This window comes from Sorex araneus, chromosome 5, assembly GCF_027595985.1.
Source record: "Sorex araneus isolate mSorAra2 chromosome 5, mSorAra2.pri, whole genome shotgun sequence".
NCBI classification, from domain to species: domain Eukaryota; kingdom Metazoa; phylum Chordata; class Mammalia; order Eulipotyphla; family Soricidae; genus Sorex; species Sorex araneus.
The window spans coordinates 197525322-197813679 of NC_073306.1; the positions used below are offsets into that span (position 1 = coordinate 197525322).

Below are 288358 nucleotides of genomic sequence, written 5' to 3' on the forward strand. Positions count from 1 at the left end.
CACTATGAGTTAATTCATAAGAACTTTGTTCTAGATCACCCTCCTATGTACATTCATGGAAAAAGTATTAAAAACTCACAGAGACCTAGCCAGTATGTTGTGTGAAAAGAAGAATGAAGAAAATGCAATTAGTTCATAGGATGATTCAGAAAATAGGCTGTAAAGAGGTAGAGTGGTAAGCGATGAGAGTAGATTCCAGTTTTGGGGTTTTTTTTTTTTTTTTTTGCTTTTTTGGGTCACACCCGGCAATGCACAGGGGTTACTCCTGACTTTGCACTCAGGAATTACTCCAGGCGGTGCTCAGGGGACCATATGGGATGCCTGGAATTGAACCCGGATTGGCTACATGCAAGGCAGACGCCCTACCCGCTGTGCTGTCGCTCCAGCCCCCGAGTAGATTCCAGTTTTAACTCTTCTTTTTAATAGGGATTTGAAATGGAACTTCCTAATGAGTCTAAGCCTCGTTTTTCCCTAAGTAAAAGGGGATAAAATCTCTCTTTTTTTTGTTTTGAAGTTAGGAAACTATGTTGCAAGTGTAAAAGGAGGTAGTGAGGAGACACAATGATGACTCCCAAATTTCTGGGGAAGGAAAAACTCAGCATAAAGGAAGAAAGTAAAGGCAGCACATCTGTTTTCTGGTGCTTCTGGAATGATTGATCATAAAGGTATCAGTTCTTCAGCAGGCAGATAGGTAGGAAAGGGCCTGCCATGGCGATGAATTCCTGGGAAGTAATAATACCAATAGTCCTCAGGCTGCTAAAAACCCACCTTGTGGACACAAGAACTAAGGCCTGATAAGACATTTCCTGGAGCCAGAACAGACCCAGAGAATGCTGGACCTACCCCACACCCTCTTACTTCAAGAAGTTTCAGCAGGAAAGGAGACCATCAACTATTCCCAACTCTAGGCCCTTGCAACCACCCTAGCCACAGACTCTTCCCTACATAGAAAGCCCTACGTGGCAGAAACCATGCTTGGGAGAAACTATAAAAGCCAGCGTGAACAAAGGAGGTGCACATGTGTGCTACCTGAGGATATCTGTTGCTGCTGAGCGCATGCAGTGCCCAAGCACGTGTGGCCAGCATCTCAACCTCTTGACACATGCATTTTCATACCTTCATGCTTGAACTCTGGGATGTGTCCTGGGGCTCTCTCTCCATCTGTTTCCTCTTGAGTGCAATACTCTCTCCCCCCTCTCTCTCTTCCCTTCTTCTCTCCCCCCACCAACCCTCTCCCTCAAAACTTCCAAATAAAACCCACCTTAACTTCACTGCTTGTCTTCTCCTGACATTCCTTTTGTTTTTTTTTTATTTACTTTTTTATTTTTTAAGCAAATAGAATCCAGCAACTCATCAAAAAGATCATTCACTACGACCAAGTGAGACTCACCCCCAGGATGCAAGGATGGTTTAACATTCGCAAGTCAATCAACATAATCCAACATATCCTGACATTCTTTTCTGTGCGGCAAAGGCCAAGGCCAAAAAGGTCTTGTGAAGATCTAGGACTGACTTTCCCTTTGGCAAGGAATAAGGCCCCCAGCAGACTCTTATCTGTCTTAGATTTCCCCAGCTGTTTCCGGAAGGCAGAGGTGGAGAGAAAGGAAGCAGCAGATCCCTTCTGGAGGCTGTGGCCTCTCTTCTCCCCCCTTCACATCAGTCACCAGGAAACAGCTGAGAAAACCTATGACTGATTCTCTGTGGGCCTTGCTCCATGCGGGAAAGGAAAGTCCATCCCAGACCTTATCCCGGTCGAGTCTACACCTTTCCTCACAGAAAAAAAAATTCTCAGTTTAAAGATAAATTTCAGTTCTCATAATTCTGGAGCCCAGAAGGCTATAATCAATTTAGGTGTTTAGTTTTTGTCTTGTTTTTTTGATTAGGGGAGAGGGGGGCTGTTTTTTTGTAGTGGGGGGCTGTGCCCAGGGAGATCAGGACTGATAAAGTTTGCAGGAGCCCCTAAGGTCCTGCCAGCCCCACTAACGAGGTGCAGTAATCAAAACCCACCTAATCTTTCTGTTGTGGGGGCTAGCTCTTTACCACACAAGTTTTTCAGGAGTTGTGTGTGGGATTCAGGCTGAGGTGAGGTTATGATGTTCTCAGGAATAAGGAAAAATTCATTTCAATCTCCACCTGGGTTTATAAGCTCTTGTCTTTATGTCAGAGAATATAATTTCTGAAAATGAGAGAGAGAGTGACATAAAATAGTTTTAAGGAGGAAAGGGATTAATTCCAAGAAGAGTTTGTACAGAAAGAGAGAGATGAGGGTCCCCACAGTAAAGTCACACTCTGAAGAAGAGGCTCGGCAGGGCGGGAGCCTGGAGCCTCAGGACAACGGATTCCATATGGAGTTTTCTCAGGCCACCTCAGCTTCGGCTGAGAGTCATTGCCAGCGAGTTGTCAAAAAGAAGGAATTTGAGACAGAGGGTTTCATTAATTCCCTGTGTCATATCAGTGTCCCACTCCTGCCCACAGTGACCTCCAGGCACGGTCCTGACCTGGCAGCAGGTACCCTTTTACCAGACTGTGTTTTGTCCCTCCAAATGTTTCTGGGTTGTTTTATGGCTTTTTGTATCTTCCTGAAATTTTCTCCCAGGGTCCCTAGATCTGGTGTTCTTCAGCTGTGGGGTGTGACCTCACATAGGGTCACATAACCAAATCTGGGTCCAGGAAAAAAAAATAGCTTTAAAATAAATGCATGACTTACTATCAGGAAATGTCAAATTTGCATAGGCATACACTCACTCTGGGTCATATAATATATATCCATTGAAAATAGTCACAAGTGGAAAAAGCTTTGGTTTTTTTAAAAAGAGAAAATATATTCTGAAGTATTTAAACATTAAACAATGAATAAAATACTGTAAAACAGTTTTGCATCATTGCTTGAAACATTTGTTTTCTAAGGTTGATTTTTACCTTGGATTGTTGGGTGATTTAAGGGAGGTGCTAAAGGTTATACAAACTCACCTTATTTTTATAAGTAAGTGCTTAAGTTTAGATGCTGACTCTATAGTTATTCTAAAGTGTAATTTGGGGGTTTTGAGTGTTTGTGATCAAAATGCAGCTTGATTAGATAGTATCTACCCTAGATCACATGCAAATGTGATTCAGAAAAGGGCCAGCAATGATCCTAAATGATTTTTTTAATTGCTTTTTTTGTTTTGTTTTAATTGAATTACTGTGAGCTATAGTTACAAACCTTTCATGTTTGCGTTTCAGTCAACACTGATGGAACACCCATCCCTCCACCAATGTACATTTTCCACCAATGTCCCCAATGATTATTTTTTTTTTCCTTTTTGGGTCACACCCGGTGATGCTCAGGGGTTTACTCCTGGCTGTGCACTCAGGAATCACTCCTGGTGGTGCTCAGGGGACCATATGGGATGCTGGGAATCGAAACCAGGTCAGCTGCGTGCAAGGCAAACATCCTACCCGCTGTGCTATTGCTCCAGCCCTGCTTTGTTTATAATAATACAGATATAATATCCCCAGCAGCCGACCTCCACTACCCAACCACCGTCACGGTCTAGACCGCTTTCTGGAACGCAGCCACAAAGCGGCCACTCGACACATTATAAGACACTTCCTACCCATTTTCCATAGTTACCACACCATATTTGATGGATTTCAGACTATAGGCAACAAATCAGAGAGTAATATATATATGTGTGTATATATATATACACATATACACACATACACACATATATGTATACATATGTGTATATATATATATATACATACATACATACATATATCTATCTATCTTGGAGAGCCCGGCAAGCTACCAATAGTATCTCGCCTATACGGGCAGAGCCTGGCAAGCTACCCATGGTGTAGTTTGATATGCCAAAAAGAGTAACGATAGGTCTCCTAGGTCTTATTCCCCTGACCCCGAAAGAGCCGCCAATCTTTGGGAAAGACGAATAAGGAAAGGCTGCTAAAATCTCGGGGCTGGGAGGAATAGAGATGTTAGTGATGCCCGCTTGAGTAAGTCGACGAACAATGGGATGAGACAGTGATGACAGTGATTGGTTGTTGGGTTTGGGGCCACACCCAGTAGCAGTAATCAGAGCTCTCTTCTGACTGTGCTCAGAGGACTATATGGAGTGCCGAAAATGAAACCCTGGCAGACTGCAAGTGAAAATTTTCCAACCTACCTGCTTATTGCCAGCAAACCTCTCCCATATCTGTCACTATGTCTCTTGATGTCTCTTGATCTCCCTCAAGCCACAGTAGAACCAGACCTTCCAGCTACAGCATCAGGCCCACACAGCTGGGCCAGTCCCCATGAAAGTGCCTCTTCCTCCACCTACTGGCTACCACTGGAATTGCCAGGCATTTTATGGTTGCCAATTAAATTACTTACATACTGTATATAACAGACACCCGATATATGTATATATTATTTGTAAGATGTGCATTTTATTGCTTCTTTCATTTCCCTTATTACAAATGAGATTGAGTGTCTCTTTACACCCCCGTGGCCTATTTGTACTTGATTCTCTGTAGAGTTTGATTCCTTTTTGCCAATTTATTCTCTTTTGCCTATTGCTATTTCTTAGATGTTCTTTTAAGACATACTTTGATATCTGCAAGAGATAGTTGAGGGGCTAATGTGCCCATCTTGCATGTAATTCACTTTTGTTTCTTCCTGGACCTGCATGGTCCTGCAAGCATAGTGAACTACCCCCAGGACAGAGCAAGGAGTAGGCCCAGAGCACTGCTAGGTATGACTCCAAATTACCACCCCAGTTAAAAAAAGCCCGGCAACCTGGAGGGTATGCTTTGCATGCAGGAAGTCTAGGTTCATTCCTCAGCACAATCTCCTGAGCATCCCTGGGTTTGATCCTGCAGTATGGAGCCAGAAGCTGCCCCTGAGAACAGTCAAGTGTGTTGCCTAAACAGAACAAATTTAAAAACCAAAACCTAGATTCTGTAACATCATCATCATCATCATCATCATCATCATCATCATCATCATCATCATCATCATCAATCCCATTGATGGTCGATTTTCTCAATTTTCTCGTGTGGTCTCAGTAACGTCTTCATTGATCCTAGCCCTGAGATTTTAGCAGCCTCTCTTTACTCATCCTTCCCAACAGGGCCACATTGGAGACTCTCAAGGTCAGGGGAATGAGACCCACCCATCATTGTTACTGGTTTTGGCATATGTATATGCCACGCCACGGGGAGTTTGCCAGGCTCTCCCATGCAGGCAGGAAACTCTAAGTAGCTTGCCAGGTTCTCCGAGAGGGAGAACTAGGCTATAAACTTCAGGGAGCATGGTTTTATAGATCTCTGGATCTTGGCTGTTGATGGGATTATAGCACCAGGAGCAGTTTCTGAGTGTGACCGCCTAGCTACTGGAAAATGGAGGATCTGGGCGGAAGAGGCCCAGTCCTGATTCAAGCAGGCTTGGAGGTCTCAGCCCTGGGTCTCACACACCTGGGTTCCTCTGCCAGTTCCTTCTTCATGCGTGAGGCTCATCCAAATGTGTGGAGAGGGGCCTTGAGCATGGCTGTGGCTGGGTTCCAGAGGTCTTAGGCTGTGGAGGCTCTGCTCGGGGTGGGGAGGGAAACTCAACCCAACCCCTCTCAGGAGCCCCGGTGAAGACAGCCAGGCGCGGGATTAAGGGACTCTGTGTATCATTCATACAGATATATCTGTATATCATACAGATTCTGTATATCATACAGATTCTGTATATCATTCTTTAATCTTGGAATTTCCAATTTGTTCAGACTATGGTGAAATGATTTTATCTGAGGATTTTGCAGAGCCTAAGATGTATGAAGCACAGCTAAGAACTTTAGAATTAATTGACATGGGAAATTAATTCGCAACACTTTCATAATTTGGACAATGCATGCTTTCAAGACTAAGGCTATAAATCCTTTTATGCTGGTTAATACAAATAGCATTTGAAGATCAAGATATAAATATGTTAGTGACATAAAATTTGTTGTTTCCTTTTTTTGGGGGGAAGGGAGAACTTTAACAGCAACAGTGCTGTGAAAAAATTGTCAAGCTAACAAAACTCTAGACAGAAGTGGAATAATGAGGGCAGACTTTGAGGAAGGATTGAAAAGCAGGATGCTTTAGGTAGGTTCAGGGAAGGACAACAGAGAAGTGGATAGAAATAATATTGAACTGGGAATATCACAAATGAAATGTGTCCTGTTATGCCAGCTGCCCCACTGCGACATTGGTGCTTCTGCAGCTAATTCTGTTAGAGGAAAACTCGGTGTTACACCTCTATTGCCTCAGGATTAGAAGCTTCAAATTTGGGGGAAAAATTACCTAAAGAGAATGTAGTAAATTAAGCAATTACCTGGTGTGCAGCTGACCCAGGTTTGATCCACAGCACAGCTAATCCCCCTGAGCACCACCAGAAATGATCCCTGAGTGCCGAGCCAGGGGGATGTCCTGAGCACTATTGGATGAGACCCTACAAAACAAAAACAATCTTCATATTCAGGGACCCAAATACATTACATGCAGGGCAAGCAAAGTAATTCTACCCCTTGCATGTTAGAGTAGTAAAACACTAGACCACAGAAACTAAGAGATTTTAACTTGGGGTGCTGGGTAATGGGTCAATGTTCTCAGGGAAGAGGCAGAGGCAAACCAGTTGAACTGGTTTCTGGATAGGATATAACAGAATTAACAGAATTTACCCAGAGCTAAGTCCGAACTGATCTAGATCTGGATTTTGTTTCAATTTTTTTGTAAAAGAAATGGAGTTATAGTGGATTTTCTGAACTCATATTTTGTGTATTGAGTTTTAAGTACATTTACAATAGGGAAGTAGTCAAAATTTTGTTTTGTTTTCAAAATCCATTCAAAAATGTTTTTTAAATTGTTAAAGAACTAGAGTAAAGACAATGGCTAGTAGGTTATTGATGAATTAGGTTTTGTACCTACTTCAATGTCCCTGGTAACTCTTCTATGAATGGGCACACCCTGATTTTTATATTTAGATTCAAATAAATTTACTCTACAGTCTTCGAGAGACACAAAGAAATGGAACATAAAGAGAAATGCTGTTCCATACTAGCATTGCAAAATTTATCTTGTTTGTATGACATTGTGGGGAGATTAATGTGATAAATAGTTTAAACTTATCACAGATAGTGTCAACAAACTCAGTTGTGAGTCAGACCCTATTAGTTATGGCCTCTATCAATCAAATTATTTAACTCCTTGCAATTTACGTTTCCTCAGTTCATCTTATGAAACTCTACTTCTATTAAGTTGAAGTTCTATTACTTTTTTGACTCTCTGAAAATACCATTTAGTCTTTCATTTTGGCACAGAGTCTTGCAGATATTGTTCCCTATAACTGGGACATCTTTCCTTTCCTCTCCACTTCCTCCTTTTATCTGCTTAATTTTCACATATCCTGCAGATCTTATAAGTCACCACAAAGCTTTTCCTGATTCCTCTAAATATTAATTAGCTTGCTGACTACAGAAATAATAGCCTTTACATTTTCAAATGATTTGCTAGTGAAAAGAAATAAGGCAAAAGGCAATCATTTGCTTGCCCAAGGTTGTAAAGTCTGTTAGTGGCAGGGCGGAGGCCTGATGCCAGGATTGCTATCTCCACTTTCTTCTTTAATTCTACTTCAGTTGCCAGTGCCAGCTCCTCCCAGGGCACACTCAGCATTCATGGAATGTTCAAGCACAAAACTTCCAGAAAAAGACCCTCTGTATTTCTGGGTGAGGTGCATTTCTTTCTCGTGACGCAGTAATGTATCAGAGATCATTGAAGACATCCTGACTTCAGTTCCCTGCCAATCCTACCAGTCTCCTCTCCCTAAGGTGCTATGATCTTAACGTGGAGGATTTCTTTTGCATATTATCCTTGCTGCCGGTATCAGCATGTAAACCACTGACATAGTCTACTTAGCTCTCCTCAGAGTTCACATGGGGACTCGATTCTACCACCAATTTCCCATTTAGCTTTATAAGCAATTTATTCAGCAGCTTAAACCAGCAACTTGGATTTCACTATAAGTGATCATTTCTCTCTCTATATCCATCTGGATTCTAGGTCTTTTCATTTTTTAAAAAATTAAGACTCCATGATTTGCAACGTTATTTATGGTTGAGCTTCAGGCACACGATGTTTGAATACCAATTCCATCACTATGTCAACTTCCCTCTGCAGGATTCTAGTCTTGCCGTTTCCCTGTCACGACAACTGTCAGGTGGAATTCCTGTTGGGTCTGATGAGTGGATGCACAGGTTTGTTATGAAAGAATTCACTGAGAGAGTTAAGATATAATAAAAGTTTTATCAGGGAAACAGGAGGCTTGAGAAGTAGGGGCAAGTGGAGTTTTACTCCAGTTGAATACCCAGCGCTATCCTTTCTCCAGATTTATGTACCCTTTCTGAGCGGAGGGCTTTGAAGGTATATTTGGGGGTTACCAAGGACTTGGACCTTGAGAGACTCAAGATGTGGGACTGGTAAAATAATTTACCAAAGAGTGAGGCATGTAGGCAAGAGTAGAATATGTGTTTATTAGAGAATCTGCTGGCCCAAGAGACACAGTGGGGACAAGGAGAGAGGGAGTCTCCCTAGCCCAGAGATAAGAGCACAGTCACAGTCTATGAGTAAGGGCACTGCTGAGCAGGCCAGAACTTTCCATCTTTTATAGGTATTATTCGGCCATGAGGTCCAACCAGGCACGCTATAGTTTTCACTAACCCAAACCCCTGGAAACCAGTGGTGATCTAGGTGTGGAGAGACCGATTATAGTTAGGAACTTAGGACAGAGAATCTGAATAGAAGGGAGCATGTGCTGCAGAAAACACAAGGCAGATATCTGGCATGATAAACTGGAACAAACAGACGGGGAAGTGGAGGGTGTGTTTCTTTAGAGGAACTAAGTTGGACCACTTCCGTCTCTTTACCGGTGGAAGTCCACCATACAACTTATGACTGGGAATGAGCCTCAGGCGGGTGGATGAGGCTGGGAACCGTCTCTCCTAGCTACCTGCATTCAATGGCTAGTGTGCTGGGATGTTGTAGACTCCCACCTGAGTCTTGTCTCATTTGAACAGAAGCCTATTAAGACACCTTGAGGGGATATCATGGAGCTGGTCTCTCCATTGTGGTTACCTGATCGACTCCAAGGCTTGTATCTGCTATTGGGTACCTGCTGGCTTCCTGCATCCTGGTTTTGTGCCTGAAGACAAGAAATCTGTAGTATTTTATAAATATTTTATCCCTTACACTAAAAAAAATGGAGGGATTTTGCTGTCTCACACACATCAGCTTCTCCTCTTGTTTCCCTTTGTAGTTGCCTAAACTATGACTTTTATCAGCTTTCAACCAGACCATTGACTAAACCTCTCAACCACTTTCCCAGATCCAAGACTTTCCTCTTCCATCAATCTTATATTTTATTGATTGCCTATCACTGTAAACAATACCACTGGACGTATATAGTGTATTAGTTTGCCTGAATTGCTGTAACAGAGTACCATATATTCAGTGACTTCACTGTCACTGTCATCCTGTTGCTCATTGATTTGCTCGAGCTGGCACCAGTAACGTCTCCATTGTGAAACTTGTTCTTGTTGGTTTTGGCATAACGAATATGCCGTAGGTAGCTTAACAGAAACTAATTTTTTTGTAGAATTTTCTGGAATTTTCTGGAAGCTAGGATGTCAAGATCAAGGTTTTATTCTCAGACTTTTCTTCTCAGCTTGCACATTGCCATCTTCTAAATACATACATACATACATACATATATGTGTGTGTGTGTGTGTGTGTGTGTCTTCCCTCTGTAGACTGCATTCTAATTTTATTTTCTGAAAAGAGCAATTGCTAACATAGATTAGGATGCACCTTAGTCATCTCCTGTTAACTTAGCTACATTAAATAGCCAAGCTCCTGGGGCTGGAGAGATAATAGGGCAGATAGAGCGCTTACCTTGCACGAGCCTGACCAATGTTCCATCCCTGGAATAATATTTTTTCTCTGAGTCATACCAGGAGTAAGTGTTGAGCAGTGCTGAGTATGGCCCAAAACGAAAAAATAATTTAGTATGTCTATATATGAACTTTAGGAGGCATAAAATTAAGCCCATAGAAAGTGATTTACTTACTTGATTATATATTTTTAAGAATCAATTATTTGTTCTCCATGCATGCTTCAAAACATACGAAGAACTTAATTGTCTCCAGAACTGATCCATTCTTTATTGGGTGGGAGGGGAGGTGTGGCAGTGGTTACTCCTGTCTCTGCTCAGGGATCACTCCTGGAGGGGCAAAGGGCATCAAATGTGATGCCAGGAATAGACCCCAGGTCAGGTGCATGTAAGGCAAGATCCTTTACACACTGTACTATCTCTCCAGCCCCAATTGGTCCATTTCTCCTCGTTGAGTTTTTCAAATTTGTATGCTCTTTTAGAGATCACATTTATTACCACCTCTATAAATATTTTATATTTTCTTACCATATCGTCAGCCATTTCAGAAACCATTCTTAACCTAATGTCAGTCATTTAAGGAACTGGAAATCACAACATCAAGTAATCAAATTGAAGAAAATATTTGCTTGTCAAAAAATAAAATAGATGCACTACAAAGAGTCATAAAAATTTAAAGGACAAGGGAATTTACATTAAAAAAATCATCAGTGGATAATACCTTGCATGTGGTCAACTAGGATTCTATCCTCAGCACCACATATGGTCCTCAAGAGCACTGCTTGAGTACTGATCCAAGAGTAAGTTCTGGAAACTGCAGGGTGTGACCCCCAAACCGGACAAAAAAAAATAGAAAAAGGAGGCAAACACCTCCCCACACCTTCCAGATCTCTTGTTCTCAGTACTATTAGGCTTACTAATTTCCTGTGTGTGTAAGAGTTCCTGGAAAAATAGAAACAATGCAGATATGGTGATGCATATTTATTTTATCTTTTTTTTAATTGAATCACCGTGAGAACAGTTACAAAGCTTTCCAGTTTAAGTCTTGGTCATACAATGATCAAACACCCATCCCTTCACCGGAGCACATTTTCCACCACCAAGAACCCCAGTGTACCTCCCCATCCCACCCCTGCCTGTGTGGCAGATGATTTCCACTTTACTCTCTCTCCACTTTGATCACATTCAATATTTCTACAAAAGATCCACCATTATTATTTGGAATTTTCCCCAACAATCAGACCTGCCGAAAAGTCATCATTAGATGATTTGTTTTCTATTGCTGATTATGAAGAGCATATGATGATTTTGGATTTCTAATATTTTAGTAATAAGTCTGGAGGGATTTCTGCCAAAGACCTCTGGGTTCCGAGATTGGTTTGTGTGCCTCTGGGATCATGGCTGTTCAGGAGCCAGAGGAGCCTTTGTGGGCAGCAATTGGGGCCTCGTCGGGGCGGGGAGAGGGGCTGGTTCCACGCCCCCATCACATGAGGCCCTGCATGTCACCTCATTGCAGTCTCATACCTGGCTGTCCAAAAGGTGGCTGCCACTGTACCGCCGGGGGAGAAAAGGAAGAAGGGATATAAACACCTTTCCCCACCCAGGGTGGTACGGCGCCGTAATTTAATGCTCAATCCAGATGCATTTCTGCCAGAAGCCACTGGGTTCCAAGATTGGTCTGTGTGCCTCTGGGATCATGGCTGTTCAGGAGCCCGGAGCCATTTGTGGGCGGCAACTCAGGGTCTCGTGAGCTTGGAGAGGGGCTGGCTCCACACCCCGTCCTGTGAGGCCCCACGTGTCACTGCTCTTTCTCTAGTTTTGGGCAGGGGCAGACGCTAGATCATTTATCTTCCATTGGTGATGCATCTTTAAATGGAGGAGTGGGAGTCCTAATTTGAAAGGGTTTGATAAATGAAATTTTCGGAAATAAGAGTGTGTTGGTTGAAATGGTTACTATAACCAGACAGACTTGTGTGTCAACCCCAACTTTAGCACACACTAATTATAAATTTGAAAAGCTACCAAAATTCTCACAGCCTTAGAGCTACATCTATAAAATAATTTTAAAAAGTAATTTCTTTTATGCCATTATAAAGCTGTTCTAAGGATTACTTTTTCTTTTTTTTTTTGGTTTTTGGGTCACACCCAGCGATGCTCAGGGGCTACTCCTGGCTTTGCACTCAGAAATTACTCGTGGCGGTGCTTGGGGGAATCATATGGGATGCTGGGAATCGAACCCGGGTCGGCTGCATGCAAGGCAAATGCCCTACCCGCTGTGCTATCCCTCCAGCCCGCTCTAAGGATTAATTTTTAAAGTCATGCCAATCATGCAATAGTCACAGTAGAACTAAGTAATAGTTTTTCAATACATGTTAGTAATAAAATTATTAATATTAATTTTCTTCTCACTTTTAGTCCTACAGTTAAAATCTACAGTTGAAGCTCAATGATGCCACGTTGATTTTTGTTTTGGGGGTGGTTTGGGACTATACTCAACTTTGCTCAGGCTTACTCCTTTCTCTGTGCTCAGGAATCACTCCTGGTGGTGCTGGGGGAACCATACACAGTGCCAGGCATTGAGAAATGTTGGCTGTGTGCAACACAAACACTTTAACCTCTGTACTATCCCTCCAGCGGTGTGAAAAATTGCTTTTAATAAAATTACAAGTAATTCCACCAATAAAGCTCAAAACTCACTGTTACTGATTCATTTTATTGGACCTTCTGTTTAAATTTAAGAACATTATTTTATGTAGCAAAGACGACGCAGAATGTATGTACAGTTAATTTTTCCATAGAAGTGAATCAAAAGTCCAATATGTACACTTATTTTTTAATGTTCTTTTTTAGAGACTTTTTTCTTTTCACAGATTACATCTTTTTCTCTAACTTAAATTAGAGTTTTTAAAACAAGGGAAGAGGATTCTTCCATTTATTGCTTACTCTTTTCCAGTTATAATGAGTTTTCTTCATAAGAGAGGTAAAGTCATGAATAAAATATAGACAATTTAACATGACTACTAAAAAATTAATAGTTTCATTGGAAATTTTAGAATTTAGTGCTTGAAAAATACCTCAAATTAATATTATTTGAAGTTTATACACTATAGCTGTTTACTTTTCTTGAATAAATGCTCACTTTCATGGCAAATATATCAAATAGTAACTAGATTTTTAATACTGTAATATTATGGTGAAGCAAAAATACTGTGTATAGTAAAACCTCTCAGAACAATACATACAAATATTGATGGATTTTAATTTGAAGAAAAATTATGATGACAATAGTGATGTCTATTGATTATTCTTTTTCTCTTATTTCATTCATTTTTTCAAAATCTTTATAATTTCCTAAAATACACACAAAACTTTTGTAATCAAAATGTAGTTTTTACTTAAAAAACAATTCCAATTTTATATTTAAGTGATTGTGACACAATGAACAGAATAAAAATTTAACCAATAAATGAGAGAAGATATTTATAAATTATGAATAATAATTTATAAATTATGAATTATGAATAATGATTTACTATCCAGAATATATAATTTCAAATGACTACATAATAACAACAATAACAATTCACTTAAAAATAAATAAACTGAATAAACAGTCTTCCAAAGAAGATATATATTAATGTCTAACAAGTATATGAAGATATGCTTTACAATTACTAGGGGAATAATGCTGACCACAGTTATAGTAATTTAAACCCTATATCCCCATTAGGCTGACTACTATCAAAAACTCAAAGAACAACAAAGGCAGGTACTGGAAAGGATGCAAAGTACTTGGAGCCCTTTCAATTCCATTGGAGGTAATGTAAAATAATGCAGCTGCTATGGAAATTGGTAAGATTGTTTCTCAAGAAACAGTACTATCTTCTGGGGCTAATGTGAAAATGAGCTAAAGCAATCTATTTATTTTTTTATTTTTTATTTTTTTTGGTTTTTGGGTCACACCCGGCGATGCACAGGGGTTACTCCTGGCTCTTCACTCAGGAATTACCCCTGGTGGTGCTCAGGGGACCATATGGGATGCTGGGAATCAAACCCGGGTTGGCCGCGTGCAAGGCAAACGCCCTACCCGCTGTGCTATTGCTCCAGCCCCTAAAGCAATCTATTTAGAGGACATAGAAGAATATCTAACAGAGAGTAATACCTCAGAAAGCTATTATTATTGGTATTCTTATTATTTTTTAGTTTCATTAGATAATTTAATTCACATAAATGATCCTGTACTAGTAACCCCTGAATTATATTTAATTATCTCAATTACATAGCTTTATTATGTACACACCTTTTTCTATATTTTACATTATCTCTTTGGGCAGACTACAAGAAAAATCACTGTCACTGTAATCCCGTTGCTCATCGATTTGTTCGAGCGGGCACCAGTAACATCTCTCATTGAGAGACTTATTGTTACTGTTTTTGGCATATCCAATACACACGGGTAGTTTGCCAGGGTCTGCTTCGAGAACTCGATACACTCTGTAGCTTGCCGGGCTCTCCGAGAGGGGTGGAGGAATCGAACTCGGGTCGGCCACAATAGCACAGCGGGTAGGACGATTGCCATGCACGTGGCCAACCCGGGTTCGATTCCCAGCATCCCATATCGTTCCCTGAGCACCACCAGGGGTAATTCCTGAGTGCAGAGCCAGGAGTAACCCCTGAGTATCAGGTGTGACCCAAAAAGCAAAAACAAAACAAAACAAAACTGGCCCTCTATTCAGCATTCCCTGTTAGTGGGCATCCAAATCCACAGAAAAAAATTCAGGCACTGGAGTGCTGAGCCACATCCCTGACTGCTACAAGAAAAATATTAAATTAAAATTTGTGAAGATTTTCCTGTTACTCTCTTTACTCAGATTCTTAGTTTGTCATCAATGAATAACTTACAAAAATAACTAGTGCGTCATATTTTTGTCTTTATAATAACTTCAAAGATAAAAAGTGAGAGCTTAATTTTTTGTGACAAATCTATTTACTGGGGTGTGTGACTGGTTTCCTAAGTAAAATAACTTGGGCTGTCGCTTCTCCTCTGGTTTGAAGCTTTGGCTTCACTCTGGGTTTTCTCTCCTTCCTTGCCTATTCCTGCCTCTCGGTTTCCCCTTGTCATGGCAACTCCTTATTTAGCCCGTCTCAGGACACGCTGCTTGCTTGCTTCCCTCTGCCCGGAGTAAGCCAGAGCACCTGCTGGGCATCCGGCAGAGCCAACTGGACTTGCTACATGGGAACCTAATCCAATTCTGATGGCTTCTGATGCCAGTGTTGGCCACAATGCTGACAGGATGATCATCTTCCAAGAATGAATATGATCTAGTAAAAAAGGCGACCTATTAGTTAAACGGTGTACAGCTGATTAGCTAAGTACAATACTCCGAGGAATGTCACAGACACTAGTTGTATAGAAGAATATATACTTGATATACGCTTGTTATATAAAAATATGTGGCACTTAAGTCTTTATTTTTGCAATTTCCAAACAACTCAGATTGGAAACATGAAATAATCACGGGAGACTTCATAAAAATTATCCTACTCTAGTCGATTGCTTTCTCTGTGACCTTTCTCTCCTCCCTGTTCCAATTCAAATGCGTTCAAAAATACCTTCTGAAGTTCATTGTGCATTTATTTTTTATTTTTTTTAACTTTTTATTAAATCACCATGTGGAAAGTTACAAAGTTTTCAGGTTTATATGTCAGTTATGCAATATTCAAACACCCATCCCTTCACCAGTGCCCATATTCCACCACCAGAAACCCCAGTATACCCCCCGCCCCCACCCCCTACCCCCTACTGTATAACTAATGAATTTCACTTCATTTTTTCTTTACCTTGATTACATTCCATAATTCAACACAAAACTCACTATAGTTGTTGGAGTTTCCAACCAAGAGAGACAGACCTACTACATTTGATAATTAGTTTTTCATTGCTGGAAATGAAGAGATATGTAGCCCCACTGCTACAAGTACATAACTCTCTCTCTCTCTCTTTTTTTTTTTCCTTTTTTCCTTTTCCCTTTTTTTTTCTTTTTCCCCCTCATCCCCCTTCCTGCGCCTCATAGTATGGTGTACGCCACGCCGCGTCGGCCAGCGTGGGGCTTTTGCTTAGTTCACAGTCCAGAGAGGTGGCTGCTACATTAAAAACCTTCAATATTTCAACAAAAACTTACTGTTATTCTTTGGAGTTTCCCCCCCAAGTCAGACCTGTTCAAATGGAACCGTTTCACATTGCTGACAATTATAAATGTTAAGGTTTTGGATTTCTATACAAAGTCCAGGGAAAATTCTGCCAGAAATTACATAGCCCAGCTCACAGTCGCAGTGCATTGCTGTAAGAAGTCTCTGAATTCAAAGTCTTTAGGCGCAGAGGGTCCGATTCGCGCTCAGCGGCTCCGGAATTATCTGGGCCGAGGGCGTGCCGGTTACGCCCCCTTCCCATGAGTTCCTGGGAGCCCCAAAAGTAAAAACCGAATACCTGTGGGTTTGGAGTCACAGAAGATGGCGCCTGCCACGTGGGTGCCACCAGGCCGCTGCTTTCCGTGCAGGAAGACAGGGTGGGGAGGAAAAAAATCCACCCCCCGAAGCACAGAGTTGTAGCCCAGTTCGGTGTCCTAGTGCATCGCTATCGGATGCTGCGCTGGATGCCCGAATGTGTTACATCTCTGGAATCAAAGTCTTTAGGCGCAGAGGGTCCCTCATTGTGCATTTAAAAAATCAGTTTTCCCACAAGTTTCCAGTCTGACAGGAGACGTCAGCCAGTAAATTAATAAATACAAAAGAACAATAACTATAGCCAGGATAAAGTCCTCTGTAAAAGAGGAGCAAGAGAGATAGTGCAGTGGGTAGGGCACTTGCCTTGCTTGGGGTCCACCCACGTTCATTCCCATCCTACTCACACACCTGCCTTATGTCTCAGTGGCTAGAGTAATAGAAAGAACTGATTTAGAAAAGTGAAGTTGTTTCATTACTTACATTACATACATTAGGTCTAGTGCACTTAGAGAAATTAAGGCATTAAGAAACGAAGACATGGGGCAGGAGCAATAGCACAGCAGGTAGGGCATTTTTGCCTTGCATGAGGCAGACCCAGGTTCAATTCCTAGTATCCCATGTGGTCCCCCAGCACCGTCAGGAGTAACTCCTGAGTGCAGAGCCAGGAATAAACCCTGGGTGTGACCCAAAAAGCAAGGGGGGAAAAAAAAGCAGATATAGAAATCTGAAGACACAGACCCCGTTCAACTAGGCTCTTTTTCTTTACCCTGGGTTTTCCTCCAGCTCACGCTATTGCTAAGGTCACACCAAAGGAGTGAGAAACAACAAAGAAATCAGTGACTTCTTCCTGCTTTTAAATCAAATTCCACGGAGCTCGGGAAGCTCTGCAGAGGGAGCAAACGCGCAGGCTGGATGAACTGATTATTTCAGATGCCTTTTCTGCGGCCTCGCTCGGGCAAGGTCAGAGGGACCGGGTGGGTGAGGAACCAGGTCACAGACTTCTCTAGCCCGGTCCCTCCTGAATCCCGGCCCCACCCCACCGCGGTCCCGACCACGCCTCCTTTAAGCTCCTCCCCCGGCCCCCGGCCCCGCCTCCCGGCGTCCTCCGGAGCCCCGGAACCGGGCGGCTGGCGGGGCCGCGCTCTCCCGCCGGCCGCTAGGGGGCGCCGCGCGGGAGGCGGGCGCGTCTGTCCCGAAGCCGCGCGGTTCGGTGGGTGGCCATGACGGTGCCAACGCGTGGCCTGTCGCTGCTCCGCTGCCGAGTGGGCCGCGTGCGGGCGCCGGGGCCGCTGGGAGTCCGGGGCTTTCGGAGCAGCGGCGTGAGGTACGAGCGGCCCCGGGGCTCGCGGTCGTGCGGGGTGCGGGGTGCGGGGGGACCCGGGCCGGGCCGGGCCGCTGCAGCCGCGCGTCTCGGCGAGGCGGGGACGCGGCGGCGGCGCGCGAGGTGCTGTCCGGGTTCGCGGTGTCAGTCTTGGCGAGCGGAGAAGGGGGCGTCGTCGGGCCCGGTGCCGTCAGCCGTGCGCAGCCTGCAGGGTCGGCCGGGCGCGGCGGGCGGGCGCCGCTCTCTGACTCCCTGGGACCCGATGGCCGCGAGCCTTCCCGGGGCTCCCTTAGGACAGTGTTTTGGTCGGAAACGTGTGTTCCTCGTGAGTCGTGAGCACGGAAGCGCGTGGTTGGAACTCGGTTTCAGCCCTGCCCGGGGGCAGGTGGGTCGGTGGGTTTCATCGCCGGCGGCTTCCCGAGCCTGGTGGGAGCGGCGGTGGCGTGGATCCACCCGCGAGTCATCGCGTCTCCGCGCGCGGGCCGTGTTGCTGGCTGGCTGGAAACCTGCACTTGTGGGTTGCGAAGGCGAAACAACCTGGTTTGAACTCAGCGTGGTTGCCCGGGATCGCACGGCCCCGTCCCTCTTGCAAACACACCCGGGAGGCTAAGAATACAGCCCCTTGACCCGGAGCTGGTGAGACTGGAAGAGACAGTTTTGCAGGCGTTGCCTTCAGCGTTGGTCTCAGTGCTGTTCGGCGCGGCCGGAGAGATGTGTCTTGCTGGTGCATTGCCCCGCCCAGTTCGGGACCTGGAAGAAGGTCCTAGTGAAACGCAGCTCCTGCTTGATCACTTGCCCAGATCCCCATGGAGCATCTGGTTGAGTGTTGGCCGTCGGTGACAGTGAGGGATTCTTCCCGTAGAGTCGAAAGTTTCTAGTGAGCCCACAAGGGTGTGCGAGGAAGTAACTGGGGTTCATTGGTCTAAGTTCTCTTGGTGTCTGGTGGAATTTACCGGCTGGTTTGAAATGATCAATTCTACCTTCGAGGAAAAGGATATCTTCTGGGATTCTATGATAGCACGATTGGGGACATTACCCACTATAGTTCTTTTTACCACTATAGTCCCTCTATTAGGCCATTTAATTTTTTTTTTTTTTACTTTTGATTAGGGCTTTTTATTTTTTCCAGAATGAAGGTAGCCTTTTCCATATTGTGCAGTTTAACTTATTTCACACGGTCAGCTTGACATAACCAAACATCACATTCCTATTTTCTTCATGTCTTTGAAAATGGGAATTACTGTAGTTTGAGTTACAGCCATTTGCTATATGCGCACGCATTCATGGATAGTTCAGAACATTAAAAATTATATTTAATAATCTTAAAAAATTTAAAATAGTCGAGTAAGCTATTGTTTTCATCTCTGTTTGTTACAGATCACTGTGTAAAACTTACTAACAGGTTTGTTTTTGGGGAATCCAGTTGTGCCCAAGGATCACTGCTTGGAAAATATTTGGGGTGCCAGGGATTCAGACTGGTCCTGGCAGGATATAGGGCCAGCACCTTCCCGCTGACCAGTGTCTTGGGCCCCTCTTTTTATAGGTTTTTTTTTTTTTAAAAAAAGCAAAAACTGCAGGCAGTTCCTAGGGTTTGTGTTTGGCAAACCCAGTACAGAATACTGTATCTGTAGGTGAGGTCCCTTTGAAGGCTGAGCACCTGCGGACTGGCGGGTCTCGGGCGGGAGGAATTCAGACAGTGTGTTGATGCTTATTGGTGTCTCTTTTCTCTTCTAGGACCAGCAGAGAGAAGAGATTCCATCCTCCAGAGGTCGCCACTGTCTGCCTCCCCACTTGTCCCCAGCCTCAGTCATCTTTTTAAATCATAGAGTGACACCTTGGCTGTCACAGTGGATGTGGCTTCAAGCTGACATGATCACATTGACTTGAAATTTGAATCTTAGTGTTAAGAGTTACGGACACTTAGAATATTGTCTGTATACTGAAATTCTGTCTCTTGAGTTTGATCCACTCCTCAAAATCTGCAGTTTGAAATCTGCAGCTCTATTACAAGTTTCTGAGCTAAATAGAGCCAGATTTAAAAAATGTAAAAAGTATTTTTGATTATTTCAAAAAATCCTTTAGATATATATTATGATGAAACATACTTTCTTATAGCAATACTTTTTTTTTTCTTTAAATAAGTGGAATTTCGAGGAATAATGTTGGGCAGAATTTTAAAGTTATACGTATTTGAAAAATCATTTAACTTTTTTCTTTAAAATTTTCAGTTTCTCTTTACTCATGAGAAACCAGATCTTTTTGTTTGGAAGAAAATATGTTTAATGTAAAAGAAGCAAATAATTCCTTATAGTTATTACAACTTGTTTTTTTTTTTTTTTTTTTACAACTTGTTCTTGAAGGGAGCCAACTAACAAGTTAAAAAATATTTCTTAGGGGCTGGAGAGATAGCACAGCGGGTAGGGCGTTTGCCTTGCAGGCAGCTGACCCGGCTTCAAATCCCAGCATCCCATATGGTCCCCTGAGCACAGCCAGGGGTAATTCCTGAGTGCAGAGCCAGGAGTAACCCCTGTGCATCGCCAGGTGTGACCCAAAAAACAAAAAAAAAATTTCTTAGTGATTGTTCTTGCTTTTTATCTTGTTGTGGGATGAGTTTAGAAATCAAAATGTTCTTGGGTTATAAATATATGAGTAATAAATCTTTTGAATCTTTGTGTGTGTATATGTGTGTATGTGTGTAAAGTGAAATAGTTTTTATTGAATGAAACTTTTTTAGATTAGGAGTGTGGTGGAGAAGGAACGGAATATGTGTTCAAGAGAGAACAGGAGCTCAGAGGAGCAAGTGAGGAAGCAAGCCAGCAAAGAGGCATCGAGACAGTAGATGCGTGTTCCGGGGCTGGAAGAGCCTCGAATCTTGGCCTGTTACTTTCCACTGTATAGAGCCAGGAAGTCGGACCCTCCCTTTTCAGTACAGGAATGCCAAGCTCAAAGCATGTTGCAGTTATCCTCCAGTAGGGATTTTTTTTAAAACCCTGCTTTCAAGCATCCTGCCTGAAGTACTCATTTTCATGAGCTAAGTGGATATCCCACGCATTTGTGATGTGTTTAATGCGTTGCTTAATGGTTCCTAAAATGATTTGTTTGGCAGATTTTCTTCTTCCTTCCTGTTAATACATACCATTTGTCAAATTTTGTGTACTGGCCGATAGCTCTTTAGGGAAGCTTCACTTTAGGGTTCGGTGCCAATGGCATTTAAATTTTTGAAGTGCAGCTAAGGCCAGTGTTTTTTTTTAAAAACCCTTTTGGAGTTAGTAATTCACTTTAATAGTTAAAGACTTAAAAAATCCATTAGACTGGCCGTTTTCTTTTAGACTCTCCTCTGTAGTACTTACTCAGTAGTTCTGTGTTTGCAGGAGAGTGATATAAAAATATTTTTATCCTCATGTTAAAGGATCCAGACCATAGTTAAAGCTGTTTTTCTGCAGCCTGATTTCAACCAATGTAGAATTGCTTTCAATGACTAGGAAAGGCAGTTTTTCAAAGAGAATTTTTTTTTAATGTACATTTTTAATTAAAACTTTCTTTTAGAAATCAATGAGATACATAGTTGCAAAGTTGTTCCTGATTTTCAGTCCTACAAAGTTCCAGCACCCCTCCCTTTCCCTCCCTTTACCAGTGGACATTTCCTGCCACCAGTGTTCCCAGTTCTCACTCCCACCCACAGCCTGCCTCTATGGCAGACACTCTCTCTCTCTCTCTCTCTCTCTCTCTCTCTCTCTCTCTCTCTCTCATTTCCCTTTTAAGCACTGCGGTTTTTAATATTGTTACTGAAAGGGTATCAGACTTATCACTTTACCTCTTTCAGCACTCAGTTCTTGTCCCGTGTGAGCATTTTCAACAATTGTGGTCATTGTGGTCCCTTCTCCGTCCTAACTGCATTCCTCCTCCCCCTTTGTGACAAACTTCCTACCAGGGACAATGTATTTTAATGCAATCTCCCCAAAGTCAGTATTTCTGGATCAATAGTATGAAAAACTAGTCTCATTCTGTTAGTCATGGCCTTCATAATAATTTAGCATTTCTTTAATGAATTTTAATTTTTCCCCCCAATGCGTTGAACTTACCGTTTCGTGCTAATACCTGGTGGAATGATAAGAAGGAGGCACAGGGAACCTAAAACCTGCTCATCTCTCAAGGTCTTCTAGTCTTTTACAGAATTCTGTGGTGCTCAAGGAGATTTTAAAATAGATAATAAAGTTGTGGAGGGAGAGTTACAAAAATAGGAACTTGGCATAAGTTTAAAGAATGAGTGAGATAAATTACTGATTAGTAACAAGTAAGGTTTTCTATGAAGTATAATTTGGACTAGGAAAAACACAATTCAGAAGACATGGTCCAAATAGAACATAATTCAGACTGATGTTTGTGTTTCAAAACTCATGGCTGGTTATTTTATTTATTTATTTATTTATTTATTTATTTTTAACTTTTAGCTTCCTTTTTTTTTTCTTATTTTTTTTATTAGTTTATTTTTAATTAGAGAGTCATCGTGAGGGTACAGTTACAGATCCATACATCTTTGTGCTCATGTTTCCCCCATACAAAGTTCGATAACCCATCCCTTCACCAGTGCCCATTCTCCACCACCAGTAAACCCAACATCCCTCTCCCCCTCCCCAGTCCCGTCTCCCCCCACCCCACCCTGCCACTATGGCAGGGAATTCCCTTTTGTTCTCTCTCTGATTAGGTGTTGTGGTTTGCAATAAAGGTGTTGAGTGGCCATTGTGTTCAGTCTCTAGTCATGACTGGTTATTATGCAGGAATATTACTCCAACCCAAAGTGCATAATTTTTGTTCCTTTAATGTCTTCATGTCTTGGAGCCTCACTTGGGGTCCTACATGCAAAAGCATGTGTTCCAACCCCCCCCCCCCACCAGTATGTCCCAAAGTCTTTTGTCCCTTCATACTCAAAACTCTGCTGTCATCTTCCTACTAATATGATACGTACCCTCATTTGGATCCCTTCATCTTTTGTGCAAGAATAACAAGCCTTTCATTCCTGCTAAATTTATATTTCATGTAAAGTCTGAAATGAATCTATCTACAGTCCAAATTAAAATATCCCTATTGTTGAGGAAAATAACATGCCAAATTTGTGGTGCCTGAATAGGTTTCTTAGCTGTATCTTAACATCATACTGATAATTTTCTTAAAAATAGGTTAGGACTGTAGCACTGTGGTCCCGTTGTTCATCGATTTGCTCACTCGGGCTCCAGCAACATCTCCATTGTGAGACTTGTTACTGTTTTTGGCATACGAATACCCCACTGGGAGCTTGCCAGGCTCTGCCTTGCGGGTGGGATACTGTCGGCCACGTGCAATGCAAACACCCTACTCACTGTGCTATAGAATAATTATTTTAAAATTAAATTCTGAGCCAAATTCTTAAAAAGTCATGAAATAACAGACCTTTTTGACTTTTTAAATATGTTGCCATTTGTAGATAGGTGAAATAGGTCTCAGTCATGCTACATTACAAATTTGTTCAATAAAAATGACTTCATATCAAAAGCCCATCGGCAATAGAAAAGGTCTTCAACCGAAAGTTTGGCACTGGAGCTTGACACTGATAACTTTGGGAAGGGACACTAGGACAATGGGGGAGGGGAAAAGTGCCTGTACCAAGGCAGGCTTGGGGGGTGGGGCGTATTTTCTCATGGAGCTTCCACTAATGCCAGCTTGCTTTCATTGATGCATAGAATGTGCTGCTTGCACAGACAAGCTTACCTGGGCTCTGTGGTGAGGGAATCACTGGGGTGGGCCAGCTGTTAATCAAAAACTTGCCGAATCATAATTGGGTAGCAGTTTTATGGGAGATGATTAGCTAAGCCAAATCAGTCATGCCAGCTATGATTAGGAAACTGACTTAGCACGTTGGTGCTCTTTGACCCCAACATTCGAGAGCCTGTCAAGTCAGTCGGTCCATACATGTCCTTTGAAAGAACCATTGTCATCTTTGAGGTTTTCAGGGTCAGACAGGTTTGTAGTGGACTGAGGTCATAATTTTCCTGGGTTATATTTACTGATTACCAGTTTCACAGTAAGTGATAGATGAATCAGGATCGGCCCACGGGACATGCCGGTGGTGCATTGCTATGGACATGCTGTAAATGCAACATGAAGTTCTTAGTGGTTTTGTTTTTAGAACAAATGCAAAGAGCATTTGAACTCCGAGCACCAGCCAACTCCACAGGGCTGTGCAGTTCCGGGAGCGGCTCAGGCTGCTTGCTCTTACTGGGGGAGTCCTATAAAAAAATAGAAATAAACCTGATGAAGAAATACTTGACTTTAAAGTTGAATTCTAGTGTATTAACAGAAAAACCTGTTTCTATAGTAGAGTGTATTGTTGTAATGGTGTATTGTTATGCCAACTTAATTTATGGAAAGTATTTTTTGTTTGTTTTGGGGCCACACCTAGCAGTGCTTGGGCCTTACCTCTGGCTCTGTGCTCCGGGGAACCGTATGGGGTATTAGGGATTGAACCTGAGTTGGTAACATGTAAGGCCAGTCATCCCTGTACTATCTCTCCAGGCCTTGGAAAGTATTTTATGTCCTCTTGAAAGAGACTCATGCTTACTTGGGGAGGGAGATGGGTATGCTGGTGATGGGGTATGGTTGGAATTATGCGCATGAGTTAGGGCATTTGCTTGCAAGTGACCAGCCTAGGTTTGATACCCGTATCCCCTGACCAGTCCTCCGAGCACTGCCAGGAGTGATTCCTGAGTGCAGAGCTAATCCTGACCTGAGCATCTCTGATTGTGGCCCAGAAGAAAACCAAAAAGGCAGATTCATGCTTAGTATTTGGTAATATAGGAGGTTTTTGTACCTTTAGTATTAAAAGGGCACTTATATGACATATAGTAAAAAATAGGCACCGGAAATTCATAGTAGTATAATAAGTTTGTCATGCGAACGCAAACTTAATGGGAAATGTGTTTTAACTTAACTTGAATTTTCCTATAATTGTAACTTTCTTCCAATTGTTAGACTGCATATAGGTCAGCCTAAAAAACATACTATATAATTCTGTATAGCCTGAATGACAACCTATATTATAATTGCACATGTAGTTTTGTAGTTTGCCATGATGAGACTTCATGACCATGCTTCATTGATAAATTTTGCCAGAAATAACAGTTTTACATAGAATCTTGGAAATTTGAAGATGTTGAAACACCTAACTTTTCTTTTCTTTTTTTTAAATTTTTAAATTTATTTTGCTAGTTTTTAATTGAGTTACTGTGAGAACAGTTACAGGGCTTTTAGGATCGAGTCTCAGTCATACTATGCTCAAACACCCATCCCTTCACCAGTGCACATGTTCCACCACCAATAACCCCAGCATACCCCCCTCCCACTCCCCCTCTGCCTGTGTGGCAGATGATTTTCACTTTACTCTCTCCTTACTTTGATTACATTCAGTTTTCGACAGGAAACTCACTATCATTATTTGGAGGTTTTTTTTGTTTGTTTGTTTTGCTTTTTGGGTCACACCCAGCGATGCTCAGGGGTTACTCCTGGCTTTGCACTCAGTAATTACTCCTGGTGGTGCTTGGGAGACCACATGGGATGCTGGGAATCGAACCCGGGTCGGCCGCGTGCAAGGCAAACGCCCTACCTGCTGTGCTATTGCTCCAGTCCCTATTTGGAGTTTTCCCCCCAACAGTCAGACCTGTCAGAATGGCATTATTAGATTGTATGTTTTCTATCGTTGGTAACAAAGAGCATATGATGTTGCACGGTCTCGAAAGCGGCCGCCCAGATTTTGAATTTTGATATTAAGTCCAGAGGTATTTCTGCCAGCAGCCGCTGCAATTCCGAGATTTGTTTCTGTGGCGCTGGGATCATGGCTGTTCAGGAGCAAAGGAGCTGTCCATGGGCGACCACTCGGGGTCTCATTTGGGCAGGAGGCAGGGCCGGTTCTGCCTCCCCCATCACAAGATTCCCCATGCATCCCGTCCCATCACTGCAAACTCCTACCTCTCTGTCCAACTAATTCTGAACCGTGGTGGTTGCCATGCTGTCCAGGGGGAAAAGGCCAAGGAACAGAAACCCTTCCCTTCCTGGGGCTGCACGGGGCCGTAGCTTAGTTCAGAGTCCAGGAGTATGTCTGCCAGCAGCCGCTGCGTTCTGAGATTGGTTTCTGTGCCTCTGGGATAATGGACGCTCAGGGGTGGCGGAGCCATTCCTGAGCATGTATTTTGTATATCAGGAAAGGTTTGCAGATGTCCCAATCCCGCATACCGGAGCCGTGTTAGTAGCTCAGTGCCGGGGCGCCATCTGGAGAAGGCGTGCTGGCTGTACCTTCTCCGTCTGGCCCCCCGGTGTTGTTGGCCCGGTCGGGGGTCTGGAGCAATCTCCGTCTTGCAGTGCTGCTGGAGTAGCTCGGATTTTTCACTCGCTTTTCATATGTAGGTAATATCACCTTGATACCAAAACTATTTGAAACATTATATGAAAAGATTTTTAAAGCAATACCTCCAGTGTTGGGCTGGAGTGATAGCACAGCAGTAGGGTATTTGCCTTGCACATGGCTGACCTGTGTTCAATTCCTCTGCCCCTCTCGGAGAGCCCGGCAAGCTACCGAGAGTATCGCGCCCGCATGGCAGAGCCTGGAAAGCTACCCATGGCGTATTCGATATGCCAAAAACAGTAACAATAAGTCTCACAATGAGAGACATTACTGGTGCCCGCTCAAGCAAATCGTGAGCAACAGGATGACAGTGACAGTGACAGTGACCTCCAGTGTATAGAGATGCAAATTAAAAAATGTTTTTAAAAGAAATCTAAGTTTTGGAAATGATAGGTAGGTTACGACCATTGAAATTTATTTCAAATATACAAGATCAGTTTGACAATTGTAAATCAATGTAATTCAGCAGTTTAAGAAATGAAACCCCCCAAACCACATAGCAATCTCAATAGACATAGAACAAGAATTTGATAGTATTCTGGTGAAAAACAAACAAAAAAAACTCTTACCAAACTAGAAATATACCTAACATCTGTGAGAATGGTTATTACCCAGAAGGTAATTAATTAGTATTAAGGGTAGGAAACCTTTATAAATAGTTAGTGGGAATGTAACTTCATGTAGTTATTATGAAAAGCAGTGTGGAGATGACTCATGCAAATTAAAAGTGAAAATTCAAGACATATGTGTACACACATATTTAATGTTGCTTTATTTGCAGTAGTTAAGAGCGAGGATCTTTCTAAATGCCCACCAACTGAAACATGGACAAAGGAAATATAATATATATGTATATATACATACACACACAGTGGAATACTATCCAGCTATAAAAGATGAAATCCTGCCATCTTCAACAAGTTGGATCAACCTAATGGGAATCATGTTTCATGAAATTAGTTGGAGAAATATAAACATGATTTCACTCATGTGGCATCTAGGGAAAACAAATGAACTAAATAAAACAAAAAGTAAGCATTTTTATTATAACACAGATTAGTAGTTACCAGAAGGGAATGGAGAAAGGGAGTGAATAAATTGGAACAAGGTGAAGAATGGAATTAGACTTGAAGTGGTGAGCTTAATGTGGTAAATACACATATTGATTTTCAGGGATACACCCGCAACATAAAATGCAGTGTTATTTTAATAAAAGAATAAATAAAAAACTAAAAAAATAGAAGTAAATATGTAACCTGAGCCCATAAAACTTCTTGAAAGAAACAGGTGAAAATCTGTGTGACCTTCAGTTCAGCAAGGATGTCTTATACACAACAAAGTCAAGAGCTATAAAAGGAACAGTGACTAAGTACAAATGAAGGAAACGATCGCAAATAACATCTGATAAAGGCCTTTAGATTATATAAAAATAATATCAAAACTCAGCAATAGCTAAAAGGGACAAGGAGAGTGGTAGAGCGCCTTTGACACTCTGCTGTGATGGAGGGACAGCCATTGGAACACCAACAGCTGGAATGTCAACGCTGTTGTATCCATGTCACCTAAACTACTATAAAATAAAACAGACTCAATAATAAAGGAAATAACTCATCAAATGGAAAGGGTTAAATTATATAATTCATCAAAGGAGTTAGGCAGAAGGTAAACAGCCAAAAAATGTTTAGCATCATTCTTTAATGGAATTAAAAACAATGAGGTAGCCAGGTAGGTACTAGGATGTCTGAAATGCGAGACCAGAATGTCTAAAATGTTGAAAATTGAAAATATCAAGTTATGGCATGTCTAGAGCAAATGCTACTCTCTCATACAATGTGTAAATGAGTAAACTAGTATGACTGCTTTGGAAAGATAGTTTCTTACAAATTTAAAATGGCACACCATATGGGCTGGCCATTCCACCCAAAGGTATTTGTCAAAGAATAACGCATATGTTCATGCAAGGCATGCAAGTTTGTAGCCATTAAAAACTAGAAATAAGCTGATACCTTCTGACAGTTGAATGGATAAAGATATTTAGGTATATCTGTACAATAGAAAACTAGTCAATAGTGAGGAGAAAGAACTATGGATAATGTGGCAATATGAATAAATCTTTCTTAAACAAATTTTTAGGTTACTCTGGAAGTGCTCAGTTTCTTCCTCCTGGCTCTGCACTCAGGAATCACTCCTGCTGGGGCTCAGGGCACCATAGGGAGTGTAGGGATCAAACCCAGGTGTGCCTTGTGCAATGAATGAAAGCTTCCTCCCTGCCGTTTTTCTATTGCTTTAGCCCCTGAATAAACCTTAAATTAATTAAGCAGAACGGAATTAGCTAGATAAAAATTAGTACATATTACATTAGCCCATTTTATGAATGTTATAATAAGGTACCCGTGGTGTATTCGATATGCCCAAAACAGTAACAATAAGTCTCGCAATGGAGACGTTACTGGCACCCAATCGAGCAAATCGATGAACAACGGGATGACAGTGCTACAGTGCATGATGATAACTGATAGTGCAAGAAAGGATTCATGATCAAAGATAAAGGTGTGAGAAGGTCTAAGCAGGAACATGTAGAATTATGAGACTATACGAAAGCTTTTTTTGGGGGGGGTGTTGATGGATCTACTGATTTTCTTGATTATAGTGATGGTTTCCTAGGTATATACATATATTCACTTTCATTGTCATCCCATTCACATGTTGCTGATCCATTTGTTCAAGTGGGCACCAGTAACGTCTCCATTGTGAGATTTGTTGTTACTGTGTTTGACATATCAGATACGCCATGGGTAGCTTGCCAGGCTCTGCTGTGTGGGTGAGATACTCTTGCCGGGCCCTCCGAGAGGGGTGGAGGAATCGAACCCGGGTCAGCTGTGTGCAAGGCAAATGCCCTACGCTGTGCTATCGCTCCAGCCCATTATTAAAATACATATATTAAAATATTTAATTTTATATTTTTTACATATGGTTTATATCAACTATACTTTAAGATAGCTGTACAAAGTAGAACAATATAAGAAAATTGGATTCATTGAATCTGTCACCATTTCCATGTCCTGAAGACCATTAAAATTATTTTAGTGAAAAGTTAAAATCAGTGAAGACTCAAAAGCAGATTTTAACTGAAGAAATGATTTTTCCAACATAACCATGTGAACGAACCACCTGTGGAAATGTGTTAAACTATAGATCCCTAGGTTTTCTCCTCAGGGTTCAGAATCCCAAGGGTATCAGCATGGGTCTTGGATCCTCCAAGTTGAGCAAACTAGGAGGCATTTTGAGGTTTGCCTTCATAAACCATATTTCAGAATAATTTAATAGCAGAATACTGTTTATATCAAACTTGTACAAATCCAGATCAGTATATGGGCCAGTGATGTAAGACTAAAGTGGATATTTGGATCTGCGTATTAGAGAGCACAGCTGGCTTTAGGATGGCAAGACTTCCGCCACATCCTGTGCTGGTTGCAGCTTTCTGTGTTCATCTGCCTCTCCCCTATGTGGTTTTATAACTTACGTATGCCATGGAATATGAATATTACCAAAAATGTATCCCATGGATAGGTTATGATGTAGAATAAAAAGCAGAATTGGGATCCTTCACAAACTTGGAAATATATTTATGAACCTAGAAAATGGGTATCAGATATACTTGAACAAGACCAGATTTTGTTGATCACATGGAAAAATCACAGATGTTTCGTTCACTCATGTCTGAAACTTATGTTGTTCAGGTTTCCTTATTAACTGCAATGTTTGCTTTTCTGTTTTTCATAGGCATGATGCCTTTGTCATCTCAGGCACTGAAATGGCCAAACAAATCCAGAAAGAGATAGCGCGAGGTGTGGAATCCTGGGTTTCCCTGGGGAACAGAAGACCTCACCTCAGTATCATCTTAGTGGGAGATAATCCTGCTAGTCACACGTACGTCAGGAAGAAGATCACGGCTGCGTCTGCCGTAGGTGGGGATGTGTCCTACTCGCCTTTTTACCAAACTCTACTTTCTGATGGTTTTTCAAAGTGAGACCATTATGAAAGACAGTCATCAGATAAATGCTATTTGAATAACACATTAATATTATAGATTACTTACCACAGTTTGTTTTTTCTCTTACCTTCCCTTCATATTTATTTCTTAGAGATCCGATTCTGCATGATTTCAGATCCCATGGTAAGATGTGTGAGGAACATTTTACATTTAAAGGGCCACACCTGCTTTAATCATATAATAAACTTGGCTAATTCACTGTCAAAGTTGACCTAATAGTGGTGGTGGTATTAGTATTTTTCTCTTCAAGTGTACTAACAGCAGCTTATCACAGGTAATTGTAATTCATCACATGGGCTAGTAGGCCAAGAAATGCATGAGAATCATAAGACTACGTTTCTAGTGCCTGAGAAATTCCTCCTGATTGTGCACCTGACCTTGCTGTTAGAAGGGCTTTTACTTCCTGTGGGACAGGAAAAATTGCCTGGTGTGAGAGATAGTATTCATGAGAAATGGGATCTTTGTTGTTGAGTGATGTATTGCGTTTGTTTTTCTTCTAGGTATCTGCAGTGAGATTATTCTCAAACCCAAGGATGTTCTTCAGGAAGAACTTCTAGACATAACTGATCAATTGAACGCAGACCCAAGAGTCAGTGGTATATTAGTTCAGCTACCGCTGCCTGGTAGGTAATGCTCTAATATGTACTTTGCTTTGTTTGGTGAAAAGAGGCATTCAAGAGTATATCATGACACTGAAAGTGACTTTAAAATATACGGGACTCTGTAGCTCTAATTCTGCCATGTAATAGGAGAAAACATTTTTTTTTAATTTTTATTGAATCACCATGGGGAAAGTTACAAAGTTTTCAGGTTTATGTCTCATTTATACAATATTCAAACACCCATCCCTTCACCAGTGACCATATTCCACCACCAAAAACACCAGTATACCCCCCCATGCCTCCCCACCCCCAACTGTATAACTGATGAATTTCACTTCATTTTCTCTTTACCTTGATTACGTTCCATATTTCAACACAAAACTCACTATTGTTGTTGGAGTGTCCCCCCAAGAAAGACAGCCCTACTACCAAGGAGGCATTTGATAATTAGTTTTCCATTAAAAGATTGTATGTTTTCAGTTTTTAGAAAAGGTTGTGCGGCCCCTTTAGCGGCCGTGTGCTTCGGAGCTATCCCAGTCCCGCATCCCAGAGCCCTGTTTGTTGCTGCTCAGTGTCGCCGGGGCTCCATCTGGAGAAGGTGTACCAGTTGTACCTCCTCCGTCTGGATCCCCGGTGTTGCTGGCCCGGTCTTGGGTCTGGAGCATTCTCCAGCCGCGTTGCTCACTAGAACGCCTGGCTTCTTCTCTGTTGAATGTGGCAAGATGGCGCCAAGGGTGGGTCAAGGGTGTGACTTCCAGCGGCCGGGGCCACCTGGAGGCTGGGCTGGTGCCGCCCCACTCCAGTGCCCCCCCCGAAGTTTGGAGCTGTCCCAGTCCCGCATCCCGGAGCCATGTTAGTTGCTGCTCAGTGTCGCTGGGGCTCCATCTGGAGAAGGTGTACCGGCTGTACCAATAGGAGAAAACATTTTAAGGCCATGTTTATAATGGGAGTTATGGAGGAAAAATTTAGGCATTTGCAAGTCATGTGATTGTTGCATTGCCCAATAGAGTGGGATTATAAAAATGAACAAACCACCAGAAACTGGGCAGAAGATTTGGTTAATAGAAAGTAAAGCTGTATGGTACTTTGTATAATAACATCTTTATATGTATTATCACTTATTTTTCATTTAAATTATATCCAGGTTTATGTTTCTATTTTTTTTGTGGGGGGGTTTTGGAGTGCTCAGGATTTCCTCCTGCTCTCTGCTCAGGCATCACTCTCAGTGGTATTTGGGTTGCAGTGTGCCAAGCTGGGGATTGAACTGGGGTCAGTCTCATGCAAGGTAAATATGCTTTAGCCCCTGTGATAGCTCTCTGACTTCAAATTTTACATTTCTAAATAAGTTTTCCCCATATAACTGCATTAAAGAATTATAGTTAGAAAAGATCTTAGAATTTTCAAAGTTTCTCCCTAAGAAAAATATTTCTAGTTCAACACACCCTATATCTGTCATGTTAGAAGTGGTGTAGGAGCCAGGGATTTGGCTTAGTAGGAGAATGCATGCCTGTATGTTGAGCACTTGGGCTTGATCCCTGGCACTGCAGACATGGAAGCAAACACAACCCCCCACCCCCCAAACAAAGACAATAGTACAGTGATTTATCACTTACTTTTAAAACTAGAAAAGTAGTTAATAGTGCAATATCCTCTTTTTATATAATTGGAAATTAAGATCTGTAAAAGATTACAGGTTCTTAAACATCATGGAAGTGATCCCCAAAATTTGGCAATAGACTTAACCCCAATTTTTTGGCTCATGGAAAAAAAAAATCCAGGAAAATAGAAACTTTTCCCAGCCGTGATCGGGATACCTTCAGAAGTCAGAGACTGAGACCAGGATTCCTGCAAACAAAGAATGTAGTCCAGCCCTTTAAAAAAAAAGCCTTTTGGCGCATCTGCTGCCTGAGCCCATGTGCTGCTTGCGCCTATGTGGCCAAGCACATGTGTCACCCGCATCTCCCCTCTTGAGATGTGGACTTTCATGCTTTCGTGTCTAGTGCTAGGATGTGTGTAGGGGCTCTCTCCACCCTTGGAGAAGCCCGCATTCTCTCTTGAGCGCGTTACTCTTACTATTCTCTCTTCCACTTATCCCTTCCTCCTTCCCTCAAAAAGCCTCTAAATAAAATCTGTTTACTTCAAAAAAAAAAAAGCCTTTTTTGCTACTATAATTATCAGGCAAACTTTTTCTCTTGACAGTTTTTGAAAATTAAAATTTTCAGCTTAAAATTTTACTTATTCGAATATTTATATAATAAAGATAAAATATGTATAGCATATGTTCCAAATAACTATGTTAACTCTAGTTCTTTAAAAATTAAGTTCACCTTTGGAGAAAATTTACCCTGTTACAAACACCAATTCCGCATTTGGTGAATTAATTAGTATTAGCCACTAGATGGCAGTGGTGATCTATCGATACTTGAACCCTACTTATTTCTGAGAATGAGAAGCTTAACATCTAAGGAACCATAGGGATATTATATCAATGTTCTGAGAAAGCAATTTATTTTTAATAAAAAAATATATAGAAGCCAATAATATACAAAATTAGTATGACTAATGTGTATTATGAGAAGCGTTTATATCTTAGGCCCTTGATACTTATTAACTCATTGAATGTATGTAGTTATTATAATAAACAGTAAAGTTTGAGTTGTTTTGTACATTTTACTGATGAGAATTTTGAGGCAAAAGAAGTTAAATAATTTAACCCCAAGGTCTCAGAGTTGGAAAGAAATTACAGGTTTTATGTACATATGCATTGCTTTGGGGTTAATTGAGCTTCTTCGATCAATGTTTACAATTTTCTTCAGACTTGGCTGTTTTCACTTCTGAAATCTCAATCACTAGTCTCCTCCCCCGCTAATATTCTTCAATATAGTTATGTTTTATAATGTTAGAGTCCGGAGTCGACCACCCCTCAAGGACAGAGAACAGAGCCGATAATGCAAATCACACAGCGAGGTTTATTGTTCCAGCTAGCTGGGGTCCAAGTATCTGCCCAGCACAGCAGGTTTCAACAAGGACCCCAGCACTAGGTTCAGCAAGTTCTTATACTTGCATTTTGGCACGTCAGCATTAGTCAGCAATTTTCCATTACCTACAGAGTACACATATATTTTGTTGTTGTTTTGGCCCGAAACATCCAGCCCACCTCCCTGACAGTTTCATTCCAGAGACCTAATCTTATTCCTCCATCCCTCTCGGAGAGCTCAGAGAGACAGGCTACCCATGGCGTATTCAATATGCCAAAAACAGTAACAACAAGTCTCACAATGGAGATGTTACTGGTACCCACTGGAGCAAATCAGTGAGCAATGGGAGGACAGTGATACAGTGAATCTTACTCCGGAGATGTAATCTTTGACAAAAGCATCCGTTTTTTCTGTTTTTCTTGTTCCTGGAAGAGGCCTAAGTCACTCAGAGCCTGTCATGGCAGTTCTCTGGCTAAGTGCATCCTAACAGTAAGACAAATATGATAGGAATAAAAAATATGTGCAGCCAAATATATGGAAAGAAACCAAGGGCGTGATTAGTTCAGGATACAGAAGGAAGTTTGCATCACATTACAGCCAAAACATAGATAGGTGGTAGGTTAAATATGTTTATTTTTTCTTTGGTGGTGGATTTGCATACACCTATGTTATTATGAAAAATGGATGATTAGCAAATTGATTAGAAATGGTTACAAATTGGAATCTACCTAGACTAAAATTGAGACTTAGTCACAAGCTCTAAATGATTGTGAATTTTTTTGAATTCACTAATTTATGCTTTTGAGATTTATTTTATTTTACTTTTATTTGATATACCAAAAATGGTAACAAGTCTCACAATGGAGACGTTACTGATGCCTGCTCGAGCAAATCAATGAGCAACAGGAAGACAGTGATTTTTGTTTTGTTTGGGGACCATACCTACCTGTGCTCGATGCTTGCTCTGGTGCTGCACTAAAGCATGGCTCCTGACAGGTTAGATCATATGTGGTACAAAGGATCAGGTCACCTAATTGCCTAATCCTCTGAAGTATCTCTTTGACCCTGAATAGCCCTAGGTAGAGCTAATTAAAAAAAAAGAATTAGATTTCAAGCACACTGTTTCATCGCAAATCATTTTGATGTGATTTGAGTGTCCCTCTGGAGACAAAGTCATGACCACAATGCCATTTATCTACTTACATTCTATTCTCATAGGTAACTTTTTTTTTTTTTTTTTGCTTTTTGGGTCACACCCGGCAATGCACAGGGGTCATTCCTGGCTCATGCACTCAGGAATTACCCCTGGCGGTGCTCAGGGGACCATATGGGATGCTGGGATTCGAACCCGGGTTGACCGCATGCAAGGCAAATGCCCTACCCACTGTGCTATCACTCCAGCCCCTCATAGGTAACATTTTTAATACAAAATTTATGAGTGAGAAGAACAAAACAATTCTCTTGCCTGTGGAGTATGTTAACCACTGTATGGCACTGTGAAGCCGCCTGTAAATTTTTTCCTTAAAAAATAGTGGAAATTCGATATGAACAGTAGTACCACTTTAGACATATGGTAACACAATTTAGAAAGGATATTTGCATCCTTATTTGCAGCATTACAGACACAATGTGAGATCAACCTAAAAACCTACCAAAAGATGACGGGACCAAGAGCCTGTGGTGTATCCACTCTGCCATTTAAAAGGGTGCTGTTTTGTGTTTGGGGACCCAGGGAATTGATCTTGAGGTCATTATGCTAAGTGAAATAATTAAGGAAGCGAAAGACTTAATTGTATAACTTCACTCATGCAGAATATCAATTACTAAAACAAACAAATTGGCAGAAGCCAAGAAAACCGACTCCTAGGTTAGCTAGAAACAACAACAAAAAAAAGGCTGGGGAGTGGGGTGGAAGGAACTAGTAAAGGGATTTTGTTGGGAAGGTGGGTGGCACTGGAAGCCTTGATGGTGGGTTGGTATTATACAGTGAGGTGTGAAGCCAGCCCCTCGTATTCCAGAATATTGTAAACCATTGCTAATAATAACCATAATAATGTTAATGGTTACAGTGGAAGATTTTTATGCTTTATATATTAATGGTATTGGTCCGTCTTAGTGGCCACATTTCACTTCCCTACTAATTCTCAGGTTGCAGTGATGTCGGTGGGCCCCACGGGTGGCTTATGTGAAGCTGGGAGGAGAAAGACAGTCACTTTCTCCCCATCCGCCTCCGCCACCCGGGACTCAGGGTTCCTGGGTTCTAGTCTCACCTCACAGGAAAGAATTTCAGGAGTAGGTAAGCAGTGAAGTGAAACAGATTTTATTTGGATGTTTTGAAGGGAAGGAGGGAGAGAAAGTGAGTAACGTGCTCAAGAGAGAACCCGGGCTTCTCCAAGGGCAGAGAGAGCCCCACACACATCCCAGCATTAGGCAGGAAAGCGTGGAAATACACATCTCGAGAGGGAAGATGCGGGCGACACATGTGCTTGATTGACCACATGGGTGCAAGCAGCACAACAAGGCTCGGCTGCCCTTCCTGTGTCCAAAGTGGCCTTTATAGGGTTTCTCCAACCTGCCCCCCACGTGGGGCTTCTACCTAGGAAAAGTCTCTTGCTAGGAGGTTGGTGGGGGGGGGAGGTTGGGGCTTGGGAGTGGGGATGGTCTTCTTTGAAATTCCTTTCCTGGCCTTTTGTTTCTGCTGGAGCTTCTCTGGGTCTGTAGCTGTAGATAGGTGAGGGTCTTATCAGGCCTTAGTTCTTGTTTTTTCCTGTTTTCTGCAAGATCGGCTTTTGCCGTTGCCGTGGGAGGGGCCTTCCCTATCTGCCTGCCTGCCTACATCATTTCCAATTCTAAAAGTTTATTTTAAAGTCACCCAATTCCACAGAATTATGTTTTTCTTGAGCAACGATTCCACAAACATCTTATGTCATGTCAGCTGAGGGGATTTGGGGCTTTTTGTTGTTCTTTTTTGTTGTGGGGACACTCTTGGCCGGTGCTCATTCCTGGCACAGTGCTCAGGTGATGCCAGGGATAGGACCTGGTTGACCATATGCAAGGCAAGTGCCCTCTGCCTGCTGTACTTTTGTTCCAGTCCAGGATTTAGTTCTTAAAATATCTTCAAAAATCTGACTTAAATATATATATATACACATATATAACATACACACATATATGTATATACACATATACATACATATATGCATACATATATATGCATAAATATATATGCATACGTATATATACATACATACAGACACACACACATATATATACACACATATATATATTAGGACTGACTAATTTTTTTTCTGAATCTTTTGCTTTTTCCCATGCCATGCTATTTTCATCTAATCTTGAGTGCATTCACCTCTGGAAAAGAACTTACCAAAATCAAAATGCCCATTATTTAACTTTATTTATTTATTTATTTATTTATTTATTGCTTCTTGGGTCACACCCAGTGATGCAGAGGGGTTAATTCCTGGATCTGCACTCAGGAATTACTCCTGGTGGTGCTCGGGGGACCATGTGGTATGCTGGGAATTGAACCCGGGTCGGCCGTGTGCAAGGCAAACGCCCTACCCACTGTGCTATCACTCCAGCCTCCAAATGCCCATTATTTAGACTATGATGTTTGGATGAAACCTATAGTGTATTCAGGAATTTATTCTCACTCCCTTCATAGTATGTTACTGGAAAAAGTCCTAACTTTGACAATCACATTGGGAAGAATCATTGTTTTCCACTAGAAAATGAGAATGTTTTGAATTTTTGTGAACTTCTTTCAAGCTTACTGCTGTGAAAATTATATATTATAGAAAATATGTGAAACTATATATAGCTAAAAGGTAGCAAATAATGAGCAGGTTTTTCTCCACTGAACTCATAATCACAGAACAAGTGGCATTTTAACAACTTGTGTTGTTTTTGTTAATGAAGGATTTCTCTTAAATAACAAAACACATTTTCTGTAATAATTTTAACTTAATTGGAAGCATGAAAAATAATGTTTTTAACTTCAGCAGACTGAATGTTCTAGATTAGATGATTGAATTCTAGAATAGAATAGAAAAAGACATTTTAGTGGAAAACTGGTGAATTTTGTAAAAAAAAAATGAAGTTTAGTTAACAGTATTGCATCTCAGTACTCATTTCCTAATTTTTGACAGATGGACCCTGGTTAGGTAAGTGGTTACATTAGGAAACATAGGATAAAAGATGTACAGGAACCCTCTGTAAAACTATCTTTGCAATGTTTTTTTGTAAATTCCTAATTACAGCATGAAGAAATTACAGAAAACAGACCTGTGATGTCGGTGGGCCCCACAGGTGGCTTATGTGAGGCAGGGAGGAGAGGAGAGAGAGATCTCTCTCTCCCGATCTGCCTTTGCCGCCCCGAAACCCAGCCGGGAAGACAAGGACTGATTCTGTCTGTGATGACGCCTGCACGGCACGGGCCAGAGCCCAGACAGCACCGCAAGGTGGCCGTGAAGCCACTCGGTCTTCTCGGCATGGGAGTTGTTTCTCCCACCTGGTTTCTTGGGGAGCCATGGACTCCGGTTAGGATGAGGAATTGCTCTTTGCAGGAAAGGAAAGTCAGTCCTAGGCCTTTCCCAGAGTTACTGGGTCCTTGTCTTGCCTCACAGAAAAGAATTTCAGGAGTAGACAAGCAGAGAAGCAAAACAGGTTTTGTTTGGAGGTTTTTGAAGGTGAGGAGGGAAGGAAAGTGAGAGACAGCAACTCACTCAAGGCAGAACACGGGCTTCTCCAAGGGCAGAGAGAGCCCCTGCACATACCCCGGCATTAGACAGGAAAGTGCACGTCCCAAGAGGGCAGACACTTGTGCTTGGCCACGTGGGCATAAGCAGCAGAGGGGCAAGGGCAGCATGTACGTGCCCTTCCTTTGTTCAAGGTGGCTTTTATAGGGTTTTCCCAAGCCTATGAAAACCATGTGGGGCTTTCTAGTTAGATAAGAGTCCCTTGCTAGGGTTGTTGCTAAGTGGGTAGAGTTGGAAGTGGTCTTCTTTCTTTGAAACTCCTTTTCTTGACCTTTCGCCCTGCTGGATCTTCTCTGGGAGGGTGGGTCCAGTCTTCTCTGGTCTGGGCTAGTTGAGGGTTATCAGATTAAAGGAAGGAATTGAGGGTTCTCCAGTAATTCTCACAGGACCTTTCTGTCAGGAGGGGTCCAGTCTCCTCAGGGTCTGCTGCTGGAGAAGGTCTTATCAGGTCTTGCTTTCTGTATCCACCAGGTGGGTCAGATTTAGGACTGGTGGCTTTATCTCTTCCCAGAAATGTCATCGCCATGAAGGGGGGGTGGGCCTTCCTTAATCTGCCTGCCTACATTACCTTCACCTATGTACCCCTTAAATTTTTTTTTTTTTTTTGGTTTTTTTGGGTCACACCTGGTGATGCACAGGGGTTACTCCTGGCTCTTCACTCAGGAATTACCCCTGGCGGTGCTCAGGGGACCATATGGGATGCTGGGATTAGAACCCGGGTCGGCCGCGTGCAAGGCAAACGCCCTACCCGCTGTGCTATCACTCCAGCCCCTGTACCCCTTAAATTTTTTTGAAGGTGAAATCTTTAGGGCAGAAAGATTGTAGGCTGATAGATAGGGGAGCCCTAGTAAAGAGCTGTGAAGTAATAAAATTTGAGAAGAAATTGCCCAGCCCTGAATTAGCCCCAAAGCACAGAGACCACATCCCTTTGAGGAGCAAATCCTGAGCTCTTTGGGAGATGGACAGACCTAGGCAGCCCCTGGAGATGGGTGGATGGATCCCCAGAAAAGGGGAATCTAAGGGAGACTGTACAGCTTGTGATCAGAATATAAAAGCGCCCGCAAAGTGCACAATTTCCCCTAGGCAATGCTCAATTAACTTTAATGTATTCAGAGAATAGTAGGTCTAGGCAATGATTTGGGAAATCATGTATAACCTTCTTCCCAAAGCTGATCCCTACCTTTTTTCTGTTCTGGAGTTGCCCATAACTCTTGAACAATGATCTCCTTTGTCTTTCCTCATAATAATCTAAATTTCTTTAAATAAAAACCGTTTTTGCTTCACTGAAAAAATAAATAAGAAACTAAATTCAAAGTTTATTTATTTTTTTGTTTTAAACCCGGAAGACGATCTTTAAAATCCAAATAGTTCTTTGTGGAAAGTAATTATGTCTCTATATATGATTGCTATCTGGCGCTACTTACCCTTTTACCAGCCTCACAAATACCTAAAGTTCAGTCTGTATCTAACTCTGTATCAGACACTGGTGAGGGTAGACTTAATTAAAAAACAAATTGAAAAGTATTGTCCTTGAGGAGTTTGAAAGCAAGGTGGCATTAACACAGCATCTCTTCCACCCGCCCCCCCACCCCTCTTTGTGTGTAAAAGGAGCTCATTGGAATGCTCATGATCACTTATTTGAGTCTTTTACTCAGTGAAATATATATCTTCTTGAGTGCAGTATCCTATATTTGATAGAAATTATTGTGAACAGTGCTGAGGATATTGACTGATGAATAAACAAGGATGTTTCAGCTCCTTTTGAAGAGTAAGGCAGCTTTTAGGTCTCAAAGCACTTTCCAAATTCACTGTGTCACTGTCATCCTGTTCATCGATTTACTCGAGCGGGCGCCAGTAATGTCTCCTTTTGTCCCAGCCCTGAGATTTTAGCAGCCTGCCCCTTACTGGTTTTTTCCAATGATTGGAGGCTGTTTTTAGGGTCAGGGGAATTAGACTGTTATTGGTACTGTATTTGGCATATCGAATACACCACGGGGAGCTTACCAGGCTCTTCCCTCGGGCAGCATACTCTCGGTAGCTTGCCGGGCTCTCCGAGAGGCATATATATATATATATATATATATTTCCTTTTATGATGATGTGTCACACGGCCTTGAAGTGAAGCTGCAGAGGGGTCTAGGAATATGTTCATTTGTGCGTGAGGCTTGGCCTGAGAGTGTGGAAAGCGGCCTAGAGCGTGGCGGCAGTTGGGTAGTGGAGGTCGGCTGCTGGGACTGGGTCTTTGGGGTGGGGAAGGCTCTCACCCGCCCCTGTCTGGGTTGCCCCTTTTACGGCGGCATGGTTATGGGGGCCTCATTTTATGCTCTCTTCCGGGAGAAGCAGCCGTGAGTTCTTCCTGGAGTCGGGTTGCTTGGGAATTCAGCCCAAAGCGGGTGGTAAACTCCGTCTAAGGCTAAATACTTTCCAAATTACTGAGAAAGAAAAAAAATCCTGTAGGAAAAAGATAACAGCCTTTGGTACTATGTGTAAGATTCAACGCCATTGATCTTGTTTATTTTTGGTGGGTGTATTGGGGAGACGGGGTCAAGCTCAGTGATGATTAGATCAAGAGCTAATTCCTGGCTCTTTGCTGAAGAGTGATCAGGGTCAGCCTGAGGAAAGATGAACGGGGTCTCTTGTCTCTTTTACTATCTCTCCAGCACCACTGATTTTTTTTTTTCCAAGGCCTGGGAAGTAAGTTTCTTGAGGATGTGCTGGGCAATTTCTGCTCTGGGAGAAAGAGGCGAGGGAAGGATGGCCCAGCGTCTCCCAGCCCTACTCTTGTCATTTGAGGACTTTTTTGAAATTAAGTGCTTCTTTAGGTTCCCTTTTCATTCCTTTCTGATGATGCAACATGTCTTAAAAGATACTGGACAAGTGGTAATCACCTGAGATACTTTTTTTCCCCCCCATCTTAACTTGTTGATGAAGAACCCAGAGGGTGTAAGTATCACTAGGTATTTTTACTTACTAAATATTTTTATTGTCTTGAGAACTGTGAACATAACTTTCAAAAGTATCTCTCTTCTTAGCTTTCTGGAAAATAAACCCAGTAGGAGACCAGAGCTAAATAAATTGATTAGGCAGACATTTAATTTATTCCATTAAAATGTAAGCTCTAGAAAGGAAGAATTTTTGTCTCTATGGTTCTCTTCAATAGTATTGATTATGTGGTAAATATCTTTTTTAATGGTGAATAAATGAGTGAATTTCTTTTAAGTGGAAGGGATTGAACCCAGGATCTCTACTGCCAACCCCTAATGCGTGAATTTCAAGGATCTTATATTTTTGCTCAAAGAGTGTACATTACCTATTAGCATAAAAATTGCCTGAAATTTCTGATTTCCATGTGCTGACAGGAAGCAGCCAATGAAAATCAAATAGTTCTTTCACATTAAAATTGGTCCGGGAACATAGTATTGTTATATTAATATTTTTATTTGAAATTTTTAATACCAGCCATATGTTTTGGGGGCAAATGCATTGAAATGCATGTATGTTAAATGTGTCAATTCCATAAATTCTGAAAAATATAAATTCCCATGTAACTTAAACAATGCAAGAGGTGGAATATTTTTTATCAGCTGAGGAATTCCTCACACCCCTCCCAGTTCATACCTGTGCTTACCTTTCATTCTCACCTTCAAGTAACCACAGTTGCGTTTTTTTTCATGTGGATATTGCCCATTGGATTACTTTCCTTCTCACTGGATCTCTTAAAAGAGTTTTGCGCATTAAAATAACTAAGGAGCCGGGAGAGAGTACTGTGGTTAGGGCACATGCCTGGCTTGTTCCTGCCATGGCTTTGATTCCCGCCACCACATGATCTCTCAGACATCACCAGATGCAGCTTTGGAATCCCCCTCATTCCTCTTGGGATGACGTGGGGTCCTCCTCAGGCCGACCTGAATACATCCACCTTGGGCCATTGTAGAGAACTTTTAAAAAAGTTTTTTAATAGACTTAATCGTATGCCATCTTGTAGTTTCAGGAAACGCAGATGGAGACTTATCCTGCTCTAACATTGTAGAATGAATGCAGTTATTCAAAATGGAAAAAGTATTGATTGGAGAGACATTCTAAAGACCCAGTTTCTGTTTGAATATGGTTGAAATTACTAATTTTTTAAGGGGGCTGCGCCTGGTTATGCTCAGAGTTTAACTCCTGGTTAACCATATTCAGGAGACTGTATGGAGTGCTAGGGATTGAACACCAATTTGGCTGCATGCAAGGCAAGTGCCCTTACCCACTGTACTATCTCTCTGGCCCTCTGAAAGAACTGCTTGTATACATTTAATTACTTTGGTGATCTAATGATAATTGGATCTGTTTAAAGTAAGATGGTAGTAGTATCAGCTTTGGTATACAGAATATCCAAGACACAAGACAGTTTATTATTAACAGTTCGAATTTAAATTCTGGTAATATTTAAAAAAATTACATTTCAGTTTCTTCTGCAGTATAATGGGCATGGAAGCTTTTATGTAGCAAATATATCTGTAGTTCAATATGTAAGCACGTGGGTAAATTGTGTTTAGGGTGGTTTAATTTATTGTGTGTATGGAATAGTAAGAGTTTATTTTATAGTTAATCCTTTTCAAAATGAGTTGACTATATTTACTTTTTAATTGATTAATTTACTGCTCAAAATGTGGTATGTTGGGCTGGAGCGATAGCACAGTGGGTAGGGTGTTTGCCTTGCACGTGGCTGACCGAGGTTCGATTCCCAGCATCCACTATGGTCTCCTGATCACTGCCAAAAATAATTCCTGAGTGCAGAGCCAGGAGTAACCCCTGTGCATCACCAGGTGTGACCAAAAAAGCCAAAAAAGAAAAAATGTAGTATTTTCCTATCAAATCACTGTATCACTGTATCACTGTCATCCTGTTGCTCATCCATTTGCTCAAACAGGCACCAGTAATGTCTCCACTGTGAGACCTGTTGTTCTTGTTTGTAGCATATTGAATAGACCACGGGTAGTTTGCCAGGCTCTGCTGTGCGGGCAAGAGACTCTTGGTAGCTTGTCGGGCTCTCCGAGAGAGGCGGAGGAATCGAACCCAGGTCGGCTTCATGCAAGGCAAATGCCCTACCCGCTGTATTATCACTCCAGCCCATTCCTATCAGATAGGAAATATAATGATATTTTGCATTACAATTGTGATACATATATATGTATATATATTTACTATGACATCAGGAGGAACCTAGGCAAGAATGATGACATTTTAATAATGACTATGTTTTCCTCTATCTATAATGATAAAAATGAAATACAGAAGGCTATTAGTGAAAATGTTTTATATTGAAAAACTATTTGTTCAAATCTTCTTTTCATGCAAAGGTACAGAGGCAAAGACATTGGTGGTTTGCCAGATCTTATGATATTGTTTGATTTCACTAGTTTTCTTCTTCCTCAGCTCAGCTACATTGGCCCTGTAATTGCATATACTTTTAAAGCAGCTAATCATAACCATCAAGATATAGCATTTTATCCTATTTTGGTAGCAAGACAGGGAACAAAGCAATGATTTGGTACGTTTGCTGAAGCTGATTTATAAGTGATCTGTCTGTGAGGTCCTTGGATTTCATTTTGCAGACCTCTACTATAACAATTACAAAATCAGAGCAATTTTATTTACTTTTCAGATCATGTGGACGAGCGAACAGTATGCAATGCAATTGCCCCAGAAAAAGATGTCGATGGCTTTCATATTATCAATATTGGAAGGCTGTGCCTCGATCAGCCTTGCCTCGTACCTGCCACTGCCGGTGCTGTCTGGGAAATAATCAGAAGAACAGGTTGGTGATTGTGACATGGGTGCTAAGGGCCAAACAGGGCTTTGCCTTGATGGAACCCCTTCAGTTAGTCTGAGTAAGAGACAGAAAATGATAATCTATGGAAGTTTAATTATACAAATATGTATAATTTAAAAGTTTAATTTTCCAAATAATCCAAAATAAAATAAAATGAAGAACATGTGCCATATTATAGTTAATTGCAGATGTCTTGTCACAAGTGAATTTTCTAAACCGTATGTTCGTCTAATTACATTATACTAGAAACTTGATTATTTTGATATCATTTTGTAAAATGTGTTTTATTTTTCCTTATTTTAAAAAACAAAAATGGGCTGAAAATATTTGAGCTGACTCTGAGCCTAGGTTTTCAATTTAAACAGTTGCCTTTGAATTGCTATAATAATATCATCATCATCATCATCATCATCATCATCATCATCATCATCATCATCATCATCATCATCATCCCATTGATCGTCGAATTTCTTGAGTGGTCTCAGTAACGTCTCTGTTCGTTGTAGCCCTGAGATTTTAGAAGCCTCTCTTTACTCCTCCTTCCTAAGGATGCCACATTGGAGGCTCTTTCAGGGTCAGGGGAATGAGACCCAGCTTGTTACTGGTTTTGGCATATTAATACACCATGGGGACCTTGCGAGGCTCTCCCATGTGGGCAGGAAACTCCTGGTAGTTTACCAGGTTTTCCCAGAGGGAGAAGTAGGCTATAAGATATCTTGCGGCCGCAAAGCCCATCGAGATGTGTAAGATGCTTATTTCTGCATTCATTTCTTGACTCCTGGAGGTCTTTCCTTTGGATGGTGCTTTTGCCTCCTTCACTGTCTGGAAGCGTTTCCTTTCTATTTGGCTATTTCCTAATGGAGAGAAAAATTCCAAAGAGAATGAAGATCCCAGAATCATATTCTTCAAATATTAGTGCTTGAAAAAAAAACTTAATTCTAACAACTTTCATTTATGAGAAGAATATGCCCCAAAGAAGTAAACTGAGTTGTGTTTGCAAACTTTATTTCTCATACCTTCCAAATATTTATATAAATACTCCAATTAGTATATTACTCTTATCTCCTATGGAATAAAGTGTGTGAGTTATATGAAAAGTACCTTTAAAAGTGATTTCAGTAATTAATAAAAATAATGCATAAAAAATGATTTCAGGGCCAGAGTGATAGTACAGAGGTACGGAGTTTGGCTTGCATGTGACCAACTGGGATTCAATCCTTGGTATTCCAGATGGTTCCCCCAAGGATGGCCAGGACTGATTCCTGAGGGCAGAGCCAGGAGTAACCCCTGAGAAGTGTCAGGTGTGGCCCCTAAACAAAACAAAAAGCAAAACAAAATGATTTAATTTTTTCTCATATTTGCTTAAAGTTTGAGTACCAACATAATTTAATCTTGTTATAATCTTCCTTATAATCAGTGCATAATGTATTTTAAATCTCTGCACTACTAGCTTTATGTGAATCTCACTGTTTAAAAGTAATTTAATGGCAACTTGAAAATATCTGTTAGTGAGAATATAGTCACAGAGGACATGATAAACGCAAAAGCATAAGTAATGTGAGCACTTTGTAGACTCAATAATCCATATGTAACTAGAAGATTTTAAAGAAAGTTTTGACTAGTTAAAATGCGTACTTCGACTCTTTTTGCTTCTTCATTCATATTAAACTCTGTGTTTTAAGGAATTGAAACTTTTGGGAAAAATGTGGTGGTGGCTGGAAGATCCAAGAACGTAGGGATGCCCATTGCCATGCTTTTACACACGGATGGAGACCATGAACGGCCAGGAGGTAGGTAGACCTTGTGAAGTCTCTTGACACTCAGAATTTCATTCACTGTCACTGTCACTGTCATCCCATTGCTCATTGATTTGCTCAAACCGGCACCAGTAACATCTCCATTGTGAGACTTGTTGTTACTGTTTTTGGCATATCGAATACTACGTCATCGGTAGCATGCCAGGCTCTGCCATGTGGGCGGGATTCTCTAGGTAGCTCGCTGGGCTCTCCGAGAGGGGCAGAGGAATCTAACCTGGGTTGACCACGTGCAAGGCAAACACTTACCTGCTGTGCTATCACTCCAGTCCATATGTTGTCATAACGGTACTAATTATATTGGATATTGATTGTTAATGTGTTCCTTTTTCCTAGGCATACATAGTATGTCTAGTAAACGTGAACATGTCATAGACTTTTGTATATCTGGAATTTGTCACAGGGCCTAGCAATGATGCTAATCATACAATTCAGGAGTAAGTGAGTCAGTACAATTTATGGCTTTTACATACAATAAACCTCTTGTCCAATGACTGAACTAACTCATTTTAACTAAACATTGGAATATCATTTGATTGCTTAAAAATTTTTCTAGGGCTGGAGCTATAGTACAGTGGTTAGGGCATTTGCCTTGCACGCGGCTGATCCTGGTTCAATTCCCAGCATCCCATATGGTCCCCCGAGCACTGCCAGGAATAATTCCTGAGTGCAGAGCCAGGAGTAACCCTGAGCATTGCTGGGTGTGACCCAAAAAGCAAAAATAAATAAATAAATAAATAAATAAATAAATAAATAAAGTTTTCTAATAGTTTCACGATCACATCACCCATGACATGGCAATTTGTTACTGTTGAGAATCTGGTCCCTGACTTAGAGGGATGATCCAGTTTACCTAATCCTCATTAACAGGGAAATAATTCTACATGTGAGACTTTAAAAACAATGTTCTTATTGTTTTTCAAGTTATTTAAAAATAGGTACTCATACCCTAGCTGTAGTCTTGATTGGTGAAAGCTGAGTGTGAAGCGGCCGAGTTGACTGTTAGAGTCCGGGCGCTTGGGTCCGCTTGCTTGTGTCCGTTGTCCGTTTTGATATTTTCTCGTGCAGTAAGAAATGTAAAGCTCCTGGCTGTCCACACAGAGCTTCCTCACCTCCGGGTGCCACCTGCTAATGGGAGGCTCTCCATCCGGTGGCTGGCGAGCAGGGAGGTCAATGCTGGTGTAAGTGACATTTTTCCAGAGGCAGGAGTAACAGAAGCTTCCATCCTAGAGGACAGAGCTGTACAGCAGCTGGACGAACCGCTTTCTCACGCTCTGCCAGCTCTGCAGAGACCAAAACAAGCTCTCGAGGAATTCGAGGAATTCGCACAGTGGTGTGAGCTGTACTGACTGTCAGACGGACTGGAACCGAGATTTCAAAATGGAAAGAATGCCGTCCTGTGTTGAATATTAATGCTTTGTTCAGTGAAGTGAAACACTGTCGTGCCAAGTTGAACAGAAGCAAGAGATACTGACACCTCCTAGAAAGACTTCACGGTTAAAAAGCAGGAGCACTGAGGTTGCAGCAGAAGAGGCAAAAGGAAGTATTGGAGAGGGACACACAACGAGAAGGGATTCCGGGGGTCAGAGGTCGACCGAAACCCAGCTTAGAGGGCCAGAGAGGTTGAATATGTTTGTGTGGTGTGTGCTTCCTTCCCCCCCTGTCCATTTTCTGATTTAAAGCAACCTAAGTTACAATTCTTTTTTCCGCAGTGTTATCTCTTTCGGTCCTTCTTCATATGTAGATATGGATATTACTTGTATATGTGCATCCATATCTTTTCCCAACATTACATGGGATTGAACTAAGGTTTCATGCATGTAACACCTGTACTTTACCCCAATCCACATCTCCAGCCCTGTGTGTCTCCATGTATTTATTTATTTATTTATGGCTTTTTGGGTCACACTTGGCGATGCTCAGGGCTGACTCCTGGCTCTGCACTCAGGAATCACTCCTGGCAGTGCTCGGGGGACCATATGGGATGCTGGGAATTGAACCCGGGTTGGCCACGTGCAAGGCAAACACCCTACCCGCTGTGCTATCGCTCCAGCCCCTCATTTTTGATTTTAAAAAACCATTTTTCCCTTCTTTTTCCTCCCTTTCTCCCCCAAGAGACACTAGAAGACTCAGTGTCCCTTGGTTGTATTGTAAATGGACTGAAATGCAATTTGATTGTTTGAAAAATCTAGACTCTTTCATTCAAGACTATTTGGGACCGCACCCGCTTGGGAGCTCTTCCTGGCTCTGTGCTTGAGGGTGACTCCTAAGGGTGTCCAGGCCTGGAACTCAGTGCCAGGGATGGAACCCGGGCAGTCATGCAAGACGGTCACTTCAGCCTCCAATCCCCGTGGATCTTAAGTGATAAAAAACTGACAGAAACTTTTTAACTTCTTAAAAAGTGTGAATTTAAACTTTCAGCTTTTTATTTTAGGAAATGACTTGTCTTTCAAACAGTATATTCCTGAATTTTGGCAATTGCCTTTTGATCGCTTTCTTAAGAAGAAATATTGAGTGTTCAATTGTTTACATGTGCCCCTGAAAAAGAAATGGCATTCATTAAGTGTGAAAAACTATTATATAAATGTATGTACCCAAAGTATATTATACCTAGTCCAAAAATTTGATGGGAGTGAGACAGCTGTCCATACGAACATATGCTGAAATATGTGATCATTCGTGTGAAATAGCAGGCAGGACATAGATAAAAATTTTGGTTAGTTGCACTTTCGTGATTTGTATTAAAATCATGTTATTTGAATAAATATCAAGGTACACACAAACTTTTAGAACTGTATTATTGAGAGTCCTGAAAATATTTTTATGTTTTTAATTTTTTTTATGGTGGAGTCCCACACATGGCTGTGCTCAGGGCTTACTCTTAGTTTTGAGCTCAGGGATCACTCCTGGCAGGCCCTGGGGACCATATTATGTAACCTGGGCTGTTCCCTTGCAAGACAAGTACTCTGCCCATAGTACTCCCTCTCCGGCCCCTTGAAAATATTTTTAACGACAATAGCACATTTTAACGTCGGCTATTTTTTTTTTCTTTTGCTTTTTTGGGTCACACCCGGCAGTGCATGCACAGGGGTTACTCCTGGCTCTGCACTCAGGAATTACTCTTGGCGGTGCTCAGGGGACCATATGGGATGTTGGGAATCGAACCCGAGTCGGCCGCTTGCAAGGCAAGACGCCCTACCCGCTGTGCTATTGCTCTAGCCCCACATCAGTTATTTTTAAGTTAACTGTAAGTCACAAGTATAATGAATTGGGCAATTAATAGCTAAGGCTGGAGAGATAGTACAAAACATTGGTCACTGCTTGCGTGTATCCAGCTGGGGTTCAGTTCTCTGTCCTACATATGGTCCCTCAAGCACCACCAGGAGTGACTCCTGAGCACAGAGCAAATGGTAAGTTACCCAGTGTATTGCTGGGTGTGGCCCAAAACAAAAAAATCTAAAACTGTGACTGTATTTAAGAAACCTGAGAACATATGTTACTAACTGAAGTTACAATTGATATTTGTTTTTTACTAAAGATAATGAACTGTTATTTAGGAGGATTCTGGCTTTTGGTTGACAAAAATACCTTTTTTTTAAAAAAACTATAAAATTAGTGACAGGATTTAATTTTATATGTACTTGGCAGTTTGTATTGTGTAAATACACAGAGAGAATGTAATATGAATCGTATCTGCAGTGTGCTTTTGTGTAGGTACAGTAGAGATGTGAAACATAAGGTTTGTAGACTTATCTAGTCAGTCCTTGAGATCACATAGTCTGGCCCTGATGTATGATGAGACAGACATATATGTTTCCCTGTGGCCACCTGTAGCCCATTTGCCTAGTTATGTGTGTTTTCTACAAAAGATAATGAACTGTTATTTAGGAGGATTGCCTATATTTCATGACCCACAAATGATGTTACAAATATCTGTATGGCCTTGGCACAACAAAGGTTTCCCACCCCTGAAAGAGGTATAAATACCCAAATACATTTGTCAGAGTTTGAACTTTTACAATGAGGGATATTTTTTGCATATGTAACTCAAATTTTTCCAAATTCAAACAAAAATAATTGTGAGATTGTTGGGAGGCAGAAGTAAATGAGCTAGTTAGTTCATACACAGTAAGTACTCAATACACGTTACATATTATAATGTACCCATTTTAACTTATTTAAGGTGGGCCACAGCACTATGTAAAACAGTATGCAAATGAGGAATAGTTAATGGGAAAGGGAATCAGGCATGGAACCAAAAAGAAGCCAAGGATAATAAGGTCACTGCCGGAAAGAGGCATATCTTATTAAGGCTTCAGCCATATTCACACTGCCAAGCACACTGATTTTTTAAATATATGGGTGTGTTTTATTTACATGTTTGGTAAATTTCTGTGATTGGGTCTAAGTTATATTTTTTATGATTGGGTTACTTATTTCATCCTGAGAATTTCTTAGTTCTCAGAAAAGAGCAATTGTTTTCCCAATTAGTGTCTTTAAAAAATTAAATTCTATGCTTAGGATAAATAAAACATTTTCTGATTTTGAGACCAAAAAGTAATTTCTCCCAAGGGTTCCTATAAACAGAAAACAATGTAATGGGTTGAGTGAGATTTATAGTATTATTTTGAATCTAATTCCATAGCCACAATTTTTGGCTGTTCTATAATTACAGCACAGATTAAAGCTACCACAGGTTGTATTTCCCTTTGATCTCAGAAGGTATTTCTTCTTATTCTGTTTTTGGGGCATTCTCCTCTTTCCAGTCCTAAATTAGAGGTATGCAATTAACTCTCTCCAGAGCTTTAAAAGTATGTACTCTATGCGCCTCAAACACAGCCACTAAATCACGATCTTTATGAGATTAGACCTGAGCTTCATAATTTTTTGTTTGTTTTTCCTCCCCAAAAGATCGATAAATCTCTTTTAACCATTTCATTAGAGAGCTATCATGTATTTCGGGTTGAGGGAGACCAGGCAAAGCGTTGGAATGAGTCCAAAACTAGCTTTCTCTTTTCCATAGCCCTTCCTCAAGCTGTCCTTCCCAGCTCTATAACTTTAAGTGCCATCAATATAGACTTATATAAGTTCTAAAGGACAGTGCCACCAAAACAGCCCACGGGCACTTTAAACTTACCTTCATCTTTTTTTGTTGTTGTGGGGCCACTCCCGAAGGTGTTCAGAGTTACATGCTGTACAGCCACACCCTGCAGTACTTGGGGGCCTTATGGTGCCAGGGATTGAAACCAAAGCCTTGTAGGTGCAAGGTTGTGCTTCGTAACCAAATCCACAGGTCTTTACTCTCACTCTTTATTTTACTTTTCAGAACCTTTCACGTCTTATTATATGGCACTATCAACTCAGTTGACATATTTCTCATGCCTGACCCATTATTAGCAATCTGTAAAATAGACATCTAATTTCACCACCTCCACTATTAAGATCTTACTTGGGACATTAAAATTTACATATTGATCTCCCTGATTCTATCCTTCTCTCAACTATTATAGGTCTCTGATGTAGCCTACAGCAGGTTTCAGTCATCAGCTATACACAACTTCCCAGTACACTCAGAACATACTTGTCACTTGTCACTTGTCATCCCATTGATCTTTGATTTGCTCGAGTGGGCACTAGTAACATTTCCATTCGTCCCTGTCGAGTGCTAGTGTAGCCCAATGGTATCTGCTCGCTCTAGGTACAGGAAGAGGCTCAAACTATTCATTCAGGGTTTTGACGAAGAAGTCTGACCATCTCGTAGGTAGGCGGCCACGCGGTCTTTTGAAGTCCCATGGAATCCAGTCGGTAACAACTCTAGTCCAGCAGTCGTCTCTGAATCGCACTACGTGTCTAGCCCATCTGATATTTGACACATTGGCAAACGAGACAGCGTCCCTGATTTTTGATCATCGATGGAGGTTGGAACTATGGATTCCTTCTCTCACTTGAGTGAAATGAAAAGCATAGCTCCTTTGATTCCTCTTTGGGATACCCGAATAGTGTTCTCATCCTATTTGCATAGGGCCCAGGTCTCTGAGGTGTATTTTAGTGCAGCAAGAACGGTGGAGTCGAAAAGATGTGCCCAGAGCCAGAGGTTCTTTGTCCTCTTAACCACTTCTTCGATGCTCTTGAAGGCATTCCAGGCTGCTCTCTTCTTCCTGCGCAGTTCCTCCTGCGCAGTTCTGGCACCAAGTTGTTCCTTATGTTGAGTTCCTGACCCAGGTACACATAGCTGCTGCATTCCGAGATGTTCATTCCATTGAGAGCAAATGGAAGTCAGGGACTAGTTCGTTTTTCATGAACATTGTTTTGGTGAAATTCAGCTGCAGTCCGATCTTTCCACACTCTCAGTCAAAGTCAGCCAGCATTTGTGCAGCTTGGCTAATGTTTGGTGTTATGAGAACGATGTCATCAGCGAAGCAGAGGTGGTGTAGCTGCCAACTCAGAACATAACACTAGAATAAAATCCAAATTCCGTACTGTGATGTTTAAGACTTACATGATCTGAACTGGACTGCCTCTCAACAATTGTTCTTACTCTTTAAACCTTTGGGGTAGATGTTTAAAGGGTGTGAGCTAACAAGCAAAAAAACAACTAGCTGGGTCTCGACAAGATACAAGAGCATTAAAGTATGCTGGTTTAGAGCATGAAAAGAAGGCTTAAATCTGAGTGTTACGTAACTATTCTGTTATTTAAATATAAAGTTATTTAAATAACCTGTCCAGAGAAATAAGCTGCAATCCAAGTGGAAAACATTCAGTAAGTGAACTTCCAGAGTTGAGAGGGGGTAGTATTCCTTTAAAATCAGGAACATGGATCTTCTGATCATTTTGCAAGTTATAAGAAGATGAAGTTAAAGACATACTTTGTGTATTAGTATGTCTTTCTATGAACTTTCTCTCGTTAGATGCCCTGTTATCAGTACTATTGTTGTGTTCCAGGTGAGATGCAAAGGCAGAATTTATCCCTAGGGAAAAAAAGATACATCACCTAAGAGATCATTCATGCTTCCTAAAAGAGTCAGGAAGATAATCCCAGAATGCTGTTCTGTTGAAGAATTCAAGTCACTGAGTGCTCACTCTGGTTTTACTACTGTGAACATCAACAGTTCTTTTTCTGGCACTGCAACCAGACTAAGTGAGCCTGAATTTTGTCTTTTGTATAGATTATATAGGTTCATTTGTACAAAGTACTAAAGTATATATAATAAGTTCTCTCTCTTATTTTAAAATGTTACTTCATGAAATAAAAGAGGACATGAGGAAATGGAAACACATCCCCTGCTCATGGATTGGGAGAATTAACATTGTCAAAATTGCAATACTCCCCAAAGCATTATACAGTTGATTCAATGTGATCCCTATAAGGATATCCATAACATTCTTCAAGAAAGTGGATCAAACACTCCTGAAATTCATATGGAACAATAAACCCCCACGAATAGCTAAAGCAATTTTGGGGGAAAAGAAGATGGGAAGCATCACCTTCCTCAATCTCAAACTCTACTACAAAGTGGTAATAATTAAAACTGCTTGGTACTGGAACAAAGGCAGAGCTGTAGACCAATGGAACAGAGTTGAATATCCTTACACACACCCACACCCTCACTGGGCAGGTTGAGTTTCCCTCCCTGTCCCAAGCAGAACCCTGGGAGCTGAAAACCTCCAGAACCCAACCACTGCCATGCTCAAGGCCACCCTCCACATGCTTGAATGAGCCTCACCCAAGTGTGAACTAACAGAAAAACTCAGGTATGCAGGACCCGTGACTGAGATCCTCCAGGTCACTCAGATTGGGACCGGACTGCCTCCCCCGAGCTCCCCAGTTCGCACCCACAAACTGCCCCCAGTGCCATGTAATCTCATCAACGGCCAAGACCCAGAAACTATAAACTAAAGCTCCTGGAAGAGAGTGATGCAGAATTTCCTTCTTATACTCTAGCCCACTTACGCACCAAAACTAGCACGCATTTGTTTGGTTTTAACATACTTGCTTGTGCTCTCTTATATATGGGCTTAAATGGCTCCAGAATGAAATACAACCGTCACACACTTCCCTCTTATTGTGGTGGGAAGGTGCTTGGTGGGATTGGTGTTTGAATATTATCTGCAATGAACTATTGTGAACTATTTTATGAAAATAAAATATATAAAAATTGTAAAAAACATAAAAAAAATCAAAGACATAGGTGCCGCTGCATAGCATACAAGGACCCGCTCGCGCTTTCTCCATCTGGACATCTGAAAATGGGTGGATTGGCTCCCAGAGGGGGCGACTGAGGACAGAGCCAGTGGCAGCCAGAGCAGCCGGCCAGTGACCGCAGAGAAGGCAGCAGCTGTGCTCCGCAGCCAATGTGATGGTGGAGCGTGAGGGTCTGCCCCACCACACGTGCAGAAGGTGGAGGGCCCCATCCACAGCACGTGTCTCTGAGGAGACTGCACCTACTAGGTGAAGGGAGAGAAAGGAAATTAGGCAGTGATCCTAAAAAGTAAGAGTCTCCTGACATCTTGCCTGTTGGTCTGAGACAGACAGCCCTGGGTTTGCTTGGCCTCCTTGCCTCCTTTTCAGGAAAAAAAATCACTCACCATCTGTCCTGGAAATCTGCCATCTTTAAGCAAGCAGAAAATGCCTCCCAGTGGTGCTCTCTTGATCTACCCAGTTTGGGGAAACTCTGGTCTAGGAAGCTAGTGGACCCTTTGCCTCGGGGTCCGCCGTTGTAGAGGATGGCTTGGATGTACTTGTTGATTCAGAGGACGGCTTAGGTGTACCCGTGTTCAGGGACTTCCCTGGATTCTGAGCTGGCTGCCTGCTGGATTGTCTGAAGGGCGGATGGAGACAGTGAGACAAGGAGGCTGTTGGGGCGGGCTTGGGACTGAGCCTGTCCAGGAGGAGCAGCTGGGTGGGTCTCGGGTGGCCCTGCTGAGTGGCCGTGCTCCCCTCGGCTCCAGAACACCTGTTCTCACCCCAGCCACATGTTTGTGGTGTTTACAGAGTCTAGAAACTACAACTCACGGGATCCGGTACAGAAATGAACTCTGGACAAAGGCTGGTGGCTCAGCAGGAATCTCTCTGGCGGTGAGCGGGACGGATCCTTGTCAGCTCAGGAACTGCCCTGTAGAGCCTGGCTCGCCCTGGGGTGCGCACTCTGGGCTCGAGGCGGGAGCAGTGGCCAACTGGATAGTGCTGCTGAGAACTGAATCTGTTTTCTCTTAGCTAACTTGAGTTTAAAACAGATCTTAATATGAGTCTTTAGCATTTAGCTCCCTCTTACTTATAAGAGGCTGGAGCGATAGCACAGCATGTAGGGCGTTTGTCTTGCATGCAGCCGACCTGGATTCGATTCCTCCGTCCCCCTCAGAGAGCCCGGCAAGCTACCGAGAGTATCCTGCCCACACGGCAGAGCCTGGCAAGCTACCTGTGGCGTATTCATATGCCAAAAACAGTAACAAGTCTCACGATGGAGACATTACTGGTGCCCGCTCGAGCAAATCTATGAACAACAGGATGACAGTGGTACAGTGCTATCTTAGGATGGCGTTTTCTGTTAGGTCCTGGACTTCTTTCTGGTTTCTTTAGTCCCAGAGTCTCTGCTTCAGCCCTGCCCTGTCCAGGGAAGCTCCTCTCCTTAGCTCTGAGTGCCTGCAAAGTTGCAAATTCTGCCGAGTTGAGTCTCCCTAGTCTCCTTTCCTCCAGTGAATTTTCCTCGTGAGACTTGTGAGCAGATACTGTGTTCCATTCCATTGTTATGTGTGTATTAGACCTTCACTGTATTGATTCCACGGAGAACTCACAGGACACTTCCTGTCTGGTCAATTTGTCCTCACCCCTCCTCAAAATTGTTCTAGATCTTTAATCTTGGAGTAAGATCTGACTGGATATACTTTTTTTTTTTTACCTCTACTTTCTTAACATGTATCTTTTATGGTTTGGTTTTGGTTCTTATCAGTCAGTGCTCAGGGATCACCCCTGGAAGGCTTGGGGACCATTTAGGTGATGGGGACCAAAGCAGGTCCCATACTCGCTCTACTGTGTCTCCAGTCCCATGCCTTACATTTCAATTTTCCAACTTGACAGCCTCTCTTACTCATGCGTCACATCACTGAAGTATGTGTGAGTGCTTTCTCTGACTGCAAACCTGTATTTCCCAAATGTATATTTCATAGTCACCTCATGTTTTTCTGCATTTTTATTGGTCCATAATGCCCTTTTATTCCTTCTTAATTAGTATACTCCTACTCATATTTTAAGGCCTGACAAAGTACTTTCTTTAGGAACTCTTTCTTGATACCTTCCTAAGAGAGAGTTGACTGCTCACCTGTGCTCCCATTGTGCGTTTATCTTGCTGTTGTCAGTGTATCTGTACTTCTTTTATTATTAAGCCATTAAGTCAGTTTAAAAAAATTTTTATTAGTGAATCACCGTGAGGTACAGTTACAGACTTACAAACTTCTGTGCTTGCATTTCAGTCATACAATGCTCGAGTAGCCATCCCTCCACCAGTGCCCATTTTCCACCACCAACGGTCCCAGCATCACTCCCACCACCCCCACCCTGTCCCCCCGACCCCACTCCACCTCTGTGGCAGGGCATTCCCTTTTGCTCTTTCTCTCCTTTTGGGAGTTGTGGTTTGCAATAGAGGTATTGAGTGGCCATCATGTTTGGTCTGTAGTCTGCTTTCAGCGTGCGTCTTCCATCCCGAGCAGATGCTCCTAGCACCCTTTACTTGGTGGAAGGACCCTACTTATTTTCTTATATAATGGTCAGTACTTAACTGTCTTTGGATTTATTTGACTTTGTTTTATTTTGTTTTCTTCATTTGGGGTTTGGGGTTTGGGGCTTGGGGTTCACCAGCTGTGCACAGAGCTTACTTGTGGTTTTGTGCGGAGGGAACACACCTATCAGGGCTGAGGAACTATATGTAGTCCAGGGGGGGAACCTAGGTCAAGCTTTTACAAGGCAAGTGTCTTAGCAACTGATGGTCCTCGACCTTTCATTTGATTTTGCTTATGGTCAGTGGAAGCTAGATGACACAATGTTTGTGGTCATCTAGCTTTCTAGCTTCAGTTTTTTGCTCAAAAGTGATTTAATAGGGGCTGGAGGGATAGCACAGTTGGTAGGGCGTTTGCCTTGCACGCAGCCGACCCGGGTTCAAATCCCAGCATCCCATATGGTCCCCTGAGCACCGCCAGGGGTAATTCCTGAATGCAGAGCCAGGAGTAACCCCTGTGCATCGCCAGGTGTGACCCAAAAAAAGCAAAAATAAATAAATAAATAAATAAATAAATAAATAAAAATATAAAAAAAAAGTGATTTAATATTTTAAAACAGCCTTCTAATCCTTATAACTTTACAGAAATTGAATTGGGGTGCTTGAAAATTTCAGTAATCATTCATGACAGTTCTTTTACATTCCAGGTGATGCAACTGTGACAATAGCTCACAGATACACCCCCAGAGAACAATTAAAGATCCACACACAGTTGGCTGATGTTATCATAGTAGCTGCAGGTAAGTCTTTATGGATCTTATTTGGTAGAATGTTATAATCAGAGGAATTCCAGTTCTAATTACTGACATATCTATAAGAACAGCTAGTTTCTTAGAGGAGCTAGTTTATATAGTTTTCTCTTTTTTGTGGGGGGCCCCGGGATTTGGGAAGAACTACACCCGGTGATGCTCAGGGCTTAATCCTGGTTTTTTACTCAGGAATTACTCCTGGTGTTGGTCAGGAGACCATATGGAATTCTAGGGATTGAACCTGAGTTGGCTACATGCGAGGCAAACACTCTACCTACTGTACTGTCACTCCAGCCCTAATTTATATAATTTCTTAGAGGAGTTAAGTTTATGTAACTTCCATCAGCTGGGTTCTGTTTCTTGGAAATCATCACATTGGTCCACTAAATCTACATTAACAATAGGAGACTGACATGGTCTGATTATGGTTTGACACATAGTGTGTTAAGAAGAATGACTTTAGAACAGAAGTATAAATAGATAAAATAGCATTGCACTTCATGGATTGTTGTTTTTTAATTTGTTTCATATTCAAACATACAAAATGATGTCACCCTTTACTTTTACCTTTGCTCTTGCTATGTAAGTTTTCCTGTACTGCAATTAGTTGCTATATTTAAGGCATAACTCTTTTCATTTTGCTCATCAGTTCAGTGTATTAGTAATTTCTAAACTTTCTGCTTTAATTTATGACTACATAGAAACTATGAAGAAAGAGTAAAATTTTCAGCATATATATTACTTGATGAGGAAAAGAATAGTAGTTTAAATGAACTTTAAACCTATTTTAATTCAATGTTTTATTCTATTATAGGCCTTTTTCTGAAACCCAGAGTGCATGTTACCTGATATTTACCTTACTTATTTCTTAATACCTTCTTAAAGCAGAATTGATCTTTCACTTGTTCTCTTACTTCTTTATGGAGTAAAAGTGGAAATAGCTGCTTTACTGGAAATAATCAATTAGTTAAGACAAGTAATTACATTTCATAGTCTTTATGAGAAATTATATTCAAATGAGAATTTTTAATTTTTCATTAATTTTTTTTTTGCTTTTATGGGTCATACCTAGTGTTGCTCAGGGGTTACTCCTGGCTCTGCACTCAGGAATCACTCCTGGCAGAGTTTGAGGGACCCTATAGGATGCCTGGAGTTGAACCTGGGTCGACCACATGAAAGGCAAACACCCTACCCACTGTACTATCGCTCTAGCTCCTGAGAATTTTTTAAAAATTAAAATTTTATTTTAGACACCATGGTTTGCAATGCTATTAATGATGGAGTCTCATGCGTAACACAGTCCCTCACCACATCCTTCCTCGGAGTGTTCACTTCCCTTCACCCTTGCCCTAGTATTCCTCTCCCTCTAGTTCCCCCTCCCTCCCCTAGTAAGCGTCTACTGAAGACCAGTCCTTGGTTTCTATTGCCTCTGGGTATTTGTTATACCCCTATTACATCTCTTTATAATCCCACACGTGAGGGAGATCATTATGTGTCTGTCCCCGTCCTTCTGACTAACTTCACTCAGAAGACCCCAACCTCTGGGCAGCACATTGCATGATTTTCCTTATAGTTGGGAAGTATTCCATTATGTGTCTGAATTGTAGTTTCTTTATGCAGTCATCTGTTCTTGACACTGGGTTGTTCTAGATTTGACTGTTGTGAATGGTGCTGTGATGAATAGAGGAGTACAAATGTCTTTTCTCAATAGATTTTTTGAAGCTCTTTATGTAGATGCAAATGTGAACTTTTTTCAATAGGAATGACAAACTATTCTGATTTGAAAAAGTTAAACATTTTTTCAGATCACAGATCAAATTAAGTATATTGATGTACCAACTGATATATATATGTATTGATATATGACATGTAATTGTCATATATATGACATGTATAATCATTATATTATGATATATAATTGATATATGTGACAAATATTACGTTGACTTTGTTTCCCAAAAACATTTGGTTTTTGTTTTATTTTTTTGTTTGTTTTGGGGCCACACCAGGCTTACCCCTGGTTCTGTGCTCAGAAATCACTCCTGGAGTTTCGTGGGTGACTGTATATGGTGCTAGGGAATAAATTGGGGTTGGCCATGTGCAAATCAAGTACCTTATCCCCTAAGCTATCTTCTGGCCCTTAGAAACATTTGAATTCATGCATCAGACTTTGATGAGTAGAAAGGAATTTGAATGGTCATGTTAATGACTAGTAAGGAATAATTTACAGTTCATCTTAGCTCTCACTTATCAATAATAATATAGAATAAATACTTTCTTGTAGCAGAGGAAAAATCCCAAAGTATGCATTCATGCTCATGTTTTATTACTATTTTTTCTTGGGGGCTGTGCTGGTGGCTCCCTTGCAGTGTTCTGGGGTGCCCTCGCAGATATCCCTGGCTCAGTAATGCAGTCAGACTGTTTAGTGCCTGGGCCCAGCAATGAGGTGCTGCTTTAGCTTAGTGTTTGGGGGAGCTGTCAGGTGTCTTCTGGGGACCATGTGGGACTGCAGATCAAACTTCAGGCCTCAGGCATGCAAGGCATGAACTCCAGCCCTTTGAGCTATGTATTGGCCTATGCTTTGCTATCTTATAATGGGAAAGGCCAGTGACCGTCACAGATCTCCTACAGGGATCACGGAGTTCTCTTGGGACTAAATTAAGCTGTTGTATCAAGTCATTGTACCCACATTATCATCATCCTTTAGTTTCTCATATTGAACCACTGGATTGTTGGAAAGTAAGACAGGACCAGAGAGATAGTACAGGGGTGGAGGTACCTGTCTTGCACTAGAGTAATCCCAGGTGGATCCCTAGTGTCATGTGGATGCAGAGGATTGCTGGGATCAACCTCGAGCACAGAGCCAGGAGTAGTCCCCTGAGCACTGCCTGGTGTGGCCCTCCTCCACCACCTCTCCAATCAAAAGACATGAGGATATACCAGGAAAAGAGGGGAAAGGAAGGTCAAGATTGTTTTATATTGGGGCTGGAGCAATAGTATAGCAGGTCGGGCCTTTGCTTTGCATGCGGCCGACCAATGTACCATCCCAGGCATCATAGTGTGGTCCCCCGGGTCCCTCCAGGAGTGATCCTTCACTGAGTTCTAGGAGTGAGCTCCGAGAACTGCTGACACAAAACCAAAACCAAAAGAAGGGGGAAGAATTGTATAAAATTAACAAAATAGGAGGCAGCTGGTACTCCAAGCTTTGGTGTGCAGTGTTGAGGCCATTTTAAGGCTGGGTATTTTCCTACCACAAGAGGGCGCCAGTCAAGTGTGCTGCTGTTTCAACAGTCAGTGGTCACACACTTGGCTAATCCAGGCTGGTAGACGTTTGAGTGAGTCCAGTGCAAGTGGGTCTTTTCCCTTGCCTCATATTCTAGCTCTGATACCTCTTAACTATATACAAGTACGTGTTAAATGCTGAAGACATCCTTGTTAATAAATAGCCCTAAAGTCGTCCTGAGGGAATAAGTATGTAGCTAATACAAATTTGGGGGACAAATGAACTCTCAACAAGAAATGGTGAAAGGTTGTTATGTTTCCTTCTTTTTAAATGGTCACCTGGGAATGTAAGGATAAAATATGTCAATGAAATTATATAATAGAAAAGGTCTGAATTCATGTAAAAAAATGAAAAGAGATCCCATACAACCAGACAATAGGAATGAAAAATGACCACATCAGGCAACGTGTGGGAAATAAACAAATACAATTAACAGCGAGTATTAAAGAAGAGATAATGATCTAATAGCAGTGGTAGCTGAGCAGGGATGGCTGGCTCATTGTCATAACTGGAATGTCAGCATATATGGAAACAGTCGCATCTAGAAATCAGGATGAGCAGAAGGACGAGCAATGTGAGGTTTCCGAGTGATTGATAAAGTCAGAGAGATGACACTGAAGAATGTGGTGATGAAAACTTGGAAGGAGCTTGCAGAAGAAAAGTAAAAGAGGAAATAATTGTGTGACAATCCTGGGGCATGAATAAAATGAACTTATGTTGATATTAGTCTGATCTTCCCAGTTTCTCCAATTCATCTAGTCCTAACCTTATAGGTTTAACTCTCTATCACTTCATTTTAGACATCTCCCTGAAAAACAGAGTTAGACTAATTCAGACGATGCAGTCAGACCCTATGAGACAATGCATTTAGAAGGAGGCTTCATAGGCCGGAGAGATAGTACAGAGGGTCGGGCATTTGCCTTGCATGTGGCTGATACGCATTTAGACCCCGGCATCCCATAGGATGCTCTTAGCATCACTAGGAGTAATTCCTGAGTGTGGAGCGAGGAGTTACTCCTGAGCATTACTGGGTGTGACCCAAAACTCATCCCCCCCCCAAAAAAAGATGAAGCTTTAAATTCCTATATAAAGCTACCTCTCTGAACTCCAGAATTCATGTATCTTTTAAGTACAGTCCATAGTTATAAGCTCATAACTTCTGTTCATGGTTGTCATTATTGTTATTTATTTAATTTTATATAGCATGATAGCAAGTTCTTAGAACAATACCCGACGCAGTGGATATTCCGTATATGTGTACTGTAGTCTTATTGAGATTATAACTGGAACAAAGACTTCTTTAGACTGCTATAAGTATAGCTGACCAAGATGTAGGAAGGGGGCTAGAAAGATAGTATAGTGAGTAAGGAGCTTGCCTTGCATGTGGCTGACAAGGGGTTTGATTCCTGGCATCCCATATGGTCCCCTGAGCCTGCCAGGAGTGATCCCTGAGTGCATAGCCAGGAATAAGCCCCGAGCACAGCCAGGTGTGATCCAAAAGCAAAAGCAAAGCCTCAAAATGTTCAGAAGATGATTTTATGAAGATGGTATCATTAGTTTTGTTGGGTGACGTACATGTGGCAGCTTCATTTTTTATGAACTACTAGACGTTCTTTATTTGTCAATATAGTTGATAAAGTCAGGAAAGTGGAAGATTTGTTCATAAAACTGTAGAGTGTATTGTTAAATGGATGATAGACTGGCCTGAGTATAAATGTTAAGATTAAGAAATTAGGAGAGGCCGAAAACTTCCACACTCTGCAATCTGCCATGCTCCTCACTGGACTCCACTGCTCCCAACAAGCCTTATTCAGAAATTAATCTGTGAAAAAACTTGGGTTTGCAGGCTTTGTGACTGAAATCTCCAGGCTTTCATGGAGTTGGGGATGGACTTCCAGCATCTCCCTATACTTCTGGAAGCTATGACAGTCATACATACATCCCAAAGTGCCACCCAGTTGAAAATTTAACTCCAGCTGTATCATCTGGCTAAAAACTTTGGACTTCCTGGATTAAATGGGTGCATGACACCTCAAACTCTACAATATTGATAAACGAGGAGTAGCACACCAGATTGGATGGGATGTGATGTAGAAGATATTCAATCTTGAACAATATCAACACTGAAGGCTTAACCTGTAACAATACTTAGTAGTCTCTTGGGATATGCACAATTTTCACTTTCTTCTGATGAAACATTTTTGATCATTCTTTTAGCAAATTATAACAAGCAATATAAAATAAATCACTGAGGGCTTACTATGGGTGGGCCCTAGGGGTGGTTGGAAATATTGGAGATATGGTGGTTGGGAAGGTGCAATGGCAGTGGGGTCTGTAGTGGCATGCGGAATGTCTGTAACAAATCATCATGAGCAACTTTGTAAACCACAGTGTTTACATAAAGTGTAAGGGGAGAGTTCTATTAAAAATAAATTAAAAAAAAAGAAATTATGAGAAGGGTGAAGAAACTAACCAGCCTATTATAGAAAAACTAAGATGGGGTTGGATGGAAAGAACAGGGGCAAGCTTGTGGAACCCTAATGATAAAGAAGGGAAGGCTCTCTGGAATCTGACAGCAACTCCAAGATTGCCTTAAAGGTCCTTTTAACTCGATGATAGCATGTGCCTCTAGGAAACTAGAGGGAAATTCTAAGTTTGTCAAAGTTCCAAGAATCTCATTATCCAGGCAGGGCAGTCAGATCCCCTCATAAGACATTGTTCAAAGGACCCTCCACCCATCTGAGTGACTCTGTGGAACTAGTTTCAGTCAGAAGATGAGCTGCTGAGTCAATGCCACTCGCACGGTAACCTCTGGATGCGGAGTGTCCTACTTGGTGAAAGCTGGTATTTTTTCCCCACTGAGCCATCCCCTCCAGCGTGATGCACGAACCTTTATGGTTAGAACTCCAGCGTCGCTATTACAACATTTTTAATGATAGACACTATAATATAAAATGGCATAAATGGCATTATCCAGTCGAGTAATTTGGTATATTTATACTTAACCAGTCATAAAACACAAAGTGACCAACCAACTTCTTTTCACCACCTCTTGCGTCGTATCGTAAAGTTTTAAAATGTACTCCCATCAAACATCTCCCTGGATTCCCAATAGAGTTTTCCCTCTGATGAACTTCCTCCTCCCTGCAGCAGGGCCGGTAATTTTTCAGATGCCAGGACACTGAGCAGATTTCGGGGCGGGGCATGGAATGTAGTCTGCTCCACCATCCGCAGGCATCGACTTAGGAGTGAAACTTGCTCCCTCACAGCCCTGGGTGCCTCCTGAGTAGATGCACATTTCCTGGCTTGACTAACGCTATTGTTCTCCCGTCTCCCATTTCTCATTCCCTAGGTTGGCACCTTTAGGTCACCGCTGCTTCTCAATTTGCAGTTTCTTCCTGCTTTCCTAAATTTCACATTTATCTCAGCGTCACCAGTCTTGTACAGGGGTACAGCGTCGTGTAAATGCGCAGGCCCTGCTCGAATAAGAATCCCAACTCTGCTTCTCGCTGATTATGTAACTTTGGACAGGTCATCGCTAACCTTCAGCTTCATTAAAGAGTAATAAACTCTTGGGGCTGGAGCGATAGCACAGCGGGGAGGGCATCTGCCTTGCACGCAGCCGACCCGGGTTCGATTTCCAGCATCCCATATGGTCCCCTGAGCACCGCCAGGGGTAATTGCTGAGTGCAGAGCCAGGAGTAACCCCTGTGCATCGCTGGGTATGACCCAAAAAGAAAAAAAAAATAATAAACTCTTATATAGTATTGTTATTCCATCCAAGCCACATAAAGAGCATAGCACAGTGCCTCGCATATTACAAATACTCAACGAATGTTAGACTATTACGTTAGCCCATCATAAGCCATTGCATATGAACATTTAGAAATAATTTGGTTGCTTTTCATTTAAGTTTTGCAGTTATTTTTTATTTAGATAGCACAGGTATGCAAGAGTGTAAATCTCTTTTATGGGTGCAGTGTGACCCCGGCCACCAATGTGTCTGTGTCCCTCCACCTTGTTCATTGGTATCTTTCAGCCCACATCCTCCTGCCTTGGGTAGATTCAATTCCGTAGTCAGAATCTAAGGATCTTTAAAATGGGACATTGCTAATCCCTGGCTTTGTTTCGTTATAAGCCACATATCACTCCTTATTTCTCTACTCTCTTTATTTTTCTCCAAATTGCTTTATTATTGATCTGCAGTAGTATAATGTTTCAGGAGAATATATCTTTTCACCTCTGCCATCTCACACCAGAAAGATTCTATTTTCCTTCAACATCCTACTTTCCTTCTGATAACCACCACAGTTTTCTCTGAATCTAGGAACTGGTTTTGTTGTGTCATTTTATTTTATTTTTGTGACTTCATTTGTTTTAGCTACTTGTATTATCTTTCACTTTCTTTTTTTCTTTTTTAAATTTTATTGATCTTAACTCATTTCACTTACCACCTTTAGTTCCATTCATCTTATTAAAAAAAATTGTCTTTTTCCTTTTTAAAAAGTGAGTGGTAGTATGTGGAGTATAAATGCCACAGCCCTCTCATTCAGTTGTATGTTGATAGCGTTTGGGTTGATTCTGTGTTGCGCCTTTTGTGAGTAATACTGCTGTAAACCTGGTGTACAGATTTTTGACTTAATGTTTTCATATTCCACAAATGCCAAGGGTGGTATCTGCAGGTCATAGGGTATTTCCATTTTTATCGTTTAGTGTATTTTCTCTGCTGTGTGGAAATGGAAACTATACCAATTTGCACTAGTAGTGCACCAAGACATCATTTTCCCCAATCTCTCCAAATGTTAAAGAATTTGGAAAACATTTGTTGTTTCCAGTCTTTCCTGAAATAGGTGAAAGTGATCTCATTGTGATTTTGTTCTACATTGCTCTGATTATATAAATGATTGCGCTATACTTTCAACACTAAAGGAATACTTTTTGTTTACTTCTGATAGTAACAATATCATATTATGAAAATATGATAGATCTGAATATTATTTTATATGTCTTCAATACATGTGCATTTCTGCAACTTGTCTTGTGTTTAAAATGGTGATTTCCCTCCAAATTAAGACAACAATCAGATATCATCTTATGCCAGTGAGAATGGCACATATCAAAAATAACCATCTCTTTTGGCAGGGATGTGGTGAAAAGGAGCTCTTACCCCCTGCTGGTGGGGATGTTGTCTTATCCAATCCCTGTGGGCAGTAGGAAGGAGGGTTCTCAGTGAACTCAGAATTGAGCTCCCATATGACCAGCAATTCCACTTTTGTGTACCTATCCCCAGGACAGAAAAACATTCTGTCCAACGACAGATGTGTGGATCACGAAGATTTCCATATATACCACATGGCATATTTACACAGCTATAAGAAATGATTAAATCATATCATTCTCTGCAACATGAATGGAACTGGAAGACATCATTTGAATTGGAGTAAGCCAGGAAAATGTAAACACAAGATGATATCACATATATGTGATATATAGAATAAATGGATGAGGGAATCCAGTGGTTTAAAGGGGGGATATCCTGATAACCCTTGGTCCCAGAATGTAGGGAGAAGGAAAGAAATAGAGTGGTGGGAAGGGTCAGAAGTGACAGATGAGAAGCAATGGGGCAAGTTCAAGGGGATCCAAGCACATCAGTGGTGTTAAGGAAAGAGAGAGCCAAGTATCCCAACTGCAGAGCCAACAACACTGAAATCATGAGACCCAAACCTTAATAACCAAACCTAAAATGATGTCTGTCAAGAGGAGGTGTTGGGGAGGTGGTGTGGGGGGAACATTGGTGGAGAGAAGTTGACACTGGTGGAGGGATCAGTGCTGGAACATTGTATGTCTAAAACTCAACTACGGATGACATTGCAAATCATGATGCTTTAATACATTTTTTATGGAGATCTCTTATGCATACATATGCGGTATTAAAGATAGAATATCCAGTTAGTTGAATATTCATTTTATGTTGATATTATGATTTATTAAGTTACAAATATTTACAATATATTATTGTTATGAACAGAGCTATAAGATCACTGTATCATTGTCACTGTCATCCCCTTGCTCAGCAATTTGCTCAAGCGGGCACCAGTAACGTCTCCATTGTGAGACTTATTGTTACTGTTTTTGGCATATCGAAATGCCATGGGTAGCTTGCCAGGCTCTGCCATGCAGTCGAGATACTCTCGATAGCTTGCCGGGCTGTCCGAGAGGGGCGGAGGAATCGAACCCTGGTTGGCCGCATGCAAGGCAAACACCCTACCCACTGTGCTATCGTTCCAGCCCTATAAGATATGTCTCTTAATATTCTTTTGGGATCCATTCATTATTTGAATAGACACTTTTTTTTTACCATAACTCTACATTTGTCCTTTTACCAGATACAGGAAAACAAAGGTATGTAAAATCAGTTCCAGCACTTCAGAAGTTTAGAGTATAGCAGAGGAGAAAGATGTACAAACAAATGAGTATGCTAGTGCAATATTAAAGGTAGGATGTATGTTTGTGTGTGTGTAACTAATGTCCATCTATCTTTTGGGAAGGAAGAGAAAACAGAGACAGAGACACAGATGCAGATAGAAAAACAGAGTGACAGAGGCAAACAAAAGCACCTCAGAGATAGAGACAGCTGGTCACTATTTATGATCATGAGATGTTTGTGTTTGTGCTGTGTTCCAGCTTTCAGAATGAACAGAAATTCACTGAGCAGTAAAGGACAGAAAACAGCTTAGATCGATGAAACTCTGTGCATATATTGAAGCAAAATGTTAACTATTTCAAATTTATAGGCAACCAACTCTCTGTGAGTCATGAACAAAAGCAGCTGATCATTTAGGTAGGGGTCCAGCTGAAAAGTCAAGCTGAAGAAATTTGAATTTTATCAACTAGATCCTGGAAATCTTTAAGTAATTGTAGGCATTATTGGTCTCATTTGAATTTTATTTTATTTATTTATTTATTTTGCTTTTTGGGTCACACCTGGCGATGCACAGGAGTTACTCCTGGCTTTGCACTCAGGAATTACTCCTGGCGGTGCTCAGGGGACCATATGGGATGCTGGGAATCGAACCTGGGTCGGCCGAGTGGAAGGCAAATGCCCTACCCTCTGTGCTATCGCTCCAGCCCCTCGTTTGAATTTTAGAAGGATTATTTTGCAGCCACTGGGCAGAGATGAATCTGGAACTGACATGATGTTACTCTAAATGAATATAGGAGTAACTGAAAATGAGAAGGAGGAGGAGGAGAACAGAAGGACTTTCTGGCTTTGGTTCCAGGGTATATGGGATTTCCATATACAAGTGAGAGCATGTTGAAGGGAAGCAGAGTTTGGAAGAGTAAGGTAAGTAAGGGGGCAGAGCAATAGCAAAGGGGTAGGGTGTTTGCCTTGTACTCGACCGACCGACGAGTACTCGATTGTACTCGTTCAATCTCCGGCATCCCATATGATTCTCTGAGTACCACCAGGAGTAATTCCTGAAGTGCAGAGCCAGGAGTAACCCCTGAGCATTGCTGAGTGTGACCTAAAAATTAAAAAAATAATAATTTTTAAAGGATAGGTAAGAGGGGATAATAAATTCAACTTGAACTTGCTGAATTTTAAGCATTGTGCAAAATTCAGGTGAGAGGGTTTAGTAGAATATTTAGATAAGTGGTTTTGGAGTGTGGAAGCACTCTAACCTGATGATCTGAAAGTTACTGGCATATGTGGTAGTGGACACAGAGGCCTGAATCAGAGTGAGTTTGTGTAGATGAGCAGACTGATACTGGCATGTCTGAAGCGTATTGATTGATGTGATAAGTGCTACCGTATTTCTTTCTCACTTGTATCATCAGTGCCAACAAAAAATGGCCTGGTTTTGCTGCAGAAATTTGCTTGTATAAGACCAGTTGACATTTTTCTGAAGGTATATAGTCTGATAATTCTTTTTTTTTTTGTTTTTTGTTTTTTGGGTCACACCTGGCAATGCACAGGGGTTACTTCTGGCTCATGCACTCAGGAATTACTCCTGGCGGCGCTCAGGGCACCATATGGGATGCTGGGAATCGAACCCGGGTTGGCTGCGTGCAAGGCAAATGCCCGACCCGCTGTGCTATTACTCCAGCCCCCTCACTATTATTTTTTGACGTTACTTTGTGTGAAGCTGTATCAAGTCAGCTTATAGCTATGAAAAAACTGTTTTGCAATAGCATGGAAGGCACATAATATTCCATAGTTTATTATGTAAAGTTTAAATTCATCATATTGACATGACATGGGAAAATATGGAGCGTGTGAGATACTGAAAACCTTGGTGAGCTGTGATGGATAGAGAACAGTAAGACTTACACTGCGATGGCATGAGGTTGGCTACATGAAGGGGCAGCTTTAAAGTGATCCCCATACCTCTGTGTCACTTAGTAGCCACAGCCAACCTTATTTACCTTTGTATTTCTAGTTTCTAGTGAAAAACCAATGCTGCCGACTAGAAAAGTCAGTGCTGAGTTAAAAGTCAGGTGATTGTATTGGTTTAAGTTTCCCCCACCCCCTAGGAGTTGAAGAAGACTTTCACAGGGGTCAAGGATTCTCCAAACTTAGATTCCCCAACCCCCCTCCCCCCTCACTCATACACACACACACACACACACACACACACACACACACCCCTTGTTTGGGGCTGTTCCACTTCATGAATATTTAGTATGACATTTCATCAGCACCTTTGACTCAGAGTTTGCACCTGCAGAGTTCACAGGTAAGGTAGGGAGGAGACAGAGAAAACAGCTGAGAAATGATGACGGCCTTCAATAAAAGAATGAGAAAATGCCATTGCCTTGCTTTCCAGTGTGGGTAGGAATCCGAACCCTTCTTGAGTGAAGTCATCATACCTGTGGTATGTGCAAAGCGTGTGGGATTGCTGAATGTCTTCCAGACGTGTTGACGGGCAGAAAGTGAAATGATTCCACTAGGCCTAGAGTCAGTCACTATTTGGTGTGGCCATGCAATTGCCTCTTCACATCTAATTAAAATTCAGGAAAATGAAAAATGAAAAAATCAGGGATCAAAATGCGACACGTCAACACCTCTGTAATAATCTGCAGGGGGGTGGTGTTTGAACCGTGCTCTGGAAAATCTCACCGAGCTCTTGGCCACCTGCTTTAGGTGTGGCTTGGATGCGAAGGAGAGCCTTAAAAGGGAGAAGGCATTGTGCTACTTATCGTTCCTCTGCTACCTTTCTATGAGAGCCTTTCTTTCTACCCATTTATGTCAGAGACAAAGGTTTCCGTCTCTGCCCTTAATGTTTCACCCAAGTGATTTCTTCAAATTGATTTCCGATTTGTTTAATTAGTAATTACTTCGTTTAGAATGACCTGCCTTTATTACAAAACTCGAGGGTTGATGAGCGCCATGCACGACTGTGGTTGGAACAGATTCAGACCAGTCATAGTTGTGGTGTGAGTATGCAGATTCTGGTCAGTTCCCTCTGAGTGCCTCACTAATCTCTGCCCATTGAATCAAGATAGTGATGAATATTTAGGATCAGATATTACATTTCAAAAATGACAGGTGCCTTTCAGTAATGTTCCTTTCGCGTGGGTTGCATAATTCAGTCTTATTTTAAAGATAACTGAGAAATTTCCTTGTCTCTGGAGAGAAAAACATGTATACACACTCCAAATACACACAGACACAAGAAAGGGCACTTTGTAATAAACATCTTTCCCAAGATAATTGGCCAAGAAATTCCTAAAAAGAATGTGGTATACTGTGTGAAAATAAATCAGATTCCTTAAGTCAAAAAACTTTCTTTGGGTGGTATTCTTTTTGATGCTGGTATTCTTTTATGATGATATGGTATTCTTTTCTGATGCTGAGTTTTTAGTAAAAGTTTGGCCTAGCAGTACTGAATGGCTTGGAAGACTCAGAAAATAGTATACCATGGGCACAATATTAGAAAGAAACGAGTAAATATCTTCAATGCAAATCATATATGAGTGTTATAAACCTGTTTTGAATATATGTTTTGCGAATAAGCTTTATATCAGGTTCCAAAATATTACATCTAGGAATTTATCTAAAGAAATTTATAATGAGACATGCCGAGATAATCAAGGATATCAACCACAAATTTATTTATTAGCAAAAATTTGGAAACTACCTGAGCATCTAACAATATGGAGAAATTTAGTAGATGATGCCAGGCATATGATGGCCAAGAAATTAGTTGAAAAATCAGTGGGAGTAATTTTTTTTCTTTTTGTTTAATCATTGACACTTGTTTGATGTCTTTTTACAATCAACATGACTCATTTCCCTTAGGGATTTTTATCTGTAAACTCAAGAAGAAAACTAGTTAGTGCACCATTAATCTTTTTTTTTTTAAGTTTTTATTTTATTGAATCACTGTGAAAAAAATTCTTTCAGGTTTAAGTCTCAGTCATAAACTGATTAAACCCCCATCCCTTCATCAGTGCACATGTTCCACCACCAAGAACCCCAATATACCCCCCTCCCACCCATCCCCCACCTAACTAGCTAATGATCTTCCCTTTATTCTCTCTATACTTTGAATACATTCAATATTTCAATAGAGAACTCACTATTATTGTTTGGAATTGTCCCCAACAATCAGGCCTGCTGAAAAGGCATCATTTAATAATTTCTTTTCATTGCTGAGAGTGAAGACTGAGTTCGCGCGGCCGCACGGTTTTGGGTTTCTGATATTTTAGCCCAGTTCACAGTCAAGATGCATAGCTGCAAGAAGCCGCTCTGGGTGCCAAAATGGGTTAGAAGATCTCTCCATCAAAGTCTTTAGGAGCAGAGGGTCCATTTCTCAAGCCGCAGCTCCAGATCATATCTGGGCGGCGGGCATGCCGGTAACGCCCCCCCTCCCAGGACCACCTACAGGCTACGTCACTAAAAAAGTCCTACCTCTGGGTTGGGGATCTTAGAGGGTGGCTCTCGCCACGTGGATGCTGCCGCCGCCGCCATTTTCGCTCAGGGAAACAGGGCAGAGAGGCACAAGGTTGTAGCTCAGTTCACAGTCAAGATGCATAGCTTCAAGAAGCCGCTCTGGAGCACCATTAATCTTAAAATAATTATTTAAAAGAAAGCCTGTCCCCACCAAGATACAAAAAAATAACGGCCAATTGTGGTGTGGATTTCCTGGATTCAATTCGAGTTCATAGTTCTGCAGCAGCAATGGCTAAAATGGTAAATTTAAAAATATGTAAATAGAGGCAATTTTAACACATTGAATATGGTCCTTTAAGCCATATTTGTCTTTTTTTAACCCTAAGTAAATAATAATATATTTGCCAAATAAGTTGAATTGCTAAAATTGCCACATTGATATTTATGGAAATTAATTTTATATTTATTTATTTAATTTTGAAGCAAAATGTAAAAACTACAATTAGTGAATTACATGTTGCTTATAGTGATCTATTATCAGTAAAACTGTAAGCAACCTAATATTTAGATTATGCTTGAAAAGTTAATTAGAAAGCTAAGACTCTAAAGATCATTCATTGACTGCTTGAACATGGAAAGCACCATACTTTGTATTTGTATTTTCTTAACTTTGTAGCACCTAGGTAAGCAGTAAGAAGAGATGTATTTGATTTTAGAAATGTGGGATCGAATCAAACTATTTCTCTAAGATCCTTCAATTTAACCATCTAGGTGAAGATCTGTTTGCCTCCAAAGCTCAAGCTCTTTCCAGTGACTGAGATTGCATGCTTACACAGTTCTGGTGACAAACCCGATTTCCCCAACTAGGCATGACTAGTTCGTAATGTAAAAAATTAATAGTGACATCAGCTTTCCCATGTGAATTCTTACTCTGACGCTACTGTTGTCCTGCACGACCCCGTGGAACGGAGTGACTGGTGCAGGCCCCGATTTCTCTCTGGGATTGCAGATACGGGACTCTCGGAATTTCTGTTCACTTCCTGCTCCCCATGTGTGAGTTCCTGTTCTCCCCCTTGCTTTAATGCTGCCGAGGCAGTTACAACTGTCTCACGTTCCTGTTCCTCCCCTCCCGCCTGCAGGGTCAGGCAGGCCAATTAAACGTAAGGCATAAACGAGAGAAACTACTTAAACAATGTTCTCTTGCCATTTTGAAGCCTTACACCATGAAAAAAAAATATTTCATAAAGCAATCTTTGAGCTTTTGAGTCAGAAATTGGAAAATTTAGTGAGCTCAAAATTCTAGTGGGTGATTACAGAACTGCAAGAAGCTGCTTTTTCTCGAACTTTCTGTCACCCTTAAAAAAATACAGGATTCTCTCCATTGACTTTTCTTTTCCTCTGGGACATTTCCTGCTGTCTTTCTCCTAACTAATTCACCACTTCAAAGGGCTGGCATATTAAGCTGATCTATAGCTACACTCTTATTTGCTGAACCCACTTATTGATGAGCTCGTGGTACCAGGGACTGTTTACAGTAGAGGGTGTACACAGATACTTAATTTCTGCCCTCACGAAGCCTGTAGAGTCTACGAGCCCTGTAGTCTCATAGTCCTTGCCTCCAAAGCTTTCTTGTTGCCTCAGCCTCTTAAGGCCACTCGGGCTCATTAATATCATATTGTACGTTGTTTCGCCAAGGATGAATTTTATTGTGTTCATAGCATGCTTCATAATAAATAGGGAGTAATTAGTTTTTTAATTCCTGTAGATTTGTCATCCCATTGCTCATCGATTTGCTCAAGCGGGCACCAGTAACATCTCCACTGTGAGACTTGTTACTGATTTTGGCATATCAAATACGCCACGGGTATCTTGCCAGGCTCTGCCATGCGGGCGGGATACTCTCGGTAGCTTGCCGGGCTCTTCAAGAGGGATGGAGGAATCGAACCCAGATCGGCCATGTGCAAGGCAAACGCCCTACCCGCTATGCTGTCGCTCCAGTCCTAATGTAAACAATCCCTATGTAAATATTTTTAACCTTGAAAAGTCTATCTAATTTCAAATTATAATAGTGTATAGGATAAGATTTATTTTGGATATTAGTAAGATAAAGATATACAAATATAATGACAAACTTAGGAAATTATTAAAAGAAAAGGGGAGCTATATATATACATATGTATATATGTATGTATATATATATATATACATATATATATATATATATAAAGAAATTTGGTCTAGTATCAGGATTTGTGTGACAATAGAAAGTGTCCCAGAGGTAGTGGTGATTTGGCTGACATATACTGTTAAAGGATTTATTAACAGTGGCAAGAAGACTTTCATATTTTTTTTTCCTTTTCTAAAATCAGTTTTATCTATGTACCATACACACACCATGCATACACACACACACACACACACACACACACACACAGAGTATCTTTTTATTACAGTGCATTTCAGGTTTACCAGCCATCTTCTACCCATTGCATTTGAGTTTCTTAGGACAAGGGCTTTATCATCTATCTTTTCATGAAATGCCAGCATGCAGTCTCATCACACATGTGCTAGGCTACATGGGAAGGCGATGTTATGATATCAGAAGAACTGTGCAAAAGATTCTTGATGTCTTTGCAGGAGACTCTTGAGCTTTCTCAAGTCCACTGTTGTGAATTTTGTTCAGATGTTAAAACAAGTACTTTTCCATTTTTGATATTTGGTTTTATTGTTTTGTCTTTTTTTAAAAAAAGTTTTAGAATCAAAAATATTTCCTTAACTTTTGTGCTTTTATCTCAGCTATCTTAAGAGTTTCGTGCTTTGCATATTTTTAGCATTTTCTAATGAATATAAATATGTTGACCTTATTTTTTTTATGATTACCAAACAAACAGAAAACATCACAAAGCATGTTATAAGCAACTAGTAATTCTCCCAAAACAAAGCTTGTAGGCAAGGTAACAGAGCCACCCATTAAATCCCTGAGAGTCCGAGAGAGTTCCCCTTTTTGTCAAAGTGTCTATTCCTAACTTTGATTGGCTCCCTGTTCTCATCTATGACGATAGAGAACTTGATGAGATTTGATCCCAAACAGTGGTTTAAAATCTGTTTTTTTTTGCTTTAGGAAGGGCCAAAATTAGAAATTACACTATTCAGTTTGTTGGTAGGTGTGACAAAGCAACCCTCTTGTTACTATTTGTACCGACTGTTGTTGTGTGATTATTCTATGTTTAAGGTTGGGCCTGTGGGAGAAAATGTCACACCCTGTTTAGGGGGTGAGGTCTAGAATGAAGAGTGACATCATTTATTATATTCATCACTACAGTCTTTCCACTCTGCTGGGAAATATACTGTAAGACCAGAATGATGCATAAGGTGGGACAGCCTTTGCTTGGTGGGATAGATAGAATCTTCTGGTAGCCTTATAGGACTAGCTCACCATGCCCAGGGGATTGCTGTGACAGTGGGGAGACACCAAAATAAAATCTGGTAGGGGTTATAGAGGTGAGTTGGGGTGAGTCAGGTTGTATTTGTACTTACACTCTGTGCTTTGCTATAATATAATTTCAAAGCAAAAGCAGTCTTCTTCTGAAAAGCTGACAACATGATACCTAATGTTTGTCTAAAGAAATCAGTCTATATTTTAGTATTATATATGTATGACAGGATTTGGAAGATATGCATAATTTAATAAAATGGTATATTTTCTAAATAAAGATACAGGATATTGCCAAATCAATATGATGTGTCAGTTAGTGCAGTTTTGGATTTGAATATTACGTAGTATGGAAAGCTTATTGACATGGCTTCGAATTTCAAGTTGCAACTGACCTTTAGGAAAATATTGCTTACAAGTTTTGGTATAGATCAAAGAAAGATAGCCAGTTATCTTGGTATGCTGTGACAGCGCTCCACCCTTTTCCAGTTATCTGTGTGTGTAAGGTTGATCACAAAGACAGATTTGGGAGTCCAGTTGTCTTAAAGGTTTTCAGAATTGTAAAACAGAGCCTCTCTTCTCATTTTTTTTTTGGTGGGGGCATTGTGTATGTGTGTATGTATGTGTATAAGACATACCTGGCACTGCCCAGGGGTTCCTCCTGGCTCTGCATTCAGGAATCACTCCTAGTGGGAGTGATTATGGGATGCTGGGAATAAAACCTAGGTTGAGCATTGGAAGGCAAGCACCTTACCCACTATGCTAGCTCCCTTCTTTTTATTTGTTTGTTTATTTATTTATTTTTTGCTTGGGGGTATGCAGTTATTCTAATTTAAAATGTGTTATATACTTTAACATGTATCAGATATAATTTAAACAAATTTAAATGACATATTAACTTAAATTATCTACCTGATGAAATCAATAATATCAGCCACAAGAACAAAGTTGTTTGGGCCTTTCAAAAAATTGGGGACGTATAAAGTAGTCCAAATCCCCAAAACTTTGCTAACTGTGAAGTTACATAATAACTCTTTTTCATTCAGGTTTCTGTTTATTCAAATGACAGTATATAAAAGGGCATACCTGTCTCTGACATTTTTCACATTGCTGCATGTATCGAAAATTATTTATACGCTTATTAATTATCTTCTCTATGAAAATCTCGGCCCCATTAGAGAAGAGATTTTTGTCTGTGTTGTTTATTGCCTTATCCTCATCACCTTTTAAAAAAACTGGCACACAGAAGCTATTCAGTCAATATAGGTTGAAATAATGAAATTATTTCCCACCTAGATATTCTCCTTGTAGGACTGCAAATTTAGAGATTTTGTGTATAAGCCCTTCTTAATTATGGTTTACTCCTTTGGTGTTGCCTTTGCATTTCTAACAGTTATTTAAACCCCTGAACACATCCACTCAGTTTTCACATCTTCTTTTCTACTTCAACCAACTCGTCATCTTCTTACCACAAGACACATTCATATGAAGATGACATACCATCTCGATGACATGGATGGCTGCTGCTCTTACCACATAGATCTTTTTTCCCTCTCTTTTGAGCCACACCCCACGGTGCTCAGGGCTTACTCCTGACTCTGCACTCAGGGATCACTCCCGGCTGGCTTGGGACCATGTGGGGTGCCAGGAATCGAACTGGGTTGGCCACATGCAAGGCAAGCACTCTGTCCATTGTACTACTGCTCTAGTCCCTCCACATAGATCTTTAACTGAACTCTCCAGACATTAGATCAAAATCTTTCTAAAATTGATGTGTTGGGCCCAAAGGACAGTACATCAAATTCTTGCTTGTCCTGCATGCAGCTGATCTGAGTTTGATCCCTGGCACTACACTTGGTCCATGAGCCCACCGGGAGTGATCCCTGGGCACAGATTCAGAAGTTTTCCCTGAGCACTCCCGGGTGTGACTCGAAACTCCCCCGATCCCAATTTTTCAAATTAAAATAAATAGGTGTAGTTTTTTTTTCCTCTATAAGAGCAAGAAAGAGTCTCTGTAGACTAGCAAAAGGATATTTCTCTAAAAGAAAAAACAACCAGTAACAAGAAGGTTCAAAATAGTATGGGCCTGTGAAGTCAATCTGACACAGCAGAGAGTTGAGACTCAGGTTAATTCTTGGAGAAAAGATACAAACAAGTTATGTACATAGCTCAGGACCACATCCCTGTACCTTGGTTGTAATTGAGTGCTGGGAAAGTTGCCACTTTCTTCCTATTCACTATTGAGCTGAGAATAGCACCGTATGGCGTGGGGCTTTTGCAGCACATATCATACAATTATGGGAGTCTGGACTTGAGCCTTAGCAGGACCAAATCTGGAAATGGATCTGTGAAGAGGAATGCTGCTGAGCCCGCCTTGTTTTTCTTGAAGGCTTCAGGATGCCCTTGGAGGGGGTAGCCCATGGGAAATGACACTGTAGGCACTTAGCAAAGACAGTAAATGACAAACAGCAAACTAAGTGAACAGAAGGCTAACAGTGAGGACAGGTGGCATACAAGTATAATTAAATTGTCTTAAAAATAAGTATTTTTAACATATAAATATTTAACAGCATACATCTAATAAAGGCTAATACCCAGGTTACATCTAAAACATTCAACCTCAACAATAGTCAAGTTAATTCTCATACTTCTGGTATTCTGTTAAGTTTGGTGTTAGATTTGGAATATATGTATATATATTTAAAAGTACCAATATTATTATTATTACCAAATATTATTAGAGATATTCATTGTTGTTTTTATATGAAAAACTCAGAGTGGATATGACCACTTACATTGTATTCTAGCCTCTACCATTATCTCTCTAGTACAGTTTAACATTTCTTCGCAGTCAAGAGTTATATTAATTTATGGTTAAAGAAAGAAAACTTGTGGTTTAGAGGGTAGAGATAACCTACTTTTCTTTTGTTCCCTTTCCTTACACAAAATTACCTCCCTCAAAAAAGAATGCTGGTGATCAGCAAATACTTCACTGTCACAGTCACTGTCATCCCGTTGCTCATTGATTTGTTTGAGTGGGCACCAGTAACGTCTCTCATTGTGAGACTTATTGTTACTGTTTTTGGTATATCCAATATGCCACGGGTAGCTTGCCAGGCTCTGCCGTGCGGGCTCGATACTCTCGGTAGCTTGCTGGGCTCTCTGAGAGGGGCGGAGGAATCGAACACGGGTCGGCCGCGTGCAAGGTAAATGCCCTACCGCTGTGCTATCGCTCCAGCCCAAGCCAAGCTGCTGCTGGCTGGGCAGAAACTACTTAAAAAAAAAACAAAACTAATTACAGTAACAAGTTGATGTTTTCATTCAATTCATATTAGTGTCAAGGTTTTAGAATTTTGTTATAAAATGTGAATATCTGACACGATGAATTTTATATTAAATTTCTTTTAAAAGTTGATTATGTCATTGAAGATAATAATGATTTTTTAGTGATACGAACATAAATATCAGTGCAGAACAAGGTATTTATTAAACTCAGAAACCTATGGACAGTGTAGAGTTCTATGAACCCTCCCCAAGGAAAAATCCATAACTGGTAAAACTATCTTTATAATTATTTTAAAAATGTCTGAAAAGAGGGCTGGAACAGTAACACAGCTGGCGGGCATTTGCCTTGCATGTGGCCCATCCATGTTGATCCCTAGTATCCCTTATAGTCCCTTAACCCCATCAGGAGTGATCCCTGAGCACAGAGCCAGGAATAAGCCCTGAGCAACACTGGGTATAGCTCAAAAAACCAAAACCGAAATAGGTATATTAAGTAGAGAAATATTCATCCAAGGAAATGGAGACTTAATATCTCTAAGAAAAATTTCACGTCTGTGTTACTTGAATAATGGTCCTCTGCTTAACACGACAGAATCTCTTTCCTGGGATGCTTCATCTAAAAACCAAGGGCTCCCTCTCCACTTAGATCTCAGGTCTAATATCTTCCTTGCACGGGCAGTTGGCAGAATGTCTTACATCCTTCAGCTTCTTGTTGAGAAGCTGCATTACAAACAAGAGCAGATAAAATAAGTGTAGGCTCATCCCATACAACTCCCATGAATGAGGCAGAAGCCGGTTCTCAGGTATGCAAGTGAAGAACACTAGGACTCGCACTGTCATTGCTTCCACTGGTGTGGCAGAGGTTTCGTGCTCGAGGAGGCAAGTGGCAGACACTTGGACCCCCCGCGCTCCTGTTTCCCAGTACCAGCTTATAAGCAGGAGCATCATTCTCAGCAGTGGACCACTTTTCTATATCCAGGTCTGGGAAAGTTTTTGCTTGTGAGGTAGAGTACTCAAATATATTACCCCATCACTATTTCTAAGAAAAATAACTTTATTAGGGGGTAGTGAAGGGAATTTGAAGCCTAAACACATTGTTAGGAACAGTGACACTTGGGTGCTAGACAACTGAAAGGAGAATGCAAGTTCAGTGAAGACAACAAGCTAAAGCCATAAGGAAGCTATTAGGCTTTTTCTCTTCTCTTTTTCTGTTTTATTTTATTTTACTGATTCACCGTGAGATCTAGTTACAAGCTTTCCTGTTTGAGTTACAGTCACACAATGATCAAACACCCATCCCTCCACCAGTGCACATTCCCCACCACCAATATCCCCAGTATATCCGCCCTTTCCCACCCTCTCACTGCCTCTATGGCAGACAATATTCCCTATACTCTCTCTCTACTTTTGGGCATTATGGCTTGCAATGTAGGTACTGAGAGGTCATCATATTTGGTCCATTATCTACTTTCGGCACACATCTCCCATCCCAGCCGATTCCTCCAACCATCATTTTCTTATTGAATCCCTTTTCTATTCCAGTTGCCTTCTCCCTGCCCACTCGTGAGGCAGGCTTCCAACTATGGGGCAATCTTTCTGACCCTTATATCTACTGTCCTTGGGTGTTGGTCTTGTGTTATGTTTATATTCCATAAATGAGTGCAGTCCTTCTATATCCTCTCTTTCTGACTCATTTCACATAGCATGATATTCTCTATATCTATCCACTTATAAGCAAATTTCATTACTTCATCTCTCCTAACAGCTGCATAGTATTCCAATGTATAGATGTACCAAAGTTTCTTTAACCAGTTATCTGTTCTCAGGCACTTGGGTTGTTTCCAGATTTTGGCTATTGTGAACAATGAAGTTATTAGCCTTAACAGAGAGAAACAAGGGAAGCCATTTGGGTCTGAACAAGTACTGACTTCAAGGACTACTGTGAAGAAGATTTAATGTAATTGAGTCAGATTGTAGAACAATTTCTCCTCCAAGGTATTGTTGAAATGGTACAGCATTAATTGTAAATTCGTATATTTTAAACATTGAGTGTAATACCAAGAGAGGAAGATGATAGTTTGCAGGAGAGGTCAAGGAAAGATAAAGAGAGCTCTGTAAAGCTTTCACCATTGTCCTTGATTGCCCAAGGTTGTGCTCTCCAAGAAGTAACAGAGGTTGCACACTATAGGACAAATAGATTGCACTGAAGTAGTATGGACAAGTCAGTAAATAATAGGCAAACAACAAGAAGGTCAGTAGGATACATCAGAACCCAGAGTTGTTATCTTACCTAAAGTGTCCAATATTTAACCAAAAATAAAGGGAACAATATAAAAAGTCTTTTACAAGGCCCAGATATCAAATTTAGCAAAGACTTCAAATTCCCTACTATTACTACAGTTGAAAAACTAAAGAAAGCTATATTAAGAGAAATTAAGGAAGACATGATGATAAGTCTTGCCAAAAAAGAGAGTATCAGTGTAGAGATATAAATTACTCAGAGGTATCAAATGCAACGGATGACTAGACAAAGAATCTATGGTATATAATCACAATGGAATCTAATCATCTATATGAAAGAGCAAAAATATACAATTTGCTACTACATGGATGGAATGAGAAAGTGCCGAGTGAAGTCAGCTAGAGATGGACAAGTACAGAATGTTCTCACTCATATGTGGGATAAAAGGAAACAGTATGGCAATAGCAAATGACCAAAGACAGTAGAACCTGAGAACTGGTTTGCCCAAGTTGGCTTACCAAAAGTGGGGGCAGGGTGGTTGGGAGGGAACTCTGAGACACTGGTGAGGAGAAGCAAATTTTCTGGTGGAGGGTTTGGTGTTGTATGCATGAAACCCTATCATTAACAGTATTGTAAATCAAGATGCTTACTTTTTTTTTAATGAGTAAATAATTGATAAATAATTGAACAGAGATTCCCCAAAGACATTATATTAATGTTCAATAAAGACACATGAAAAGGGGCTGGAGCCATATACACCGGGGAAGGTGTTTGCTCTGCAAACAGCCAATCTGAGTTCTATCCCTGGCATTCCATATGGTCTTCCAAGCAATGCCAGGAGTAATTTCTGAGTGCAGAGCCAGGAGTAACCCCTGAGCATTGCTGTGTTGGCCCAAACAAACAAACAAACAAACAAACAAACAAAACAAACATTATAATAGTTGGAAATGATCGCTCTGTGCTGAAAGTAGGTATATATATACATATATATATATATAAAACTTTTCAGTATCTGTATTATAAACCACAATGCCCAAAAAGAGAGGGGAGAGAGACAGACAGACAGAGAGGAGGGAAAAAAGTGTCTGTCATAGAGGCGGACTGGGTGTGTGTGGGTGGGATGTAATGGGAGGGAAACTAGGGACATTAGTGATGGGAAATATACACTGGAAAGGGTAGGGTGTTTGCCTTGCACACGGCCAACCCGGTTTGATTCCCAGCATCCCATATGGTCCCCCGAGCACTGCCAGGAGTAATTCCTGAGTGAATGAGCTTTGTGCATTGCCGGATGTGACCCAAATAAAAATAAATAAATAAATAAACAAACAAATAAATAAAAATTACAGAGAATTAATACTCAGTCATTTTTAAAAATCATGGTTGAGAAATGCAAAAATCTAGTTAAAAAAGGTTAAGAAATGAACAGTAAACATTTGAATGTTTATTAATGCCACTAATTATTAGACAGTTTTTGACGCAAACAAAATGAGTAACTTTTGCTCTTCAGATTAGCAAAGAATAAAAAGTTTGATGGTATCAAGTGTTGGCAAAGTTATAGGGAAACATATATTGCTAATGAAAGTTGCTTCATTATAGTCACCCTATGAGATAATTTGAAAATATCATTAAACCTGAAAATGTGCATGTAACTTAAAGATCCACCTTTTTCCTTAGATATCTTAGTTCTTATCTATATATACAGAAATGTATTGCATTTTCGTTTTTAGTAGTGAACAATGAAAAATAAGTACCAGTTACACATGCGGGGTGGGGGGCTGGGGAGGTGGGGGGAAGGGGGGAGGTATATCGTGATTCTTGGTGGTGGAATATGTGCACTGGTGAAGGGATGGGTGTTTGAGCATTGTATAACTGAGACTTTAACCTGAAAGCTTTGTAACTTTCCATATGGTGAATCAATAAAAGAATTTAAAATAAAAAAAAATTAAAATTAAAAAAAAGAAAAATAAGTATTCACCAGTCAAGAATGACATAAATTAGCATGCATCTACATAATGGGCAGACATTTTAAGAAATAGTCTAGGTTTTAAAGTATCAGTATGAACTGTCATTGTATAAAAGTATTTATAATAATGGTATCATAAGATTTCTATGACAGAGATGTAGCAACAGATTAGATTTACCTTTCACCTGAAAAAACTGAAAATTTAATCCACTTTGATCTGACTTTTGTGCCTGGTATTAGACAGAAGTCAGAGTTCATTTTTTTTGCAGGTAGTGGAGAGAGAGTCTGGGGAATATTGTCTGCCATAGAGGAGGGGGAGGGTCGGAAATGGGGGTATACCAGGGATATTGGTGGTGGGGAATATGCACTGGTGGAGGGATGGGTGTTTGATCATTGTGTGATTATAACCCAAACATGAAAGCTTGTAACTATCTGATGGTGATTCAATTAAAAAAAATAACCTGAAAATTGCATTTTACTTCCACTAATTATTTAACAGCTTAGGAAAGTGATCTTTAAGACAGAAGAAACAATTAAGGTGATTTCTTTGATTACCCTCGATAATGACTTGAAAATCTACCATGGAGTGAGGTGATCCAGAAAAACCTTGGTGAACTCTGTTTTTTTCTTTGCTTGTTTGCTTTTTTTTTTTTTTCTTTTTGGGTCACACCCGACGATGCTCAGGGGTTATTCCTGACTCTGCATGGTTCGATGCTGGGGATTCAATGTGGGTCAAATGTGCAAGGCAAAAGCTCTACCGGCTTTACTATCTCTCCAGCTCTAAAGCTTGGTGACCTCTGAATTGAGAAGAATGAGTTGAGAGTCTATGTTTAATTGGCCTTCCCGAGTACTTTAAACATTTGTTTCTGAGTTTGGTATTTGTAGGTTAAACTTAATTCTAAAAATATGTTAGTAAGTTGCTGACTTACTACAGTTATCCAGTCCATTCTCTTCTTATGTATCTTATTAATATCCCCTTCTAACTTTATTAATTTCTTGTGTACTACCCTGTAAAAGTTAATTTTAAGTAGTAGAAAAGCACTTCCTCTATTTGGTCTCTCCTTTTGTTTTCCCTGAAATTACATGTAAGTACCCAGACATGTTAGGGCCACATGGTTTTCAAGGTCCTATGCTGGCATCCTGGATGATAGCTTTTATCCCATTGGTCCTTTGACAGAGATATTCACCTGCACTGTGGAGGTACCAGACATTTTTGCCTTTCCAGTGCACTTGTTTCCAGTGGCTTTATCTTAGGAATTTACTTAGATGCTCCTTGGAACCATTTAATTATTTGGGGCCATGCAGCTTTCTCAGCCTTTTTACAAGCTGTGAGACACCCTTTTGGATATCATAAACCAATACTGAGATTTTTGCCAATTGTCTCCAAATATATCCAAGGCTTGCTAATGGTATCCCTGCCTGGGAACCTGTAAGTCTACACTCTCAGCACTTCTTTCAAATCTTCTAATGTTTTAATGTAAGGCTCTCCATGTTTTAGTTTGAATCTGTATTTTTAAAGTGCTAGACTTTTGAGTCCAAAGCCAGGGAATACTTTATTCTCTGTTTCTCTTTCTTGTCTGTATCACTTTATTGAGTCAATACAGATGGTCTTAGTGGCTGTTTCAGTGCTTAAAGGAGTTAGACAAAGGAAGTTCTAATACTATGCATAAAGGAAATATCATGGTTTATTTTAAAAAGTTTGTGTTTTCTAAATATCATGCCTTATTTGTATATGGTATCTAGACAATATGGTATCTAGACTTCAGGAGCAAATTCTTTAAACTGAGAAATTAGACTCATTGGTTTTTAGACTGAATTCTGGGAGAACCTATGAGACTGACCATAGAATTGTTCCACCCCCACCATCTGTTTTCTTTCTTTCTTTTTTTAAAAGTTGAATCACCATGAGCTACAGTTAAAAAACTTTCATGTTTAAGTTTCACTCATACAATGATTGAACATCCGTCTCTCCACCAGTGTACATTTTCCACCACCTGGGGACATCTGTTTTCTTTTAGTACCTTTTTCCCATGTGTTGATAATTTTATACACTGAGATAGGAAAACATTGCCCCTTTCAAAAGAAAGGTTAAATTTAATTTATTTTATTTTATTTATTTTTGGGTCACACCTGGCGATGCACAGGGGTTACTCCTGGCTCTGCACTCAGGAATTACCCCTGGCCGTGCTCAGGGGACCATATGGGATGCTGTGATTTGAACCCGGGTTGGCCGCGTGCAAGGCAAATGCCCTACCCGCTGTGCTATCTCTCCAGCCCCAAGAAAGGTTAAATTTTGTTTAAAACTTACTTCATTTACTCTTAATATTCCATCTAATATGAAGCTGATACTGTGCTTGCTTGTCTAGTCCCATTGACTTTAAACCTCTTTCCATGCTACATATGTTCCAGTGTCTATTTGGAGGGAACAGTCTTAGGTTGATGGGAGGAAGAAAGGAAAAATATGCTTCCATCACAGATCTTCTCAGCTTTGCAGAGAGATGATTCAAGACAAAAGCTAAGGGACCTACTTTGAGGGACTCTCTGCTTTTTCGAGAACAATGGAATGTCAGACCCTACATGATCAGCTATGACAAAGACCAGGGTCTTGCTGACACTCGGAAACTGGACTCTTATATAGTTATTTAGGAACCAAATAGTTATCTAGGAACCAAAGAAACAGGAAAGAAAAAGAGTGAGCAAATATTATTTTCCCTGTGGTCATTGCCACTGACTTACTGGCTTATAAAAACTTCTTGAGGATTCCTAGGAATATTCGCAGGATCCCTGGAGTTAGACACTGAGGCACTCTCACTACTAAAGTAGGTTACATTGAGGTAGGATCCATTTAGCCATCATACGACTGTATCCAAAGCAAATAATGCTGAAGAAAGTTTCTCTGATCTAGAAAGAAACATACACATTCATATAAATTCCATTGCAATTACTCTTGTTTATGTAGTAGGACAACTTCCAGCTGAAGGAGTGACCCACCTGAATAAGCATTTCCATGGTGTTACTTTTATATCTGAACAAGGTTCTGGTTTTGTTCCCAGCCTCACTTCTGACTCATCATTGTGAAACTAAGAAATCGTTTAGCCTCTCAGCACCTCAAAATCTCTCTTCTGTGAATAGGATAATAGGTAAACCTTCTCTTGCTTCACTGAATTGTTGTGAAGTTTAATTAGATAATGTTAGCACAGTCCTTTGAACTCTACTAATTAAATTGATGTGTAAATGTAGTGCTTCCTTTTATCAGGCTGAATGAACCGAGCCATTTCATAAAGACTTAAAGATGACCATGATAGAGGGAAACACGGGGAAAGGATTACTTTTTTTAAAGTTTTATGTGAACTAAAAACCTGATATTGTTAAGAAGGCACATGGAAGTACCTAGCTGGGATTAATTTTTCTCTCTCTTTTTTCTTTTTTTTTCCTGATTTTTAGGTCACACCCATCTGTGCTCAGGGCCTGTTCCTGATTCTGTGATCAGGGATCACTCCTGGTCAGGGACAGAACCATTTGCAAGGCGAGCATCTTGCTCACTGTAATATCTCTTCATCCCAGATCCCCGACTGGGGTTCTAGTTAATCACAACAGAATACAGTTTTATATTTGCTCAATGGCTATGCCTTCATATCAAGGAAAAATTAGACCCTGGGCTATAGAATTGTGTCTTGGGTACGTTTTAGATATTGGCATGCTTTTAATATGTTACATTTATTCAGTATATTTTATAAGATAACTTTAGTTATTTCATATATGTTATATAAGGAATCATAATAGAGAAAATTTGTAATCACCTAATAATAAAGTCACTACCTTTGAAATAGTGATTTTATGAAGATTAGGCATTGATTGATCTACTTACCAGAGATTTTCTTTGACCAGAATATAGAAATCATAAATAAAGTATCTTACTAAGTCTTTTATGAGAGGAGTTTAAATAATTATACCAATTATTTTTGCAAACTTACATTAATAATAGGCCTTTTTCTTCTGCCAGAAATTAATTCATAGATGTATTAAGTTGCTTGGGGAGAAAAACATAAGCAGTTTACCTTCATAAACCAACTTTGAACTTTAGCATATATATTATAGTTATAAACTAGAATTTTAAAACTTTTTAATTTAAAGGACTGTGATGTACAGTTTTTGATAGATGAGTCTTAGGCATATAATATTCCAAAACCAGTCCCACCACCAGCATCAGCTTCTCTCTACCCGTGTTTCCATGCACCCTTCAGCCTCCACTGCCACCTTGACAGGCACATTTCAAAGTTTGGTGTTTGTAGTTTGGCATGCTTTAAGTGGTGTTGAATCTGTGCTTTGGTCATATAGCTATACACTCTCACACATCACCAGTATACCCAAGGCCAGATTTGAAATCTTCAGTTTGGGCTTGACTTGGACATACAGATTCCAATAAACCTAAATCAATGTTCAAATTAATTGTGGACTCACAAAGAATCGGTAAAGCTCAGGGATTTTATTTTATTATGATTTAGTGGGGGAAAGGTAGGAGAGGTTTGGGCCACATCTGATAGTGCTCAGGGCTGACTCCTCACTCTGTGCACAGGGAACTAAATGTGGTGCGAGGAGTTGAATCTGGGTTGGTTGCAGGCAAGGAAAGTACATTACCCTCTCTATACTATGTCTTCAGCCCCTTCACAGGGATTTTAAGAGACCATTAAGATACTATTTTTATTGAAAATTCATTTCAGTGGACATCTGTTGCTCAAGTTAGCAGGTCACAGAGGAAGAAAGACTGCACCTTTCTGTAACTCAGCACATGTACAGGGTCTGAGGATTATTCCAAGTCACGAATCACGAGTCACGAAATCCCATTGATCGTCGAATTTCTCGAGCAGTCTCAGTAACCTCTCTATTCATCCTATCCCTGAGATTTTAGAAGCCTCTCTCTACACGGCCTTCCCAACAATGCCCCATTGCAGGCTCTTTCAGGGTCAGGAGAACGAGATCCAGCTTGTTGCTGGCTTTGGCATATGGATACACCATGGGAAGCTTGCGAGACTCTCCCATGTGGGCAGTAAACTTTCAGTAGCTTGCTAGTTTCTCCCAGAGGGAGAAGTAGGTTATAAGATATTGTGTGGCCGCTTCGTGGCTGTGCGCTTCTGAGAATTTGCTTTTAAGTCTCTGAATGTTGGCCGTTGATGGGATTACACACACCTGGGTTCCTCTGCTGGTACCTTCATGCGTGAGGCTTGTCCGAACGTGTGGAGAGGGGCCTTGAGCATGGCTGTGGCTAGGTTCTGGTGGTCTTTGGCAGCTGGGAGCTCTGCTCGGGGTGGGGAGGGAAGCTGGAGCGCATCCCCTCCGAGGGGCCCCAGGGAAGATAGCCAGGCGTGCGGGCAAGAAATTCTCTGCCTTATTATTATTCCAAGTATTAAATAGAGCAGAGTTTGTGGCTAATCAATGACTGTGTTATTCTCATATAAGAAATTTTTTTGAATTTAGGAATGAAATAGAATTCCTTCTCCTTTTCTTCCTCAAGCAACAAATTACATGACTTGTTCTTTTAGTTTGTTAATTTTTTTCTATTTATAATATCTTCACATGTCCACCGAGATCTGCCTTATTGATGTTGAATTGTTGGGAATATCTATTTTATCTGTAAGAGATGCCTTTATTCAGAGTCTTTATTAGGCTCCTTCAAAATGTTTAGTAAGAATAGTTATAATTCTGCAATAGCATTGTCTCCGTTGTAACTTTTTTTTTTCTTTTTGGGTCACACCCAGCGATGCACAGGGGTTACTCCTGGCTCATGCACTCAGGAATTACTCCTGGCGGTGCTGGGGAAACCATATGGGAGGCCGGGGAACGAACCCGGGTCGGCCGCGTGCAAGGCAAATAGCCCTACCCGCTGTGCTATCGCTCCAGCCCCTCCGTTGTAACTTTTCTTGTTTAGTGAGTCTCCATCTACATCCATATTTATTTCCTCTGCTCTCTAACCCTACTAGAGTTTCATGTCTGAAGCTCCCACCAGATGGAGCCTTTATTTAAAGTCAAAGTTCACAGGAGTGAGTTTGAGGATCATTTCCAAAAGATCTATGTATATATTTACTAAGACCCTCTGATTTCTTAGCCAGTTTGAAGTTTTGCATCTACCATTTCATTTCATTCTTTTACATATGAATGAATATCTGTACTACTGGCTTTGCATTTGGAATCCATGAGTCATATCTTCCAAAAGCTATTTCTAACTTCTTTGAAAAATCTCTCCAGATGTTGAAAAGCATGTAACACTGGATTTCAGTTCAGAATCCAGTGAAACTAGATGGCCCAAGGGATAGTACAGTGGGTAGAGTATCTGCCCTGCACACAGAGCCAAGGGTAAGCACCGAGCATTGACGAGTAAAGCAAACAAACAACAACAACAGCAACACAAAAAAAAAACCAAAATGAGTTTAAATCTTAAAACAAAAATAGCTTTCTATGCTCTGAGAGAATGTAACTTTCTGGGGTTATTGTAACTTGGGAGTTTGGGGCCATGCAGGAGGGAAAAGAAGCAAGTCAGAAGAAAATGGTGAAAGATGGGGAGGGGATGAGAAATAACAAGGTAAAAGCAATTAGACTTGGGCAGTTATTTGAAAAAGTTCTCAAATAGATCATTTCCAGTTTTTCACTTTTTTTTTAAAAGAAAAAGCCTGACTAAAACAAGGGAACAATTTTGGTTTGAGGAAGTAATTTTTATATTAAAACTTTTTGAAACTTTCTCAAAAGTATTTTAAAAATGCAGTCAACTTGATGCTTTGCATTTTCTTCATGTTCTAAAGCACTTTTACTTATATCAAAAGTTCCTGAGAATAACTATTATAATCTTAAATTGACCTTGGTGAAATAATATAACTTAGATAAGTATGAAAAGTTTGGGTTATAGTGTAAACTGATGTAAGAAGAGCATCTGTGTCAGAGGGAGAGTGGCCTTGAGTTGAAACAAAGGCAAATCAAGTCTAGGATTGATCAGTGCAAAGTGTTACGTGTGTCTCCCGCCCTCCTTAGCTCACAGTGGCCTCTCCTCAGCTATATGCCTGACTGATTCGGACTTCCCTACAGACAGGATGGTTGGAAGAGATTTTTCTAGACAAAACATACTAAGTTTTCATAAAAATATCTGTTATCTAAGGCATTTTTTTTTCACAGAAGTGTTTAGGTTTTAGAAGATAAATAACTTTATGAATTTCTCAGTCCCTGGAGTTTGAGGCTCAAAGGATAACAAAGGTAGCAGGGTTAGTTTGAGGAATGAATTTATCTAGCTTAGTCTCTGCCCTCCTTATGAACTTTTTCTTTACAAATACACAAAAAAATAATGTAGGGGCAAAGGCAAGTTGTGTTGTGTGTGATAAGACCTCCACCAGCGTCAGCATCTGTCAGTTCTGTGTGGAAAATATAAAGGTTTTCTGAAAGGGTTTCTTATTCCTCGTGGGTGGAGAGGGGGGGCACTTAGAGATCCTAAATGGAAGGAAACCTGAATTTATACTCAGTACAAATTTACCTCATTACCCAGTGGGAGAGACATAACAGCTTCCCCGCAGGAGGCTCAAGCAACCACAAAGGTAATCAGAGTTTCTGAGTGTTTTTTGACATCATGACCTCTAGTTTTTAATCAGACTTGTATGGATCCTCAAGATTGCCGAATCTTAGCTTTCCAAATATACCATCCAGATTTGATAAGACAAATTTGAATTTATATTTACAGATGCTCAGGAGGGCTCTGCCATGATGTTCTCTTAGGAGCAGAGGTGAGAAGGAGCTAAATCCTTTCAGCTCATGGAGGTTAATTTTTACAGTTTCTCCAGGAAGGGTTGATTTTACTACAGAAAAAAAACCCAACAGATTCCACACAGCAAGTTGTTTTTTTTTTATTAGTTTATTTTTAATTAGAGAGTCATCATGAGGGTACAGTTACAGATCCATACATCTTTGTGCTCATGTTTCCCCCATACAAAGTTCGATAACCCATCCCTTCACCAGTGCCCATTCTCCACCACCAGTAAACCCAACATCCCTCCTCCCCTCCCCAGTCCAGTCTCCCCCCACCCCACCCTGCCACTATGGCAGGGAATTCCCTTTTGTTCTCTCTCTTTCTGATTAGGTGTTGTGGTTTGCAATAAAGGTGTTGAGTGGCCATTGTGTTCAGTCTCTAGTCTGTATTCGGCCTGCATCACCCTTCCCCCACATGACCTCCAACCACATTTTACTTGGTGGTCCCTTCCCTGAGTTACCCAGAATGAGAGACCAGCCTCCAAGCCATGGAGACAATCTCCTGGTACTTATTTCTACTATTCTTGGACGTTAGTCTTATAGTCTATTATTCTATATTCCACAGATGAGTGCAATCTTTCTATGTCTGTCTCTCTCTTTCTGACTCATTTCACTTAGCATGATACTTTCCATGTTGATCCACTTATATGCAAATGTCATGACCTCATTTTTTCTAACAGCTTCATAGTATTCCATTGTATAGATGTACCAGAGTTTTTTCAACCAGTCATCTGTTCTAGGGCACTCGGGTTTTTTCCAGATTCCGGCTATTGTAAACAGTGCTGCGGTGAACATATAAGTGCATATGTCACTTCGGCTATACTTTTTGGCTTTTCTGGGTTATATTCCCAGCAGTGGTATTGCTGGGTCAAATGGGAGCTCAACCTCAAGTTTTTTGAGAATCGTCCATACTGTTTTCCAAAAGGGCTGAACTAGCCGGCATTCCCACCAGCAGTGTAGAAGGGTCCCTTTCTCCCCACATCCTCTCCAACAGCGGTTGCTTTTGTTCTTTTGGATGTGTGCTAGTCTCTGTGGGCCACACAGCAAGTTTTTTCTTCTCCCGATACAACCAATTTAGCTAATAGCATTTGAAAGTATGGTGCAAAGTTGGATATGTAGAAAATATATAAAAGATTTTTAAATGTGATATTGTCTGTGTGCATTAAAAATGAATTCATTAGAAACAAGTCAGAAAAAAACAGTAGTAAATAGGCTTAAGTATTTCAGTCCGCATACAATAGTGTCATATCAATTTAAGATCTGTACAACCAATACAGTTGATTCTTTTGTTTTGTTTTGTTTTGCTTTTTTGGTCACACCCAGCAGTGCATAGGAGTTACTCCTGGCTCTGCGCTCAGAAATCACTCCTGGCAGTGCTGGGGAGACCATATGGGATGCTGGGAATTGAACCCGGTTTGGCCACATGCAAGGCAAATGCCTCACCCACTGTGCTATCCTTCCAGCCCCACAGTTAATTCTTAATTATATAGAAAATGGAGAAATTTGTTTGCTTTTATTTGTTAGACGTTAAATAGTACATATTTTAGTGAGCTCAAACAATAACAACAAAGATTGAATAAAGAGGGCCAGAGAGATAGTACAGGGGTTAAAGATCATATCTTGCTTGTGGGCAACCCTGGTTCTGCCCCCAAAATGACATGGTCCCTTGAGCATCAACTGGGTACAACCCAGGAACCCTTCCTCCTGCGCCCTCAACACCACTGGGGTGACCCAGATAATCCCCAGCATTGCAGGGCTCGAACAGCACCACATCTCTGCGTCCTCACACTGTACACACACTGTACCTGGGAATTTACAGTACCTGAGAATTTTGTGGGGGCCATGGGTCTCCCTAGATCACACTGTACCTGAGAATTTGGGGGGCCCTGGATCTCCCCATATTTGTTGGGGAGATCATAATATATTATGATTGGTCCTAATATAACACAACCTAATAATAAGTTAGGTTGGTTAACACAACAAAGATTTTTTTTGTTTTGTTTTGGGGGGAATCATTTGGGGCAAGGGGAGTTGAGCCATATCTAGCAGTGCTCCGGGATTCTTCTTGGCTTTGCACTCAGAGAGGGGCTGGATGATCATGTTGATGCATAGGATTGAAGCCAGATAAAGCCAAGTGCAAGAAAGCAGCCTGATGGCTATACTATCCCTCTGACCCAGATGAAGATTTTTGAGGCATATGTTTCTAAGTCTTGGAAAATAAGCAGTCATTTGATATGTCTGCTGATAACAATGGTAATGATAAACAATGGTTTGTTTATAAGCAAATTTTATGACTTCATCTCTTGGATAGACATGGAGAATATCATGCTAAGTGAAATGAGTCAGAAAGAGAGGGACAGACATAGAAGGACTGCACTCATTTGTGGAGTATAGAATAACATCACATGAGGCTGACACCCAAGGACAGTAGATACAAGGACCAGGGGAATTGCCACATAGCTGGAAGCCTGCTTCATGAACGGAGGGAAGAAGACAAATAGAATAGAGAAGGGATCACTAAGAAAATGATGGCTGGAGGAATCAGTCGGGATAGGAGATGAGTGCCAAAAGTAGATAATGGACCAAACATGATGACCTGTCAGTGTCTGTATTGCAAGCCATAATGCCCTAAAGTAGAGAGAGAATATGGGGAATATTGTCCGCCATGGAGGCAGGGGAAGGGGTAGGAAAGGGGGCATATACCAGGGATATTGGTGGTGGGGAATGTGCACTGGTGGAAGGATGGGTGCTTGATCATTGTGTGATTGTAACCCAAACATGAAAGCTTGTAACTGTCTCACAGTGATTCAGTAAAATTAAAAAATAAATAAATAAAAAAGAAAAAACACTTACTGTGGTAATAGATGTTAACTAGATATGTGTTATTTCTCAGTACACAGAAGTAGCCAATGTTCATGTTGTACACATAATTTATAAATTGTATCTCAATAATAAATTAAAATTTTAAAAAGTCAAATGGTTTGATACTAATTAAAATGAATTTCAGAACATTCCTAAGATAGTAAAATTACTTGCAATGTTTATTTTTTCTCAGCAAGTTTCCTGGAATTATAAAGCCAGGTTGATGAAAGGAATCGTAGTTACAGTAAATTATGAGGATTAGTTTCAATTTTCACATATAATGCTTGGATATTCAAGTTATGTAGTAATTAAGAGTAGGTGTTTGTGGAATTATCACAGAAAAAAATAGCTTTTGGGAAATGTACACTTGAAATCACTTTTCATTTTCAACTTTAATAAGTAGCTTTTAATGTGATTTGCTGTTATTAAGTGATAAGAATTTAAGCATATTGCAGCTTTAAACTACTAGTAATTTTCTCTATAAGACAAGCGGATCGGGGCTGGAGCAATAGCACAGCGGGTAGGGCGTTTGCCTTGCACGCAGCCGACCCGGGTTCGATTCCCAGCATCCCATATGGTCCCCTGAGCACTGCCAGGAGTAACTCCTGAGTGCAAAGCCAGGAGGTAACCCCTGTGCATTGCCGGTGTGACCCCCCCACAAAAAAAAAAGACAAGTGGATAAACTGGAAAATTTAACATACCTGAAATAGAAATTTTGTATGTCTCTTTATATAAATTAATGTGTTAGATACAATATGTAATATTATTTTCTCTAATTCGATAATTTTAAAATAAATTGGTTGTAAAAATAAATAAAAAATAATAATTTGGGAAAAAAAAAACAAGTATTTCACTCACAGAATGGAAAACACTAACTTTTTCAGTTAAATTCCACCCTTACCATACTGGGAATATTTGCAATAAAGAGTGAAGACAGAATAAAGTTTTTCTTTTTGACATACTTTATCATATTTAAAATCACTGTTTCACTGTATCACTGTCATCCCGAGGCCGTGTTCTTCCAGGAGCTGGATGTTGGCCATTGATGGGATTACATATTTAACATATCCTTATGTTAAGCCAAAATTAATTTTATTCCCTTATTTTCTTCAGATTTCCTTCTGAAAACATAGACTAAATTGACTCCCTATTCATTTCAACATAATGAGAGTACCACTGTATTATGGACTTATATGTTGATTTTATGCTTCATTTTCCAGAGATAAATGTCAGAGTTTTTTTTAACCATCCCTGTATTTCAGTGGAATTCTGTATGTGAACTGGTGCCTGTCCAGTATGTCTACAGAATAAGGAGCCTATGCCAGAATGCAAAAAATACCTGCTCCGTCATTGAGAAGATTTTGTCATAGGAAAAAACTAAGTTAGTTGAATTAATGGTGTATGTAGTTGCTCTACATTGCAGCAAAAAGTTTTCTTTCGATCCTGTCTCAGACCAATAGTAAGTATTTAAACCGACCAAGTATATGTCACCTGTTCTGTGTGACATGATTTCTAGATCTGCTGTATTATTCTTCTCTGGATTATTCTTTGGACCAGTTGAAATGCTACTGGTTTTTCCAGAGGGTTCAATCAACATATAGTGGAAACATTACTTTTTTATTGGATTATTATATTTGGACACTATCATATATAAAATTAAATTTATATGTATATAGTATGAATATATGTAAATATAGTAAAAAATGTAGATAGATAGATAGATAGATAGATAGATAGATAGATAGATAGATAGATAGATAGAGACAGAAATAGAAGGAGAGTGAGAGAGATATTTTGAAGACATACCTGGCTGTGCTCAGGACTTTCTTCTGGCTCTATGAATTCAGAAGCCCACAGGAGGTTGCCTAGGATAATTCTTGGGTGAGCCACGTGCAAGGCAGGAACCTTAAGCCCTGTTTTATCTTCCCAGTTCCCAGTTGTTACTGTTTTAATGACTTTTTTTTAATAAGAATTTTATTTTATTGAATCACCATGTGGAAAATTACAATGTTTTCAGGCTTAAGTCTCAGTTATACAATGCTGAAACAACCATCCCTTCACCAGTGCCCATATCCCACCACCAAAAAAAAAAAACCAAACCCCACACGTACACCTCCCATCCCGCTCTCCCCACGCCCCTCTGCCTTGTAACTGATAAGTTTCACTTTACTTTCTGTTTACTTTGGTTACATTCAATATTTCAACACAAACCTCACTATTATTGTTAGGAGTACCCCACTAGAGTCAGACCTGTTGTGAAGAGAAATGAGGTAGCGCGGTTTTGTATTTCTGTACTTTAACAACTAAGTCCAGGGAGATTTCTTCCAGATATTGGATCATTGCAAGCTTGTAAACCCCATCTGTGGTCGTCATAATATGGCGGTCACCACGCCCTTCATCTCCAGAAAGGAAGAAGCAAGAGAGAGAAATACCTTTCCCCTCCTGGGCGGGCATGGGGCCGAGGCTTAGTTCTCAGGCTGGAGACATTCTGCGAGGAGCTGCCCATGCTGAAAGTAGTTTTGCTGGGTCTGGATTCACTCTCGGCAGCAGGCGGGGCCGATGCCACCCCTGTTTTAATGACTTTTAAATAAAGCTAGTATCTGAACAAAATTTTACGTTTGTTCCCTTTCAGAATTTTCTTGCTGCTTAGAGTCTGTCATTCTAAATGGCAGCTCACTATTTTATTTAGTTTTATGTCATTTGCAAATATCATCATCTTCATCATCATCCCATCAATAGTTGATTTTCTCGAGCAGTCTCAGTAACATCTCCATTCGTCCTAGCCCTGAGATTTTAGAAGCCTCTCTTTACTCATCTTTCAAAATGCTGCCACATTGGAGGCTCTTTCAGGGTCAGGGGACTGAGACTTATCATTGTTACTGGTTTTGGCATATGAATATGCCATGGGGAGTTTGCCAGGCTCTCCCATACAGACAGGAAACTCTCAGTAGCTTGCCAGGTTCTCTGAGAGGGAGAACTAGGCTATAAGATGTCACACTGCAAAGTGGCTTCGTGCTTCCAGGAGCTTGGTTTTTGTCTCTGGATGTTGGCCATTGATGGGATTACACAGTGCCGGGGGCAGTCCCTGGGTGTAACCACCTAGCTACTGGAAAATAGGGGATCTGGGCGGAAGAGGTCCAGTTCTGATCTGAGCAGGCTTGGAGATCTCAGTTCCGGGTCCCACACATCTGGGTTCCTCTGCAGGTTCCTTCATGAGTGAGGCTCATCCGAACGTGTGGAGAGGGGCCTTGAGCATGGCTGTGGCTGGGTTCCGGAGTTCTTCAGCTGCAAGGGCTCTGCTCAGGGTGGGGAGGAAAACTCAACCCAGCTTCTCCGAGGGGCCCGGTGAAGAAAGCCAGGTGTGGGGGCAAGAGACTCTTCGTCGCTCTTTTCCGGGAGCTTGGTTTTATTGTCTCTGGATATTGGCCATTGATGGGATTACACAGTGCTGGGGGCAGTTTCTGGGTGTGGCCACCTAGCTACTGAAAAATGGGGGAATCTGGGTGGAAGAGTCCCAGTCCGATCAAATATAGATCAAATATAGTGTCTATATTTACAAATATAGAGTTTGTATTGTGGTATAAAAATGCAGTCTATTTCAATAATAATACATTTTTAATTAATTTTTAATTGCTCACTTATGGTGACCTTTACTGATCTTTACTGAGTTTGCTCATCTTACATCAGCTAGTGATTACTTAGATGCTGAATTTTTGTCTTAAGCTTTGGCTGAAATGATTGAGCTCTCCACCTCAAGATTTGATCCTTCACTATCCTAGCTTGAGGTTTTTCTTACCACTGTGTCAGAGGTAGAAAGCGCCAAAGACCGCTGTGAGATTTCTGCTTCTTGCATGGACTAACACTTAGGAAGTCGGCCTGCAGAAAGACAGAGATAACATAAGAATCACAATGCCAAAGATTTTTTTTTTTTTTTGAGTCACACTCGGCTGTACTCAGGGAACACTCCTGGCAGGAAAGCATGTAGGAGGACTGAAATTGAACCTGGGTTGGCATGTGTAAGGAAAAGCACCCTACCTGCTGTACTATCTCTCCAATCCCACCAATGCATTCTCAGAAGTTATTTATAAATACTTTGAAAATGTGCTGACAGATTTGTTTTTCTTATTTAGGGTTTTCTTTGTTTTTTACTGTGACATGATATACATAGCATAAAATTTGACATTCTACAACAGTCTTTCTACTTTGTGACTACCAGTTTCTGTCCTTTACAAGATATTCATACCTCACATGAAAGCATTTGCGATATTTGTGCTTTAGTGACTTACTTAGCATAAAATCTTCAAGGCTCATTCTTATTGTTGCATATTTTAGAATTTCCTTCCTTCACACATACTCTATGTATATATCACATGCTGTTTATCACCCATCAGTGGACACTTGAGTCCGTTTTCACTTTCTATTATGAATAATTCTGCTATAGATATACAAATATCTTTACTCATAGTGTCTGTGCTTTGAATTATTTTGGGTATATACAAGAAGTAGCTACAGTTTCTGAATCACTTGGTATGTCTACTTTAAAGTTTTTGAGGGTCCATCGTACTATTTTCCACCATTTTATAGTTCCACCATTAATGCACCAGTTTCATTTTTCTCTGCATCCTTGCCAACACTTGTTATTTTCATGTGTTTTACTGAAGGAGAAAGAATATTTTTCTCTTTCCTTTCTTTTTTTCTCATTTATTGTTATTGTGATAGTCGGAACAACATATACTTGGTTGTATTGCTTGCAGACTTAATTGTGGTGTTTATGCACAGTTGCAATGCTCACACACTTAGTTGCAGTGTTTGCTGAGTGCTGGGGATTACAGGCTTTGTTCAGGTTCTGAGAATCCCAACAGAAGTGATTAGTATGTGCAGTAGTTCTTGGAATGAACTCAAGCCTCATGCTTGCAAGACATGTGCTCCAGTACTGAGCTCTCCCCTGGCCTTTTGATTTTTATTTTAAATTGTTTATCGTAATGGGTGTGAAAAGGATGAAATGGCATCTCATGGTGGTTTGCTTAGTTTTGGTTTTTGGGGCCACATTCAGTGGTGCTCAGGTTTACTCCTAGCTCTGTGCTCAGGGATCACTCTTGGCAGTACTGTGGGCCATTTGCAGCCAGGGCATCAGCCACATGCAAGGCGAGCACCTATTCACCATACTGTCTCCCTGTCACAGAGCCTTTACACTGTTACTAACACTGAACACCATCTTTTAAGATGATACTTAAGCCATATAAAGTGCTTTAATGAATAGCTCAGATACTGAAGGAAATCTTCTAACAGGAAACTCTTTCTTATAAAGGATACAAGCTATCAGTGAGAAAATTACTTTTGAGGCATAATATTCATCCGAGGTAATATGCTGCAAAGATGGCCACAGACTCTTAGATTCTCCTGTTGAGAGAAGTAGAATCTCTGTCTCTCCTCGTCAAACTGATGTGGAAGAGGTCTGCCATGTTTGACCCCAGAATACTGCAGAAAAGGCATGTGCCAGTCTCCACATTCCAATCCTAAAAGTCTGGCAACTTTGCTTCCTAGCCCTTGAAGCACTAACTCTCGGAAGCAAGCAACACAGCTTGCAAGCCACACAGAGGGGACGTGTCTGTGTGCTCCAGTTAACAGACGTAGGTGACTCCTTCACCATTAGCATCATTCGCAGCCTGTGGTCCAGCCACTTTGTACATTCTGCCTGGCCACAGCTCTAGATGATCTCGGTCTCCTCTGTCTGACTCCAGGGGGACCCCACACAGGGGCAGTTCAGCCGAGCTCAGTCAATCCACAGAATCATGAATCATCATCGTAACTGCTTGTTTTAAATCACTGAGATTGAGGGTGGTTTGTTAACCATTAACAAGAAGAAAGAGGGACATTAGTTGCCTGGTACTGTTACACTTGAAATAAAACTTGAAAATAGGAGCTGGAGCAATAGCACAGCTGGTAGGGCATTTGCCTTTCACACGGCCAACCCAGGTTCGATTCCCAGCATCCCATATGGTCCCCTGAGCACCGCCAGGGGTAATTCCTGAGTGCATGAGCCAGGAGTAACCCCTGTGCATTGCCAGGTGTGACCCCCCAAAAAAAAACTTGAAAATAGTAATAGGAAATGACAACTTAATTGGAGATAGGTATAGAGCTCTTTAATTTGGAATGAAGAAACAGCGAGTAGAATTTTCTATTTCTGAGTTATATATTGATATAACGAATCAGAAAAATAAGAAAAACAACAGAAAGCTATAAGATAAAGTATATGGAAAGTGACATAAGTGGCATAAGCTGTATAGTATTTGTCACTTTATTACAACTCTGATGAATATTAATGATTACTCTCTTAATTTTCCCCATTTTTTTCCTTGCACCCCTTATCTTTAGCAGGAGATAGTATTATGTCCCAAATCTCCTCATTCTATTGTAGTATCACTGTATCACTGTCGTCCTGTTGCTCATCGATTTGCTCGAGCGGGCACCAGTAACGTCTCCATTCATCCCTGTCGTGTTCAGGGTCAGGGAATGAGGCCCATTATTGTTACTGTTTTTGGCATATCAAATACGCCACAGGTAGCTTGCCAGGCTCTGCCATGCGAGATTCTGCATTGCTCTCTTCTGGGAGCTTTGTTTTATAGTCTGTTTCTTGGACGTTGATGAGATTACATGGCATGGGGGCAGTTTGTGGGTGTGACTGCCAAGCTACTGGAAAACGGGGGATCTGGGTGGATGAGGCCCAGTCCTGATCCAAGCAGACTTAAAGATCTCAGCCACTGGTCCCACTTAGCTGGGTTCCTCTGTCGGTTCCTTCATGGCTGAGGCTCATCCGAGCATGTGGAGAGGGCCCTTGAGCATGGCTGAGGCTGGGTTCTGGAGGTTTTCAGTTGCTGGGGCTCTGCTTGGGGCGGGGAGGGAAACTCAACCTGCCCCCCTCCAAGGGGGCCCCGGTGAAGACAGCCTGGCACAGGGGCATTCTATTGTAGTATATGAAATAATTAAAGTGGTTCTTCAAGCACATCTCCATTGAAAGAAGTCTGGGAAAGGATAACTCCTATCAGAATTCTATCCACAGAAATCTCTTGCATTACTTTTGTTCTGCTTACTCAGAAAAAAATATCCAAGTACAGTTGACCTTCCTTTCTTAGAAACAGTGTTTTGTGTATTTATTTAAAAACCATGATAATAAAACATTTTATGCATGAATCCGTGCAGTTGGACAAAGTATTCTCCAGTGTTATACAACTCTCTCTTGCTTTCAGGTGTTCCAAAGCTGATTACATCTGATATGGTTAAAGATGGTGCTGCTGTAATTGACGTGGGTATCAATTATATCCCTGACCCTGTGACGGGAAAGACAAAATTAGTCGGAGATGTGGACTTTGAAGGTAATAAACTCTATTTTTTTAATAAGTAAGGGAAGAGGGGCTGGAGAGATTGTACAAAGGGTAGGTGTTTGTCCTATATGCACACTAGGTGGTCTCCCAAGCTTTGCCAGGAGTGGTAGCTGAGCACCAGGAATAAGCCCTGAGCACTGCCAGGTTTTGCTCCCGAACAAACAAGCAGATCAGTAAAGAAAAAAATAATTCTACTTTGCAAGTACAAAAAAACTTCAGAGATGTTACTAAGCTACTAATCAGCAAGTTCTGAAGGAAAAGAGGTCAGCTGAGTGTAGTGACTTTGTACATCAATACTATGAACTTTAACACTATTGTAATCATGTAATCAATGTGTAATAATAATGTTAATAAACCAAGTATAACCAAATTCATTTTCTAATTTATTGTTGACAAAACTGAGCCTATTAAGACAAATATGATTCCAGATTCCTGACCCCCAATCTATTTTAGCTAGTATCTCTGTCAGATACTTACCTGTATTAAGGTTTCACTATAGTCTAGGAATCTTAGGTGCTAATAAGACATGACTATAGTAAAGTAAGTGAAAGCACTTTATACTAGAAATAAATATGAATTTTCTGTGGGAGGAGCCATAGTATAGCAGGTAGGGTGTGTTAGGGCGCTTCCCTTACATGCTGTGACCAACCCAGGTTTGATCCAAGGCATCCCATATGGTCCCAGCAAGCACCACTGGAAATAATTCCTGAGTGAAGAATAAGAAATAATCCCTGAGCATCACAGGCTGTGCCCCCACAAGTAAAAGTTATAAATAAATATGTATTTTTTTTGCTTTTTTTGGGGTCACACCCGGCAGTGTATAGGGGTTACTCCTGGCTCTGCACTTAGGAGTTACCCCTGGTGGTGCTCAGGGGACCATATGGGATGCTGGGAATTGAACCCGGGTCAGCCGCGTGCAAGGCAAACGCCCTACCCGCTGTGCTATCGCTCCAGCCCCAAATATGTATTTTCTGATAGAAAAAATATCAGGGTCATGTTTTGTTGGAGCTGTGTCTTGACAAACTGAAAGGAATACATGATGCCATTTTTTTTTAAATTTTATTTATTTTTTATTAGAGAATCACCGTGAGGGTACAGTTACAGATTTATACACTTTTGTGCTTATACTTCCCTCATACAAAGTTCGGGAACCCATCCCTTCACCAGTGCCCATTCTCCACCACCCGTAAACCCAGTGTCCCTCCCACCCTCCCCAATCCCATCCCCCCCACCCCACCCTGCCACTGTGGCAAGGCATTCCCTTCTGTTCTCTCTCTCTAATTAGCTGTTGTGGTTTGCAATAAAGGTGTTGAGTGGCCGCTGTGCTCAGTCTCTAGCCCTCATTCAGCCCGCAACTCCCTTCCCCCACATGGCCTTCGACTACAATGTAGTTGGTGATCGCTTCTCTGAGTTGACCTTTCCCCGGAACGTGAGGCCAGCCTCGAAGCCATGGAGTCAACCTCCTGGTACTTATTTCTACAGTTCTTGGGTGATAGTCTCCCACTCTGTTATTCTATATACCATAGATGAGTGCAATCTTTCTATGTCTGTCTCTCTCTTCCTGACTCATTTCACTCAGCATGAAACTTTTCATGCCCATCCACTTAACTACAAAATTCTTGACCTCCTTTTTTCTAACAGCTGAATGATGCCATTTTTTAAATAATTCACAATTTGCATTTTTGCTTTGAATATATTTATCAGCTAGCTTATGGCTTACCCAACTTATCACATAGTGTTAAGTAAAATTGAAAGTACAGATATGTGGAAATCTCCTAAGTATTTGTACCTGCATATATGAGATTACAGGGTACATGAGACAAGATCCAGATCTGCAAACTGAGCCTGTACTGAAAAAAAAAAGATAAAAGGAAAAAGAAAAACTGGATACACATACACTATATATATGCATATATATGTACAGTGTGTGTCTGTGTATACACAGTGTGTGTATGTGTATATATATGTACATATATACATACACAGTATGTCACTGTCACTCACTGTAACATCATTGTCATCCTGTTGCTCATCGATTTGCTCGAGCGGGCACCAGTAACATCTCCATTGTGTAATCAATATGTAATAATAATGTTACTGTTTTTGGCATATCGAATACGCCACGGGGAGCTTGCCAGGCTCTGCCGTGTGGGCGGGATAATCTCATACACAGTATGTATATGTGTTAATATATGAGTTTGTGTGTATATATGTATTTGTACACATACACACACTATGGGCACAAAGAGTCTTCAAAAGCAAAATACAGATGTGCCTTATCCAAGAGCACATTGCTGTCCTCACAGGATGTCATTCAAAGGATTCTTGTCAACTTTGGGGCCTTCAGTCTATGGACATGTGTGTCCAAGTGATCTGTGATTTTGAGTCTATGGGTAAATATTAGCTACACATGGAGCTGATATACAGTTTTATAACTGATCTGGTTTCTCTATTTTAGTTTTTATGTTCAATCATTAGTGTCAGATATCAATAGTTTATTTGTACTTTTGAAAGAATAGAATGTATTTCATTTTAAACCTGACCTAAATCTTTTTTCCTCCTGTCATTTTGCCTCTTGAAAACTTTATAGTATGGTGTATTGGCTGCAGAGTTTCTCCATATTGAACAAGCTCCTAGAAGGCACAGGCAGCCTCTGATAGTTGGCTTGAGGCCAAAAATAAAAACCCAGGAGGTTTGCACGTCATAACCTTGACTACTCATAGGGCAAGGGAGCCACATGTTGTGATTCTCCTCCAGGATATTTTTATGGTCTTAAGTCATTTGTTTCCATACACTTTTATCTTTAGCAAGATTTTTTTTCCTTCCCCAGATTAATTCTGAAAATATTTTAAGTGAGCTTTTTTGGGTGGGTGCATATGCTGGGTCCCACAGACGTATAGATTTCAGGTTCACTGGGTAGTTTAAGTCAGTGTTTCTCAATTTTTTTCTCAACTTCTGTGGTCCCCTTCTTTGTTTTCTTCCTATGACACCCTCCCTCCCCCCACCCCGCATCCTACCAATAGACTCCCCTTGTTTTTTTGCCATGGACCCGCATTTAAATGATTTTCATCTGTGGCTTCCTTGGAATATACTTGGGCCCCACATGGAGCTATATGGCCCTCAGTTGAGAAACACTGGTTTAAATCATAGTATGTGTATCAAAATATATAAGGAAATAACTAAGAGAAAATATATAATAAACAGAAAAGAATAACAGCCTGGGAGACTGAAAAGGTTTTTTTGTTTTGTTTTGGGGCCACACCTGGCAATGCTCAGGAGTTATTCCTGGCTTTGCATTCAGGAATTCGTCTTAGTGGTGCTCAGGGGACCATATGAGATACCAGGAATTGAACCCAGATTGGCCGCATGCAAGGCAAGCACCCTACCCACTGTGCTCTCTCTCCAGCCCTTTGAAATTTCTTTGAGAGGTTCTTTTTTATTGGAACCTGACAACTTTATATCTTCACTGACCGTCTTGGTTGTTATCAGGTTCAGTGAAATCGTCGGCTGCTTTAGCTCTGATGTTTGGTGCATCTTGAATTCAACTGAGTAGGACTACATGAGCATGTAGAAAGACAGAAACTTTGGGACTATCAGGTCTTTCTGATATTATCATAAATGTACCCATATGATTGATACATCATTCTTGCCAGCCTGCTAGTTCATGGGGCCTGAACCCTGGACATGGTATAAAGTATAGTCTTGCCAGCCAGGCTATGACTCAGCCATCCTGAGTTGCAGGCTAGTGATAGGTTTTGACATGTTGCTTTTCAGGTTGTTCATCAGAACTTAACCTGAGGTGAGGGATGATCCCACAGCTGAGAGGGAGGGACTTGAACTTGGGCTATGCCACTCACCTTATAGGTAGCATTTGGCTGCAAATTGCCATGGGGAAATTGTGGCTGTGCTTAGCAAGTATCGGTGAAAGTTTCACTATAGCTATAGCCAAGATAAACAAAATATATGTAGGGAAAAACAAGTATTGAAACCAATTACCTCATAGAAGTTCTGACTCAAAAAAATTAAGAGAGAGAAATAAACAGAATGACCCAGTTTAAGATTATACTGGTGAGATTTATTTTTAAGAAGTAATTGAATCAGTTACTACATTAGGGGGATGTTGGAAATATGTCAGTAGTTGAAAATTTGATAGTCTGTAAAAGCAAAAATCATTTCATTTCTTTTATATGTTAGAAAATATAGGTGCCTGTTTTTAATCATTTCCATTATTAATTATTTGACTGCTGTTTTTCATTCAGCTCCTTTTAAGAATGACATTTTGTATCAGATATGGCCTGAGGTCATATAGTTGTTAAGAAAAGGAGACAGAAACATTGTAAATATTTATGTTTGATTTTAATATCAAGTTCTTGTTGAAATATTGTCTTAATAGTGTATAGGTTTTCAGATATATAGTGCTATAAGCACAGCAGAGCCTGGCGAGCTCCTATCAAGTGATGTACTCGATATGCCAAAAACAGTAACAACAACGGTCCTCGTTCCCCTGTCCCTGAAAGAGCCCCCAATACAACATCGCACTACACTAGCATGTGACAGGGATGAATGGAGACATTAGTGGTGCCCGCTTGAGCAAATCGATGAACAACAGGATGACAGCGATACAGTGATAGTGCTATAAATCAATATTTGTATCTACTGCATTAGGATCACTACCAAGAGTCTAATCTCTCTCTGTCCACCGTCCTACAGTTGATATCTTCATCCATTTTTCTACCTTCTTTTGGTCACTATCAGTCTCTTTTCCAAACCAAGAAGTATTTTTTGTTGTTGTTACTGTTGCTGTTTGCTTTTATGTCTTTATTTTTAAACATATTTGCCATCCCAAGTGGTGCTTGTAACATCTTGTGGGCATTGAGTTAAGCACCTCACACATGCTACACATATTCTCTAACATGTGAGTTACCTCTTTTGCCCAAGTATTTTATCTTTCGTCACATATAAGTGAAATTAAATATTTTTCTTTCTCCATCTGACTAATTTCACTAAGCATTATACCTTCAAGTTGCTGTCAAAGTGTCAAAATTAATCTTTGTAAAACTTTGTAGAATGGTTTCCCATTATGTATACATGCCGCATCCTCTTACTCATTTATCCACCATTAGACATTTAGTTTCCATGTTTGCACTTGTGTCTGCATGTTTCTTTGTGTTTAGATATCATTTTCCCCTAGCACACCTTTCTTTATCTATTGGATTTTCTCTTCTCCCCTAACTCTCTGTTCCATTTTCTTCTTCATTTTTTCTTCTTTCTTCTCTCCCTGAGATTGAAATAGTGGAATTCCTCCTGAGCTGAAGAAATTGTCTGGAGATCAGTGTTACAGATGTCATCCAGAGGGGCAAATGTTGCCCTTCCCTACACTACAATTCCATGCCACCTCACCTCAGTCATGAAGTAGCCAGTGTTCTTAGAAGTGGGAGGTAAATGTAGTAGAAAATTGAACTAAGGTAGAGATGTGAGCATCTTTCTTTACAGGGAATACTCTTCTCTGGAATTATTTGGAATTGCTCTTCATTTAGTAAATAATAATGGCTCATAACTGCAAAGTGTTTACGGTGTGCTAGAATCTATACTCAAACTTCTACATAAATTGTTCACTTAATTCTTAACAATAACCATAGAATGTATGCACTCTTAGTGTTCCCCATCTTTCAAGGACACTGAGACTGGGCATCTTGCCCAAGATAACACAGTAATGAGCCCAGAAAGGATTCATAGCCAGGGAATTAGAACTTCTGCGCTTACGGTCTCCACTGTCCTGTACTGCTCTTAGTTAATGCTTTTCTTTGGGGGCATGAAATTGCTGCTTTTTTTTTTTTAGCTTTTTGGATCCCACCTGGCGATGCACAGGGGTTATTCCTGGCTCTGCACTCAGGAATTACTCCTGGCGGTGCTCAGGGGACCATATGGGATGCTGGGATTTGAACCCAGGTTGGCCGCGTGCAAGGCAAACGCCCTACCTGCTGTGCTATCACTCCAGCCCCATTGCTGCTTTTATTTTATCCCTAAAGAAAGTATAATAGCAAATTTCAAAGCTACATGGTTAACAGCATTTTGTTTTGTATTAATCTTTGATTATATCACCATCACTATCTGACAGATCTTACACTAGCTCTTCAACTACTACAGTATATCCAAGTTCCAGCTTACGATATAGGATGGAGAGGGAGTATTTAAAAGTATCTGTAATAAAATTATTGTGTATATCACAGCGGGTAGGGCGTTTGCCTTGCACGTGGCCAACCTGGGTTTGATTCCTTCATCCCTCTCAGAGAGCCCGGCAAGCTACCCAGACGAGAGTTTCTCATCCGCACAGCAGAGCCTGGCAAGCTACCCGTGGCGTATTCAATATGCCAATAACATTAGCAACAAGTCTCACAGTGGAGACGTTACTGGTGTCCACTCGAGCAAATTGATAAACAACGGGACGACAGTGCTACAGTGCTACTGTTACTCATATAATAAAACTATTTGAGAAATTAGACTTGTTACATAGATTTTTAGAAAAATCTGCATACATATCTATTTTTCCTGACATTTCTTTTAATAAGTTTTTGTGCAACACCCAGTAGTGCCTCATACAATTAGTGGCAATGTCAGTTGTGCACCAGAGATGGTACTCCTGGTTGACATAAAGAGTACCACAGGAATCATGATTAGTCTTCTGCTGGCAGAACCTGGGATGAAACCTGAGAAGTTCCTGGAAGCCAGAGCAGCACTGAGGGCTATAGAGAAGAGGGGTTGGAGGTATATTCATGTCAGAGAAGAGGGGTTGGAGGTATATTCATGTCAGGAATTGTCATAAATATATTTATGTTGACATGGTAACCTCAATTGATAAACATTCACAAGAAACTTAACATTCTGATTGAAGAAAATAGCTAATAAAATTATGCATATTCACACAATATATTGGAGTAATGTTTGGTATTCCAAAATAGGTTAAGACAAGGCACTCTAAAGAACTGTGCATGGAGATTCCATAGAAAGGGTGTCCAGAGAAGCCTCACTGCCAATATGAGCTAAGTGCAGCAAAGGGCCTGTGGCTATGTGGGGCAGAACCATCCAGACATGTTGTGCAATGATTGCAAAGAGCTCCAAGCTTCAAGAAGGCTACTGTAACCAGAAAAGAATAAATAAGGGGAGAATAACTAGAAGAAACACTCAAGACATAGCAGGAGAGTGCCCCTTCATGTAGGATTTTGGAAAGTAATTTAGATTCTGCCTTAAGTGCAATGTAAAGGCATAGGATTGGGGGCAAAGAAGTGATATTTGACTTCCATTTTGAGAAGATACTATGGCCACTAAATAGTTAATAAACCTTAGAATGGTAAGTGTATAAATAGGATACCTATTAGGAGGCTATTGTAATTATCCAAATAAGAAATTACCTAAGATGGGGTGTAGACCAGGGCGGTAATGGGTGAAGGTAATAAGAGGTACCAAGATGGTAGATATAATTTAAAAGGGTAGTTGGAATGATTGAGTACATGATTAAGTATGAAAAAATCAATTATGACTTTCAGAGGTTTTAAATAGTAACAGTGCAGGTATCAGGTATCTCAAAATCCTTTTGCGATCAGTCTTGAAGGACCAACACATTTCTAAGTCTGTGTAGAGAGTGAGCAGATGGAGAAAGGAGGTGAACAGCAGATCCTAAACAAAGAGGAGAAACTATGAAGAACCTTAGCTTCTCAGTAGTAAGTCCTAAATTGTTGGAAGAGGAATGTTCGATATTAAAAACATTTGTGAATTATAACTTAAATAGTAGAGCCTTAACTGTACTCTTAAAAAAATTAAAAATCCTCTTGTTTAGGAAACTTGTCATACATTATAAAAGCACCCTATCATTTGGGACTCCATCGTCAGAATTATTCTTCAAACTTCCAGCCCAGTAGTCAAAGTAAACCTTTGATACACTCTTTTGACAGAAGAGGATCTGGAATCACATAGAGCCAGAATGACACTGGATGTCATTCCCGTGAAAAACTCTGAAAGAGAAATGACTAGAGAAACTACTAGAGAGACTAAAGCTTCTGGTGGCTGATTAAGGCAGATTTTTATCTGTCTTTTCTCTCCCTTTTTCTGACCATGGCATCTGTATGTCACGCATGAGCCTGGCGCTCTGCATTTGTAATCTGTTCGATATTAAAAACAGGTTTCCTTTTCTACCCTAGTCGGTTCGATCTTTCATAAAAGGATGTAATTTGGAGTCAGGGACTGCACGTTCACTCTGTTGCTTAAAACAATTAGGAGCTGAGGCAAATAACTTTACCTCTCTGAGACTCGATTTTATCAACCGAAAACCTGAGATAATAATACGTGTCTTAAAAAGTTGTTATGAAGATTAACTAAAGTAATCACCTCACACGAGTTAATGTATGTGACTTGCTGAGCAGAAAGCCTGGCAGAAAATAGTGTCTGTCTGTCTGTGTGCATGTACATAACTCATCTGTGCTCTCCATTCCCAATACAGTACTCACCCATAAACAGAGAAATACATACTTCCATTTCCATCCTGTTCCTCATTGCTTTTCTGACCTTAACTCTCTTCTGATGAGGTCTGTTTGGGGGAAGGGATTTGGGGTGGGAGGAACACGGGTGCTCCTAAGCAGTGCTCAGGGGACGCAGGGCACTTTCTGGGTGATCTCCACAATTGAGCCGGTGGTTTATAGTTGGGGCCTGGGGATATGGTGCTGCTCAGGTCCAATAGTGCTGGGGGTCTCCAGAATAATTTAGCAGTACTTGGGGCCACAAGGACCATATCCAGTGGTGCTAAAGGTTGGCCTCTGTTGCAGAGGATGAACTCAGGACCTGGTGCATGCCCGGCATGTATATGGCCCTTTGAGCTATCTTCCTGGCTCTCTGATGAGGTCTGCTCTTTACACAACATCTGTATGAAACATCTGGGAGGCATTCATGCCTACACCCATCTTCTCCAAGCTCCTGGGACAGGCTTCATCTGCCTTAGTCATTTGCCTCCTAAGCCTCTACTACCTTGCACTTCTATTTAGTCCTTCCTTACTAATTGTATGCCTCTGTAAGTTCCTCGTCCTGTGTTTCTTTTGTATCTTCATCCCATGTCTATCTCAGCCGCCTTAGTCATACCATTGGTCACTTGTGTGATTATCCTCTGTACTTACAAATCTTTAGGGCTGCTCTTACATTACAGAAGCAATTCCTTAAAGGTGTCTCCATTAGAACAAAAGGTCCCATCAAGTTAGCATCAAGCACATTTTTCTACAACTCAAATCCAGTGATACATTTGTTGCAGTATTCATTCATTACTTCAGATCTGTTTCTCACTTAGCATGCCTTCAAGGTACTAGGGATATAGCCATGCCTTTGGAACTGGTTTTAGCATAAATCACTCCCAAGTATGTGTTGTAGAAGATGGAAAAGTCAGTATATTAACAATTTCTAAGGAAATTTAACTATTTTTGAACTATGGCACTTTTTGCAGAACTATTAATATGTGATATTATAAACAACCAAATTAAAATGATTTCTCACCTGCTCAGTTGTCAGTGTTAATCATTTAATTGGATGATATGTATCTTACTTAGTTTGGGCCACTCTAACAAATTACCACAGACTGAGTAGTGTAAACAACTATCATTTATATCTTATAGTTCTGAATACTGGAAGTGCTAGATCAGGCTGCAATTATAGTTGGATTCTGGGGAAGACCCAGTTGCTCACCATGCTAACTTTTTGTTGTATATTCACATGACTTAAAGAGCAAAAGAAAATTCTAGGAAATTTATTATTTTTAAAATAAGGGCATTAATCCCATTCGTGAGGTTTTTACCCTGATCCTAATAGCCACCTAAACATTCTGCCTCTGAATATCTTCACATTGAATGTTGTTAGGATTTCAACATTTGAATCTTGGGGAGGTAGAACACACACACACACATTCAATCCACAGCAATATTATCAATCAGTACAACTCAACATATCTGATTTTTATTATAGATTGTTATAAAGTAGTCCCCAAACCAACTTTAGTAGGGGGCAATACCTCATACTTAAGCTCAGAGATTCTATCTTCTAATAATGTTGAAGATTTTGATGGCAATTACAAAGCATCTCATGGAATGACCCTTATGATACTGTAATCACAGCATCACCATATGGGTTATTTCATCAAACAAGTAGAATCAATGAGGCTCACTAGGAGAGCTCTAGTATCAGTGAATCAACTGCCTCTGCTGTGTCCTATGATATGGACAAGATGTTCATGTGAATTCTAGTCTTTGAAATCAGCTCAACCTTTACAAACCTTCTACACTTACTACATTGTATTTGCATGTGATTGATGTATCTCTATTGAGGGTAGTTAAAGTTGAAGCTCGGAATGGACAGTCACAGGAATAAGAAAAGGACCTGATGTCTTTGAGTCTTTCTTCTCTTATACTGAGGATGAGGCATTGTATATTTGTTATTTTGTAGATGTTTATCAGGGGTTATTATTAAATTACAAGTGTTTTTAGGAGAAATTTAATTTATAATGAATTTTGAATTCTGATTGTTGTGTACCTACCAAAAGATTTGGGAGATGTTATAGTCTACTTAGTTTAAAGATTTGCTGCTCTATGATAGAGATGTTCATTAGTTTGCAAAAATAAGAAAAAAAAGATTTGTAGAAGAGGAAAACTAATTGAATGGTGACAGGAATAAATGATGATTTTGTTCATTTAAAGAGGTCATAAAAAGACATCTTTTTCAAAGACATTTTTATAGAGCTACTAGAATTATGGAAATGGTTCATATTATACCTAAGTGGAACCATGATAGCTAACATCATCTAAGGCCAGAAATTTCCATTGTTTGGACATAGATATCCACAGAGAACAAGTTCATACTTTCACAAGGTGACTGATTTGCTTTTTAGCCCCACTGAATGCCTTCTAAGTGATATGGATGACATTTTTGATTATTTGCATCTATGAGGCTAGTAACTGAATATACAAATTTGATATAAAAGTGACTAAAACATAAATAATAATAATAATAATGGCAAACTAGTTTCTATATATTTAACCTCCATAGACGAACAGATTGCATAACAGGTGCAGAACATTTTTTTCAGACCCACTCACCGATCTCTTGAAGCCAGCATCATTTATATGAAAATATTTATCATGATCAGAGCCTCGAAACTTTTATACTTAATTAGGGCATTAATTCCATTGGTCTATCCCATTGCTTCCTACACTCATGCTAATGAGTGTTTTGATACATGTAGAAAACTTGAAGAAACTCCGGAAACCAAGTAACTAGATGCAGAGAAATCATAGGAAGCTGCCTCTGGGGCCACTGGTTTCTTGTTGATTTATGAGTTTAATGGTGAGCCATTCACTGAAGAGAAAGCACTCTTTCTCCCCCCCTCCCCAGCTCATCATGCTTTTAAGTTTCATTTTTATACTAACCGTTTGAGAAAGTAGAATGTTTTCCATGTTGTCTCCTGAGTCATATTATTTCTAGTCTATGCTAGTCAGGTTTTTCTGGTTGTTATTCATGTACTTCATTTTCCTGAAGCTTGTCTCCCCTTCATTATGGTGGATATGTTTGAGAGGTCATGCCTAAATGGCCTGCATTTAGAAGAATGGGAAATTTTCCAAGCATTTAATTTAGACAATTACACATGTGTGCTAGGAGACTGAAAACAAGTCTTTTCTTTTGCTGCCTGGCCGCAGATAAGGTACCATCCCCTTTACTCGGGGAAGAAAGTAAGTCTTAAAAACTAGTAGTAGCATTTTAGAAATCTGACCTGGGTTATATGGAATAATATCTTAGGAATAACAGAATTTGACAAATACAGAGACATAAAACAAAGGTATAGGAACTTGAGACATGATTTCCTCTTTCTTTGCCCTAACTAGATTTGTTTTTTTAATGATTTTCATATTTTATTTTATTTTATTAATTTTTTTAATAAAAATTTTATTTTATTAAATCACCATGTGGAAGATTACAATGCTTTCAGGCTTAAGTCTCAGTTATACAATGCTGAAACAACCATCCCTTCACCAGTGCCCATATACCACCACCACCACAAAAAAAAAAAACCTACACAAGTACATCTCCTATCCTGCCCCCCCACCCCTCGACTTGTAACTGATAAGTTTCACTTTACTTAAGTCCAGGGAGATCTCTTCCAGATATTGGATCATTGCAAGTTTGAAAACCCCATCTGTGGTCGTCTTAATATGGCGGACACCACGCCCTTCATCCCTGGAGAGAAAGAGGCGAGAGAGAGAGAGAGAGAGAGAGAGAGAGAGAGAGAGAGAGAGAGAGAGAGAGAAATACCTTTCCCCTCCTGGGCGGGCACGGGGCCACGGCTTAGTTCTCAGGCTGGAGACATTCTGCGAGGAGTTGCCCATGCCGAAAGAGATTTTGCTGGGTCTGGATTCACGCTCGTGCAGCTGCAGAGAGGCCGCACACGCGTTTGGCCCCTGGGATCACATCTCAGCAGCCTGCCCTAACTAGATTTGTAAAGTATAAAAATACCATTTATACTTTGCCACAATATTTAATTTCCAAACATTACTAGCAAAATTAATTCTGTTTAGGTCCGTGTAGAAATTCCATCATTTGAGAATTTTAGTGTATACTCTACTTAAGGAGGTTTATTATTTGTTAAAGAATTAGCAGGAGTTTAGCATTTTCAACTCAGGCTTAGGAACTTGGGAATGTGGAATTTCCAGAGGAAGTAATAACCCAGACCACATAAGCCACAGACACCTAGCATGAAGCATGGGTTGCCAGTGCCAGAGGCCAATTATCACATATAAAACCTAAGTTGTAAGGGAACTTCAGCATCTCTTATGCTGTCATTGGTATCCTTCATAAGCAATCTTTCCACAGTTTGTGAACACAGGTCACCCTGTGAACACACCTCCCTCCCTCCCTTCCTCCGTTCCTCCCTCCCTCCCTCCCTCCCTCCCTCCCTCCCTCCCTCCCTCCCTCCCTCCCTCCCTCCCTCCCTCGCTTCCTTCCTTCCTTCCTTCCTTCCTTCCTTCCTTCCTTCCTTCCTTCCTTCCTTCCTTCCTTCCTTCCTTCCTTCCTTCCTTCCTTCCTTCCTTCCTTCCTTCCTTCCTTCCTCACTCCCTACCTCCTTCCCTCCCTCCCACAAAGTAGACTGATCACCTATTTGGCTACATCATTCCTGCAATCACCATAAATGCTAAATATCAAACGAGCTCTTCTCCATACTTATTATTGTTTTCCTGACATTAAAAAATCACTGCCTTCAAGTAAAAAAATGATAAAATTATTAGACTAAACCAGGCTTAGTTCTTCATTTCATAAACCTAAAGTACAAAATATGAGAGAAATCTTGCTTCAAATAGTGAAGAAAAGGGGACACCACAGAGTAATCAAGTGTGCCAGGGACCAGGGGATAGAGTGCCTTGGCATGCCTGCCTCACAAACATAAGGTCACAGCGTTGATCACCAGTTCTGCTGCGTACACCGAGCCTAGTCTTGGCGGCCCAGCTGCCTGTGGTTGCCAGCACCACAAGCAATTTCTGGCCACTTCACAGCCAGATGTACGTGAGCCCCAGAACTAATGGCCTGCAACTCCCAGCAAGCACTGAAGGTGAAAGATGTGAGAGCACCAAGGTCAATAAGTGTGACCCTGGTGTCACATATCCAACCAGAATGGGCGTGATCGCCATAACTAGAGTAGCGTCCCCAACAAGCATGTGTGCAGGTGTTTGCAGGTGCCACGACGCAAGCAGTGTGATCCTCAGCAAGTATCTTGTGGGAGACCCCTCAGCACAGCAGTGAGGGGCAAGGAGAGGAGAACCAGCCGTAGAAGCCGGGCTTTGGAGAAGTTTCTCAGACAACAGGAACTTGCCAGAACCTGAAGCATTAAGGAATCACAGGATGAATAGCTCCCTTACTTTGACAGTCTTCTGCGAAAAATATTTAGTAATATACATTTTTCTCTTCAGTTTCTCTTTTTGCAGAACTGTCCATCTCAGAAATATAAATAAGACCGTTCATTCGCAAAGACTTTCTTTCCTGAACTCTTCTTCGGCATAAGCACAGTAACGCCTGGCATTGCTGCCATTACACAACTATCTCCGGGGCTTTTGCTTCAGGCTCAGATGGTCTCACCACCACTTCCCCAGCCTCATGTTTTCAGACTCTGCTTTCACCGTGTGGTTCAGTCCGGTGAACTTTTTAGCTCTCCCCATTCATTCCATCAGCTCCACTGTCACGGCCAAACCTTGGCTGTCTCTGTTCATTATGCCTGTGTTGCATCCCACTTTCTTTCTTACTCCTTTGTACACCTGTAAAACCGTGGAGCTTTTATGTCACTTTAGACATATTTTTTAAGGCCCTGTGTCTGATTTCCGTTTTGATATTTTGTTGTGTTGTTTGTTTGGCCACGCCCAGTGCTGCTCAGGACTTCTTACTGGCTCTGCACTCAGGAATTACCCCTGGCTATGCTTGGGGGACGATATGGGATGATGGGGATTGAATCTGGGATGTCCGTGTGCACCTTACCTGCTATATTATCACTCCAGCTCACTTTCTGTTGTCTCTTTGGGACACTTCTACAAGAAGCAGAATTCTCATCTTAGTGCATCTTGCTGGATCTTATTATTATTATTTTGGGTTTTGGGCCACATCCAGCAATGAATGGTTGGGGGTTACCCCTGGCTTTACACTCAGAAATTACTGCTGGTAGTATTCAGGGATCATATGGGATGCCAGGGAATGGACCCAGGTCTGTCACATGCAAGGCAAGTACCCTACTCACTGTCCTTTCACTCCGGCCTCCTCGGTGTTATTTTTGTATAATCTCATCGCTCTAGTGCATGCGGTACATTCAGTTCATTTGAAAAATGAGCAATCACAGGCATCTTCCTCATTTACATATGATGACAGATTTGCATATTGAGGTTACCAAGGATTTGAGTGGAAACCCTAAGACCATACTGTGAAGTAGATTTGCTGAAACAGTGAACTTCAGCCACTTAAAGACATCCATTTTGTCGTCATGTATACCACTGGCCTCCCTGCCCCACTCACACCCCATTAGAGACATCTCTCCTTTCTGGAGCCAGAGAGGTCGTACAGGAGGTAAAACGATTGTCTTGCATGTGGCTGATCCCAGCTTGATCCCTGGCACCACATGTGGTTCCTTGATTCCTGGTAGGAGTGTTCCCTGAGCAGAGAGCAAGGCATAGAAAGACTCCCATTTTTCAGGAGATTCAGCATATTCTAAGACTTCATTTCAAAATCACTTTACTAAGATATATGAATAAGAGAATGAAATTTAATTCACCCTGGGGATTTAATTGAGACCCCAAAATCAGTCACATTTATGCTAGATCTAAAAGGCAATAATAAATGTGAATCAGAAGAAACATGGGAAAAGGATATTTAAAATTACAGCAGGTGTAAAGGCAAATTTGGTGTGTAAATGACTGATTGTTAGGAGGCAGGCTTGAAATTGATATGGACACATGCCCAGTGGTGCTGTGGGCAGTCGGGGACAGGCCTCTCCCTGTAGTGCCACCAGGGCCACATGTAGGGGTGTGGGGGTAGGGGGAACAACGTGGTGTGTGAGGGAGGGAACCCAGGGCCTCACAAATGCAAACCATGGGCACTGCCACTTGAACCACATTCCTAGCACCCGAAATGGCAGATTTTATTTTATTTATTTTTTTTTATTTTAGTCTTTTATTGAATCACCATGTGGAAAGTTACAAAGCTTTCAGGTTTAAGTCTCAGTTATACAATGCTCAAACACCCATCCCTTCACCAGTGCACATATTCCACCACCAAGAATCACGGTATACCTCCCCCTTCCCCCCACCTCCCCAGCCCCCCACCCCGCATGTGTAACTGGTAAATTTCACTTTACTTTGATTACATTCAATATTTCAACAAAAAATTCACTATTATTGATTTGGAGTTTCTCCCCCCTAAAGTTGACCTGCTGAAAAGAAAGCATTTGATAATTTGTTTTCCATTGCTGAGAATGAAGAGATATGTGGTCAGGAGGCTGCACTAGCAGCGAAATGGCAGATTTTAAATAAGAATCTTTCTTTCTCCACAGCTCACCGTGGACAAGTATGCTAAGCCATGCCAATAGAACCATCTCACTTTCAAAGAAATACCGGAAATTTTTTTTTGCAGGGTTCAGGCTTACAGAGAAATCCTTCAAATAAATTGTCATGAAAATTTTTGGTTTTTCTCAAAGTATTCTCTTTTTAGGAACATGCTTTAAGTATGACCGGGTCATTCTCACCTAAAATTCCTATGCCAGAGCCATTCCATGTGAATAAACAGTAAGATTTCCTTGTTTGATATGCCTACGTGGTCAGTTTCATTCATTGTTAAATAATGTGGACTTTATGAAATTGAAGCTGATCCTGATTCCTGTCCCCAGCACCCTTCCTCCTCCCCGCCATGGCTGGGTAAGCTCTGGGGTCCCCAGAGTATGGCTAAGTAAGGCCCTAGCGACTCTGACCACTGCCCGTCTGACCTTGGTGGTCCCACCCAACTAGCTCCCCATCCTTATGTCATCCTTTATCATATGTTTACATTGACCCATCAGGGCTGGTTGACTTAAGTGACCCCCAGCACCCTAAAGCATTGTTTGGGAGGTTAAACGCACCCCACTTCTACCATTCCCCAACCCCCCACATCCTTCTCCTCACACCTAAGCACACAGTAGATAATCTGTGAGAGAAATTATTGCTTAATAATTTAAGCAATAATTCTGCAGTTCTTTCCAGTGAAGCATATAGGTCCACACACACACACATGCAATAGGACTCATCTTTGAAAAAATCATATATAAGCCAACCCTGTTTTCCCTCAGGGGAAAGGCCAGCCAATGAGAAGTTCATCAGATGACATCACGTTTGTTAACTTAACTCTCTTGTAGATATCATTGGCAAAGATGCTTTTCAAAGCATCAAACATGAGCTCTCTATCATATGTTTAATTTTAGCCCCATAAGCCATTTCCAGTTTTCATAAACACCTCACTTAGGACAGGCTTTATACTTATACTTTGAACTAGAGGGTTTCTTTATTGGCATCATTTGCCAGTGTTGATTTCCCATCTTTCTTGAAAAATTACTCACTTTTATCTCCTGCTTCTTATGTTCATAAACAAATAATATATTAACATTATTCAGTAAGCAGTTTTCTCTGACACATACAGATTCTCATAAAATCCAATGAAAAGTAATAGAGATTGTTTGTTTTTTTAGTCAGACTCTTCATTCTGCCTCTTATGAATGTTTCCAAAACTTCATTTTTTCTTCCGTTCACTTTATAGGTGATAAAACTATCTGAACTGAGAATTTGAATAATCACTTGTGTTCACAGTAATATGAACTTTTGTGTAGTGAGTAATTTAAGCTTTGATGCAACTGATGCTTATGAATGCTTATGAATAAGTTCAGAGAAGCCTGAGCACAGATCAGATTAAGACCTACTATTATCATATAGTATAGGCAAGAAAGAATAATTTGTTTGTTAGTACCAGTAAAGCATGTAGAAATTCAGGCATGAGCTATAAATTTCAGGCAAGCATTTTATTCAATGGCTTATCCCCATTCCTCTTTCTCCACCCCAAACTCCGCTTTTGAATAAAAGAATATAATAGTAATCATGTTAAGAAAAACATAATTTAAAAGAGGAGGGTCATGATAACTGAGCAGAGTAGTGGTTTATCTGATTGGACGCTAAGGAAGAAAGCAACTCAGTTAAATCAGCTGTGTAATTTGAAGTACTTGGTGCATGTAATTCAAAGATGATGAGCTATGAGCACTCATTGTAAAAATGTAGGAAAATTACAACAGTCAAGCTTTTTCCTCAGTTTTCCCTCCCTTCCTCTCTCCCTCCTTCCCTCCCTCCCTCCCTCCTCCCCTCCCTCCCTCCCTTCCTCCCTCCGTCCCTCCCCTCCTTCCCTCCTTCCTTCCTTCCTTCCTTCCGTCCTTCCTTCCTTCCTTCCTTCCTTCCTTTCTTCCCTCCCTCCCTCCCTCCCTCCCTCCCTTCCTTCCTTCCTTCCTTCCTTCCTTCCTTCCTTCCTTCCTTCCTTCCTTCCTTCCTTCCTCCTTCGCTCCCTCCCTCCCTCCCTCCCTCCCTCCCTTCCTTCCTTCCTTCCTTCCTTCCTTCCTTCCTTCCTTCCTTCCTTCCTTCCTTCCTTCCTTCCTTCCTTCCTTCCTTCCTTCCTTCCTTCCTTCCTTCCTTCTTTTTCTCCAGAATATCCTAACCCTTTGAGGAACAGTAAATTTTTGTCACATAATCTTTTCTTGGGACTTTTCTGCTTATTCAGGTCTTAGTGATACAATTGCACTGGGAAGTTGTAGAATTCGTGGAATCATAGACTATTTCAACCCGGGGTGTGAATTTTGCCTTTGCCATATGGTTGAGTGTTAAGCAGTTTAGTTTCATTGAACCACAATTTTCCCCATCAACTGAAAAGAAATGACAATTAAATATTACTCTCTAAAAGTTCTGTGTATCATAGCTCTAACATTTATGGAAACAGTGGGTAGGTATGCAATTGATAGTAAGTATGGTTATTACCCTTTACCTCTGTGCACATTAATTGCAAACTGCTTCACCTTTCAAAGTTGAAAAGCAAATTATAAAAATGATTCACAATAAATTCCTTGATGTAACCAGTTTTATCTAGTACTTTATTGTGAAATAAACCTATTTGTTTTCTGTTAAAGATTTAGCTTGTACGTTACTCATTTTCACATTTTTCTGTATCTGCTTATCTTTTATTACTATTACAAAGTTTCTTATAAATATCTTATCATATATTATCAGTATAAATAGTGGTTGTGTGTAGTATATTTCTTTTAGCAACCTGATTAATTTTTTTTAGTTAAATCACCGTGAGATATATAGTTACAAAGTCGTTTATGGTCAGATTTCAATCATGCAATGTTCCATCACCCATCCCTCCACTAGTACACATTTCCCACCACCAATGTCCCCAGTTTTCCTCCTCTCTGCCCCCCCTCAGCCTGTCTCTATGGCAGGCACTTTCCTTCTGTCTCTCTCTGTCTCTCTCTCCCTCTCCCTTTCTCTCTCTCTCCCCACCTCCCCCCTCTCTCTTTAACAACCTGATTAATTTTGAAGGCCTTCCTTTTCCAATTCTAAAGAAAATCTTCTGCCACTGAACCAGCTTGTTGAAGAGTTACAAATGCAGTTTTTCACTTTTCATCAAGATGCATATTCTGAGGTTTAAAGTGAATTAGCTTTAGCAAAGTTGTTTTTGATGGTGTCTGTATCCAGCCAAAAGTACTGACAGATTCTAGCAGTATAAGTTTAGATTTTCAATATCCTGGCTGGCTGTTTCATTCACTTTATCAAAATTTTCCAAATGCCTGATCTGTGGGCAGAAACATTTTAAGAATAAAAATGACAGCAGCAACCATCACAAAGTCGTGGTTCCTGCCTTCTCCGTGCTGGTAGCCAGTGTCAGTGTCCCAGGAAACAGCTTACTGAAAATAAAGATATGGAAACTTGAATTCATTGTTGGAGGAATGAGTTTTTCAGGAAGTTTATAGATAGGTGACATTTCACTGACTTATAAAGAATAATGAGTTTCTTCTTAGGATAATATGGAAGAATATTCCAGGTCTAAGGAATAATGTTGCAAAGGAAGAAAGAACTAAGAGCTGTTTACAGAAAAGCTATTGGGTCAACCTAGTGTTTTTACAGCACTGATCCTGTTGGTCGGAAGTATAAAAGAAAAGGTCCACTTCATGTGTAGAAGGGCTTTTTGGAAAACCAAAGATTATTTGGTTTTTATTTTGGATACTTTATGAAACATAGTATCCATATATATGTAGATAGATATACATATCTATCTATGTATTGGATATATGCTATGAGAATATTTATATTACACATTAACTGGATTGTGTGTGTGCGTGCATATATATATATATATATCTCAAAGCTTATTTGGACTTTTCTTAAATGAAGAAAATATTATTTCTGTGCTACAGTATCACTGTATCACTGTCATCCCATTGCTCATCGATTTGCTCGAGCAGGCACCAGTAACATCTCCATTTGTCCTAGCCCTGAGATTTTAGCAGCCTCTCCTTACTCATCCTTCCCAACAGTGCCACATTGGAGGCTCTTTCAGGGTCAGGGGAATGAGACCCATCACTGTTACTGTTTTTGGCATATTGAATATGCCACAGGGAGCTTTCCAGGCTCTGCCATTCAGGCAGGATACTCTTGGTAGCTTGCCGAGTTCTCCAAGAGGGAGAACTAGACAAAAAGAGGTTTTGTGGCCGCATTCCCTTCTGGGAGCTTTGTTTTATAGTCTCTGGATCTTGGCCATTAATGAGATTACATGGGGGGGGGAAGGGCAGCTGGTGGGTGTGATTGCAAAGCTACTGGAAAATGGGGGATGGGATGGAGGAGGCTTGGAGATCTCAGCCCTGAGTCCTGCACACCCAGGTTCTTCTGCCAGTTCCTTCATGCGTGAGGCTCCTCTGAGTGTGTGGAGAAGGGCCTTGAGCACAGCTGTGGCTGGGTTCTGGAGGTCTTCAGCTGCCAGGGCTCTGCTCAGGGCAGGGAGGGAAACTCAACCCGCCCCCCTTCGAGGGGCCCCAGTGAAGACAGCCAGACGCGGGGACAGAAGACTCTAATTATATATATATATATATAATGTATGTAGTATATATTATATAATAACATGTATTAGCCCTAATATCACTTGTATCACTTGTCATCCCATTGTTCATTGATTATTTTGAGCGGGTACTAACAATGTTTCCATTTGTCCCTGTTGTGTGCTAGTGTAGCCCCATGGCATCTGCTCTCATATTTCCTAAATAAAACTATTTTACTTAAGTCAAATAATTAAGGGCTGGAAAGATGGTGCAGCAGGTAGAACACTTGCCTTGCATGTGGTCGAGTCGGGTTCAATTCCTGGCACCCCATATGCCTCCCCGCTTCCCCAGCCCAGACCTGCCAGGAGTGACCCCTAAATGCAGAGCCATGAATAATTGGTGAACACTGCCTGGTGTGGCCCTCAAGCCAACAAATCAAACAATGAAATAAAGAGTAATCATGTTCCCAGATCAGATAATTTACCAAATCTCTCCTCTCCCCCATGCACTCCCCAAAACACGTACACTCTACTTTGGGCCTGCAGGGGAAACCAATATACAATCTGCAAGGGTGGGGTGGGCCCTGGGCGTGGCCACTCAGTAGTGCTCAGCTCCATCATCTAGCAGCTCCATAATCTGGCAGTTCCATCATCTAGCAGCCCCATCATCCAGCAGCTCCATCATCCACTAGCTCCATCATTCAGCAGCTCCATCATCTGGCAGCTCCATCATCTAGCAGCTCCATGACCCAGCAGCTCCATCGTCTGGCATTTCCATCATCCAGGAGCTCTATCATTCATCCATCATCCAGCAGCTCCATCATCCGGCAGCTCCATCATCTGGCAGTTCCATCATCCGGAAGCTCTAACATCCAGTAGCTCCATCATCCAGCAGCTCCATGACCCAGAAGCTCCATCATCCAGCTGCTCTATCATCCAGTAGATCCATGACCCAGCAGCTCCATCATCCAGCAGCTCTATCATCCAACAGCTCTATCATCCAGCAGCTCTATCATTGAGTAGTTCCATCATCCAGTAGCTCCATGACCCAGCAGCTCCATCATCCGGCACTTCCATCTTCCACTACCTTCTCCTCCCCATCTCCATCTCTACCATCCCCTCACAATTCCCACCATTCAACTCCGTGGCTAGTCATCCTCCTTCCCCACTGCCCATCCTCCAGCTCCATCATCTTTTCCACTGCTCCACTATTCATCCCCACCTCAGGCTGACCATCTGATTGTGGTCATCCCCTAATTCCCTTGAGGTGCCACTGGCCTCTGACTTCTTTGCTTATAAAAAATATTACAATGCACTGCTACATTTAAATAAGGTAACAATATGAAAAGATAAAATAATGTTAAAATATAAGGATGTGCAAAAATAATACTAAAGATGTAAAGGCATATGTTGATTTTTATTTATATAGAAGTGTATATGAATGATAAGCCGCCTCCTGCCAGTGCCAGATAATCTCCTAATCGGCCATCCTCCAGATATCATGCCTGCTCCTCCCAGAAAGGAGCATAAAATGAGGCCCCCATAACCATGCCACCGGACTCTGCACCAGGGGTGCCCCAAGGGGGGCAGGTGAGAGCCCTCCCAGCTTCAAGGGACCCAGCCCCGGCAGCTGACCTCCACTACCCCACCATTGCCACGCTCTAGGCTGCTTTCCACACGCTCGGCCAGAGCCTTATGCATGAGTGAACATGTTCCTGGACACATCATCATAAAGGGAAATACACACACACACACACACACACACACATACACATATATGCCTCTCAGAGAGCCTGGCAAGCTACCAAGAGTATCCTGCCCACACGGCAGAGCCTGGCAAGCTCCCCGTGGCATTTTTGATATGCCAGATACAGTAACAATAACAGGTGTCATTCCCCTGACCCTGAAAAGAGCCTCCAATTGTTGAGAAAAACGAGTAAGGAGAGGCTGCTAAAATCTCAGGGCTGGGACGAATGGAGACGTTACTGGCTTCCGCTCAAGTAAATCGATGAACAATGGGGTGACAGTGATGACAGTGATATATGAACGAATAAGGGCTAGAGTGACAGTACAGTGAGTAGAGCACTTGCCTTGCACACAGCCAACCCCAGTTTAGTCTCCCTCATCCTATATTGTCCCCTGACCACCACCAGAAGTAATTCCTGAGCACAGAGCCAAGAGTAGCCCTGAACAGAGCTGAATGTGGCCCCAAACAAGCAAATAAACAAAAAGAAGTGCACATGAACAGACTTTTAAAAGGCAATGTGTTTAAATAATGCGGTTAATGACATAATATTATGATTTAAGGTATATTGTCTATGTAACTTTGAGTTATCTGGAAAGAGCTGTTATTCTTATTCTCATGATGAAGCAATAAACATGTAGGTCAATGCAAGGAACCACTTACCTGTAATATTATGGGTGTGAAAATATTTTTAAATAAAATGTGCTGAAATTCTTGCCTGCCTGTTTGCTTGCTTGCTTGCTTTGCTACTTTCCTTCCATTTTGGTGCCACACTTGACTGTGCTCAGGGTTTACTATAGACTCTGCTCAAGGGTCACTACTGGTGGTTTCAGTCACTGTATGCATGGTGCCAGGGATCAAACTGGGGTTGGCTGCAAGCAAGGCAAGCACCTTAACTTCTGTACTCTGCTCTCTCTCTCTCTCTCTCTCTCTCTCTCTCTCTCTCTGAAATTATCTTCCAGTTTTCTTGTGTATTCACTGAATAAGAAGTCTTTTATCTTAGAACAGATGTACTTATGTGTTCAGTAATTCAGCTGATTTTAATGGTTTTATTAGACACAGTAGAATATACTACCTATACCTGCATGATGCTATTATTATAAGATTTTTCTACTTTAGTGAATGGTGGACATTAAATTATCCATATTCTCTCCCATCCCGAGTGACCCTCTAACCATCATTGGAGATGTGTGCTGAAAGTAAAAAAAGGACCAAACATAATGACCTCCAGGTATCCATATTTCAAACCATAATGCCCCAAAGAAGAGAGAGAGTAAAAAGGAAAGTGCCAGCCATAGAGGCAGGTGGTGGGGTGTCGGCAGTGGGAGGGACACTGGGGACATTGGTGGTAGGAAATGTGCACTGGTGGAGGAATGGGTGTTCGATCATTGTATGACTGAAACTCAATCATGAAAACTTTATAACTGTATCTCACGGTGATTCAATTAAAAATAATAATAAAAATTAAACAACTACAAATAAAAAAATTATCCATATCCTATAGTCACTTTGTGACCTATAGCATGTAGTTTAGAAATAGTTAAATGGAATTACATGTAATTGAACATATTAGTAATAGATTTTCATCGAATAATTGAGTTGTGTGAATGTTTAACCTGTACTTTTGACTTAATGTGTTTTTCAGTAATCATTAGCTGTTCACAGAAGTGTTTGTCCAAGTGTGTATTATGTGTGTCATATAGCCTACTTTGTCTAAGGATGATTTTGATGTTGAAAAACACACTGTATTTGGTTGGCAGAAACATGGAGACCATTAAGCTGATTCATCTCTAGTAGAAGGGAATCAAAATCTAGTTTTCATAATGTTTACAAAATCAAAAAGCAAACCAGTTCCAAACAGACAGCTGGGATTTAAGCTACAGCCCATCAGTAACTTACTTAGCTTCTGCCTTTTCTGTATAAAACTTGCCGTCTGGGGCTGGAGCAATAGTACAGCAGGTAGGGCATTTGTTTGCCTTGCATGAGGCTGACCCAGGTTTGATTCCCAGCATCCCATAAGGTCTGCTGAGCACTGCCAGGAGTAATTCCTGAGTGCAGAGCCAGGAGTAACCCCTGTGCATCGCTGGGTGTGGCCCGAAAGAAAAAAAAAAAGAAACAAACAAACAAAACACTTGCCATGTGGCTCCGGTGCAGTGGCGCATTCCTAACCACTTCCTTCCTGTTTGGCACTTTTCAGTTCAAAATGGATATAAGTAAACTCAGACAGACTCTTCCAATTTTTGGTTAGTTTCCACTTATCTTTCAACGGTTGTTTACGTTTGAAAATAACGATCTCAGAAAATCAAAGTCAACTAAGTATGTTCTGTTTCTTCCATCAGCGGTTAAGAAGAAGGCCAGCTTTATCACCCCGGTTCCGGGAGGCGTGGGGCCCGTGACAGTGGCGATGCTTCTGAAGAACACCCTGCTGGCAGCCAGAAAAGTCATTTATTAGATCCCACGAGAGAGTGAAGCGCATTGAAATCACGCCATTTATTTCACGAATAGCAATACCTTTATATTTTACTACAGAACTATTTATTCGTACATCATATTTATTTTTTCATTTGTGGGAATCATTGCAGATCAGCGGACTCACCCAATTTTATGCATTTCCGGCAAATGGATTTTGAGTTTTAGAAAAAATACAAAGCAGCATCGATGAACAGTGTTGATATTTGTTTATTCTGTGAATACTATCTGTCCATAACAATAAAACAACAAAGGGCTCATAGGAAATGAATGTATTTTTGACACAATTAATTATCACAGTGAGTTTTCAGCAATTTTTTTTAAGAAGCCGATGGGCATTCATATAAGATACAATTTTTTTCGTTAGCCTGCCCAATATGTACATATCTTATATTTTACAACATACATTAAAAAAAGACCTTACGTGCTAAAAGAAATATGAAGTAGTAAAATAAATTCATGATCTCATAGATGTCCTAAGTTTATCCTATAGGGTTATACTAAAGAGAAACAGTGTTCTACTTTAGGAATGAAAAATACATAAGGAAGGCAAAAACTGCAGTGCTGCTTGGAAAGCAAATGATGATTTCAGTTGTGAATAACTATCATAGTAAAAATGTAATCAGAATGCGTTAGGTTTATATGTAATTTTCTTTGTTTTTCCAGAAAAATATTTGGGCAATGCCTTTGTTTAGAAAAAAATATCCAAAATATATATAAATACAAACTAAGATTGGCACTTTTTACTCAAATATTCAGAAAGTTTGATGTAGGGACAGAGAGGTAGTACAGAGGTTAAAACAGTTCCCTTGCACATGGCTGTCCCCTGTCCATCTTTGGCATCACATATAGTCCCCCAAGGACTGCCAGGAGTATCATCCCTTAACACACCAAGAGATATGATCCTGTGCCCTCCTCCCCCCCCCCCACCATACACACACTCTAGAAGAAAGATACAAGGTAGCATGATTGAGGACTTCATTAAAAGTTGTTTCTGTTTGTTTTTCAAATCATAAATTTAATGGATAAACTTGACTCTTCGATTATGACAAAGCTAAGCCTTAGGAGATGACTAAAATTCTACTGCTCTGTTGTCCAAAATCCTTTCTTCTTCTTTCTTATTGTAGCTTTTGCTTCTCAAAGTATGTGCTCTACTTATAATAACAATTTAAATTAGAAGTACTTGTGCATTTCAGCTGAAGAGTCTTTTGAGACGACTCTATTCATGTTCTTTCATGCCCCTGACCCAGTTTGTTTCTGAACTAAAAATGATTCTTACCAAGGCATGTCTTCACCAGTGTGTACTTTTGATCATGCGTGTGAAATAGACTAGATGTTTATAACGAATAATATTTCAACTGAATAATAAAAGCATTTTGAAGGAGGATTGTCTTCTTCTTCTTTCTTAAGTATCCTTAGGTTTTAGGTGTTAACAGCACAGCCCACCGTGTGCCAACACGACTTGTTTTCTGGCACTGCCTGGTCCTCTGAGCATCACCAGATGCAGCCTGGAAGACCCCGGCACGGCCAGGGTGACTGAGTCTCGGAGGGCAAAGCAGCATCACATGTTCCAGCCCTTTCATGGACTCACTGGCCTTCTTGGCCAAGAATCACAGTTACCCCCAGCCCAGCACCACTTGGAAGCACACCCCTCTACAGTGTCTGTGTCTTAGAAATAAAGACATTGATATGTGGGGCCACCACCCCTGCCAACAGAAGCCACTATTAGCTATGAGAGTTTGATTCTTTGTAAGCAGTTTCTGCATGAAATAATCATCAATCGTGCAAAAGGGGATTAATCTAGGAATATATACACAAATTGTTTTCATAAATAGTTTTTTGAATCTCACAGAAGTAGAAATAGAATATGTAGTTTTGACCGGAGCCGCGGCACGAGAAGCAGACCCTCCGCGCCTATTGACTGTGATCCTGAGGTCTCCTAACCCATTTTGGCACCAGAGCGGATTCTTGCAGCCATGCATTTTGATTGTGAACTGAGCTACAACCTCGTGCAGCCCGGGGAGGGATTTTTTTCCCTCTCCACCCCATTTTTCTGAGCGAAAATGGCGGCAGCGGTAGCAGCCACGTGGTAAGAGCCACCCTCTAAGACCCCTCCACCAGGAGGTAGGACTTTCTTTAGAGACATAGCCTGTAGGTGGTCCTGGGAGGGGGAGTGTTCCCGGCGCGCCTTCCGCCCAGAGATGAACCTGAGCCGCGGCACGAGAAGCAGACCCTCCACGCCTATTGACTGTGATCCTGAGGTCTCCTAACCCATTTTGGCACCAAAGCGGATTCTTGCAGCCATCCATTTTGACGGTGAACTGAGCTAAAATATTAGAAACCCAAAACCGCGCGGCCACTATTGCGGCCGCACGGACTCAAAGTCTTCACTCTTAGCAATGAAGAGAAATTATTAGATGATGCCTATTCAGCAGGCCTGATTGTTGGGGAAAATTTCCAATCAATAATAGTGAGTTCTGTATGGAAATATGGAATGTACTCAATATATATAGAGAATAATGGGAATATCATTAGCTACTTAGATGGGGTGGGGTGGGAGGGGGGTGTATTGGGGTTCTTGGTGGTGGAACGGGTGCACTGGTGAAGGGATGGTGGTTTAATCAGTATTTGACTGTGACTTAAACCTGAAAGCTTTGTATTTTTTCTTCTTTTTTTCACGGTGGTTCAATAAAATATTTCTTTTAAAAAAAATAGAATATGTAGTTTCATTTAAAGTCAAGGACTATATATATATATATGTATATATATATATTTAACTTTAAAAAGGTGACTCCTGAAATAAGTGATTCCCTATGCCATAGGAATCATAAGTTCAACAAGTATATTATTTTCCCAAAGACCAAAATTCAAGTTTTAATAAAAGAAAGGCTCCTTTCTGATAAATTTTCTGGGTCAGTGTGGTGTAAATGAAAATCTCTGTGGGCTTATTTAAATAGATTCCGAAGATACAAAAAATATGAGCAAATTGAAATTCCATGTTAAATGGCATATCAGCAAAACATGTTAATAAATTGCAGTAATTTGTGAGAAGGGAAAAATATATGGTCAGCCCTTATAGTCACAAAATGTCACAGTAATAATTACAGGTTTTGATCTCTTTTAAATGGCACTTTGATAACCATAAGATTAACAGAGAAAAATGGGAATATTGTCTCAAATTGAAAACTTTCTATTCACAGAAATTCATAGTAGGGGCTGGAGCAATAGTACAGCAGGTAGGGCGTTTGCCTTGAATGCGGCCGACCCGGGTTCGATTCCCAGCATCCCATATGGTCCCCTGAGCACCGCCAGGGGTAATTCCTGAGTGCAGAGCCAGGAGTAACCCCTGTGAATAGCCGGGTGTGACCCAAAAAAAGCAATTTAAAAAAAAAAAGAAATTCATAGTCATACCAAATATTTTCTCTTAATGCAGATTTTAGTATTGTTAATGTTGTTAAAATCATCCTTATATTGGTACTTTACTGGTTCTCTTCAAACTTTGGGGCACAAACTGATCTTAGATCATGGTAGTATATTTGATTGGCCCAGAAATATGTTAAACATGCAATATTTAAATATTTAAATATTAATATTTAAAATATGAAAATGTGTTCAGTAACTATACGAGAAATGTAAATGTAAATGTAAATGAGAACCATAGTCAAATTCGATTTTATCTGTTAAAAGTGCAATTCTCAGAAAGATCAAAGATTAAAAAGTGTTGCTGGTGATGTAGAGATAAAGAAACATGGTAGTGAGAGTGATACAGCATTTATAGAAGAGAGTATGGCATTTCCTTAAGTTAAAAACTGCACTATGATCCCCTGCCAAAAAAGAAATATATTAAATGGTATAATGACACTAAAGTAAATGTTACGCTATTTAAAAGAACTACTTGTATTGAATTTGTAGTAGCAAAACTAGCAAACATGAAAATGGAATATTAAACCTTCATTTTGGTATTAATCTATCAACTGATAAATTACAAAATCTATTAACCTACCATGGCACCTCATCTATAACAGAAGTAACAAAAAGACTGTAGTCTCGGGGATATTTCATTAACAGATTTAGCCATGACCTACTTGGCAAAGGACAAAATTCCAATTTTTTTCGGAACCCTGAACAAATTGCTAGCATCTTTGGAATTGGTCCAATTCTGTTCACCCTGATGGGGCTTTTCCTGGATTCAGATGCTTTTTTGTTGTTATAAGTCCTTTTACATACATGATTATGCCCACAGGTAACAGGAAACCAGTGTTTCAAAAGAAAGCTTGATCACATTGCCAGATAACACAGGTATCCTAAACAAGTGCGTGAGTGCCTGGAGGCTTTATGCCACTGCCAGAAGTGCATATTTTTTTGATTGGTAAGAAGTTCCAGATGACGCTTCATGAAATATAAATGCAAGAAAGCCTCAGTCAGCGCAATAGAAACCTGCTACCCGGCAGTCTGGGAGGATAAGAGAAAGGTACGATTGACAACTACAGGCAATGGCTTTTGGAGTTCCGATATCAGTCTACATTTTATTCAATGGTAAGTAAATTTCTTTTCACTTTGTTAATTTGGCATGAGTATGACGAATGAATGGAGCTTATCTTCTCTGAATTAGTGAGCATTTGACTTTTAGCAGGTGCTTGTGACAGAGTTCTGACTCAGGAAATCTGTGAATTAATTTAGTTTCTTGGGTAATAACTAGGTTCCTCTTCAGATATGTTTTGGCTCCCTTTTTTGGGAGAACCTAAAACATGCTTTATTTAATCAAAGAATAGTTGATCCAGATTGAAAACACAGTAACATATTTGTATTGAATTGGTGTATAAATGCATTCACACACTCTGAAAAAATTAACCTGCTTCTGTTTTATATGATGTTGCCAAGGGAATTGGCATGGAGGTGAAACTGTCAGGTAATTGGAGAGGCTTTGGATTTCAAATGTGAATGAGTTAGAAATAGACCAGCAGTGAGGTTACCCTGTGGCTTGTACACAGAAGACACACCGGTTCAGAGCGTTCTCTTTCCTTCATACAGCAATGACAACATTGACCGGGCAGGCAGCGGTGACAGTGTTCCCCCAAATCACAGCCCAGCAAAGTAACTGGACAGCTAACAAAACAGAAGGTATTGTCTTAGCGCTTTCGTATTTCTTGTGACTCTTTTCTTTCTATCTCTTGGGAGAAATTTTGACAGTGCTCGAAACAACGGTGGAAATGTGTAAATCTCTGTAAAGTTTAGTCACCTCCCTGGGCAAGATGCTATTCAGTGGAAGCTACAGGTCACCAAGTTTGTGTTTTTAGAAAAAGGCAAAGGATTTTTATGCTCTTCAGCGAAACCAGAGCATGAATTTGTCTTTTGAAAAAGAGGATGTAAAGCAACTGAGGGAAAGAGACTTGAGTTGAATGTAAAACAGACCACGTTTTCCTACTCGATTCCTCACAGGCTCCCACTATGCCAGGCGTGTCTGCAGGTAGTCTGTCCCTCTTCTGGCATTCTTAACGAGTGACATCATATTTTGATTTGTGATTATACGCTTTGCTGCCAAATGAATTTAGTTACGAGATGAAGAAGCTTTAATCCACTTTCTCTTATCTTTGGAAAGATCTTTCTCTTGTTTGTTTTTTCAGGGGAAGGGGGTCGGTCGGGGTGGGGGGGTTGTTATTAATAAGAGCTTTCTGTCCTCACCACTTGTGACAGACAAATAGTGTTTTCTTTCCTACATTATTATTATTAGAATAGATCTGGCTGTTAGGATAGATCTGGGCATCAGCGTTTTTTCAAACCTGCTTGAACTCTTAGAGGTGAACTTGGAAAGCACACCTAGCTCACCCAGCTGGCCAAGTTCATGTCTAAGAGATGAACCTATGTTTGGGGTTGGCAGGGATTCTCGTGGAAATCACATGCAGACTCCTGATAGGAGAGTGGGTAATGTGGTAATGTGACAGCACAGAGCAAAGGGCACATCATGCGCTGAGTGCTAGGCAGGTACAAGGGCAAGGCAAACATGTCACTGATGATATGAAAGAGTACTACTTATGTATTTCTATTTTACCAATGATTTTGAATGTTCACATATTTACTAGAAATATGTTGTCCAATTTAATCTTGTGAAAATCTAGCAATTTGAAAAGTAAAATTAGTGTGGGATTTTAAAGTGACTCCTAGTCAGCTTTATGTCTTCTGAACCCTTGAACAAAGATGAAGGAAGTAGCTTCATTAGAAGGTGGTGACTGTTGAACGTTTTGGAGGTACAGCCAGTATCTCTCTGGTGAGAGACTTCACACAGTTCGTTCAGGTCACCTCACACAGTTCTCTTAGGTCACCTTTTTCTTCCCTTCATTATACTGCAACACTTTTCTCCAAGTTACAGGTCATGAGGACAGGAAAAGGGAGTTAAATATTTCATAGCTATAGTCTGTCCCCTTTTTATTCGTGATAACTTGAGTTTTCCCTTACTTTTTATTTGACTTAAGAATGTGCATCTTAGGACCCTATGTATAAATGAGCCTCTAATAGTCTTTTCCTTGGAGAAAAGTTAACCCTCTTTAATACACCATTCCTTTGGCAGTATCTTCTTTCAGGTCTTATGTATTCTAGCAAATCTTCTTCTTCCAGAAATCTTTATTGAGCTTACTTAGTCCTAAAGTAAGAAGAATCTAGCCTAGTTTATACTGGGAAATGCACACTGTCTCAGAGAGGTACTATTAAAATGAGCATTAGATTTACCATTCTATAAAATAAATGTGACTTTTAAGCTAATCTATGTTTTCTCAACAAAATGAACATTGTATCTTGTTGGTGTGTTAGTGCCAAAAGATTTAGTATTTTCAATGTTAAAAAGTATACATTTGGGGACTAGACAGATATTACAGTGGTTAGGGCACTTGCTTTGCATGCGACTGACCCAGGTTTGATCCCCAGCATCCCATATGGTCCTCTGAGCACCAGTAGAAGTTCCTTCTTATAGGAAGGATCTTAGTATAAGACTAAGTTCTGCCCCCGCCCAAATAATTTTAAAAATAAAAAGTGTACATTTTTAGATTTGTTTTCTTTCCTAAAAACAAATAAGTAGGGTTATCTTAGTCTAAGGCAAATGTAGTGATACGTGGTAACTAGAGATGAGGAAATATGTTTATTAATAGCAATAACAAAATGCCACTAATTTCTCTTGAGAAAAATTATGAATTAGTAATTAAAGTAAACCCCTCAAATTGTGTGGCTTTACCTGAGTCACCCCTACTATACAACTCTCCTCAAATGGTATAGGTATGTTTTTAGTCTAACGGGGAGTCTAGAACAAGCACCTTGAAATATATACATTTTACTGCACCACAGCCTCTCACAATGAAACATTTAATATGGAAGATTCTCGACACTATGCTACAAAAGTTTTGCTCCATATATGAATTCAGTGCATAGTGATTTTTTTAAAAACCCAATAACCAGGTTTTTTAATTCCTAAACCATGACTTTCCCCACTGTTATAATAATTCCTCTTAGCTGAGTAGATTTGAGAGAGGGGGACACACCAGGTGGTGCTCAGGGGTCACTCCTGCCTCCGTGCTCAGAGATCATTCTCAGTGGTGTTCAGGGGACCAAATCTGGGTCAGCCACATTCAAGGCAAGTGCCTTAACCCCTGTACTCTCTTCCTAGTCCCATGAGTACATTTTTTAATTAATATTTTAAGATCTTGTCTTAACTTTGTTAAGCATGAGTCATACATTATTTCTGGATTCCTCTGTCGGTTACAACAATGCTTCTTTAAATCAGCTACACATGGCAGTGATATGGAAAAAGAGGAGTCTCACCTTACTCCTCTCTGGGAAGGAAGAGAAATCAAGTTGATGATCTGATAAGTGTCCATCCAAATATTTCTAATTAAAAATTTCAAATATTTTCTCAGGTGTAAATAGGGGAATGAAAAAAGTTGTGCATAATCTATGCTTATTATCATTCTGACACACACACTTGGGAAACAGTGTTCAAAGTAACCTGCTAATACTACAATAAATGCTGCCACCTTTCGGCAAACATATCTATATCTCATTATGTGGCTTCTAGAGAATGGAAAAATTATCTGTCCAACTCCACCTTCTAATTGATGAATGATTTATCTAAATGATATCAACCCAACCCTTGTGAATGTAACCTGCCAACAGACTCAATCAGTAGTTCCAAGGATAGAGCACCCAAGTAATATTCTTAAAAATAAAAATCTCGTTTGTGTTTTATTTGTTGTTGCCTTCATTTCTCTACCTACCACATGAGTAATGCTATTTGGTGTTTGTCTTTCTCCATCTGACTTATTTCACTTAGCATAATGACCACATTTCTTCCAGGATGTTGCAAATGCAAAATTTCATACTTTCTTAGCTGAGAAGCACTTCATATTTGCGTATGTGCATGTGTGTATGTGTATGTGTGTGTGTATGTGTGTGTGTGTGTTTTCACATCGTCAACATCTTCATTATCTACTCATCTGTCAATATTAGGTACGTAGCTGTTTCCTTATCTAGCATTATAAATAGTTCGGCGATGAACGCAGTGGTCATATATATTTTCAAATTAGAATTTTTATATTCTTTGGAAATTCAGAAATAGGATGGCTGGACTGATATTTCCATTTTTTAAAATTCTTTTATTAATTCACCATGTGGAAAGTTACAAAGCGTTCAGGTTAAAGTCTCAGTTATACAATGCTCAAACACCCATCCCTTCATCAGTGCACATATTCCACCACCAAGAATCACGATACTGATATTTCCATTTTAAAGTTTTGAGACATCTCTATACTCTTTTCCATGGAGATTATACCAACTTCCATTCCCATTAACAGTGAACAAGAGTTTCCTTTTCTCTACTTCCTCACAAACACCTGTTTCTTTTCCATCTTACCCATTTTGAGGGTGCCACACCAACTGTGCTCAGGGTTTATTCCTGACTCTTTGCTGAGGGATCACTCCTGTTGGTGTCGGAGGGCCATATGTGGTGCTAGGGACCGAATCTAGTTTGGCTGTGTGCAAGGCAAGTGCCCTACTCGCTGCTGTATCTCGCTGGCCCAATCGCTGCTCTATCTCTAGCCCAATTATAACCATTCTAACTGACGTGTGGTAATACCTCACAGATACCTCACACCCATTAGTGATTTTTATTTTTTTCCCACAATGATAAATAACGCTGAATGTCTTTTCTATTGGAGACAAATCTACAAAGACAGCTCTAAGGTTTACTGCTTTTATCTGGTTTTTTTTTTTTGAAGAGTTTACTGCTTTTACCAGCTTTAGGGGTATGGTTTTTATATTTAAGCCTTTCATATATTTTGAATTAATTTTTGTGTATGATGAAAGCTACTCTAGTTTAATTTTTGCATGAAATAACCTAGTTTTCCCAACACCATTGATTGAACAACACCACTTATCCATTTTATATTTTTAGTCCTTGTCTTAAATTGGTTGTCCATATTTGTGTGGGTCTATTTCTGGGCTTTCAATTCTGTTACATTGATATCTGTGTCTTTAGTCAAACATTATGCATGGAGTTTTTGTGTGATTGTAGCTTTGTAATAGTAGTTTAACATCAGTAAGGAAATGTAATACTTCAATTTTTGTGCTTCACTGTAAGGATTATTATAGCAATTAAAAATAAAACAAGCCTGTAGAGTCTATTTTTTAAAATGGTAATTACTGGAGGATTAGAGTAATGGTGAGTGGGCAATACAGGTAAAAGGAGTCAATTGTATGGTTCTAGATGGAAGCTAGACTTTCACTGGTGATTATGTAGTATATACAGGTATCAAAATATAAAGCTGTAGACCTGAAATTGAAGAGAAAGAAAAAAAACAAATGAGTAGCAAAATAAAACACAGATGAACACTTGCATTATGAAGACAAAATGATGGGTACTAGAGAGGATCAGGGAATAACTCGAGTAAACAAGGTTTATTGTATAGTGGTGAATGGAAACTAGACTTTAAGTGGGAATCAAAATGTAGCGTATACTAGTACTTATTATAATGTTATATACCTGACACCTACACAATGTTATAAGCCAGTATTACTTCTTTTTGTTTGGGGTCTACACCAGGCAGTGCTTAGGAGCTACTTCTGACTCAGTGCTTGGAGGTCGCTCAGTAAGTGCGCTGTGTCTCAGGAGGGATCGGGCCCCAGGCTCTCTCATACCCTTAGAACTTTCTCTGTGGCTCAAATCAGTGTTACTTGGGAAAAAAATTAAAAGGCCTCTTTATTTGTTTTACAAATTCACTATGAAAGAAAGTATGTCCCATTTGATCAGTTAATCTTGTATCTCCTTTTCCTAGCTGACTACTCAGAGGGACCCATAGCCCTGAAGTTTTCACATCCTTGCCTGGAAGACCATAATAGTTACTGCATCAATGGTGTTTGTGCATTCCACCATGAGCTGGAAAAAGCCATCTGCAGGTATTTTAAAGAACTTTCCAAGTCCATAGATGAGTAGGTAGATTTATGCTTCTAGTTCCCCCTATGGTAAATTTCCACATCTTATCTAGTATAAAAGGTACATGATCTTAAACTGACTCACCAGCTTTATAGATGAACAGCTAAGAGAGTCTTTTTTCTAAACTACTTGATCCTCATTACCCCAAAATATGGCTATTTGACTTTAGCATAACCTGGGGGCTTGTTAGAAATGCAGAATCTATGTCCTACCTCAGAGCCACTGAGTCAGAATCTGCATTTTAACAACGTGCAAAGGTGATTCCAGGTTTGTTTGTTAGTTGTTTCATTGGTTTTGGGGTCACACCTAAAGGTGCTCAGGACTTACTTCTCACTCTGTGCTCAGGGTCACTTGTGGGACTTGGGGAACTTCAGGTATTGAACCCCACTTGGCTGACATGCAAGGCCAGCACATTACCTGGCGTACTATCACTCTGGCTCCAATTCCAGGTATTTTTTTTTTTAAAAAAGACTGCTTATAGGAGAAAATGAAATACATTATGACAAAAAATACCTCAGAAAATTCATTTCTAAGGCCACTAGTGAACATGTTAATGATTATTGATGATTATTGATCAGTGTAGTGGCGTCCTATGAATAAGTTAACAGTTTTCTAGATTAACTCATATTACTTTATCTTCTACCAATGAAGGAAGGTGCATTAATATGGCAGCTTAAGTTACTCTTGTAAATTATATAGCTTCTCAATACCTTCAAAAGTTTGGAGTTTATTTGATGTTTACCTCTTTACTTTCTAATAAATTGTTTTCATTCTTTGAAATTGGTCTTTATATTTCTGTCATGAGTTTTTAAAATGTACGTATTCTCTTTCCTTAAAGGTGTTTTACTGGCTATACTGGAGAAAGATGTGAGCATTTGACTTTAACTTCATATGCTGTGGATTCTTCTGAAAAATATATTGCAATTGGGATTGGCGTTGGATTATTATTAAGTGGTTTTCTTGCTATTTTTTACTGCTACATAAAAAAGAGGTATGAAAAGAGACAAAACATAAAGTCACTGAAACTCATTTAGTTCACAAATTCTTGCTAAGCACCCATGATGTGCCAGAATTGACGTGTATAGTTCTTTAGTGAAAATGTGGCTGTCGATCTAGCAAATCTCTACCAAGATGCTTGTTTTGATGCCTTTTCTTATAAATACAAGAAAGTGGTAAAAATTTACTTGAAGATCCAAGAGGATACCTCCAGCTTACAATTTCCTTCACCCTTATCTCATCCAAGTTGTAAGTGAGAAGAACAGGAAGCCTCTATAGGAGTGCACTCTGAAGGTTCAGTTATTCACTCTTAAAGATTTAATGCTCAAAACAGTATCTGTCCTTCCCTAGAAGTTTTCATAATAAATGATATTCACAGTAAATAATTGTTGCATGAACAACTCAATAAATGAATCACATTTTTCCTGCAGATACCAACTGAGAATATATTTAGGAAATACTATCTTCTCTTGAACATTTCAGAAGGGATGGAGAGACAGTACAGGGTATAAGACTCCTTTATTACATGTAGTTAGACCCAGTTTGTCTAAGCCACTGATCTATTTCCCCCACCACCTTAATCTGCAGCACTACATAGGATCCCTTGAGTACCATCAGGAGTGATCCTTGAGCACAGAGTCAGGAGTCAGTAGGGACCCAAAACCAAAAGAAAAAAATTTTTTGAGAAATTAATCTTGTTCCATGAATTAAAAATTATGTATGTATTATTTTTTATTTCTGTCTTACCCACACTAATAATTTTTCCTTAGCTTCATATGATTAGTGAAAAGTCAAGAAATAATACAAGATAAACAGTAAAAATTATAAATATATTTCTCTTGCTACTTATATTTTATTGGCTAAATCACTAAATCATTTTACTGATCACCAAAATTGATTACCAAAGAAGAAAAATTTGTTTAATAATTGCAACTTAGAAAAGGCAAAATGTTAGGCTATTGTAAATTATATCTATAAATTCTATCATATAAATTTATGTCATATATTGATTGCCAAGAAAGAAATACCACATATCAATAAAAATATATAATATATGGCATGTGATATATCAATATCATGTATCATATAGCAATATCAAATATCATGACCAAGAAAGAAAGCAAAAGAAATCTTTTAAAGTTATATGACAGGTGTTCTAAGGTCAGATTGCTAGAAGTAGAACCTAAAATGGAAACTCTCTGCAAATGATTGGTCAAGAGATTTCTCTAAGATTAAACCTATAATGAAATAAAGGGAGCTAGAAAACCAGGGTAGCATTGTAGCACTGTAACCCCATTGTTCATCAGTTTGCTTGAGCAGGCACCAGTAACGTCTCCATTGTGAGACTTGTTGTTATTATTTTTAGCATATCGAATATGCCATAGGTAGCTTGCCAGGCTCTGCTGTGTGGGCGGGATACTCTCTCTCTCGGTAGCTTGCTGGGCTCTCCTGCAAGGCAAAGCCTAGCCGCTGTGCTATCACTCCACTCCAGGAAAACAGGGTAGAAACAAATACGAGGCTTTCCCTGAATTCTAGCTTCAGCGCGATTCCACAGAAAGGTCTAGAACATGAATGGCATGACAGATCTAGGAAGGCGAGAGATCCACTTTAGTTCCTGCATCAGTCAAGCATGATATGGCAAAATGTTCCTAGTAGCACAGGGCCTGGGTTTTCTCAGGAATCTTGAAATCGCTCTAGAATCTTCACAGTTCCCTGTCAGTCAAGCAATCCTCTCATGAGGATGTGCCGTATTACTCTTGATGCTGTATTACTATTAACCCGCAGAGCTGCTGGATGATGGGTCTACTAGTGTATGAGGGCCAGAGAGCAACTACTACTACTGGGCATTTGTATCATCACCAATAAGTCCTGCAAACTGTAGTCAATTTCATGTGGAAACCAATGCTCTGTTTCAGGTGTCTAAAATTGAAATCGCCTTACAACATTTGTTCTGGAGGAAGATCGCTATGAGACCTTTGTGAAAAGTCTTATCGAGGCATTTATAAAAATCAGTGGGGTCAAAAGTGAGAACTTCTTCCCTTGCTGATTGGACTTTAAAATAATGGAAGTTGGGCTCATAGTAAATGAGAGATTCCACCTTCATCTCTAGATTGCCGTCATTGGGTGCTATGGATGCCAAGTGGACAACTATGACGAAAGTCAAGTTCATCATGCTACTCTGGGTTTCTGGCTATTATAGTATGGTTATTGTTCTCACTGCAGAAAGACTGAGTTTTGTGTTTCTGAGCTTTGTGCTTTTGAGCTTCTGAGTTTTGAACACACTGGATGTGAGTTTTCAAGACAGTAATCAACATAACAGCAACTTAAAGCAGTGCCAAGCTTGAGTTCTTCATGTGTTTGCTTCCAATGTTCTCTACCTATGCCCAAAGATGCTGCCTTTGTGGTGTCTAAAATAATGTGACATCAACAGGTAAGATAACAGTGTTATGAACCTCCAGTGAAACAAGCATGAAGCTGAAGTCTAAGAAAAATGAAAATGCAACATTCAAGCCAAGCATAATTCATGCTTAGCTTGTGAAAATACTGCAACTTTTATCTGTGAAATATGAAATAAGCTCAAGAGTTTCTGATAGTTGAACGCTATCTGGATAATTGAGTCTGGAGAAGGCAAAACATTTCTGTTTGTCTGCGGATTATAAAACTCTATGTTGCACTCATTGGTCTTCAAATACTTATGTTCATCATTTCTTCCTAGTGTTAGTGGAATTACCATGTGACTAGCCATTTGGATCAATATCCTAGCCTTCTGCTAATAAATAAAATTCTGCAATTGACTGTGAAACAGAAACTGAAGAATTGAACATAGGAGTTTTTCACCAGTCAATAGCATGTGAAAACTTTCTTTACCATTTCTGGGTATTTGATACCGTATTTGCACACGAAGAATACTGAACAATGGTATAAATATTGGGGAATTAGGGTCCTTTAAAAACCATTTCTTTCATGTAATTCAAGTAGTCTTATGCAGGTCCTTTAATTTCTTTGGACTTCGGTATTTTTTTCCTATAAAGCTCTGCAGCTCTAGAATTTGTAAGTTTCTTATCTGTGCTGTAAGAAGGTTCTATCCTCATCCCAACCTCCATCCCCAACCCCTTCTGTAAGCCCCAAACATACCACCAGGTATTATTGGAGGTGCATATTTTAGTATTTTGTTTTGTAAAATAATAATTTAAGTTTAAAGAAATATTTGTGTTTAAAGAAAGTAAAACTGAAATTGAAGAATTATAATAAACTGACATCTTTCCTTTAGCGTCAACCTATAACTATGGAGTCAACCCTCCCCTAACCCCTCCTCCAAACACTGTGATATAGATAAGAAGAATAATTTTAATTATGAGACTGGTTAAAGGAAGTTCAAATCTAGATATTGATACGATGGCAGTCTCTTTAAAAGCCTTTTGTTTGTATGAAGTCATGAGTTTTCATTTAGTTCCCAACAAAAACTTAACATTCTGCTCTTCTTTAAGTGGAAAGTACTTCCCTTGCTTTGTTTTTCCTTCAGAAGGCATTTAGCGTGGAGGAAGTGCGCATCAGCACTTTCTGCATGCCCTCATGCAGTATGCAAAGGTTACATCATTCCCTGGAGTGGGGAGGTGAAGGTTCCTCCCAGTGATTCCAGGGACCGCACCTAGAAAGCTATGCTCTTCCTAAAGCATTTCCAAAAGGTGTTAAAAATCTGGGGAGAGTCCAGGAAAAAAACATAAAGCTTAATTAAGAATTGCCTCCTGGTAAAAGTGAACCCTTGCATCAAAACTACATTTTCACCTGACAAGTTATGGATCTATTAGATGAAGTAGGTCTTTTAGGAAAGAAATGATCACACGTTTTCAATATCTTTGATATAAAGCAAACTGGCCAAGGGGTTCATCAATTTTGTTTCTTACTGTCTCTTTCCTATGTCTGTCCTTCAATTCTTTGATAATACATTTTTAGGTCTTTCGTTTCCAAAAGCACTTCATTAGTTAGTTTGGAAACATGGTAGACGTGGAAACAAACTTTATAATTTAATTTTACTACTTGAAACACTAAAGCTATAAAAGAAATTGCATTATCTTTCTCCCGCTTAATTTTTTTAATGAAATTTTTATAACACTTGAACTGGATGAAACTGTCACGCAGTTTCTCCTTTAATGTTTTGTGGCATGGTACAAATAAAATTCTTTAATTTATATATGTCTACTTAATTGATGTGGAGGGGATTTTCATACATTATTTGTAAATAGAAAAACATTTCAGGAAAATATCAAGGCAAACACTAGCAAATTAAGCTTTTGGTGTTAACTATAAGGACAGCGCTTCTCTGCAGAATACCATGAGTAAACCATCTTACTTCTCTCAGTTGCAAAACGTAGCACATTCTCTGTGGTGTGGTGTAAATATTGATATCCGGCAACCCACACTCCTGGGAAGGATTACCAGAATCCTTCTTGCAAAATACCACTCTTTCTAGTTTACATCATGGCTCCATGACATCAGGATACTAACATCTGCCCCGGTGAACTGGGCATGTTGAAATTTAATTTGTCAGACTCTAGCTCTGCTAATCTAGTTGATCCCACATATCTGCCCAAACTTTTGGCATTAACCGAGTCATAACACATTCAGAAACATGTCTTCCATATGCAGCCTCATGTTTCTGCTTTTTCAATCATTCATTATACAGTTCAGAGTACAAAAGCTTAAGCAGTTAATATGGAACAAGGTAAATGTTCCATATTGTGGATAACACCCACAGCTTCCAAAATGCATCTAGAAAGATTGCGACTATGGTTATATAGTAACACAAACAATCGAAATATTTAGACACAGCCTAACTATATAAATCATGGACTTTGTAATTTTTATATTTCAGATGTTATTGGTAGTATATTCAATATGTTACCCAGATTGAAATTCAGGTTATGACACGGTTGGGCAAAACTTAACACTTTTTTTTTTTTCTCTTTAAGTAGTTGTTAGTTTAGCTTCACTTCCTTCTGGAAAGAATGGAATCTAGATCTATAAAATTGCACAAAATTTTGATTCTGTAGTCTTTTTACAAATCAAGTTGAGGCAACAGCGTAATATAGTTTCTACCTATGGGTACTAATAAAGTTAGAAAATCATTCTAATTATTTGAATCCACACTTTTGGTAACTGAGTCTTAAAGAAGGCAATCCATTTTATTTTCAAAGATCATGTTGTAGCTATTTAGGTCTGAGTAGATACAGTTGTTCTGAAAGTTCCGTACGATGATGCTTCCCAGAATTCTGTGGAAAAATATTAGTATTAGAGATTGTTTGCTCATTTGGGAAATTTTTTTCTAATATTTTATTGTGAAAAATTTTAAAAATGTATACTTGTATACCTATCACTCAGAAGCAACAGTTCTTTACATTTTTCCTATCACTTTTTCCTACATATAGTTGTGACAAATCATTTGAAAATGTACTACAGACATCATGATTTTTAATCCTATATGCCTTCTAGGTGAAGAATAAGGGTAGTCTGTATAATTACATATTGTAGCCACGTATAGTATTAGACCTCCAAAAATCAGCAACAATCCTTTAAAATGATCAAATAAAAATTGCTTTCTTGGTGAGCTTAGAGATCTAAGTGATTTGTATGCAAATAAAAAGTTCTTTTCCTTAAAAGATGTAAAATGGTGACCTTTGTCACAGATCAACCACAAAAACTCCCTGCTGTCACCTACAGAAATTGAGATATGCATGCCATCCATAGGTGGGGCAAGAGCAGATTTCAAGCCTGGGGAGAGACTGGATTGTAAAGCAACCTTGCTAAATCCTCAGGACTCAGGAGATGAGGTGATCACCAAGAAACACTTTATCCCTCTGTGGACAGTGATCATTTGACTCTGATGTCACCCGACTGGGCCACACTTAGTTTTGTGACTAGATGAGAAGTGATTTTTACCTCTGTGATAAATTCTCACGAATCTCCTTCAAATCACAATCATCCTTAATTCTACCTGTAGCCTTACATACACCTTAGATTAGTGTTTCTCCACTAGGACCCATGTGGCCTTAACAGGTCCCCAGAATATTCCATGGGAGTCACAGATGAAAAAATCACATAAGTGAGGAGACAATGGCATGAGATCAGGAGGCGGACAGGTATGGCGAGGCGGGTGGGGGCGCAAAAAAGTCAGAAGGGGTTTGGGAAACACTTCCTTAGACCGAAACAATAAATGGAAATGAACTTAAACCACCTGTGATGTAATGCCATCAGGCCGTGTGTTCATTTCATCCGGGCCCTTGGGAATGCTATTCTTTCTGTTAAGTGAAGTTAAACTCTCAAAGCCACCTCTTCATCCCCTCCTGCTAAGATGCTGGGTATAGAGAAGGCCAGGCCTCTTGGACACATCCAGCTCGCACACATTTTCATTGGCTTTTGTGGTGTTTGCTTTCAAAATATAAACCTGTATTTAGAAACCTTGATATTTAACACCACACACACACACACACACACACACACACACACACACACATACACAGCATTTTGAACTTAAAAACAGCATCCAGAAGGTATAAAGCCATGTTTACACAGCTTCGCTAGGATTGTACCTAGCCACCCTTAGCGACCCCTGCCTGCTTCTGTCACTGTGCGCCTGGCCAGGCCGCCTTGGGATCTTCCCTTCTATAGACTTACTGTACTCAGCTGAATTCCTCTGAGTCTAGTCATGCACATGCCTGTAGAGGGCCTTGTTGTACCGCAAACCACACCAGCCCTGCGCCTAATCTCAGCCAGACAGGTTGCCCAGGAATGTGCTCTTTAGGAGAACCCACACTCACCTGTAAGCTGGCAAGGGTGGCATCCCATGACTCAGACGGTGCCCTGCCCACGCCTTCAGTCACTCTCTGCTAGTCCTTGCCAGATTTGTTTTCTTAGTGCCCAGCCCTGCTTAGGTTACCTCCCTGGTCACTGACACCTTGCCGCATCCCATGTTTCCTGAAGATTCTTCTCTGGCAAGACCTTCCCACCGGAAATCAGGTGCTCCCAGACTTTCCACCCTTCTGTTGCAGACATCAGCTGCCCTTTGCTCCCCGAGTGGACCCTTCACATGCTAAGGCCTGTAGAATTTGAAGGCCGTAGGTGTTCCCACCACATATATTACCTCTTCATATCTGTCTTCCAAGATAGTGCTCACTTTGGCAGCACATATTTAAAAATTGGAATGATACGGAGAAGATTAGCATGGCCCCTGTGCAAGGATGACGCCCAAGGTATTAAACACTCCCCTCTCCTATCCCCCATGCAGGTTTCTCCTTGAGGAGCACTTATTTACAATATTATTTATTTTCAAATATTTATTTACAGTATTATTTACAAATATTATCTTTCTTTCCTTTTAATTCCCTGCGTATCCTTTTGATTTTATCAAGTCTCTTAAATGGTGCCTATATATTCCCACTTGATTTAGAATAATTTATGTCCTTTACTAAGGACCGTACATGGGACACAGTGCAAAGTGATTTATATACAGTGTCTCATTCTTTGCAGGCAGCCTGGAGCAAGTTATTGATTGATGGATTTTTGGAGGTTATCAGCCAGAGGCTAAATCCAAGCGCTATCCTTATCTAGGTGTGCTATTATCAAGTTTCTCAATTTTTCTTTAAAATTTTTTTAATTGGTTGATAATCTGCAGTTTACAAGTTTTTTAACCTTTCTGAATCCCAGTTTTGATATTTGGAAAAAAGGAATAATTGTTGTCTTCTAGTATGTTTGAGGGGCAAGTGTTCAATGATTGTTAGCTTTTTCTTATGGTCATTTCCCCACTTACCAGATTAAGAAACTGAAATGTAGAAATTTTGCATAACTAGTGGTCTGCAGCTAGTAAAGTGTTGGAACAAGGATTTGATCCCAAAGCTGTCCAGATCCAAGTCCTACTTCATTCAGCATAATACTTAGCCACAGATACTGTTCGGTCAGTGTTGGCTAAAGTATGCTCTGTAATCCGAGAGAGCTGGATTTGAACCCCAAATGCTTATTGTCTCTGTAATGGAAAAAAATTATTTAACCCCTCTAAAGCTGAGGATTCTCTATTATAAGATGGGGATAATAATTACACTTAACCCATAGGATCATTTTAGGATTAAAGTAAATTAGATAATGTATGTAAAATATTTAGAACACAATACTCATTCAATAAATATTACTTCTAATTATTGAATATTTGAAACTATTATTAGAGGTCCCATTGGTATTCAATACTCAGTCTTATTGCAACATGATTTATGCCTTTTTCAAAATCATCACATGTGGATCTGGGAACTGTCACATGTCATATTGCATGTGAGAGTTCCCGGGTTTATTCCCTGTGACTGCTGGTTCCCAGGAAATGCAGGAGTAACTTCTGAGCAGTGATCTGGGAGGAGCCCCTGAGCACCATCAGGTCTGGGCCCAAAACAAAATGAAATAAATAATCACAAAATTGTGTGATAAAACTTTCAAAGGGCATATGAGGAAACTTGAATTAGGGATATAACATTTATTATTTTTTTTATTTTTATTTTTTTGCTTTTTGGGTCACACCTGGCGATGCACAGGGGTTACTCCTGGCTCTGCACTCAGGAATTACCCCTGGCCGTGCTCAGGGGACCATATGGGATGCTGGGATTTGAACCCGGGTCGGCCGCGTGCAAGGCAAACGCCCTACCCGCTGTGCTATCTCTCCAGCCCCCAGGGATATAACATTTAGAGGTTTTTGCTGGTGTTCATTAAAAAAACAAATCTAAGAATATTTGCATAGTTTCATTTATTTACATGATTCAGGATTGCATTAATAGTTCAGTATATATGACTTTTCACTTGAAAAACACTTAAGATTGCCATGGAAGTCAGAGGGTTATAGATTTGGTTTTCTTGTCATATGACGGAGGAAGAATTAAAGGAATTGGGCAGAAAGCTGTAACAGGAGATGTGGAGAAGTTTCTCCCAACACAAATGTAAATCAAGGTAACTGGGATATATTTGGTATTGGGGCATGTATGTGTAGGTGTGTAGCTAAACTATATAGCTCTGTGCATAATTTAGTGGTCCTCTGAGAAAAAATTGGATACAAACATTGAATTCCTATTACACTCAAATTGTTCCTTTATATTTTAATAAATTCATGTTTTCAAAACAAGCAGTATAATAGAACTATAATTTGGATTTACATCCTTGTCTGTCATTCTAAACCTTGATTAAAATTATTAAACATTTAAAATATTCTAATTATAGTTGGCTCTGGAAATCTTGGAGATTTGGGGTTTTTATAGCCCTCCCTTCTCCCTTAAAATTTTACAGGAGCATCAGGGACATAATTCTAAGGCTTCATGTTCCTGAGGAATCAAATTCTAACCTATTATAATGCTAGTACTTTTTCCTTTGTGAAGCTAGAAATGGATAGAAAACATCTTGTTTGTACTTCCTTCTTAAGTTAATTATCACCCTAAGGTGATTTTCTCCCATTTACCACTTGCAGTGCTAATATGAAGTGTTCCAATTTTTTTTCCCTTCCCCATAATCTATTTTCTTCCTTATTTTTTAAACAGTCCAAGGACACTGTTGAATTCAAAAGTATTCCAATGGTGCCCCCAAAAATGCTGGGGATTTTTTTTTCTGTAGTCTATGATAAGTATTGTTATACTGCAGACCTGCAGTGGACAAAGAATTTGCTTAATAATTAGCAAAATATCTAAGAGAAAGAAGAGAAACAAAAAAAGGAAATCTATAATAAGAGAGTCAAACCCAGTATGTATTAAAGCTCCAGTTTTGAGCCCAGCACATGTTTTTTTTTAAATTTTATTTTATTGAATCACCATGTGGAAAATTACAATGCTTTCAGGCTTAAGTCTTAGTCATACAATGCTGAAAAAACCATTCCTTCACCAGTGCCCATATCCCACCACCGAAGACAAAAAAAAAAAAAAACCACAGTACACCTCCCATCCCGCCCACCCCCGCACCCCCCCCACCTTGTAACTGATAAATTTCACTTTACTTTCTATTTACTTTGGTTACATTCAATATTTCAACACAAACCTCACTATTATTATTAGGAGCACCCCACTAGAGTCAGACTTGTTTTGAAGAGAAATGAGGTCTTTGGTTTTGGATTTCTGTACTTTAACAACTAAGTCCAGGGAGATTTCTTCCGGATATTCAATCATTGCAAGCTTGTAAACCCCATCTGTGGTCGTCATAATAAGGCGGTCCCCACGCTCTTCATCCCCGGGAAGGGACAGGCGAGAGAGAGAAATACCTTTCCCCTCCCGGCGGAGCCCAGCACATGTTATAATGGAGTTCAGGACTCGTGAGGTGAATTGGATAAGTAGATGTTTGCTAACTCGTATTCTGGGTCTAGCGTAGCCCATTTACTTGAGGGGCTAGAGAGCTTCCCATGAGTGCGCATGTCTTCATATGCTTCTCAACTCTGCTAAAAGTTGATCTGTCCTTTGGACTGTAGAGATATTACAGCAAGGGAAGTACTTTTCTTGCACACAGCCAACACCATATAGGTTCCATTCCCCAGAACCCTATATGGACCGAGTCCAGAGCCAGAAGTAAGCCCTGAACAAACAAAATGTACCAGAATCCAAATCCAGAAGTAAGCCTTGAGCAGAGACAGGAGTGGTCCCAAAGCCAAAACAAATCAAAGCATTGCAAAATTAGTTTATCCTTCTGTAATTTATGTTGGTGTGACTAAGAAAATGGATGGCATACAGTAAAAATTGTTTGCCTTGCCATCACTCATGCCCTTTCTGAAAACAGCATCTTTTGCTTTGCAGCACCATCATCCTTTGTTTTCAGGGCACCTGGTTTACTGGAAAATGTACCTTTTTTTCTGATCCCAGGGACCATCACAGTATTCCATGAAATTAGTATCACCTGTCAACTGTCAACTACAGCGAGGAGAAGTAGTGAGAAATAACAAAGTGATTTTGACAGCACGGACATATTTTTTGAAGTCTTAATGCAAATTATATTGAAGAATAACTCTTCCAGTAGGGGTCATATGTAGAACAGGTCAGGTGACTTGGGGCTTGTCATGCTGTGCCTTGCAATACAATCCTGACAGTTTGGTACTTTGGCCGGTGGTGCCATGCTTGGGGTCAGTGGTGCTCAAGGAAGGCCACCAGGGTGACAGCTAAAGTTGCTGGGGTGTTGCGTGTTATAGGGCCAGGTGGTGGCTGGGATTGAACTCAGGGCCTTGTATATGCTAACAAGAATGATACTCCTTCAGCTGTCTCCCAATAACTCCCTGTATCTTTAAAGATGAATCAAATAAAATTTTTCATAGTTAGTTTAAATGCTGACCATCTTCCTGAGTTAAGAAATTTACTCGAACACTACAAAATAAAACTCAAGTTTTTTGCTTGTTTTGTAAAACCATTCCCTTTCCACATAGATGCACTCGTTTTTTCAAGTGAGAGCACAAAACGGAGGACGTGTGCACGTGCTTAGCATGTGAATGACAGGAAAACATGCCCTTCCTCCCCTTTAACTTGGAGGATTTGGAGACTGCAATTGGTGAGCCCCATGACCGTACTGGAAAATGTGGTGTTCAGTTGTATCCAAGCAGATAAATCAGTGTCCTGGCCAGATAGATTTTCTAAACTATTGGTTTATAACCTCATAAATTTGTAGCTTCTTTACACTGTCAATTGCATAAATAAAGCCCCCATAAAACCGTTCCATTAACTTGCATCCTTTTCCTATTCAGAATGTTTTCCTTACTGAATATACATAACTCCTCTTCTGCAGTCAGTTCCCAGATAACACAAATGAACAGAAAAGTCTATTTTTTTTAAGACAAAGTTCTTCATTTGCTGTAGGCAAGAAATTAATACATATGCTTATGGAGAGTTTATGATGGAAAAAATTTCAAAATAACATGAAGTCATGTGGCTTGAGGAGGGAAAAGTGATTGTCTATTAGACACTCTGTATGGATCTCGAAAGTAAAGCCGCTGAGAATAAGCTCTCAGTCACAGGGACCCAGGTACAAGCAACAGTGCAGCGACAGACCATCGAGTTGGAAGGACTTAGATGTCACAGAAATTTCTGATGGAAGGGCTGGAGTAAAAGTACAGCAGGTAGGACATTTGCCTTGCATGCTGCCAACCCACGTTCAATCCCCAACAGTCCATATGGTCATCGAGCACCATGAAAGTGACCTCTGAGCCCAGAAGAAGGTGTAAGCTTTGTGGGGTCAAAACCCCAACATGAACAAAAATTTCTGATGGAAGCATCCAACTCCAGTGTACACTACAGCTTAACTCTCTTTATGTAGCATTCACTGGTACGTATGCTTGGTGTGTCTGTGAATTGGTATAAATGCTTGAATTATGTTTTGTTTATCATAAATCAATAACAAAATAAGATGCAGTTAAGTAATAAAATAAGAATATTCTAAAGCTTGGTTTTCTTAGACACTGGCCTAAAGGAGTATGTGTATTAGTTAATTTACATGTCAAAAATCGAAGTTGTTTTATATGAATTATAATAATTAAAAATAATATCACAATAAATAATTGTTTTAAAAAGCTATAAAATGGGGATGAATTCATGGACCTTAATAACATAAAGGCTTAAAGTCATTTTAAATGTTTTTGTAAATAGTTAACTAGATTTGTGTAGTTTAAGCCATTTACTTCATGGGTTACTGCTATCAATGGTCGCTTATTATAAGATTACTTGAATTACAGGTTCTGGTTATTTGTGTATTAATTATTTAATATGCCAGAAAACAGCAATTTCTATCATATATATTAAAACTGCTTAATTATAAAAATTCCTATCTATCCTAAAATAATTCTTTTTTTTTAATTTTTTTTATTGAGTCACCATGTGGAAAGTTACAAACTTTTCAGGTTTAAGTCTCAGTTATACAATGCTCGACCTAAAATAATTCTTCATATTCACATTTCAATGACATCACTTATATCATCGAAAAGCTGATCATTTTCCTACTTTCAATAATTCAGTTTTAAAGTATGCATTTCAAAATGCAGAGTGATAAAGTTGGAATTCTACTTGCCTTTGGTGTATGTAGATTAGATATTGTAAACTGACTATTGAATCTAATTATAAGCAAAGACTAACTTCCACAGAAATCTGGATACTCTGAACGTATTGGTGTTCCTATGAATTTTTTATTTTGTTTTGTTTTAGGTAGGGCTATACCTAGGGATGCTAAGGGACTACTCCCGGCTCTGTATTCAGGAATTGTAAGGAGCTTACACCTTCTGAGCTGAGGTCCCTTTCATGGTGCTCGATGACCATATGGGCTGTCAGGAGCTCAGGAGACTGTGTGGGGTGTGGGTGATTGAACCCAGGAACTCTGTGTGTAAGGCAAGAGCTCCACGTGCTGTATTTACGTCCAGTCTCTGACTTTTAAAAACTTAGGTGTTGTATACTTTGATGTAAAATTCAGCCACGCGATCATTTTTGGCTTCAAAATTATGTGAAAATACTGTTCTAGGCTTGATAGGTAGCAGCATGAATAAAACAGGAAATACAAATTATATTGCAGCTAAAATTATGTGTCATGGATTTTCCTATGTGTCATCCATGTAAAACTTTTCCTGCTAATTCTTGTTCATGTGACGCTGTCATAAAAAAAGAAGAGTTTTAGGAGTCATCCCCAGAGTAAATGAGGCGGGAAGTTCCCTTTTAGTGTGTGTCTAAAGATGTTCTAACCTGCCAGAAATCCTGCTGCGTTCATTGGCAGTGATAATACCGCTGTGGCCTCTGTCATACTGTATTTTTTTCTTTTTTGAAGAGGACAGACAGCTGTTCAGAAATCAGTTCTACTTAGCTTTTTTAGAAACGTTGAAATATAGCATGAACTCAAACAGTTTTAACTTTAGTGAGAATATCCATTTACTTCTCACATATTTATAAACAAAAAACTATAAATGACCCATCTGTTGTTTTTCTCACTTAACACACTCTAACAATCTGATGTTATCACTGGAGCTTGAAACATGCCATTGTAGAGTTCCTTAGCTATGGATGCTCGCTACATCATTTTATATCATTTTATGCTTGTATTTTATCCTGGAATGTCATTTTAATGTTAAAATGTTCCGATGTATTATTCAACACAGAAGAAATAAGTGGGTCTCAGTAAGTCTCAAAATGAAAGTGATGTTGAAGCCACAGAGCAGAGGTTGGGACAATAGTTGGAGAAAGACATAGAAGATTGGAGACTGTACATATACACGATTTAGGGTCTAATGTACTATGATCTCATGTACCAGTGCAAAGGTTCCCTATCTTATTTGGTTTACAGCCCTTTTTCGGGAAGAAATAAAAAGTATACTCAGTGCCCAGGCCCTTGAAACTATACCTTCTTTTGTATAACAAACAGAAAGTGCAACCCCATTGCACCCAAGGCTGAGATTCCCTCCCACCAAGCATCATTTCACCCCCACCCCCACCCTAGGTAGTATCACCCATTTGGGGATATGCTGGAGCTTTGAGCTTTGAGCTCTGATCTATTTATGTGCAGAGACTGAAAAATCCCAACAGAGAGCCACAAAGTCAGAAGATGGGACAATACCCATTTCAAGCTTTGACTATAGATTAAGTATGTTTCTAAAGAATGTGGTAAAAGGAATTGGTCCTTTGGTGATGACTGGGTATAGAAACATTGTATTCCTAAGGCTAACTGATGTGTGCTTGAGTTCATATATGCATCATAAAATTTCTATTTGTGTGTTACTAAATGTATTTTAAATCAAAAATTGATTCCATATGTAAACTTTATGCTCATATTTTATTAAAAAATTATCAACATCAGAAATTAAATAATGTCTTTGTTCTATCAATATTTTTCTTAAACTAGTAATTTTCCTCATGGTGATTCCTTTTTGCATAGATAGCCTGAATTACACATATTGCAGCATTATACTTATAATGAACTGTTGTATTTTGTTTTCAGTACTACTGTGTCAACATTCATTATTTAAAATTGTTCCAAATTTTAGGTTTCAATGTTATGAGCTATCATAAATATAGTGTGATCAGAAGCACGGATCCTGGCCAGACTAGCCAGGTTCAAATCCCATCTTTTCTCGAAACAACTGTATGACCTTGAACAAATTATTGAGTCTGCTATACCCTGACTGAACTGAACATAAGACATAGTCTATTTCTGGTTCTTTTCTGACCTTTCAAGCTATTACGATGTCTCTTTTTAAGTCACAAATGAAAGACTGGGCATACCGACAATAACAAAGACCCTTCTTTTTGCTAGGATCTAAACCCTAACCCCGGCCTCTCCACTCCACTGCTCACTCCCATCCCTGTTAGCCTGTGGATGCTCTGTTCAGCTTTTCTATCCCTCATCCACTACTTTCCCCATTCGGAACCAGCCTGCACAGACACCCCAAAGTGCAGAACTCCCTGCCTGACTCCTAAGTATGATTGCTTTATCCTTTACTGCCTTGCCAGTTATCTGATGTCTTCAGATCAGTGCTTTACTCATTTTATTTTGTTCCAGTGAAAGCTGAATTTCCATCTGTTCAGCTGAAATACTAGTCTCAGATACCATAATCTTCCTACTTTTTGGTCCATGTAAAATTTAAACAAACAAGGATTTTCTATAGTAATTTTTTTTATCTTGTTAATACACATTCGGTAGGAAGTGTCTTATAACATGTCCAGAAAGTGGCCTGGATCGTAGCAGCGGTTGGGTAGTGGAGGTCGGCTGCTGGGGCTGGGTCCCTTGGGGCGGGGTGAGTTCTCACCCGCCCTGCTCTGGGGCGCCCTGAGTGAAAACAGCCTGGTGCAATACACTTCCTACACATTTTCCATAATTACCACACCATATTTGATGGAGTTCAGAGAGTAGGCAACAAATAATAGAGAGTAATATATATATATAACATACATGTTATATATATATATACATATATATATATATATATACACACACACACACACACACACATACCTCTCAGAGAACCCGGCAAGCTACTGAGTATCCTGCCTGCATGGGCAGAGTCTGGAGCTACCCATGGTGTATTCAATATGCCAAAAACAGTAACAGTAGGTCTCATTCTCCTGACCCTGAAAGAGCCTCTAATCATTGGGAAAGACGAGTAAGGAGAGGCTGCTAAAATCTCAGGGCTGGGAGGAATAGAGACGTTACTGGTGCCTACTTGAGTAAATCAACAAACAATGGGATGACAGTGACACAGTGATATAGTGAATACACATTATTACCTTACTTTCCATTCTCAGTTATGCCCTGCTTTATATTCCCTACTGTATTTTGAACAACATTAATTATTTTTCTAAATTAAATGGTGCTCATTTATGAGAAATTTCCCTTTTATTCTGTGAGCTGTGACTAAGATGTGTTTCTGCTAATTCTTCACAAGGGCCTGAGGTCTTCTAATACAATGTCCTATGTAAAAATTTTGATTATTACTTAAGTTATGTAAGTTTATGGAAATATGCAAGTATCAATATGGCTTATGTTCAGTGAAAATATCCCTGTGGATAAATCAGTGATTTAAAAAATTTTATTCTCTTTGGTACATATATACAATGGAATACTATGCAGCTGTTAGAAAAATGGAGGTCATGAATTTTGTATTTAAGTGGATTGGCATGAAAAGTTTCATGCTGAGTGAAATGAGTCAGAAAGAGAGAGACAGACATAGAAAGATTGCACTCATCTATGGTATTTAGAATAACAGAGTGGGAGACTAACACCCAAGAATTGTAGAAATAAGTACCAGGAGGTTGACTCCATGGCTTGGAGGCTGGCCTCACATTCTGGGGAAAGGGCAACTCAGAGAAGGGATCACCAACTCTAATGTAGTCGAAGGCCATGTGGGGGAAGGGAGTTGCGGGCTGAATGAGGGCTAGAGACTGAGCACAGTGGCCACTCAACACCTTTATTGCAAACCACAACAGCTAATTAGAGAGAGAGAACAGAAGGGAATGCCCTGCCACAGTGGCAGGGTGGGGTGGGGGGAGATGGGATTGGGGAGGGTGGGAGGGATGCTGGGTTTACTGGTGATGGAGAATGGGCACTGGTGAAGGGATGGGTTCCCGAACTTTGTATGAGGGAAGCATAAGCACAAAAGTGTATAAATCTGTAACTGTACTCTCACGGTGATTCACTAATTAAAAATAAATAAATTTAAAAAATAAATTAAAAAAAATAAAATACAAACCAAAAAAAAGTGAAAAAAAATTTATTCTCATTTTCTATTAAAATTTATTAGTATGTCTTTAAAGATAATATATTAATTAGGCAATATTGCAATTATACCATGAGTGTAGTTTAAATAGTATTGCATTTAATATGCAGTAAGAGGTGTATACAAATTTTCTATCAAAGGCAGGATCTAATTCTTTAGTATTGGGCTTAAATTCTGGTTCACTGTACGTTAGAGCTTTTTCTATAAAATAATATTTTATTGAAATATTACTTGCAATTTACAATTCCACGGGATGTCAAAAGAAAGCCTGGCTGCCCACCTATGAGATGGTCAGACTTCTTCGTCAACAGTTTGACGAAGAACAGTTTGAGCTCTTCGTGTTCCTAGAGCGAGCAGACACCCTTGGCCTACACTAGCATGCTATAGGGACGAATGGAGACGTTACTGGTGCCCACTCAAGTAAATCAATGAGCAGTGGGATGACAAGTGATACAAGTGATTATTTGCAATATCAAAACTACAGAAGTAACTCAAGTTTTTTTTTTTTTTTTTTTTTTTTTTTTGGCTTTTTGGGTCACACCTGGCGATGCACAGGGGTTACTCCTGGCTCTGCACTCAGGAATCACCCCTGGCCATGCTCAGGGGACCATATGGGATGCTGGGATTTGAACCCGGGTCGGCCGCGTGCAAGGCAAACGCCCTACCCGCTGTGCTATCTCTCCAGCCCCAGTAACTCAAGTTTTTATCTACAGATTATTGGAAAAAAACATTTATATTGGATAAATAAAGCATGTTATATAAAAAATGGAATATAATTTAGTTGGGAAAAAAGAAATTCAGTCATTCACAGCTAAATGGAAAGAGCTTGAAAAAATTGTGTCAAGAGAAATCAATATAAAAATTTCAAGTGTTGTCTGATTTTACCTCATGTTTAGTATAAGGATATAAAATAAATGAATATATAAAATAAGAGAGAAATCAGTAGATATTGATAATAGAATATCTATTATCAATATATTAGCTTTAAGTTAGTTTTTACTTAAAGCTATCTGTTTAGGTAATCTATTAGGTAATCTTAAAGCTAATCTATTATTTTAAGATTATCTAAAGATGAGTAGTAGGGGCTGGGAGAGACAAGGTAGAAATGTTGCAATGTTAGTGCATTTTGTATCATTTTTTATGTGTATAAAGTTGCTGAATATCATTAGAATACTTTATGATAAACAACAAGTCTTCAAATTTTACAGTGATTAGAATCTTTTGTAAAAAATAGTGTTATATTTTTACATGTAAACATTGGGTGGATAAATAATTAAAATGTAGGAGAATATTTACCATCAGGTATAATATGTGAACTACTTTTATTTCGATTCTATATTTACCATTTTTATGTATCCAAGCATAAAGAACATTTTTGTAGCTTAACAGCACAACTAAGTTATTTAGCAAGATTATAAAAAATTAAGAGTAGTGGGCCCTGTGCCGGCCGACATTTAAGCAGAGAGCCACGTGGGGACGCTCCTTTGCGGCCCCGCACGAGATCGACCCCGGAGGCAACTGAACCACTTTGGACACGAGCGGCGCCCCCAAAATGCCTCCAAACTGTGTGCTCGGAGCTTCTGGCCCAGGCGCTGCCGGCAGGGTATGCTCTTTTCTCTCTCAACTCTTTCTGTTTGAACGCAGCGAGGCTATAGCCGGTTTTTAGACTCTACAGGAAGCCCGGGATAGCCGATGGGCGGGACTCCCGGATCCGCCCTGTGCCGGCCGACATTTAAGCAGAGAGCCATGTGGGGACGCTCTCTGCTTAAATATCTTCCAAAAGATATTAGGAAGACCTAATATCTTTTGATTGTTTGATTGTCAGCAACGTGTAAATGTTCCTTTTTGGCAGGGCTTAACGTGGGGGGAAACTCCAAACAATAGTACTCAGTTTTTTGTTAAAGGGTAAAAGATTGTAGCGATAGAATTTTAGGCAGAATTTTCCCTGGACTTTAACGGGTCGGACTTTGGTGGGAAATCCTAACAAGAATAGTAAGTCTTTTGCTGAAATATTGAAGGCCACCAAAGTGGTAGCCATCTCTATAGACTGAACTAAGCCATATCCCCACGCCGGCTGAGAAGAAATATCCTTCTTTCTCGGGAAGAAACGCGGCGTGGCGTTAACCATAGTATGATGTCCATTAAGCTGACACGGACCTGGTGGCGTGGGAATGGGATACAAGGGAATAAATTATTATGTACTTGGAACAGCAGGACGCTGGTAGAATCTTGAGCCGGGGCCGATACCAGCGTATTACTTTTGGTTCCAGAAACTGCTTGCAGACATTCTACCAGACTATCAACTAAGCTAGAGCCCCACGCCGGCTGATGACGAGAAATAACCATCTCTTTTGGTTTGTTTCCCTTTGTCAGGCAGCGTGGTGATTACTAAACAGGCGTGATCTCGGTGGCGCGGGACGAGGGGGGAAAAAAATAGAAAAGTTATGTAACAAACAGCGGGACTTAATATCTCTACATTCTCAGCAATGGAGAGCCATCAAATGCTTCCTTGACAGTGGGACTGTCTTCTCTTTTTTGGGGGGAAACCCTAGCAACAATAGTGAATTATGTGTTGAAACATGGACTGTAACCAAGATAAAGCGTAAACGAAGTGAAACTTATCACTTACAAGGGCGGGGACTGGGGGGGTGGGAGGGGGCGGGAGGTATAAGTGGTTGGTGATGGAATATGGGCACGGGTGAAGGGAAGGGTGTTTGAGTACTGTATAACTGACATAATCATGAGAACTTTGTAACCCTCCACATGGTGATTCAATAAAATTTAAATTAAAAAAAAATTAAGAGTAGTGGACTCTTAAAAGTACACACCTTATTCATCTAAAATTATAATTAACATAAGTTATAATAACACTAGTCAATCAAAATATTCAGTAATTTAGGTATTCTGTTATCTCTAAAACTACAAGTTAACAAATATTAGCTACAAAAATTCAAAAATTATTCACTTAAATATTTTGCTGGTATTAGAGCATTTTAAAAATTATAGGTAATTATTTTAATTTACAGAGCCACTTTTTTCATTCTTTTGTATTTCCTAATGGTTAAATTAATTGTGTTGGTTTTGTGTTAAATTTTGTCCTAAAAATCGAAAGGTCTTTTAGACATTTTTGGTACACAGAGTTTACCTATAATCTTCATCATGGATAAGGATGGTTTCCTGGTCAGAGTGTGAATGTGCATGTTTAGAGAAACTCCATCCATGATTCAAGTTTGTTAAAACTAACTTAAAGCTAATAGGTATGTGAGGTGTGATTCAAGAATGAAGTTTTAAAATACTGAAAATTTAGGGGGGAGAAACTCCAAACAATAATAGTGAGTTTTTTTGTTGAAATATTGAATGTAATCAAAGTAAAGTGAAAGAAAAGTGCAATTTACCAGTTACACAGGCGGGGTGGGTGGCTGGGGAGGTTGGGAGGAGGTAGGGGAGATATACTGTGATTCTTGGTGGTGGAATATGTGCACTGGTGAAGGGATGGGTGTTCGAGCATTGTATAACTGAGACTTAAACCTGAACACTTTGTAACTTTCCACATGGTGATTCAATAAAAGAATAAATTAATATAAAATTTTTTTTAAATACTGAAAAATAATTCACAGAGTTGGTGCCCCATGAAACACCTAGTCCATTTTTTTGTGTGTGTCTTTAGACCAAATTATACTTAAAACATAGTAGTCTATCTCAGCTCTCCCACAGTTTTCTAGGACAAGCCTTTCTCTCTCTCTCCTGTGTGGTTCAGCCCAGTGCCCCTCCTTTCACCCCACTCCCCACAATCTCTCGAAGTCAACCCAGTGAAGTTCCTGTGTTGCTGGTGGTGAGAGAGGGGTAACCTGTAGCTGGGACATGTGGTGTCAGGGATACAATTTAACACATTTAGTGCTTGACATATGTTCTACCATATAATGTATCTTATTGACTCCAGTCTCCATTCTTTTTTTAAAAAATTGAATTACAAAGATGCTCATGATCTAGTGTCAGTCATACAGTCTTCCAACACCTGTCCCTACCCAGGGCACATTTCCCACCACCAATGTCCCTAGTTTCCCTCCAGCCCTCCTCCCATCCCACCCCCACAGCCTGCCTCTATGCCTCTATGGCAGACACTTCTCTCCCTCTCCCTCTCTCTCCCTCTCTCCATCTCTCTCTCCCTCCCTACTTCTCTCTCTCTCTCTCTCTCTTTCTCTCTCTCTCTCTCTCTCTCTCTGGCTCTCGCTGGCTCTCATTTTCTTTTTCAGCATTGTGGTTTGCAATACTGCTACTGAAAGGGTACTAGGCATATCACTTTGCCTCCTTTCAGCTCTCGGTTTGTGTCTTTATTTTGGATAAGAAGGACTTCAGGTTGAACTAGATCTCTTATTGAGGTTATTTTAAATACATACATGATTTTGAACAATCGACATAGAAATTAATTAGAATAATGGGGGTTTGCTCTTCTAGCTTGTGGGAGCCCTTGGACATATATCCCTTGAACACTTGTTTGTCTCCAAGGTATCTTTCCTTGCTTGTTTTTCCACTTTGGAAAAGCCTGTGTTCTCTCTTGAACACCTTTCACCTTTGTCTCTCCTTTCACATTTTTCTAAGCAAGCTTCATTCCATAAAAACAATCTTTTCCAAAAAAAAAAGGAATAATGTGGTGAGTTTAAATATTTTCAAATTTTCCCAAGGTGATAAAAGAAATTTCGCAGTTTTACCTTATACATTTATCAATATATAATTGTATAAGGTATGCAATTATGCAAATGCAAATATGCAAATTATGCAAATACATTGCATTTATTTTTTTCTTTAAATTTTTTATCAGTGAATCACTGTGAGGTACAGTTACAGACTTACAAACTTTAGTGCTTGTGTTTCAGTCATACAATGGTCGAGTACCCATCCCTCCACCAGTGTCCATTTTCCACCACCAATGATCCCATCATCCCTCTCACCACCCCCACCCCATCCCCTCCACCCCACCCCGCCTCTGTGGCAGGGCATTCCCTTTTGCTCTCTCTCTCCTTTTGGGTTTTGTGGTTTGCGGTAGAGGTATTAAGTGGACATCATGTTTGGTCTAAAGTCTACTTTCAGCCCGCATCTCCCATCCCGAGTGGACCCTCCTAGCACCCTTTACTTGGTAGTCCCTTTTCTATCTGAGCTGCCTGTAACCCCAGCATGTGAGACCTCCTTCTAAGCTGTGGAGTAATCCTCCTGGTACTTATATCTACTGTTCTTGGGTGATAGTCTCCCATTCTATTACTTTATATAGTACATTGCATTTCTTTAACAGTATTTATGATGCATTTTTATTCATTCTAGATACCTAAGTGATAATAATAGCAGCAGATATTATATGGGTTCTCTGACCATCTGCTGTTGTGTTTATTTTTGGTAGCAAACAGAAGATTTATAGACACTTTGTTGATGGATAAAGTCTTTGTCAGGTCTCTGAGGTTACTGTACAATTCTAATCAACCAATTAAATGCATGGGCTATATGGGATCATCTCCAAAGGGGGGGGGAAAGTTCAGAGAGCAAATAAACATAGTCTTCTGACTTTCATAGCAAAGTTGTTGTATCTCATGATGATTTATTTATTTACTTTTAAAACTTGTAACATTAAAAAAATTAATTGAATATCTATAATACAGACTGTTCATTATTTTTAGTCATATAATGATCCAACACTACCCCTCCACCAGTGTACATTTCCCACCACCAATGTCCTCCATTTCCTCCCCATCACTCTTCAACACCTCCCCGCCCACCAACCTGCCTCTATAACAGGCACTTTTCTTCTCTCTCTCTCTCTCTCTCTCTCTCTCTCTCTCTCTCTCTCTCTCTCTCTCTCTCTCTCTCTCCCACACACACACCTTTGTGCATTATGGTTTGCATTAAAGGTACTAAGAGGTCATTGTGTTTGTTCAAAACATTCAGTATTTTTATCCAGAAGGTTAGGCTGGAATAGTTTTTTAAACTGGGTGGCAGCTTTGAGGTATGGACATGACTTCTGAGGCTTTTAGAAGTACAAGGAGCTGGGAGGAGCTAGCCCGCCTCAACCCAGAGAAAGCCTGAAGATTTCAGTCACAAAGGCCACCTTCCTGAATTTTCAGCAGATTATATCTCGTTGAGGTCCATCTTGAAATGGTGGATTTTGACCAGTGGTATGGTGGCAATTTTGAACTGTTGAAGCAAGCCACTACTGAGGCTCTGCTTAGCTGGGCACCAGGCTAACCACTCCCTCCCCGCACCCCGCCATTCTGATTTACCTTTTCTGTTCAGCTTCCTGCAGGTCCATGATTAACTGTGGCTTTTGATCTCTTTGGAGATTTATTTATGGGACTCTTATGCAATGTCTAAAAGTGAGCTTGCATAGCTGAGCTGGATGTGTTTTGTGTGAGTGGCTCCCGCATACCTAACATTAATTTCTCAGGAATTCTGGTCCCGAGTTATATTGGGGTCGGACCAGAGGCACAGCAGCTATTTGTGGGTATCAAAAACCTGAAGGCACTATCAGGCTGCTGATGCACTTACCCTGTGGGTACAGGTTGACCTGCTGGTAGCACCACACCCTCTCATGATGATTTATCATGAACGTTTTAAAAATTAGAAAATACATGTGAAGATTATTAAAGGAAAACTTTAAAGAATGACATTAATCTATTCCAAGAAAGAATGTAATTTGTGACTAACACCTTCCCTAGTTAAACATGATTTGATGGTTATCAAATCTAGTTCTGACACGTAAAGAGCTTAGAAATTATCACTCCCAGTGATTAGATAAGAAAAAGCTGAACACACTGAAAACTAAAATATCCTTGGAGAGTTGAATCCAAATCCTTGAATCTCTCAGAGAAGTCTGATCACAGCATAAACTGCCACTCCATAATCTAGGCACAGATGAATTCAGGGTGTCATTGCTTAAAATTACTGATCTGAAACAGAAGCCAGAGGCATCATAAACAAGAAGAAAGATCAAGGGTAATTTTGATAAATTGCTAGAGGTTGAGTGTGAAACGCTCAGAGTGTGAAAGCCCTAAGCTTAGCATCTTTGGGACTGTGCATTTTAATGGGTTTTATCTCCAGGAACTCATCGTAGAATACCAAGTGGGCAAGTGAAAAAAATCTCTAGCTAGGCAAATTATTTTTAAATTTTAGGAAACCAATGTTAGAAAGGGGAGAACTTGAAAAAAAATCAATAGCAGCATATTCCTATATAGAAATGAAATAAGAATTATAGTGAATTTTATATCTGAAACCAAGAATACCATAGTATAACACAGTGGCATAATTAGATTAAAGTAAAAACAAACACCTTGAATCCTATACCCAGTGATATTATCCTTCAACAGACAAAGATAAATAGACTTTCTCAGAAATATGATATTTGAGAGAGGTATTGCTAGTAGACTTACCATAAGAAATGCTGTGTAGCGGGTAGGGCGTTCGCCTTGCACGCGGCCGACCCGGGTTCGATGCCCGGCATCCCATATGGTCCCCCAAGCACTGCCAGGAGTAATTCCTGAGTGCAAAGCCAGGAGTAACCCCTGAGCATCGCTGGGTGTGACCCAAAAAGCAAAAAAAAAAAATAAATAAATGCTGTGTAGTTATTCAGGAAGAAAGAAAATAGTATGCCAAAGCATGAATATATGTACATATAAATTATATCTATGTATAGGCACAAACAGGATGAATGAATGCAATGTAAGATATTTTATTTTTCTTGCAAATTAAAATAGAACTGCCAAAGTAATCAAAATAATACCTAAATATTGGTAATTATTGATGTGGATAAGTGAAATTAATGTCAATAATGTGATATGGGAAATTCTGTACTACATTATACTTTCCCCTTATGAAAGTGAATCAATAGTATGTTATTTGCAAGTGAACTTAAATTGGTTAAAAAATGTGTACTTCAAATTCTAGAGTAGCTACAAAAACTTTGCCTTTTATTTAACTAAATTTTTGTTTGTTTTGAGTCCACACTCAAAGGTGCTCAGAGACTACTTCTGGTTTGGCGCATTTGGGTCTTTCCTGGCAGTGCTCATTGCTCTTGGGAATTAATGCCAGAGCTCCTGTGTATAAAGCATAAGCCGCAGCCCTTTCAACTATCGTCCCCAGCTCCCCTACTAAAAATATTTTAAAACATTATTATTTATAGAGCAAAAGAAGAGGTAAAATGACATGATAAAGAAATGCTCAGTTAAAACCAGAAGAGGCAGAAAGATAGCAATGAGTGGAAAAAGTTACAAACATGCTAGATGCTAATACAAGTATATTTTAAAAAATCACTTTAAGAAACATTTAAAGGAAAAAAATGTTTAAAGGGGGAAATTAAAGGACAGATTGTTATAATAAATAGATAATAAGATCTCTAGTGAGAGATATAGCACAGAGGTGAGGGAGCTTGTCTTGCATGCTACGGGCACTGTATATGGTCTCCCAAGCATGACCAGGGCTCATTCCTGAGCACAGAGCCAGGAATAGCCCCTGAGGACCACTGGGTTGGGCTACATTCAACATCTCCCTTTCGTTCCCCTGGCAAAAATAAGACAGAAAGTAAGATCCAAATTTACACCATTATGTAAATGTTGTACATAAGAAATATTTTTTTAATAGAGACTCGGAGAAATTAGAAGTAAAAGAATGGAGGGGGAAATTAACAGCAAGCTAACAATAATGGAAAAAATGTTGGGCATTTTTGATTTCAAAAGGTATTTTTATAAGTTTAGAAATATTTAAAATAATTAATTTAAAAATATTTAAAATTTAAATTAAAATATTTTAAATATTTTAAAATTAAGTATTTTACTTTGCATTCATTTATGATTTCTGAAGAAACTTGATTTCAGAAAAACATAGTTTGGAAGAAGGAAATCTACTTGGGATAAAGAGTTTCATGGTATAGTAATTTAGGGGTCAGTTTTCCAAGAAGGTATAGCAGTACCTTTTTTAAAAAAGTGAGGCCAACAGCATTGAATGAATAAATAGGCAAATCCATTACCACATAGTTGTCAATTTTAATACATTTCCTCAGATGTCAATTAATTGAAGCAGGCAATCAGCAAAGATTTAGTGACTTTAAAGCACTATCAATCAACATTTCCTTATTAACATTATAGAATTCCCCATCCAACTGGATCAGGAAAAAATTTACATTAAAATTTAAATGGAATGTTCATCAAGATAAACCACATTCTGGGCTATAAACATGTCTTAACAAATTAAAATAATAGGAATCACACGACCAAACATTTCAAAGGACTATGAAATTAAATTTGAAAATCCTAAAAGGAAAAATAGCTAGAAAATCACCAAATGTTTAGTACTCAACAATACACCTCTAAATACCATTGCACCAAAGAAATCTCAAGTGAAATCAAAGAATAGAGAACTGAAAGAAAATAAAATTCAATTTATCAAAATTTATAGGATGCAGATGAAGCACTACTTAGAGAGATCTGAGAAACTCCTTATTTTAGATGAGTTTTTCTATGTGTCAGAAATTTAGCTGAAGATAGGCTAACTTTGGCTGGTTTTTGCTAGTGGCTTAGTGAATCTCCCCATTTTCTTGTTCTTATTGGTGAGTGGTTACTGAAGGTATTGTTTTTTAAGGTGATGGAGAAGCGCAGGAAAGCAAGTCTATCCATGTACTTGCTTCTTAAGCTTCTGTATGTGTTCTATCTGTTTATAACTTATTGACTTAGACAAATCATATAGTTGAAGCCAGAATCAGGAGATAGGTACATATCTTCCACACTTGGAAATGGGAGTGTGAGAAACATTTGTAATAAAATAATAGAGTAGAATAATAGTGCTAACTTCAGATGGTTGTTGAGTGAAATATTAATACAAGTTATGTAAGTTTTAGCAAAGTAACTGTAGCACTGTAGCACTGTCTAGCACATAAAAATGTACCATAATGTTTAGCCATTTTTATTACTCTGGAAATCATCATCATCATCATCATCATCATCATCATCCCTTGATCATCAAATTTCTCGAGTGGTCTCAGCAACATCTCCATTCGTCATAGTCCTGAGATTTTAGAAGCCTCTCTTTACTCGTCCTTCCCAATGATGCCACATTGGAGGCTCTCAGTGTCAGGGGAATGAGACCCAGCATTGTTACTGGTTTTGGCATATGAATTCGCCATAGGGAGTTTGCGAGGCTCTCCCATGTGGGCAGGAAACTCTCGGTAGCCTGCTGGTTCTCCCAGAGGGAGAAGTAGGCTATAAGATCTCGAGTGACCACGAAGTGGCTGGGTGGTTCCGGGAGCTTGCTTTTAAGTCTTTGGATGTTGGCCATTGATGGGATTACAGGGCACCGGGGGGCAGTCCCTGGGTGTGACCACTTAGCTACTGGAAAATGGGAAATCTGGGCAGAAGAGGCCCAGTCCCAATCCGAGCAGGCTTGGAGGTCTCAGCCCCGGGTCCCACACACCTGGGTTCCTCTGCCGGTACCTTCATGCGTAAGGCTCATCTGAACATATGGAGAGTGGCCTTGAGCATGGCTGTCGCTAAGGCTTTGGAGATCTTCGGCCGCAGAAGCTCTGCTCAGGGCGGGGAGGGATGCTGGAGCCCACCCTCTTCCCGGGGCCCCTCGGAGGGGATGGGCTCCAGCGTCCCCCCTCACCTGAGCAGAGGGGCCCCGGGGAAGACAGCCAGCGCACGGGCCAGAGACTCTCTGCCTGCTCTGGAAATAAGACAGGCATATCTTCATAGTACTTATATATAATAAAATATAAATAAAATATGTAACTACATGAAGTATCAGGTGCATTGTAGGAAATATTTTGAGGCAAATTCTCTAGAGAAAATATTAATGTTGCATACAAATCCAACATTATAGATAATTTAAGTTAATGATAGGTAAAGTTAAAAATTTCTCCAAGTAGCAATCTTTAGAACTGAAAATAAAATTATTTTAAACATTAAGCCCATGAATGACTTGGGTTTAATACATTGTCTCCAGTCTTGTTCATTAACTAATACAAATAAAAATCTTACTGAGTTTATGGTTTCCAAGTTGTCAGTTCCAAGTACTCTTTATTGAACTCTTTCCATGGGAAAGACACAGTTTTAATACTTTGCATATTTAAGACTTATAACATCCTTAAGAGAAAGTAATACTAATTCCCACTTAACAAGTACGAATAAACTGAGGCACAGAAAGATTAAATGACTTTCCCAAAGTTATAATTAACAAATGACATATTCAGGTGGCCAGAGAGATAATACAGTGGTAGGGTACTTCCCTCACATGCTACAACCTGGGTTCAGCCCCTAGCATCTCGGTCCTCTGAAACTCAAGCTGAGCTCAGAGCCAGAAGAAGCCTTGAGCATCACTGGGGGTGGCCCTTAAACCAAACAAACAATCAAAACCTAAAACACAAATGGCATAGTAGGATTTGAACTGAAGCAGTCTAGTTTTCAAAACCCGTGCTTTTCACCTTTCCCCTGCTAATGTATTCACCCAAAATCATCCTGTTTAATGCCTAACCCAGTCATTCACCTAAAGACTATTAAAGCAACACTGATATGTTCCAGTTACACATACACATATCGGAGGAAATGTTAAAGATGTTTGTTATATGGAGCCTCAAAGCTAAGAGAATCCCTTTTACATTGAGAACATTCCACCCTGTGATATCACATAACAGACCCTTTAGTTTTCTATAAAACCAGATGCTCCAAATTCATGGTTGCTTTGCTCATCATTCCTGACTGAAAACATCCTGAATCTTCTGCCCTCATGTACCCAGTAGTGTTTCAACTTACACACTGTCTTTCTACTTCAAGCTAATGCCACCCAACCAACTCTTCTCTGAGTAATCCTTGTCCTATTCATTAAAGTTTGAGTTAGAAAAAAGAGGTGATTCTTGGCACTGTATTCCTTAGACTTATATTTGGGAACCAGTATAGTTTACAGTCTGCTCCCTTTGGCCTTTCAGTTCTCCAACTCCTCTAACTCTCATGTCCATAGGTCCTGTGTCCTCACCAAAGCCTGGGTCACCGTGCAGTGAAGTGTTTGCCTGAGTGTTAACCTTCAACATTTGGGGTTCAGCATAGCTGAGGGGATGTGACCTTCTTGTTGAAGGAATGGATCAGATTGGCGTTTCTGACACTTTATTTTATTTTATCTTTAAGAAATTATTTCTATTGTTTAGATAAAATGACTACAATAGCGTTGACTTGCACAATTTTACTAAACAATTTGGTTACTGCACCTTTGCTACCATCAGAAAGCCAAGATCCTTCACTATTTCTGTGTCATTCCAGTTTACTGTTTCTCCCTCAGTCCTCCCTTCAGTGCATGGCGGTTTCAGTTTTGCACACAAAAGCCAAGACTTTGTTCACATTGTTCATCTTATTATTATATTTCTCTGCATATCATATATGAGTGAGATCAGTTGCCTTTTGTTCTTCCTCTGACTTATTTCACTTAACCAGAGGCTGTCCAGTTCTACTCACACTGCAACAAACTGCATGATTTCGGCTCATGTAAGTTACTCAATGGATTTAACTATCTTTAGTGATGACTTTTAATATCATATTTTCAATGCATACTTTAAAATTCTTGCTCTTTAAATCCCAAGAAATTTCTATTCTTTTTGACCTCTCACATTTTAAGAAAATCCTACGGACCATGATAAATATTTTTGATTGTTTATTTTTTTCAGTGTAGGAGCAAATACTTTAATTTTATTGCAAACTTGTGCCTAGAGTATTGGTAGGACAAAGTTTCAGTATCTCATAGAACAGCATACAAAAATCTTTCATTTTATATAGTGCTTTCAAAAGACATACTGTCATAACAGAACTAAACCTACTGGATAAAGAAATTTACAATACAGAGATATACTGACACACTTTTATTTATTTATTTATTTTTAATGTAGGAAGACTGCTATTTATACAGCCACTGATTAAGCTGACTGAACCAGGCATGAACTCCACATTACTTTTTTTTAAAAAAAAAAACTTTTTTTGAATACAAAGCTATTTGTGATTGGGTTTCAGTCATACAATGATCCAACACCCATCCCTCATGAATGTACATTTCCCACCACCAATGTCCCCTATTTCCCTCCCACTATCCCCCAACACACCACCCCCAACTCCAGCCTCCCTATGTTTTTGTGCATTATGGTTTGCAATCCAGGTACTAAGAAGTCATCGTGTTTGTTCAGGGCATTCAGTATTTTTATCAGGAGTGTAAGGTTGGAGTAGCTTTTGTACTGGGTGGCAGCTTTGGGGGTGTGGATGTGACTGCCAAGGCTTCTAGAAGTATAGGGAGATAGGGGAAGGTAGTCCCCCTTGATCCTGAGAAAACCTGGAGATTTCAGTCACAAAACCCGCATACCCGAATTTTCAGCAGATTATATCTCAGTGAGGTCTGTCCGGAGACAGTGGAGTCTGGCCAGGGACATGGCGGTGTTTTCGGATTGTGGAAGCAAGCAGCAACCCGGGACTCTTCTTGTGTGGGCACCAGGCTAAACTGCCTCCCTCTGATTTACCCTGGTTTATTCAGTGTTGCATGGGTCCGAGATTAACTGCACTTTTTATAGCGTTTGAATTTATTTATAAGTTTCTGAAGCAAGGCCGATAGTAGAGCTTACATGGTGGTGCTGGAGTTGGTTCGTGAGGGTGAAATGCCAGTGCTTCCAGGAGTATTAGGAAGTGGGGGCGGGAGAAGGTAGCCCATCCCAACTCCAAGAAAGCCTGGAGATTTTAGTCACAAAGTCAGCATGCCCAAATTTTAAGCAGATATCTTGACCTGTCCTGAGACAGTGGAGTCAGGCCAGGGGCATGGCGGCGATTTTGGATTGTGGAAACAAGTGACTGCCTGGGACTCTGCTTGGTTGGGCACCAGGATGACCTGCCTTCCTCCAATGTATCCTGGTTTGTTCACTCATGCACAGGTTCGAGATTAACTGCAGTTTTTCATTTCTTTAGAGATTTATTTATGGGTCTCTGAAGAAAGGCTGAAAAAATGAGCTTGTATAGCTGAGCCAGATGTGGCTTGTGGCTGTGACTCCCACAGACCTAATTTATGGCCATTTGATTTCTTGGGAAACCTGGTTCCAAGTTGTTGGGATCTGGCCAGAGGCACAGCAGCAATTTTCTGGTATCAGGTAGCCTGAAAGCACCATCAGGATGTTGATGCACTTGCCCTGCAGGTTCAGGTTGACTTGCTGGTGGTATTTTACCCCTGATTGTTTTAAAATTATGATATTCTTCTTTAAATACAATTTTATACAAAAGATCTATGCCCACAACAAAATTTAGCAAAAGTAAGAGAATCTGAAGTCATCCACGCTAGAAATACATATTTTCTATTTTTTCCATGGTTTAAAGACTCACTTTAGAGATTTCCAAATTCCAACATGCACACAGTTTATGGTGCTTTTATGGTGCTTTAGGACAACCCCCCCAACACACACACCTGCCACCCCAAATTATAGCATTGCTCCAGGGCACCACTGAACTATTAAGTAGGATAGATCTTCTTGCTTATTTTTTCTAAATTGTATATAATAAACTATTAGTGTTAAATATATTTTTAAAGTCTCAGCTATTATTTGTCATTCACATGAAGAAAAATATAAGGGAAAACAATGCATCAATACTAAAAAAAGTGACTTTTATTTATATATTTTTGTTTGTTTTTGGGCCATACCCATTGGAATGGGTTGGCCAAATGCAAGGAAAATGCCTTAACGTGTGTATTATCTCTCCAGACCCCCAAATACTGGTTTTAACACACTTATTTCAGATATAATCTTCTGAATATGCTACATTGTACAAGACACAATTTAGATTTTAAGAAATATAACTCACTACATCATGAGGAAGAGAAAAACTCATAAAAATTGCATCATTGTTGGTAAAATAATTCTGAAACCAACAGTTTCAACATTATTATTTTTATTCAGAATTTTGTCATTTATTTTTAAAACTTCAAAAAGAATGTTCATCTTACTATACTGTTAGTCATGGTTTCTCATGAACATAATTCCAACTTCAATAGAATATAATGAAAATTTTCAGAAGAAAAGTTAAACATATATATTGGTCAATCATATATTGACCTATATATGGCCCTTATAACCATGCCACCGGACTCCGCGCCAGGCTGTTTTCACTCAGGGCACCCCAGAGGGGGCCGGGTGAGAGCCCTTCCCACCCCAAGGGACCCAGCCCCAGCAGCCATCCTCCAATACCCAACTGCCATTACGCTCGAGGCCGCTTTCCACACTCTCCGGCTGAGCTTCACGTATGAGTGAACATATTCCTAAGCCAGCCACATGACACATCATAAGACACTCCCTACTCATTTTCCATAATTAACACACCATATTTGATTGGAGGCAAGATGGCGCTGATGCCACCCAAACCCCTCATGCTCTCCTGAACCTGGCTCACCATCTCGCCTTAGACAACGCACGGCTCAGCACGCCAGGCGTGGAACTCTACACATGATCCCTGCTGGAACTCTACATGTGATTCCTGATAGACATCACTGACTGTTTTGCAAGATTTGGACTGAATGGCATCGATGGGGCACAGAAAAACAGTGGCAGCGGCCACAGTGTCGCCACCTGCCCTGGCCAGGCCAAGTTGCAATGCCGTCGGACATAGAGCTGTGGTGGCAGTGCGTGCAGTGGCTCATCCACTGTGGGGTGCTGTCAGCCAACCACTAGGTGACCTGGGACTTGGTGCAGGTGTTCAACCTGGCACAGACCCTTTGCGATAGGGTCCTGCTCTGCCCGCTGTTCAACAAACTCCGTGTGCAATTCATCAACCTCAAGGAGATCAACCTGAGGCCGCAGACGTCCCAGGCGCTGCCCAGAGATGCAGGCAGGTGCATGTTTGTCAGTGTGCAGATCATTACAACATGCCAGTCGACTAAAAGCTTACATTCCATAGACTGGGAACACCTGTAAAGGCGATTAGAAGCCACCCCAAAAGCCTCTGTCCCTCTCGGAGAGCCTGGCAGCTACCTGTGGCATACTCGATATGCCAAAAACAGTAACAACGGTCCTCATTCCTCTAATCCTGAAATAGACCCCAATACGCCATCAGACTACACTAGCATGCAACAGGGACAAATGGCGCCCACTCAAGCAAATCAATGAACAATGGGATGACAGTAATACAGTGATAGGTCAATCAATGAAAACTATATACATAGGCAAATAAATGAAAAAAAGCTAGAATCTTCTTATAAACTAGAAGAGAGTGGATAATTTTTGCTGTATTTATCTTAAAGATTTATCAGTTGCTAATATGCTATTTTTCCTGTAAAAAGAAGGCTTTGGTTTAAAAGTACTTAAAATAGGGGCTAGAGAGATGGTACTGGGGTAATGGAGCATGCTTTGCATGTGCTGACCCTCGTTCAATTCCCAGCACCACTTGGTACCCTCCAAGCAAGGCCAAGCACAGTCCTGGATGTCCCAAACACTGCAGGGTGAGAGGAGCACCACATCACTGGGACGTCATATTGAATTGCCAGATAGGTTGGCTGAGAATTTCCAGGAGTGGGGCCTGGATGTTCTGAGCACTGCTTGGGAATCTCACACCCCTAAAATATAATTCAAATACCTCAAACCTAAAAAGGGGAGAAGTGCAATAACTTAGTTAATTCACGGAGTTGAGTGATACCTTCTCCCTCCCTTTCCCTCTCCCTCTCCCTCTCCCTCTCTCCCTCTCCCTCTCTCCCTCTCCCTCTCTCCCTCTCTCTCTCTCTCTCTTTTTCTTTCTTTCTTTCTTTCTTTCTTTCTTTCTTTCTTTCTTTCTTTCTTTCTTTCTTTCTTTCTTTCTTTCTTTCTTTCTTTCTTTCTTTCTTCCTTTCTTTCTCGCTCTCACTCTTCTTTAAGTTTTTGAGCCACACCCTGCAGTTCTCAGGGGTTACTCTTGGCTCTGTGGGATGCTGGGTATGGAGCCTGAGTTAGCCATGCATGTACAGACAAATGCCCCGACCGCTGTGCTATTACTCCATCTCCCACCCCCAGTCCCTCTCTTATTGACACTTTACATGAGTCTATCTTCTGGTTCTCACTAATATTCCTGTTTTAATTTTCATAGTCATGAATATCCTGATATGACCATATCTTTTCCCATGTGGAGCACATGGGTATTGATCAGGCTCCGAATTTCTGGGTTAGCAAACAAAGAGTCTTTGGCTCCTATACTCTGCAGTGGTTTTTTTGTGTTTTTTTTTTTTCAGAATTATTCATTCCAGTCCTAACCAGTTCTCTGCATGATTCAAGATATTCTTGAATAAAACAAGAGTCTTCAACAACCAGCATATTTGGAAGATTGCTAAAGCCTCTGCCCAGCAGCAGCCCTTTTGATTGTCTACACCAAACTCATATAACATCATGACTGCAAGCGGTACTGATCAACACAGAGATATGTTGTTAAGTGCTTAATGGGCAAGTCTGTCTTACCATTGGTTGTAAATTTGAATTTGTAGGTGTCTAACAAAACTGGCCTACGAGCTAATTGAGATAATATGGGGCCATCATTAATGTAATTAAGAATTATAGTCGCAATATTTGTTAACATTGTAGCATATGATCACTACCAGATATAGGACAACTGAGTGCCAATGTAACTCCTTCTCTTTGCATGATTTATAACATGGAATTCAGCTTTGGCAATCAACAGATATATCCAACAACTATGTATCTAGTGCTTGCTATAGTTGGGAGAGATAGTACAGGTGTTAAGGAGAATGCCTGGCTTGTGACTGACCCCAGTTTGGCCACATGGTTTCCAGATCACTGCTAGGTGTGGCACTCTAAGCCCTCAAACACAGCTGGTGTGGCTTGGGGAATTCCCTGGTACTGCAAGGTCCCAGCATCATCGCATTGAACCAATGGTCAAGTTCACTGAGAATTTTGGGAGGGGCCCCCTTGACCTCCTGAGCATCACTTCTTTGGGAGGTCAAAAAGATTAGAGATATTTAGAGACTCAATGATCAGTAATGCATCATTTTGGCTTCAATTATATTAAAATCTGGCTCTAGAAATATGATGTTAAAAATCATCACTAGCAGTAAAATCTGTTAACATTTATTGAGTAACTTTATGTTCCAGGAAATATCCTAATTTTAAAAATCTTTATCTCATAGAATTATTTGGCAACTAATTATTCAATAAACATAATGATTAATTCTTCACTCCTAAATTCATCTTAATTACAGAAGCAAAGAAGCAAATGTGTCAAAACCTGTTAAGTTTTATAATATTATATGTAATTTTAAGATCATAGAGCATGAATGAGAAGATGTGCATAGTTTACTTGCTAGTATTATATTCTATTACATATTCACTATATATTCCATTTATTTCACTTACACTCCATCATATGTATATATTGAACTGTCTCTATAACATATACAAAAGACAAGAAGAAAAATAACAATAAATCAAGCACCCTAATATCTCCATAAGAAATTATTTTGAGAGGCAAGCTCCTGGACACAGAATGGTAACTCATATAGGAAGTCTCTGAGTGGATAACATGATCTAGGAAGATCAGGTGAATCTTCATAGAGGAAGTGATATTACATTTGAGACTCAGTAGGTGTTCAACTGAACAAGTAAGTAGAAGTATCAATTGATGGAAAACTAAATGTTACAAATTATTTTGAATTCAGAAGTCACAAAGATAGAAATGTTAATGATATTAACATTAACACCAAGACTTTTGTCCTCAAATTTACCCCCTAATCCTTTATCCTGTTGAGGCTAATTTAATATTCCCTTTGATTGTGTATCCTTTATCAACTTGTGATTTGGGAGAGTAAAAAATTTCTCAGAGCAGCCAGATTACTAGGAGTTTCCTTAGTAAAGAGCAGAAATTTTCATCTTGGATCCATCTTAGGAGATTTGTAGCACAGGCTAGGTGTATGAGAAAGGGCAGAATAAATCCATTATTTTTTAAACCCAGGCATATACAAGGGCAAAATGCTTTCTAAATTCAAAGACATGATCTGTCATCTAGGTAGGGTATAGAGTCCACTAGTGGATTGGCTGCATATTTATGGAAAGCTCTGGTTCTCTTTGGGTGAAATATGTCTTTGCTCATTTTTCACATACAGTTAGACTGGAGGAAGAACAGGTCTGAAGAACTGTCTTTCTGGTACAAAGGTAGAAAGAAATTTGTAATGAAATAAAGGATTTCACAAATAGGTAAAGATTAGGAGATTGTTTTTAGGAATAAATTTAAAAAATGATTTTTAAAGGTATGTTGTGGGATTGATTTGTGAGATGAAATTTTAAGGGAAACTGAGTCTATTTGGGGGTGGTGCATATCTGGAGGTGCTCAGGACCTACTTCTAGCTCTGCACTCAGGAATCACTCCTGGCAAGGTTTGGGTGAACCATATGAGATTTGTTGGTTGAATCTGGGGTGACTGCATGCAAGGAAAGTGTCCAACATACTGTGCAATCTCTCTGACCCCTGGAACCTGAGTCTGGATTTATAGTCTAAGAGACACAGTAATTTGAGAGTCATATTTATGAACCATTTGAGTAATATTCATTCCATGCCATATTTTTTTCCTGATGTTCTGTTATCCTAAAAACCAACTGGATTTAATTTAATTTAATTTAATTTGTTAAGGGGGGATTTAGGGTCATACCAGTAGTGCTCAGTGGCTACTACTGACTCTCTTATCAGGGTCACTCTTGGTTGTACTTGGAGAACTACATATAGTTTTTGGAATTGAACTGATATGCAGGAAGCTGTCCTATCTCTCTGTCTTTCAGTTTAATTTCTATAGCATCGCAGAGAAAATGAGGCTATCATCCCATATCTGTTTCCCTTGAGTCAGCTTTTTTACCCCACTGGAGACATATATATATATATATATATATACACACACACACATATATATACACACACAAACACACACATATATACACACATATATACATATATTGCAAATGTGTATAATATATACATATATGTATATATGTGTGTATATACACACATACTATCTGTTATACATACTCACATGAACTTAGAGTGAAATAGGAATAAGGGTAGTTACCAATACATTTAAATAAGTATAGAATCACAATATTTCAGATAGCTACTTTGTTTTAATTCTATTATAATGTATAAAGATACCTTATTGGAGTTACATAACATTGAAGAAAATGATGATATTTCTCTCCAAATTTAATAGGAAAGAAGAAAATTTGTGTTATATAAATCTCTCCTTCTCCACCCACTAAGAAGCTTCTCTATCTCATTCATTTGATTAGTGTGGGTTAATCAAAGGCCAAATGGAAGAGTGACTCATCCTTATTATGTGAGCTTACACTTAATGTTTTGACTATTTGCAGTCTTGTCTATAAACATTTCCATTCTGGGGTATACAAACAACGCATCATCTCTGATAGCAATATTTGATATTCGAAGAACTACATATTTTTGCCTACAATTTGAGTTTTGTCCTCACTAGACTACTGAACTTTCTCCTGCAAGGTTATCTGTGACCTCATTATTGCCAAATCTCTTCCTCCACTCCAATTGTCTTGACCTAATTATTTTACCTGCTATTGATTTTATCTGCTATTCTTATTTGGAATTTTCTTTTGCTTTGGAATACTATCATGGTTGTCCTTTTAAAATTAATTTTTTGACTCTTATATGCTAGAAAAAAACTCTGATAGTACTGTCAACAATTATATAATAGAGTTGTATCTCATAATTAAAAATATTATTTCATTTGAGTCTTATGAAAATAATGAATTAAACAAAAAGAACATATATCTTCAAACTTTACAGATAAGGCTAGACTAGTACAATATAAATAATATCCTAAGACCAAAATATTCTAGAAAGACAGGTACCAGCATTTTTAGCGCATTTAACATATATACTTTGTTCTGTCAACAATAAAACCTGTCACTGTCATCCCACTGCTCATCAATTTGTTTGAGCGGGCACCAGTAACGTCTCTCATTGAGAGACTTATTATTACTGTTTTTGGCATATCCAATATGCACGGGGAGCTTGCCAGGCTCTCCCAGAGGGGCGGAGGAATAGAACTCGGGTCTGCCAAGTGAAAGGCGAAAGCCCAACCGCTATGCTATCGCTCCAGCTAGAACCTCCAAACAATAAAACCTAGTGCCTCTAACTACTGCTAGTCTTTTTAACTTGATTATTTCCTTTTGGACTTTCAGCACATTCGACATTGTACATACCATTTGTTTTCTAACAGAGAAACTTAAATATTCCTCATAAATGTAGTTTGAGTCCTATACTAATACAGTCTTCCTTATTTGTGACAGAATCTGTGTTTTCTAGTTATAATTTTCTACATTTTTTTTGTGGAGTTCCTGATTCATAAGCTACAAGAAAAAAGAAAAAAGGGGAAAGAGGGGGTAAGACCGACCCAAGAGGGGCTGGAGCAATAGCACAGTGGGTAGGGAGTTTGCCTTGCGCTCGGCCAACCCAGGTTCGATTCCCAGCATCCCATATGGTCCCCTGAAGCACCACTAGGGATAATTCCTGAGTGCATGAGCCAGGAGTAACCCCTGTGCATCGCCAGGTGTGACCCCAAAATAAAAAAAATTGACAAACCCAAGAAAATATTCTAGGGGAAATGAAGGCAATATTTTAGAAAACTGGAAAAACCTATTTATGAGATTCTTTTCCATATTTTGAGGTCATTATTTATATTATTACATTGGGATATTGTAGCTAATTCCTTTACTTACTTTTTTTTTACAGCTGAAGTTAATTTAGTTTTTTTTTTTTAACTGGACAGTGACTTTGGGGTCTGGAGTCATCATGCCACATACGGTTCTTTTGCTCTCTTCCAAGAGATTTATTTGTGAATCTCTGGATCTTGGCTATTAATGAGCATATATGGTGCTAGAGGCTGTTCCTGGGCATGACCACCAGACTACCTGAAACACAGAGAGATGGGATGGAGGTCACCTATTCTCGACTCTGTGCGAGACTGGAGATTTCAGTCACAAGTCCCGCATACCTGGATTTTTCAGCAGATTCACTCATGGATGAGGTACATCTGAGCCTGTGGAGATGGATCATGTGCATGACAACGATCGAGTTCTGGAGGCTTTAGGCTGCCAGGGCTCTTTGGGGGCAGGGAGAGGAACTCACCAGATCCCCTCCAGGTTGTCCTGGATGAGAGAGCCTGATGCGGGGCCCGGGGGCATCATTCTGTGTTGCTCTCTTCTGAGAGATTTATTTGTGAGTCTCCTTTACTTACTTATGAAAAATTGCTCATTACTTCTTTGGAGGACAGGAGTAGGTTGAGGCCACTGATGTTCCCCAAGTCTTCGAATGACCACCTCAGTCACCAAATGTTTTTTAATTAAAGGCACATAATATATGATCAAAAGATAACAAACAGTGTATACAAGATCATGAAGCAATTTTGTTTTCAGTCTGGATTAGAATCTGGACCTAAACAATGTGGCTTGTTTGGGCCAGAGAGATTGTACAGCACTTGCCTTGAACAGCCCCACCTGAGTATAATCCTGGAACCACACATGGTCTCTTGAGTCCCATCTAAAATGATCCTCAATCACAGAGCTAAGAGTGAGCCCTGAATATTGCTGGGTGTGCCCTTCCCCCCCCCAAAAAAAACCCTCAGAAAATAACTGAAGCCAAATAAAACAATGTCCCTCAAAAAACTCCAACAAAATAATAAACTGTGTTTTTTAAAAAAATTGTTTTTGATCAAAATCATCACGCTGAATATAAAAATACATTTAAGGGAAGGAGAGAGTATAGGGGTTAAGTTGCTTGTAACCCAGGTTAGTCCTCAGCACTTTATATGGTTCCCCAAGCACTGTCAGGAGTTATCCCTTAGGCCAGAACCAGGAGTAGGCTCAGGAGCACTGCTGGGTGTGGTGGAAACCTTTCCTCTACCCCAAACATTAATTTGAGGTCCTTCCTAAAGCAAATTGATTCTGGGAAGTTTAAGTCTAAGGCATCAGTATTTTTGAAGCTGACCAAGTGATTTTATGAATTTGGTCAGGGGTTAATACACTGAAATACTAACAAGTTGCAAAATAATTTCTTATAGAGTAAAATGCATTACAAGGTAGTTTCATTTATGTGTAATTTTATTGAGAAATGTTTTCTATGTCAAAAATAAGTTACTAATAATATTCAATGCACTACAAATAAGAGACTATATATTCTGCTTTTTCTGTTTTGGGGGCACACTGGGCAATGCTCAGGGATTTTTTTTCCTGGCTGTATACTCAGGGTCACTCCTGGTGGTGTTCAGGGAAAAACCAGGGTTGGCCATCTGAAAAGTAAGTGCCTTAAGCTCTATACTGTATCTATGGTCCCATAGATATTCTTTTATTGACTTCTGTGGAATTTTTTCTTTCTTCTGTTACTAGCAACGCTGAACAGAGAAAAAAAATATCAATCAAGAAATATTTCCTTGGCTTTTTGTTATATTTTCCCATGCCTTCTAGGTATTTTTACCACTACACAATGCTAAGTAATGCTTGAAACTTATATTCAGAAAGTAAGTTATGTATCCTTATTAAACTAATAAACAAATGTGTTTTAAGCCTAGATATTTATATGTATGTTTTGTCCTTTTTTGTATGCGTGAAAAAACATTTTTACTAAATATTTTTCAAATTACATTAATTCAAAGATAAACATGCAAATGTTTTAGCAATAAAATGCAAAATTCTTAGGGGGCTGATTTGTGGGTACAGAAGACACAAAAATTTTTTTGAAGGACAAAACAATTGTTGATTTCAAAAAATGTAACTTTTTGAAAGTTACATTTTAGCTATCATTATGCTTTTTCAAGAGTAGCAGTATCGATGTAGGTGATGGAGAGTTATATGCAATTAGGCATAAATAGGAAATAGCAGTTCTTTAAAGGAGGGATAGCTTCATTCCTAGTTCATCATCACTATGTGTGTGATTAATGTTCTATGGGTGTGCTTTAAGTCACGGAAGGGAGGCTCTACTACAAGTCGGACAACACATGGCAAGGAGAAAAAAAAGTTCCAGTATCAGTCAACTTCCTAATAGCAAGAGGGCGAGGGAGGCTCTTTTTCACATTTTGTGATTACTGAAAATGCTTTCAGGGGGGGTTGTTAATGAAATTCATGAATAATAGTAAATAAAGATTATAAGTGCATTGGCTATGGAATCTAGAAGATAGCACAAGATTTTCTCCTTTAAAAAACATGGGGATGAAACAATAATAGCACGACTGGTAGGGCATTTGCCTTGCAAGCAGCCGACCCGGGTTTGATTCCCAGCATCCCATATGGTCCCCTGAGCACTGCCAAAAGCAATTCCTGAGTGCAGAGCCAGGAGTAACCCCTGTGCATTGCCGGGTGTGACCCAAAAAGCAAAAAAAAAAGACAATATCATAGAACACTCCTTTTTTTTTTTCATGCCAAACGGGGCTGTGCTCAGGGCTTACTCTTGACTCTGTGCTCTGAAACCTATGTGGGGCTGAGGATGAACCAGAGTTGGCCACATCAAGGCCAGCGCCTGGCCCTCTGTACAATGTCTTGAGCTCCTAGAACATTCTTCTAAAGGAAAGATTATAAAAACATCTGCCAGGAGCCCGAGAGATAGCACAGCAGGTAGGGTGATTGCCTTACATGTGATCCACTGACATTTGAGCTAGCACTGCTTATGGTCCTCTGAGCACTTTCAGGAATGATTCTTGAGCACAGAGCTGGGAGAAGCTCTAAGCACCACTGGGCATAAACCAAAAATCAATCTTTCCCTCTCATTCCCCCCCTACACACACACATAAAAACCCAACCTAAAAATCTCTCTTCCAAAGAATGTGAGTGCTCTTTGCAAAGAATGAGATGAAAACTCCAGACACATGGGCTTTAATGAAATAACAAAAGGGTATTTTTAAAATAGCACCAATAATAGACCTTTGGTGCTCTAAATTTTGATATGGGTAAAATTGTTATGGACCGGAGGTAAGACCATGGTGTTGACTGAAATCAGTCTGCCTGAAGTTCTCTGCCATTTATGAGATGTAAGGTCCTTAAAAATCTTTTAATCTCTTTTTTTAAGCTTAGTTTCTCCTGCAAAATGGATGCAAAAGGTCTCTACCTCATAGTCTTCTTTTGAGAAACAAGTCATGAATCAAATTTTAAGCTACATAGAATAACATTTAGTATGAATATTGTTGTTCTTATTATTTGACACAGATTTAAGAACTAATAGTCTATGTTCTTTTTTACACATAATTCTGAACCTAAATGATAACATAAACAGAAGAGACTTTTAGTAAACCGGATCATGTGGTCAAATCAGTTAATCTATCCCACTTACTCAACATTCAAATGATATGTGAGTTTTCAAATGTGTAGGCATCACCTTTAAGAAAAATCATATGTAGGGCCAGAGCAATTAGACAGCGGTAAGGGATGTAATACTACCTCGTATCTGGCTGATGAGGGTTCAGTCTCGGGCACCCCATTAATTCCTCCAGACCTCCCAGGAGTGAGCCCTAGAAACACAGCCACGAGTAAGCCCTGACTGTGCACAGCAGAGGTGACCCAAAGCCAAAGAAAGAAAAAAACCTTTAAAATATCACGTCAACCAATGAGAATTAATAATTTACTGACAATTCTTGCCTTTTTTATGTATGAATAGTTCCATTCTTTCGTGAACATAATTTAAATTTTTTTTAGGGACTATACCCGTGTAACTAGGAGAACTGTACAGTGCTGGCAATGGAACTCGGGGTTACTAAATGCTAAGCATGAGCTCCAGTTCATAGAACCATCTCCCCCACCCATTTAATAGACATTTAAGATTTCTAAATTTTAATTTTATTTACTAAAAGGTTTTATATGATTAACTTCTGTGGAAATTTATAATACAATCATTTTCAAAGTTATATCAATAGATATGCCTAGAAATCATATTTTCAATGTAAATTTAGCAGAATAATTTTGTATATTTTCCCAGAGGTGTTTTGTTTGTTAACTTGTTTCCTGCTTGTTTGTTTTTTTGGGTAACATCCAAAGGTTCTCAGGGCTTATTCCTGGCTTTACACTCAGAGATCACTTCCGGCAGGGCTCATGGGACTATATGGGGTGCCAGGGGATCGAATCCAAGTTGGCCAGCTTCAAATCAAGTGCCGTATTTGCTATATTATCTCTCTGGCCCTTTTCCCCAGAATTCTTAAGGCTTTCACGATTAAGAGTATTCAAAACCATTCCACTACAGCCATTCTTGCTTAAGATGAACTACTAAGAGATTTCAAACATTGTGTGTTATATACAATTGATTTACCCAAATAGGTATGCTCAGCTATCAGTTTGAAAATAACTCCTTCCATAATGAGTGCCCATTGCAGTCAGAAGGAGCATAAGCAAGAGATGGGAGAAGAATTTGAGATTTGATACTTCTTGTCTGAGTCTAGATACCGGCCCGTCAGGTTGGGCCCAGGGCTGAGTGTGGCTTGTCTGTAATATGTTTAGTGCTGACTAAAGCCAGTTTGTGGATGTCACTTGCCAGCCCAGGATTTCCTAACTTCTACTTTTAATGTAAAAAAATGATTCTTTTACAGCATTCCCCCATGAGAGTAGTTTTGTTTGTTGTGAATCAATTAAAATACTTCTGTCACAAAGTTACCATTAAAAATTTAGTATCAATGAAAACAAATTTATTGATAATTATGATATATTAAATAAATCAATATATCTTAAATATGTGGATTATATGTTTAGAGAGATGTATATACATTTATTGACCAACCCCTTGGGAGAAAATCCTAATATGTTTTGGATTAAAACTTGCTGATCTGATGGATGTTTTTAAAGTAATCTCCTACTTGGAAAATTTTTACATAATTCCCTCCCCCAACTGTTGTATCTTCAAATACATTTTGTGCCTTTAAGAGGAATTATGATTGCACTTCATACTATGCACTTCATATACATTTAAATGAGCGATTAGTGAAAATTGTTCCCAATTATTTTTTTAAAAAGTGTTTTGCAGAGGCAAAGGCAAATCTCCGGTGTGTCATGATGTAGTCATTCTCGAAAACTAATAGCTAGAAAATTGAGTAAACACAGAACCAATAAAGAAAAGATTTCTTCACACTGTATGAAATCAGCTCATAGAAGGGTGCATTGCTGTGGAAAATTTTGGGATAAGCGCAAGGAGTTTATTCAGATGATAATATCTCAGGCTCAGAGGCATCAGTTACAAAGAGAATAAATTCCTCCCCACCTACCAATACCACACAGTTGACTATTACAGTCTGACCCCATTTTCCCCAGTGCCTTCCCATCCTCTCCTTTTCAAGCACAAAGTACGACACTGTATTTGATGAAATAAGGTATTAATGAGGACTAGTGAATTCTTCCTGTTCCGCCTTGCAATATCTGACAGCATCACTGTGCGGAATGAAGAACCAACAGGACATTGTCAGTTGACACTCCATCCCTTCGAATGATTTATGCTGCCTGTTTAGACACTCCATATTCAATTTGTAACTTAGAATTTCTCCAATTCTAGCTTACAAAATTCATGATCCCTACCAGTGCTTTAGAAAAACTGACACCCAATGCCAGGATCACCTTCCTTGATTACATTTGTTCGTTTACAAAAGAGTAGCTTAGTGAGAAATCATTTACTGCTTCTTTTCTTGACATATTTAGAATGTAGATTTAGGAATCCATAATCCTACATCTACCTTACATGGCATTTATTCATTTGTTCAACTTACATTCATTTATTCAATATATATTCAACAATATTCAACTGAGGAATATTGAGTTAAGTATACATCTACCACGTACTGCCAACTTAAGAATCAGTGTTTACACATAGTAACTTTTTTTAAGGAGTGTTAATTCTGGGGTAAGCACTTTTTCTTCCTACAAGTTAGATATTTATCATCCTTATTTTATAGATGCGGAACTTTGTGACTTTGGACTCTGGACTCAATGGGATCGAAAGCAGAGCCCAGCAAGCTACTGAGAGTATCCCGCCCTCACCGGGCAGAGCCTGGCAAGCTACCATGGAATATTTGATATGCCAAAAACAGTAAAGATAGGTCTCATTCCCCTGACCCTGAAAGAGCCTCTAGTCGTTGGGAAAGACGAGTAAGGAGAGGCTGCTAAAATCTCAGGACTTGGAGGAATAGAGATGTTACTGGTGCCCGCTCGAGTAAATCGACGAACAATGGGATGACAGTGATACAGTGATTTTACATATGGGCTGGAGCACAACAGGTAGGGCCTTTGCCTTGTACGAGGCCGAACAGGATTTGATTCGTTTGTCCCACCTGCAAGGTAAAGCCTGGCAAGCTACCCGTGGAGTATTCAATATGCCAAAAACAGTAAGAACAAATCTCACAATGAAGACGTTACTGGTGCCCACTCAAGCAAATTGATGAACAACGGAACAACAGTGCTATTTTACACATAAGGAAAGTAAGCAAGATTGAGTTAACTTGTTCAAGGATTCATATACAGGGGATGTAAACCCAGGGCCCCTGATCTTAACCACTTACAGAAAACTGAAGTATTTGTTTCTAGAGTGTGAATTCAGGACACCACTTGGGATAAGAGGTCAAAAGAAGAGAAAGGGAATAATAAAAAGAAAACAATAAAAAAAAGTAGGAGGGTAAGTAGTTTTCAGCATGCTTCAGATTCCATTTTCTATTCAAATACGCTTCGCTTCGGCACCACTAAAACTGACTCACTGTTCTTCCCTACAAGGGAAAAGAATAAAAATGCCTTTGATGTATTTGCATAGATCTGACTATAAAACTTACAAGGAAGACAAGTTGAACAACACAAGATCCTTTCATCAGTGTGAAATAAGAGATCTAGAAGGGGAAGATGAAATAATAAAAAGTGTGAAAGATGAGAAGAGGAAGACATCCCAGAGAGCTCAAGAACTCCAGGTCTTGGAGGAGAATCACTAAAACGAGTAGGATTTGGCTAGTTCTGGGAAACAATGTTCATGCCTCCAAACAGAGTGCCCCAGCAGCACAAACAGAGAAGTGGAAAATAAGCGAAGGATACCGCGTGAGGTAGAGATAAAGGGAAGGCTCTGCAAGGTTCCCTAAGCAGGCTTTGAGAGGATAATGCAAAGTTTATATGGAAGTCAGATTCAAAGCAGCAGACTGAGATGGAGGGCTAGTGTGTGTGTGTGTGTGTGTGTGTGTGTGTGTGTGTGTGTGTGTGTGTGTGTGTGTGTGTCAGTGTGTATGTGTGTGTCAGTGTGTATGTGTGTGTGTGTGTGTGTGTGTGTGTGTGTCCGCGCTTGCATATAAACACCTGTATCACATTCAAAGCCAAGTGGGCTGCAAAAGAAAAGTTCAGGGCCAGCCTTGAGCGCTGACAAACCTCAAGGCCACACACCCCCTCAAAAGCATGTACTGGGAACGCTGGCCTGGGCCAGAGGGAGGACTCATTCAATCCACTCATGCCTGTCACCCTGAGTAAGGAAAACCACCCACCATCCCGCAGGTAACCCCAGAGAAACCGATCCACCCGGTCCCAGGTCCGCGGGAGCCGAGAGGGAGATGGAAAAGTTTGGGGAGTAGTCCCTGGCAAGCCAGAAGCACATTTTTTCATTCCTCATCCAGTCTCAGGTGTTCAGAGAGGGAGGATGACATCCGGACAATCCTCCGGCCACTCCTCCCCGGGGCCGATTATGAAACTCTGGGCACTTTGTACCTCACCCGCTAGTGAGTCCTCGGCCTCAGGCCCCTCCCCAGACGTCTCTCTTTTTAAATTTATAAAGGTCGCACCGAGGGGCAGGAGCGCTCACTTGCCAAGCCAGTCGGGTTTCGGAGAGACTCGGTCCCGCCGGGCAGGTGCGCTCCGTCCCGCCGCCGCCGCCCGCCGCTCGCGCCGCCCGCACACGCTCCCGGACCCGGAGGATGGAGCCGCGCCGCGCCCGCCGGGTCCCCGCGCTGCTGCTGTGCCTGGGTGAGTCCCCGCCGCTGCCCCTCGCTGCCGTGGGCATCCGGCGGCCCAGAGCCAGCTCGCGGCCAGGCGGGAGTGCGCGCCGCGGAGTCGCCGTCCGAGCATCGGGCTTTCCTTCCAGCCGGGAGCCGAGAGGGGAGGGAGCGAAGGGGATGCACAGAGGGTAAAGGGGGCGTCCGCCTTTCATTGATAGATTAAGAAACTGTTGGCAGAAACATTATGCACATTTGTAGTCTAGTTTCGCATTAGGTCAAAGAAAGGGAAGGAAGGGAGGGAGGAAGAAGGAAGGAAGGAAGGAAGGAAGGAAGGAAGGAAGGAAGGAAGGAAGGAAGGAAGGAAGGAAGGAAGGAAGGAAGGAAGGAAGGGAGGGAGGGAGGAAAGAAGGGAGAAAGGGAGGAAGGGATGGAGAAAGAGAAAGAAAGAAAGAAAGAAAGAAAGAAAGAAAGAAAGAAAGAAAGAAAGAAAGAAAGAAAGAAAGAAAGAAAGAAAGGGAAGAGGAAAGAAAAAGAGAAAGAGAAAGACAGGAAAGGAAGAAGAAAGAAAGAAAGAAAGAAAGAAAGAAAGAAAGAAAGAAAGAAAGAAAGAAAGAAAGAAAGAAAGAAAGAAAGAAAGAAAGAAAGAAAGAAGGAGAGAGAGAGAGAGAGAAAGAAAGATAGGAAGAAAGGAAGGAAGGAGGAAAAGAAAGAAAGGGCAGGCCTTTTCTTCTTCATTTGAGCCAGCTCCAGAAATCCAAACACCAGGGAAGCACTGTGGGCATTTCAGATTTCTTTCCCTAGCGGGGTAGGGAAAGTGGGCGAGGGGCGGGGAGCAACACTAGCGAATCACAGACCGTCGGGAAAGGCGTGCTTTTTCCCCTCTCTTGCTCTCGGGGTTTGAGATCAGACTCTATCAAGCTTTACGCGGAGGCAGCTTCGCCCCTCCAGCGTCGCTTTGCAACTCTACAGTGTGTTTTGACGGCGACTGACTTCCTCTAGAAGACTCGGAGTACGTTCTTGTAGATTTGGGGGCGAGGGAAGGTGGGGGAGGAGACACATTCTGTAACTTTACTCGTTTGAACTCAAATGTTACATTCTGTTACATTCTGTAACTTACCCTAACTCAAATGCGAGAACTCTTTGGCCCCGTAGACGACAATTTCAATAAGGAAATAAAAGCTGTCAGTTTCACCTCCTTACCTTCTTCCTTTACCTGCAGTGAGGTTGATTCCAATAGCCAAACGACTTTACCTGCACAGGACGAGACAGTTAAATTATTTCGACACACTTTTTATCTAGGAGTTGGAGGACGTAATGAAATGCATACTCTGCATAGTTGGAACTTTGTTATTTGAGTTGCAAACGAGGTGCAAATGAGGTACCTGGAGGTGCAAACACAAGGATCCTTTGTGCGTCTGCCCTGGGGTCAAGGGTCTCACACAATCTGTGGTCCCTATCCAAATTAGGTTTATACTGAATTGTTAGAAGATGGGCAATAAAGATAGATTTTGCGACCTTTTTTTTTTGAAGTCTCTGTGAAAAGAATTAAGTTGGAATTGTGACCGGATGTCCGCTGAGAGTTAGAAATGAACCTTGAAGTCAGAATGGCTCAAGGCTTCCTCCACCCCCACCCCCACCCCTCAGGTTGTTGCTGAACAATGCAGCGTCTGTTCTGGCCACTCACTGAATATTCTAATTCGAGAGCGCAGGGCCTATGAATAACCTGGTTTCTACCCACCTGCTATGTGTGTTGTGTGTTTTTGTTGTCATGAAAGTGCTTAACTCCTTTATTGCATTACTTAATTATAGTTCACCTATTTCATCAGCCGCCAAGCCCATTTCCAAATGAGCTAGGTCAGTTTCTGTTTTCCCAGTTTGTTTAGATATTTCTTTGCCACTAGGAAAGTTCCTGTTTGAATTCCTATATCGCAGGTCTACCCTCTCGCCAGGTATTCAAGTCCAGTACTAAAGCACGTGGGAAAGAAGACAAGGTTATCTGCCATCTCTGAAACTGACTCCCCACCCCAAGCAAAAGCTTACCTAGAAAAGCCTTTCCCAAACATCTTTCAAAAGGAGTCCCTTATTTTAGATTTTAGGCAAAATGTTATTGATTTATTTTGAGGATTCTAAAGCATTTGTAACTGTGAAAAATAATAGATGCCTTCAGTTTCATTAACTATCTCCAACATGTGCAGATTTCAATGGCGACAGATGTACTTGTTTGGTTCCTTTTAAAATTAATAAGTATGGATGCTCTTGCTTTTCTATGGGACTATTTGCTCCTTAAAACAATGCCTGTATTATACAGGTCTGATTAACCAGACAAATGAATATACATACATTCAGACTCTGTGAAGTCAAACACCTAGCAAGGACTTAGTGGCAGGGTCTTTCTAGAATAAAGAGTAAGGAATCTGAGTCTCCGTGAGCATGATCAGAACACAGGATTCATGTGAGAAGTTACAGAACTCTCTCAGGACTGCCTCAAGTCTTAGAATCTATAGGGGCATAGAGAATTGTGTCTTTATGTTGCCACTCAAAATCATGCATAAAAAACATCTGTTTTCCAAAGGTGTCCTGAAGGTCTGTACATGTTCTACTTTTAAGTCAATAGTTTTCTAGTTTTAAGTCAATAGAATTCCCCAGAAATGGGCTTTGTTATAGCCATTGAAGATGATGCCTTGATTGAGGCCCTTATGGCTATATTTATTTCTAAATGTTTTTTTTTAAAGAAATCAAGAAGGATACCCGCATCTATAAGGGATCACACTGGAATCTCTAACATGTTTTTATTAACAGTGAGTCCATAGACATCCTTCCTGGCTTAAAAAGGGGGCTAGTTACATTGGGTTTGGATGTCCTCTGTCCCTGTTTCATTCAGGATTCGTCCATTTCCTGGTTAGTGTCACTGAAAAGATGTCAAGTCTGGAATCCTCTTCATCCTCTTCAAAGAGATTGTAAATGAAGGGTGGTTTCCTCAGACTGTCAGTTTAAAGTCTGAATATAGGCCTATGCAAATGGTCTGATTAATAGGGCTCTAAGTGCTGTGTGGAACATTCCATCTGAAAGACTAAGGGTAGGTCCTCAAGGCTCTAATGGAAGAGATCCTGGGAAGGAGGAGGAGGAGCACCCAGAAAGCCATGGCCTTGGTATGACAATTTGGGAACCTTTGTAAAAATGAGGTAATGTCATAGACCCAGTGTCCTCTGGTAATGCAGTTTGTGCAAGACTAGGTGTCTAGTTACAGGGCAAATAAAGATTCAGTGACATTCTAGGGTAAGGTAATGATTTAATTAACTGAGATACTATTTATAATACTCAAGATGATTTGGTAATTGTGGTGGGGCATGATAACCCTTAGTTTCCTAAGTCAATATCTTGCATTTTAAGTCAGAGTTTTGCAAATGAGTTACATAAAAATCCTCTTGACAATCCTCCATTAAAGAAAAACTTCTTTCTCTGACTCTCTCCTCCCTCACCCCCTTCTCTTTCTCTCACACACATTTATTTATGTTAAAAGTCATAGTTTTAAATTAAGAGACAAATACAATGTGCAGAACACAGGTTTCACAGAGTAGAATAAATGAAGCAAAATAAAAAGAAAACAGTGGTGTTGACCACAAAACTGATGGTATGTTTTCTGAAAAAAAAAAAAAAAAACAACAGAAAGAAAGAAAAAAAATTAAATACTTGTCTCAGAATATCAAGTAGAAATCTGAAATATTTCTCATTAATATTTAAGTGGAGGATTTGATCCATGAATAATTTAAAAAGGAGAGTGTTGATTTATTGATTTAATGTAGGCCTAGGAGAAAAGAGATGCAAATGAGTACTACCATTAATCCATCTCATTAGAAAAATATTATACAGATGTGAACTACTCGAATTTTAACAGAGAGAAAAGAGAGAAATCTATGTTTGAATCTGACCTCCATATTTTGCCTATTTAGCCTTGACAAAGTTCATTAAGTTTTTCTGTCAAACAGAAGTGGTAAGGCATTGTTCCACAGTCCTTCCAAATTTGTAGAAATCGGGGCTGGAGCGATAGCACAGCCGGTAGGGCGTTTGCCTTGCATGCGGCTGACCCGGGTTCGATTCCTAGCATCCCATATGGTCCCCTGAGCACTGTCAGGAGTAATTCCTGAGTGCAGAGCCAGGAGTAACCCCTGTGCTATCACCAGGTGGGATCCAAAAAGCAAAAAAAAAAAAAAAAACCTAAACAAACCAAAGTTGTAGAAATCAAATTTATTAATGTGTGTAAATATGCCCTGTAAATACAAAGATGTACTAAGAAAAAAAAAAAACAACTTAAATGACCAGAGAGCCAGAACTGGAGACAAGTCTGGAGGGCTTTCATGGATCTGGATCGAATAGATTTTTAAGAAAATAACAGGGTCACATTGGAATTTTTAATTTAATACTTTCAGAAAAATTTATTTTTCTTTGAGTGTCTTTTCTCATCTGAAAAATGGAAATCATAATGACAGTTTTATTGGGTTACTAGTATACGAGTTTAGTATGATATTAGAAAACAATAAACGGAACTTTTAACATTTGGATTGCTAGCCATCTCAACATGAAATCAAGTAATCAATATTTATAGTAACTCTTTATAGTAACTCTCTATTTGCCCGGAAAGGCATTACTTTCCCATCTTTATGCGTAAGAACTCAAACTTAAAAAGAAATGAGTTATTCAATATATTCTTCATGTGGGATATGTCATACCTTCCTCTGTTGATGCTCACTACTCATTCTTTTCCTTTGGTTCACTCTTCTACTCATCCTTTTAAGAAAGACAGGCTTGTTTGATAACCTTCTCCACTTCTCACACTCCCTGAAACAAATATTCAACTTGTCCCTCCTACCCTTTGGTCATCCTTCAATCCTGTGCTTTTTACATCACAGTTAGTGCGTATCTAGCCCTTTCTCTTCATACTGGTGCCGTACTTGTTCATCATTTGCAGTGTGACAGACTAATATGAAACACTTCATGTGAGTTAGGTGAATGATTCGAATGGTCCTTTAGAGTTATCACCATTTTGCCTTGATTCTACAAGCTATTCTTTGAAACTGTACTACAGAGACAAAGGATTTTGAGATGAAGCAATAGTTATTGGAAATTCAAAAATTATTTCGATAAAGCCCAGAAATTTTGCCATCCTGTGATCTGGTCTAGATTCACTGATGATACGCCTAACAAAACTTATCTGCACTACTGCACTGTGTTTGAGTGAGTGAGAGCGACAGAAACACAGAGTGAGACAGAGCAGTGATATGAACGGGGAATAGATAAAAGAGAAAAAAAGATGGGTTTAGACATGAAAAGAATCATGTCTCATTTCCACTTTCCATTCCTACTGCTCTCCATTCCTGGCTCTCTATTTCTAGGTTTTCAGGGGTAAGGAAGGACACTAGACTGCAGGGGAATAGAATTAGTGTCAGAACTTGAACTGGACTCCAGTTGTAGAGTTTATGGATCCCAGTTTGTGGATCTAATACATACTTTTCAGCTTTGGGTCTATTACATTATAGACAAGATAATATTTTGCTTTAGGCTGCCTTACAGATTGCAGATCAGTAAGCAGCAAGCCTGATCTCTACCCATTATATGTCAGTAGCATCCTTTCCCTGCACTCCTGAGATGTAAGAAATATGTCTCCAGACATTACCAAATACCCCTCTCGGCCAAATTTCTTTGGACAGAGAAACACTAGCCTAGCATATTTCCATTGCTCTAATGCACTGGCAGTTATAATTCACAATTTAAATAATCACTGCTTATTAAATTAAAATTAATATTAATGGTAAGCTAGATACAAATATGAAAAGCAACACCAGCAATTTTTAGCATTTTAGCGCCTTTTGCCCTAAGTAATGATGAATCATATTTGTGATGGAGTCACCGATACTTTCAATCTCTGAATTGCGCCGACTTTTGGCCTCCTTTTGGAGCTGTTCTCTTGGCTCCACAACACTAAATTTCCTTTTATCCCTTCAGTTTCTTTGGTCATTTTGATCTTCTCTTAGAACCTAGTTCTCACAGTTCTATTATTTTCCATTCTCTCCCCCTTGGAACATGTTCGTGGTTCCCACGCCTTTAAAGATCTTATTTCCTCGTATGTCTTTCAAGGAACCTCCATGAACTCCAGTCTTATTCTTTTCCTCCAGACTGTGTTCCCAAGGGCCTCAGATATAGATGATACATTACCAGCTCAAATTCCTCTGCTCAATAGGTCCTCCCTTCAGAGAGGCAAATGCCACCACAAACCTGCTGTCCTGCCTGTTTTTTACTCATTGTCACCACCCTCGTGCTATTTTCTGACCTGAAACTTGGCATCACCTCTGAATTCTCTCTTTTTCTTCTCCACCCGCAGCTGTTGAGCCCCAGTTAACTCTGAGGACTGAAACTATGTCTCTTGCCTTAATTTTCATTTTCAGCATTTTGTCTGATGTCATGGTATATGGAAATCTCATGAGGTATTGATCGACCTTGTAGAAAGTGTGGTACATAGTTAGAGAGAGTAAGTGTGAACTATCTGCTCTCCTACTTCTATCCCATTTATGAATAAAAACTAAATTTTGCAGCACAGGCATGTATTTTCCCCTCGACGTTGAAGCTTGCAATGTTAACTCAGACTGGTCTTCATAAAGCAAAAAGTCTGCCGAGCAGCTTTCAATATGCTGGTTCATTGTAATGAAAAATGATTGGCTTTGAGGTTTAAGAGAATTACTTTTAAAATAATTTGTTATTGTTTTATTATTGTTTTAATTTATTCAGCTTGGTTTTGATTGTGGGGGCTTCCCAGCAGTGAGGATTCTAGATTTCCAAGATGGAACCTAGGGCCCTGCCTAACCAAGGCACGTATGTGCTCTAATCTTTGAGCTGTTTCTTCAGTCCAACTTTGAGGCTTTTATAAGTACTAGTTAAACACTCATTTTCTTCTTTTTTTTATTCCAGTGCTCACTAAAATTCTATTCTTTGGCAATTAAAAAAAAAAGCCCTTTGCAGCCTCTTACTGTAGCAACCTCTCATTTTGATCACATTTTATCCCAAATAGTTGCAGTTGGTTTTCTGTTTACATTTACATTTAGTGAAGCTTAGCCATAAGGTTAGCATTGAAAACACATAAGAAGAGAATGATTACTGAAGTCAAGGCTTGCTTTCTCCCTCCATTTTATTCCCTCCGAAGTGTTGCTAAAATGTATAGAAAGTTGTTCTTTTCATATCGATGCAATCAAGACTTTGCAGTTATTTTAACCAAGGAGAGGGTAGACTTTACCTGAGGGTGGTGATATTTGGGGGACAAAAAGGCATATTGGTATTGGCAAAGGCATATTCAGTCCTTCATGATATACAAGACTTAACAAGCCTACTGTGTTACACGCAAATCCTACAATTACAGAGTGCCCTGGAAGCAGGTAGAAAACTAACAGTCCATGAATAGAAAGGCATGTGACCACAGCAAAAGTGTGAACAAAGTGGATTTTGCTACCTGTTTGGGCTGGGCGAATGTTATGATTCATTATGAGTTTCTTGCTCTGATCTACAATACTTTGTTCTAAATTGCAATTCTTAATTCAAATTCTAAAGCACTTTAGCAATTCTAAAGTATTTATGAACACTCAAGTGCTTTGCTTTTACCCTGTACCCTAACCACATGAGCAGCTTGGTTGCTTCTCAGAGTCACTTTATCCCTGAGCATATAATTGATTCTGTGGAATTTGCTTTTGTGAATTGGGCTGACAGAAAACAAATAAATCCCAGCCTCTGTCTTTTGAGCCCCTCCATAGAACCACGAAGAAACCAGGCCAACAGAACCGGGTGGTGCAGACGAAAGGCCATAGTCTACATCTGACATGGCTGCTGGCTGCGCGGATGTACCTTGGCACGCACATCTTAATGCTCCAGGGCCCACGGTTTTCGCGCGGTCCCCCTCTCCCCCTCTGAAAGACAGGACGCAACCTCTCCCACGAGGTACCCAGGATTGTCAGGGTGTAGGCTCAGCCTGACTCACGGAGTGGAGGTGATTTGTATCCTGTGAGTCACTAGCACCACTTCCTGCTGGCACCCTTGCGATTTCGCTGAAACGCAATCTCTGAGGTAAAAGTAGAGAGATGAATAGGTTAGCTTCAGACTCCTAAATGCAGCAGGAATTTGACAGAAATAATCATCTCTGAAAGGAGCTATGTTTTGAGATATTATTAAAATAGTGGCTCCAGGGTCAGTTTTGGGTTTACATATCATCTCACTCATAAGCAACGTGGACAGAATTTCTTTGTGTCTTAGTTATGTTGGATTCATTTTCCAGTAAACTGACACCAGTAAATATCTTTAATATCATGGTGAATTATTTTCCCTTGGTGCTTAGGGGCTAGTGCTCAGTGAGCCCTATGCAGTTGCAGGGATTAAAACAGATGTCAGTTCCAGAGAGACAATACACTCCTGCCTGAGTTATTTTCTTTCTTCTAGGGAGTGTGGGGGGATACCCAGTGATACTCAGGGCTTACTTTTGTCTCTGTGCTCAGAGATCACTCCAAGGTATGCCCTAAAATCTATATGTGATGTTAAGGATCAGACTGAAGTTGGCTGCATGCAAGGCAAGTGCCTGTACAATTTTATTTTCCTAACATCATTAATAGCTTAGATTATTTGTAATCGAATCAGAGAGATTGGTATGTCCAGATACTAAAGCCATGAAAAACTGAAAGATTAAGGAAAAATATGGATAAAATTTCCCCCATATGACTTTAAGGAATGGTGATTCATAAGACTGATAAGGGAATAGGTGTCCAGTTCTTCAGGGGTGGGCCTTTAAAAAACTTTTTAGATTGCTTCTGTCTATTCCTCAACTACCATTCTTGAGGACCTGGCTCAAAAGTGAATTTGAGAAAGCTCTATATAAAAGCAGAGTTGTGTAGATGGACATGTACAAAATAAAAACCTATTTTTATATTTTGCTAACTACATCCATCCCTAATGAAACTGCAATTTAAACACTTTGATTTGAGTAAAGCTTTGAAAATCACTTACTCTTTCATGGGTAAAATACCCGGATGTTGGATTAACATAGCAAGTCTCACAGAAACCGTCCTGAGCGATGGACTATGTCCAAGGGAGCGTCACAGGTTAGGAGAGCCGGGTTTTTGTGGAGGCACACCCTGCACTGAACATTCTTTAATTCACAAAGACAAATATTTCAACTATGGCCTGACCAACTGGAATTGAATTTCCAACAGTGGTAAAACTAACAACTGCTAAAAACTTAAAAAAAAATACGAAGAAGCTACATCCCCAAATAATTAGTTTCTATAAGAGTTGTAGATTGCAATTATAAGCAATTCCAGAAGGAAACGCTAGTGTCTGATTTCCACAAAGGATAGAAAGGAGCTTCGAATATGCATTTGCGTGCTGAACCTGGCTAGCCAACTTCCTGAGAGAATTGCTTGTGACACCAAAGTTTTTCCAGTTGAAGAAACACGGAGGAAGGGAGAGTCAAGGATGTAGAAACACATCTATTTGTGTTGTTCAATTTGTGTTGAGTAGACAATATTAGTTAAAATGTTTGATTCTTCAGTAGTGAAAATATATAGCAAGAGTATATTAAGAAGTAGAACAAACTCATCTGGGATGAGAATCCTTCTTCATAAAAAAGTATTTTGTTTTTCTTTTGTGGATGGGGGGCACACCCACCAATGCTCAGGGCTTACTCCTGGTTCTGCATGCAGGAATTACTTTTGGCAGTGCTCACTCACCATATGGGCTGTTGGGGATTGAACCTGGGTTGATTGCATGCAAGGCAAATATACCCACTGTACTATTGATAAAAAGCTCTCAGGACAGATACCTTTCCCCATCTCTGTTCAACTGATAGTGAAATACAAGCTATAGCTATTTTTGTCATTTATGGAACTTTTAAAAATAAGAGTATTTTAAACAACATTTATACTTGTAAAAGAAGTGTGGAGTGGGGGAGAAATAGTTCTAAACTTTTCGAGAAGTATTTTTATTGAAAAATTATGAAATTTTATGACAAAAGATAGATTCCTACACCTTATCTCCTATAGTTACCAGAAATTGATGTTAGATAATATAATCACATTGAGATTTTTGGAGGCTAGTAACTGCTTGATAGTTTATTATATGTGTTACATTTGAAACTAGATAAAATTATAAACTATGTTATGTGAAATTAAGTTTTTGCAACTAGAGAAATACAATTTAATAAGTTCACACCTTCTCTGACTTAGTTCAAGTAAGCTAAAAAGCCTTTTAAACATACATGATTAAATCATCCTTTAAATTACAGATACATTACTTGTTACAGACGATAGAGGGCACTGCTCACACATGCTGTCAAACTAGATGTCTGATGTTGAATATCTAGAATGTTTCACAGGAGTCACATGAAGTTATGGACCTTGACTGAAATTCAATATTACAATAAAATATCAATTCATTGAATTCACCCTGAAATTCTGTAAGATAGAGAAAGTTGAGATCTATAGGGCAAGTGGTTTGTCCAAGAGCACTCAGCACAATTTTCCCCCCAGAATTGCCTTTTCAGCATTAATTTTTGCCTCTGCTATGGGATTAAATGCTGAGCTTCAGTGACATTTAGTTCATCTAGACTGATGCCCATTGCACTCTACTATTACTGTCTCTTTTCAAATTCTTTTGATGAGTCGTTGACGACATTGCTATGTGCACTTGGGAAATTTATCTCAAGTCTTTTATGTCTCATTTTCTCCCCGCGTAAATCTAAAAGGATCATAGTAGTGTCTTTCTCAAAAAGCCACTGAGAGAATTTGCTCAAGCCTCGATTTGCTCAAGCAGGCACCAGTAACGTCTCCATTTTGAGATTTGTTGTTACTGTTTTTGGCATATCGAATACGCCATGGGGAGCTTGCCGGGTTCTGCCATGAGAATTAAATGAAATAATACACATGGAGAGGAGACAATGACTGCTTAGAGTATGTGTTCTGGGACTGTTACCTGCTGCCAGCCACTACCATCACCACAACCACCAACATCACTACTACCTCCACCTCCATTAGTGTTTATTATATGTTACTCATCTAGACAGGAAAGAGTGGTTGTAGTACAAATATCTGGTTTCTAAACAAAAGAGGCTAAGCTCTCATCAGTAAATATATGTGCCATTAAAAGGATTCTTCTATGTGGTATATATAATATATACGCACACACAATGGAAAACTATGCAGCTTCAAGCAATGATGAAATCATGCAATTTGCTGCAATATGGGTAGTACGAAAAGATATCATGTTGAGTGAAGTAAGTGAAAAGAAGAAAGACAAACACAGGCTGATCTCATTTATCTGTGGGATATAGAATTCTGGATAAGAAAATATATTGCAGTAAAAAGGGAATGCCTAGATCATCTCTGACCCCAGTGTCCAGAGAGAAAGACAAAAAGAGAAGGATAAAAAAAATCAAAGGGGAAGAAGAGAATAAGAAGTTACAGATGATACCTCGGGACTTCAGTATACTGATGATATGAATGAGGGGTATAGCCATATGCCCAAAACATAGAGTCAACAATACTGAAAACATGAGATCTAAGTGACAACCACTGAAACTTTCTAATGTGGAGGGAGGACTGGGATGGGGAGGGAATCTGGGAATACTTGGTGAAGGGAAGTTTGACGCTAGTAGAGGAAGTGGTGTTGAACTATTGTATGCCTAAATTTTTACTATCAGTAATTTTGTAAATTGTAAATGGCCTTTTAACAAATAAAAGGATTCTTCTTATGGTTTCTATGCAATTCAGAAACTACTTGAGTTTGTTGGTGCCTGTTTTCCAACATTTGTCTTTTCAAATGCTTGCTGGGCTGACAAAATGAATCCAAAGGCTCAGCACGTATGTTATTTCCCATATTATATAAGATTTATTCTGACTTTGCTTAGATAACCTCTATCAATTATATGTTCATGTGCGATACAATTAATGAGTAACTTAGGCACTTAAATTATTAAATTGGCAATGACTAAAACTTATATTGAGAGTCTTATTTAATGTTCCATAAATGAAATCTAATTTTTATTGGAAGCCTGCTTCTGTGGTATATTCCGCATTGGAGCATTGCTCTCCATGCACAGTGGAGTAAAATAGTGGGGATGCTGTAATTTTCCAGTTGTTAAGTGTTGTACAAATAGGATTTCAAAATTATTTCTTGAAATTCTACTACTCTGGAACATTTAGAGTAAGTCAATCTGCAACCATGAATGCATGCCAATGTTTTTACCCTCAGACAGAAGAGTTGGGTTTCATTACTTTTTCTTATTGCATGCCTATTTTCATGAATTGTTTACTTTTATGATTTAGATGGATCAAATTCTTGAAATAATTGCAACTCTTTAAATACTGAAATTATGTAAGAATATGATCAATAGTCCACGTCTTGACACACTACTTATATACTTTTCTCTCCTCCACAAATAGGTTTCTACCTTGTGCAAGCAGTCCTTGGTACAACTGTGATTCCTTCATGTATGCCAGGAGAATCTGAAGATAACTGCACAGCTCTAGGTAAGCTCAAACTTGTCAACAAGGAACTGTACACTACTGACATAAATGTAAACTCAAAAACTAGAAATATGTTTCAAGAAAAAAAGAGAGGAGAGGGTGAAAGATGGTGTTCTTTTAGCAAAAAAAATACTTAACCTTTTTATAGTGATATGGAGGTATCACCTGTACTATTGCTCCAGCCCCAGAGTTTAATCAGAAATTATTATGAGGTGCTTGGTACATGTCAAAGGTCATGTAGAGTGGTCCACTGAGTAGGCATTGGTATACAGAGATTAATGATGCATATTTTTACCTCCAAATAACCCCAGAGAATCTGCTTTTTATTGAGTTTAAGCTATTGAGTCAAAAATTTTCCTGATGAACGAGAATATTTCTCACAAAGCTTCCCTTTCTCTTCTATCTTCACTAATGAGTTCTCTGGACCTTTGATCAGCCTCCCCTTTCTACCCCCTATTTTTATTATTTGAACAAGAGTATCCACACAATTCTTTGCAAAATGCAGCAAACAGGAGTAACATAATGCTGCTATTTGTTTCAGAAATACCCTTCACATTTTAGTAACTAAAGTATTTGACAGTAAATTTTGCATATTGATTACAGTACTTTGTTTAACGAGGTCCCTGCTTTCATAGTTTTTGCGTAATCAAGTCCTTCTTAACTCGGACTTACTCTGGTTCACACTTGGGTCTCACTTTTACATTATTGTACAAAGTTAATGCACAAAAAGTTTTCAGTAATCTGAAAAATTAGGGTACACTCACCAAACTTGCCTGAGTGGCTTAAAAATCACTATAGAGCTCTCTATAATTAATGATTTCAATTTGAAATTACTTTGAGAGTAATGATTATCAGATTTATTTTGAGACATAAAAAATTTACATAAATTTTGTTAGACTAAGTAAATAATTGTAGAGAATAATTATTTTTGCATGTGTCTCATGCCTGTTCTTTTCTGGCCTTAAAGTTTGTCTTTTGAGAGTTAAAGTCCCAACTCTTATTTTATTTTGTGTGGTCCACTGGATATTTCCCTTTGGGTCATGTATTTATTGATCTAGAATGTTTGGTTTTTAGATGGTTAAAAAGACATATTCATACTAGAATGATTTCCAGTCTCCGAAATTATCCTCCACTGATTGACACCTGACTTGTTCTGTGACAGTAAGTTATTAGTTACTTGTGTGAAAGGATGTTATGCTTCTAAGAAGGCGGTAGAAAGTATTCAACTTGCTCTTTCCTTCACAGTTCAGACAGAAGATAATCCACGTGTGGCTCAAGTGTCAATAACGAAGTGCAGCCCTGACAGAGATGGTTATTGTTTACATGGACATTGCATCTACCTGGTGGACATGAGTGAAAATCATTGCAGGTAAGATCCCAAATAAATCAAGCTGGGTTTTCTCTCAACTTTTTTTTTAAAAAAAATTTTATTTATTGACTCACCATGAGAACAGTTAAAAAGCTTTCGGGTTTAAGTCTCGGTGATACAAAGATCATACACCCATCCCTTCACCAGTGCACGTTTTCCACTACCAAGAACCCCAGTATCCCCCCATCCCACCCTTCCCTCTGCCTGTGTGGCAGATGATTTCCACTTTACTCTCTCTCCTCTTTGATCACATTCAATTTTCTACAAAAGACCCACCATAATTATTTGAAATTTACCCCCAACAATCAGACCTGCTGAAATAGATAATTTGATTAGATAATTTGATTTCTATTGCTGATTATGAAGAGCATATGATGTCACGGCCATGCGATTTTGGAATTCTGATATTTTAATAATTAGGTCTGGAGGGATTTCTAGCAAAAGCCTCTGGGTTCCAAGATTCCTTTGTGTGCCTCAGGGATCATGGCCATTAAGAAGTTTAATAAGTAGCTGGAGGAGCTGTTCATGGGCAGCTACTAGGGGTCTCATTGGGGTGGGAGAGAGGGATGGTTCTACCGCCCTCTCTCAACTTGTGATCATATGCAGTTACTTCATATTTCCATGGACTGCTGCTTATATGTTCCATTGTCATGTAATAGTATGTACTATTAGAAACATTAATATGAGATAATTTTTGGTACTGGGGACCACTAGGGCAACAATTGGTGGTCTTGAGATTTTGAGGATTGAATTTGGAAACTAGTTCATGAGTGTACGTGCTCCAGCTCTTGGAGCTATCTCCTTAATCCATCAGAGAGTTTCCCCCTTCTTTTTTTTTTTTTTGTGGGCCCATATATGGTGCCAGGGATTAAACTAGGGTCAATTGCATGAAAAGTAGGTGTCTTTACTTTGTACCATCTTTTCAGCTCCAAGACAGTCATTTTTAACCCATTTTTTGATTTAGAGCTTTGTGGCATTACTTGATTAATGCTAGACTAATAATAAAGCTTTAAAATCATTTTTACAAATTTTGTGAATTCATGCATCACAGTATGAGATTTTTATAAAACTAACTTGTAACCAATATTTCTTTTTAAAATCACTGACTTTGTGTTTCCTTTAGGTGTGAAGTAGGTTTCACTGGTGTCCGATGTGAACACTTCATTTTAAGTGTCAAGCAACCCTTGAGCAAAGAATATGTGGCATTGACTGTGATTCTTGTTATCTTGTTTCTTGTTGTAATTGCTGGCTCCATATACTACTTCTGCAGATGGTAAGTCAGTATTTTCCTATATTCTGATTTTTTTACAATTACTAAATTACTATTATACAATACAAACTTATAACTGGGTAATAATAGGATAAGGTACTCTCCATAGGAAAAGAATAGATTCAGCACACATGATATTTACAAAGAATGTTTAGCTGCAAAAATCTGGATTTGACTCTATTTATGTATTTTACTTATTATGTAAGTGATCTTATGACAGCCAAATTTGGAAAATTAATTTCTTCTTCTATAAAAGACAGATAGAAATCCTATTCTTCACTAATAATAAAATTAAAAAATTTCTGAATATGATAATATTATGACTAAACAACAGCCATATGCAGATGTCATACTTAATACTTATATTTGACTTATTGCATCACATTTTTATATTAAAAATATCTTTTGTAAAATAGTAACCAGAGATTGAGGCTATTAAAATTTAAGGCAGGGGCTGGAGCAATAGCACAGCGGGTAGGGCATTTGTCTTGCACGCGGCCGACCCGGGTTCGATTCCCACCATCCCTTATGGTCCCCCGAGCACTGCCAGGAGTAATTCCTGAGTGCATGAGCCAGGAGTAACCCCTGTGCATTGCCGGGTGTGACCCAAAAAGCAAAAAAGAAAATTAATTAAAAAAAATAAAATTTAAGGCAGATGAGTAAGCAATGAATTTTGAAGTAATTACTCTTGCTTATTTTATGAAAATGGTTCATCCAGTGCCAAACAGTTGTCCTCTGCCCTCACCTACAATAAGATGCTGATATATACTGATAGTGCCAGACAGATAGAGGGAGCATGAAATGCTTTAGTAATTGTTTTATATAGGGGGCAGATTTTTAAGTTTACAAGCAGGGTGAAGGGAAATTATGAGTTAGCTAACTAACAGTATTCTTTTAAGAAGCTCCACAAAATTCTTCTTATTTATAACTGCTACAAGTTATTTAGTAGAACTGAGTAAATTTTATTATGTTTTTGGATAAAAGTGTACCTTTAATTTTTAAGGGTCAAATTGTGCTACTTTTGCAAGGTTAAATTTATTTTCTCTTTGTTTGATTGTAAACACTTATCAAATAATAATGCCTTTATAACTAGTGATTACAAACTGGATATTATTAAAACTGGAACACATCTGAAATTTCCTTGGCTGCATATTTTTCTTTATATGAATGGAGTCCTGTAGGAGGAAATTGGCATCTCTAGCATATAGATGATCTGAGACAGAACTTAATCCAAGCATAAGATTTCTAATCAAATCTGTCCATGAAGTTTAAGTGTTCTAAAGCATGAGCATTCTGAAATTTCCTCAAAGCTACATGCCTTATCTCCAAAATAGGTAGAAACTGAGCTCAAAATAGCATGAATGAATTAGTATTTTAAATCATGATAGGTATTTCAGGCTGCATAACCCATTTGTACTATTTCAGGCTGCATAACCAATTTGTACATTGCTTCATCTATAAAATGAAGATGATCATGGTAAATCTGTGGATAAAATAACTTAGAACATTGTCGGCCTCCTAATTAGTATCAGCAAGATATTAGTAATTTAAATTTTTATTAATGTAGTGGGCTGGAGTAATAGCACAGCGGTTGGGCATTCGCCTTTCATGCGGCCGACCTGTGGTCGATTCCTCCGCCCCTCTCGAAGAGCCTGGCAAGCTACTGAGAGTATGGAGCCCGCACGGCAGAGCCTGGCAAGCTACCTGTGGAGTATTGGATATGCCAAATACAGTAACAATAAGTCTCTCAATGAGAGACATTACTGGTGCCCGCTCGAACAAATCGATGAGCAACGGGATGACAGTGACCGTGATTAATGTAATAATGTGATGGGTATAATATAATAACATGGTGTGATATTCAAAAGACTAGTTTCTAAAGGAGAGAGAGAAAGAGAGAGAGAGAGAGAAAGAGAGAGAGAAAGAGTGTAGAATAGAGAAAAGGGAAAGGGGAAAGGGAAAAGAAGATAAAAATAGACTTAAAGGAGTTCACATGCCTCTTGGCATTTTACAATATTCATATATTTGTTTCTTTTATCTTAATTTTTAAATTTTAGTGTAGGTAACACGGTTACCATATTGTTCAGGTGTATGGTGTTGTTAGTCAATGTTATTGTACCCAAAACCATCACCAGAGTGCTCAAGCACTCCAACATGTATTTCTTTCTTTTTTCTTTCTTTTTTTTATAATGTTATTTCTTCTCTTGACATTAAAAAGATTCATCTTTAGAACTAAAGTGGTCTCAAAAAATTCCCTTATTCTTAAAAAAATTTATATAAAATTCTCAACTAAGTCTTATTTATTTTTCATCCTTGGCCACAATGACCTTCAGATATATTTTGTGCTGGTTTAGTCAGAGATATTTATAAGTAAATAAATTGAAGGTGGAGCTTGAATCATCTGTGCCCTTTTTCTAATATATCTAAAACTCTAGGAGAACTGCTATTTCCTTTGTTAACACACTTTGTTTTCATTATTTTTCACTACATTAGTAACAGTTTTCATTTCTGATTATTTCTAGGTACAAACACGGGCACAGCAAAGAATCAAAGAAAGAATACGAAAGGGTGACCTCAGGGGATGTGATGTTGCCACAAGTCTGAATGGTGCCATCAGTTATAGGGACATGAATGCACTGCATGCCTCATTATATTAATATTACTATTTTATTAATATTTATGTTGTCATATGTTAAGTAAATGGTAGTGTATTTTAATATACTGGGAAAGTTTTTATTTTTGTGTTATTTTTGAACAGATTACTTGCTATGTATAATGGACCCAGAATGTTTAATAGAGAAAGAAAATTGTTATTTTTGTAAGAAATCATTTTCTGGGCCAAATGTTTTACTGAAAAGTTCAAGGCTTATATGCCCAATTAACGCCGCACAGTTTGTTTCTCGGGATATGTCAACCAATGAATAGATTTCTGTAAACATAAATATATGATCATATCAGTTGAATAAGGTATATATTTTTCTTCTCCTCACATCAATAATTATTGTTTTATTATGATATTTAATCCAGCATATCATGTATTAAAACAGTAATGCAATGGGAATTGGGGAGAAACAAAGATCCATCGTGTGCTAACCACCCTACATTTGATACAACCAACTGGGAAAGAAGATGCTTTCTTATCTCCAACCTTAGCTATGACCCCGTATTTGGCTATCTGCAATGAGCAGACACCCTTTCGTTCCAGCCTACAACCCCTGCAGATACATGTCAGCCGAGCAGCAATTCTCTTTCAGTGAAACGTACCTAGGAATTAATTTTACGCTATCTTTTATAAACAGTAGGGTTTTATTTTTTAAAAGCTGTACAACATTCTTTAAAAAAAATATTTTAAGTCCAGCATTTGTGCTTATCAGAGAATCTGAAAGAAGTTTGCACCTTAAACCAAAATATGTACTTCTTTCTAAGATGATTTATTTTCATAGGGAAATAAATAAAACAAATTTTTAAAATGAACAGGGATTAGAGTAGTAGTGCAATAGATAGGGTGCTTGCCTTGTACTTGGCCAACCCGGTTCAGTCTTATACGGGCCATATGGTTCCTGAACGTTCCAGGAGCGACCCCTGAGCCCAGTACCAGGACTAAGTCTTGAGCACCACCTGGTTTGCTCCCATTAAAAAAAAAAAAAGAAAGAAAAAAAGAAAAAAACACGTTTTCATATTTACTTTCAATTTGCTAAAGGATTATAAAATTTAACTGTAATCCCAAATGTGATGGACTAAATCACTTAAAAGTATATGACAATTTTTCTCTATTTTGTCTAAATATGAAAATATGATTATCCCTTGTATTATGCTTTTAACTTAAACCAAGACAGTAAGTAATTTATTCTGAAATTTAGAGTTATACATTTAAAATTATTTACTGACACAGGAAGTGGGAAAAATAACAAATCATTGCGTATTTTCCAAAACGCCCACTCATTTTGGAAACGTTTAAAGTTTAGCAACTTAACCATGCTTTCCTGTGGAAGTGAAAATGAAACCAGGACCCTGTTTATTTTTGGGAAGACACTCAAGTTTCTTCCTAGCTTAGAATTATGATCTCAGTGAGTCTATGAAGGCGCTTGGGCAACCGCTCAACAATCACGAGCGCCAGGTCTCACGAAAGATTGTCTCAGTGAATACTAGAACTTTAGTAGAAACTCTCAGGTCCACATACCTGGTTAGTCAGGGTCTGTTCTCTTCCATCATTTGTTTTCCTGACTTATACTGGGACAACAAATAGGAAAATAAGTTATGGCTGACCTCTGAAGTACGAGATATCAGAACTGTCCTTCATGCTTATCCCTCTATTGTATATACCAGTTTTCACTTTATTCTTAAATCCTGAATCTGATACCTTAGTATTAGGACAATCAACAGCCAAGATATACAAACAAAAATATGTATCTATATAAAATTACATATATAAGTATAGAGATATGAGAATTCTACACAAAATATGCATACTTACATGTAAACACTTATACGTGAGCTCAATTAGTCATAGAACAAATTATTTGTTGATCTATTAAGAATGCAGAAAAGATCAAGAGAAAAAATATATCAGTAAGATACAAAAGGCTATTTCAGTTTCCTGTGGAGAATCATTGAAGATAAATGGACTGTGTAAGAACAAATTTTTAAATCCCTTTAAAAGTTTAATTGGTACCTTGTGTATAGGTATACCTACTGTATAGGAATTTTATCCACTTTTAGTGATTTTTATTTCTTCAAGAATTATTGATAACCAAGAAATCATCCGCAAACCACTTATTTTATTTACAAAATGGGAGCAATATATATTGATTTGTGTAAAACATCTTAATTCATTTTGCATGATTAGGTGAAAACAGTTTGGGGTGTTTTCAATCTTTAAAAATGCTTGCAAATTTTCTTTACCTTCTAAAAGTTAAGTTTTTATTACAATTGAATATTAAATAATAAAAAGACATTATCCAGATTGATTTTCATTGGTGAAAATAAGAAAAAAGATCATGGTTTTTGTGAGGATACCCTTTTATGTTGCTCACCATGGTTTGATCTCTGGCACCCCATATGATCTCTTGAGCATATCAAGGCTGATCCATAGGGTAACTGGGTATGGCCCAAAACAAAAAAGTTAATTTGAGAGCTATGTAATATGTTAGACACTCATAATACTATAGAATGCTTTTATAGACATTATTTTTCTCATATCTCTATGCCGAGTAGAAGCAATGGGATAACTGATACAGAGAATTAAGTATGCTTCAATGCAGATTTAATTTTTTATTTTATTAAGAAGGATTATCTAAATTCAGCTGTCATCAAATATCAAATCTACTTTTACACAGCATGTTCTTGATGCTAATATCTTTTTCTGTTACTTTTGAAACTTAGAAAACTCTTGTTAACCCTATAATTTTGCTGCCATGTCCATTTTGTAAACTCTTTTTTTTAAAAAAAAGTGTTTAATTTGTTGCCGAATAATTTATTTCCTATTCCTATTTATATAGTGAAAGGAAGAGTAACAACTTATGTAAACAGTGTTCTTGAATTTACTTTAATGTTTTAACTTAGAATAATTAGAACTACATATCAAACATAATATATTTTATTCAAATTTGAAATTGAATAATATTAATTATAAGCTAGTGTTTTTTCTCTTTGCTTTTTTTGCACTCTGTAATTGCACTTTTTAACCTTAAAGAGCCATTTTGGTATATGATTTATGTTGAGGATTCTATGGAACATAAAGTTGTGTTGTAAGCATTTTAAAGTAACTTATTTGAGAATTTTATAATGGTACTGAATTGTATCAATTTGTTTGTGTTCAATATCAGCTTTGATAATTATGTACCTTAAAATATTGAAGGAGAATTTAGATACTTTGTAAAATTGCTTATTTTTATTTATTTTTGTTGGGAATTGGAAAAACTACAATTAAAAAATAAAAGTGCATAAGCACCATGCATAAAAACTTTGTTGCTATTGATTCTTTATTTCCATATTATATTAAAGGTCTTATAAGTAACAATAGTGCTAAAATGTGTTTAGGTATAAAGACATAATAATTTTACTTTGGGAAGCAATTCTTTTTTTTTTCTCTTTGGATCACATCCAGCAATGCACAGGGGTTACTCCTGGCTCATGCACTCAAGAATTACTCCTGGCAGTGCTCGGGGGACCACATGGGATGCTTGGAATCAAACCTGGGTAGGCCACATGCAAGGCAAACACCCTACCCTCTGTGCTATCACTCTAGCCCCTGGAAAATAATTCTTAAAATGTATTCATGTTTCACAGCAGAAATGCTATCTGCACTTCTGTGTTCTTTGTAGAACTATTTACAGTTGTTAGAATCTGGAAACAACCCAAGTGCCCGAGAACAGATGACTGGTTAAGGAAACTATGGTATATCTACACAATGGAATACGATGCATATGTTAGGAAAAATATAGTTATGAAATTCTCTTATAAATGGATGGACACGAAGAGTATCCTGTTGAGTAAAATGAGTGAGAAGGATAAGAATAGAGAGAATAATTTTACTCTTTTGGGATGTAAAATAACACAATAGAGACTAATACTCAAGGACCTTAGAAACAATAGTCAGGAGGATTGATCCATTGTGGAAGCCTGGTTCAGTGCTAGGGGATAAAGCAGTTGGGATAGGGAAGGTATTACCATGACAATGATAGTCGAAATAGTCACTCTGGATAAGAACTACATGCTGAAAATAGGTTAAGGAACAAACATGATAACCTCTCAGTATCTGTATTGCAAACCATAATGCTCAACAAGAGAGGGAGAGGGAGAGAGAAAGTGTTTGTGTGTGTGTGTATGTGTGTGTGTGTGTGTGTGAGAGAGAGAGAGAGAGAGAGAGAGAGAGAGAGAGAGAGACAGAGACAGAGACAGAGACAGAGAGAGAATGGAGGGAGGGTGTCAGGTGGTGGGAAATGTATACTGGTGTGGAGGGAGGGATGGATGTTGGAACACTGTATGACTGAAACCCAACCATGAAGAGTTTTGTCACTCTGTATCTCATTGTGATTCAAAATAATAGTCACTGTATCATTGCATCACTGTCATCCCGTTGCTCATCAATAATTAATAATAATAATAATAAATTAAATAAAGGGAAAAAGTCTAGGTGATAGTTTTTTGTAAAATAATTTTAAGAGGCCTTTAAAAATTTTTTTCTGAAAAGGGCTATCTAAACGTTTGAAAGTACCCCCTAGCTAGGAACATGTTTCACAATTCTTTCAACATGCCAATCAAGTGGGTTGTCTTTCCTGGGTCTACAGAGAAAAAAGTATTGCTCTCTTAGAACTTCACTCATGATTAGGACTCCTTTGGTATGTGATCCAACAATTTATGGAAGATGGCTTTATCTATTTTTTTCTACATAAATTCATGTCCTATGGTAAGCCCAGGTGGTGGGAAGAAATAACTATAATTATTTTATAAGAAGGTAAAATAATTTTTCATGGATCATAGCAATAGTAGATAGTGAAGCTGGCACTAGAAACAGGGTCTCTAATTTCCAGTTCTTGTGCATTTCTGACCATGTCAGAGGTAATAAAACCATGATGTGGAATAGAATTTCTTGTTAAAATGAACCAACTTCAAGCCCTTGGACTCATGAGATTGACTCATCTCAAACTGTGAGAGCTGAGAGGTTTAAGGAAAATGACTCCTTGCTCTTTTTCATGTGGCATCAGGTTAATACATTTGTAAAACCTGGTTTTCTAACAGCTTTTAGTCTTCATTTGAATCTTGTTTAAAAATGTCTTCCCTCTTCTAGTACTAATATGTAATGCTGTCATATCTCCAGACCTCAATCTAGGAATTTTTTATTTCAATAACCGCTCTCCAATTTATTCCAGGCATTGTTATATCCTTAATCACTTTCAATGATACTCCTGCCTAGAAATTTCCCCCAAGTGCCAGACTTAACATCTAACTACTTAGCATCTCTACTCAGCTATCTATTAGATATTCAAAGGCAACATATTTAATAACTGGTATTGTCCTACCACTCTATTCCTTCTACAATACTCCCCACTTTAATAAAGTTCAATTTCATCTCTTTTGTATCTCAGATAAAAAAAATTGTTATTCTCTGGTAGGTGCTGAAAGCTCAATTTCAATTGAAATCAAAAAGAATTGCTCTGAACTTTTTACAATGACAGAATTGTCATTTTGGAGAAATTACCCAGGTCCAAAAGGCAGAAATATCACAGTTTTCAATGGGAGAAAATTCTAAGTACCAAAGTCAATTTCAATTTCTATTTCTCTGAAAATGGTCACAAAACTTAAATGTGATTAGAACTAGATTACAACATGGATTCCTTAAAGAGAGTTGAGTCTTAAAAAAAAAATAAAATCCTGCCTGATTACTATGAAACTACATGAAACCAAATAGTATATTTAGTTTATTTGAATTTAGAGAAACATTTGGGGAAAGTAGTAGTTCAAGCAGTAGACATGAATGTTTCAGGTCCTGGGTTCAATCCTCAGTATGGTATAGCTCCTCAAGCATCATTAGATATGGAGCTGGGAGCCCTTGAGACATCAACAGTGTCCCTGCAGGAACTTTACATTTCTTGGCATTTGAAGAACAATACAAGACTTGAGAATCAAGCACTTTGATTTTAACAGAACACAAAATGATTCTGCCTTAACCAAATAGAATTATGTAGGGAGAAAACTAGAGATGATAATAGAATTAAATCAAAGTAAAAGAGTAAGGGAAGTCTAGTGATGTAGAGAGCAGTGCACTTCTTTTGGAAGAACACCAATCATTTTTAGTTCTGAAGTACCAGCAAGTGTAAGGAGGCAGAATTGTCTACAAGGGATCGTGGGATCACCTTTTAGCTAGTAAGGCAATGCATTTTTTTGTTGCTGTTGTTGAGATGTTCCCAAGGTTTTATATGTTGAGAGAAAAGCTTCTCTTAAAGGAAAAGATTAACAAAGGAAGAATGAATTCTGAACAAGCAAGCAGGACGCGTACTGTGAGTTCACACAGTGTGGGATGCTGCAACACATGCATTATGTGGTCAATAGCCACCTCCAGTCCTCCTTAGGCCTCGCCAGCAGAGACACCAAGAGAAAGGGGACCAGAGACTGATGGTGGAAATGGGTGACCCAGCAATACCACTTCTGGGAATACAAAAAAGTATAGTAGAAAGGACATCTGCACTTGTATGTTCATTGCAGCACTGTTTCCAATAGCCAGAACCTGGAAAACACCCGAGTTCCCGAGAAAAGATGACTGTTTAAAGAAACTTTGGTACATCTATACAGTAAAATACTATGCAGATCTTAGAAAAGATGAAGTCATGAAATTTACATATAAGTGGATCAACATGGAGAGTATCAAGCTAAGTGACTTGAGTCAGAAAGAGAGGGACAGACATAGAAGGATTGCCCTATTTGTGGAATATAAAATAACAGAATGGGAGACTAACACCCAAGGATAGTAGAGATAAAGAACCAGGAGGATTGCTCCACAGCTTGGAAGCTGGCCTCAACAACAACGACAACAACAACAAAATGCATTGCCTCACTAGATAAGTCAGGGGAAAAGGCAGCTCAGATAGAGAAGGGACCACCAAGCAAAGGATGCTTGGAGAGTCCACTCAGGATAGGAGACATGTGCTGAAAGTAGACTATAGACACAATATGATGGCCACTTAATACCTGTATTGCAAACCACAACACCCAAAAGGAGAGAGAGAGAGAGCAAAAGGGAATGCACCCGCCACAGAGGCAGGGGTGAGGAGGTGGGGGATGGGGCGGGGGTGGTGGGAGGGATACTGGGAACATTGGTGGTGGAGAATAGGCACTGGTGAGGGATGGGTACTTAATCATTGTACGACTGAAATGTAAGCACAAAAGTTTGTAAATCTATAACTGTACCTCACGGTTATACATTAAAAATAAATAAATATTTTTTATAAAAGAGGAAAATGGCCCATTTAATGCAGAGCAATTAGCATACTTATAAAACATCTGGACTGGAGCCATAGCACAGCAGGTAGGGTATTTGTCTTGCACGTGGCCAACCCGGGTTTCATTTCTCTGTCCCTCTCAACAAGCTACCGAGAGTATCCCGCCTGCACAGCAGAGCCTGGTAAGCAACCCGTGGCATATTTGATATGCCAAAAACAGTAGCAACAAGTCTCACAATGGACACGTTACTGGTGCCCACTCGAGCAAATCAATGAACAATGGGACAATAGTGCTACAGTGCTACAAAACATCTGAAGGGGTCAGAGGTATAGGACTGCATATCCCTGTGATTTACAGATGTTACAGATTTAAAACATTTCAGCAGAGGCAACTCTCTGCAGGGGAGGACGGGGGGGAGATTAACTTAAGGAGACATTCTGTCTCCCAGAGGTATTTATATTGTTTTTCTCATTCCCTCTAGTCGTATATATCAAACAATTAAGTCATACAATTAATCAAGCACTTAAGTTTATTTCTTAATCAATACTTGCAGTCATTTGGATAAACAGAGTAAGAGACAAAGTTCGCAAAGCTTAGTTTTAATGGGCTCTGAGAACAGGCAAGGCTTTTACGTAAATCCAGAGTAAGTCCTTAGGCAAGTTTGGCTGTCCTTCCCCATGAGAGTCCTGTCTCTTAAGTCATAACAGCTTGCATCAAGACCATGCATTTATGCTTTCTAGACTGTCCAATTTTGATGCCAGGGTAGCTTCGCCACTAACCCCAGGTCCATCCCAGTACCATGGCGGGGTTGGGAATACAGCAAACAAAACCCGAGTCATGTACTTATGATGGATGCCCAGGAGTAAATATATTTCAGAGTCAACCAACTCCCAAATATTAGGAGCACAGCATTAACAATCTTTCTGTATTTAAGCAAAGAACAACATTGCTTCCATAGTAAAATATGAAAAGGCTATAGAGGAAACAGAAAAGCAAGTAATTCACTACAAATACAAAATACAGAATTGCCAGAAAGTTTTGGCTTCTAAGTACCCAAGACTGACTTGGGAAACTGTGAAAATAAGAGGTAAAATACAAAGGAAAGTTTAAAGATAAACTCAGGGAATTTAGGATGCCTACAAGAGCACTGTAGGCTTCTCTGGGAGGAGGAGGCGGCAATTCACTGATGAAGCCTGAAACACTTAGGGCTAATATCCAGCAATCTACCCTAGTCACTAAGTAGTATAACAAATCCATTAAAGAAAGAAGATACAAGTGGGAAGCAGAGCAGAACAGGTAGAATATAACTGACCCTTGGACAACTGACAGACTTTGATAATCTAGGAGGGTAATAGCATGTTTAAAGTAAGCTAGGGAGAGGGAGACCATCTACTGGTACTATAAGATCTCTACTTGCAAATCATTAATGAATTAGTTTGAAGGCTCTTTAAACTCATGTTGAAAAGGATATATCGTACATTGAGGAGTAATGTGGAGTCTTACAAAATTCATCATCGGGGAGTGATGCAATTGAATCTGTGTGGTAGGTTGAATAAGACTCCCCTGTCCCTCAACATGGAGGTAGAAACAAAATCTAATAGAGAGTTGTAATGACCTTGATATAAATGGGAGAAAGTTAGACTATGATGATTATGCCTGGGAAAAGAGAAAGCAGAAGAAAAAAATTAGGTACATCATGTAGAGAAAGTCAAGTATGATTGGGTATGAAATTTAGATGAAGTGAACAAAAGTTTAGTTTGGGAAAAACAGAGCAATCTAGTTGAAATATGTTGACTCTAAGAAAAAACATGGAAGGGTACATAAGTAGAAATAGCATGTTTGGGGTATTTGATGATATCTTAAAATTAAATATGCTGTTTTAAAATTTGCAAAGCACTTCACTCCATTAGCTCTTTAAGTTCACACTCTGACGTAGAATCATTGTTACCTACAAGAGAATATAACCTCCAGAAAGGTTGTGCTTTGCTCTGAGTCACAGAGCAAGGAAAAGCTATAGAACCAAGACACTAGTCCAGATATCCTAGACCCAAGCCAAATTTCCATCTGTCTTGAGTTGCCTCACACGGGTGTGTGGTATGAGCCAAAGATGTAGTGGTGGAAACTTTCTGGAGACTATAGCGAAAGCCAGAGAAACATTTCAAGGTAAGCACTTCAAAGGAATGAAAAATACTCAAAGAAACTAATGATTAAATTAAACAAATGCCTTCATGTTAGGAATTATAAAAAGTCAGTGGAGGCAAAGAAATAGTAAAATATTTCATCCACAAATTCACTCATTTCTTTAACAATTACTTATTGACAGTTTACAATGTGTCTAACTGCAATAGTTGAATTGCTATGAATACTTAGTATTTATATTCATAACAAATTTATATTATAGTATTTATATTCATAGTTGAATTGCTAATGAATACTTAGTATTTATATTCATAGCAAAAAACCATGATAAACATGTGTATAGCTGTTAAGTTTTGAAACTATAATAAAATTAAATGTATGTATCAACCCTATGAAATGTGCAACTATTTTTTGTAAGACTAATTTTTCGTATAGGAAAATAGGCACAGAGTAACATCCAAGTTCTTATTGATAGTGATGAAATAAAATAGTAACATATGGTATACACTGGTTTCTGGGCTGCTTAAGGTAAGGTGATCAGATAGGTATCTCTGTGGAAGCAATTAGAAGGAAAGAGATGAGACCAATACAGTCATACAGTTATGTAGTGCCAGGGTATTACTGACTGGGATCATGAAATGCAAGAAGGTTTATGATCAAAAGACAGTAAAATTTATGTGACTAGAGCCTACTTGATAGTGACAAGAGTTAGGCAAAGGTAGGAAATTTAGGAGATAGAAAATTTAGGGGGTTTTGTTAAGCAATTTTCTTTTTATTAAAATCCAGTAAAATAAAATGTTAGAAGGTTAGAGATATGTTGATAGAATTTTTCTTTCAGTTCTGGGGGTGTTGTTCTGGGGGTGTGAGCACTTGTCTTGCATGTTTGAGGCCCTGAGTTTAATTCTAGTTGCATGCACACGTCACACACACACACATTTTCTCTTATAAAAATGTGAGTCCATCTGCTAATGGAAAATTGACTAAGGAAGAGCTAGAATTAAATGTGGGAGATAGGGGTTTATATTAAATATTCTATTAAATTATAGCATGGCAGGGAAAAGATGTTATTACTGTAAGTAATAAGAATGATTGAACTTAAGTGGTGTTTAGAATATACTTATTAATAGCACTTTCTGATAGTTATAATCAAGGTCAGTGCAAGGGATTCAATGGTAGGAAAGTCAGGAAAAGGAAAAATTTGAATACTTGTAGCAGTAGAATATATTATAGAATTTTCCAAGTTTCAAAAGAACAGAGAAAAAAGCAAGGTGGAGGGAAAATGAGACTGGTTTTGACTTCCAAATGTCAAGAAGGTTGGAAGAGTGTTTTTGGTGGATGATGGGAGTGGAAGTTCCATTGTACCGTATTAAAGGAGTTATAATGGCTGCTGGTGGAAAATACTTATTTAGAGCCTCATTTGTAAAAGAGAAGGAAATCTAAATATGCTAAGCTGTTGAAAGATCATACAGATTTTGGTTTACCAGACAGATTTTAGGTTTATTGTAAGCTTTTTTTACCCTGTGTATATTAGCATTAATAGTAAAATTAATTCAGGGGCAGTTAACATTCTAAGCTTGAAGTTCAACCATATTTAACCACATTTCACTTTTTTCCTGCCTACGGATGCCAAAAATGACAGGCATGGGTACCATAGGTAACTGAGAGTTGGCTCTCATCCTGAGTTTCAGGAAAGGAACCAATGCACGTGAGTCATGTGCTTACATAAGATGAAGCCTAGATTACAGTGAGAGAACCTGGTTGTGGGAATATAAATAAGCCCCTTATCACTGGGTTGGGCCTCCTCATAAAACATGGGTTGGGTGAAGGAATAGAAAGTTGAACTGAAGGACATAAAGAGGATCCATGTTGAGAAGTTATTTTCACTCCAATGCATATGATAGCTCCTAATCTGTTAGGCCTGTTATAGAAATTTAAAATGCTACAGAGTAGGAAATTTTGAGATATTTAATTTCTCAGAGGCAATATGGTGCTATTCATGATACAACAAGACTAGGAAACCTAATAAAGGTTTGTAGTTGAAATAAAGCCCTACATTACAACAGTATTTCTGCCTTTTTATTTGTGCTTTAGAGACCCTGATAAGCCCATGGATTCCATGATCATTTCCTATTAATTGTGGCCAATTTTTCTTCAGTTTGTTTTTGGGCCACACCCAGCAGTGCTCAGGCCTATTATTGGATCTGCACTCAGGAATTACTCCTGGTGGTACTTGGGGGACCATAAGGGATGCTCAGAATTGAACCTGGGTGCAAGGTAAGCACTCTATTCACTGTACCCTCTCTCTAGTCCAATTGAAGCAAAATATCTTAAGGCAGTTTATATGTTTAATATACCTTTTCTGGTAATTTGTCAGTCTGTGGTACTTTGAAAATTCAATATTAATTGCTGAGAAAATAACATAGTCATGTTTCTTTTTCAGGACCAATATTGACTGTATAAAAGCTCCAAGCCAAAACTCAGTATACACACAATTAGACATGGATGGTTTTTATATAAATATGCAGATTAAATTACTAAGAAATGCATCTATAATTAAATAACAAAGAAAAGATTTTAAAGGACCACAAAGATAGTTTCCAAATCCAGATCCATACTATCTGAAACTTAGGTCCCAAAACACTCATAAAAAACCAATTTTAGAAATCAAATCAGAAGAAATAATTATTTTGACATAGCTAGACATTAAAAATTAAAATTAAGCGTATAACAAAATAATTGTCCTCTTTTACTTCAAGAGATTAATGCACAATATTTTCTTTTCATAATGTGTAACATTTTGTTTCACCAGGAAATGAATTCAACAAGTTCATGGCCCTTTAAATAGTCACAGTTCAATTCACTACATTAAAAGAGCTTTACTTCAGTGTATATATTATTTTGGGAAACTTTTAGAAGTCATATTGTAAATGTCACAAAGTAGCTTCAACAGCAAAATCTTATGTCACTGGAGAAAAGAGATATTATGGAATAAGTGAGTGTGCATGCATGCATGTGTATGTGTGTGCATGCACAAGCATGTAATAAAATTTGGATTTCATTAAAATTTATGATTTCTTATACCTCTTATTTTATAATATGGCTGTTAATTATAAAATAATATACTTCTTATAACCAGCAAATCCTTTTGCTATTCAAGAGATAACTTTACTGTGAGTTTAGCCACAATACCCAAAAGGGGAGAGAGAGAAACAGACAGAGAGAGAAACAGAGAGAGAGAGAGGAAAAGAAGAAAAGCACCTGTCACCATTGCGCATTTCCCATCACCAATGTTCCCAGTTTAACTCCTGCCACTCCCCTCTAAGCCTGTATTTATGGCAGGCTCTTCCCTTCTCTCTCTCTCTCTCTCTCTCTCTCTCTCTTTGTCTCTCTCTCTCTTTCTATCTCTCTCTTACTCTCACTCTCTCTCACTCTCTCTCTCTCGCTCATGTTATCTCTCTCCTCTTGGGGTTTGCAATATAGATACTAAGATTATTATGTTTGTTCCTTTACCTATTTTAGCACACAGTTCTTTTTTTTTTTTTTTTTTGCTTTTTGGATCACACCCAGTGATCTTGGGGTTACTTCTAGCAGTGATGCTCAGGGGTTACTTCTAGCTTTGCACTAAGGAATTACTCCTGGCGGTGCTTGGAGGACCATATGGGATGCCGGGGATGGAACCCGGGTGGGCCGCGTGCAAGGCAAACGCCCTACCCGCTGTGCTCTGGTCCCTAGCACACAGTTCTTATCCAGAGTGAAAATTTCCAACTATCATTGTCATAGTGGCCCCTTCTCTATCCCAACTGCCTTCTTCCCCAGCAATTGAGGCAGGCTTCCCCATGGACCATCCCTCCTGGCCCTTATTTCTTACGTCCCTGTGTAGTAGTCTCATATTATGTTTTTTTTTATATCTCACAAATGAGTGCATTCTATATCTTCCCTCTACTTCTGACATTTCACTCAGCATATTCTCTATGTCCATCCATTTATAAGCAAATTTCATAACTTCATTTTTCTGAGCAGTGGTATAATATTCCATTGTGTAGATGTATACCAGTTTCTTTAACCAGTCATCTGTTCTTAGGCACTTGGGTTGTTTCCTCATTCTGGCTGTTGTGGATATAATTGCAATGAACAAAGAAATGCACAGGGCACTTCTGCTGTGTTTTTGGACCCCAGGAATATATTTCCCAAAATGGTATTCCTGGGTCATATGGAAGCTCAATTTTTATTTTTTTGAGAAATGTCCATATTGTTTTCCAAAAAGGCTGGACCAGTCAGCATTCCCACCAATAATAAGGGTCCTTTTCTCCCTGTATCCACACCAGCACTAGTTGCTCTTTTTCTTTTTGATGTGTGCCAGTCTCTGGTGTGGGATATCTCATTGTTTTAATTTGCATCTCCATGTGATTAGTGACTTTTTTCATGCATATTTTGGCCATTTGTATTCCTTCTTAGAGGAAGTTTCTGTTCATTTCTTCTCAGCATGTTTTGATGGAGTTGGATGATTCTTTTTTGTAAAGTCCTACCAATGCCTCATGATATCTTGGATATCAGCCCCTTATCAGATGGGTACTGGGTAAATAATTTTTCCCAATCAGTGGACTGTCTTTGTATCTTGCTCACTATTTCTTCTGAGGGGCAGAAGCTTCTTAGTTTAATATATTCGCAGTTTTTTTTTTATCTTTGCTTCCACTTGCTTGGAAATTTCGTGTTTCATCCTTGAAGGTAACTTTAGCTTCAATATCATAGAGGGTTCTGCCCACATTTTCCTCCATGTACCTTGTAATTTCAGGACTAATATTGAGGTCTTTATTCCATTTTGATTTGACTTTTGTGCCTGATGCTAGAAATAAGTCTGAGTTCATTTTTTTTTTGCATGTAGCTACCCAGTTTTCTCAGCACCCCTTGTTGCAGAGACTTTCTGATATTTAATCTTAAGTTCACAAACAAACCTTTATATATTTTTTAATTACTACTAACTAGTTGGTAATAAATATCAATTAACCATGTCTAGCTATAGTCTGAGGTTCTTCCACTTCCAGGAAAGGTGAAGTCGATTATTATTCCTGATACAAACTCTGGGTTTTAGAAGCCAAGATTTGTTCTGGATTGAACGCTGTCAGAAAACAGGAACAGGGCAATAATTAGGTCGTTAAGTTTTTTTTTAAGATGAGAACAGGAGTAAGAGATAGAAATTTTGGTCAATAAAACAGCCAACCAATCTACTAATCAAACAGACGCCACTTGGGTTATCCATGAGAAGACAATTTTTGATTATTTTGGGGTATTGACTCACCTTGATTCTGTATTCACTCACGATACCGGAAGTGATTTTGTGTGTATGTCATGTACTCATGGTTGACATATTTTTGTGGGTTTGTTTTCTGTTCAGTGAAACAGAATGGGCTATGAGTTGCCCGCTACCAGGTGGTTTTTTTCTAATTATATTTGTTTATTTTCTCAATTCGTAAATTTAACAAAATGGTTCATGATGCACTTGGTACTGAGTGAGGTGCCAAGAGATGGGTTAGAATAAATAAAAAACACATGGACTTCTAGTAGCTTTAATATAATCAAGGTTTTAAGGGTGAAGCAATAGGACAGCGGGTAGGGCGTTTGCCTTGCATGAGGCAGAACTGAATTTGATCACCAGCACCACATAATATTCCCTGAGCCCCACAAGAAGTAACCCCTGAGCACAGAGTCAGGAATAAGCCCAGAGTGGAACCCGAGCAACATTATAACTGTAGGGCGTTTGCTTTGCATGTGGCCAGTTGGGTTCAATTGTTGGCATGCTATTTGGTCCTCTGAGCATCTCCAGGATTGATTCCTGAGTGCATAGCTTGGAGTAACCCTTGAGCATCACCATGTGTGCCTCGCCCCTCCCCGCAGAAAACTAAAAAAAAAAACCCACAAAACAAAACAGGAACAAGCCCAGAGTACCACCAGGTGTGGCCCAGAAAGTAAATAAGTTTCCAGGTTTATTTTTCTTTTTGTTCTTAAAAACTGCTATTGTTTTACCATTGGTTTATGCTACAACAACATTTCTTGTATACATCTTACATTTTTATATTTGTACATGCTACAGCCTCTTATCACTAAAGTTCTAGTGCTATCACACTATCAAATTTTCTCCTCTATCCCTTTTTCTCATCTTTCTATCCTTTTCCTCCATTAGCCACCATCATCTTCAGAGACTGAATTATTTTTGATATGTTTTTCCAGTTCAATAGCTTGGGCTCTCTGTATTTTACATATGATGGAAACCATGTACCAGTTGTTCTTTACTTGCTGATATTTCACTTGGCAGACTCACTATAAGTTTCATTCATGTTACAATAAAGCAATATTTCATTATTTTTAATAGTTCAGAAGTACTCAATTGAGTATATGTATCGTAAGTTCTTTTTGCAGTCATCTGTTGACAGGCATTAGGGTTGATTGCACATTTTGACTACTGCGAATAATGATACAATGAAGATAAGGGTGCAATTCTTTTAACTTATATTTTGCCCCTCTTAATTACCTCTAACTAGGAACTCTAGAACTATGTTAAACCATTATGGGGAAACAAGCCTTACTCCTGATCACTTGGAAAAGTTTTTCAGTTTTCCAATATTAAGCATGGTGTTATCTATTGGTTTGTTATAAATGGCCTTTATTATGTTGTTGCATTCCTTCTAATTCCAAATTAATGAGTTTTTATCATAAATGGGTGCTGAATCTTGTCAGATACTATTTCACTATCATTAGGATTGTGTGATTTTTCGGTCTAATTTTGTTGATCACTGTATCACTGTATCACTGTTATCCTGTTTTTTATCGATTTACTCTAGTGGGCACAAGTAATGTCTCCATTCATCCCTGCCCTGAGATTTTAGCAGCCTCTCTTTACTCATTTTTCCCAATGTTTGTGTCTTGTGTGTGTGTGTGTTTTGTGTGTGTGCTTGTGGTTGTTTTTTTTTTTTTTGCCTTTTGGGTCACACCCAGCACTGCACAGGAGTTACTCCTGGCTCTGCACTTAGGAATTACTCCTGGAGGTGCTCAGGGGACCATATGGGATGCTGGGAATTGAACCCGGGTCAGCCGTGTGCAAGGCAAGTGCCCTACCCGCTATGCTATGGCTCCAGCCTCTCATTTTCCCCAATTATTGGAGGCAATCATTGTTGATGTAATGTATTATTTGATTTGCATGTAATGGGTTGATTATTAACAATAGGGAAAATATAAATAATAAACTAAGATAACTTAGTGCTACAGAAGGAGATGCACAGACTTCTCTGGTGGTATATTCAAGAGACCTAAACAACTCAGGGTAAATTAAGTAAATGTCCTGATAAGAAAAGATAAGAAAATGTTACATTAAACCCTGAACACACTTTAGTTAAGAGTAAGAAGAAAAATTCCTATCCAAATTCAATCTTTCTTTTAATACTTCTTAATTTTATTTTTCATAAAGTTGCTCACGATAGTGGATTACATTCAATATTTTGACACCAGTCCCACCACCATCACACCTTCCCACCATGTTATTTTGAATTTTCCTGCGGAGCCTGATTTGGTTCTCTGTACCCCATATGGTTCCACAAGCCCTGAGCACCACTGGATGTGGCCTCCAAACCAAAATAATGATGATAATAATAAAAATAAAGCTAGAAACATCACATTGTGATACTTAGGAGTTTTAGATAGGATGGTAGAAGATATAACTGCCGACTTTTAAAAGATATATATAATTGGCATTACATTTTAGATTTATATGTGAGAGTCTAATATCTCACAAATTTTCTTTTCTCCTATACCTGTATTTTTTCAATGCCTGCTATTCACTTAACTCTACAAACCTAGTAGAAAAAACAGTTGATATTTCTATTAATTTTTGTTTTCTACTCTTTTAAATTAATATAAGTATCTCTCCAATCTCATATGAACATGAGAAAAACTGCATGGGATAACATGTCAATGGATATTTAGTGTTTGTATAATACCTTTCCATCTACAGAGAGGGCTGTCCTCAGAAGATGGGGCAGACTAGAAGCTGACCCATAAAATCTGTCTTTTCTTCAGTCTTACTGGGAATGGCTCTCTGCCAGGGTGAACAGCAGAGGTGGGAACTGGGCCCAACATCAGCTAGAGGATCTCTCAAGAAAGTTGAATAAAAACACTAGTGAAAGCTCTTGGATTTTTATTTCCAAACAAAGTTGCATTTCAGAACACGGGGAAGTGTTGAATCCATAGTAACTAATCTGACTTTGTACAAGTATGGCTGAACTAGGAAGACAAATGAAACAAAACAACTGTAGCAAAACTCTAGGCTGCTATTCTTGAGAGTCATTTAAGTGGAAGTGATAAATTATTTGAGACACAAAAAGCACTAACATTAAGTGATCAAAAACGAGTAAATTAAACATTGAAAGCTGTTCATTTCTTGACTCTAAAAGTACTAAGCTAAAAAAAATTAAAAGAAATAAAAGTACTTAGCTTCCTATGACACTTCTCTTAATTATTCTACCTTTCCCTTCACCTTGCTTTGAGTCCTCTATTTATCTACGTTTTTGTCTTAACTGAGCAAAAATTACACAGATTTTCTCAAGATTATAAAAGTAGTGCACAATTTTTAAAAGATTGCTTAAATTTTGGAGTTAAATTTGGTACTGTTGCCTTGATGAAGGATATCTGCATTTTCAATAAACATTAAATTTTACAAAATTTCTGTTAATAGACATCTGAGTTATTTAATACGTCAGAAGGATTCATTTACATTAACAGTTCTGTTTAATAATCCAAGAAATGTCTAAACTGAATCATGGGTTACACAATAGAATTATTTACAAACAAATGGCAGTGGAAATAACACCATGTTTTGTCTTCTTGTGTACAATATCCAAGGGGTAATACGCTTCCTTTCCAGATGGTGATTTATTTGTATAGGCGGTGACATCTATGTTGAAATGATCACACACATTTGCACGCTATTCATGCCAGGGCTTTTCCCATCAAGGAGAAGTGACTAAGAATGACCACAGTAGTTCACTGGGCCAAGAATTCCAGGAGAGTCTCTTGCCTGCCAAGGCTCAACTTGAACACGTGAAGGGACAGAAACCATTTCTAATGATCTACATAATCACTTTCAGCAAGGGAATGTTGCACAAAGAGCTCCCTTGAGATGGATATTAGTTATTACAAGGTGAACAGTGACAGTAAATAGCCCGGGAACTAATCTATATCCCCAACAATTAGATGTACCTTTTGTTAGTACCCAACTTTCTACATATTGACTTAGGTTGCACATACTGTGGGATTCAAGAGACTGAAAACAATCTATGCTTTGGTCCAACACCTGAAAAACTTAATCAGCATTTCTGAGGTGTGAGGTTTGCATTTTTAAAAAGCCCTTCATGGTGTTTCTGATGAGAGAAAGTCAGGAATAACAACTTCAACCAATTAAACCACACCACAAACTTTATAGAATAGGGGTGCTTTGGGGGGGGGTTCCACTAACAGAAAATCAAATTTAATTGGCGCAGGGTGCAGAATGAACTTTAAGAGATCTGAGGGCTCTGAAGGTGATAGTAATGTATAGTCTGGCCGAGATGATCACAGGCCTCTTAAAGCAGTGGCGCTCTGCAGAGACAAATCTGAGGTGGTTTTTCATATGTTTTAAGTTAGGTAGTACTGGGAAAGAGGAAGAAAATTCGCTCCTGGAAGAGCTCTAATTAGCACTGGTTAGCAGTGTTAGGGTGAGGGTTGCTCTGGGGTAGCTTGAGGTACTAAGGACTAAATCTAGGGCCTCACACACACTCATCACATGGTCCTCTCGTTGGGCTCTCTCCACACCCAACAGAGCCTTTTAGAACCAAAAATAGGCCTTCACTTTTACTTAACATGCAGGAAATCTCAAAGTGATTTCCAAAGCATTAGCCTACATTCAATTTCTATGAAAATGTTTAAAAAAACTTTAAAAGAATAAAGCTTTTTCTTACCTTAAAAGGTAAGAATAATGCCTCTGCATTATTGCCTAAAATGTGCTACTATGTATGATCATTCGTGTTTCTCTCATATTTATTTTCTCTAATGAACTAAATATTTCTTAAGATCAATCTTGATATCTTAAGTTTTGTGTTCTACACAAGCAAACAATAACCGTTTCTACTTGGTAAGTGTTCAACACATTTCTCAAGTAAACAACTTCAATAAATACCACGTCGTAGCTTTTTATGTGCAGCTACCCCACAGCTGCTGTTTTCATGGTGTGCACATTGAAGAGCATGAGTGAGATACTAAGATTTCAATGTCTAGGATGGCTCCACACATAGATATCCTCCTCGCGCTGACAGGCCACAGCGGAGTTCTGACGTGCTACAGCAGAACCTGGACTGGTGCGTGGCCAAACCCTCAGGAGGCGCGTGCCTTTTCCTTTGCTAACACGCAACCAAGAAGCCTGTTTTGATTTGGTGCACTTCTATCGCTTTATATGAATAACTTATTACTTGGAGCTTCTTCACACTGGTGACTTAAAAAGCATAGCGCCCCCCTCCAAAAAAAAAAAGAAGTATTAGCAATGCTTAGAACAAAACACCCAAATCCTGACAGATGATGCGAATATACCAAATTGCTCCATAACCTATTAATTTCCACACTGGAAATACTGTACTGGAGGCTTTTATTCATACTTGTGATTTATACCTGCCACATTTAAAGTGGGCCTACTTGAAAAGGAGATGTCTTGACATGAGAAAACATTCAATATTCAGTTAAAATAAAATTAAATGTCTGCATATATAATATTCTTCCTTTGACAACTTCAAGGAGACTAAGAGCTGTGACTCTTCTTTTGGTCTTACAAAAGTGAATCAGTGAATAAGAACAGTCTCAAATATTACTCCTGATGCAAGTTCTTCTACCCGCTATCAAAGCCATGTGTTAGGGGCTGGAGTGATAACATAGTGAGTAAGGCGTTTGCCTTGCATGCAGCCGACCTAGGTTCAATTCCCAGCATTTCATATGGTCCCCCGAGCACCACTATGAGTAGTTTTGAGTGCAGAGCCAGGAGTAACCCCTGTGCATTGCTGGGTGTGACCCAAAAATGGAAAAAAAAACCCATGTGTTATTTGTCATCTTTTAAGTAAAAATCAAACTATGTATTTCAGTTTCAGGGAAATGGAGCATCATCAGAGAATTGATGGAGGCTAGGCTGGAATTAGAAAATAGGAGATTTGAGAATCAGACTCACTGGTCTTCTAATTTCAAAACTGCCCTGAGGAAGGAGGAGAGCAAGTGGTTCTGCCTTACTTTGAGTCACATTCTGATTCACTGGCCCCTTGATTTAAGACTGGGTAAGGTTTGGGAGAAAATAACTGCATGCAGTTTTTAAAATATGTTTTGGACTTTAGAATTCAAACACATTTGATTTTATGACCAAAATGTCTTTTGGAGTACTAAAGGTATAATGGTACAGCATCTATTCAAATAATCCTTTGTACTTAACATGAAGGCAAGATAATATCCAGTGCAAACTCACGATTTTTGTACTGGGACAGGAGATATTGAAGTGGTAGATTGCAGAAATTACTTTGAATATTGAGTCCAAATGGAAAAATGATAAACAGAAAAATATCTTCTCATTTTTTAATTCAACTTCCAAATAAAATTGTTTGCCATAATAAACATAATTTTTAAATGCCTTGAAAATTTATAGTGAAAAATGATCTAGAAGACAGAATATTAGATCCAGAAGTTTCTATTTTAGAATCTCACAGATTCTAAAAAGAACTAGTGTCTCCCAGTCCCTTGATACCCTGTTAAAATGATGTAATGAGATAATTAAGTCAATTACAACGGAATAAAAACACTACATATCCAAACAGATGACCCCATATTAAATATCAGTGTCCTTTTCTAAGACAGATGATATCTAATAACTGCTTTTAAAGATTGGAAACTGACTAACAGGATCTAATCATCTTGGCATGAAGGATATATATAGAAAAGACTTTGGTTACTACTAAGAAAATAAGGTAAAATATCAATTATTACTCGAAATTAAGGCAAGAGATATTTTGTTCAAAGCATACTTATGTGTTCTAAGATTATTAACATTGAATAAAAATTTTGTTCTTTCAGTTTTGTATATCCAGTATTTTATTAACCAGAAATTTCTATTACTTGGAACTTCTGAAAATTTCCAGTGCACACGTAGTTTTTATTCATTATTATTTTTTTATTCATTATTGAGATGTGACTAGCTATGTGAATTGTGAATAATTATTTTTTAAAAGTATATCTTTATACCTAATTACTTAAAATATCCCCTGCTTATGTAAATTATGTGTAACATATATTAATTACAAAAATATTATTTCCTAGAAATACCAGACTTTCTTGTAAACAACTTCAATTAATTTTTCAAATTACATTGGTAGACAAAAATTATAAAGTTAAGTTACATGGTTGAAAAAACATCACTGGGGGGCTGGAGCAATAGCACAGCAGGGAGGGCGTTTGCCTTGCACGCGGCCGACCCGGGTTCGAATCCCAGCATCCCATATGGTCCCCTGAGCACCGCCAGGGGTATTCCTGAGTGCAGAGCCAGGAGTAACCCCTGTGCATTGCCAGGTGTGACCCAAAAAGCAAAAAAAAAAAAAAATCACTGTCATCATTCTTGTGTCTTAAGTGAGAATGGATTCTTAATTTTCTATCAATTTCCTGATATTTTGTGTATTTGCACATTGGTTGGTTCCTTTTGCCTTATGTTACCTACATCATTTGGAGGCCTCTATGATTGAGTTCAAGCACAATGGAAGCAGTGATTACAAACTCCTAAATTGTGAGATCTTAATCTCAAACATATTAAAATAGCACTTTTCAATGCATGGTCCTCAACACACTTGTATTAAGAAATCCAGAGAATTTTTGGCTGCACGTGTATATTCCTATGTGCCACTTAAGATCTAATATTAAAAACTTGACATAGGAGTAGGCATTTTAGCTGAAATCTTTAATTGATTGTTATTTATACTCAAGACTGAAAATATCTGCCTTAAAATCATCTCTTTCTAACTTTGTATTTGTAGTGCCACAGATCAAATCCAAGTTCTCATACATGCAAGGCATACATTTTAGCACTGAACCACATCCCCGGACTCTCTTTTTCTAACTTTTAAGACTAAAGTGTTCTAAAACCTAGGAGATATTAACAAGTAAAACTTGCTAAGCTTTAAGTTTTACAGCCTGCAGGATTGTATCGATGGCGTTGTATTAATAGCATTTCTATATGAAGCCTCCAAGATGCTTTCCTACAGTTAGATGACAGTGCTGTGATGATGACTATGGCTAAGGTGGTATTGGAATCACATTAATTTTGACCAAAAGTCTAGGTTGTTTCTTAAAAAAATTAAGAATAATATTCATCTGAGGGTTTTGTATTTATTTATTTTCTCTCTCTGGCATGATTATTGTCCATATTTTACATGTTTTATTCTTATCGTGCTAGAAAACTATCTGAAAGACCTTTCTTTATACCCTAAATTGTACCAGACTCCTTTATTCTTTAATCTCTTATATGTATTTTTCTTCATAGATATTATGGTATATATTTACTTGTGAATTTTTCGTTCACTAGAATGTAAGTCCAAGAAAGAATTTTTTTGTTGGTTTGTTTTTAGTTTTGGGGCCACACCTGTGGTTCTCAGGGTCTCCTCCCGGTTCTGTGCTTGAGTGATGATGTTCCTGGCAGTGTTGAAGCTTCTAGACGGTGCTGGTGGAGAGGAATATCTTCAAGTGTTTGTTCATTGCTCTGTTCCCAATGCCTGGACAGTAAGCAGTGCGTGAGCAATCTTAAAAATGCTTGCTGGAAACCAGTAGCCAAATGCTAAGCACCTGTTTCTTAGTTAACTGCATAGCCAGTAAGTTTTAAAAGTGGTACTAAATAAAATTAGAATGCCAGTTGGTAATTTGTCTAACGCTTTTCAACTCCAACGGAGTTGCACAGACCAAAAGAACCTGGTAGATATTTTTTTTTTTTGTTTCGATGCTTGAAGATACTCCTTGAATGAGTACTTCTGTTTCTGATATTATCACATCCTAATTTGTTTGTTCTCTATAATGAAGCCAGGTTTATCAGACCATTTCCTTCATCTACTTAAAATCCTTAAATAGTAGCTCATCTCTTTTCAAGCTGAAAGACTCCCAGAGCTTTGAATGGTCCAGTTAACCTTGAATTCCCATCACTCTCTTCCTCATATCAGCTCTGTTAACTTTCCAATTTTTTTTTTCTTTTTGTGTCACACCCAGCGATGCACAGGGGTTACTTCTGACTTTGCACTCAGGAATTACTCCTGGTGGTGCTCAGGGTACCATAAGGGATGCTGGGAATTGAACCCGGGTCAGCCGCATGCAAGACAAACACCCTACCCGCTGTGCTATCATTCCAACCCCTAACTTCCCAAAATTTAAAGCTACATTTATACTAAATTTTCTAGCAGTACTACTCCAGTACTAGCCACCTGGAGTTCTCTTACTCGTTTTTTCACACCTTAGCAGAGATGTCACTTCCTCTTAAAACCTTTTGTGACCTTGCCATTTCTGGTTTCTTGCTATGGTTTCCAGCTCTTACTATTCATAATAATTTATTTCTTTATTATTTATCGCAATTCACATCACTTTCAATGGTATAATAATTATGTAAATGGGAGTAGCCAAAGGCACCAGAGAAGGGTCTCAGGAACAAAGGTTCAGGTGTTGGCACTTTGGTGGTGGATGTGGCACAGTAGCATGGTAAACATAAAACAATAATACTAATTCTACAGAGCCTGGAAAGCTACCTTTGGCGTGTTTGATATGCCAAAAACAGTAGCAACGTCTCATAATGGAGATATTACTGGTGCTCGCTCGAGCAAATCAATGAACAATGGGACGACAGTGCTACAGTGCTACTACTTCTACTTGCAACCATGATAACTCAAAAGGAAGAATAAAAATCATTTACTCAGGAAAAAAACAATCTAAAAATAAAGAGTATCCATTAAACTTTGTTTTACTTTACAAGATCTCTGTGCTCTTTCAGTAATGGGCACAGTGAAGTGTGGACTCTAAATCAATACATGCTGAATAAATGAACCACCTACCACTAACATGAAGTAAGAATGGTGTTGAGATATAGCCATTTATTACTTTATTAAGTACTTTTGAAGTTCTAGAAAGCTTAACTTTTTTAAAAATAGATTTTATTAGGCTCTTTTTTATTATTGATAGTATCTCATGCTTTATTTGATTATTTGATTTAATTCTTTAGAATATTTATGACTCAGTTGTTATTGCAATAATTATTTATTCATAGAGGGGTCTCAGTACGTGTGGGTACCAAGATTTAATATCAGTCCAATTGGTTCCAGAGCTTTGTCAACCAGAGAGAGCTTTCATAGGTCTTTTATTTCTTCCTAAGTCTTGGACACTTCTATACCTGGGAAATTCCCTGACTTTGTAAAATTCACTTTAGCTGTCTTTCATTTAAATAAAATAAAATAAAATAAAATTGGGCTAAATATTCTACTTTATCAGTAGGCAGTGCAATCAAATACTCAATTTAGTAGTCCATTTATTTATTTTGGGTTTAGGGTCTTATGAGACAAATTTGCACCAAACTTCAATTCTCCAATTCTATGAGTTAATTCAAAGAGTACAAAGATAATTATATGTAAAGATCTGTCGAATATGCAAGCTTGGTAGTTGGCAGCTTCCTGACACATTCAGTTTAAACAGGCCTTGACACGATTGTATGGGTTTACTTTCTTTTCCCTCCTGGCATCCATTGTGATAATGAAAATTACCAGTTCAGTAAGAATGCCAGTTCAACTACTGAATTTTTAATATTATTTATTTGAAATAAAAGTTTTTTGACCATCTCAGGCATTCCGGATGTTGATCTGGGTCCTAAGTATCCTTTCCTAGTCTAAAGTAAACCTCAGATGACGTTTTGAAATCCTGATTAACAGGAAATCACTCAACTCTGTTGAACTGAGTAAAAGGCCAAAATTCTTTTTGTGTGAAAGTCCACTGAGTCTTTAAAGACATACATAAAGGACAAGTGAGTCATCAACACAAATGAGTTTGTTACATACCACTAGGGTTTTACTTTCCATCACTAATATTTTTTTTTTTTTTTTTTTTTGCTTTTTGGGTCACACCCGGCAATGCACAGGGGTCATTCCTGGCTCATGCACTCAGGAATTTCCCCTGGTGGTGCTCAGGGGACCATATGGGATGCTGGGATTCGAACCCGGGTTGGCCGCGTGCAAGGCAAACGCCCTACCCGCTGTGCTATCACTCCAGCCCCTGCATCACTAATATTTTTAATGGAATAATCTTATTTCAAAACTTTGTGAAATTTCAATTCTCTTTGTGTCTTGTATTATTATTTTAGATTAGACCCAACTCTAACAAGTTTTATTTAGATGAAGACCACATACCAAAAATGGAAATCAGAAGCTATGAAAATTGCTCTATGGTTCATAAGAAAAATCAGAAATAGTATTCAGAAGTTATAATGGTTAGCATTTCTATTAAACTCCAATAAATCATAATGATGCCAATAGTTTTGAACCACTTTGATAATACTTTATATACGAGTAAGAGTTCAATAGAATCTGGATTAATTTAATTTCGTATAATTAATTTTATAATTATTACTTTACAATAATTTTATAAGGGCAAGTTATGACTGTCATACCTTTATTGAACAGGGGCAGTGATTGACTATTGTGTTCTGGGCACTGTTTGCTGTTGGGTATCTATAATAAACAAACAAAACTGAACAAAACACAGGTGGGGCTAGAAAGACAGCACTGCAGGTAAGGCATTTGCCTTGCACGTCTCTGACCTGAATTTGATCCTTGGCATCCCATATTGTACCCTGAGCACAGCCAGATGTTGCCCAGTGAACAAAAAACAAAACAAAACAAAACAAAACTAGATACATATCACTTCTCACAGTTCATAGTAATTAGGATAAGCTGAATAATGGCCCTGCTCTGTGCCAAATACTATGCAGAAAACAAGCAATTAAGAAATAAACGAACCAATATATGTACGTATATTGCCATATATATTTATCACTGTGTCACTGTTATCCCGTTCGTCGATTTACTCGAGCAGGCACCAGTAACGTCTCTGTCTCTACTCCTCCCAGCCCTGACATTTTAGCAGCCTCTCCTTACTCGTCTTTTCCAATGATTGGAGGCTCTTTCAGGGTCAGGGGAATGAAACCTATTGTTACTGTCTTTGGCATATCGAATACACCAGGAGTAACTTGCCAGGCTCTGCCCATGCAGGCGGGATACTCTCAGTAGCTTGCAAATATATATATATATATATATGCATATATATCCCTCAAATATATATTTATGTATATACATATTGCCAGAAATGGTTCTATATGCAATGGAGAGAGTAATGACAGGTACTAACTACTTATGTGCAGAAGTGAATTTCAGCAAACTTGAAAGATGCCTAAATATTAGGCACTTGAGTAAAAGAAAAATAACATACCAGACTAAAGGGATGACTTGACAGGAATTCTAAGACTTGAAAGTGTAAAGTTTCCTGTATCACGGTATCACTGTCATCCCATTGTTCATCTATTCGCTCAGGTGGGTGCCAGTGACGTCTCCATTCGTCCCTGTCATGTGCTAGTGTAGCCAAATGGCATCTGCTTGCTCCAGGAACACGAAGAGCCTGAGATTTTAGCAGCCTCTCCTTACTCGTTCTTCCTAACGCTGCCACATTGGAGGCTCTTTCAGGGTCAGGGGAATGAGGCCTGCTATTGTTACTGTTTTTGGCATATCGAATATGCCACGGGTAGCTTGCCAGGCTCTGCCATGTGGGCGGGATACTCTTGGTAGTATCCAGGCTCTCCGAGAGGAAAAACTGTATTGCTCTCTTCCAGGAGCTTTGTTTGATAGTCTCTGGATCTTGGCTTTAGATGAGATTACATAGCGCCAGGGGGCAGTTTGGTATAGGTATATTCAAGGTATACAGTGATTATCTTAGTGTAGACAAACAGGCAGGAGTCAAATGTGTATAGATACTTTTTATTTCTTTTAATTTTTTATTAGTGAAACAAAAACACCGTGAGATACAGTTACAGATTTACATATATTTGTGCTTGTATTTCTGTCAGATACTTTTGTTATAACAAAATTATTGTGATCTTTTTGTTTAATATGTCCTGTGGAAAATATTTATACTTCAATCATTTTGGAAATTATTGATATATTTTATATGATGTGAAACAAAAGATTTAAAAAATTATTTTCATGTATCTTGACTTTATTCCATGAGAAGAAGCTGTCAAAATGAAGAAAGCTTCAATTTGAGAGGCCTAAATAATATTTTAATATTACCTATTCTTTTATTTGCTGTTGGTACATAGCATTTAACTACAACATGGGATATTATCACACAATATTCTTATATTTTAATTAAAAGTGCATAAGTGGTAAGTATAACATTCTTATGAAGAACATAGATACCTTGTAATATCAAATGCTAACATAGATTTTAAAAAATGTTAGTGGTAGGAGTGTAAATATAATGAACAAGAGAAGACAAAAGACTTGGACAGGGGCCAGAGTGATTGTTCAGTGGGCGGTACATTTGTCTTGCATGTGGCTAACCCAGATTTGATCCCCATCTCTTTCTAGGGTGCCCTGATCCCCACTAGAAGTGATACATGAGCACAGAGCCAGGAGTAAGCCCTGAATACTTCCAGGTGTGGCCCCCTAATAAAAGATAGGTAAATGGGGGCCGGAGAGATAATACACAGGTTGAGGTGCTGGCCTCGCATGCAGCTGACTCTGGTTCAATTCTCAAGCAGCCCATTTAATCCCCTGAGCCCCATCAGGAGTAATCCCTGAGCACAGAGCCAGGAATAAACCCTGAGCACCAGGAGATATGGCCCAACCCGCCCTGCACCCACCTCAATCAAAGACTTGGACAGATGCCAGCTCTGAGTACTTCAGACCTGAGATTCAGAAGTAGATATGCACAGAAATGATGGTAATTCTCCCTCTATGTCCTTTGTTAAATTACAATTCCTCATTACAAATTATACAGAAAAACCTCTAGGATTTCTTAAATAATTAAGTTAGAATTTTCTCAATTTACTTTGCTGCAACTAAATATCACCAACTTTCTGAATGTTTCTCTTTTTTTTTGTTTTTTGGGTCACACCTGGCGTTGCACAGGGGTTACTCCTGGCTCTGCACTGAGGAATCACTCCTGGTGGTGCTCAGGGGACCATATGGGATGCTGGGATTTGAACCCGGGTCGGCCGCGTGCAAAGCAAACGCCCTACCCGCTATGCTATCACTCTAGGCCCTGTTTCTGTTCTTAAAGAGATGATTTCTTACATTATTTCTGATCTTTCAAAAATAGATTAAAATGCGGATAATTCACAATTTTCTTCAATTGCAGTGGTCCATCTACTCTCATCCCTTCCAGACCTTGGTGTCAGACTCATCAGAAAAGCCAAGCTTCTTTCTGGCAGTGATTTATTAAGAAAGCCAGTCACTCTCTTGGGGCACTAAGGACTTTTCACGTACCCCAAGAACCCGGTGTGTACACTTGAGTGTAGGAGTGTGTTAAAAGGCCCCCACTGCCTCCTTTCTTCTCTCTTCCCCCAGTCCCTCACTACACGCCCTCTTATCCCAGTTGACTCATTCATTCTCTGTGACCCATCGTCTCCTCTGGAACTGGTCCATGTTCACCCCGCCTTCCCATATCCTCCGCCTGGAGCTCTAACTCTAAGACAGAGAAATGCTTTCCTAAAGAGATGAGTGATATCATATCCTTTTTAAAACTGTTTATCTTATCCCTAATCCATGCTACGCCCAACAAAATTAATTCTCTTTGTGTTTGAGAGGTTCTTACTGTTTGTAAACCAAATTTATTTTAAAGATACTATGACATTTTGACTAATGAAATAGTTCTCTGAAGAATGATTTAGGACAAAAATGAAGAGTCATTCCTACTCACCGACCACCACTGATCATTATTATAAACAAACATCATCACATATGATGTTTGTTAAAATGGTATATATTTCTATAAACATATTGGCCAACTCAACTCCTAGCATGTACCAAACTTGCGAGTGCTAGACCAGCCTCAAGTTTGGAAAAATAAAAGATGAACTAAATCTGAATTGATTTAGTTCATGAACCAAAATATATTTAAAAAATAAGAAACTAACTTTTACAAATTGTACAAAAGGCCAACTGAATGCAACTCAGTAAAATAAAAAGTACCACAATATATAACCACTGTATAAAAGTATCACAATATAACCAAGTATAAGTGAGGTGAATTCTGGGGACCACTTAGACCATGTTTCCATATGAGTTTCTATGTTCTCATACTAGGTGGGCAGGGCTAGCGATGGGGGTGAGGGTGAGAGAAAAGTAATCATGGCCAATGGCACCAAAGTATTTCTAAGTGGGTGGTAGAAGATATGCATCATTTCCTTATCTAAGCAGAATGTGACAGTGTCTGTGTAGAGCATAAGAAAGGAAGTGGGGAGTGAGAGCAGAGGCTGGTATGTGAACAAAACTCTTCTATTCTTACGTTTCTCTGAACATTTCGTCAAATGGTAGAAAAAGTTAAAGAAAAAAAATTTAATCAAACTCACTATATTAAATAATTCACCAAGTCTCTTTGAGACACATGAGACTCCTGGTGGTCATGATGTAATTATAGTGTAGTAACTTTAATTCTGAAAGGATCTGAGTCTGTTTCATCTAGTTTGGACCAGGTGATTAGACATATTTGCAACTTTACTATCTTCAGAGATCACTTGGGTCCAGGTGTTTATAGTTTCTACTATATTTTCCCTATTAATGACTTCTAAGAAAGTATATCATGGCCCCAAACAATTCAAGCCTCAAGGTCCTTTCCATTTGCCATTTCCTGTACCTTCAAATTATCCTAAGTCTCCTCCTCTTCTTCCAAAGTTCAAACAACTGCTCAGAGAGAATTTTTCTGAACATTTTTTAATGCACAGCAGCCACAATCACCCCGTCCTTCTAACACATTTTCTTTATAATCTTATAAATCTTCAAAGTTATTATCTATCTATCTATCTATCTATCTATCTATCTATCTATCTATCTATCTATCTATCTATCTATCTATCCATCCGTCCGTCTGTCTGTCTGTCTGTCTGTCTGTCTGTCTGTTTGTCTGTCTGTCTGTCTATCTATCTATCTATCTATCTATCTATCTATCTATTTCTCCTTGATTATTTTTGTCTGTGTTCCTTTGTAATAACTTCACATATTTAATTTACTTCTCATCTTTATTATATAAATATGTACAATAGTTCTTTAGAATATATTTAGTTTAGTTAAATATTTAATTAATAAAGAATGGATGAAAATGCATATTATGCAAATGATACTGATAAAGTAATTTTATTATAGGAAAATAGACATTGCAACTATTTAGATACATAAAAATGGGTGCAAGAAAAAGTAGATTAAGTCACTTACTAATTTCTTTCTTGCTGGTGCTTTTAATTTACACATGTAAAAATGCATGTACACGTCATAAGCATAACATTTTAATTTTAGTTACCAATGTTCTTCTTATATTTCTCTATTTCTCTGTTGAAGATGACATAACAATGATCAAGTGGGTTGGAGGATGACAAGAATGGTTGACATATATAGTCCAAAGAAGAAGCACCCGGAAGGGAATTAATCACCACTGGATAGCAACCATGGATGAAGTATATTTACTGCACTCAAAACTAATCTATAAAATACTTCTTATCTCTCCTTTTTGTCAGCTGAAGAAAATAAGATCAAAGAAACTTTAAGCAGTCTGTTCAAGTGCATGTAATTTATAATTAAATCTATTTGGATTCTAAAACTAATACTTCTGTTATACTATGATTCTACAAAAGGGCAAAGAAATACGAAAGGAATTGCAACTATATTACAATTATCTCTAGTACTTTTTCCACAGATTGGAGTGATAGAACAGTGGGTAGGGCGTTTGCCTTGCATGCGACCCACCCGGGTTCGATTCCTCCGTCCCTTTTTGGAGAGCCTGGCAAGCTACCGAGAGTATCTCACCCACACGGCAGAGCCTGGCAAGCTACCTGTGGTGTATTCAATATGCCAAAAACTGTAACAAGTCTCACAATGGAGATATTACTGGTGCCCGCTCGAGCAAATGGATGAACAATGGGATGACAGTGCTACAGTGCTACTCTTTCCATAATATATGCAGCATATGCACATTGGTTCCAGGAAATAATAGCATTTCTTAAAATATATGAAGCAAAAACATAGACCATTTGCTTCTTCTATCTTGTCAGGGATATGCTTCTTTCCTCCCTGAGATATCATTGCCACTGTGACTGATGATTACCATGATAGCCTAATTTATTATCACCATGATGAAGAAGACAAAATAGGGGAAGAAGAAAGGGAAAATAAAAAGAAAGATGACAGAAGTAAACATATTGTAAGGATATGGGCATCAGGATTTTGAATATATTTAGCATTTCTTCCTATTTTTATAGGGCAATCTATATCTTTTACTGCAAATAAAGGTGAAGTTAAATTGAGACACAGTTCCACATTTCCCTCATAGACAATTTGAACAAAAATATCTGGCTCAATATCCATCTAAGTCTCTTGCTTCATTCTTATCACAGACAGCAACTATTTTTCCGTGCAAATTTTGCCCTCCAACTTACTCTTGATGATCTTTGATGACCAACATTTAAAAATGAGAATTTTTACTACTATTGAACATCTATATCTTTTACTGCAAATAAAGATGAAGTTAAATTGAGACACACTTCCACATTTCCCTCATAGACAATTTGACTATAAGACCAAGCTCCCAGAAGTGGTCTTGCGGCATCTAATAGCCTTGTTCTCCTTCTTGGAGAACCTGACAACTACCAAGAGTCTATTTCCCATACTGGAGAGCCTTGCAAACTCCCCATGGCATATTCATATCCCAAATACAGTAGAAGATATATACATACCTCTTGGAGAGCCTGGTAAGCTACTGAGTGTATCCCACCTGCATGGCAGAGTCTGGCCAACTACCTGTGGTGTATTCGATATGCCCAAAACAGTAACGATAGGCCTCATTCCCTTGATCCTGAAAGAGCCTCCAATTATTGGGAACGACGAGTAAGGAGATGCTGCTAAAATCTCAAGGCCAAGTCTAATAGAGGTGTTACTGATGCCCGTTCGAGTAAATCGATGAACAACGGGATGACAGTGATACAGTGATACAGTGATACAGTGATTGTAACTTTAGAAACTATATATATAAGTAAGTTAGGGGGAATTTGGGATGTGGCATTTGAAAAATATGAGAAGAGAATGTGGTGAAACTTAATTTTGAAGCGAAAACTCTGGATCAGAGTAGTGACCTTACTTCTAACTCAGTTCTCAAGAAAAGAAAGGGTGGAGTAGGAATAACTGTTTCATAAGTCTAGTACAGTTGTTAGATCTAGACTTAAGGTTCCAGTGTAACTGGTCTGCGTTTTGCTCTCTCAGCTACTTTCAGTAACAGCTTATCCCAGTCCAAGGGATAGAAATAAGACTCACGTACTAGGACCAGTTTCATTTCTAGTGAGGTTGAATGGTTTAAAATATCCTTGGCTTTCAACATACGGTTCAATATCAAGCATGCTTGTCCGGTCCTTCTCCGCCGATGATGGTATATACCAGTAATTCAACCTTCAACCTTCCTTTTTTTCATTCCACTGATAAGAAATAATGCACTCTTATATTCCTATCTGGAGTATTCCTTTGAATTCCTGGCTTTGTTAATGAATTAACAATATCAATGCAATCAACATGAAAACCAAATATAAATGTTTTTATCACTCCAGCAATTTTCTTAGTTAACTTTCCAATGAACTTATCATCTTTCCTGCTCATAACTTATACACCTTTTTTGACTGATATTCTCCAGTTCACTTTGCCTATTCTAGGACTTAATAAATTTGAATAATTCAATAATGAAACTTATGTGTCTGGCCGTCTGGCTGCTTTTATTGAACATGTCTTTGAGTCTCGGTTATATTATGGTATATTATAACAGTATAATTGCTTGAGTAATTGATTATTGAGTAGCGTTTCACTATAAAATTGTGACACAATTAGTTCACATAAGCTTCTATTGATAGTACTAACCTGTGGCTTATCAACTTATCATCTCTTTGGGGACTCTCAGTTGGTCAGGTGTCACTCCTGGTAATATTTACCCAACTGGCAGGATGAGTCAATGCTCAAACTCAGTGGTCCTGCAAATTTCCAAAGTCACACCTAGCAATGCTTCAGGAATATGTGGTTTGGGAGATTGAATGGAGAACCCTGTGCATGCAAGGCATGTACTCCGGAGCCCTGGGCTATTCCCCTGGTGCCTCTGTCATTTGAGGTGGTTCCCAAGAGGTGCTCAGGCTCTTGACTAACTGGGCTGACAGCTCAATTACAAAGGCTTGAAGATGCATTGTTTCCAGAGATTACTCAGCCCACCTCGTAGGTGACTGGGTGCCTTCAGGGCTGCACCAGGTGATATTCAGGGTCCATGTAGTGCCTGGTGTTGAACCAGGCTGGCTGCATGCAAGGCAAATACATTAACCCCAGAATTTCTATTTATTTCCTTAGTGATATCTTTTCAGACTCAGAAATTTTTAAGAAGTCCAAAATATCCTTTTTTTTAACCTTTATAATTTTGTGTCATTTCCAGAAAATGTTTGCTGCCATCAAAGACTTGGCAAGGATATGGCTGTTTGATCCCTAGAACATGAATGTATTATATATTTTCTTCCAGAGCAGTATAGTCTAATAGAACTTTCTTTTATTATTGAGCTTTTTGTTATTGCTGCACTACCTAAGACAGTAACTTCTAAATATAATTAGCTAAGAACGCCTTTAAATGTACCTAGTATGGTACATTTAAAGGCTGAGAAATTTTGTTTAAAATTTAGGTACATAACTGGTACTTCCTATACTAGACAGAGAAATTAAAAAAATTTAAGATTTGTGGATTTGTATTTAGACTTACAATGAATTTCAATTAATTTTGTGTATTCCTTGAATTAATTAAATTTACAGAGTAAGGAGTCATTTAATTCATTTCTTCTCATATGGATTACCAGTTGTTGCAGCAAAACAATGTTGAAAAGTCTTTTCTTCTTGGATTAATTTGACTACACGGTGAAGAAGTAGATAAAATATCTTAATAAGATATACAAAAATTAAATAAATATTTGTTGTTAATTTTATAAGCTAGGTAGTGTGCTAAATCTGGGAGAACTAAAGAGTTCCTCCATTTAAGCATAATCAAAATAACAGTACTGTTGTTTTGTTCTCCTGTAATTCCTATTCTCCTTAGCATCTCAACACAGTTAAGAACACAAGGCATTTCACAGGGAATTATAATAAAATACAGTATGGTTGCGAAAATACAGGGATGACTTAAACATGTGTGGAAATGACATTTATTCTGAATTTATTGAGAAAGCTCTTGCAATTACTTCTTTAAGGATCTCGTATATGAAGTAAAGACCTGAATACAAAGTAATCAAGGACTGGGAAATGTGTTTCAGAAAAAAGAAACGGAAGAGATGTTTCAAAAAATTGTTTGAGAGTTATAATCAGTCAAACTTACTTTATGCTGTTTATTTTGGTTATCAGATCACAACACTGCAGTATAATACAAGAACATTATCATTTTTTAGATTGCCTGCCTTGTAAAATAATAGACTAGACAGTGTAAGTTGAAATGTCCATAATTGAAATGACTGTTGCTTCAAAAGCCAGATGTAGGTACTTACCCACAATGCTTAGATCACCTGGTAGTTCATTCTTCAACATTATTTGATTTTTTTAAGTGATTAATCAGTAGTAAGATGCTAAAAGCTAATTTATTTTGTAGCTGGAAGTTTGTATTTTTTGACTAACATCTCTGTAAATTGTAGCTAAATAACGCTATGGTTAAGCATAAGGATACAGATTTTTCTTCAAAATAATCATTTCATTGCTTTTGGATATATTGACAAATGAGATGGATTTTAATTATTGAAGAATCTATACAGTATTTTCCATAGAGGCAGTACCAGTATAGACGTGCTTCTATTTTCTCCACATCCTTCTTAACACTTGTTATACCGTGTCTTTAAAAAAAAAAAAAAAAAGTCATAAAACAAATGGCACTATGTATCTCATTAATATTTTGGATTGGGGCCTGGAATATGGCTTAAAGGGCTAGAGTATATACTGTGCTGTACTGGAGCCCCAATTTCCATCTCTGCCATTTCCTGGTCTGTCACAAAGTGATAGAAGTATCCCTAAGCACTCCCAGGTATGACCCTAGAACAAGAAAAAAATTTTTGATTTGCATTTCACTGGTTATTAAGGATATTCTGCATAATATTCAAGATATTCAAGATAGTTTATAAAATCTTCAGATATGATTAAGACACAGTATATTTTCTCTGCCTACCTTTCTTCCTTTCTCTTTCATTTTACTGATAATCATCTCCAGAAACACTTCAGCCAAAAACACAGAAGTCACAGAAATCCTCTGCCCAATGGATACAGGTCAAAGTCTTAAAAATCTGAGTTAAGTATCATACTTAAAGTCTGAATTTTGTCTTTTGTCCTTACTCTGCTAACATTTTAAGACTGTCAAGTTTTTATATTAAAGGGTCTAGTGCTTCAACTCATAGCTGCAATCTAGGTCACAGTAAGAAAAAAAAAAAGTTTACAGTGTATGTACTGTGTCCCCAAATTATCAAGAGCTGGTCGTAATAAACTAAGAATAGCTTATAACTCACTTCCAAGTCGTTGGTGTTAGCTCTATAGTGCTGACAACAGGGAAAGTAAACAGTCAACAAAACGGTCATGACTCAGGCATAGTACACACTATGTTTATAGAAAGCCACTTGTGGATCTCTCTTTGTATCCCACATAGTTCCTCCATATGCGGAGTTCCTGTTGAAGTCAATTAAAACTCTGTGATGCAAATGCATTGAGAAATCTGGAGGAGAAAACAATAAATGTCATTGTCAGTGGTTTAAATGACAATTTTTATTTTGAGAAAACCATTACATCTGATTATAATTCTAATACAAATTATTTTCTAACACTGCAGAGATGATAATTATACTAAAGTTGGAGATTTGTCAAGTGTTCTTTTTTAAAAACTTTCTTGTTAAAACTATGAACACATTGTGAACATGTTTTTGTTAGCGTGTCTGATAATATAAACTAAAAATAAGTGGGTTAATTAAAATTCTGAAGAAATTTTAACTCTGGCCCAGCTGCACATCTCTTGACATCTTATGGAATTTCACACTGCTCACAGTTTCACTTTCTGTAACTGTGTGGAGATAGGCAGGGAAGGAAAAGAGCAATTCCTGACTTTTTCCCTCAGCATCCCATGGTGCTAACTACAAAGATTCACCCTCAACAAAGCAGGAGCATAGGAAAAAACAATGAGGAAACATATAAATGTTCAATGAATGACAATAGTAACACAGAAGGCTCAACTAGTTTTAACCAGCTCAGTGACTCTAGGGACACCATGGTGAGGATGATTAAAAAGCTCAAAGAAAGCATGACACAGGTAGAGAGCAAACCACAAGAAAACGTGAGAGCCAAAATAAAATTACAGGAAAAATCAAGAGTACAACAGGTAATATAAAAACTCAATAGAAGCTTTGAGTAGGAGAATAACAACAGTTGAGGAAAAGATTGGCACTATAGCACTGTCTCCTGTTCATCGATTTGCTCGAGCAGGCACCAGTAATGTCTCCATTGTGAGACTTGTTAGTGTTTTTGGCATATCAAATATGTCACAGGTAGTTTGCTAAGCTCTGCCGTGTGGACGGGATACTCTCGGTAGCTTGTCGGACTCTCCAAGAGGGAAGGAGGAATCGAACCCAGGTCGGCCGCGTGCAAGGCAAACGCCCTACCTGCTGTGCTATCACTCCAGTCTGAGGAAAAGGTTGGAGGGGCTACAGAATGATCTGGAGGAAACTGCTAGAAAGCACCAGAAGGTGGCAAAAAGGCTGAAGAACAATGGGATGAGCACTATTGAAGAACAATGGGATGAGCTCAAGATGAACAATATAAGAATCCTTGGAGTCCCCGAAGAACAGAAATGCAAATTTGAGGAAAGAACAGGAGTTAAAGAAATCACAGATACAATTTCCCAAATTTGAGGAATACAGGCACTGTGTTCCAAGAAGCCGAAAGACCCCAGTGAAAATACACTCAAATGGAAAGACTCCAAGGCACGTTATGCTCAGAATGGCAAAAGTAGGAACAGAATATTGAAAGAAGCAAAATCTAAAAAGGAAGTTACAATACAAATCAAAAGCCCATAAGATTCACAGCACATCTATCAAATGAGACTTTATGAGCCAGAAGAGAATGCAGGGTTAAGTACAAAAACACAATGAAATGAACATGTAGCCAAGAATACTCTATCCAGTAAGATTAACATTTAGATTTGAAAGACAGACACGTGCTTCATGGACAGACATTAGGCCATAGCCTTGAAACCAAACTTGCAAGTTTTAAAGGAGTTTCTTTAAAAGACAAGACAGGGCTTGAGCCATACTATAGTGCAGTGGCTGGCCAGAGTTCAATTTCATCTGGGCATACCAATCTCGTCAGGGCACCCCAGATGGTACCCTGAGACCAGGAGGAGCGACCCTTGAATGCAGAGCCTGGTGCAAGCTCTGAGCACTGCTGGGTGTGCATCCAAACCAAATCAAAACAGATAAACAAAAAAGGCAAGACAAACTCCTCAGCACTTATCACTGAGTAAGGCATTCACTCATGATGCTTCTGTTACTCTGCAGGAAATTAAGGGACATTTGTTTACTCCCTTCCCGCTAAGCCACCCCATACATTTGCAATAGTAAATCAACATTTCATTTATATTGAGTGATATTTATCTAATCTGGTGTTTTTTAATACCCATAAGCTATGTTTACTATCCTTTATTTACTAATGCAGACACTTAGGCAGTATCTATATCATAATACTATCTAACATAAAACCAACATTTCCTTTCTTGGGAAAGAACACAGGTTTTTTTTTTTTTTTTACTTTTAAAGGCCTATTCAAATTCTTCCCTTACATTGTCTTTAGTTTTCTTTACTCATACTAAAGTTTACATTTGTGGGGTTTATCAATTTTAATAATTCTAAAAATATGTTTGTACAGAATTAGCCATATTAATTTAGAAAATTTACATACCTATAAAAACACAGTTTTGAAAAAAATTTTACAGCAATTTACCATTAATTTATAACTTTGTTGAATTCCATGTTTGGTTTTATTCACGTATGTGTCACCACCTGCACAATTAAAAGAAATAAATTTTAATTCTGAATATTGATTTGTTTGTATCAGTAAAATTTTCTAACTTATTTTATTAAAATCTACTTAAATGGCTACTAAAATTTTGAATTTCTTATATTTGAAAGAGCTAATAATTTACTAAATTCAATGAGATTCCCTTACATTTGCAAGTATGAACAATAGACTAGGATGTAAACTTTTTTATTTAAGGACATCTAAAAGTTATGGCATACATAAAATTCATAGTTGTCTTAAGGTGAAAAAGTGAAAGATGTACAAAAGAGAGTTAAATTGGTGATACTAAGCTTCTCAGCAACAACACTAAACAATGAGGCAATAACAATGTTTTGCTGATGAGAATTAATTTGAAACTTGCATTATACATGTAGCCATATTTAAAATAAAAGAATATATAATGTATAGTATATACATTTGTTTTGGGGGCCATACCTGGTGATGCTCAAGTGTACACCTGACTCCATTCTTAGAGCTCACTCTTGACAGGGTTAGAGAGACAGTATGAGGTACCCGAGATTAAACCCAGGTTAGCCACAAGGCAAGCACATTACCCACTGTACTCTCACTCCTGTTTCCAAAGAGAGCAGATTTTAAGATGTATAAGAACTATAATCTCATATATTCTGTGTCAAAATGCTTATTTGAGGACATATTAAAAGATAATAAGCTATAAGATAGACAAGCTACATGAAAAAATATGGAAGGATGATACATGGTACAAGAAAGACTAACAAGTGTGTATAAATGGCATGACTTAAACCAAACAGAAAAACACTTGGAAATGAGCAAATTGATGGGCAGAACTGACCCTTTGAGCAGCAACCTTTAAATGGTATCGTTCTCCATAGAGGCAATATATTGCTTGGTTATACAATGCTGTAATGTTAATTTTTAAAATAATCTTTATAAAAATAAATTGGCATTGATTATAATAATAGAATAGAATTTCAGAGTTATAAAGTTTCCCCTGTGGAATTATATACAGCAGGGTAAAAATAATGTAATTAGAACACAAAAATTAAGAATTAAATGGAATGAAGGTATTAAAGTAGATTTTTATATTTCTTTCTCTTTGGGAAACTAAATAATATATGGAATCATTATGCCAAGAGGTTAATACAAAATATGTATAAAAATTTCTTTTATATTTCTATAGAAACAGAATTCCAACACCATGACTATTTTCAATAGCATGACTATTTTCCTCCCCAAAGGATCCTGATGACTGATCAGTTATTTACAGTCACCAACAAACATTTCAAAAAGAACCCAAGGCAGTTCAGTTCTATGCAGGTTCTTTGGGTTTTATATTTATTAAGCAATTTTTCTGTCATAAGCAAAGTATTTTAAAATTGCTTTTTCCCAGTCATGCCTTGACCACTTTGAATATATTAAAGTGGAGGAGAAAGTTTAGTTAAAACTAAAGGTGTTAACAGCCTCAACCTTTAACAACATATTAGTGAACTCATATAGAAGGACTTAATGGCCCCTCAGTGAAATACAGCAATCTTCACATTCTTTCCTCTAAGAAAACTTTTTTTGTAGCATTTTCAGCAGTTTTTCATAACAAACAATACAAAATATATTATTTGTACCAGAATTAAAAAAGAATAGGGGGTTACAGAATTTCAATATAATGATTTAGGGTGTGTCGCAGTATCACATCTCATTGCCCTTCTTCACTATTGACATTACTTGTGCAGAATTACAAATATATCAAGATTAGATGATAGATACATAAGCATACAAATGTGGGTTTGTCAACATTTCTTTTTATGCTGTTGCACCATCCCCAACATTAACAGATTATTCTATAACTTGGGATTTTTCCTATCAAAATACTTAAGAATAGTCTTTCTTCATTTCACACTGTAAGATCATTCTTTGACTTCTATAGCATTTTTCAGAATGATATTTTTGTTCTCCAAAGGCAGACTCCAAATCTCTAAATGGTGCGTCATTTGTGAACAGAACAGGTATTAAGAACTCTTGAGTGCATGAAGGGTGCTCCATATGTTAAGGTCTCAGGAATGATTCATGTTTAATGGGACTACCACAGCAACGGTTTGGGATAGGTTAACAGTCTTCTCAAAACAAGGAAACAAAGCAAGGTGATCTCATAGAGGACACAGTCCACAGAGCTACTGACTGATTTCTGAGGCTTTGACTTACAGTTTGCTTATGCGACTTGCAACAAAGAAAGAGGTCACAGAATATTTGTTATTATAAGAATGAGACATCATATTTCTCTTAAGAGTTAGATCTATTTCACTGTAACTATGTTAGACTGATAGTAGCCTACTCAGCTAATAGAGCTCTGTGAATAGCTAGTGTCTACCCCTTGATTGGATATAGAATTTGCAAATGCTATTCCTTTGCCCCAAACACTAGCATTCTTTTCACCTGTACTCTCTCCCACAATAAACTTATATGCACCATAACCAACTCTTCATTAACTAGTTTACTTCATTTTTTCCAAGTTGTGATTTCTTCTAAGAAGCTTTGGTGAATCTCCCAAATCTTATTTCTATACTATGACATCACAGGGTGTCATGTGACAGTCATCACAATACATTGCATACCTCTGCTTTCTTTCTATATTAATTTTTTTTGCACTGAAAACTATTTAAAAGCACTTTCTTGTTACTTTTTTAATCTTTGGGGTCTATCACAGTGATGGTATATGTATAATTATACATATGGTGGTATTGTATTATATGTATTTTATTGTATTATACGGTATTATACATATGGTGGTAATGTATAATTATACATAACAAGTTATAAATGAGTGAGTTGCAGGCTTAGAATGCTATCATGGCTGTCCTGGAAGAGTCAAGCTTACCTCCAGAGGTACTTGATTCATATAAGACAAAATGAGGTGGAAAATCAAATGTAAATTTGTTAACTACAAGAGAAATGTGATTACTGATGTTCCCTGGTTATAGGAATCTTACTTTCTATTCACCTTGGACAAATAGAGAAGAATACATAATCTATTCAGAAAGTTACAATGACACTACATTGACAAGATGGACATGGCTGCCTTTCCAACAGCAATGAGTTAGTTATCAGAAAAAAAAAGAGATGGATTCCTAGGTAAGCCCCTTCCAGAAAATGCGTTCAGATAGGCAAAGACAGGTTAGCTTTTTTAGATTTCCCTTCTGATTGGCACATTTGTTCTTCTTTTTAATTAAAAACAATGTGTTAGAGGCCTAGGAGCCATTTTGATCTAGGATAGCTCATGTTTTCTTTCTTTCTGATAGGTGATTAAAATTCAGAGGTCAATTTCCTCCTAGATCTTTCACATTACAATATCTTCAATATTTTAGTTTATAAGACAATTAATTTTAATTAAATAATGCATTTTGAGTATCAATGATATGTGGACAATGAACAATGGACAAATGGACAAGGGCAACAGAACCATTACGCTAACCATTCTACGTAATAGTGATTAAATGCTGGGCTTTGGATCAAAGAAACCTTAGTTTGAATTCCAACTCCATGAAGTAAATGTTTGACCTCTAAGTTTCTTAAACCCTGGATTTAATCATCTGTTATAGGGTCTGATAACACTGCCTTAGAAGATTTCACGAAGTTCAAATGAGGTAATATCTATATATAGTCCATAGAGCATAAAACATCAATAAATGTTATCTAAATTGTATTGATAGCATTTGCAAATTAAAGGTATTTATTCCTGTCAGAGAAACTTCTTACTGTAAAGGAAATAGAAACCTAAACTAATAGTTTTAAAATTAATAAATTATGAGTATTTTGAGTACAAAAAATAAATGTAATAAACTTATTATCTCAGAATCTGTATATAGTCATGTATAATATTATTTACTGTGAATATCCAACTTAAAGTTTTCCTAGGAATTAAAGATAATGAAGTAATGAAAGACTATTCTTGTCCTTATTTTAACAAAATATCTATATTATTTTTCTCATTCTGATTAGCTTTTAAAAAATCTTTCACTAATCATTAGGTAGGTAATAATTACCAAACTAATCAAAAAGTTTTCTATGTGAAAATTTACAAAAATTCAGTTTGCTTGACAACTGTGAGATAATGGTAGTACAGACTACCCTTGATTTCTTTACTACACATGTTTTAGTTCACTTTCTAAATTTGACCAAGATTGAATCTTTATCCAGAACTAAGCACTGATAGAAGTGAGAAAAAGAGAAGCAATATATACTGTGATATACAGAAGTTTGTTTTCTTCTATTATCCCTTATCTTGTTTTGCTCTCCTATTAAGCATAAACAATTTCAAAGAATATCAAACAAATCCATTCTCTAGTCATGATAAATTATGGCAAAAAATAACATACCATTATCCAGTCCAAATTTTAAAAATAATATAAACAATATCCTAAGCCACACAATGTGATTAAACGTTGTCCTATCTTGATTAACAGGATGACTTCTAATTCTCCTAATATACATTTAAAACCCATTTTTTTCTACAAAACACTCATTAAGGTACCCATCATAAAGTGCATTGTGTGAGTAGAGTCTGTTAGAGGAGAGAGACAGATACAGAACGAATACTCTCATATGTCAGATATGAAGAAACATAGTAAAGGAATAACAAATGAACAATAACAACAGAACCCAGGAGTTGGCCTACAGGAGTTTACCTACAGAGCTTACCAAAGGGATGGGGGTGAAGATTGAGAATGAATGGGGAAGAACCATGGAACAGTGTTGGAGAGACTCTGACAATCTGGCATTGGGTGTATTGTTGGAATAAACTAGCACTTGACAGGGACAAATGGAGACGTTACTGGTGCCCGCTCAAGCAAATCGAAGATCAACAGGATGACAAATGACAAGTGATACAAGTGGTTGTATGCATAAAACTTTATCATTAAGTATTGCAAATCATAATGCTTCAATAAAAATTGGGGAATGGATACCTATAGAACTATGCCCACTTTCTTATAACATCCCATTTAGAGCAAAACTTTCTTATTTCAACTTTCCCCCAAATTACCAAATCCCAATCCTTTCTTTATGTATATTCTCACACTCTACACTATTTCTCACCAAAATATGTCTGTTTCTACATTCTCCTTTGCTGAAACTTTTCCCCCCTTACATTGCATTGACAAAGAAAGGGATATCATAATAATATAGCAGAGTATAAAATAACATAATAATATATTAATAACATATAATAACATAATAATACAGCAGAGTTGACTATTAGGAAATCATTTCATATGAGATACAATATCAGAAAAACTACAACCATAGGGGCTTTAAAGATAAGAGCATTTTTCTCTTATGCAATAGAAATCTAAAGAAAAGGAATAAAGAGTTGTTGTGGCAACTTAAAATCAGATATTTGAGGGATTTTAAAAAATCTCTTTTTAACTATCCTGACACATGCTTTTCAGATTCCAGGTTGGTTCATGGTCCAGTGTGATTGCTGGAGATACAGTAAATTGACATATTTCAGGTAATTAGAAAGTTAGAAAGAGAAAAAGATGATAGGAGTGCCGCTCCATTTTCATAAATTCCCTTCAGGATGGCTTCCAGAAATTTCTATATATCATTACTGCTAACATTCACTGGGTTTCACTGGCGGAACTTAGTCCCCTAGCTACAATCATTAGCAGGTTTTCCTTCAAGGAAGCTGGGATATACTTGCCAGTATATATACAATACTTACAATATTGTAGCTAGGAACACTTTTAATCTGAATAATATTAGAGTTCTATTACTCAGGAAAGAGAAGAGATTGGTTATCGAATAGGGTCCCTGACAATCACTGATATAGTAATTATCTTAGAAAAAAACAGCTTTTACTTTGATGCTTATTGAGTTTACAGCAAGAAAGAAATTACATTAACAGTGAATTCACAGAAGAAATGGTCTAATTCTACAGGAAGCTATGGTAAGGAGACATAACATAGTAGGAAAATACTTCTTAGCTTTAAAAATGAGATAATATCTTTTTAGATAGAGTTCAAGTGTTTACAAACACACAATGCTCAGAAAATGTCATATCTCTGGAGTCAATAGTGCAAGCTGTTTGAAATAAGATCTTAAGAAGGCTCACACTAGTTGCCTTCATCCTTCCAAAAAAGCTTTGAATTCTTTCAGGCTTATCTGTCACTAGAAGCAGAGGCTCTCAAGTTATGAAACCAGCTGTAACAATTTTTAGTTGCTTATTTCCATCCAGAAATACTCATCAAAATTTTTTTATTGGAATCTGTGGTAAATTCACTAAATTTACCAAATGCACTCCACTAAATTCAACATTATTAATAATATAAATACCTATGATATTTGGAATAGTTCATCTGTGTTCCAAATGTTTTATATACATCATATTTAAATTTTTAATAATCAAAATATAGGTACTGTTATTGTCATAGTTTTCTTTTACAGAGATAAAAAGAAAACTATAGTCCTAAAGCATTTAATCAATTTATTATGGATGGTTAGGTGAAGAGTTTTATTCAAATCCAAGTGACAACCATAACCACCTCATCCGACTCACATGTATTTGTATTTGTTCTGTATGTTTCCTAATAAATGATTGGTTTATTCTGGCCATGTTATTTAAGTACACACATTCAGAAAAGTTTTTGGACCTTTGGTGATTTCATTTTGGTTTAACCTGTCCTTACTTAGGACAGATAGCTTAGAAGTGTTCTATACAACAAATTAATAGTTATTATAATATGGAAAGAACTAGTATCATTAAAACAAGAAACAAATTCCCATTGTGCTCATGAGAAAGCATAACAAACTTTGTCTATAATCTGGACTACTTTTGTTAAAAATTCATAAACACTTAACGAGACTTAAAACACATCAAGTTTGTATGGATCATTAACAAAATGATATGATTTGCAACAGTGAACACTAGTCATCATCCACACATTTGAATACAAAAATTGGAATGATAAAAGAAAATTTAATGTAAGAAAACAAGGAATGTTTAGTTATACACTAAAGAAAGCTTAAGTACATAGAAATTATTAAAAAATGTTTAGGGGGCTTAAAAGATAGATACTCCTGACCTGGGTTTGTTCCCCATGCCCCATATAGTACCTCTAGCTTGCCACAAAGAATTTCTGAATACAGATCCAGGAATAACCCCAGAGAATCCCTGGATGGGACCCAAAAAACAAGCAGAACGTGTGAAAAAATCAGGAATGTAATTACTAAATGACTGTAATTGCTAATCCACAAAACCCTCTCATTTGAATCTGACAAATTCAGCTACACCACTTTAATAAAGAGTTCAGTTTTAGCCTCAAACCTTAAATGCATAAGGAATTAATAAAATCTAGAGGCCTGAGAAATAGTATCGGCACTGAGGTGCCTGCCCTGCAGGCAGCCAACCCTACTTCACTTCCTGCAGCACACCTGAGGCCCTGAGCATGCATAGAAACGATCCTTGTGTACTGAGACATGAATAAGTTCTGAGACTCACCCCCAAAAGAGTTAATAGCATCTAAACTTTGACATGCTTTCAAATTTAATATGTGATTAAATAACCCTGTTTTCTCATTTTATATTAAAAATGAAGCTTGTGGGGATACATAACACATTTATGTAGATAGGACTCCCTTTATATGACAAACTGATTACTGTCTGTCTGTTTTTTTTTCTTTTACATATCAGCAGTCTTCCCTAGTGAGAAGAATAAAATTTGAATCAGTTTATAATGTCAATTTCTTGGAAATAATAGTCTATATCGCATTTACTCACCAAATCGTTACTGAAATTTGGTTCTTGTTCCTCAAATTTCCAACAAACCTCCAATATCACTTGGTCCTACCAATCTCTCTGAATATGAGAGTCTTATTTTTTTCCCCATAAATACATCTACGGCGGGGAGTAGTTTGTGATTAACCAAAAGTGAACATCCGAATACTCTGGAGAGTTTTTTTTTTAATTACACAGGCCTGAATCCCATACAAACCTACTGAATTAATATAGAAAACTGGACTGTACATTTCTCATATGATTGGATTCAAGTCACCTTAAGAGCAAATTAAAGCTCTCATAGTACTGAGAGATATTTGAAAAATTATCAGTGAAATAAAATCTTCCAAAATGCCCAAAAGTCTAATGCATTTTTGAAAGCCAATTCCAGGCTTCCAGCTGTTCAGTAGTCCTTATTTTTTTCTGTCCATGCCTATTTCTTTCTTTCTCATTGGTATTTCTGTTCAGCTGGATATGCCTTCTCCTTTTCATCAAACTACTTCCTCAAGAGAGAAACTCTAAACTATTTCAATGTAAAGGCTATTAATATTTCTTTATATCATGGTCTTTCACCATCCAAAGACCTCTTTTATTTTTTCTTTCTAGCCACTTATATTTATTTCCTTCCCAGTACTTCTCATCACCAAAAATTATTGTATGTATTGTTTCCGTGGCTATTGACTGTTTTCTCTAAATAGAACACAAGATTTTTAAAAGCAAAAATATCATGGTTTATTAAAATATAAATCCCTAATAGAGAGCATAGTAGTTCTCAAAATATGCTGTTGAATAAGAAAACTCTGGAATTAATTATTTTGCATGTATCATAGTTAATTGTATATTAATTTAGCTTATATGTCATCATTCACTCACTGCCTTCAGTTCCATCTACTAGAACTTGCTCTATAAAACCATCCTGTCAGGTTAAAAAGAGCAAGTAATTTAGTATAAATAATTTTTAAAATATAATAAAAGGTATGGAGTTTATTAATAACACACATTGGAAGCCTTTAAAATAGTAGTTTTGGGGTTCATTTTGACTCACAAAAGTGACCATTATCTTTAATTACTCAGACTCTGACAACATATTAATAAAATATATATACTGGGCTGGTTAGTGCAGTGGGTAGGCCACCTGCTTTGCACGCAGCCAACCCAGATTCCATCCCTTGCACCCAGTATGGTCCCCTGAGCACTGCCAGGAATGATCCCTGAGTGCAGTCAGGAGTAATCCCTGAGCACCACCATGTGTGACCCCAAAAAAGAAACCAAAAATATAAGACCAACACTAAAACCAACACACACTAGAATCATACTTTAGTTTCTAGTTTCTATAGCACACCTTTTTTTTTTAATTTTAATTTTATTTATTTTTAATTAGAGAATCACCGTGAGGGTACAGTTACAGATTTATACACTTTTGTGTTTATACTTCCCTCATACAAAGTTCGGGAACCCATCCCTTCACCAGTGCCCATTCTCCACCACCCGTAAACCCAGCGTCCCTCCCACCCTCCCCAATCCCATCTCCCCCCCACCCCACCCTGCCACTGTGGCAAGGCATTCCCTTCTGTTCTCTCTCTCTAATTAGCTGTTGTGGTTTGCAATAAAGGTGTTCAGTGGCCGCTGTGCTCAGTCTCTAGCCCTCATTCAGCCCGCAACTCCCTTCCCCCATATGGCCTTCGACTACAATGTAGTTGGTGATCGCTTCTCTGAGTTGACCTTTCCCCGGAACGTGAGGCCAGCCTCGAAGCCATGGAGTCAACCTCCTGGTACTTATTTCTACAGTTCTTGGGTGATAGTCTCCCACTCTGTTATTCTATATACCATAGATGAGTGCAATCTTTCTATGTCTGTCTCTCTCTTTCTGACTCATTTCACTCAGCATGAAACTTTTCATGCCCATCCACTTAACTACAAAATTCTTGACCTCCTTTTTTCTAACAGCTGCATAGTATTCCATTGTATAGATGTTCCAAAGTTTCCTCAACCAGTCATCCGTTCTGGGGCATTCGGGTTTTTTCCAGATTCTGGCTATTGTAAACAGTGCTGCGATGAACATACATGTGCAGATGTTGTTTCGATTGTACTTTTTTGCCTCTCTGGGATATATTCCCAGCAGTGGTATTGCTGGGTCAAATGGGAATTCAATATCTAATTTTTTGAGAATCGTCCAAATTGTTTTCCAGAAGGGCTGAACCAGTCGGCATTCCCACCAGCAGTGAAGAAGGGTCCCTTTCTCCCCACATCCTCTCCAACAGCGGTTGCTTTTGTTCTTTTGGATGTGTGCTAGTCTCTGTGGTGTGAGGTGGTATCTCATGGTTGTTTTGATCTGCATCTCTCTGATGATTAGTGATGCAGAGCACTTTTTCATGTATAGCACACCTTTTTGCACAAAATGAATTTGAATGTTTTTACTGTACACATAAAATATCATCATGGTCCAGTTATGAGGTATCAAAGAAAGTGGTCGATCAGGGGAATATGCTCTTAGGGCTGCACTTAAAGTCATAGAGGTGAAGGAACAATCAATTTAACAGGGTAACAAGTTGCAAGGAAACTTTAAAGCTTCCTTTTCTATTTTCCTGTGTTTTACCCTTTAATCTCAATTGAACAGTTGGAATATAAAGAATCTAACACTTCAGTGAGGTATATTTCTTTTGCATGCACATTATTCCAGAAATCCATGAATCATTATGGGATGCTTCATTGTGATGCAGTTGTGAGGGGACCCTTGTTACTTTATGATGCACCATAAAATGTTCACAATGGTTACACCAATGTCATGTAGGTAAAAAGGTTATGCTTTGAAAATACTGAAGGGGATTATTTCACATGCTCCGCGACTAGCTTCGTTTTAAAGGTCACTTAATTCCTTAATTCTTCAATGTGATTAATATAGCCTAATGGTCATAATGTTAAGATTAAGAACAATGGTTATCATGTATTGCACATGCACTTTGTCAGAATTTGTGCTACCTGCTAACATATGGCATTTGAGCTGCTTAACAAGTCTCTATTCCTACTTTTCAGTTATTGTCACTGTCACTGTCACTGTCATCCCGCTGCCGGGCTCTCCGAGAGGCACGGAGGAATCCAACCTGGGTTGGCCACGTGCAAGGCAAACGCCCTGCAGCTGTGCTATCGCACCAGCCCTGTATGTGGTGAAATTTGTATATATGCAGCCCTAGCTATCCTATGATGCTGTTTGAAAAGAAAACATTAAAACCCAAAAAACTATTTTCTATGTAAAAATTTTTTAGAGAGAAAGTGAAACATTCTTGACAATAGGTGCACAAATCTTGCAATCATCCCAATCAGAGACAGTATGAAAACGGGAAGAACAGCACTAAGACAAAACAAAGGATGCTGCTGCTTATAAAAATGCTTCTTTCAAAAATGAGAGAAACAAACATTGCATACGAAAGCAGAAAGGTGTGATGTTCTAGGTTGACAGCTCGAATTCAAACAAAACGTCCATTTTTGGAAATCTACAGCCAAGTCTCTGAGTCTCAGAATCAGTTGCCTCATCCATCAAACAGTGCAGGCCAGAGATGAATCCCGAATCGGCAGTGAGTAACCGTCATTCTACCGCATTTGCTCCTTTAAGCATCATCAGCTTCGCAACTGATCTTTCTTCTTAAACGTTCTGCTTGGGAAGTTCAGTAAGTGGCTTTGTCATTTTTTTCTTTAAAATTTTCATAATATATATGGACCAAAAAGGCACATCCTAGTTTTCCCTAGCCTTCTGAACCCTTTCATCACTTATTATAACAACTACTTTTCTATGTTTTTGGCCCACATCACCCACAGGAAATTAAGCTTATCACCTATTTCTTTACTCCCTGAACAATATTATTTATATTTATTATATTATGTAAGATTTAATGTATTGCATACTACATGTATTTACATTTTTATTGTTTATATTTTAAATATGTTTGTATACATTTTTGCTTTCAATAAATGTTGAGTTGGAGAGAAGGTCGGCTTCACCACTGTTTATTTCATCTCTCCAAATCTATTGCATTATTTAGTCTACTCACTACTAAATGCCAGTAAAACGTTTCCCAGAATTACAACAGATGCATGAAATCCACCTTCCTAAAAAGGCAGTTTTACAGGAACAGGCAAGGAAACTGAGAATAGTGCTTTGCCTCTCCTACTCCAGTCAAGAAAAAGTTTGGTCGGAAATTGTCTCTACACGTAAGTTAGTCAAATGAAGCAGCCCCTCATTCCTTTTCATTTTTTTCTACTTGCCACGATGAAATGCCCTTGTAGGTTCTAAACTTGGAGGCAAATTCATCCTTATATCTTGATAGTTAGGAGGTACAGCATTGGGCACCATCTTCATCCACATGCCCTTGTGCTACCAGTAGAGATTATTCCTTTCGGTGAAGGATTACTCTGAATTCCTTAGAGTGGAGAGGGAAAGATTCTAGCACGGGAGGAAATGGAATTCCAATTCATCTGGCTTCACCTATGACCTGCTGCGCTAAATTCTCCTTTGTCCTTGTAAAATAAGGGGAGTGATCCTTTCCCAGGAAGGGTCACTGAATCGGTGTAGGTAAAGTTCGACCCCACCCCACCCTAGAAAGGCTACTTTGGGGTTACACGAAGAAACAGAGAGGGAGACGATGGGAACTGCTGCAGAGGGTGGCTAAGGTCCTGGGTTGAGCTACCCGGCCGGCGCTGGCTGCCGGCGTCTAGTCACATCGCGAATTTCACTGACGCTCCGCAGGGAGGTCAGACCAGCACTGTTAAGTCACTCTTGCTCTCCAGAGCGTCGTTGGCATCTTCATAGGAGCCTTGCTCCCGCTCCCGCGTGTCTCTAACCGGAATATCCACCAGACCCTGCGCCAAGGTTCCCCCCAGACCCCCGCCAAGACTCCGGGACTTCTGACGGCCCGGTGCGAACCCTCCAGAGTCCGGATGGAGGAGTTTTGGCCGCTGCAGTTCCCCGGGCGCGAGGGGTGGACTCTCCACTTCCTCCCGGCGGGCCGCGGGGGTGTGGAGTGGGGGTGGGGCGCCGTCCGTCGGTCAGTCCGCGCGCCGTGCGGTTTTGGGGTAATCACCCCGGGGCGCCCCACCCACCCCTGGCGTGACGTCACGGGCTGGGGCTATAAAGGTGGCAGGTGCGGGCCGCGCCTCCGGAATGTTCCCACACCTGGTGCCCGCGCCCGCGCCCGCAGTCCGACAGCGGCCGCCCCGAGACACGCAGCCCCCCGCTCGGGCCCCGGCCCCCTCGGCGCCCCGCCGCCCCCGCCGCCGCGCCGCCGCCGCCCGAGGGACCAATGCGAGCCCCGCTGCTGCCGCTGGCGCCCGTGGTGCTGTCGCTGCTGCTCCTCGGTCCAGGTGAGTCCGCGCCGCGCCCCCCGCGGCTCCCGCGGCTGCCGCATCCGACGCCCCGGGATGCGGGGACCGCTCGGACCCGCTCCCGCAGGTCCCTCCCCGGCAGGAATAGAAACCAGGTGGACTCGGGCGCTCCCAGGCAGCAAGAGGGCGCCCGGGGAGTGCCGGTGCCCTGACTTAGCTCCGAACCCAGGGGCCCCGAGAGATTCCCAGCCCAGCCCTTTATTTCACAGCCACCCCGAGGACCGACGGCCCGCACGTCGCAAGAGTGCAAGCAGTTCCCTCCCCGCAAGACTCGGGAGCTTCCCGTCTAAGTGCTCCATCTCCTGGGCGGGGTCATTTGATCTTGGTCTTCTTTCGAGGATCCCACGACGTCCCAAGGGGAGGGGGAATGAATGCCACCCCTTCATGCTATCTTACTGAGCCCTAAAAATGATCAAGCCCGGGCTTGAAACTCTGCCCCTCCACCCCAATCACCCAAGTTCCAGCACCCAAGTTCTTCTTTCGCTACGGATAATAATAATTAAGCAAGGCAATAAGAATGTCAAGATGAAAATTGTCAAGTTGATGCTTATCAACTAAAAGGATGCATTGCTTTTGGCAGTTTTTAGACATATGTTTTTGGGTGTTAGCACAGCTTTAGAAAATCTGGTGTCCGTAGACTCAGAAGTTGGCTGTTGAAAGGGGACAGACAACTTTCTAGCAAATGCATTTGCATTTGGGATGTGAAGTAAGGGCGATCTTTAGATTTTAACACCCTGCCCCCTTTCCCCTTGTGATGCTGTGATGTGAGATTAAGTTGTCTATGTGGCTGTATTTTCGGGAGCTAACATCGACTTTGGAGAAAAGATAACCTTGATGAAAGCAGCTCGGTAATTGGAACAGCTGAGTTTGCTTGTTGGCAAAATGTGAAGCTGCTTTCATAAGTGACTCAATCACAAACAATAGCCCATGTGCAATAACTACTTTGATATCAGAAGATAAACATTTCTCCCGGATGCCGCTGAGCGGTGAGAAAGACGCCCTGCCTTACCTCCCCTCTTCTCCCCCTGTTCTCCCTTCCTTAGCCCATCACACTGCTGGATTGGAGGTCAATGACACCTCTTCTGAGAAAGGAGAACCATTTTCTGGGGACCACAGTGCTGATGGATTTGAGGTGACCTCCACAGGTCAGATGGCCTCAGGAAGCACGATTTCCCCTGTGAGCGAAATGTCATCTAGTAGCGAACTGTCCTCAGGGAGTGACTATGACTACTCGGAAGAATATGATAACGAGCCGCGACTCTCTGGCTATGTTGTAGATGATTCAGTCAGAGGTGAGTAGAGGATAAGGTGCACAGTAGCCTGTAAGGTGTGTGCGTGTGTCTGAGCGAAGCTGCTTCCAAAGCACGGCCTCTCCCTGCATCTCCTGAGCTGCTGCATACCTGCGTGGTGAGCTGCCTTCCAGGATGTGGGTCTCTCCTCCTCTGCAGTGCTAACAAATCTCCTCAGCCACTTCAGTCTCATCTCTGCAGCTCGGTGACAAAGGAATTCCCCTCAGGTTTACCCAGGTGAAAATGGAAACTCAGAAGTGGTTAAGCACCCTGTCCCTAGTCCACAGTCAGCAAACAGCTGGACTACAGGGAAAGCTCCAGTTTGATCCAGATGTTGCCCTTTTCTAGTGCACCGAACCCCATTCCTGGGGTTAGGATGTCGGCTCCAAGCAGAACATACATCCACATAGCGTCTGGGCTTACTTATGGATGGACTCTCCAGCATGGCTTTTCATTAAATAGCTGTGTTTTATCACAAAAAAGGGACACAAGAAATTAATGGGAAACAGGCTATTTCCAAAACTTAAGTTTTGAAAATACTAAGTTTTGTGGGGACGCTGGGATAGATCTCAGGGGTAGAAGATTTGTGATCTTCAGGTCAGCAATAAATAAATAAATAAGTAAATAAATAGTGAAATACTAAGTGTTGAAAAGTGGATATCATAGAAGTAGTAATGATGGTGATAATAATAATAGACCTTTAAGGAAAAAAAATAAGGACAAATATGCAGAGATTTTTTTTATAAGGATACAATAAATCCAAATGCCATATGTTGATTAAGTAATCATGACCAACAGTTTTCTTCTCTTTTCTCTTAAAGGAAAATTTGCTTCAAATGAGGGTATCAAAGTACTGCTCCCTACCCTCATTTCCTTTCCTGTTTGAGGGCAGAAAATAATTCAGCAGTAAAGCAGTTCCTGAAGAGCTTAGCGGCATCATCTGTCGAAGCGTGCATTTAGTCATGTTGTCTTCTGATCTTGGCTTTCTTGTTCCCTTCTCCTCTCTCGGGATCCCAGGTCTGGTCCATGGAGAACAGATGGCTCTATAGTGACAGTGACTTGATTAAGTGGCACATATAGGTAAAGTTCCAGGGAACTTTGCACTTTCCTCCCTCATTTCTGAATTTGTGCTTTAATGCAAGATGAGGAAGGAATCCATTTATGATCCTAACTTGTAGATAGTTGAGAGTAGACCATCACGGTGATTAGACACTAAAAATTATTAAGATTTTAAAAGACAAATGAATTGTTAGTGGTGAAAATAGTGCTTAATGCATTATAAAATAGAGTGAAAACACTGGTTAACTTTTGAAAAGCTGTTCTACCCTTGGAATTAATGTCTATAGCAGAACTGCGACATGACTATTGTTTGTCCTGACTAGTATTTTTATCTAATGAAGAGACATAATATTTGTTTAAAATATTTTGATTAGAGGACTTACGTTTGCTTATGGTGTTTTCTTATCGTATTTGTTTTTCCCCTTTATCATAAGGTTCTCTATTTGATACTCTTTACTATGTTTTCTAAGGCTTGCTATTTCATGGGTGCCACAGGACCATTGTGACTAATGCTTTTACAATATTATGGTTTTTTCCCTTTCACTGCATTCGGCTAAATTACTGCTCACATAAACCCGAAAACTTTCCCTTCTTGTGTGACTAAATTATACCTTGCATATGTACATATATGCATATATGTATATTTATAATATTGAACAAATTGGGCCAGAGAGGTAAGGTAGTGCAGGTGAGGTGCTTGCCTTCAAGCCTGCTTCCGTCCCTGGCACTGCATATGGTCCCCTGAGCATTGCTAGGAGTGACTCTAGACAGTACTGGGTGTGGAACCCCCCGGCAAATACATTGAGGAAATGTTTCTCGGGATCTGAAGTTAATGAATCTCTGAAACATCAAATACAGATACATCTGGATTCCTATTGTTTTAATAGATCCCTCTTAGAAGACATCAATGACTTATGATTTATTGATTAGAAGTTGAAAACATTTGTTAATGATAATGTACAATTTTATCTACTCTCAAGTGCTATCTGTTGATCTACATACTGTGATAGTAATTACAGGTCAATATGAGTAAATATAATCAACAAATATATCCAAGTTCCACTTTAATCAATAGTATTGACTTTTTAGTGAGGAGACTTTAAAATGGGAAAACAAATAACAGAATTTAACATCCCAACAGTACCATTTCCTAGTGGTGTGTCTTAGGGCAAAGCATTTGCCTTCAGTCCGCTTTATTGCATTCATATATGCCATGTGGAGAGCAATGCATCCAACTTTGCCTTTTATTTTAATTAATGCTCATTAATAAGAACATAGTAAAATAACTTCAAGGAATGTCTATGATATTTAATATAATGTTGATTTCCCATAATTTAGCAGTGATTTAGCAATTAGTATGCTGATGTAAAACATACTTTAAGCTAATAAATAGCAAAGGGGTTCATACATTTGGAAGTGCCACATAATACAGATATTCCCGTTGTTGTGAATGAGAAAATTATCTCCATGAGTTGCTAGATCTTTTTTGGGATAGGAATGGGCTTCCCAGATGGTGCTGTGGGAGTCCAGGGGCCACTCACTGTCCACTGAGCCTGTCGATGCTCAGAAACTCCAGGCCACAATGGTGAGCGCTGGGGTCCACCAGAGATGCTCTGGGGGTCTGTGGTGCTAGCGATTGAGCTGGGTTGGGTACATTCAAAGATGCTCCTGAATCCCTAGTATCGTATCTTCCAGGTCATATTAGAAATTCCTTCATGTCACAAAATGCTATTTAAGATGGACAGATTATTGTCATCATTTTTTTTAACCAGTGGAACAGGTAATTAAACCAAAGAAAAACAAAACAGAAGGTGAAAAGACTTCAGATAAACCCAAAAGAAAGAAAAAAGGAGGCAAAAATGGAAAAAATAAGAAAAATAGAAAGAAGAAAAATCCATGTGATGGCGAATTCCAAAATTTCTGCATTCATGGAGAATGCAAATATATACAGCACCTGGATGCAGTGTCGTGCAAGTAAGTTCTTAAATTATGTAGAATTTTCATTTTTCTGACACCATGTCTGAAACTCCTATCTGCAGAAAACCATTTGATTTTCCAAGGTATAGATCAAGAATTGACAAACATTTTTCTTTAAGAATCATGTAGTGTTTTAGGTTCCATAGTGAATAGTTTAGGATTAAGAGTGTATATGTGTGTAATGTAAGCAGTTCCACTGTTTACAACTATTTACAAATTTAAAATAATTATTGACTTGTACATTGTGAAAACAAACAATGTGGCTGATTTCCAGACTTGCCCACAAGTCTTTGTTTGCTAGGTATAATGCCTAATTTAAAAATATTTGTTTTATAAAATCTCTTTTAAACAAATTAGTTAACTTCTACCTGTGTTTTAATCTTTTTTCCTTCAAAAGTCACGAGCACATCAAAATACAGTAAAATGTATTTACTGCATGACACATCACTCATCAGATGCTCATAAAGGAAGATGCAGAATTAAAAGACATAGGCTTTTTATTTTTTCAAAAGAGCCTCTTGATGTCTTGAACTGATATATCTTCCACTTAGATACAATATAGATTTGTAGATTTGAAGTAAATAACTATATAGCACAGTGACTTGTTTATTTTGCAGTGGCTTGGAATAAAACCTAAAATTTCACAAAAACAAGGCATACACTTACCACTAAGCCATCCTGTCACCCTGCCTGATTATCTTTTTTTAAAATTTTAGAAGGAAAATGGCTATTTGTGACTTGGAAAATAAGTCTAAAATATATGGACTTTTAAAGTGTTTATAATTTTAAAATTTGTTTTTTTTTTAAAATAGATGTCATCAGGATTACTTTGGTGAACGATGTGGGGAAAAATCCATGAAAACACAAAAAACGGTTGAAAATGATTTATCAAAAATTGCATTAGCAGCCATAGCTGCCTTCATTTCAGCTGTGAGCCTCACAGCGATTGCTGTCGCTGTTACAATACTGTAAGTAATGTATAACTTTAACATTCCCTACGGTATAAAGCCAGTTCAATATTTTTCAACATTTCTAACATAATGTAGATCCATGGTTTTGATAAATTGTCTTGTTGGGACATATGATGTTTGGTTTATATCTTTATACTTTACTGACAAAGATTAAAGGATACGCACTGACAGAGTTCACAGAGTACAGTCAAAATTTTTACAATTTGGAAGCATTTTTTCCTGAAAAGGGTGAAATTTTTTGACTTAAAATGTGATGGTTTTGTTTCATGTTGTATTTCTACTTGTGCCGACCTTCGAATTTTAATCTTGGTATTGCCTATGAATATCTTAAGCTTAGATAAGCTTCCTAGAAACTCAGACCTACTTTATTGTAGGTTTCCAGAGATACTACTTTGGTACTAAAAATTAGAAAATGCTTCAAATAAATAAGATTCTATCTTCTGTTTCTATTTGAGAAACAAAAGATGCTGAGTGATGAATTTTGCAACATGAAGGTATTTTGAGTTTATTCCTATTTTAATTTTTGTTGAAAGCAGTATGAGAACTCAATTATTAAAAAAAATCTCTATAGGAAACAAGACAATTCTATTACCGTGTGACTCCAGGAGAGTCTTGTCTGTGTTCACAGTAACACATTTCAAGTGTTCACATACTTCATGACCAATGAATGTAGACTGTTCCAGGTAGTAGGCACTAGTGGGTATGTCAAAATGGCATTGTCTGTCAAGCAGAAGTCAGTGAATTAAGGAAGTTGGGGGAGGATATGAATGGTTCTATAATGACTCATGCGCTACTAGAGCTTGGGAAAAGCAATAGACTCATTATTCTAATTTTAGGTCTTGGTAAATGACTTTAACAACTGGATTGTGTATATGATCTACCACTCCTGCCATTCAGGAAACAAGGGGTTATCTTCTGCCATTGTTTACTATTATTTTAAACAGATCAGATAATGATAAAATGACACATAAAAACTTTTATGATGCACATAAAGTTTGATGTGTGGTTTAAATTTGTTTTGCACATTCTAGAAATTATTTTGGTCTCTTAGTACTTCATGTTAGATGGGGGGAGTATGTTTAGGAAAAAAATTGCTCAAGCCATTATTGTGTGACAAAAAGAACAGAAGAAAATAAACAGTTAAAGATGTCTTGAGTTATTTATTTAAGTTGTAATTGATTGATGTATTAAAAAATTCTTTGGTGAAAATGTATGAAAAATTTTAGCGAGGCTTTAATAACTCTTAAAAGTAAGCAGTTCTTATTGTCTGTTTCTCCCATAATCACCTTGAATTTGAAAGACTCAACAAATGTTAGTCTTAGACACAAATGCTATTTTCATGTGAATTTTGGCAACCATCACAAGTTCTTATACTTTTAATGTTTCAGCAATGAATTGACATCCTACTAAAAAATAGCTTCGCTCAAAAACTTCAAGAAAGTTTTATTATTGAACTTAAAAAATAACAATGGAACTAGAAATAATAAATATTTTTTTTAAATAATAAAATTCAGCTTGTTTTGTGAACATATTTAAAGTTTTAATCTTTATGGGGAGGATTGGGCCATAGTTGGCAGTAACTGTTCCTGGCTCAGTGTTCAGAAGTGCCCCCTGGAGGTGCTCTGGGGAAATTTATGGTGCTAGAATCAAAGGGGTCAGCCCCATGAAGGGTGCCTTACCTCCTCTACTAATTTTCTAACCTCAAAAGTTTTGTTGTTTTAATTTAATTTCTGTAAGCATAAAGCCCTTTTGTAGTAACACTATATTATAATCTCCCAGTTGTGCATGGAAACCAGGCTTTTAGGGGGAAAAACACACTTGGGTATATTCATGCCTCTGAAAGTTTGCATCTCAAGGAATTTTTATTTAAATGTAAGTCTTTTGGAAATATGTTTATATAAAGTCAACACAAACAGCCTTTTAATAAGAATATTGGTAGCATTCTATAGCAGATTGTAGTTAGTACATAGTGCTTTGGCCTCGCATGATAAAGAATTTCCTATGTTCATAAAATGAATATTCAGATGAATGGAGTAACAGTAGACATATCTTGTTTTCTGAAGGCTTCGGAAGCGATACTTCAGGGCATATGAAGGAGAAGCTGAGGAACGGAAGAAACTTAGACAAGAAAATGGAAATGCAAATGTCATCGCATAAATTAAAATATCACTACAGGTTTGAATTTTTAAAATATCTTCATATTCTTGGGGCTGGAGTGATAGCACAGTGGGTAGGGCATTTGCCTTGCATGCGGCCAACCCGGGTTCGATTCCCAGCATCCCATATAGTCCCCTGAGCACCACCAGGGGTAATTCTTGAGTGCAGAGCCAGGAGTAACCCCTGTGCATTGCCAGGTGTGACCCAAAAATAAAAAAAAAGAAAAAGAAAAGAAAATATCTTCATATTCTAGACTTTTGAAAAAATACAGCATCATACCAAGAAAAAATAGTAAAATAATTACTCTTAATTGTGAACACATAACACATAATTCCTGCATCAAAGTGGTGTTCTTTACGCATGCAATAACATTTACGTGATGACATTCACATTCAACATCAGAAATTAACTATGGATTTAATATTTTAAGAAATATTAAGATGAGAAATATAAAGTGTAAATCTTGTTCTTAAAGATCTTAGTGTTTGCTAGGCATGAAAAATCCAGAAGTATAAATACCAGATGAAATCTAACACACATCATAATTTGGAAGCCAATGGAAAAGGAGATCTTTCCAACAAAGGGAAGAAAGAATTCAATAGATATATTTAGAGAATAGGACTGGATGTATATACAGCCACATGCAAAGTGGATTCTTAAAGGACTGAGGAGATCAGGGATACAATCTATGAAGGAAAGGAAGACTAATACTATGAGATTAAAGATCAGTTTAGAAATTTACAAAAAATGAAGGTCTAGATCAAATAGATGTAGTGGGTAACAGGTTGGAATATATGTTGTAGTCACATAGTAATGAGCCAGAGTGAGCATCTTGCAATACATACATGAGAAAGCAGAAGCAGCAGGCAACTACTGTTTTAAAGGAAATAGTCGAAAGGGTAAAGCAAGATGGAATGCAAATTTGAGAGCTAGCTTAGAGCGTAATTTTTATTTTTATTTTTTTTTAATTTTTGGTAAAAAGCAAAGCAGAACATGCAGGAAGAATGTAGGTATGGAGAGAGTTGTTTTATTGGTAAAGTGAAGAGTTAAAAGAAGCAAAAAGCCAGGTTTCCTAAGTCAGTCTTTCAACTTTTCAGTTTTTTTCATTTCTTGGGGCCATATCTAGCTGTACTAAGGGTTGCTCCGGGCTCTGCACTCAGGGGTCACTCCTGGAAGGAGTTTTGGGTATTGAATTTGGAGTAGTTGCATGCAAGGCCTTACCCACTGTTCTGTCTCCCTGGCCACAGTTTTCATTTTTTTTAAAATTAGCCCTACAGGCACTTGGAGATTCACTACATTGAGTTTGGTTATGCAGGTTTTACGTTCTGAGGCTATTATAGAATTAGCTCAATAATTCATGAAATGGATAATTATCTATTTCAGTGCTATATTCAAAAATTAATGCAGCAAAAGTCATTAATATATCGCCTTAAATCGCCATAGTTCAGCTCATAATCATGAATAAATATGGATTTTTTGGGGGGTATTGAATGTAACTGGGATTTCTCAAAGTAGGTCCCATAATGATTTGGGAAAAAGGAATATGCTGTGCTGGCATTCAGCGGCTGCCTATTAAGTAGTAGCTACTGTTATTATGTCCTCAGTACTAATTATCCTAAATTAACTACATATCATAAATACACTGAGCAACTTAATCTTTCTTTTTAATTATGTCCACTGCACAGATTTGGTTAGGAAAACTAGTTCTCATCACTATTGCTTTTTATATTAAGCCAATTGAACAAAACATTGTGCAAATGCAATCTTCTAGCTACGTAGGAACATCTAATGCAGGTATAAAAGAGGGTTCAAGTTAAAGTGATTGTCTTGGAAAAGCTCTGCACCTCTTAGAAAAAATGACAAAAGTCTTATTTTTTGTTATTCTCTGACACATAACACAACCTGTTGTTGCTGGTAGCTCATACTTGAATGTGGTTTAGATAATGCACATTTTAGCGATTACAGGCCAGCATCAATGTGTTAAAGTTCTGATGAAATGGACCTGACCTCTGACAGTTGATTTTGTTTTCTTGCAGGGTATCAGATCAGAGTCACTGCCACGTCACAACCTTGAATGATGAGTTGGCTCCTCCTTTCCAGTGGATCAAAAGAAAAAAGAACCGCTTTTGTTCTGACAGTTTTAAACTTTTAGTTGTCACTTTTTATGCTTAAGTCTTATTCCTGTACATAAAGATGCATGGAGATGAAAAATATTTTTTCAAGTTGTAAATAATTTATTTAATATTTAATGGAAGTGTATTTATTTTACAGCTCATTAAACTTTTTTAATCAAAATGTTGAGTTTGGATGTTAGTTTGGGTACTACAAGATTTTAAGGGTAATTTTCTTTTAACACTCACAAAAATGAATATTTTTAATTTTTTAATATAATTTTATTTATTTTCATTGAATTGCTGTGAGATACAGAGTTACAAAGCTGTTCATGGTCGAGTTTCAGTTCATACAGTGTTCCAACACCCATCCCTCCACCAGTGTACATTTCCCACCACCAGTGTCCTCAGTTTCTCTCCCTCCAGCCTCTTCCAGCCTGTCTCGATAGCAATTTCCTTCTCTCTCTCTCTCTCTCTCTCTCTCTCTCTCTCTCTCTCTCTCTTTCTCGATTACTCTCTCTGTCTCTGTCTCTCCCTTTTTTTCTCCCTCTCTCCTTCCTCTCAACATTATGGTTTGCACTACAGATATTGAGAGGTTATCATGTTTGTTCCTTTACCTATTTTCAGGACACAGTTCTTATCCAGAGTGACCATTTCCAACTCTTTGTCATAGTGGTCCCTTCTTTATCCCAACTCCCATCTCCCTCAGCACTTGAGGCAGGCTTCCAACTGTTGACTGATATTTTTGACCCTTGTTTCTACTGTCCTTGGGTATTAGTCTCATACTATGTTTATTTTTTTTCAATATATTCCACAACTGAGTGCAATCGTTTTATGTATGTCCCTCTCCTTCTCTCTCATTTCACTTGGTATGGTACTCTTCATGAATCTTGGGTTCATATGTTGATATGAAAATACATAGTTGAAAGCACACCAGACATTCTACCACAGCATAACATATGGATTTCACTTCCCATCAGAGTAAAATTTTAAAAATCAGTTCATAAAGACATCCTAAGTTGAGGACTCAGACTGGCCTTTTCATTTTACATGTAGTTTGTTCCAAATCTTTCAAAAAGTTCTAAAATCAACAGTTGACCTGGCCTCTTTTTTTTTTCCAGAAGACACAGAAATTATAAAAGTCTAAAACTATCATCATCACATAAATGAGGATACAAAAATAAGCTGAATATTATAGAAATGGCATTTCAAGAAACACCAAAGGAATTTAGAGTTTAGATACTTCTTTCCCTAACATGATATGAATGTGTAAATCATATGAAATATATAAACTCTCTGTTCCCTTGCCTATCTCTGTGAGTCTTTTCTTTAAAACAAATACTTGCATATTTAGGGTGGGTGTTCTTTAAAGAAGACTAACTGACTCACAAATTGGCCCTTGACTGGTCAACTAAGTTAAATGCATGTAAAACAAAATAAAGCAAGCTTTAAAATATGTGGAGAGTATTTTCTTAGGAAGTTAGCCAATAAACATAATTTTTGCACCTATTCACAGCCCATCAAATTGTCTCCAACTTAGCACTCAATCTTTTGCCCAGGTTTTTGAAATATTTAAGAAATATTCTAAGTTCTTTACACATAGGGTTTTATCAAATTCTTATGATATTTCTGGAAGGTAGGCACATATTAGAGCTAAGTGAAATTCAGAGAGATTGTTACTTGTCCAAAGTCTCAGAGCTCATCGATAACAGTTGAATTTCCTTCTCTACTACTCCTGTAATCAAGGTGTTAACTTGAATAATGTTATATAAATAACAACTAAATATTAAAATTATTATTAAGATTTAAATAGTTAATCAAAATTTTTAAGACAGATAAAAATGGCAATTATGGCCTTCCTCTTGCTCTCTAAAAATACATTTGTAATTAATGGTAAAGACAATTTTAGACAAATTCTCCTAATTAAAAAAACATTTAAAAAATACACTTCTTTTTTTTTTAAATTTTTTTTAAATTTTAATTAATTTATTTATTTTTAATTCGTGAATCACCCTGAGGGCACATTTACAGATTTATACACTTTTGTGCTTATGCTTCCCTCATACAAAGTTCGGGAACCCATCCCTTCACCAGTGCCCATTCTCCACCACCAGTAAACCCAGCATCCCTCCCACCCTCCCCGATCCCATCTCCCCCCACCCCACCCTGCCACTGTGGCAGGGCATTCCCTTCTGTTCTCTCTCTCTAATTAGCTGTTGTGGTTTGCAATGAAGGTGTTGAGTGGCCACTGTGCTCAGTCTCTAGCCCTCATTCAGCCCGCAACTCCCTTCCCCCATATGGCCTTCGACTACATTATAGTTGGTGATCCCTTCTCTGAGTTGCCCTTTCCCCAGAATGTGAGGCCAGCCTCCAAGCCATGGAGTCAACCTCCTAGTACTTATTTCTACAATTCTTGGGTGTTAGTCTCCCACTCTGTTATTCTATATACCCTAGATGAGTGCAATCTTTCTATGTCTGTCTCTCTCTTTCTGACTCATTTCACTCAGCATGAAACTTTTCATGCCCATCCACTTAAATACAAAATTCGTGACCTCCTTTTTTCTGACAGCTGCATAGTATTCCATTGTATAGATGTACCAAAGTTTCCTCAGCCAGTCATCCGTTCTAGGGCATTCGGGTTTTTTCCAGATTCTGGCTATTGTAAATAGTGCTGCGATGAACATACATGTGCAGATGTTGTTTCGATTATACTTTTTTGCCTCTCTGGGATATATTCCCAGCAGTGGTATTGCTGGGTCAAATGGGAGCTCAACCTCTAATTTTTTGAGAGTCGTCCATATTGTTTTCCAGAAGGGCTGAACCAGTCGGCATTCCCACCAGCAGAAAAAATACACTTCTTTTTATGCTAAAACTAGGGAGCTATCTTAATGTCATGAACAAATTTGATAGCTGTCAGGGAGGGAGGAGGACTTTACAATGTCTGAACCTAAAAAGAGATTATAGGAATGACTAAATGTCAACAAGAAAATACAGGACCTTTCACTTAAAAGGGTGAGAGGATATGAGCAAGGAATTCCCAGAATTTGAAACCCAAGTGATTAATAAGTACCTGATGGAAACTTGTGCTGAGCCGCGTATTTACTGAGAATTAGCGCAGGTCTGCCCTTCCTTCCTCCAGCTCCAAGCCACAGCATGCAGAGCAGGGGCTGGATTTCCACTCCCCAGCACCCATCCAAATCATAATCCGGCATGCCATAAAAGGCACACCAACTGACTGAAGTGGCAGGAATTACTAGTCAAACCAACAGGATATAAGTCTATGCCCATGTGATTTGTAAAAAGAGAAAGAGCAGCAATAGTGAAAAATATTGATAAACAGAAAGTCAAAGATATCCCAAAGTCAATTTTCACTGCAGGGGAAAGTTTCCATACATTGATGAACTAGCAATACCTGGACCCCAGCTGGTGTCTAAGAAATTAAACTTAATTCAGCTCCATTCTGACATGGTCTGCCTGGAGAGAATGACAAATTCCACAGGAATGGGATCCACAAGTCCAAAATTTCTCTCCATTTTACATCCAGTCATAGACCAGACTTCCATGAGTGCTGTCACTGTCACTGTCGTTGTCGTCCCGTTGTTCATCTATTTGCTTGAGCAGGCACCAGTAACATCTCCATAGTGAGACTTATTACTGTTTTTGGCATATTGAATACGCCACGGGTAGCTTGCCAGGCTCTCCGAAAAGGACAGAGGAATCGAACCCGGGTTGGCCTCGCGCAAAGTAAACGCCCTACCCGCTGTGCTAATTTCCACTATTCCATTCTTAAGCTCTTAAATTAACATTCTTTTTTGGGTGGACGTGACAATAAATAAATAAATTACTTTATTTGCTTTGTGATAGTCTATGTAAAAACTGATGGACTCTATTAAGAATGTGCATTAAATTAACATTCTTAAATTCACTAGTGAGGGTGTCTCAGAATTCAGAAGAAGAAGCATTTTACTTCTTAGATTTTTGGTTTACTATAAAAAGATTCAGGAACAGCTAGATGTAGAAACACAAAGTTTTCGTAAAGAGTATGGAGCTTCTGAGCCCTCCGCAAGGGAAAAACTCCCTAAAGAAACTTATGATCATCTCCCTCAAGAACAATGAAAGCTTTCTATGGAAAATGGTCAAAATAGTCTTGAAAATTCCTGAGTCCCAGAGAGTCCAAACAACACTCAAAAAGCTTCATCACACCCAGAGTCCTGAAGAGGACACCAAAAATCTAAGAATTTTATTGAAGCCAAACCCATATGCAAAGACCATGTGCTAGAAAAACATTCTTCACCAGGACAAGAAGAACAAATCTTGGGTTCCTAAGGCAGTAGCAGTGCTCGAAGTGAAATCAGATGAGCAGGGGGCTTCAGGTAAGGACCCTGGAGTAGGAGAGAGAAAGAGCAAGACTGTTGGCGTGAAGAAACTAAAGAAACCTCTGCTTCAGAAAAAAAAAATGAGTTGAGTTGCTATGAAAACAGCAGCTATATGGATGCCTGAGGAAAATAAAAACCAAAGCAAAAAGCAAACAACAACAACAACAACAACAAAAACACATCCATAGAAGGAAAGGACGCTGCTGCATAGCTGCACATACTTTTAGTTATCTATAAATGGCAACGTGCTAGAACAATAGCTGGATAGCACAGCAGGTAGGGTGTTTGCCTTTCATGTGGCTGACCCAGGTTCGATTCCTCTGTCCTTCTCGGAGAGCCCGGCAAGCTACCGAGAGTATCCCGCCTGCATGGCAGAGCCTGGCAAGCTACCCGTGGCATATTCGATATGCCAAAAACAATAACAATAAGTCTCACAATGGAGATGTTACTGGTGCCTTCTCGAGCAAATCGATGAACAATGGGATGACAGTGTTACAGTGATAAATGGCAACTCATTTTGTGGATTTATTTTGTTTTGGTTTGGGGGCCATCCATGGCAGGTGCTCAGGGCCTGCTCTGGCTCAGTTCTTTTTTTTTTTTTTTTTTGCTTTTTGGGTCACACCCAGCGATGCTCAGGGGTTACTCCTGGCTTTGCACTCAGGAACCACTTCTGGAGGTGCTTCGGGGACCATATGGGATACTGGGGATCGAACCCAGGTCGGCTGCATGCAAGGCAAATGCCCTACCCGCTGTGCTATCACTCCGGCCCCTCTGACTCAGTTCTGATGGAAGGGCATGCAGTATTTGGGATCGAACCTGGGTCTCTTGCACTCAAAGCAGGAGCTCTGGCCCCCTGATTTTTCTTTTCCTCTCAAGAGCAACTCATTTTGGACAGCTAATTTTGAATAAAGACCAGAAAAACTGACTAAAGAAACAGTGAGAGACAGGAAGGGAAAACAAAAAAAGTTTTCCTGCTAAAAACCTGGTAAAAGTGGCTGGATGAGAGAACAAAATGTGAAGGATTTTTCTTATTGGACAAACTCCAAAGCCTTAGCAATTAACTCTGAGTGCTTACCAAGTACTTAATAAGTTTTAAGGACTGTACATGTATACATTTACTTATTTCTTCAAGCACTATTAAACATTAACTGCCAATGTAGATGAGGATTATAAAGCAAAGAGACTTAGTAACACACTCACAGCCATGTGAATGATGGAACTAAGAATAGAAATCTGGAGACAGGCCCTAGTCCTGCCCGTCACAGTACCAAGTCATGCTAACTTAGACATTTTATCAGAAAGGGTAAAGGACAGATATTAGCAGCCTCCACTTCTGGTGAGTGCAAAGGTCACACTTCCTAGCTTGCTGAATTTATTTCCTTTGAGCTCAGTGGAAATATATATGTAGGTAACATGCAGCACATTTTTGTTATGTAGTATTACATTACTTCCACATAATGTGTGTATAGAGAGACAGCAATTCCCCTTAGCATTGAATATTTCTATTTTATGCTTTCCCCATCTTACTTGAAAATCCTGTAATAAGATGAATGAGTAATCTCCTTGGCCAGTTAATAATAGGTGAAACTCATTGGGCCATGATTATCAGAAAGCAATCACTGGCCTGAAAAGACGGGTTCTGGGGTTACTCTATCTTGGCTCTCCTGAAAGCAGGGAGCAAGCAGGCTGGCTTCAGTATTTGTCTGTAGCTAGGGGAGTGTGAGTCACTGGCAAACAACTTTAGTCCTGCCTTTCTTTAACCCAGAAAAGAAGCTCATTGAGGTTGAGATTCCACCACCATTGCTCAGCTCAGGTTTAATATTCTCCACTGTTAATTCACCGGACCTAATTTGGCTACATTCTTCTATTCTCTGTCAAGGCTAGAAAAGAGGAGTTGAGTAAGGGAAGAGTTAGCAGCAGGTATGGTGCGTGCCTTGCTGATGGGAGATCAATTCCTGGTACCACATGTAGTCCCCTGAGCACTATGAGGTATGAACCCTGAGTGCAGAGTAAGGAGTGTGGGGCAAACCTAGAGAGAGATAATGGATAGATAGAGAGAGAGAGACAGGGACAGAGAGACAGAGAAAGAGAGAGAGACAGACAGAGAAACAGAGACAGAGACAAAGACAGAGATGGAGAGAGACAGAGAGAGAAGAAAGATATATCTATTCTAACTAGTTGTAGGGCTAATTGAAACCCCTTTAGAATCACAAGGTCACTTGAAAATAAATAATATGTTTTCTAATCCATTCATATTTTTGTTGTTTCTGATGATGGGAGGTCCACAGAATTTCTAAGATCGAGTTATCAACCACCAAAGAGTCCATGGATCACAATGAGTAAAACGTGAATTTAAGATGCTCTAATGGGTTTTGATGTACCTTAATTACTCTCCAATGAACTAAAACAAGCATAGTTTCATATACTTAAAGTTTGAGCTACAAGTTTAAGGGTCTGTAAGCAAATTAAAACTCCTTTTACCCCAGTCCTATCTTACCTTCTGCACATAAGAATGTTTGCTGGAACAAAAGTACATTTTCCCATTCATGGGGGAAAAGTTTAGGACTAAGAGTGACATTTGGGAAGAATAAGTTAACTTAGTAGCTTACAGTACCAAAGAACGGAAATGATGAACGTAGCGGAGCAGGAAATAAGTGCAGAGAGATTAGCAGGATGAGGATGGTGCTGCGATCTGGAAGGACCTGGAAGTAGTTTTCCCTTGTGCCATTGCTAGGATGCAAAGAAACTCACAGGGGGAAAAAAATACACAGAGATGGGCAAATAATCCCGAATCAGGAAGGCCAATATGTCCTTGCTTAAACCAAAACAAATGCCTCTTCAAGCTCTGTATAAAACAATGGACTGGAGTGATAGCACAGCGGGTAAGGCGTTTGCCTTGCATGCAGCCAACCCGGGTTCGATTCCTCCACCCCTCTCGGAGAGCCTGGCAAGCTACCGGGAGTATCTTGCCTGCATGACAGAGCCTGACAAGCTACCCATGGCATATTCGATATGCCAAAAAACAGTAACAACAAGTCTCATGATGGAGACCTTACTAGTGTTCGCTCGAGCAAATCGATGAGCAATGGGGTGACAGTGACAGTATAAAACAATAAGTTCTTTTTGTATTCTTGCTTCTCCTGCCCAAGTCATTTGGTGCCATTTGGGAAAGAAGAATCCCTGAACTTTTGTTTTTCTTGCAGGACTATTACTTTACAGGTTATAAGATGGAAACCATGCTTTGCTGTTAAGGAAATAATTGGATGGATATGCATGCTATATACATTAATATGGTATATTTCCAAAAGCATTTGATATCAAGTGTAGCATTCATACATTGCACTAAGTGTAGCAATACATTCTTACACATTCCAATTAGTTGGGGATTAATATTGATTTCATTTCAGAAATATTAGTGCATATAATCTGTAGGTATAAAATACAGACATGGAATTAGTTACCACATATATCTATGATCCTTACCCAAGAAAGAGAAATATTTTTTAACAAGAACCTCATTCCTGGACAGTGGCTGCTGATCACTCCATCACACCATCTGTGCAACTATTAGTCCCCATACTAGAATTTTTAAATGGTTAATTTTTTATTTTTCTGGAATCATTATTATTATTATTTTTTATCATCATTATTATTTTAAAATACTGCTTTCCTGGGATAGTGTCAAAGTCCTTTTGAGGGTAGGTGAGGGATGACAACTATTCCTTATTGCTACTACTTCTAGTCTTCCAGGCTTCCCTTTTTGGCTTCTGTTACTGCCAAAGGATACATCCCTGGTAGGGTCCACAAGGTAGAACATCTTGTCGTCTACTTGCTTCAGTAGCACAAGGCAGGAAAGCTCTAGAAAACTTTCCAAATTCTAATAATTTCTTCTCTACCCCCACAAAGTAGAGAAACCCACCAAAGACATTTAATACAGTAACTATCTCTCCCCACAGTTTGCCTTAGGGACAAGGTAGCCAGCTGGGGCCTAAGTCACAGCCTGAACTGACCTTGGAATTGTAAGCCTCTGAAGTTCCACAGCAGGATAGCTGTCCCCAGAACTGGGACTGTTACCCCCAAGGTCCAGGTTCTCCCACTCAAGTGTTTTGCTCTTGGATTGGAGAAATTAAGAAACTTGATGAGCCCAAAATTCTATCACGTAATTCTTCTCGTGCCAAGAGGAAGGGGCTGCTGGTCTTGAGGACATTTCTTTCTGACACAATTATTGCATGCTGTTAGTAGTCTGTTAATTTTAAGGCATATTTATTTTTGTTGTGGGGACATACTTCTAGCTCTGTACTCTGAGGTCGCTCCTGATGAGGGTTCAAGAACCATGCGGTGTTAGGGATCAAACTGAAGCCTCATATATGCAAAGCTTGAACTCTAATTCCTTGAGCTATCTCTGGATCTAGGTACTTTTTCTGAGTCATAAGTCACCAACAAGTCATGAGGCAACCCTTTATTGCTTTTTTTTTTCCCGGTCTGTAACTCATTCTATGGAGGTATTAGGGACTAGAGAATTCAATGCTAGGGTCAAGGGCAGGATATAGGAATTCACTAGACTTTCATTAAAATTGAGTCAAAACAATCTTAGAAGCCAGGATTTGATTAGAGATACAGTATGGACAAGAAAACACAGAGAACATAATTCACTGTTAGTCAGGTGTTACTTAAGTTTCCAGGGGACTTTATCAGCACCATGTAACTGGTGGAGCTAAACTTCTAGAAGTAGAGGGATGGGTGGAGAGTAGATTTGGGTGTCCGCTCATTTCTTTCAAGATTCACACACTGAAAGGCTGTGTGGTGGGAGGGACTATACAGACTCTGTGTCTTTTCATATACTCTACATAGTTTTGTGTGTCATTTTTTAATGTGTGTCACTTAATAAAGATTCAGACCTGGAAAACAGATTGTTGGGCCTCTTGTGAGCAGTGGCCCTCAGTTGGGTCCATTCTTCCTGATGTTGGCTCATTTGAAAATGAGATCTATGAGCTCACTTTTCATACCCAAATGGTTACTTGGTTATAAGGTCAGTTTGGTTATTACTGCTCAGAAATGAGCCTTATAAAAATTTGAGAAAAATGTAGCTAGCAGCGAAGGGAAGATCTGGATGAGAGGTCACTCCATCTCGTTCCTTGGGCTGGCCTGGTAGTAAACAGACACAAGAGAGATTAGCAAGAGAAAGGTAATTGTATGATGTGTGCACAGAGCCCAGAGACTATGGAATGTGTGATGAGGTTAGTAAAATGAAGTTATATAGTTTTACAAAGAGAGGGTAATAAATTTGGTTTTGTTAAGAAGAAGACAGGGCAAGGGAATATTTAGGTACAGTTTAGAAAGGAATTTTTCAGGCTTTGTTGACATAAGCAATAAGGATTTGGGAATTGCAGTGAGGAGATACAGCTGTCTCTCATCTCTTGGTGGAATGAAAGACTAGTTTTCTGCTTCAGGGAGAAATACTTGATAAAAGCATTATTTTTTGATCTCCTATTTCTCAGTTACCTCCTGTTTAAAATAATCAATGTGCCACTTTTATACATCTTGGGACAATCTGTCCTATATCTCAGTGTGAGCCTGTTCATTTAGTGGGAATGAAGTTCTCTCCTTTCAAAAAGGCTATATTAGAATTCTTTGTTTTAGCTGAACTGTGATTATTTGCTCTATTATTTATAAGCATGCCCTGGACTCTTACGACATACCAGATATTTTATTTTTTAATGTAATGATAAATAGGGATAGGAATATCAATACTTAAGTATGACTTTTCATATTTCCAAGCCCTGTCGTGAGGTGTTAGGACACATGTGGGTATGTAGCTACTATGTTTCTTAAGTTAGAGAACTCTACATATTTGCTTTCAATTTTTTTCATGTGATAAAACGTTTAAGCCAAAAAATGTTCTCTGATAAAAGATCGTGAACTTATATTATGAGAAGAGAAGGAAAGAACAATAATAATAACAAATCAGGCACATTCGTGGTATTGTTTCTTTACATATATATCAGAGCATAATCACTAAACTGTTTTGGCCTACTGGGAATCTATCCTTAGCTCAATAGTATTAAAACTTCTCACTGAGTTTGTCCTTGCAGATGAACTACATCATATTTCTTTAAATATTGAGGAAATGTCTTCATTTTTAAAGGGATGATATCATTGAAAGAAATTCAAAATATAAAAAATATGCTGAATAAAGGAGGTTTTTAAATTAAGCAGTATGTTCCCATTTTTGTTCTTAAAAATAAAATTTCACATAGGAACATAGATAAGGTAAAAAGTAATACAATAGGCTATAATCAATTTACTCATAACTCCTAGAATTTGAGTATACAATCTATATTTTATAAGATGATTATTACACCTTAGTGAATAAATTATATCTAGGCAGTAGAATCATAGAAAAATAAAAATAATACTTATTTTAATATTATGATACTTTAATTTCTAATTCTTATTTGTTTCTAGTAGAATTTTCCAAAAGCAAGATATATTTATTTTTCCTGAAATATTGCTTTTAGTCTGTGATTAGTAACTAATATTGAATTTGCCTTCTGTGGTTAAAAACTAAAAAGAAACAAGCCTCTTTTAAAACCATGGGCAATAGGGTACTAGGTTATGTTCCTTGAAATAAGGGAAAAAAGTACATGGTGGAATTTACTACCTTGACGATAGTTTCTGTATCCCAGCACTGGCCTCGAAAACCTAAGCAGAGTCTGGAGGTCACTGAGTTAAAGAGGCAGGGATTTGAGTACAGGGTGTCTCGAGATAGCTGAAGTTTATGAGTACCATAAAGAATACCAGAGAGTTGAAAGATACGTAAAGAAAGAGGTTGGTCGACAAAAAGTCTGTGTGTGGAGGGGTAGTCCTTAAGCCACTGACTGAATATCAACCTGCAGGATTAAACTTTGAGAGGTTAACCAAAAACAACATCTATGTATCTGTGAGTGGAACATCCTCAGGACTCCAGCAAGTCTTGGACATGCTCAAGCTCATACCAACAGTTATGGAGATATCTTGTTAAACATTTGAGCCACTTAATGGAGACTTGTCAAATTCTAAACACTTAGGAGAAGTAACTCTACAAACACCCAAACACATCTTAAGAACAAATCGCCAAAGCATAATATTAATTTGAAGTACCATTTTTGGGTACCAAAAAGAAAATATTAAAAGGAAGACAAAAATCTACGTAAAACAACATCACCACACTCAACCACATAACTATAAAGAGCATTGATTTACATATTTAGACAACTAATGTATATTATTATTTTGCTCAAGTCCAATGGGGGAAAAAAGATGTCAAGTTTTCTCATTTTCTGTTTCTAAATTGCATGTTGACTTGACCTTTTAACCCAACTCAACTTCGCTTCAGGATAAGCCTTTATCATAAACTAAAATCAGTGTTTTGCCATCTTGTTAACAGAGTTTTTTTGGGAGATCAAGGGTCCCACACCCCACTATGGTTCAGGGTTCAGGGACTATTCTTAGCTCTGTGCTTAGGGATCACTCCTGGCAGGTTCAGGGCACCATATAGAGTATGAGATGGAACCTAGGTGTGCCGCATACAAGGCAAGCCCCCTATCCACTGTACCATCTCTCCAGGCCTTTGGTATCAGTTCTTTTGAAGGTAAAACACCTTAAATATCCAGGCAGGAAGGTACAACTGTACACCCATAGGCTTTTGTGACTCTGAACATCAGATCATCTAACTATACAAGGAAGTTCACCAAAATCCTATTCTAAAAGGTACTTTCTTCAAAACAACTTTATTTACAAACCTCAAAGATTTGTTGGCCACCATGCTAGACTAATAGAAATGTTCTGCTCAGAATTATATGTATTTTGACCAGAAAACAGTTTCCTCTTCCCTATTGCTATTACTCTAGTCTTTCAGGCTTCCTTGGAGCACAGTGGGCCTGCAGGTTAAAGCAGAAGGCAGTCATTTTTCCTACACGCTACAGAGACTGTGGAGAATTAACCTCCACTTGTTTGCTACTTACTATCACCCCGTAAAGTGTCATGAGATACATTTAATATCACCCCAGTAAACTGTCATAAGATACAGTTCACAGTTTGTTCATAAAAGTTGTGAATAATACAACATATTTTGGCCTTGTAACAATGTATAAAAGTAGTCAACTCAGTTTGAGAAATGTGTTGATTACATACTATCTACCAGAATATAGTATAATTATTCAAAAACAATAAATAACATTTTTCATTTTTTAAAAGCAATTTCAAACTTCTGTATGTTTAATTTTCAGCTTCCCCTTAGTCCATTGCAAGTGAGATCTTTGAACTAGTTTCCATAAATATTTTTTAAACCTAATGTATCAATTGGCACACATTTCTAGTTGTGGTGTGGCAGAATATTTTTTGTCAGCCACAAAATTGAGCTTGGAGTTTATTATACACATTGGTAATCTTTTTTTTCCCTGTGCAGTAATTTAAATATTTTGTGGTTAGTGGTTTTCAAATATATAAGTGGCAAGAATCTCAGAATTATCTTCTGGGTTGAGGTGAGGACAATCCCATAAGGATTTATATCCTCTGCCCCATTTTCATGTATAATTTCCATTTTAATTTGTGTGTTGAATTCATTTTCTAAGAACATCTTCATTTGAATGAATTCTACAACTTAAAAATCATAATCAAATTATATTTTTATTATCATGTCATAAAACTAGTAAAAAGTAGAAAATCTCAATGCTAATCTTTAACATTAACTAAGTCAAAGATATAAGAATTCCCAAGTGACAAATTTTTAACACTGGCCAAACACTTAATCATTCAATCAATATATTGCTTTTATTGAGGCAGAGAAAAAATTAATAAACATCATCATATTTGATATGTGTCTTAACTTTTTGGGAAGTAAACTCTTTTCATATAAAATTGCTGCTTAATTTTGGTACTTTTAAACTCATTATATATTATTTCAAAGCAGCATTGGGGAATAGTAGCACTAGTTAATTTGAAAAAAATCACAGCCAGCCTTATAAAAAAATTATCTTTTCCCTTGAAAAAAATAGATTTTTTGCAAAGAGGATGCCCCAGGAGAGAAAACACTTTGGAGAGTTCATTCTTTGGAAACCATTGAAAATATTCGGAAGAAAAGTTCTAGGAAAAAAAGGTGAGGTGAAATGCTCAGAGATCTAACAAAGAGAGAACAGGGGAAAGGTTCTGTTAGAACTTGCTCTGGGAAGGCCAGCTGATCAGTTAGTTTATCTTTCAAAGCTCTTTGGGGTAGGACAGTCACCCCTGGGTAAGGTCCCTTTCAAAAGCAGAGATTGCTGGAGGCAACTGCATGTTCTCTGACATTTGGTTTCAGGGCTTGTGGGACAACAGAAAACAGGATGGAACAGAGAAGGGATCACTAAGAAAATGATGGCGGGAGGAATCAGTCTGGATGGGAGATGCGTGCCGAAAGTAGACAAGTGACCAAACATGATGACCTCTCAGTGCCTGTGCTGCAAGCCGTAACGCCCCAAAGTAGAGAGAGAGTATGGAGAATATTGTCTGCCATGGAGGCAGGGGAAGGGTGGGAAAAAAGGGGGGGTATACCGGGGATATTGGTGGTGGGGAATGTGCACTGGTGGAGGGATGGGTGTTTGATCATTGTGTGATTGTAACCCAAACATGAAAGCTTGTAACTATCTCAGTGATTCAATACAATTAAAAAAAAAAGAAAGAAAGAAAATAGGACTTTGGACCGAGGGCAGGGAGTTTGATTTTAACTAGATCTAGAAACTAGAAAATAACACAGGGATGGAAGGAGTTGTGGAGGGAAAAAGGAAGCATGCAAAGTACACAGCAAAAAAAGAGAAAAATATCAAATGGAAGGCAGGCATTCCAAAAGAATAAATCTGACCGAGTTGAACCAAACATGTCCAAAGGAACCTCTTAACTTTCAATTCTTCTCACAGATTTTCTTGTATGTTTTTCTCCTGTTCCCAATCCCCCCAACAAACCCCACTATTGTTCTTGGAGTAGCAATGAAGGAGTAAGCACTAGATATTTTTAAAAGAGATTACTTCCCCCCAAAAAAAGATAAGGATTAATTAAATGAAATAAAAAATAATAATTAAAATTTCAGATAAATCTAGTGCCAGACAAAATGATAGTTGCTAACCAAAAACTGTCATAATAAAATTCTTTATATATAGCAAGCATTCAAAAAGTGCTAGTAAACTCTGAAGCTCTAATTTAGTGATCTGGCTAATTAGGTTTAAATTATTGTTCTGAGCTTTGTGACTTGGACTGGAGTGATAGCACAGCAGGTAGGGCGTTTGCGGTCTGCCCGGGTTGGATTCCTCTGTCCCTTTCGGAGAGCCCAGCAAGCTATCGAGAGTATCCCGCCCTCACTGCAGAGCCTGGCAAGCTACTGTATTTGATATGCCAAAAACAGTAACAAGTCTCACAATGGAGACATTATTGGTGCCACCTCGAGAAAATCGATGAACGATGGGACAACAGTGCTACAGTACTACAGCTTTGTGACTGTGGATAAGACATACCACTTTGTGAAATACGTTTCCATTTCTAGAAGAAGGAAAAGTCATAAAATAGTAAAGATTGGAGACTACTTATGGGACTAATGGGGAAGACAAAAACTTAAATGGACCCGACTCAGGGTAAGAGTTCAGTAAATGTTAGTGTAGGATAACATAGGACATCTGCAAGGGGGCCAGCCCCAGGCTCCACAAAATCTGGGGATGTTCCCAGTTTCAGACCCTCTCCCCAGTGTAGAGTTTCAGAGCTCCAATCAGTATAATGCAGCCAGTGATGGCAGGAAGCGCAGCATTGAATATTTCCTGCCCCGATACAGTTACTAAAACCCCATTTCAATAAAGAACACTGCGGCTTTAAGCCCACCACCTCGACATTTTCACTGGACATATGGAATGTTAAATAAAATACAAAAAGGAGGTATTTTCTCAATTGAATGTAGCAGGAAAACTTATTTGAGGAAAAGGCCATGCTCTTGTTTCAACAGATGATAATCCCACTGAGAAACTTTGGATGTCTTTATGTCTCATCAGAAGTAGAATTCAACCACCTGATTTGGATCTCAGACCGTCAGAGACTCACAACCCTTCAAATTCCAGCCCCAAGACATCGAAAAACTGATTTAAGCAGGAAATCACAAGGAAAGAAGAGGATCCAGCATTAGAGGACTTGCAGCAAAGGCTTCTTGCTCCTTTAACATAACATGAGGTCACATTAAGACCTTTCCTTATACCCTCTTTTACAGGTTGTGGATTGGACAACGCCAGGTCTCCGTATTTTTAATTAACAGTATTTTACTTTTACCCTTTCCTTGGAATTCACAGGTTCCTGAAGGAGAAAGGATGGCTTTTCACAGGAACACCTTTTCATTTCTCTCTAGGATAATCCATTCGTATTGGAGCTTCCCTCTGTCTCTTTCTCTATCCACAGGCATGGAGACCAAACCCCAACTGTCAAAGCCTCTGCTAACTTTAAAAACCTGTTTTTTTCTCAAACATAAGCTAGGTTTCACATCTATGACTGCCGAGGAACCTGACCAGCGAATGGCTGCATTCCTCTGCTGAAGTTCTCCTGCCAGAAGTCGTGATGCTCCTGTTCCAGTGCTCCCTGACTGATCCAGTGCTTCCTGAAATTTATTGGACTCCTAATAGCTGCTCCCCTGAGGCTCACTGCTGCTACCACTACTGATGCTGTTTCAGGACAACTCTTCAGTTTTGATCCAGACACTTCATTTCTTCAAAATGGCACTAAATGACTCTCATCATTGGTGACTCTCATCACCCCTGGACAGTGCAGGACAATTGGATGCTTGTCAAGCACTGCTCTGAGCCCAGGGTTGGACTGAAATCTTAGTACAACTAATAACATTGTACTGTGATTTGAAATTGTGTTGTGATTTGGAATTCTTCCTCATTTTTAAATTTTTGTATTTTTGTAAAAAGAAAAAGGGGGATATGTAGGATAACATAGCCTCAGGTAGTTTAGGTTTATTGGCTTACCCACCACAGTGCTCCCATTCCTCTGTGTTTATTTGTAGCTTCTTTCTTAATGTTCTGTTGACTTGTATATATTGTTTTTCTCTTCTTTTTGAGTCCTTTGCATAGTTTATTCAGAGCCATGTCCTTTTGTATGGACACAGGAAGACCTTAGCAAATGCTATGCTTTTGTAACCTGGGAGTCATTTGACTCTACATAATATTTTCCTTCTGGGCATCTGTTCTCTTGACCTATGCCTCAGCTGCCCTTACTTCCTAGCACCCCCAAAAGCAAGGTCCCGACAAGGGACGAGACAGACCCAGGGCAAGCAGTGAGTTGTGTGCTACGCTGGCATCAAGATGGCCTGGCCAAAGTGCCTAATGCTTAACTATAAGTTAAGAGCTTGGTCATGGACAAATGCTGTCATGATGCAAAAAGTAATAACTAGATTCGGACCCTGCTAGTGTTAGGAATGATTAATCTGGCCTGAGTGCTGTAGTCTGAGTCTGGCAAGATGTTCCCAGGAGAGCTGCCTTGCAAGCCTCAATGTATCTCTTGCTATGTCCATACAAAAATAACTAGTATTAAGATGTTTATGAGTGTTTGGACTAAGGAAAGGAGAAAAACACCTTAAGAGTCAGGAAGGGCTTTGAAATGCCCTTAAGTATGTTCCCTTTGAACCTGGTGGGCCCTCAGGAAGGGCTCTCTTATGTTGATTTTGCTACCTGGCTGTGTGTAGCCTAGAGGGCAAGGTGGGAGAGACAAGTAGGGGGAGAGAAGAGTGAAGGAAAATCCAGAGCTGCCATAGATCCCGAGAGAGGACAGAGCTAGGCGTGCGGGAGATGAGAAAGATGGAAGATGAAATAAACAGTAACTAATCAACAACCAGCTTGGTCCTCGTTCTTCCTTTTCCTGTCCTTGGCCAATGGCCGTCCAGATCCAGCCCACACACAGTGGTTCTGGAGCACTGAACATGGGCAGTGAGACAGAGCCTCGGAGAGCCCCGAGTACACACGCCCATGGGCGTGCAATAGTTTTTTACATGTTAGCTCTTACTGGCCCCCTTGACTTTATTCTTTGTTGGTGGTGTTGTTTTGGGGTCACTCCCAGTTGCACTCAGGTTAGTTCTGGTTCTGTGCTCAGGGATCACTGCTGGCAGGCTTGGGGGACAATATGACCGCCAGGGATAGATCCCAGGTGACCCACATGCAAGGCAAGCACCCCATCCACTGTATTATCCTATGGCCCAACATAGAACTTTCTTAAGGTTTCAATTCCTGCTTTTGAACATTGTAATAAATATAAAATCAAGTGATATTTTATCACACTGTATGGGGCTGGAGCGATAGCACAGCGGTTGGGCGTTCGCCTTTCATGTGGCCAACCTGAGTTCGATTCCTCCGCCCCTCTCCGAGAGCCCGGCAAGCTACTGAGAGTATGGAGCCCACGCGGCAGAGCCTGGCAAGCTACCCATGCGTATTGGATATGCCAAAAACAGTAACAGCAAGTCTCTCAATGAGAGATGTTACTGGTGCCCGCTCGAACAAATCGATGAGCAACGGGATGACAGGTGACAGGTTTAACGTCAAATGTAAATAGTGGTAATTGACTGAGAAAGAAAAGAGGATTATAAGTGTTTCATGTTTCATATATTTATTGCCTAGAACTTAAACAAGCTAAAAATATAAATATAAAATATAAACCTGCTTAATTTATTATACCCTTAGGAAGATAAAGGGCTCAATTTTTAAACTATCCCAAATCCCACATTAATTTAAAATCTCAAACAAATTATAGGCTCACATCTTTATAAAGTATTTCAGTGATTGCAAAAAGAATTTTTTTAAGATATCAAAAACTAAAAGAGGTATTGACCACACTGCTAACAAACAAAGTATTTATAACCATTTTTAAAAAATTTATAAAAGTGGCTCTTCCAAATATTTGCAAAGGAGGACTTCTCTCTAATGGAATTATCACTGGTTAAGAATGGGAGTTAATTTTGTACAACTGGCCTGGAGGACAAAAGAATATTTTTTTACAGAAGGAGTACAGAAAGATAGAAGAACCTAGAAACCAGGCAGAGGAGTTTAGTCTTTTTCTGAGTCTACTGGGTCCTAGGTATGGCCCAAGAAGCTCTCTTCACTATCTTTTCAGTATATTAAAAATATTATAGCCAAAATGATTTTAAATATTTGGAGGCAAAGGTCTAAATACACAGCTGAATTAATAGACTAAACATACTTTTCTACCAGAATTTAATTCAAATATATCAATCTAGTGATGATGAACTATCAATAATAAAACAGGCAAATAGAAAAAAACATTCAAAGCTGAGTTTAAAGATAAGCAATAATAAACACTTAATTGTTCTCTGCATGGGTCACTTTACCTAGCAGAAAAAGAAAAGCTGCCACACAACTATACCTAATGACAATATGACAACCTGTGTTAATAAGCATGGGATGTGACAACTGATAGCTGGTGAGGAACAAAGATCTCCTGCCCCAGAACTGTATCACTGTATCCCTGTCATACCGTTTTTCCTTGATTTACTTGAGGTGGGCACCAGTAACGTCTCTTCCTCCCAGCCCTGAGATTTTAGCAGCCTCTCCTTACTCATCTTTCCCAACGATTGGAGGCTCTTTCAGGGTCAGGGGAATGAGACCTATTGTTTTGCTTTTGGCATATCAAGTACGCCACGGGTAGCTTGCCAGGCTCTGCCTGTGTGGGTGGGATACTCTCGGTAGTTGCTGGGCTCTCCAAGAGGTATGTATACAAATACATACCTGTGTGTGTGTGTGTGTGTGTGTGTACACACTGCTGCTCCATGATCCTGGTGGATATTCCTGAATATCCCTCCATAGTAGCCCCTTACCAGCAGCTCTTCCACTTCCTTGATGCCCCTTATCAACACTTCCACATGTTCCTCCAGGAGTCTGAGACTGTGACTCCAGGATGATGTTTACAAGCCCCTGATACCCACCAGGATGCTGATGTGCTCCTAGTCCTTGTGTCCCAGTGAGGAGACCTGAAAGCTCCAGGGAGAGGAGTCCTGGGAAACACGTGACTGAATATTGTGATTGCTCTCTGCACTGGAGTCAGCGGGGTTGTGGGTCTGGCCCATGCCAGAGAGGCCTTCCTGCTCTCATCCATCAAGTCCAGCAGGCCCAGGGGAAACAGAACCAGAAACTTGCTTCTGTTCCCTGCGTCCGCACTCACAAGCACTGCTTGGCTGGGTGTGTCTGTGTCTCCCCTGAGAGCTCGCAGGTAGAACCAGAGAGGTAGAGTGCTAGAGGGACCTCCCTCCCACTGCACGATGTCTGAAGCAAGCAAATGACTTGGATAGTGCCAGCAAGCAGATAGCTTTTTGAATAAGGGGGAGAAAAGACTGGATTGAAACGACTATAAAGTCTAGGGGGAGAGTGATTAGGGATTTGCTAAGTAGGGTCTAATTTTGGACGGGTTGACTGCATCACCTTAAACAGTTTTGAGGAAACAGCCAGTGGAGTCGGGGAATCATGAATCAGGTAGACCCTGTGTCTGAGATCCAACCTGACCTGACCTCCAGATCACAGGCTTGCCCCGACAGAGGTCCCAGTGAGGTCCACCTGCGACACCCCTTCCACCACCCCCTGCTTCTGAGCCCCTGCATCCATTCTCCTCGCCCTACTGTTGATTCCACCTGGCCAACTTGGTGCCTTATGGAGGCTCTTTTGGCCATATCGTGCCTTTGACAAACAAAACTCAAGTTAGATTGTTTTTCTTCGAGAGCCTGTGAAAGGACATGATCCACACATTCACTCTGAGGTATTAAAGGTCTCTATGGAAAGGTGCTTTTTTCCTCATGTACTTGTCTTCAGCAGAGCCTGGCAAGATCTCCGTGGCATATTCAATATGCCAAATACAGTAACAATGTTGGGTCTCATTCCCCTGATCCTGAAAGAGCCTCCAATGCAGCAGTGCTGGGAAGACGAGTAAAGAGAGGCTGCTAAAATCTCAGGGCCAGGAATAATGGAGACGTTACTGGTGCCCGCTTGAGAAATCAATGATCAAAGGGATGACAGTGATATAGTGACAGTGATATATATGTGTGTATATATATATACATATATATATATATGTATGGGGTATATATATATATACCCCAGAGCAGACCTAAAGAATTAGAATCTGCCTTTAGCATGGTCCCCAGGCCCTGGTGTTTACAATGTATTGGAAAAGCTGCTGTGACAGATGTGGGGGATTATGTTAAGGTGCTTCAAGATGATGGCTGCTGTCACAGCCCAGAGGGCAGCTTGCTGTGTAAGCCATTGCTGCCTGGAGCAGTTTTTCATCTTTGTAAAGGTAGTGCGAATGACCAATCCTGATAGAAACACAAGGCATAACTTAACCATATGCAGCATAATGTTATGTTATACCATTGTCACTGTCATTGTCATTGTCATCCCATTGCTCATCGATTTGCTCGAGGAGGCACCAATAACATCTCATTGTGAGACTTATTGTTGCTGTTTTTGGCATATTGAATACGACATGGGTAGCTTGCCAGGCTCTCCGAGAGGGGCAGAGGAATGGAACCCAGGTCGGCTGCGTGCAGGGCAAATGCTCTACCTGCTGTGCTATCACTCCAGCCCATTAGTTTAAGAAATTAAAAATTTATCTTTTCGAAGGACTACTTTATCCTTCGAAAAAAACTTCCCTTCCAACATAGCTCCTCCTATATCCCCAACACTTGGAGATATGTTTTCATTTTTATACACTCTACTGGCTAGACAGGCATTTCCTTTCAGGTCTTAGATCATTTGTAGCTACTCTCTGATCCAAAGATTCTGCCATTTGTTCCATAGATCAAGTTGTTTTGTTCATTGGTCTGCCTGATCTTTCATGAACAGTCCTGCGTTACCTCTCCAGGATATATTCCCAGGAGTGGTATTTCCGGGTCAAATGGGATCTCAATTTCTAATTTTTTGAGAAGTGTATAGTTGAAATGACATCTGCACTCGAATGTTCTTTGCAACACTGTTTACAATAGCCAGAATCTGGAAAAACTCTGAGTGCCCAAGAACAGATGATTGATTAAAGAAACTTCGGTACATCTACACAATGGAATTTTATGCAGCTGTTAGAAAAGATGAAGTCATGACCTTTGCATATAAGTGGATCAACATGGAAAGTATCATGCTAAGTGAAATGAGTCAAAAAGAGAGAAATAGACATAGAAAAAGTGCACTCATCTGTGAAATATAAAGTAACAGAATGGAAGACTAGCACCCAAGCATAGTAGAGATAAGTACCAGGAGGTTGGCTCCATAGCTTGGAAGCTGGCCTCACATTCTGGAGGAAAAGGCAGCTCAGATAGAGAAGGGAACACCAGGTAAAGTGTGGTTGGAGAACTTGCTGGGGATGGGAGATGTGCGCTAAAAGTAGATTATAGATCAAACACTACTTGATAATGGCTACTTAATACCTGTATTGCAAACCACAATATTCCAAAAGAGAGAGCGAACAAAAGGGAATGCCCTACCACAGAGGTGAGGTTGGGTGGGAGGGATGTGCTGGAGTGGGGGTGGGTGGGAGGGATACTGGGATCAGCAGTGGTGGAGAATGGGCACTGGTGGAGGGATGGGTACTTGAGCATTGTATGACTGAAACACAAGCTTGAAAAGTTGTAAGTCTGCAACTGCACCTCACGGTGATTCACTAATAAAAATTTAAAAAACAAAGCAAAACAGTTCTGCGTTATCTGAAGCCTGTGGGATTTTGGACATGGGGAAGGCATCAGCAGAAGCAAAATTTCCCTGCTGGGTCTCCAGAAAGTAAGCTGATTGTGGGAAGAAGGTGGAGGGCAAAGTACGCCATCCAGCTTCAGGTCTGATCTCAATGTCTGTCTCCATAATCTCTGTGAGAAAAGGCAGGGCTGAGGAAATCTAGGGCTTTCTAGTTCTCACTGTTTGGTGAGATTTTGGTCAATTATTCAGGAGGTGTCAGTTTGATATAATAAGAGTAACATCAGAAACAGAATCTGGTTCAAGTTAACTGAGTCAGGGAAGATGGTAACTGGCAGAGGGTGGGTTTAATAGTGAGTCGCATAAAGGGGCTAGAGAGATAGGAAAAGGTTTAAAGGGTTCACCTTACATTTAACCAACCCTGGTTTGATACTGGCACGGCATGGTCCCCTGAACACTGCTGGGAGATAACCCCAGGTACAGAGCCAGGAACAACCCCCAAGCATCACTGGATGTGGTCCACAAGAAAAATTTCCCATCAAAAAAGAATATAATTAGAGAAACCTGCTTCCTGACAAGAGAGGTTTAGATTAATCCTCAACCTTAATGGACAGGAGAAACACATTTTCAGAAAATGGGAGGAAGATCTCATGCTGGGATGGGTTGGATCTACAATTGGAGCAAAACAGGGATGAGCCTGGAACGGGTCAGGCCTCCACCTCGTGCTGTTCTCTTCCATGTTCACAACTTCGAGCCACGCAAGCTCCCTTGGAAATCAAATAAGTTCTGAGCCTACCTTCATACACTTGTAGCTCTCTTCTCCTTTCCTTGTTTCCTAGGGAACTTATTTTCTACATTCTAGATTTGGGTCTGTTTATTTTTCACTCCCTGCTCTTTGCATCCACCTCTCAGGAACAAATGCCTTCTCTGAAAACTCACGAGTTTCTTCTCTGGGACCTCTCCATTCTATCACATTATTTTTTGTTTCAACATTAACTGTCTCTCCCCAGGTAACCTAGCTTATTTTAAAGTTGGCCTGCAATCTCCTTTTGGGGATCAGGTGTGACCTCACGACCTCAATACTCCATGTTAATTCCTCCTTGCATCTTTTTGGCTGAGATTGCATCGATAGCATGTTGAACAGGACTTCTTTGATAGAAAAAGATTGCCTTCATTCCTAAAACTTTTGTGTTTCTTATTTTCGTCCATGACTTATCATGCCTTTCTTTATTTTCTCCTCTCCATTGAATAAATCGAAATCATACTGAATGTTCTCAAATAAAACTTCTCACATTGGTTCCCTATTTTTATTCCAACTGCTGGTATGTAATATCTTCTTTTTGCATAGTTACAATCTTTAGCATCACATCAGGATACTGTCTCCACTCCCACCCCCCAATTACTATTTAATGGAAGTGTCTGATTAATACTATTATTAATCACTGACCACATAATTTCCCTGCTTAAATACCTAATGTTGTTATATTCTTTTTTTTTTTTTTGCTTTTGGGATCATACCCGGCGATGCTCAGGGGTTACTCCTGGCTTGTGCACTCAGGAATTGCTCCTGGTGGTGCTTGGGAGATCGTATGGGATGCTGGGAATAGAACCCGGGTCGGCCTTATGCAAGGCAAATGCCTTACCCGCTGTGCTATTGCTCCACTTCCTCTAATGTCATTTTCTGTGATGTTTCTTAAATGACTATCCATTCCTAGCTACTCAGTATCTGCATGGAAACCTAAAGTTAGACCCTGATATAATTCTGGGATTCTATGTCCATCTTGCTCATGGGAGTCCCTTAATTCTGATATATGATGTTCCTGTAAATTCTTCTGTACCACCACCATCACAATATAGCACGGCAACTCCTACGTAGCAGGGAGATTATTTAACTTTTAAGTTACCTCAGTTACCTTTATGTGGTAAGAATAATCTTGCTACAGAATCAAAACACTGCTCCTTACTCAGAACCAAAGCATGCCTGGAAGTTCCTCTTTTAGATGATGGTTTCCAAGACAAGTGTGGGCTGGAACAATCATACTGATTTAATGTGAGAAATAGTGTTAGATGACCTATTCAGAAACTTTTCAGGGTGTTTAACCAAGTCTGCAGTTTTAAATAGATTCGGAGATGCTCTGGGCTACATCATGCCTACCCACCCCTTTCGGAAATGCTGTCATTGTAGTTGCTTACCAACACATAGGCAAAATGGAGAGATTTTATACTGACAGGCGGTAAATTCTGAAAGGAAGCTAATTTAGGTTATTTCTTGATCATACTCCAGCTTGGACCCTGAATAATATATCCAAATCTGCCGGTATGGTTAACTCTGAATCATATCCCTGACATAAGATTGTTGATCCATAGGAAAAAAAATGCATTTATAAAGCTTGGAGGGAGATGTGAAGAGAAGGTGAGAGAAAAGATTCTATGGACTTTACAGCTTCATATACATAATTAATACTCTCTAAATCTGGGCAACGTGACAGCTTAGGTTCAT

General features: G+C 39.2%; 4 protein-coding genes and 1 non-coding gene across 6 annotated transcripts; all 5 read left to right on the forward strand.

Annotated features, from left to right (window-relative positions):
• The first annotated feature begins 17610 nt into the window (after window positions 1–17610).
• Window positions 17611–127140, forward strand: MTHFD2L (methylenetetrahydrofolate dehydrogenase (NADP+ dependent) 2 like). 2 transcript variants are annotated; one of them, XM_055139080.1, is made up of 9 exons: window positions 17678–17780; window positions 19512–19545; window positions 29992–30176; window positions 30763–30885; window positions 44268–44420; window positions 46118–46225; window positions 57666–57758; window positions 100762–100887; window positions 125626–127140. In XM_055139080.1, the coding sequence occupies exons 3-9, from the start codon at window positions 30023–30025 to the stop codon at window positions 125736–125738; spliced, it is 870 nt and encodes a 289-aa protein (XP_054995055.1). In that variant the 5' UTR covers window positions 17678–17780; window positions 19512–19545; window positions 29992–30022; the 3' UTR covers window positions 125739–127140. The 2 variants fall into 2 exon arrangements, with proteins under 2 accessions (XP_054995054.1, XP_054995055.1); XM_055139079.1 differs by lacking the exon at window positions 19512–19545 and having other exon boundaries at window positions 17611–17780.
• A 3108-nt stretch (window positions 127141–130248) lies between these two features.
• EPGN (epithelial mitogen) lies at window positions 130249–139272 on the forward strand. The gene is made up of 5 exons (XM_004617871.3): window positions 130249–130291; window positions 130787–130876; window positions 136069–136189; window positions 137065–137217; window positions 139139–139272. Exons 1-5 carry the CDS (start codon window positions 130249–130251, stop codon window positions 139191–139193), a joined length of 462 nt encoding a protein of 153 aa, XP_004617928.2. The 3' UTR covers window positions 139194–139272.
• Window positions 139273–144385: 5113 nt separating this feature from the next.
• On the forward strand, window positions 144386–144493 carry LOC129405270 (U6 spliceosomal RNA). The gene has a single exon (XR_008630451.1). It is a non-coding gene; the product is annotated as a U6 spliceosomal RNA (small nuclear RNA).
• A 41028-nt stretch (window positions 144494–185521) lies between these two features.
• Window positions 185522–202185, forward strand: EREG (epiregulin). The gene is made up of 5 exons (XM_055140018.1): window positions 185522–185705; window positions 196859–196945; window positions 198188–198311; window positions 199435–199584; window positions 202104–202185. Exons 1-5 carry the CDS (start codon window positions 185522–185524, stop codon window positions 202183–202185), a joined length of 627 nt encoding a protein of 208 aa, XP_054995993.1.
• A 52989-nt stretch (window positions 202186–255174) lies between these two features.
• Window positions 255175–263796, forward strand: AREG (amphiregulin). The gene is made up of 5 exons (XM_004617870.2): window positions 255175–255493; window positions 258322–258523; window positions 259339–259494; window positions 261561–261672; window positions 263691–263796. Exons 1-4 carry the CDS (start codon window positions 255175–255177, stop codon window positions 261652–261654), a joined length of 771 nt encoding a protein of 256 aa, XP_004617927.2. The 3' UTR covers window positions 261655–261672; window positions 263691–263796.
• Window positions 263797–288358: the final 24562 nt, after the last annotated feature.

Excerpts from the sequence above, each read along its gene's own strand:
- EPGN (XM_004617871.3), top strand. The coding sequence starts at position 130,249 with ATGGCTTTTGGAGTTCCGATATCAGTCTACATTTTATTCAATG. Across the intron at positions 130,292-130,786 it reads AGTCTACATTTTATTCAATG|CAATGACAACATTGACCGGG; the intron begins GTAAGTAAATTT and ends TCCTTCATACAG. Across the intron at positions 137,218-139,138 it reads TACTGCTACATAAAAAAGAG|GTGTCTAAAATTGAAATCGC; the intron begins GTATGAAAAGAG and ends GCTCTGTTTCAG.
- MTHFD2L (XM_055139079.1), top strand. The coding sequence starts at position 17,677 with ATGACGGTGCCAACGCGTGGCCTGTCGCTGCTCCGCTGCCGAGTGGGC. Across the intron at positions 30,886-44,267 it reads AGTTCAGCTACCGCTGCCTG|ATCATGTGGACGAGCGAACA; the intron begins GTAGGTAATGCT and ends TTTACTTTTCAG. Across the intron at positions 46,226-57,665 it reads AGACCATGAACGGCCAGGAG|GTGATGCAACTGTGACAATA; the intron begins GTAGGTAGACCT and ends TTTACATTCCAG.
- AREG (XM_004617870.2), top strand. The coding sequence starts at position 255,175 with ATGCCGCTGAGCGGTGAGAAAGACGCCCTGCCTTACCTCCCCTCTTCT. Across the intron at positions 255,494-258,321 it reads TGTAGATGATTCAGTCAGAG|TGGAACAGGTAATTAAACCA; the intron begins GTGAGTAGAGGA and ends TTTTTTAACCAG. Across the intron at positions 258,524-259,338 it reads CTGGATGCAGTGTCGTGCAA|ATGTCATCAGGATTACTTTG; the intron begins GTAAGTTCTTAA and ends TTTTTAAAATAG.
- EREG (XM_055140018.1), top strand. The coding sequence starts at position 185,522 with ATGCGAGAACTCTTTGGCCCCGTAGACGACAATTTCAATAAGGAAATA. Across the intron at positions 196,946-198,187 it reads AGATAACTGCACAGCTCTAG|TTCAGACAGAAGATAATCCA; the intron begins GTAAGCTCAAAC and ends TTTCCTTCACAG. Across the intron at positions 199,585-202,103 it reads ATATACTACTTCTGCAGATG|GTACAAACACGGGCACAGCA; the intron begins GTAAGTCAGTAT and ends GATTATTTCTAG.